This window comes from Microcaecilia unicolor, chromosome 2 (genome assembly GCF_901765095.1).
Source record: "Microcaecilia unicolor chromosome 2, aMicUni1.1, whole genome shotgun sequence".
In the NCBI taxonomy this organism is placed as follows: Eukaryota; Metazoa; Chordata; class Amphibia; order Gymnophiona; family Siphonopidae; genus Microcaecilia; species Microcaecilia unicolor.
Window position 1 is genome coordinate 586,111,670 of NC_044032.1, and position 288,358 is coordinate 586,400,027.

The 288,358-nt window shown below is 42.4% G+C and overlaps 1 protein-coding gene across 1 annotated transcript; it reads left to right on the forward strand.

Annotated features, from left to right (window-relative positions):
- The first annotated feature begins 31,205 nt into the window (after nt 1-31,205).
- On the forward strand, nt 31,206-182,646 carry GPM6A (glycoprotein M6A). Its single transcript, XM_030192218.1, has 7 exons — nt 31,206-31,236; nt 46,304-46,496; nt 80,983-81,139; nt 135,603-135,756; nt 143,699-143,775; nt 163,472-163,537; nt 182,494-182,646. The coding sequence occupies exons 1-7, from the start codon at nt 31,206-31,208 to the stop codon at nt 182,644-182,646; spliced, it is 831 nt and encodes a 276-aa protein (XP_030048078.1).
- The last annotated feature ends 105,712 nt before the right edge of the window (nt 182,647-288,358 follow it).

Sequence of the window (288,358 nt, forward strand, 5' to 3'; positions counted from 1 at the left end):
AGAATATGTAGTGCACTGGTCCCCTTGACTTGCCAGGACACCAACCGGGCACCCTAGGGGGCACTGCAGTGGACTTCATAAATTGCTCCCAGGTGCATAGCTCCATTACCTTGGGTGCTGAGCCCCCCCCCCCCCCCAGGTCCGCCTGCCTGAAGTACACTGCACCCACTACAACTGCTCCAGGGACCTGTATACTGCTGCGATGGACTTAAGTATGGCATTTGAGGCTGGCATAGAGACTGGCAAAAAAGTATTTTTAAACTTGTTTTTTATGGTGGTAGGGGGTTAGTGACCTCTGGGGGAGTAAGGGGAGGTCATCCCTGAATCCCTTCGGTGGTCATCTGTACATTTTTAATGATGCAAAACTGTGTTTCTCCTTCACACAATGCATTGCTAATAGGGATGTTTCTCACTTTCAATATTCTTAAAATCTGACATTTCTGACAAGGGCAGCAAATACAGTATACCACAAATGATGATACACAGCTCATATTAATTTTCAATTCAGAAAAAAACTTATCATTCAAAAAATCAGACTGTTTCACCATAATGCTGCAGACTGAACAATTCATACATGTTGCATGTCCCAATGCTATTTCTGGTTCATAAGTATGATGGCAAATCTCTGATGGATGGACATAACATTTCTTTACAAATTTTTTCCTCTACTGAAAGCTACCCTCAATGTGGTGTTCTCAAAAATGGGAAGTGTTTCAATTACTCTTCAATGCCGTGTCAGAATTTTAACAATAGAATTCTCCTTTGTGGTATATCACAATATACAATAAGTGATCCATTTCTTTCTTCACCTTTCCTATTTGACTGTAATAACCATTGCCTGTTATTATATTTCACTCTTTAATAAGCCTTATTGACTACTGAATGTAGGTATCTTCTATCATACAGTCTTTTCTTCAATACTCCACTCTGCACTTTCCTCATCAGTCAAACACAACCTTTGGTATCTCAAAACCTTTGATATAAGCAGTGTTCTTGCGAGACTGCGAATGACAACTTCCATACTGCAAAAATGAATTTCTGTCTGTTTCTTTCTCAAATACTGTAGTTATCCACGCACCCTGAGCTTTAACAACTTGTACATCCAAAAAGCAAATTTTCTCTCAACCATTGCACTGTAAATTTTAATGTAGATTAACTCTGATTTAACCACTTGACAAAATCTTCAAGAACCTTTGGTGAATTATCCCACAAAAAGAAAATATAATCTATGAATCTAGTCCATAGTTTGATATACTGAAAAAATGGAGGCTTATACACTCCAGAATGAGACTTCATATGCACTGAGATAGGCAGTTGAAGCATCAAAATAAGGATTGGAATGCCCAGAGAGGCAGCTGGAATACCAGCCTTAGGCTTGGAACACTTGGATACCATCCAAAAAACCACAGGAGGCTGTTGGGGTTGGGAGGGAATGGAGGATTGCGAGCAGGTAAATAATATCGTTATCATTTACTTCTATGGATACGGGTGGGGATGGATGAGATTAGTTGTGGAATGGAATGGATCTTAGCGGGTACAGTGTGGATATGGGTTAGATTCCATTGGGGATGGCCAAAACTTCTGTCCCTTTGCTTTACCAAAAGACTGCAGTGCATACAGTGGTCCTGCAGGAGCAGGCCAAGGAGGTCATTTTTCTGTTCAAAAAATAGTTTTGCATTGGATCTCTCCTTCCCTTGTGAACTCAATAGGACCCCCCCACCCCATTTCCCAATATATCTTTAATAATTGTTAATTTTGCACACTCTAACCTGCTGCATGGTATCACTTTATCTGGGTTCCAAGCCCCCCTTGGTCACGGTATCACCGTGACCTTTATAAAATTATCCTAATATCAGGGTTCCCTGGTTTCTGTGCACATATCTTTATTTTTTAATGACATCCTTGCCCTCACCCCCCCCCCAAAGCTCTGACACTCCCATCAACAGCAAACAGGGTTTCTTTGGTGATTAACAAGTGGGGTAGGAAGAGTGAGCCCCAGTCACTTGTGGCCTGTTGGGCATAATACCTGTTGGCCCTTAGTGGTTGTCTAGAGGTACTATCCTTAAGGGGTCGACAAACCAAATAAGAATCATTCCTGCCCTACCCACTAGACACTAGGGAAACCCTCATCACTGTTGGGGGTTTGGGGAAAGCAAGGATTCCAAGGGGTTAAGGGATGAAGATTGCTAAGGGAATGACAGAGGAAGAAGGATGATGCGGGGCTGGGGATGGTTTGAAGGGAAATCTATGGATATAAGAGCATAAGTGTTGCCATACTGGGACAACTCAAAACATGCAGTGAATCAAAATACAAGCACTTACACTTTTTTTTTTCAAAAATAAAGAAGTAAAAAGACCTCATAGAAATGCGGCAAACAACAACATGAAAACGGACCGCTGAATCAGCGACTTTACTTGTGCACAGTTTTTGGCTCATGATTTTTGGAGTGAATTGGATCTGTGGGCATTCTTTTCCATACTGAGATAGACTGAAAGTCCATCAAGCCCAGTATCCTGTTCCAACAGTGGCCAATCCAGGTCACAAGTACCTGGCAGATCCCAAAAGAGTAAAACAGGTTTTATGTAATCTAAGAACTAAGAAGTGGATTTTCACAAGTTCATCTCAATAATTGCTTATGAACATTTCTTTTAGGAAATTATCCAAACCTTTTTTTGAACCCTGCTATGCAACTGTTTTTACCACATTCTCTGGCAACAAATTCCAGTGGAGGGTTTGTAGGTAAGGTGTATTGTATGGATAGGGTATCAGTGGGGGGTTGGTGTGGGATTGCCCCTTTAAGAGATAATGTGCTAATTTGGGTTCTACTATCTGTGTTAATGCAGCCACAAATGTGCAATGCTCTTGGCTAAAGCAATGCAAATTTATATTTACGATGCAAAATACTAATCTGAAATACGGAGGTAACATAGATTAGTGATTCTTGCAGTTAATATCGCTCTGGTAAAATGTATTTTACTGCAACATAGCAAGTACAGTACCTCCCTAAGTACTGTAACTCTGTCCTATAACCCTCATTCTGCCACCTATTTGAATGAATATTATGATTTATTTATCCAAAGTTATTCATTCAAATAATCCATTTTTTAATTAAACACTTATGCAGTTGGTCCTGTCACCAACCACATAAGTGCTTTTGAGTATTTGTATATGTATGTTCTTAATCTGCTACATTACTAAGATAGAACAATATGTCAGGAACAAGAAAACCCTAACACTTAATTGGGAACCAACTTAGGCCTTTGTCCAGCAATAGCCACCATCTGTCCCTTCTCAAACCCCCTGCTCAGCAAACTAATATGGTTGGGGGACAAGGTGACTGGCTGATACTGAATTGGGCTTTTTGGGTCTGCTATTGGGCAGGTACCAGTGCCTCCCAGGTTGTGGCCTTCCCTCCTCATATAAGAATCATAATTCTGCTCTCATTGTAATTATGGACAAATGATTGACCCTACATTACCTCAGGTACAACTTTAATTGTGAACCCATTTAGGCAGGCAAATGTGACTTGGCTTGAACCTGGACTTGAAAAAGGAGAGTAATAAATCCAGCATGTGTACTTTATTTTATTTTCAAAAATATATGTGTTAAATTGGTCAGAAAAAGTACCCACAGAAAAAGGAGATGCAAGTGCATGCCAGTACTCTTTCTATAGGCAATTTTCATTATGAAGGTACACACACACATTCGTTTTGAAAAATTGAGCAAAGTTACAACTGGAAAATATGTGTAGCTTTTCAGAGTTGTGTTGAATTGTCCCCTTTAAGTATTTAATAATGACTTTATCACTCTGTGAAGAGTAGTTAACGTAAATTAAGGGAATAAAGCACATTCTTTGGAACATAGTTTGGGTTGTTTGCCTTTAACAATGTTAATTTACCAAAATGCATTTCCATGGGAAAAGGCATTCCAGCGTATGTAGCACAGAAACTACAGATGCAATATAGCAGTTAGAGAAAAGGCCAAGGCAGTTTAAAAGGTGGAATTACCTACTCTTCAACCCTAAACTCCCCCTACCCCCAAAAATTATCCCCTCACAAATGGCTTAGCCCTCAAGCTGTCCCCACAGCCCAATAACTACCCCCCCTGCAACTGCCTCATCACCCTGCAAACTACCCTAACCCCAAACACTATCCCCTGCAACTGCCCCACACCAAAACGTAATGTAACCTCTGCAAACTGACTCACCTCCAAAACCTACCCCCACAACTTCCCCCACCCTACAAACTGATTAACCCTCAAAGTGTACACCTTTCAACTCCCGTACCAGAGCACAAAGTGCTCTCACACTAAAAACCTGTCGTATCCCCACCTCAAAAAAAAAAAAAAAAATTCTGGTAACTATTTTACCCCCCAAGTGGCCCACCAATCTACAAATCTACCACTACCCCAAAATCTATCCCCATGCAACCACCCCAACACCATGTACCTAATTGCTCCACCCCAAAAAACGATCTCACACAGTTGTTCCACCACCCTGCAAACAGCCTCATCTACCTAAAACACTATCCCCACTGACTGCACCCATAACCAGGGGCGTAGCTGCTATGGGGCCATGGGGGCCAGGGCCCCCATAGATTTAGCCCTGGACCTCACCTGACAACGACCCTCTCAACCCCCCTCCCGCCGTCAACCTGCCGTCACCGTCTGCTACCTTTGCTGGTGGGGGACCCCAACCCCCCGCCAGCCGAAGTCTTCTTGCTTCGTTTGGTTTCTGAGTGCAGGACGTAAGACTCACAGAAACAGAACGAAGCCTTGCAATCTGCAGGGCTTCGTTCTGTTTCTGTGAGTCTGACGTCCTGCACGTTGTATATGCAGGACGTCAGACAGACTCAGAAACCAAACAAAGCAAGAAGACTTCGGCTGGCGGGGGTTGGGGTCCCCCGCCAGCAAAGGTAGGCAATGTCACGGCGACGGCGGGTGGGGGGGTTGTCGGCAGGCTGGCCACAGTTGTTGGAGGTGGTTCTAGCAGCGGCGGGGGGTGTCGGCAATGGCGGATGGGCGTCGGTGGCAATGGCATCGTGGGGGGGGGGGGGTCGTCATCGGCTCTGGACCCCCCTAACGGCGAAGTTCAGATACGCCCCTGCCCATAACTACTCCCCTCGCAACTGCCCCACCACTCTAATGAGTTGCATAACGGGTCTGCAGACATCACTTAAGGACCTACACATAATCCCCCAGATTCTATATAGGGCACCTAGAGATTCACGCTGAAATTGGTGCAGATTCTATAACAATGCACATAACAAGCTTAACATGCTAATGAGCGCTGATAATAGCACTTAACAAGCAATAATGAGCACTAATTGGCACTGATTATAATTTGCACACACAATTCACTAAGCATATTCTGTAATGAAGTGTGCTGAACTTCTAATGCTTGCAGGCAAAAGGGGTGTGGTTATGGGTGGGGAAATGGGTGTTTTGTGGGCGTTCCAAAATTTATGCACGTAGTTATAGAATATGACCCAGTGCACATAAATCTACGTGCCGGGATTTATGCCACGTTTTTGTTGGCGTAAATGGGTGTGCATAGTTTTAGGTGCTGAGATAGCAACTAAGCTTATTCTATAATCGGTGCCTAAATCTAGGAGCCAATGATAGAATAACCTTAGTCAGCACTTTTTTCACTGCCGATTTTTTAGGCGCCATATATAGAATCTCCTCCAGTACTCTAACATTACCACACAAAGGGAAGCACTATTACATCCACACAACCACAGTCTAGATATGTGGAGGGGCATAATCGAACGGGGATGACCATCACTAAGGGCGCCTATCTCTAAGGACGTCCTGGCGAAGGGGCGGGGAAACTCGTTTTATCGAAATAAGATGGACGTCCATCTTTCGTTTAGATAATACAATTGGGGACGCCCAAATATCAACATTTAGGTTGACCTTAGAGATGGTCGTCCCCGGTTTTCGGCCATAATGGAAACCGAGGACGCCCATCTCAAAAATGACCAAATCCAAGCTCTTTGGTTGTGGGAGGAGCCAGAATTCATAGTGCACTGGTCCCCCTGACATGCCAGGACACCAACCGGGCACCCTAGGGGGCACTGCAGTGGACTTCACAAATTGCTCCCAGGTGCATAGCTCCCTTACCTTGGGTGTTGAGCCCCCCAACCCCCCCCCACCAAAACACACTGCACACAACTGTGCACCACTACCATAGCCCTAAGGGGTGAAGGGGACACCTACATGTGGGTACAGTGGGTTTCGGGGGGGGGGGGGTTGGAGGGCTCACATTTACCACCACAAGTGTAACAGCTAGGGGGTGGGTGGGCCTGGGTACACCTGCCTGAAGTGCACTGCACCCACTAAACCTGCTCCAGGGACCTGCATACTGCTGTCAAGGAGCTGGGTATGACATTTGATGCTGGCATAGAGACTGGCAAAAAAATGTTTTAAATTTTTTTTAGGGTGGGAGGAGGTTGGTGACCACTGGGGGAGTAAGGGGAGGTCATCTGGTCAGTTTGGGCACCTTTTCACGGCTTGGTTGTAAGAAAAAATGGACCAAGTAAAGTCAGCCAAGTGCTCATCAGGGACGCCCTTCTTTTTTCCATTATTGGCCGAGGACGCCCATCTCCTAATTACGCTTCAGTCCCGCCTTTGCTATGGTTCCTACACGCCCCCATGAACTTTGGTTGTCCCCGCGATGGGAAGCAATTGAGGATGCCCAAAATCAGCTTTCGATTATGCCGATTTGGGCGACCCTGAGAGAAGGACACCCATCTCCCGATTTGTGTTGGAAGATGAGCACTCTTCTCTTTCGAAAATAAGCCTGATAGACAGATACACTCATATCCAACAACCCACATGCAATGCAGACATATATTCACTCACATATATATATAGTGGGGTGGAAAGAATTATATGAGCCATCCTCCACATGTTTCTCCACTTTGTTATTCGGCTCTCAGTGGTTATGACATGGCCATACCCCCTTTGCAGATCTGCACAGAATCACTTGCGTGGATCTGCCATTTCTGCCCCCTTTCAGTGCCTGGAATCCGTTAGAATGTTTTTCTGTCCAAAAATGTATCACTGAAGTAGCACCTAAAGCACAGAAGTAGCACCAGTATATCAAGTCCCATTCCCATATAAATGGTGCCAAACAGCACCTAATGTTTGGCACCATATATAGGGGAATGGGAATTGGTATACTGCTTTTCTTTGGTTACATTCACAGCAATTTATATATTATATACAGGCACTTACTTTGTACCTGGGCCAATGGAGGGTTAAGCAACTTGCACAGAGTCACAAGGAGCTGCAGTGGGAATTGAACCCAGTTCACCTGCTGCACTAACCAGTAGGCTACTCCTCCACTCCTGTAAGTGACTTTGGCATGTATGCTATAGCCCTTACACTTGTAACTGCCAATTATTAGTGATTCTGAAGCACATAAATGCTATTAATCTATAACATATGTGCACACATGGAATTCATGTTAGACACTACATTATAGAATGAAGGAGTGAGCCATTTCAACAGCACCTAAGACTATATGCAATATATGACGCTTAAAAAATTGGTGCTGAAAAAAGCGCTATTCTATAAGCCATGCTTAAAGTTAGGCCCAGTTTATAGAATAGAGCTTATGCCAAAGAAGTGCACCTAACTTTTGGCATGGCCATTTGCACCATCTGAAACATGGTGCAAATGTATGCATCTACATTAGGTGCATATCCCCATCATTCTATACCAATGCATATTAATTTTAGGAATGCCCCTGTTACACCCATGACCATTCTATTTCCACATCCCCCTTTTCAGATCACGCATAAAGTTTAGCTGCGGATTCCATAAGAACATAAGTGTTGCCATACTGGGACAGTCTAAAGGTCCATCAAGTACATAAGTACATAAGTAGTGCCATACTGGGAAAGACCAAAGGTCCATCTAGCCCAGCATCCTGTCACCGACAGTGGCCAATCCAGGTCAAGGGCACCTGGCACGCTCCCCAAACGTAAAAACATTCCAGACAAGTTATACCTAAAAATGAGGAATTTTTCCAGTCCATTTAATAGCGGTCTATGGACTTGTCCTTTAGGAATCTATCTAACCCCTTTTTAAACTCCGTCAAGCTAACCGCCCGTACCACGTTCTCCGGCAATGAATTCCAGAGTCTAATTACACGTTGGGTGAAGAAAAATTTTCTCCGATTCGTTTTAAATTTACCACACTGTAGCTTCAACTCATGCCCTCTAGTCCTAGTATTTTTGGATAGCGTGAACAGTCGCTTCACATCCACCCGATCCATTCCACTCATTATTTTATACACTTCTATCATATCTCCCCTCAGCCGTCTCTTCTCCAAGCTGAAAAGCCCTAGCCTTCTCAGCCTCTCTTCATAGGAAAGTCGTCCCATCCCCACTATCATTTTCGTCGCCCTTCGCTGTACCTTTTCCAATTCTACTATATCTTTTTTGAGATACGGAGACCAGTACTGAACACAATACTCCAGGTGCGGTCGCACCATGGAGCGATACAACGGCATTATAACATCCGCACACCTGGACTCCATACCCTTCCTAATAACACCCAACATTCTATTCGCTTTCCTAGCCGCAGCAGCACACTGAGCAGAAGGTTTCAGCGTATCATCGACGACGACACCCAGATCCCTTTCCTGATCCGTAACTCCTAACGCGGAACCTTGCAAGACGTAGCTATAATTCGGGTTCCTCTTACCCACATGCATCACTTTGCACTTGTCAACATTGAACTTCATCTGCCACTTGCACGCCCATTCTCCCAGTCTCGCAAGGTCCTCCTGTAATCGTTCACATTCCTCCTGCGACTTGACGACCCTGAATAATTTTGTGTCATCGGCGAATTTAATTACCTCACTAGTTATTCCCATCTCTAGGTCATTTATAAATACATTAAAAAGCAACGGACCCAGCACAGACCCCTGCGGGACCCCACTAACTACCCTCCTCCACTGAGAATACTGGCCACGCAATCCTACTCTCTGCTTCCTATCTTTCAACCAGTTCTTAATCCATAATAATACCCTACCTCCGATTCCATGACTCTGCAATTTCTTCAGGAGTCTTTCGTGCGGCACTTTGTCAAACGCCTTCTGAAAATCCAGATATACAATATCAACCGGCTCCCCATTGTCCACATGTTTGCTTACCCCCTCAAAAAAATGCATTAGATTGGTGAGGCAAGACTTCCCTTCACTAAATCCGTGCTGACTTTGTCTCATCAGTCCATGTTTTTGTATATGCTCTGCAATTTTATTCTTAATAATAGCCTCCACCATCTTGCCCGGCACCGACGTCAGACTCAAGCCCAGCATCCTGTTTCCAACAGTGGCCAAAACAGGTTACAAGTACTTGGCAAGATTCCAAAACAGTACAATACATTTTAAGCTACTTATCCTAGAAATAATCCGTGCATTTTCCCCAAGTCCATCTTAATAATGGCTTATTGATTTTTCTTTTAGGAAGCTATCCAAACCTTTTTTAAACCCGCTAAGATAACTGCTTTTACTACATTCTCTGGCAACGAATTCCAGAGTTTTAATTACACATTGAGTAAAAAAATATTTTTTCCAATTTGTTTTAAATTTACTACTTTGTAGCTTCATTGCGTGCTCCCTAGTACTAGTATTTTTGGAAAGAGTTAACAAGCGATTCACGTCTACCCGTTCCACTCCACTCATTATTTTATAGACCTCTATCATATCTCCCTTCAGTCGTCTTTTCTCCCACGCCAAAATTTACACTTGTAAATGCCAATTATTGATACTAATTGGCTTGTTATTCAATTAAATTGTGCTTGCAAATTTTTGGTGACTTTTATAAAATAGTTTCAAAACCTACTGTTAGATCTATCAGCAAAAGAACATCATTCCCTATATCCAACCATATAGCACATCATTAATTATGGAGACTAACACAGCCTCTGTACTGTGGTACTTAAGAAAACCAAACTGTTAGGTACATACTGTAAGGCCCCTGACTCCTCCACAAAGTCAAGCAACTGCCTATAAACAAATCTCTCAATATGTTTATTTACAAATGGCAATTGGGAGACTGGGCAATCTGACAACAAAGATCCCCTATGCCCAGTTCCATCATTAACAACAGACTGAAGAACAGCATGCTTTAAAACTGTAGAGCAAAACCCCTGTGTCAATGAAGCAATCACCATAGAAGACAATAATGGTGCAATTTTATGCTTGCACTGTTTCAAATAACCACTAGGAACAGGATCGGTTTTACTATCAACTAACTTCCTCCACTTCCCCTGTGGTCACCAATTGAAAACTGTACTAGGAGTATTGATCCCCCTCTAAACTCTTTCCTTATCCTGTCCACCCCACATGTATAGTGCAATCTTCACCCATATTTTGACCAAAAACAGCAATTTGTGCATTAGCTGTTTAACATGGCAATTAGTGAGCACTAACAGATAAAGCACTGTGTTAATTGTTAATGTAACATCACTATCTATTATCATGTAGTAATTTATTTATTTATTGCATTTGTATCCCACATTTTCCCACCTTTTTGCGGGTTCAGTGTGGCTTACAATACGTTATGAAAACTGGAAGTACAGTTTGTTACAACTCAGTTATGGATTACATTATGAGGTGTTATGCGAGACAAAGTCTAGTAACAATAAGGAATATAACAATGGAAAAGATCATTAGGACATTGGAAGGAAAGAACGGGAAACTAAAAGGGGCAATACATTGGAGGGAACCTGCGGGAAATGAAAAGGGGCGGTATATAATAACAGGAAAGCATTTGGTATACATTTTCTGTGAGTAAGGTATGAGTGTGGTGAGTTTGCGGGAGATGAGAAGGTGAGATAGGGGATGGGAATTCAGAGTGGCTGTAATGATGCATTATTGAACAGTGAGTGCGGCTTTATGTGTTTTGGTTCTTTCCATAAATTTTCTCAAAAAGTTGGGTCTTCAGTAGTTTGCGAAAGGTGGTTTGCTTGTAGATCGTTTTCAGGTTGCGTGGCAGTGAATTCCAGTACTGCGTGGTCATGTAGGAAAAGGTTGACGCGTTCAGTGTCTTGTATTTCAAGCCCTTGCAATTAGGGAAGTGGAGGTTGAGGAAAGTTCGGGATGATCTTTTGGCGTTTCTTGGTGGTAAGTCTATTAAATCAGACATGTAGGCTGGGGCTTCACCGTGAATGATTTTGTGGACTAATGTGCATACTTTAAAAGTAATGTGTTCCTTAAGTGGGAGCCAGTGTAGCTTCTCTCGTAAGGATTTTTCACTTTCATATTTTGGTTTTCCGAAGATGAGTCGCTGTATTCTGGGCTGTTTGGAGTTTTCTCAGTATTTGCTCTTTGCAACCTGCGTTTAGTGAGTTGCAGTAATCCAGATGGCTGAGAACGAGGGATTGCACCAGGCTGCGAAAGACGGATCTTGGGAAGAATTGTCTCCTATCATTGTTTTGCCATTTTTATTTGATTTTCAAGTTTCTTTTAGATCCTTCCAAACATTGGGGCCATTTTTCCAAGTAGCGTTAAAAACTGGCCTGTGCTATCCACAGTGTGGGTCTTCCATCTACATTGAGGCCACTTTTATTGTAACAGTAAAATGGCCCCATTTTCCATTTTTCCTATTAATGACCATGCACTAATTTCTCTATTAGCATGTGGCTGTCAGCGTGTGAGCCCTAACCACCACCTATTTTGTAGGCAGTATGGGTTCACACGGTAACCATTTGCTAACCAGTTAGCACACTAGCCAATTAGCACAGAACACATCTACTCTCTACCCCCAAACATGCCCTAGCAGTAAAAAATAGTTTCTATTTTTTAGTGCATGCCAATCCCCAAACTACTGTAGGACGTCTGAGCATGCCCTGCAGTATTACTTTTTAACCTGTGGTAAGCATGCATTAGTGCTTACCATAGCTTAGTAAAAGGACCCCTTTGACTATAATAGCACCTTGCCCTCTGGAATGGAAGATGATACAATTATTCTACACCTAGGCCTAACCTGTGAAAGTCAGACATACGATAGGGCCCTGGCAGACTGGAATATAAAGAGATCGACAAACCTAGTTGATGCACCCTTTCCATATGGGTAGGCTACCATCTTATACAGCAGAAGTGATCTTCCTACAGCTAAAGATATCAAGCACTTTCCCTAGAAAGTAAGGGAAATCGGCTAATTCATGGTATGTTTCATTTTAATTATAACTGCCTAAAACTCAGCTTTTGATGTGAGGTTTATTTTCAACCACAATCCAGCCATTCAACTAAACCTAGTCCCATAGTTAGCCCCATGGCTACATAGTAAGCTATATTGTCGGAAAAGCATTAGCATCATGTCTCTGTTATTTGAATGCTCTATTGTGTGCTTATTAAGGGCCCCTTTTACTAAGGTGTGCTAGTGGATTAAGCACATGCTAAAAATGAGCATGCGCTAAACGCTAAGATGCCCATTATATTCCTATGGGCGTCAGTGCTTAACATGCGCTAAGTGCTAGTGCATGCTAAATCTGCTAGTGCGCCTTAGTAAAAGGTACCCTATGTTTTTCATTGATATCATGCTGACATCGTATTATATCTGTGTTATTTGGGAATGTTCTTCCTTGTTGATTATTATGGTATTGTTTGTATTGTACTGCCATTTATCATGTATCTGTTATATGATTGCTCTTCAGTGCCATTAAATGTGTATATTTCTGATACTGTTTCATGTTAGTCCTATTATTAGATTTCAATTTGCCATTTTGTTTACTCATTTATTGTATTTGTATTTATTTTTATATTTGGTCATTTTACTACTGTTATACTGTTAACAAAATTATAAATTTTATGTTCAACAGTACCTGCTGTACACCAACTTGGGTGAATCTCTTCATAAAGGCAGTTAATAAATCCCAATAAATAAATAAATAAATAAATAAATAAGTAAGGGTACCTTTTACTAAGATGCAGGAAAAAGGGCCCTGAGCTGGCAGTGGGAGCCATTTTTCTCACGCACCAGGGCCCTTTTTCCCACAGCCAGTAAAACCCTCCCAAAAAATGGCCATGCAGTGAGAACTTTCCCCACGTGGCCATGCGGTGGAGAGCCCTTACTGCCACCCATTGTGGTGGTAATAAGGGCTTCAGCGCTAACCCGGCGGTAACTGGGCAGTGTGCAGCGATGCCCAATTTCCACTGGGTTATCGTCATGCTAGCCATTTCTGAGGGTCTTCTTTTTTACCCAGAAATGGTGCGTGCTTGGGGTGGAGCTACTGCCAGCGGCCGCATTGGGCCAATGGTAGTCTCGAAAGAGTGAGCTTTAAGCCCGCTTTGGGCTTACGGCCGCTCTGTAAAAGGTCCCCATAATAAATAAATAAATAAATACATAGAATGAATAAAGCTGTAGTCTCTTCCTACAAAACTCCTTGATTTTTGCTGATACAAATGGCATCATTTGGAACAGTTTTGCTAGACAAAGAGTTTGGAATATGAATGATAGCACGGTTAGGTCTGGCCATCTGTCTTATGATCTTCATTAGGACCAAATAGCTGACATTTAAATTTCATGACACAGTATTTGCTTGTCTTTCCTACCAATGTTTCCAATCATTTCTTCCTTAGTGACATCACTGCAGGCCACAGATTATAAACATGTACCCCTTCTGAATTAATTGTGGTCCTGTTCCACTGCAAGTAATTAACACCCAGTGACTAGCAATCAACATCCCTCACTTCCAAAACCATGAACATATGTTCTGTTATCATCCTTCGAGCTTGTCCAAGACACAAGCAATCTCAAGATGCAATTACGATTTTCATTTGACAGTGGTTAGATCTCACCAGTGGATGAATATATCTTTGGAAATGTTTGTTTGAACTCTTTATTTAAGTTTTAATTGATCTTGTTCACCAGTACTTCTCATCTGTTTTTATTTGGGTCACATTTTTGAGTTTATTCATTCATCATGGCACACAAATCCAAATTTTGTGTGACCCCCATTCCCTCCCACCAGTAGAAGGGTAGAAAATCAACAGCATTTTTTTTTAATCTGTGTGCCTCATTCTGCTGGGTTCAATCTGATGACTGAAGCCAGTAGAGGGGACACATATATGCAAAGCATTGTAAGAACGAAAATGGTAAAATTACCAGTTTTCTAGTAAGCAAAACTTGTTCCCTGTAATGCCAGTAGTAAATTAGCAGTTCATTTCTGAGAAGTGGAGAATGGAGGAAATCATAGCATAGTAATGTAGTAGATGATGGCAGATAAAGACCTGTATGGTCCCTCTAGTCTGCCCACTCATAGCATAAGGTATGATGCGATATTACATATGGATACTTGACCCTGATTTGTCCCTGCCCTTTTCAGGGCACAGACCTTAGAAGTCTGCCCAGCACTGGTCTTCTGCTCCAAGTAATGAAGGTGTCATCAAAGACCCACTTTGGCCCATTCTAATCTGTCCAGCCATGATCAGGGCACAGACAATAGAAGTCTGCCCGGCACTGGCTTTGCTTCCCAATTACTGGAGTTGCCATCTAGTCACCACTAAGTTTGCTTAGTTCCATTGGTTTCATACAGGATTCCTTTGTGTTTATCCCACACATTTTTGAATTCTACCATTTTCATCCCCACTACCTCCTGCGAGACGGCATTCCAGTTATCTACAACCCTCTCCTTGAAAAAGTGCTTCCTGACATTATTCCTCAGTAAGCCCCCCTGCAACCCAAGTTCATATCCTCTAGTTCTAGCACCGCTGCGTCTCTGGCAAAGGTTTGCTTGTATATGAATACCTTTCAAATATTTGAATGTCTCGTATCACCCCTGTTTCTCCATTCTTCCAGGGTATAGATCTTCAGGTCATCAAGCCTTTCCTTGTACATCTTGTGGTGCAAACGCCATACCATTTTTGTCACTTTTCTCTGAACTGCTTCAGGTCTTTTTATGTCCTTAGCAAGACATGGCCTCCAAAACTGAACACAATATTCCAAGTGACACCTCACCAGTGACTTGTACAGTGGCATCAACACCTCCTTTCCTTTGCTGGCTATACCCCTCTCTAAGCAGCCTAGCATCCTTCTGGCCAGTAGACTGTTGCCATAAATCCAAATTCTTTGTTGGTTACCACAATACTTCTGAGCCTGATCTAATAAGACACAGGGCTGGTGGGTACATTCTGTATCCATGAAAACCAGTGGCGTAGCCAGACTGCTGATTTTGGGTGGGCCTGAACCCAAAGTGGGTGGGCATAAAATTTTCTCTCTACCCCCCCTCCTCCAGCAAAATTTAGTCACATTTTCAGTGAGATTTCAGAGGCCAAAACCTCCTGCCTCAGGTCAGTATAATGCTGTTATGGTATCCTCTCCTGACCTAAGGAAGGAAGTATTGGTCTCTGAAACTTTATTAACACAGGTACCATATTACTTTATCCTAAATTAAAAATAAAATTATTTTCTTTACCTTTGTTGTATGGCCATTTACTTTTTCTCATTGTGTTGCTCCCAGTCTCTAGATTCTACTTTCCTTCGTTTTCGCTTAACTCTTCTGCCACGGTTTCCTGGCCATTTCTCCTTTTTCTCTCCTTTTTCTTAGCTTTCTTCAATATTTTTCTGCCTCTCTCTCTCTGTCCTGATTTAATTCATTCTTACTATCCATTCTTTAATTTCCTTCATCTACTTGTGGCTTTTCATCTTTTTATCACCCTTGTTCTCCCCATGCCCCTTCCTCTTATTCTCCAATCTTTCAATACTCCCCCTTTCCATGCAGCAGCTCTCCTCTTTCTCTCCCCATCCTTCCAGTGTCTCCCCTCTCTCTCCCATCCTTCCAATAGTCTCCCCTCTTTCTTTCTGCATCCTTCCATCCATTGTCACCTCTTTCTCCCTACCCTTCCATCCAGCGTCTTCCCTCTTTCTCTCCCCATCCTTCCACCCATCTACCCTCTCTCCTGATCCTTCCATCTAATGTCTCTCTCTCCCTCCTTCTAACCAGTGTCTCTCTATCTCTCTACCCTTTTCTGTTCAGTGTCCCTTCTCTCTCCACATCCTTCCAGTCTCTCCCCTTTCTCTCTGCATCCTTTCATCCATCTCCCCTCTTTCTCCCCATTCTTCCATCTGTTTTCTCTCTTTCTCTGCCATCATTCCATCTGTTTTCCCTCTTTCTCTCCCCATCCTTCCATCCGTTTCCCTCTTTCTCCCCATCCTTCCATCTGTTTTCCCTCTCTCTGCCATCCTTCCATCCGTTTTCCCTCTCTCTCCCCATCTTTCCATCCGTTTTCCCTCTCTCTCCCTATCCTTCCATCTGTTTTCCCCTCTCCTGATTCAGGCCCGCCAGCCCCAGCTCCCATTGCCGGCCACTGCTGCTTTTCCAGTTGAGCAGCAGGGCTGGCGCTACAAAAAGAAGAAGCGCTCAGCTGATTGAGCTGAGCGCCTACGCTAACGAGAAAAAATGTTAAAAAAAAAAAAAAGCGCGGCACCAGGTCCGCAGGCAGCCTTGAGGCATTGGCTGCTGGCTCTGCAGGCTCCTCCCGTCTCCCTACATCACTGCCCTGTTTCGCTCCAGGGGCAGTGACGTAAGAGAAGGGAGGAGCCTGCAGAGCCAGCAGCCAATGCCTCAAGGCTGCCTGCGGACCTGGTGCCGCGCTTTTTTATTTTAACATTTTTTCTCGTTAGCGTTGGCGCTCAGCTCAATCAGCTGAGCGCTTCTTCTTTTTGTAGCGCCGGCCCTGCTGCTCAACTGGAAAAGCAGCAGTGGCCGGCAATGGGAGCTGGGGCTGGTGTGGGCCTGGAAGAAAAGTGGGCGGGCGTGTGTGTGCGATTGGGTGGGCGGGCCAGAGGTGAAATCGGGTGGGCCTGGGCTCACCCAGGCCCACCCGTAGCTACGCCCCTGATGAAAACTAAGGAGCTTTTTTTACTAACGGGCACATGATAGCAGAGTATCATAAATGTGTTAAAGTGTTTTGTGGTATTTGGCTGTTTGAGCATGCTAACTAGCATGCTTTTGATTCTTTAAAATAATTTTTGGAAGGGGGCATGCCATGGGCAGCGAATGAGCATTCTCGCATTATCCAGTTAGCGCATTGTGATTAGTGAGCGCTAACTAGATAATGCAGAGTTAACGTGGGAGCATCTAGTACCTCTTAAATAAAAGGCAGTAAATGCTCTCACATTAATTTTATGCAGATGCTGTGCACTAATGACAGCATTAGCACATGACTTGCAATAAAGTATATAAAAAAAAAATCCCATAGGTGCTGCATTAAATCTGGGCATAGCACACTGGAAAGTCCCATCTATATAAATAATTCTCACCTCCAATGTTCTGAAGCTCACTCTGTGCCAGGGGAACACTGAAGCCCTGTACCGTTGGTAGGCTAGGCTGTCAGCAACACTCACTCTCACTGTCAGCACCACTCACTCTCACTTATAGACCCGCCCTCAGCCATGCCCCATCCAGACATAATTCACAACCCCAACGTTCTAATGAAGCCTCCACAAGTCCAAACATTCTAAATCCATGGTGGTGTAGATCAAAATTTGCGCATGAGTGATTGCCCCGCCCTCACATCAAACGTGATGAGGTCGAGGGCGGAGCAATCACAATCAACAAATCGCATCGCGCACCACCCGCCCTAACACAACAGCAAGAGTGAGCTTCACAACATTGGAGGTGAGAATTATTTATACTGAAGTGCGGGGCCAATAGCCTGGGACACAGAGAAGAGTAGGATCTAAGCAGTATGCTACAGATGGACACAAGGAATACGCCGTTTATCTGCCGTCACCATCACTCTCCCTCCAAACTTTTATCCCGCAATGCCCCCACCTCATCATCAGCATAACTACGCCCTGTGACAGAAAGGGAAGTCGGGGGGAGGGGGAATAGGTCACACGCATGCCTGCGTGCTCTCCCGTTACCTCCTCGTGCTCTTCCTCATTTCCTTGGCACTGGTTGATGATGGCACAGAGTTCATTTTCTGACACTCTCTGCAGTATCCTACACTTCCGTCACTTTCGTTTCCGTGGCGCAAGACACCCATGGCGCTCAATCGTGCTTCTGGGATGCCTTAAGAACTGCGTACCTGAACACAGAGACATGCGCTTGCTCTCGCAGTTGGGATGTCTGAGTTGCTGTCAAGGAGGTCAATAGCTTCATTCAGGAAGGAAACGCGCACACGTTCAGTTCCTCCCCCTTCTAACCTTTGCAAAAGAATGCAAGCAGCGCGGCCACGGAGCAATCGTCGTCTTGGGGGAGAGGGGAACCAGAAGGAGGGGAGGGGTACCACACAGAGGGGGGGGAGGTATCTCTGGCACACACACAGTGTATCACTCTCAGACACTGTCCACCACACACTCTGTCTCACACTGTGTCACATTCACACACTCGCACACACTCTGAATCTCACACACACACTCTCTGACAGACACACTTGCACCCACACTCTCTCTCTGTCACACACACACACACACACATTCACTCTCTCTCTCTCACACAATCACTGTCACACACACTCTCTCACACATACACACACCGAGGAAAGCCTTGCTAGCGCCCGTTTTATTTGTGTCAGAAATGGGCCTTTTTTTACTAGTTTTAAAATATGTTAAGCCCAGATTTTACCACAGTTTAGTAAAATGACTCCTAAATATGCACAAGATTATTCAACATAATCAAACTATTTCCAAATGTGTATTCTATGTGGAAGTTACACCCAGATGAAATCATACTTCTACTAGATTACTGAGTTACATAGTCTAATCACTAAACTGAAAATAAAATGTCTTTTTTCCCCACATTCGTTGCCTGGGTAATCATGTTGGTCTAGTCTCTTGTTTTGTCCTTCTTGCCTGTTTTCTCCTAACTCCTTCTGCAGGCTCTCCTTTCCATTTTATTTTTCTTCTCTACATTCATTTCGCTCCTCTCTGACATCAATCTTTTCCTTTTATCTTCTATCCTTCCTTCTTCTCTAGCTCTAAATATATCCCTTTACAGCATCATCTGTTTATATGCTATGCAGTCACAATTAGATCTCACTTAATGTTTCCTTTTTCTTTTAAAATCATCCTTCACCTCTGGTTGTCCATATCACAATATTTGTTCCTCTTATATCTCTAACTCCTCCTAACTGGCTGCTTCTTCATTAATCGCTTACTTTCTGACTCTTTTCTTTCTTAACAACCACCCCCTTTGTAGCTCTCTCACCATACCTCATCATCTCTGTACTGATCCCCCACAACCATCCCCTCCTTCTCTCACCCCCTGTCCTCACTTCATCTCAACCATTTCATTTCATGCACCACCTATCATGTTCTTCTCAATACCCCCTGGTTTGACTTCCTCACTCCCAAATATTCCTTTTCATTATCTCCAATCAACCACTCAGATTCATTTTCACCCCCAATGAAAGCCCTTGAATACTTTCCCCCTTTCCCCAATATTCTCTCTTTTCCATCACCCCTTCTGGATATCAGACACCCATTCTAACCCCATCAATTCCCTAGGTATGTCTCTCAAACTTCTCTGCTTTCCCAATAATCACATCTCTCTCTATTTTAGTCCTCTACTCTTTCCTCATCAATTCTGTCTCGCATTTACCCACCCTACCTTCACAATTTCTGTCTTTCTCTTGAAGACACTTTCCATTAACTGCTCTATTCCACCCAACATTATCTCAGGCTTTCTTTCACATAAACCCTTCTTCTCCGGCACAACCCCCTCCCTTACATGGTTCTCATGCACCTCCCATCCTGTTTCTCTCTCACACCCCCCTTCTATTTCTGAAACTCTAGTTCTGGTCGTTTCACACCTGCTGCAAACCAGATGGAAGAATATTCCCTGGATGGGAAGTGTTGCCTAACAGCCCAGGGGTGGGGGGGGGGGGGGGGGGGGGGTGGAGACAGCAGTCATCTCAACTCATTCCCTGCCTCTACTTCTCACTCCCTTCTCAACATTTACATTCTTTCCTTCCTGTCAATTACTCACAGGAGTCACAGCTGTGGCCTTGGGATGTTTCTGCTCTAGCCCTCCTCCTCCTGTCTCTCCTGGCACCAGACAGTACTTAGATGGAAGAAGAAAAGGACTAGAGCTGGCACAGCAGGACAAAGAAGAGCTTTCTGCTCTCTGCTTTAATCTTTCACATCCTGTTTCTTTCCCCATCCCTAATCTCTGTGTTATGACTTTAGGATAGAAGAGAATGGGTCTGGAACAGTTAAAGTAGGTGCTCTTCCTTGCTCTGCAGTGTCTGATTCAGGAGAGGATTGACAGAATACAATAGTATATGAGAGATGTGGCTCTTCTTTACTTTCTTTATCTTTTCTGTTTTCTCCATGCTGCCTAGATGAGCTACAGTGGAGAGCAGAGAGCTGTTCTTCAGAACACTGTCTGATAAAGATGGGGCAAAATCCCCATGAGACCATGCATAGCAAAGCTTGTGGTACCACCACCAAGGCACACCAAGAATAGGTTCCTATCAAACACATTCTGGGGTCCTAATTATAGGTGCCCAGTTATAGAATTATTATTATTATTACATTTGTATCCCACATTATCCCACCTTTTTGCAGGCTCAATGTGGCTTACAATTCATCATGGATACTGGAAATAGAAAAGAAAGTACATTTGGTTTTACAGCAAGTTTTGGGTACATGATGGTGAAATATATAATATTGGAAATAGAAAAGAGTGTACATTTGTTTTAGCAGAAGTTTTGGTTACATGATAGTGTTAGAGCCGTAGGCATTAGGTGCATGATAGTGTGAAAGCAAAGACATTAAAGAACATTCCTGGATATCTTGAAGAAAGTAGAGTTACGCATGTTGTTCTTTATGATATATTTTGTCGAAGAGATAAGTTTTCAGGAGTTTGCGGAAAGTGGTCATTTCGTAGACCGATTTCAGGTTACGTGGCAGTTACCCTCATAGTTTGTATTCACCCTGCAACACAGACAGCTTTTGCTCAGTTCCTTAGGATTTAAAGTCCAATCCTATCCTCTTTCTATCCATGAATCAGTTGATAATTTAAGTAAGTCAGATTAGGCTTTTTAGATCATCAACAACAGTTACTACAGACAATGCTGGCTTTACTTTGTGAAATATGTCCGGGCCACTACAGGCCAATTTATAATATCTTTTTTTTTTTTTAATAATGAAGAAGGTAGCAACTTCAGTTTTTTAAAGATGAAATTGACAACTTTGATCTCTTTCAATCAAGCTTTAAACTAGGTTGCAATATGGAGCCACTATTAGTGATTTTAACACATGATTTATGTTTCACATTAGATCAGGTCAGGTTGTTTGCTGCTCCTTCAGAACTTGTAGACTACTTTAAATATAATTGATCCTACCATTTAACTTGGATTTCGTTTAATTTGGTTGGGGTAGTTTCAAGATAACTTTTTTTTTTTTTTTTTTTGAAATGCAAACTTTGGTAATATGGTTCAGGGATACCTCATCCCATCTGTGACCCTTTCCTTGTAGGGCATTGCAAAGAGCTATCTCTCTCCCACATTGTTCAGTATTTACATGACATCCTTGGGAAGTTCTGTTACCATTTCTGTGCTGAGTATGCTCCAGCTCCATATTGCCTGGGATCTGATGCCTTGGAAAGATGACTAAATGATTTGAAGCTAAGCCTAAACAACTGAAGCTTTATGAGTAGGTAAATCAGTTCACATTTTAAGCTAGACTTAATTCTTGATGAAGATTTTCTCCCTTTTAACTCCCACATTCATAGCACAGAGGTTTTCTTAGATTCTGTTTTATCAATTAAGAACATTTTTTTTAAATATTAGAATGCCAGGAGTATATTTTGTGTTCATAGCAAATCCATTTTGCAAAATGGTGCTACATGTCCCCACGTAGCATGTAGCATTTTGCAAAATGACTCCAAGTGGACAGGATTGACCTATGGGGTAAGCCTTAGGGAGGGGAGAGGAAGGCTTGGGATGGACAATATAAGGGTTCCTTTTGTTTGTAAATAGGGCAGGGCTTATTGGGAATAGTTATCTTCTAGGATGAGGTTGCTCTGGAACTTGAAAGTCAGAGGGGGCAGTGTAGCCTGTTTAAGGAATGCTTAGTTCTGTGTGAATACAGGACCTTTGGGAGTCAGAAAACAAATAGCTATATTTGATTGTGGTAAGTCTCTTGCATATCTGTTTACATAAATGCGAACATTAATGAGCTAATTTTTATGATTTTCAATATTTAATGTAAATAAACTTTCATATGAAGTAGGTGAAGCTGTCACTGGCAAATTTTTTTCTTAAATGGGCTTTGCGTGTTAAACACATGTTTGCATGTTAAAAAGAATGCCAGCAATTGTGTAAAAATGCACAAATACTGGTGTTTGTGTTTAACACATGAAGGGGCCCTTTTACTGAGGTGCAGTAAGGAGTTAGTGTGGGTTTTAAGAATAACGTTATCACAGGCCCAAGATAACAGCTACCATATGCTAAAATAGCCAGTGTGCTAAAATTGCTGAGCTAACTGCATAGCATGGGATAACCCTTCCATGGCCTCACCCCTTTTTGGAGCCACTCATAAATTTTGCATGTAGATCCTTGCAAGTAAAAATACGCATACAAATTCCAATTAATGCCAATGAAAAAAGTGCTATTCTATAAATGGCACTGGATATTAGGTACCGTTTATAGAATATGCTTAGCACTGGGATCAGTGCCTAACTTTAGACATGATGATTTATATCAAGTAAACTCTGGTGTAAATCCTTGCATCTAACTTAGACACGAATCCCCTTTATTCTGTAACAGCACGCATAAATTGTAGGAACACCTCTGATCTGCCCATAACCCTTCCATGGCCTCACCCCTTTTTGGAGCCACTCATAAATTTTGCATGTAGATCCTTGCAAGTAAAAATACGCATACAAATTCCAATTAATGCCAATTAGTGCCGGTAATTGATGATTTGCACCCAATTATCAGCACTATTGTTAATCAATTAAATTGTGCACACAAGTTGGGCATACATCCAAATTTACCTGCACAATTTTAAGCACCATTTATAGAATTTCAGGGTTAGGCACTAACATTCACACCTGCCTTTTACATGGAGCATAATACCAACTCCCAATGTAGCCTTTATTCTATAACATAATCTGAATGTCCAGATGCCTTTTTGGAATGTTATCTTAGTGCAGAGATTTTGGGCACCTAATATTTAGTGTCCTTTATAGAATTACCCCCAAATCCCCAAATTCTATATAGAGGGGTTAGATTTAGGTGCCAAAATAGCAGCAGATTCTATAACATCTCATATAACTTAATTGGCTTAACAAGCAAATGAGCGCTGATATCAGCACTTAACAAGCAATAATGAGCAGCAATTGGCACTGATTAGAATTTAGGTGTACAACTCGCTAAGCGTATTCTTTAATGATCTGCGCCAAACTTCTAATGTGCGCAGGCAAAAAGGGGAGCGGTTATGGTCAGGGAAATGGGCATTTCATGGGCGTTCTGAAATGTAGGCACCTAGTTATAGAATATGACTCAGTGTGCCTAAATCTATGCATCAGAATTTAAGCCATGTTTTAGTTGATGTAAATGGATGCATGCAGATTTAAGTGCTGAATTATCAACTAAGTGTATTCTATAATCGGTGCCTAAATCTAGATGACGATTATAGAATATGCTTAGCCGGCATTGATTACAGCACCAATTTTTTAGGTGCCATATATAGAATCTCCTCCAAAGTGTGTTAATTTTGGCTGTTAACATGGTAAGTGCAAAAAGTTGCAGCATATCAGTAACATGTTTTGTGAAAAAAACTTTGCAAATGAGAACTGTGTTGGAGTACATTTTAATAATTAGTCCACTGTTCTATAAAGCCAGGTGCGGCTTATAGAGTAGTGCTTACACCCGAGAATTGCGTGTAACTTTAGGCGTGGCCATTTGTACCAACTTAAATGTGTAGTAAATCTTCACACATAAGGGCCCCTTTTACAAAGCGGCGGTAAACCCAATGTGGGATTACCACTTGCTAAACAGGAAGTACCGCCGGGCTACCGCAGCATCCCGGGGTTACTTCCCGCCCCCAGTGCAGTTATACCTGGCAAAAAGTAATACATTTTTCTACCACCAGGTTAGTGTGGGAGCCCTTACCGCCAGCTCAATGGGTGGCAGTAAGGGCTCCCCCCTGAAATGGCCACACAGCAAGTGCTTTACTTGATGCACGGCCATTTCCTGACGAAAAGAAAGACTATCTTTTACTGGCTGCAGTAAAACGGGGCCTCGGCACGCATCAAAAACACGTACCGATGCCAGCGCAGGCTCCCTTTTGCCACAGCTTGGTAAAAGGGGCCCTAAATTAGGTGTGTTTTCCTCCTGGTCTATAACTACATGCATTAATTTTAGGAATGCCCCCATTATGCACATGGCTCTCTAATGTTCATGCCCCCTTTTTGAACTCGTGTATAAAATTTAGGTGTGTATATTCCAATTAAATCTAATTAGTGCCAATAATTGCTTATTAAGCCATTTATCAGCACTAATTAATTCATTATTGAATTAATTTGCGCACACAAATTGAATGTGTGCTCAAATTTGTGTGTGCAGTTTTTAGCTATTTTTATAGAATTCAGGTGTATGTGCAAATGTCTATTTAAATTGAACATTAAAAAGCTGCTTCAATTCAAAATAATGCAAAGCAATCTCATTAAATATTCACATTTATAAAAATAGGCACACAAAAACAATTTTGCAGGCCTCTTTTCAAACACCCCCTTCCTACACATACAGACACTTTAATTATTTCTTTCCTGAACTCTGAAGCTTCTTCTATTTTGGGGGGTGAATATAGCTTAAAGGAGTTCTATGGCCACTACCAGAGACGCTCCCAAAAGCCTTTTATTCCCAGTTTGCTGACTATCAGCACTGAGCATACAGGGATTAATTTTACCTTGGGAACACTTTCAGAGCATCCTCTTTCTGTGTGGCTAAATTTTGTACATAAACAATTTATGTCCACAAAATTTACTGGCTGAGCTGGAATGGAGGGTGGGAGAAATTCAGTATCTAGTGTGTTTAACTCCGGACGCTACTAGCATAACGATTTTGAACATCAATAACCCATTAAAAACAGGAACCTAAATGTTAGAACTCACTCCATGTCAGTTTTCAAAAGGATCCTCTCAAAGTTGGGCACCTAAACCTTTTGAAAATTGACCTCAATGTTTTACCATTATTTCTTAGCATTGTTCAGTGTATGTTACTTTATCACATCTTGTTTTTAATATTGCTAAAGTCTATTTAAATATACAAGCTCATTTTCCCAGTTTCAAACTTGTTCTGCACGAAAGGAAAGTTTTACCCTGTAATTGTAATAGATGGCTTCTTTTACAAAACTGAGCTAGCAATTCCCGCATGGTAAATGAGAGGAAGCCCATAGGAATTGAATGGGCTTCCTCTCATTTGCTGCACTGAGAATCAGTAGTGCAGCTTTGTAAAAGAAGCCCAAAGAGTACACACATACCCTGTTGTTTACTAAGCCGTGCTAGTGTTGAAATTAGCGCATGGCAGTCGCTAATGTGGCTTACTAAATAGGGGGGATAATTAGCAAAGAGGGCCATAATCGAACAGGGCCGGCCATCTATAAGGGCGGCCATCTCTAACGCCGACCCCGTCAAGCAGCGTACCCGACTGTATTATCGAAACAAGATGGCTGGTCATCTTTCATTTCGATAATATGGTCGGGGCCGGCCAAATCTCAACATTTGACCTGCCCTTAGAGATCGCTGGATTAGAGATGGTCGCCATTGGTTTTCGCCGAAAATGGAAACTAATGGAGACCATCTCAAACCCGGCCAAATCCAAGGCATTTGGTCATGGGAGGGAGCCAGCATTTGTAGTGCACTGGTCCCTCTCACATGCCAGGACACCAAACGTGCACCCTAGGGGGCACTGCAGTGGACTTCACAAATTGATCCCAGGTACATAGCTCTCTTACCTTGTGTGCTGAGCCCCCCCCCAAAAAAAAAAAACCCACTACCCACAACTGTACACCAATACCATAGCCCTTAGGTATGAAGGGATGCACCTACATGTGGGTACAGTGGGTTTTGGGGAGGGGTTTGGAGGGCTCCCATTTACCACCACAAGTGTAACAGGTGTGGGGGATGGGCCTGGGTCCGCCTGCCTGAAGTGCACTGCACCCACTAAAACTGCTCCAGGGACCTGCATACTGCTGTCATGGAGCTAGGTATGACATTTGAGGCTGGCAAAAAATGACTTTTATATATTTTTTGGGTTGGGAGGGGGTTGGTGGCCATTGGGGGAGTAAGGGGAGGTCATCCCCCATTCCCTCCAGTGGTCATCTGGTCAGTTGGGGCACCTTTTTGAGGCTTATTCCGTAAAGAAAAAGGGACCAAGTAAAGTCGGTCAAATGCTCGTCAGGGCCGGCTTTCTTTTTTCCATTATCAGCCGAAGCTGGCCATCTTTTAACCACGCCCCGTCCCGCCTTCGATACACTGCCGACATGTCCCCTTGAACTTTCGCCGGCTCTGTGACAGAAAGCAGTTGAAGCTGGCCAAAATCGGCTTTTGATTATACCGATTTGGCTGGCTTTAGGAGACAATGGGTTCATAAGAACATAAGAACATAAACGTTGCCATACTGGGATAGACCGAAGGCCCATTAAGCCCAGTATCCAGTTTCCAACAGTGACCACTCCAGGTCACAAGTACCTGGCAAGATCCCAGAACAGTAAAACAGATTTTATGCTACTTATCCTAGAAATAAGCAATGGATTTTTCCCAAGTCCATCTTAATAATGGCTTGTGGACTTTTCTTTTAGGAAATGATACAAACCTTTTTTTAAACCCTGTTAAGCTAACTACTTTTACTTCATTATCTGGCAACAAATTCCAGAGTTTAACTACACATTGAGTGAAGAAATATTTTTTCCAGTTTGTCTTGTTGGGCAGACTGGATGGACCGTTCAGATCTTTATCTGCCATCATTTACTATGTTACTATCCAGCTTATTTTTGAAAGAGAAGGCCGGCCATCTTCCGACACGAATCTCTCAAGGCCGGCAAAATTGGCATAATCGAAAGCATATTTTGGCCGGCTTCTGTCGCGGAGCCAGCCAAACTTAAATGGGGCATGTCGGTAGGGTAGCGAAGGCAGGATGGAGGTATGGCGGGGCGTGGTCAGGAGATGGCTGGCTTTACTTGGTCCCTTTTTTTTCCACGACCAAGCTTCAAAAAAGAGCCCCAACTGACAAAATGACCACCGGAGGGAATCGGGGATGACCTCCCTTACTCCCCCAGTGGTCACCAACCCCCTCCCACCCCCCAAAAAATTAAAAAAAATATATTTTTGCCAGCATCTATGCCAGCCTCAAATGTCATACCCAGCTCCCTGACAGCCGTATGCAGGTTCTTGGAGCAGTTTTAGTGGCTGCAGTGCACATCAGGCAGGTGGACCCAGGCCCATCCCCCCTACCTGTTACACTTGTGGTGGTAAATATTGAGCTCTCCAACCCCCCCCAAACCCACTGTATCCACATCTATGTGCCCCCCTTTCATCCCTAGTGGTGTACAGTTGTGGGTGGTGGGTTTTGGGGGCTCAGCACACAAGGTATGGGAGTTATGCACCCAGGAGCTATTTTTGAAGTCCCTAGGGTGCCTGCCCGGTTGGTGTCCTGGCATGTCAGGGGGACCAGTGCACTAGAAATGCTAGCCCCTCCCACGATCAAGTGGCTTGAATTTGGCCAGGTCTGAGATGGCAGGCTTCGGTTTCCATTATGGGCGAAAACAGAAGCCGGCCATCTGAAATCCGACGATCTCAACATTTATGTCGAGATTTGGCCGGTCCCAACCGTATTATCGAAAAAAAAGATGGCTGGCCATCTTTTTCGAAAACACAGTTGGCTCCGCCCATTTATGGAGCCGGCCCCAGAGGTTGCTGCCCATAGAGATGGCCGGCCCCGTTCAATTATGCCCCTCCACGTTACTATGTTACATGCCTCCTAGTCTAGTATTTTTGGAAAGAGTAAACAAACAATTCACGTCTATCCATTCCATTCCACTCAGTATTTTGTAGACCTCTGTCATATTTTCCCTCATCCATTTCTTCTCCAACTGAAGAGCCCTAGCCACTTTAGTCCTTTAAATCATTTTGCTTTTCTGTGTGTTCTTTCTCCATTTGCCTCATGAGTCAAAAAATATATAGCCTTCCAAAATTGTGGTATATATAGCCTATTGTCAATTAGATTACATGTCAGTGTTTATATGTAAAAGGTCTCTTGCTATTGATTTCAAGGATGTATGAATGTACCATTGTCTAGGGATTCTCTGAGAGTAGTTCAGTAAGGACTAGAAAAATGATATATATTAACATTTTTGCTTTTGTATATCACTTTTCATGGAAGTGAGTGTAACAAATAATGAACAAATATTACTACTAGTATTACGTCGGTGCCACCTAAAATTAAAGAGACAGCAATCCTGACTTCAGTGCCGGGCAAAATAGTGGAAACTATTATAAAGAATAAAACTATGGAACATATAGACAAACATGGTTTAATGGGACAGAGTCAGCATGGGTTCAGCTGAGGGAAGTCTTGCCTCACCGATTTGTTTCATTTCTTTGAAAGCATGAGTAAAAAATGTGGATAAGGGTGAATGGGTTGATGTAGTATATCTGGATTTTCAGAAAGCTTTTGATAAAGTTCTTCATGAGAGAATCCTGAGAAAAAGTCATGGCATAGGAAGCAATATTCTTCTGTGGATTAAGAATTGGTTATTGGACAGAAAACAGAGGGTAGGTTTAAATGGCCATTTTTATTAATGGAGGAGGGTAAATATTGGAGTGCCTCAGGGATCTGTATTGGGACCAGTGCTATTTAACATATTTATAAATCATCTGGAAATCAGAATGAAGAGTGAGGTGATTAAATTTGCAGATGTTATTCAAAGTTGTCAAAACACATGCAGATTGTGAAAAATTTCAAAAAGTCCTTAGGAGCCTGGAAGACTGGGCATCCAAATGGCAGCTGAAATTTAGTGTGGATAAATGCAAAGTGAGGCTCATTTGCAGGAATAATCCGATTCATAGTTACTTAATGCTAGGGTCCACCTTGGGAGTCAGCACCAAAGGAAAAGATCAAGGTGTCATTGTGACAACTGCATCATAACAAATCCTTCTAACAGCTTTACAAAGAGTGGAATTGAGGCAACAGGCTTATAATTAGACCATAGTCTAATATTGAGATAGACTTGGGGAAACCACTGCTTGCCCTGGAATTGGTAGCATGGAATGTTGCTACTTTTGGGGCTTCTGCCAGGTACTTATTGGCCACTGTTGGAAACAGGATACTGGGCTGAATGGACCAGTATGGCTATTCTTATGTTCTTATGTGGTTTCTCAAGATACTCCTTAGTCTGTCCTCTTTCACCTTCATCCTATGCCCTCTCATCCTAAAGCTTCCTTTCCAGTTGAAAGAGAATTGCCTTGTTTGTATTTACGCAACAGAGGTATTCAAATGTCTATCATATTTCCCCTCTCCTGTATTTCTTCCAGAGTATACACATTGAGATCTTTAAGTCTATCCCCGAATGCTTTTTGATGAAGGCCAGTGACCATTTTAGTACCTGCTCTCTGGACTGACTCCTGTTTATATCTTTTTGAAGGTGCAGTCTTCAGAACTGTATAAAATATTGTAAATAAGGTCTCACCAGAGACATCATCACCTCCTTTTTCCTACTGGCCAGTCCTTTTCCTATACACCCAAGCATCCTTGTAACTTTCGCCGTTACCTTTCCTGCCTGTTTGATCACTTTAAGATCATCACATATGATCACCCCCCCCCCCCCCCCAAAGTCCAGCTTCTCTTTCATGGACAGATGTACTCCATCCCATAAACTGTATCTCTCTCTCAGGTTTTTACAACCCAAATGCATGATCCTGCATTTTTTTAGCATTAAGTCTTAGCTGCCAAGTTTTGGATCATTCTTCAAGCTTTGCTAGTTCCTTCCTCATGTTATCCACACTATCAAGGGTGTCTACCCTATTGCAGATTGTGGTATCATCTGCAAAGAGGCAAGTCTTACCAGACAGCCGTTTGGCAAGGTTGCTTACAAAAATGTTAAAAAGAGCTGGCCCAAGAACCAAACCTTGCAGCACACCACTGGAAACCAGCATGCATTTCTTTATCCTTCCTAGTGGATGATAAATTTAGAGTTGTTTTGTTTAACTACATGATGAATTTTATGCAATAATCAGATGATCTTATTAATTCGGTTAATTTATTAACATGTGATGAGGCTCATTTTGAAAGCACATAGATTTACAAAGTTACAAAGGTTATTATTAGAAATCAAACAAAATAAAACATGGAAAAGAAAATAAGATGATACCTTTTTTATTGGACATAACTTAATACATTTCTTGATTAGCTTTCGAAGGTTGCCCTTCTTCCTCAGATCGGATTATTATGAAACTTTGTAAATCTATGTGCTTTCAAAATGAACATCATACTCCTGCTGGAATTCTGCATGACTGTGGAGCTCAGAATTTGCGCAGAAATCACCAGTCGCACAGAATGTAACATTTTTGCACAGAATCTGTGTTCTGCCTATGAGGGGAGCTGGCTAGCTGGCCTGTTTTCCCCACCACCACCACCACTATGAGCCTGTGGTGCTGGCTGGCTGGTTTCCCTGCCGCCCCTCTGAGCTCACAGTACTGGCTGGCTGGTTTCCCCACCACTCTCAAGCCTACCTGGGCACACCCTGGTGGTCTAGTGGCCTCTTTAGGAGCAGAAAAGTACCCCACTCTTTCCTGCCCACTGTCACTGCTCCTTCAGAATGGTCGCCAAGACTGCGGTGATCTCATGAGACTACCACAGGAAGTCTTGGTGGCCATTTGAAAAAAGCAGCGACACTGATGCAGAGCAGCGGCAGCAGTCAGGTCACACTCAGTCACCTCCTTTGTCCCATCACTATCCATAAAGCAGGAGAATACAGAGAAAGAAGCTGGTAAGACGTTAACACACCTGTCTTAGGATCCATTCCTTCTGAATCCTATTCAGAAGGAATGGATCCTAAGGAGCTTAGCCGAGATTGGGTGGCAGAGCCGGAGGCGGGGATAGTGCTGGGCAGACTTATACGGTCTGTGCCAGAACCGGTGGTGGGAAGCGGGGCTGGTGGTTGGGAGGCGGGGATAGTGCTGGGCAGACTTACATGTTACTATGATTCTATCCTGCCCTGAAGAGGTACTCCCAATGCTGCTCCTCCAGTCCTCCTACCTCACAGGTGAGTGCAGGGGCAGCTGAAAAAAAAAAACTGGATAGTTTGTGGGTGCATGGATGGAAGCAGGGAGCTATAAAAAAAGGTGGAGGAGGCTGTAATAAAAGGTGGATGTGATGGGTGGAGGGAGGGGCTGTAAAAAAAGGTGGATGCTGTGAAGGGGGCTGTAAAAAAAAAAGTGAATTCTGTGGAGGGAGGGGACTTTTAAAAGGTGGCTTCTATGGAGGGGTGGGTGGAGGGAGGGAGGGGCTGTAAAAAATGTGGATGCTATGTGTGGGTGCTGGGAGGGGGCTAGAAATAGATGGATGGTGCATGGGTGCAAGGAGGGGGCTGTTAAAAAATGGATGCTATGGGTGCTGGGAGGGGGATGGAAAAATATGGATGGGAGGGGGGCTGTAATGTTGGTTAAATTATGACAAACTTGAAGAATTTACAAGTTTTCTGCACAGAATTTTGAATTGTGCGCAGAATTTTTTTTTTTATAGTGCAGAATTCCTGCATTAGTACGTGGAGGAGCATAATCGAATGCGAACGCTTATCTCCATGGGTGTCTATGTCCAAAAACGAGTATGTGAAGAGGCGGGACAGACCGTATTTTTGAAAAAATGGACATTTTTCAGCTGGGCGTTTGTTTTTTTTAGCGATAATGGAAACTAAAAACGCCCAGCTCAAAAATGTCCTAATCCAAGCCATTTGGTCATGGGAGGGGCCAGGATTCGTAGTACACTCGCCCCCCCCCCCCCCCGACATGCCAGGACACCAACTGGGCACCCTAGAGGTCAGTGCAGTGGACTTCAGACAATGCTCCCACATTTTTTTTGTTACATTTGTACCCTGCGCTTTCCCACTCATGGCAGGCTCAATGTGGCAGACAATGGAGGGTTAAGTGACTTGCCCAGAGTCACAAGGAGCTGCCTGTGCCGGGAATTGAACTCAGTTCCTCAGGACCAAAGCCCACCACCCTAACCACTAGGCCACTCCTCCACTCCATGCATAGTTCCCTTACCATGGGTGCTGAGCACCCAACCCCCCTCCCCCAAAACCCACTACCCACAAATGTACAACACTACCATAGCTCTTAGGGGTGAAGGGGGCACCTACATGTGGTTACAGTGGGTTTTGGAGACCTCCCATTTTTCAGCACAAGTGTTAAAGGTAGGGGGGGATGGGCCTGGGTCCACCTGGCTGAAGTGCACTGCAGTACCCACTAAAAGTGCTCCAGGGACCTGCATACACCCAGGCCTCTAGGACTTGTTGCTGCTATATAACATTGGCACAGCAGTTGACACCTGAAGACTAATCTCTCCGAAAACGTCCTTTATTGGAATAAGCACGCTTACTCACAGTTAACTGCAGATCAGAGGTTGTGCCCCACTGGCAATGAGTCTCCCTGGTACTGAGATGAGCAGTAGGTCAGAGCTGGCAGAATGGTGTACAATGCCCTCTTTCAGCCACATTCAAGGTAAGAACTAAGTTCTGTAACGTGGCTAACACGTGAAAGGGATCTAAAAACTGGCTAACAAAAATGGCTACTACCTCATGGACTACCGGAAACAAAACAGGGCACACTCTGACCCAGTAAGCAGGGGGAAAAGCATCATGGGAGTAGAGCCTACCAACATCGTGAGCATTTGCCACAAGCTACTGGAATCACGGAGCCCAATACCCTACACCCACCACAATGCATTGCTGATGTGACTCTGCAGTGCCCTTAACAGAAAAGGTGTCACACTCACCCGAGAGCCACATTAGAACCAGGGAAAGTTCTGTCACAGGATAGAACACATTCTGCTGTTATGGAGGTGGGTACGGCATTTGAGGCTGGCATACAGGCTGGAAAAAAAGTTTTTAAAGTGGGTTTTTTTTGGTGGGAGGGGGTTAGTGACCACTGGGGGAGTCAGGGGAGGTCATCCCCAATTCCCTCCTGTGGTCATCTGGTCAGTTGGGGCACTTTTTGGGGACTTGTTCGTGAAAAAAAAGGGTCTACAAAAAGTGACCCAAAATCACGGTAAATACGGCTTTTTTTTCGATTATCAGCTACGCCCCATCTCTCCTCGACCGATAACCACGCCCCAGTTCCGCCTTCACCATGACTCTGAACGCCCCTGTCAACTTTACCCGTTTCCGCGACGGATTGCAGTTGGAAACGTCCAAAATCGGCTTTCAATTATAACGATTTGGGCGCCCACGGGAGAAAGACGCCCATCTCCCAATTTGGGTCGCAATATAGGCGTTTTTCTCTTTCGATTATAAGCAGGATAGTATATCTTGTGGAATAAACATAAACAAAAAAGTTTGCTTTATAACAAAATACATTTTATCTAATATAGGGCCCTGTTTACTAAGGTGCACTAGCGTTTTTAGCGTGTGTTAAAAATTAGCGTGCACTATTGCTAGAGACACCCATAGGAATATATGGGTGTCTCTAGCATTAGCGTGCGCTAAAAACAGTAGCGTACCTACAGCGCAGCTTAGTAAACAGGGCCCATAGAATATAAAACAATTTATGAAAGATGCCTAACATAGCAAATGTAAATAAAGAAAAATAGACATAAAATTTGAAAAGAACTAGGTCACAGAAAATTATTAAACAATAAAGCAAGTTTGACAGCTAGCAATGCCTCAACTGAGTTTTGTATTGTGATTTCCATATTAGCCCATGTGAGATAAAGGTCAAACAAGTTATAGGTGATACATTTTTAAAGGATTAATTTAATACATCTATGATTAGCTTTCATCTGTTATCTTCCCTACATCCAGTCACTGAGTGAATAGCACAGTTAACATTTGAACTCTGCTGGGATATAACTGTGATGTTTCTTCACTGTCCTGATGAAAGGAGAATAACTAAAATAAAAAACTAGTCACAGATGTTACAATTTAGTTCTTTAGAAAAAGATATCACCAGCACCTTGTTTAACAATAGTTCTAAACTTTTGGAAGTGTAAAAATGAACAAGCTTGCAAGGATGTGTGAATTATTTAAGCATGAATTCACACCAGTCAGATCGCAACCTATTCACATTAACATTTTTTAAAATTTAATATTTATAGTAGCTCATGTTTTTCCAGTGGTGTTTCAAGATGAGTTGTATTCAGGTACATTAGGTAATTCCCTGTCCCTAGAGGGCTTACAATCTAAGGGGTATGTTTACTAAAGGGTGTTAAGACCTTAACATGTGATAACAGGGTTACTGCATGACTGCATTAAGACATTCTGTGGTAATATACTGTTAGCATACACATGAGGGATTTTTTTCTGGGAAAAGGCATGGCATGGGCATGGAAATATTATCCTGATAGTGCATCCTAGGTAATATGCATTGATGTGATAACAGCTGAGATAATGCTGAATAACTTAGCGCCTCCTACATTGGAGACACTATCAGGGGAATTTTTGAAAGAGAAGGGCGCACATCTTCCGACACAAATCGGGAGATGGGCATCCTTCTCAGGGTCGCCCAAATTGGCATAATGGAAAGCTGATTTTGGGCGCCCTCAACTGCTTTCCGTCGCGGGGACGACCAAAGTTCATGGGGGCGTGTCGGCACCGTACCGAAGGTTGGACTGGGGCGTGATTAAGAGATGGGTGTCCTCGGCCGATAATAGAAAAAAGGAGGGTGGCCCTGACGAGCATTTGGCCAACTTTACTTGGTCCATTTTTTTTCACGACCAAGCCTCGAAAAGGTGCCCGAACTGACCAGATGACCACCAGATGGAATCGGGGATGACCTCCCTTTACTCCCCCAGTGGTCATCAACCCCCTCCTACCCCCCCAAAAAAATTTTAAAATATTTTTCCAGCCTCTATGCCAGCCTCAAATGTCATACCCAGCTCCATCACAGCAGTATACAGGTCCCTGGAGCAGTTTTTAGTGGGTGCAGTGCACTTGAGGCAGGCGGACCCAGGCCCATCCCCCTCTACCTGTTGCACTTGTGGTGGTAAATGTGAGCCCTTCAAAACCCACCACAAGCCCACTGTACCCACATGTAGGTGCCCCCCTTCAGCCATAAGGGCTGTGGTAGTGGTGTACAGTTGTGGGGAGTGGGTTTGGGGGGATTTTGGGGGGCTCAGCACACAAGGTAAGGGAGCTATGCACCTGGGATCAATTTATGAAGTCCACTGCAGTGCCCCCTAGGGTGCCCGGTTGGTGTCCTGGCATGTTAGGGGGACCAGTGCGCTACAAATTCTGGCTCCTCCCAATACCAAATGACTTGGATTTGGTCGTTTTTTAGATGGGCGTCCTCGGTTTCCATTATTGCCGAAAACTGGGGACGACCATCTCTAAGGTCGACCTAAATGTTGAGATTTTGGCGTCCCCAACTGCATTATCGAAACGAAAGATGGACGCCCATCTTGTTTCGATAATATGGGTTTTCCCGCCCTTCGCAGCGTCGTCCTTACAGATGGGTGTCCTTAAAGATGGTTGTCCCCTTCGAAAATGCCCCTCCACGTGCCCAATTCTATATATGGTGCCTCAAATTAACATGCGCTAAATAATTATGTCTAAGTGTATTCTAAATACCATGCATAAATCTACAAGTGGTATTTACAATACGCTTAGGTGTAGTTACTGTGACTGAATCTACGCATGTCCATTTACGCCAATGAAAATCTGGTGTAAATCCCTGCACGTAGATTTACATGCACTGGTCCATATTTTATAACACTGTGCATAGATTTTGGAATGCCCATGAAACACCCATTTCCTTGTCCCTAACCATGCCTCTTTTTGCCTGTGCATGTTAGAATTTAGGCACAGTACATGACAGAATACAATTAGCAATGTACGAGCATAAATTCTAATTTTTGACTATTAGTGCTCGTTGTTGCTTGTTAAGAGCTGTTAACAACGTTTAACAGCTTGTTAAAACAATCTATGCATGCAGTTATAAAATATGCCTAGATTTCTACACAGAATCGCACATAACTCTAGGCACGCTATATAGAATCCGTAGGTAAGTGCTCCTGCATTAAATCCTGCTGTTAACATGTGCTGACTACATTAGTGTACAACCTGCATAAAATTTTCCTAAAAAAAATAGCATTAGATTTGCAGTTAACGCTTCCTACATCCCACGTTAGCTCCTTTATTAAACATACCCTAAGTTTGTACCTGAGGCAAAAATCAAGCCACATTTCCCCAAAATCCACTAGAACAATACACCTCATTTTTATAACTTTCTTTAAATTAGTCCCCTTAAGGGCCCTTTTATTAAGGTGTGTCGGAGCCTACGCGTATCCAGCTCATATCAAATTGGCACTACTGCCCAGCTAATGCATGCCCCAGGCGATAATTCAAGTTTTGGCATGCGCCCAAAACACGCAGTAGAAAATATTTTCTATTTTGTACCGTGGGGCGCTTACCCGGCACTAATCGGCAGTTGGTGTGTACTGGACACTTACCACCCAGTTAGCGTGTGAGACCTTACCACTAAGTCAATGAATGGCGTTAAGGTCTCAGGCCGAAAATGGATGCGTGCTGGTTTTCATTTTGCTGCACATCCATTTTCCATCATAATTTTAGAAAATCCCTTTTTTTCAGGTGCGCTCAGGAAATGGACCAGCACGCACCCAAAACATGGGCCTATACCAGCGCAGGACACTTAGTAAAAGGGCCCCTTATTTTCTAACTCATCTTACTCTCTTATATATCTCTATGTTCTTAACTTTCTAACTCCTCATACTCTCTTAGGGGTCTTATACAAAGCCACGCTAATGTTTTTAGCTCACGGTAATAATCAGCTGGCAGTAAATGCTGAGACACCCATTATATTCCTATGGGCTTCTCGGCGTTTACCCATAGCTGATTTCTACTGTGAGCTAAAAACGCTACTGCGGCTTAGTAAAAGACCTCATTACCCAGTGTACCTGAATGTAACTCATCTTTTGCTACTACTGAAAAGGTGTGAGCAAAATCTAAATCTAAATTTTTTTTTAAAATGACATATCAATATGTTCCATCTTTGCTTACACCCTACGCTGTCTATTAAATGTTTTATTAGGTATCGTGTTGACATTGTAAATAGGATACCATACTTTGTATTGTTTTTGAATATTTTTACTGCTGTAATTGTCTATTACTTATGTTTCTATACATCAATGTGGTAATAGCATTGTAGAAACAAAGTTGCACTCTTCCTATGCAACTTTAATCATAATGAGAGAGAAAAGCAGCATGTTTTGGATGAAAAAGCCTTTGTATGTCTGTAGTCCAAATTTACTTTTAATTTTAAAACTAAACAGAACCAATCTTTATCGGCTACAAAAAACCTCCAGCATTTGCACTGCTTTATTTCTCCTCTTCAATGATTATCTGCTTTTTTTATTTTATTTTTTCATATTTTAAAATGTATAGCACTTATCTTTTAAATCCACATCTGATAGGGTCCCGTTTTATCTGTCTCTGTCTTCAGGCTTTATCAAGGAATGTATCGTGCCATACTCCTGCAAAATATTCAAACCCAGCATTCTTCTTCCTCGCTGGTTTTTGTGATATTTTCTCATCGTTTTTCAAATTTGGAAGTCGGGGCTTGTTTGAGGACAAACAAAACTGTAACAGTTGGCATTGATAGAGAACAGAGATTGCAAAACTTGTGCCCTTGCGCTCATAGAATAAGTGACTTGGCAATAATATTTTCCATTTTCAACTCACAGGTCACAAGCGACATCATAAAAATTGCTAGTCTGGAAAGGCAGTTTGTTTTTCATTTCATTTGGAAGGGACACTTGTCATTATAAGGCATCAATGTTTCTAAAGGAGTCACTCAGGGGTCCTTTTACTAAGGTGCGCTAACGGATTTAGCACACAGTAACAAATTAGTGGGGTCCTTTTACTAAGGTGCACCGAAAAATGGGCTGTGCTAGTGTAGGCGCATATTTTGGGTGCGTGCAGATCCATTTTCATCGTGCCTGTAAAAAAGGCCTTTTTAAGTTTTTGCCAAAACTGGACGTGTGGCAAAATAAAAATTGGCGCATGTCCATTTTGGGTCTGAGATCTTACCGCCAGCCAGTGACTTAGCAGTGAGGTCTCATGTGGTAACCGTGCAGTAATCCTCTATGCATGTAGAATGACAATTACCACCTGGTTTCTGCCACGTCCAGGGAAAGAAAAATTATTTTCCAGCGCGTGTAGCGGACACACATAAAAAATGAAATTACCGCCCAGGCCTTGCAGTAGCCAGGTGGTAACTCCAAATTGACGTGCGTTGGGCTCGTGTAGGCGCCTACATGGTTTAGTAAAAGGGCTCTTAGTGTGTGTTAACTGCTAAAAAGCCCATAGGTGTACAATAAGCATATCCTAAATTAATTAGCACACCTTAGTAAACACTGCAGCCAGACTCATATTAGATAAAACAAAATATGAAAGTGCTAAACCCTTGCGAGAAAAGCTGCACTGGCTTCCACTCAAAGAATGCATTACGTTCAAAATATGCACCCTAGTTGACAAAATCATTCACGGAGACGCCCCAGCCTACATGTCGGACCTGATAGACTTACCACCCAGGAATGCTAAAAAATCATCCCGCACATTCCTAAATCTTCACTTTCCCAACTGTAAAGGTCTAAAATACAAACTAACGCATGCATCAACATTTTCCTACCTGAGCACACAATTCTGGAACACACTGCCGTGCAACCTAAAAATGATCTATGAACTAACTACCCAAGATCCTTCTGTTATATTAAATGTATATTTTCTTATATACTTCCACTATTCATGATGTATTGTAGGCCACATTGAGCCTGCAAAAAGGTGGGAAAATGTGGGATACAAATGCAATAAATAAATAAATGTACTCCTCAGTGAGTAAAAATGACATGTGCAATAAAATTTCCAAAATCCTAGTTTTTTCTCAACTATAAGAATTCAGATTACATGCATTTCCCTAGTCTGTTAGTAATTATTTGATAATAACAATGTTAAGGGAATGGAATATTATTTGCTTTGCTCATATGTCTTTTCCATTTCTCCTGAAAATTATTTCTGTGTCATATTTTGGAGTTTACGATGCATTGATGAAGATTGGCAACACATTGGTTATGAGACCTGGCAACAAATTAGTTATGAGAAAGATTAATATTGTTTGTCTTGTATCCTCTTCAGATAGTTGTGGGTTTTTCAAGGCTGCCAGCCTAGACTTTTATGCACTCTTGTCGGAGATGTTTGAAGCTGGATTGAATGGAATTTTGAGTAGATGTACAATTCCTCCAGTCAATATGTAATGCATAGTTTTATATGATTAATGGAAAAATTGAGTGAACAAACTATGCAATCATTTTACTAAAAGGTGCTACCTCATTATTGCATGCTAGCAAGCATTAGTACAAGTTATTTACTGTAGGTGCCAGTATATGGAATGGGACCCATTTACAAATAATGTGCATTAATTCGACAGCACACTTTAGTAAATCTAGCCCTATATTTAAAAATAATTATATTCTATGAGGTATCTATAGTTTGCAAATAAACAAATTAGCTTATATTTTTACTGTTCTACCTCCAATAAACAGTTAAATCATTAATGAGGACAACACAAAGTGAACAAGCAGTTTACTTCTGAATACGCCTCCATGTTTCTGAGGCTAGAAGAAATTTGCTGTTGCCCATAAATCATGAATTAATTTCTTTCCTTGCATAACAGCTGAAATAACATCATCATCACAGCTATATGTTAGGGTACATCCCTCTGAAAGAAGTGCTCACAGGTGTAGAGTTTCCAGTGTTTGTCACCTTTGCTTCACATTTCCTCATTTCCACATGGAGATACTTAAGCAGCAGTCGAGGGTCCCTGGTGAGCACTTCACTAATGACACTGAATTTTTAAAGATTTATTTATCTCATTAATTGTTATCTAGAGTATTAGTACATCCTTTTATTGGTACTTATTTCTATATCCTACTTTGCGTCATGGGAACAAACTACACTTATTTCGGCAATTGTTTTTTCAGTTTTTTTTTCTTTTTCCCAGCTTCAAGTTAAATTTGCATGAAATCTACTCTAATGCACTATGAGAATTCAATGAGCATGAGATGCCAATGATTCTTGCTCTGCAGTGTATGCAAGGGTCCCTTAGGAGTCCTTTTATCAATCTGTGGTAAGCGCTAGCACACACTTACCACAACTTAAAATGGTTTTCTTAAAGGTGTGCTCAGGCATCTTGAGGTAAATTCATAATCTGCGCATGTTACTTGCGTGCTAACAAATATATATATATTTTTGCGTGGAGGGGCATATCTGGATAGTGAACATTTCTGTGCTATTCGGTTAATTACCACACTCTAATTGATTAGCATAGGATTAGCACATGAGCCGTTACTGCCTACAAAATAGGTATCAGTAAGTGCTAACATGATAATTTTTTTAATGGCCAAGCACTAATGACATATATAATGTGCTGTAGAAATGAAGGAACAAAATAAAGTGACATAGTTCTTCAAAAATAGGGAGGAAAAGACCTCGTAATGACCAGAATCCACAATCACTCCTGTTGAGTTGCATTGAGAGGTAGCTAAGGAAGTTAATACACAGTGATAATAGGTGGCTGGGTCTCCAGAAGAAGTCGTCACAAAACGGGTCCCCTTTGGGACCTCAGCCTAGTAGATGACTCAGTAAACCGGTGAGTCAAGCAACTGTGCACCGCTTATTAAGTTAAGTACTTTCTATCTGCCTGTTTAATGGATGTCAGTTTAGAAAATAAAGTCATTACGTTTTTTTTTATCCACTAAATGAACTATTGAAGACTCATCTCTTCGAAAAAATCTATCGAAAGAATCAAAACACATGAAGTCCACGCACACTGTTAGTAATACATCAATACATTCTCATCTGTACTCTCATCCCCCGTAATTTTAACACAGTTAAACCTTAATCTACAGGTAAAAATGCTATACCCGAACGTTTTCGTGCTATTGTTCTATAGTCCTATCAGTATCCGTTGTTCTTCCTTTGTTCCATTGTTCTGTTCCATTGTACTATTCCCCTTAACGATACGTAGACTCTGTTTTAAACTCAATGCCTCACAATGTAACCATAATCAAGCTGTAACAAATTGTACTTCCATCAATACAATGTATTGTAAGCCACACTGAGCCTGCAAATAGGTGGGAAAATGTGGGATACAAATGCAATAAAATAAATAAATAAATAAAATAAATAAATACATTACTTTGGGAGGTTTTTCTGACCTATGATTATTTATGGACAGACCACATGTTAAAACAGTTGCAACAGGAGTGATTGTGGATTCTGGTCGTTATGGGGTCTTTTCCTCCCTATTTTTGAAGAACTATATCTTTGAAGAACTCTATTTTGTTCTTGCACTTCTACAGTACATTATATTTACCATTGTTCACTTTAGATAAGCTCTTTTTTTTATTGATGGTATATTGATCCTTGATAATTAGTTGCAGGCACTAATGGCAACATTAGTGCATGACCATTAATGAAAAAAAAGGAACTTTGGCCATTTTACTGCAGCTTAGTAAAAGAACCCCTTAGTTTCCACATTTCAGTAGACAAGGCAATTACTAGATACTGTGATTTTCTTCTTGTTGTGGTGGATTTGTAGAAAACAACTGTCAGTCTTCCACCCATTGATCTCCTCTGTATCTGCTGCAGTCACCAAACCCTCTAATCCTAATCCCTAACTTTGCTCCATCTCTTGACTTCCAAGGCTGTTGGCTCAACCCATGGGTTTCCACTTTTGCTGGCTCTAGTCAGCTTCTCCACATGATTCACTGTAAGAATACTCAAGCAGCTATATCAGTAGTTGGTAGTGAATAATGTTAAGGAAGAATTAAGTTGTTTGGTTGTACAAGGAAAAGGAAAAAACAAGGAATGATGAATGACAGACTAGAGGAGAAGATGGAATAAGGCAGTGCTTCCCAAGTCCAGTCTTGGAGTATAGTTGAAGACACAGTGGCATCAGATGTTAATAAGAAAAAAGCTATACGATTTCTTATAGTGCACAACTATTTCAGATCAAAGCTTACAATGCAGCATCAATCATTTGCCAAATGATTGATGCTACATTGTAAGCTTTGATATGAAATAAGTTCTGCCATATTTCACATTTCTCTCCATATTTTGGTTTTACTAGTTGGGTTTCTGCCAGGTATTTGTGACCTGAATTGGCCACTGTTGGAAGCAGGATAGTGGGCTAGATGGACCATTGATCTGACCCAGTATGGCTATTCCTTATGATTTTCTGTACTCTGGTTTAAACTGTATGCCACTCACCCATTGAAAGGGCAGAACATAATGCCTAAAGGAAAAATATTTAATTATTAAAAGGAGACCCGGGAAAGGACAAGCATTCCTACCCAAATCCATACATCAGCAGCTCGATAGGAGGGAAGCCAGTTGGTCAGCTGAGCATGCTCAGAATGGTGCTTGTATATGGATTCATACATGCATAGGGCGTGAGGAAAAAGTAGCACCCGCCTCCAATCCCAAACTTCACTGCTGTGGTCAGCGTTCTCCCTGCTCCAGCACATTTTGTCTCTCCCTGGGTCCTTCTCCTGCAGGAGTGGCAGAGGACCATGGAGTGACTGTGGAGTACTTGGAACAATGAAGAACTGTCAGGACTGACAGTTCCAGACCACCCGTTAAATTTTCTACGGTAAAGGTAGGGGCTGCTTCTGTGCATCGCTCTGAAAATGGCCGTGCATTGCTTTGAATATACATTTGAATGCTTAATAGTTCATTTAAATAGATTATATGGGTGTCTCTAGCATTTAGCGCAAGCTAATCATTAACACACACTAAAAACGCTACTGCGCCTTTGTAAAAGACCCCCTTATGCAGTTATCGCCAAGTTCTGATCTCTTAAGTGCTTTGAAATAATCAACTTGTCATTAGTTATCTGGCAACCTTACATGCTTAATAGTCTTAGTATAAATAGAGGAAACAGGTCATCCAGTAAGCCTGTCAAAGAAACTTCTATGAGTTAGGAGAAAAATGCCTCTAGAAGCTCCTTTTCCACAAATTACGCAGATAAAAGGCTAGGGCTTCTTCATCATTGGCGAAAAACCCCCTTCAATGGTAATTGCTAGCCTTCTAGTCTTAATATTAAGAGCCTCTATCTTAATTTAAAGAGAGGTACTTAGCTCAAAGCACATATCTTCTTTCGGGCACTTTGGTGTTCCTGACCGTGGTCAACGTTGGCCTCCGTTTCGCCATTTGGGCCATTTAATGGCGAAACGGAGGCCAACGTTGACCACGGTCAGGAACACCAAAGTGCTTGAAAGAAGATATGTGCTTTGAGCTAAGTACATCTCTTTAAATTAAGATAGAGGCTATTAATATTAAGACTAGAAGGCTAGCAATTACCATTGAAGGGGTTTTTTCACCAATGATAAAGAAGCCCTAGCTCTTTATCCGCGTAATTTGTGGAAAAGGAGCTTCTAGAGGCGTTTTCCTCCTAGCTCATAGAAGTTTCTTTGACAGGTTTACTGGTTGACCTGTTTCCTCTATTTATATTAAGAATATTGTTCATGAATGGAAACTTGTTCCCTGGTATATTTATAGTTAACCTTACATGCTTAACAGAGTAAAAGAATAAATAGTATCCTTTAAACAGTTTTTTCAGTTGTCTGTGGTTCTACTTAAGGTATCTAAGCCATGAGGTGAATGAAACAATATTAATAAATAAAGCCAGATTGTCAACAGCCACATATTATAGTACAAATATTTATATTCCTCCACTCAAAGTATTATTTTTCACCAAATTTTGTTCAGCAAATATAAATACGAAAGACGGTAATGGTATAAACCAAAGCATGACACAAATATATTTGTCAATGATGCCTTTTACTCAGTCTAGAAACTGACTGACTTGTTGCACTGAAATGCTGAGATTTAGGGGCCCTTTTACTAAGCTGCGTAAGCATCTACGTGCACCCAATGCATACCAAAATGGAGTTACCGCCCGACTACCGTGTGGCTCTTGCGGTAATTTCATTTTTGGCGCGTGACCGATACACATGTCTAATTTTTTTTTTTAATTTTCAGGCACGCGTAATGGACACACGCCAAGTGGCATTTGACACACATAGGTCATTACCGCCCAGATTCTTTACCACTAGGTCAATGGCTTGGCGGTAAGGTCTCAGACCCAAAATGGGCGTGCGGCAATTTTGATTTTGCTGCACGTCCATTTTCGGCAAAAAAGGCCTTTTTTACAAGTGCGCTGAAAATGGATTGGTGTGCACCCAAAACTCACGCCTACACTACTGCAAGGCATTTTTCAGCACGCCTTTGTAAAAGGACCGCTTAGTTAGCACTATGAATGATCAATCATTTTCCAAAATATATAATATTGATTCTAACATGCTAGGATTCTGGTCTACAGTAAAAGGAGAAATAGATCCAGAAAACTAAACATACAACAACTGTTTAAATACAGTTAATGTAATTCCACAGTGCGCTATTTGACAAGCAAATCAATCTACATGAAAGTCAATTATCACAACAGAGGACTAAAGGCAGCCTTGTAAAACAGTCATCATTGCAACACAGAACATCCTGAATTTTACCAACTGATGCATGCTGCTATCCTACGGTTTGATTAATGAAGTAGCCAAATAACACAGGCTAAGCTTCAGATAAGATATTTCCTATCCACTTTCCAAAGCAGACATGAATTTTTTGATGCAGCCTTGAGGAGGCAGGTTTCACAAAGTACCTGAAATTAGTATTAGCTTTCCAAAATACATGTATCCTGTCAAACCTTAGCTAGTTTCCATGTAAGGTTTTCTTGTAAAATTTGTCCTCTTTCCATCATGTAGGAGCTTAGAACACTGTCATAAATATTTTTAATGAGTGATGAATACCATATATGACATTTAACAAAGGTGATGATCAATTATAGCAGAGAAAAATGATCTTAAACTAAGCTGAAATAATGATATTGAAAAACTCAGAGTTCCTAGTGGAAAGATGCCCTTTTTTCCACATAGAGATAAGGTTTCTAGCATAGACATCGCTACAGGGGTGGCATGGGGTGGCAAGCACCACTCCCAAAAAATGGCATGTCATCCCTTTGCCACCCCAACTAGATCAAGCACTACCTAACTAGGAAATAGTTAGGAAATAACTAGGAAATATTATTTGTATCAGTTCCTTGCAGTTATGACACCTACTATATTCTGTATCCACTGCTGATCATTAGTAAATGAAGTGGTAGAAGTGGCTACAGGAAACAGCTGAACAGAAGCATTCATTCTTCTTTCAGTTGGCAATTGGAATACATTACAGCAGGCACAATTATTTTTTCTGTTTCATGCCTGACTAGGAGATATTACAAAAAACAGAAGAAACTAGTCTTCGCAAGGATATCAACAAGAAACAAAACAGCGAAGATGATTAACAAAAACAAAAAATAAAAATAAAAAATATGTATTAAAAACGTAAAAATTAATCATAAAATATATATTTAAAAAATAAATCCACCAAGATCAAAAATTACATAAAAAAGATGACACTTTGGATGTAAAAATGAAGAATCAGCTTTATTAGCCAAACGGTAGCAGGGAGAAAGGGACTCGACACAGCTGTGTTTCGGCCGTACTGGCCTGCGTCAGGAGTCTTCTCTGCCGTATGTTGATTATTAATTCTATCCAAATGTGAAAACAATATGTGTGTCTTACCAATGAATTGAAGTTATAGCGCTCAATTATACTCGAAACGGAGTCAAGCGGAGAAAATCGGAGCAGCGTCTCTGATCTATGCATAGTTTGTTTATTTTTGTATTTCTTAAATTTTGGGTTCTACTCTAAACCAGCTGTGCCCTATCGTTTTCCTTATTAATGTGTAATCTGCCAAATAATGTATCATGTCCATAATTGTATTGGTATGACACTCCAGCATCTCATGTGGATGTGGAGGACGGGTGAAGGGAGAGTGGTGTTCTGCCCAAAAAGTATGCTAGTCTAGTCTAGGGGTCAGTCATGTTTCATACCATCAAATGAATTTTCTGTCATCTACTTGGTTTGCAGGATTCAATTCTAGGATTTCTATGGAAAACACATAAGTAAAATAGTTGTTGAAATCATATTCCTGTCTTTTCTAGGGTGCTTTGAATGCTGTATCAAGTGTTTGGGGGGAATTCCATATGCCTCGCTGATTGCCACTATCCTGCTGTATGCTGGAGTTGCTCTGTTCTGTGGCTGTGGCCATGAGGCACTTTCAGGAACTGTCAACATTCTGCAGAACTACTTTGAGATGGCAAGAGGCGCCGGGGACATTATTGATGTCTTTACTATGTAAGTCTATTTTACAATTTGTAATAACTTCCTCATTTGTTGTTAAAAATGGCTTGGAAGAAAATTAGATTCTTGCAGTATTTATTAGTATAGTATTGATCAGCTTGTTACAATTGTGAAAACAAAACACTACATCACTAGACAAAGAATATTAGGATATATATATATATATATATATATATATATATATATATATATATATATATATATATATATATATATATATATATATATATATTGCTGCCAGTGGGGGGTGGTGCTCGACGGTAACTGGGCAGTGTGTGGTGCTGCCCGATTCTGCCAGTTAAGTTCTAGCACTACAAAATTAGGACATATTTTTGTAGTGCCAGTGGAACTTTTCTAGACATTTTGGGATACATTTTCAGTATGACATCTAAGTGGCACTCCATGAGCTGCTATTGGACCCGCACAAATCTATCCAATATTGAAAACAAGGTATTCCACCTAATTCTATTACTGGTTGCCTAACTGTAGGCACCATGCCCACTCTTATTTTTGTAGAATACTGGCATGCATGTGGGTAAGTGTGCACTTACATGTGAATTAGACACATATAGAATGTGATGGCAGCACTGTTCCCTCTGAGTGGGAGTCCTCCACCTCTAGTCCTACCAGTAGAGGGCACTGTTTCACTATCACATTTTCAAAAGTGAGAGACAGGCAAGCTCTGCAGGACTTCTGGGAACCTGCCTGACCCTAATGATGGAAGACACAATATTGAAGCACCACCCCCCACTGGCAGCAGTTGGAGGACTCCTGCTCAGCTTAGAGAGAATAGTGGATGGCAGATAAAGGCCATGTGGCCTATCCAGTCTGCCCATCTGTATCATCCGCTATATTTTCCTCCCTCTAAGAGATCCCACACATGCTTTCTTGACTTTAGACACAGTCTCCTGTTATAAAGAGCATCAGCACACTCAAAGTTGTTACATAGTAACATAGTAAATGATAGCAGATAAAGACTTGTATGGTCCATCCAGTCTGCCCAACAAGATAAACTCATTTTACATGGTATGCAATACTTTATATCTATACCCGAGTTTAATTTGTCCTTGTCATTCTCAGGGCACAGACCATAGAAGTCTGCCCAGCACTCTTCTTGTACTAAAAGTTCTGAAGCTAATGTCGAAGCCCCTTAAAATTTACACTCAAGCGCATCCATATCTATTCAGTCACGATCAGAAATATATGTATGCAACTTGCTTACCTGTAAATGCAAGGGGACATTCACAGAGGAGATGCGTGGTCAGTCTAAAGTCATATCTACTTGTAACCCAGGCAAATTAAAGAATACCATAAGTTATATGTTTAAGTGCTGCATTTAGGTACACTCAGTGGCGTTCCTAGGGGGGCTGACACCCGGGGCGGATCGCTGATGCGCTCTGTCCCCCCGGGTGCAGTGCCCCACCTGGGTGCAGCGTGACCCCCCCCGGTGAAAGAACCCCCCCCCCCCCAGGTGCACGCCGCTGGTGGGGATGCCGCACGCCTGTCTGCTTCGTTCGTTTCCATGCTCCCTCTGCCCCGGAATAGGAAGTAACCTGTTCTGGGGCAGAGGGAGCACAGAACGAACATAGCGGACAGGTGCGCGGCACCCCCCCCTAGCGGCGTGCACCCAGAGCGGACTGCACCCACCGCCCCCCCTTGGTACGCCACTGGGTACACTCATTTACTCTTGCCATAGTCCAACTACAACTAAGGACCAGATTCCATATATGGCACTTAAAAAATCCGCTTGGAAAACATTTCTGCCTAAGCATATAACATTTAGGCATGGTATATATATATAATATGCTTAGTTGATATCCGAGCATCTAGAACTACATGCCTCCATTTACACCAACGAAAATGTGGCATAAATCCTGGCATGTAGATTTTCATGTACTAGGCCATATTGAGGGGCATAATCGAAGGGGGCACCCAGGTTTTGCAGAGGACGTCCTAGAAAAACGTCCTGATGAAGGGGCGGGGAAACCTGTGTTATCGAAACAAGATGGACGCCCATCTTTCGTTTCGATAATACGGTTAGGGATGCCCAAATCTTGAAACTTAGGTTGTCCTTAGAGATGGTCGTCCCTAGACTTGGACATTTCTGATTTTCGGTGATAATGGAAACCAGGGACGCTCATCTCAGAAACGACCAAATGCAAGCCCTTGGTCATGGGAGAAGCCAGCATTCGTAGTGCACTGGTCCCCCTGTCATGCCAGAACACCAACCGGGCACCCTAGGGGGCACTGCAGTGGACTTCATAAAAAGCTCCCAGATACATAGCCCCCCAACCCCCCCCCCCCCAAACCCCACTACCCACAACTGTACACCACTACCATAGCCCTTAGGGGTGAAGGGGGCACCTACATGTGGGTATAGTGGGTTTCTGGTGGGTTTTGGAGGGCTCACATTTACCACCACAAATGTAACAGGTGGGGGCATGGACCTGGGTCCGCCTGCCTGAAGTGCACTGCACCCACTAAAACTGCTCCAGGGACCTGCATACTGCTGTGGTGGACCTGAGTATGACATTTGAGGCTGGCATAGAGGCTGGCACAAAATATTTTTAAAGATATTTTTAGGGTGGGAGGGGGTTAGTGACCACTGGGGGAGTAAGGGGAGGTCATCCACAATTCTCTCTGGTGGTCATCTGGTCATTTTGGGCACCTTTTTGTGCCTTGGTCATAAGAAAAACAGGACCAGGTAAAGTCGTCCAAATGCTTGTCAGGGACACCCTTTTTTTTCCATTATAGGTCGAGGATGCCCATGTGTTAGGCACGCCCAAGTCTCGCCTTCGCTAAGCCTCTGGCACACCCCCATGAACTTTGGTCATCCCCACGACGGTAAGCAGTTGGGGACGCCCAAAATCAGCTTTCAGTTATACCGATTTGGGCGACCCTGTGAGAAGAACGCCCATCTTGCGATTTGTGTCGGAAGATGGGTGTCCTCTTTTGAAAATAAGCTGATTCTATAACAATGTGCGTAAATTTGGGAATGCCCATGAAACACCCATTTTCCTGCCTATGGCCACACCCCTTTTGAACTGCGTGCTTTAGAATTTAGGCACAGTTTATTACAGAACATGCTTAGCAAGTTATGTGCGTAAATTCTAATTATTGCCAATTAGCGCTCATTATTGCTTGTTAAGTGCTGTTAAAAATTTATAATGTTTAGATCTGCTTTATCATATATGTATTATGTTGTGTTACTGAATCAATGCGTTATTGCACTAAGTTCATATATGTGTAAAGGGGTTGTCCTATAAGGAATACAGAGCTTAAGAAAAAGATTTAGGGGTCCTTTTACTAAGGAAAATGGAAAAAAAAGTCCAAATATGGCACATAATGGCAGATGGACATTTTTCTTGCAAAAAAGCCCAAATTGCTATTTTCAAAACACACTTTTAAGATGTTTTTCTATTCAGTTCATCTGCCGTGCATCCAAATAACAATGGACCATGTCAGAGGTGTGCTGGGGGTGGAATTTGGGCTTTCCCACAACTTGGATGTTTTTCTGCCATAATGTAACAAAGCAAAAATGTTCAGGGCTAAAAGTTGGACATTTTGGTCTAGACCTGTTTCAATCATGACTAAGGGCCCCATAGCGAGACACATTTTGGTGTTTGTTTCCTCCTTTCCGCCAAAGGAGAGAGTTCCGCATAGTGGTTTCACTATACCAGTTTTCAAACTGGGTTTTATATCGTAGATACATTGTCCTTGTTACTCTAGACGTCTTTGAAAGACTGCAAAGACTCCTGAAGCAGGTCGGTTGGCTGCAAAAAGGCTGTGTCAAGTCTTTAAAGTTACACAAAAAATCTGGACTAAAAGCCTATAAAGTTACACAATAAATCTGGACTTATCTAGCATTGTCAAGAGACTTTTTTTGTGACATCTTCACTGTGTCTTGTGTGATTTTGAGTGTGTGAAGATTAGTGTTATTCTGTGTCTACATCGACAGTCAGAGAATATGCTGATACCAGAATACTGACTCCAGCCTTGTAGCACAGGTAGAATACAGGCAGGCAAGTCCTTGAAGAGGTCTAATATGAGTGACAGGATGTGAAAGTTGTTCTTGGGCGGTAAGGTATAGAGTCACATGTATAAATGTACCATAGATTCACTGCTGATACCTACAGGACCTGCACCTCTTTGAAAGGCCAGCTCTGGATGCAACATGCAGGTCTAATAGCAGGACTCCTTGTACTCTGACACTAGTAAGGCAGCTACGAATGGTGCAGTTCAAATGCATATGATGATACCAGTGCCTGACTGTATATATTAGAAAACACGGAAGCACAAGGATCCAAAGCCAGAGCCATCCATACATCTGAGTCTTTCACTTCTGAGCTATCAAGAGTAATCCTGAATAAAATAGGAGATGTGGAACAGGTGACAACTCTATTTCCTTCACAGGTTTCTCTAGTCCTTTAAATTCCCCACTAGGTACAAAGACTCAGGGGTCCTTTTACTAAGGTGCACTGAAAAATGGCCTGCGCTGCTGTAAATGTGTGTATTGGATGCGCACAGGTCCATTTTTCAGCGCACCTACAAAAAACGCCCTTTTTTCGACGAAAATGAACGTGCGGCAAAATAAAAATTGGCTCATGTCCATTTTGGGTCTGAGACCTTACTGCCACCCATTGACCTAGCGGTAAAGTCTCATGCGTTAACCGGGTGGTACTGGTCTACACGCGTACAATGCCGATTACTTCCCAGTTAGCGCCATGCACTGGAAAATTTCCGGCACGCTTAGTGGACACGTGTAAAAAATGGAATTACCGCCCAGGCCACACAAAGCCGGATGGTAGTTCAAAATTGATGTGCATAGGATGCACATACACGCCTTTGCGGCTTAGTAAAAGGGCCACTCATATTGTCACTCTCTAGGGGTGGAATTTGCATGCAGATCCTTCTGGAGCATCTGTGATATAAATTTCTTCTAGGTTGTAGAGGCTCCCTTCCTTTCAGTAGCAGTTTCCTGTTTATGCCTACAGGCTCAGATCCAGTAGTCAATCAGTCCTGCAAAACTTCAAATAAATATTTATTAGTGAGGTTTTATAGCCTTAAACTCCACAGCTCCTGAGTAAGATTCAGGCAAAAGAAAATTAGGAGGATTAAACCTCTTCCCCTACCCCTGCTGTTTGCCAATATCTCAATCAAGTCATTAAACTTTATTTAAATCTTTTCCCCAGCAGAGGGTTCAAACACTGTCTTCTAGACTCCCATTTAAAGCTCACCAGGGATCCTGCTGTGCAGGTTATAAACAAAGACTCTGAATATTCTTCTACACACTGCTAGTAACATTCACCTTTTTAAATCACCAAATCTCAGCATAAACTTGTCATCATGTGTTCCAGCAATGGTTTATCTAAAAGCTATTGTAAGAAAATAAACCTCAAGCTGAGAACAGCTTTAGTTCCACAGTTCATTCAAATGTTTTTTTTTCTCCTCCCCCAGGCAGGCTTAGGTTGCTGAAGGTCCCCCCCCCCCCCCCCCACACACACACACCCCCCACTCTTTAACCTGTCAACTAATCAAGCCTTGCTGCTTTGGTGCTGCAGAGGCTAAAACAAACAAACAAACAAAAAAAACATATTCAGGCTGCTGGGAGAGAATTAAAAACTCTTCACTGCCAAATAATTAGTCTTCCTTCTTCCCTGCATCTGCCCAGGTAAGGGTAGGGAAGAAGAAGGTCCCACCCTCTTGACCTGGTCCTCCTACAGACCTTTCAAATAGAATAACAAAAATGTTTTTAGTGTAAAAACACAACCAGCAGAACACAACCTCTCTGAGTGTCCAAACTCAGACTTAAGTTCATCAAGTGAGATTATACCTGCAGGTTCAGAGTGGATTTCCATGGCTTCTGGCAGGATGTTTGAGGTAGACTGGAACTGCTGTCTACCCAACTCCCTATTATTCCAATTACCCACACGTTCCCTTGGTTGCTTATGTAACTAATGAGTCCTCCTGTTCACTACCTTTTCAGATTAAATTGTTTTCAGACTATTCAATATTTAGAAGAACTCTGAAAACTTTCCTCTTCCAAAAATATGTAATATCAGGAAACTATTTTGATGGTTGAATTGTAATTCCTGGAATTTTGTTATCTAGTCTTCTTAAATGTAATCCGCTTAGAACTATGAAGGTATTAGCAGAATAGAAGCTTGTAACATAACATATGGAGGAGAAGAAAGCCAGAGACTATGGGGTCCTTTTTTTTATTCTGCAGGAAAAAGGGCCCTGCTGTAGCAGCGGGAGCCATTTTTCCCTTGTGCCAGGACCCTTTTTACCGCAGTGGAAAAAAGCCCCTAAAATAATGGCCATGCGGTAAGAGTACTCTTACCGCATGGCCATGCAGTGGGGTGGAGTAATTACTGCTACCCATTGAGGTGGCGGTAAGGGCTCCCGTGGTAACCTTGGAAGTAACTGGGCAGCATGTGGCGATGCCCAATTACCGCCGGGTTAGCGCTACGCTATTAAATTTAAAATATTTTCTGGCATGCTGAAAATGGTGCACTCTAGAGCCGGAACACCAGTGGCTGAGTTGGGCCAGTGATAGTTGCGGGATAGCATGTGGTAAGTCTGTGTTGGGCTTACCAATGCTTTGTAAAAGAGCCCCTATGTTTCCCAAAAGCCTTAACACCTTCCCATTGTAGATTGCTTAGCCATCCCCTGGAGCTTTTTCTGATCATGCTCTTTCCCCTATCCCAGGGATCTAGCAGGGGCGAATCACAGTAAGGATCCATTCCTAGGTTTTCTCTGTCAGCTTCCCATGGGTCTTTGAGGCTTCTGGGGGCTTTGTGAAGGTAAGATTCTATCTCTTCTTTTTCCTTATCTTCTGGCCTACCATTATGGTCACAATATTCATAACCAAGCTAAGGTTCCTGCAGGCAGTGAGATAAATCTAGGGTTAGGTTGACTTGTCCTGAAAATCAGCAATCAGATGACATTCCTAATTGGAACTGTGAATGCACAGCTATTCCCTTACAAACCCGTACACTAACATTCATGAGCAGGCTGTAATTATTTTCGCTAGTGTTTTCTTAGTACTGTAATTTTGTATAGTTCTTTGTGTTGTTATTTCTCTCCATGATTTTTTATAAAGCTCTTTGCCATTCTAGTACTAACTACTATGGGATCCTTTCACTAAGTTGCACTAGTATATGGGCTAAGTGCATCCTAACATTGTACTTTCCCAGGCACTAAGCCCATTTCTAGTGTGGCCATAAGTTTGGCCTTTTTAAGTGATATCCCTGGCCTTGTGCTAATGTTAGCATTATTGTGTGGCTACTGAAAAATATTAACGTGGGAGCACTTACTGTCTCCTATTTAGGAGGCACTGAGGTTCCTGCATTATCAATATTAGGGGGGAATTTGTCAATTAGTGTTAGGGTCTTAATGTGCATTAAGGAAATTTACACATGCAGAAGTCCATTCAGTGCACGTGAATTCCCTTAATGCGTGTTAAGGTCCTAGTACCCATGTGAAGGCTCTTCTGCTGCTTGATGAATTCTCCCTTTATTCAGGTAGGGCTCCTTTTACAAAGACACACTGGTGATTCTGGCACAGCAAATGAGATGAAGCTGATAGGAATTAAATGGGCTTTGTTGCATTTGCTGTGCGGGAATCGCTTTGTGTGTGTGCTAATATCAGTGTGCTAGCTGAATAGTGCTTCCACGCCCATTCTCCACCCCAACATGTCCCCCCAACATCAATAAATAAATAAATAAATAAATAAATAAATACTGCGCACTTAGCACGCACAAATAACAAAATGAATGCAAACCATTTTACTGCATCCTGCATTAGGCATATTAGTTTTTAACGCGGTTTAATAAGAGTTCTGCATATTGGATACATGTGACATCAGTCACACAACTGAGCTGTTAACCTACATATCCTTCTACTCTCATTCTAGGATAGTGTGGTTACCATGATAATTCAATTTAAAGATTAGTAGTGAAAAATAAAACAACAACACATTTTTTATTAGATTACCTTAACACATTTTTTTATTTGTTTTTGAAAGTCAAAACCAGTATGTTTGTCCTGGCCTAAAGAAGGAGGTTTTCAAAAAAATGTGTTTAGCTAGTGTAATAAAGAAAGGTATCACCATATTTTTTTCTTACTTTCTTTTTTGTTTTGTTTTTATTTGTTAGCTCTCATTCTGATAATTCCTCCTTTCTAGGTTAAAAGTGGTCCTTGCAAGAGAAAGGTTTAACCTATAACTTATAAGTCAGCTCACACAGCAACTCTAAGGGGGTCTTTTACTAAAGTCTGACTGCTAGCGTTTTTAGCTCATGCTACAAATCAGCTGGCACTAAATGCTATTACTAAATGCTAATGCTATTATTTACATTAGTAAAATACCACCTAAAGTATATAGGGATCCAAATGGTGGAATCAAATTCCCAAAGAAATAAGAAGCATAAATAATTACTTACTATTTCGCAAAAACATGAAAACATATCTTTTAAATAAATTATCTAATTAAGATTGAATTGTAAAATGAGAGAATTGTATATTTATGATTGATTCTTGTTAATTGTAACCTTATTCATTATATTGTTAATGTAATTGAGTTCTGCTAAATGTAAGCCACATTGAACTGAAATTTATTTTGAGATAATGTGGGATTTAAGAGCAAATAAATAAATAAACAAACAAACAAACAAACCTTGCATAGGTGAGCACCACCACAGAAGGCTGTAGTGTGGGGCAGGCATTGTCATAAAGCTGTAGATCTTTCATAGAAAGTTATGATGAGAGGAGCCTGACTACATCCAATATGGCTGCAAGCCGATGAGCTCCAGTCTGCAGGGCGTCTTTGAGATTTTAATCTAATCTAATCAATTGCTTATATACCACACAAATCCCAGCAAGACATTCAGGGTGGTTTATAGTACAAGAGTAAACAAAAAGCTGAAGGAGGAGAGAAGATAAGGGAGAGATGGGAGAGTTAGAGTGGCTAAAATTTGTCAAACAGTAGTTTTTTCAGCTTCTTGCAAAGTCATATATAGTTACATTCCAAGCGGATCATGACTGGCAGACAGTTCTATTCTGCAATGGCACAAAAGGAGAATATGGAGTTAGCCTGGCCTTTGCATTTTATGTTATTAACAGGATGGTATTTCAGTAGTATGCTGTCTTCTGGTAGATTCTGGTAGTATGCTGAATTCTGGTAGATTTATAGAAGAAACCGAATAGCTGGATCAGTAGTTCTGATGTATTTTCGTGAAGCATTTTGATGACTAGACAGATTGACTTGAAGGTGATTCGAGCTCTGGCATTTAGCCAATGTAGTTTACTTAGGTGTCCAGAGATGCTATAGGCAAATAGAAGAGGCAGCTAAGAACTCACTCCACTGTGATCTTCCAAACCTGAATGATGAGTCAGTCAATATTGAGTATCTTGATTTTCAAAAGGCAGTTGACAAACTACTTCATGAAAGACTCCAGAGGAAATTGGAGAGTCATGGAATAGGAAGTAGTGTATTATTGTGGATTTAAAATGGTTAAAAGATAGAAAACAGAGAGTAGGGTTAAATGGTCAGTATTCTCAATGGAGAAGGGTAGAAAGTGGTGTTCTCCAGGGGTCTATGCTGGGACTGTTGCTTTTTAACATATTTATAAATGATCTAGAGGTGGGAGTAGCTAGTGAGGTAATTACATTTGCTGGTGACAAAGTTATTCACAATTGTTAAATCGAAAGATGATTGTGAAAAATCACAAGAGGACCTTACGAGACTGGGCATCCAAATGGCAGATGATGTTCAATGTGTTCAAGTGCAAAGTGATGCATGTGAGAAAGAGGAATCAACTATAGCTACATAATGCAAGGTTTCAGTACTACTACTACTAATCATTTCTATAGTGCTACTAGACGATAGTCATCACTGTACAGTTTATATACAGGTACTTTTCTCTGTCCCTAGGTGGCTCACAATCTAAGTTTTTTGGAGGGTTAAGTGATTTGCCCAAGGTCACAAGGAGCTGCAGTGGGAATTAAACCCAGGTTGCCAGGGCTAAAGCCCATTTCACTAACCATTAGGCTACCAACCAGGAAATGATCTATGTGTCATCTTTGATGATATGTTGACACCCTCTACTCAGTGTGTGGTGGTGGCTAAGAAAGCAAATAGGATGTTAGTTATTATTAGGAAAGGAATGGAAAACAAAAATGAGTACGTTATAAGCCTCTGTATCACTCCATGGTGTGACCATCCTCAAATATTGTGTGCAATTCTGGTCACTGCATCTCAAAAAAGATATGGTAGAATTAGAAAAGGTACAGAGAAGGGCAATGAAAATGATAAAGGTGATGGATGACTTTCCTATGAGGAAAGGCTAAAGCAGCTGGGGCTGTTCAGCTTGGAGAAGAGATGGCTGAGGGGAGATACGATAGAGGTATATAAAATAATGCATGGAATGGAATGGGTAGATGTGAATTACTTGTATACTCTTTCCAAAAATACTAGGACTAGGGGGCACGCAGTGAAGCTATAAAGTAGTAAATTTAAAATGAATTAGGGAAAATATTTCTTCACTCAACCTGTAATTAAACTCTGGAATTCATTGCCAGAGAATGTGGTAAAGGCAGTTAATTTAGTGGGGTTAAAAAAGGTTTGGATAGCTTCCTAAAAGAAAAGTTGATAAGCCATTAATAAAATGACTTGGGGAAAATCCACTGCTTATTTCTAGGATTATTTTATTATTATTATTTATTGTATTTGTGTCCCACGTTTTCCCACCTCTTTGCAGGCTCAATGTGGCTTACAATATATCATGGATAATGGAAATAGCAAGAGATATACATTTGGTTTTACAGAAGGATTTTGGGTTACATGGTCATGAAGTACAAGATAGTGGCATTACAGAAGACATTGACAGACAAGGATAAGCAGCATAAAATGTATTTCACTTTTTTTGGGATCTTGCCAGGTGTCAGGATTGCTGATATGTCAGGATTGCTGGACATACTTAGATTAATATGAAACCAGCTTCTGATAACTCCCCCCTCCCTCAGGAATCCCTGAGGATGGCAGATGGACCAAATGTTGCCCAGCTGCCTACGAGCCCTTTGTTTCTCAAGTACCCCTAATTAACACACCTTTGTCCTTTCTGGGCATCTGGGACCAGGGCTCTCTGAGAACAATGAAAGCCAAACAGATAGGCTCCAAAACTAGGGACTTCAAAGATTAAAACCTATGAAAGTGCTTACCTTCCTTATATCTGGAGGTTGCAAAGGAAATAGCTGATAACAAAGGCTGGGAAGGAAAGAAGTTATTTGATCCCTCTCTGTTCTTGTTAGATATATAAGGCAGAGCACATGGCTCTGCGCTGGCTTTTCTCTTTCTTTCTCTGCACACCCCCATCTTTAGCCCCCAGAGCACCTGGCTCTGCTCCCCCCATCTCCTTCAGCCCTACCCCAAGGCTCTCTCTCTTTTTTCCTCTGAACACCCCTATCCTTACCTTTCTCTCCTTGATTCCCATCTAAACACACACACATAGATACAGAATTGTAATATTTATCTGTACTAAGTGCTGTGAGCCTATATATGCAAATACAATATACTTTCTCTATATATCCAAGCCCATGTGGATTGTGTATTGTGTATTGTTGGGAACCCACTGCCTCTACGAACTGGACCCGGGACCATAACTGGACAACGAATGCTGACACCAGGTACTTGTGACCTGGATTGGCCACTATTGGAAACAGGATGCTTGGCTTGATAGACCTTTGGTCTGTCCCACTATGGCAATACTTATGTACTTATGTACTTAATATGTGAGTTTTGTAGAGCAGTTGGGTGTAAAAACCTTCAGGTGCTGCTTCTGTCATCTGTGATAACTATGCTGTCTTTCTCTGTACATCAAGAAGACAAATCTTATCACATTGGTTCATGCCATGAGAACATCAAGGGTATATCACTGCAATACATACTACACTGGTGTGACTACAAAGGTTTTCTACCAATTCCAATTGATTCAAAATACAGCAGCATGATTGATAGTGAGTTGTAAGTGATGTGATCACATCACATCATTTATGCAAATAAATCACTGGTAATCAGTAAAACACAGGCATAAATTGTTTTTCCCAACTTTCTGAATAAATTGAAAAATATCAAACAATTACCACCAAACACCCTTCTGGTCACGATGGATGTAGAATCACTATACAGCAACATTCCACATGCGGATGGCATAGCTGCATGTGGAAGACTCCTAAAAAAAAATCCACACTGGACCATCAATACTCACCAGAAACTATTACAAAATTAATCAAATTCATTTTAACTCACAACTACTTCCACTTTAACAATGATATCTATCTACAAATAATGGGCACTGCAATGGGCACCAGGACAGCACCCCAATATGCCAACCTTTTTATGGCTGAGCTGGAAGAGACATTTCTGAGTACATACCAGACCAAACCTCTAAAATACTACCGGTACATCGATGACATTTTTATGATTTGGACAGAGGGGGAAGAAACTCTGAAACAATTTTACTATTCCTTCAATACATACCATCCTACAATCAGATTCAAAATTGACTACTCCCCAGAAAAAGTCAATTTTTTGGACACCATAGTCTCAATCAGTGATGGCTGTATACAAACATCTATATACAAGAAACCCACAGACAGATGTAGCTACCTCCACAACTCTAGCTTCCACCCTTCACATACAAAAAGATCCATTATTTACAGCCAAGCCACAAGATACCACCGTATCTGCCAGGACCCAGAGGATAGAGACAGACACCTTGAAACCCTGACTGCATCCTTCAAACAGAAAGGCTACAACCCCAAAATAATCTCCAAGAATATTGCCTCCTCCCTCAAAACACCCAGGGAAAATCTGCTACAGTACAAAGAAAAAAAAAAGCCAAAGACAGAATTCCCCTTGTAGTGACATACAACCCAGAGCTGGAGAAACTGAGAAAAATCATAAGAGACCTAAAGGCACTACTTCAGGAAGATGAATTACTGAAAGAGATATTCCCATCCCCACCAGTGCTGGCCTTCCGACAGCCACCAAATTTAAAACACAAGCTGATCAGAAGTAAACTTCCAACACAGACGGAAAAAGAAAAGGGCACGTTCCCGTGTAACACAGCCAGCTGCAAATTATGCCAAAACATTTCACAAGAACCCACAGTCATTCACAAAGGAAAAATATTCAACATAAAGGATGATTTTACATGCTCATCTTCCAATGTGGTATATATCATTCAGTGTAAGAAATGTAACGAAGGATGCTATATTGGAGAAACAGGCCAGATGCTTAAGACAAGATTCAATCTACATAGACATCACATGAAAATAGCCGGTGCCAGTCAGGCCCCCACCCCTGTGGGCCAACACTTCACAAGACCAGAACACTGCACCAGTGATTTCACAGTAAGAATACTGAAAGGTAATTTTAAAACAATACAGGAACGTATGACCTTTGAAATAAGAATGATTGAATATTTTGACACCCAACAAACAGGACTTGATAAGGATCTGGGTTTTCTAACTCATTATAAAACATAAAGCTGTATTTCTCTGTTTATTTCTCTGTTTATTACCCTCCTCTCACCTACCAACACCCATTCTGTTAGAATATCAATGAAATGCTTTGATGTCCCCATGCATACCCCCACCCTCCCACTCTGTCAGACAGTCAAAGTAATGCTTTGATGTTTCTCTCATATATACTATTTGCTACCTCATTTGCTTATTTCCGATCTGAGGAAGAAGGGCAACATTCGAAAGCTAATCAAGAAATGTATTAAGTTATGTCCAATAAAAAAGGTATCATCTTATTTTCTTTTCCATGTTTTATTTTGCTTGATTTCTATTGATAATCCAAACTTTATTAAACAATTTTCAATAAAACACAATTAAAGTTACAAGGGTGCAATATGGAGCAACATTTTAGGAAGGACATGTAGAGGGAATTCCAATGTAAAAGTAAGAATGTGTGAGATGGAGGAGATTGGTAAGCTTTGTTCAGGAGAGGGACCTGGAGGTGATGGTATCCGAGGATCTCAAGGTGATGAAACAATGCAACAAGTTGGTGGCTGTGGTCAGAAGGATGCTAGACTGCATAGGAATGGGTATAACCAGCAGAAGAAAAGAGGTGTTGATGCCCCTGTATAAGTAATTGGTGAGGCCCGCCCCACTTGGAGTACTGTGTTCAGTTTTGGAGGCCATATCTTGCTAAAGATGTAAAATGACTTGAAGTGGTTCATAGAAAAGTGACCAAAATGGTATGGAGTTTGCATAGCAAGATGTATGAGGAGAGACTTGTTGACCTGAACATATATACCCTGGAGGAAAGGAGAAAGCAAGGTGATATGATGCAGACGTTTGTAAGGTATAATCCACAGACAATCATTTTCCAGAGATGGGAAGGTGGTAGAACTAGAGGATATGAATTGAGATTGAAAAGGGACCGACTCAGGAATTATGTCAGCAAGTATTTTTCAGTGAGAGGGTGGTAGGCACCTGGAATGCCTTTCCGTGGGAGGTGCTGGAGACGCAAATAGTAATGGGATTCAAAACTGTGTGGGATAAACACATAAATACAAAGGAATCCTGGTTGGAATGAATGGATCCAAAAAAGCATAGTGGAGATTAGGTAGCAACACCGCTAATTGGGAAACATAGCTAGTGTTGGGCAAGACTTCTATGGTCTGTGGCTTGATTGTGGCTGAATAGATTTGGATGGGCTATAGTGGAGCTTTTCAGGAGCTTCAAAAACTTCAGAAATTTAGAACAAGAACATTGCCAGGCAGACGTCTACGGTCTGTGCCCTGAAAATGGCAAGGATACATCAAGATCGGGTGTATATATGAAGTATCACATCATATCATATGTAATAAGTTTATCTTGTTGGGCAGACTGGATGGACCGTATAGGTGTTTATCTGCCATCATCTACTATGTTACCATGTTACTATGCTAATTAGGATTTGCAGGCATCTAGCTGTGTGCTATTCTATAAGGCATGGTGCCTACCTCTACTAGTGAGTAACTCAAAAGGAGGCATGGCCATGGGCATGTCAGGGGCATGCTGAAAAGTTGCACGAATAGTTACAGAATACTGCCTCAGTGTGCCTAATTTGGGCAGCAGCATTTACACCAGGTTTCCACAGGTGTAAGTCTTTGTAGAATAGCACATAGTGCCCATTTTTTCAGTGCCCATTTATGAACGTTATTGATAGAAATTCCCCCCCTCCCCTAGGGTGAATTCTGTAAATGGTGCCTAAACATCCGGTGCCAAACAACCCTCCCCCCACTTAGGTGCTATTATATAAACTGTGCATAAAGTTAGGCATGGTTTATAGAAGACTGCTTAAGTGCAGGGGTTGTATGTAAATTTAGGCACGTCGATTTGCACCAACCAAAATTTGGTACAAATGCCTGCACCTAAATTTATGTGCGGAACCCCCTTATTTTATAATTGCAAATGTAACTGGAATCCATACTCATGCACTGCCCCAATGTGCCCATGACCCTTCCATTTCCATGCCCCTTTTTCCAGGATGCATGAAAAATTTAGGCATGGATCACACACCTAAATTTACACATGTACATGTTCATTTCATTTAGCACCAATATTTGCTCGTTAAGCCAATTATTCACACTAATTGGCTATTTATTCTATTAAATTGCATGTGCAATTTTTAGCGCTTTTTATAGAATTAGGGGCTTATGTATAACTGAAATATTAGCCACCAACATAGTGATGGAAAGAGACCCTTATTTATAGAAAATACTATTGAAGAATCTAGTCAGAATTAGTTGTTTATAGAGTTTTGTAAAAGATGAATGAATAGCCAGAGTAATGAAAAAACATTCTTGCCTGGAGTTTTCCCCAGATTTAATTGCCTATGCAAACTCATTTTCAGTAACTGAATTTTCTAAGCTAAGAGAAGCCTCATGTGTTATTGAAGGCAAGTTCAATCTCTTAACAAAGTCATCTACCTCCCCAATCTGCCAACTTAATTCAGATGAATATAGGCATGAAGCCAGATTTTAGAAAGAAAGTGTAAATTGGAATTGAGACATCCAGGTTAGGGCATGTCAAATTAAGGTAGTATTTTAGGAAAAAGATCTTACACCATAGAACCTTTTCTAAAACACATGCAGGAATGGACATGCACGATGTAGTTACATGTTGTGGCAGCACTCATGTTTCATTTGTCCATATCTAAAAACATCAATGGATGCAAACCTTGTTATTTTAATTGTGTTTTTGGTGTCAGCACTTAACATGTTTATGTCTGTCAGAAAGCTTCCCAGTCTCTATTTTCTACAAAATACAAATACATTTGTATCCCGCCTTAACCCAAAGCGAGTAACAAGGACTATCACTAACCACACCCTCTCCAAAAGACATTACATGATACCCGCAAGTGAGCCTTCTCTGGAGTAGCTCCCTCACTCTGGAATCCACTGCCTGAAAGGCTCCGCTTAACACAAGACTATCTCTCCCTACACTCCTCCCCAGGAACTCCGTTCACTAGGTAAATCTCTCCTAACTGCACCCTTCTCCTCCACCGCTAACTCCAGACTCCGTTCCTTTTATCTTGCCGCACCATATGTCTGGAATAGACTTCCTGAGCTGCTACATCAGGCTCCATCTCTGGCCATCTTCAAATCCGGGCTAAAAGCTCACCTGTTTAATGCTGCTATTAACTCCTAACTTTTTCATTTGTTTGTAACCCTTATCTTATCTTCCTCACTTCAATAGTCCCTTATCCCTATGTGTCCTGTCTGTCTGTCCTGACCCTTATTCTTAATTTGCCCTGTCTGTCCAAATTAGATTGTAAGCTCTCTTGAGCAGGGATGGTCTCTTCATGTTCAATTGTGAAGCGCTGCTTACGTCCGGTGGCACTATATAAATGATAAGTAGTAGTAGTAATAGTAGTAGTAGTATCTCTACTTTAGGAACCAGGTGAAAGCTTGGCTCTTCAACCAGGTCATTAATGGAAGAAGTAACTAATGTGTTACTCTCACTCACACAAACAAGGAGTGACATGGGCTGCACATACTGCAGCAGGATATGTTTACCCACTCCTACTGTAGCTGAGATAATATTTAGCCATCTCTTTGACCTCATGTGCAACTTTCTTTAAATCAGTCACCTTACTTTCTAACTCTTCTTACTCTCTTACCTATCTATATGTTACATCTTTGCTTTACCCTTCATTATCAATTATAATGTTCTATTACATATTGTGTTGACATTGTAAGTAGTATACACTATGCCATACTTTGTACAGTTATTTGAATATTTTTATTGCTGTAATTGCCTATTGCGCATGTTTGATCTATTCTTACTGTATACTGCCTTGAGTGAATTCCTTCAAAAAGGCGGTAAATAAATCCTAATAAATAAATAAATCATACATAATCAATAAATTAAAAAATGAACCAACAATCATTTTAAACATACAATCAAAACTAAATCTAAATGATATAAGTCCCTTCACAGATAGTGCATGTCTCAGTCACTTCAGTATCCTTCATTCCTCTAGAAAGGCCTTTAAACTGTCGCTTGAACTGTTGAGTATTATCGCATAATCTTAGTTGACCAAGAAATTTATCCCAAAGTGAGGGTCTAGCAACAGAGAGAGCACATTTATTTATTTATTCATACTTGTATCCCACAATTATCCAAAAATGAGTATCGTTTCTATGTGGCTTACATTTAGCAATTGTTAGAGATTACATTGATTCAATTATATTTACAAGGTTGTATGATGCTGTGTTTTGCAGTGGTTGGCAAGATAACTGTTAGTGCGTATGGAATAGTCATTGGGTTTCTTGAGAAGATACCTTAGCTCATTTCTTAAATGAAAAGATGTGTTACAATTAGTGGTTGTGTTTTGTATTGTTGATCCAGAACATGCTCTCATTTCAGCATAATGATACATCAGAGGAGAAGGTAAACACAACTGTTTCAGTCTTTCAGACCTTAGTGATTGTCTCGGACAATACATCCTTCAAACATTACTAAAATATACAGGTACCTTCTCATATACACATTGATGTATCAAAATAAGAACTTTAAACATAACTCAATACCTAACAAGCAACCAATGGAGCTTTTTTATTATTATTTTTTTTTAGCACCGGAGTGCTCCAGAAATTAACCATGCTGCTGCATTCTGAATGATTTACAGAGCCTGAAAGCTGGATGATTACATACCCAAATATAAAGAGTTACAGTAATCAATTTTTGCCAGAACCAAGGCTCTGCATGATCATCTGGAAATCTGATGGCGGCACCATCCCCTTCAACTTGCTCAATAATCGAAGCTGAAAAAAAAACTGCAGAAATGACTTGATCTACTTGCTTTTGCATGATTAAGTTTGCATCTAGAATAACACCAAGGCTTCGAATAAATGGTTTAACAATAAGGTTCACCCCAAATTATCAGCTAAAAAACCCCTTCTTTATACATATCGTTCTTCCTTAAACGTGCTTGTAACATCTTTCAAAATTTGCAAACATTAATTTACTTTGGGCTTCTTTTACAAAGCTTCACTACTGATTCCCACGTGACAAATGAGAGGAAGCCCATAGGAACTGAATGGGCTTCCTCTCATTTGCTGTACTGGGAATAGGTAGAATGGCTTTGAAAAGAGGCCCTTAGCTTTTCCTTCTCCACAGTGTGTTCTTTAAAAGTGAGAAATCTTCCTCTGGTCCAGTGGTGATCCTAGCCTGCATGACACTCGGGGCGGATCGCTGATGCACACCCCCGGGTGCAGCACCCCCCCCCCCGGCGAAATGACACCCCCGGTGCACACCGCTGGGGGGAGGGGTGCCGTGGCGTGCACCTGTCAGCTGAGTTCGCTAACTTCGCTGCAGCTCCCTCTGCCCTGGCCGGAACAGGAAGTAACCTGTTCCGGGGCAGAGGGAGCTGCAGCGAAGTTAGCGAACTCAGCTGACAGGCACGCGCCGCGACACCCCCCAGCGGCGTGCACCCGGGGCGGACCGCCCCCACCGCCCCCCTTGGTACACCACTGCTCTGGTCTTATTTTATATTCCGATGGTGGCAAGTGTTTCGAAGTACACTTTCATAATCAACCTCTTCATCAGGGATTTAAAATTGGACCATAACTTCCTTTAGCTGTGACTACCAAAGCCCTCCCAGTATTTCCTTTTAGTATTTCAATAATTTTATGGTGAGAATACTAAAAGGAAATTTTAAGACATTCCAGGAAAGCAAGACCTTTGAAGTCAAAATGCTGAAATATTTTGACGCCCATCAGACAGGACTTAACAAAGATCTTGGCTTTCTATCCCATTAGAAACCATACAGTTCTAATGCTTTGTCACCCTCTTATCACCCATCCAGCTCTCCCTGTCTCTCACCCAACCAGCTGTCCCTGTTTCTCATCTAACCCGCCCCTACCCTCTTCCTGTGAGACCGTCATTGGAATGCTTTTATGTTTCATATATGTATTCTGAGATTTGTCAACATTAATCATCTTATTTTGTTTTCACTGTTTTGCTTTATTTCTATTTATCAACCTCATCATAAACACTACCATTTTGCAAGCCTAATAAGATTGCTTGCTATTTCAGCTAAGATTTTGTTGAGGGCACCCCTTTTGGCCTCAGTTTGAATTTTGATATGCTAAGTTTGGTAAGTCATATACAATTTTTCACTTGTTTATAGTTCATCTAGCATAAGTTTTTCTTCAGCCTTTTCTTGGCTATTAAAGATATATATTTTTTCATGAATAACTTGCTTTGATTATATCTCACAGAGTATCCTCAGCAACTTGCCCAGGACCTGTTTTATCCAACTCTGGAGTTAGTATTACATTGAAACACATCATTTCAAAACTCCAAGATCATTCCACAACCTTATGTGAAAATCATTTCATATCACCAAATATTGTGGGTTAAAAGAACACTATCAGGCTTATTTTCAAAAGAGAAGGGCTTCCCTCTTTTGACACAAATCGGGAGATGGGAGTCCTTCTCCCAGCATCGCCCAAATTGGCATAATCAAAAGCCGATTTTGGGCATCCTCAACTGCTTTCCGTTGCGGGGATGACCAAAGTTCATGGGGGCATGTTGGAAGCATAGTGAAGGCGGGACTGGGGCGTGCTTAACACATGGGCATCCTCTGCCGATAATGGAAAAAAGAAGGTCATCCTTGCCGAACACTTGGTCGACTTTACTTGGTCCTTTGTTTTTTTACGACCAAGCCACAAAAATGTGCCCTAAATGACCAGATGACCACTGGAGGGCATCGGGGATGACTTCCCCCTACTCCCCCAGTGGTCACTAACCCTCTCCCACCCTAAAAAAATTTAAAAAATATTTTTTCCAGCCTCTATGCCAGCCTCAAATCTCATACCCAGCTCCATGACAGCAGTATGCAGGTCCCTGGAGCAGTTTTAGTGGGTACTGCAGTGCACTTCAGGCAGGCGGACCCAGGCTCATCCCCCCCTACCTGTTACGCTTGTGGTGGTAAATGTGAGCCCTCTAAAACCCACCACAAACCCACTGTACCCACATCTAGGTGCCCCCCTTCATCTCTAAGGGCTCTGGTAGTGGTGTACAGTTGTGGGGAGTGGGTTTTGTATGGGGTTTGGGGGGCTCAGCACAGAAGGTAAGGGAGCTATGCACCTGGGAGTTTTTTCTGAAGTCCACTTCAGTGCCCCCTAGGGTGCCCAGTTGGTGTCCTGGCATGTCAGGGGGACCAGTGCACTACGAATGCTGGCTCCTCCCATGACCAAAGGGCTTGAATTTGGTTGTTTCTGAGATGGGCGCCCTTGGTTTCCATTATCGCCGAAAATAGGGGGCAACCATCTCTAGGGACAACCATCTCTAAGGTCAACCTAAATGTTGAGATTTGGGCGTCCCTGACCGTATTATCGAAATGAAAGATGGCCGCCCATCTTGTTTCGATAATACAGGTTTCCCTGGCCCTTTTGCGGGGACGTCTTGCGAGGGTGCCCTTAGGAAAACATGGGCGCCCCGTTCAATTATGCCCCTCCACATTCTATAAACATGAAAAAAATGGAGGAAAAAGGCCTCATAAATCACCAGTGGTGCTTCAGTGCTTTCACACATAAACTTAGTCTCCACCAAGACTTGCAATTATCATTGGCCAAAATAAGCTCCTTTTATATGCAGTCACTTTATTATATATCACATCTTCATTTTTAGTACTTTTTTAAAATAAATAAAAAGCACCTTTATAGTGCAACAAGCAAGTTCATATGATCAAGACTTCAAGCACACTTATACTCCCGATGGGATCCCGTTTCGCTCAAAGCTTTAAGGGAGTGTGCCCAGAAATGATTCAGCATTTTGTTACATTCATCTTCAATGCCAAAACCCCACCCTATAAAGAGAGCTCCATATGCGAAAGTGTGAATTCTGTTAGGACCTGTGAAATTAACTGTGACTAGTTATTAGTAGGGGCAGTGAGTGAGCAGCAGTCCTTCACCTACAGTCCTGCCAGTAATGAAGGGCAGGCAAGCTCTACAGGACTCCAGGGAACTTACCTGGCCTTAGCAATTGAAAACATGTTTTACTTTTCAACTTCATTTAATGTACTGCAAATAAAAATATTAACTAAGTGGTTTATATATAAAATAATAGAGGAAAAAAGAGAAAATAAGGAGAGACACATATAGGAACCTAGCTTACAATATTTAGTATAAAAGCTATTAAAAAAATCTCTAATACATTATAAACATGCAAATTAAAATGATTAAATATACTAGTATACAGAAGGAAAGAAGGAAGTGAAAATATGGACAACACTATGATAAAGGTTCTGCTAGCAAAAGGTCTTCATTCAAGCTGTGGAAAAAATCCAGTAGTACTTCAGGGCTGAACTGTCTATCCAGTCTGCCCAACAAGATAAACTCATTTTACATGGTATGTGATACTTTATATGTATACCCGAGTTTGATTTATCTTTGCCATTCTCAGAGCACAGAGTGTAGAAGTCTGCCCAGCACTGTTCTTGTACGAAAAGTTCTGAAGCTAACATCGAAGCCCCTTAAAATTTACACTCCAGCCCATCTCTATCTATTCAGTCACGATCATGGCATAGACCGTAGAAGTCTGCCCAGCACTAGTTTTGTTTCCTAATTACCGGTGTCGCCACCTAATCTCCGCTAAGATTCCGCGGATGCATTCCTTCAAAACAGGATTCAATTGCATTTATCCCATGCATGTTTGAATTCCATTACCATTTTCATCTCAACCACCTCCCTCTCCATGAAAAAATACTTCCTGACATTAGTCCTGAGTCTGCCCCCCTTCAACCTCAATTCATGTCCTCTAGTTCTACTGCCTTTCAGTCTCCAGAAAAGGTTCATTTGCAGATTAGTACCTTTCAAATATTTAAACATTTGTATCATGTCACCCTTGTTTCTCCTTTCTTTCAAGGTATACATGTTCAGATCAGCAAGTCTCTCCTCGTACAATTTGCAACGCAAATCCCATACCATTTTTGTAGCTTTTCTTTGCACTGCTTCCAGGCTTTTTACATCTTTAGCAAGATACGGCCTCCAAAACTGAACACAATACTACAAGTGGGGCTCCACCAATGACTTGTAGAGGGGCATCAACACCTCCTTTCTTCTGCTGGTTATGCCCCTCTCTTTGTAGCCTAGCATCCTTCTGGCCACGACCGTCGCCTTGTCACATTATTTCTTCACTTTCAGATCCTCAGACACCAACACCCGAAGGTCTCTCTCCTGAGATGAGCTTACTAATCTCTCCCCTCCTGAAGAGGGAATGCTTTCACTAAAAGGTGGGTCTTCAGAGCTGCCTTGAATCTTGGCACTGCTTCCCACTAGGAGCTGCAGGCTCAGCATACAGAGAACAGTGCTATCCCATTTACCTTTTAAAAATAAAAAGAAACTGTCATGAAATGCCTAGCCACCTACCTGGGGTTACCCGTGACCACTTAGAGGATCTATCCCCAGCACAGCTCAGGTTCACCTGCATCTGCCGCTTCTGCTCTACACTAGCACCCTCCTCCCACCGACTGGGTTACAACCGCTTCTGGGCGAGTCTCCCACTTCCACTCTCCAATTATCTCCAGTGATTTCTATGTTACTGGAGCCACACTCCCAGTGGTCCCACAGTTCCCAGAAATCACTCACAGACCCAACACACAAACCACCAGTCCAGACAAACAAGAAGAATAAACAATTGTGTTTGTTCTCAGAACTTAGAACAGTGGACAAAAAAAACCCATGCAAATAGCAAACAGTAACAAGTAACTGAACAATGGATCAATTAGAAAACCAACTAAACATCTGTATACTGTCTAAACAGTACCTGGGAAGGTCAGGATGTAGAACTGTTCACAGAGCCTCAGCAAAGAGATCTGTCTCTCTTTCCTTCCAGGCTAAGACTAAAGCAACAGCCAGCATCTGCTGAGTAATTTCAAACTCCAGGTCAATCAGTGCCCAGAACAGTCAAGTTTCAAATAAAAGCTGGTTACATCACTACAGGCACTTCCTATTATCTGTGTGGCAACTAAAAGAAAGAGAAGTCAGTCCTCTGTAACAGCTTTAAGCATAAACATGCACCGTCTGCTGGCCAAACAGGAGAAATACACTTCAGACATATTTAAGACAGGAAAATATCCAATACATTTTACAGGCTTTAAACACACTATTTCTTTACAACATGTATGTTGCCATGTCAATATTTTAGATGTCCACAAGTGTAAAATGGGTGCTACTGAGCACGTCCTGCGGTAAACCATTTTAAGCCTCGGTAAGTGAACAGTAGTGCTTTCTGCAGCTTAGTATAAGGGCCCCTATTCCCCTAATTCTGTAGATGTTGTCAAACATTGCATGCACAAATTTGGGTGAGTGCAATTTAATTAAATAACAAGCTAATTAGTACCGATAATTGGCTTTTTAAGCAATTATTGGCATCTGCACCTAAATTTTACACATGATTTGAAAAAGGGGGCATGGAAATGGGAGGATGAAGGGCAGAATGGGGACATTTCTAAAATTAACATGCATTGTTATAGAATAACAATGGGGATATACACTTAATTTAGGCACATATATTTTGCACCACATTTCAGTTGATTCAAATGGCCACACCTAAAGTTAGGCGCAATTCCCAGGTGTATGCATTATTCTATAAACCATGCCTAACTTTAAGCACAGCTTATAGAATAGCACTTTTTTGATGCCAATTGTTTTGGTGCCATATAAAGAATCAAGGTCCAAATCTCTGTGGGAAACAGGGCTGGCAAGATAGGCTGCCTGTGGGGAGAAAGCTGTATTCCTTTTAATCCAATTGACCACTCCGCAGTCAGCAGATTAAAACAGTTTGTTCTTCAGCTTCTGGTATTCCCCCAGCGGAACTCTTGTATTCTCCTCTTAATGGGGTATATGTTACAAGCAGTGGTGTGCTGGTAAATTTTTAACAACAGGCTCTCTCCCCGGACCACCTCAGCCCCCCCCCCTGTCCACCACTGCGCCCCCCCCCCCCGTCCACCACTGCGCCCCCCCCAAAAAAAAAAAATTTGCAGAACTGGCTATAGTGGGGGAGGGGGGCAATGCATTACTCTCTCCAGGGAAAAAAATTAAATGATCCCAGGTTCCAATCTAATTCATGTTTAATGTGGGATAAAATGCCATAAATAAGTAAATAAATATAAACTTTTAATGTTGAGCACCTGATTCTCAAAGTGAACATATTCCAACCACTATAATGAAAATAAAATGATTTTTTTTCTGCCTTTGTTGTCTGGTGACTGTTTTTCTGATCATGCTGGCCCAGTATCCGATTCTGCTGCTATCTGTCCTCTTAACTCCGTTTCCAGGGCTTCCTTTCCATTTATTTCTTTCCTCCTTTCTTCTTCATTTCTGGTCCTCAGCTTCTGCCTATTTTCTTCATCCATGTGCAGTTTTTCTCCTCTCTTCCTTTTCCCTCATCTCCTTCCTCACTCTTCTCTCCCCTCCATCCATGTCCAGCATTTCTTCTCTCTCCCCTCCTCTCCCCTGCCCTGCATGCACCCATACCCAGTGACCCTCCTCTGCCCTGCCCTGCATGCACCCAGATGACCAGCAGTGACCCTCCTCTCCCCTGCATGCACCCTTGTCCAGCAGTGACCCTCCTTTCTCCTGCCCTGCATGCACCCATGTCCAGCAGTGTACCCTCCTCTCCCCTGCCCTGCATGCACCCATGTCCAGCAGTGACCCTCCTCTCCCCTGCATGCACCCTTGTCCAGCAGTGACCCTCCTTTCCCCTGCCCTGCATGCACCCATGTCCAGCAGTGTGCCCTCCTCTCCCCTGCCCTGCATGCACCCATGTCCAGCGACCCCCCTCCATCCACCCATGCCCAGCAGCGACTCTCTTTTCCCCCCTGCCACCCCCTCCCGAGTTGTTTTGTGAATTCTTCTTCTCCTCCCTCCCTCCCGATCTGGTCCCTCACCACCCGCTTGTTTTTTAAATTCTTCGCTTCCAGCGCCGAGTCGCCGACTGTCCTGAGTCCTCCCTTGCCGATTCGTGCTTCAAAATGGCCGCTGAGACTTCAGCCAAAGTCTCGCGAGGCCGCCTCTGGAAGTCTCGGCGTCCATTTTTAAAGCGCAAATCGGCAAGGGAGGACTCAGGACAGTCGGCGACTCGGCGCTGGAAGCGAAGAATTTAAAAAACAAGCGGGCGGTGAGGCGGATCCGGAGGGAGGGCGGAAAGCCAGAGCCGGCTCACTATTTTCAACAACCGGCTCGCAAGCCGGAAGAAAATTTAACAACCGGCTCTTGCGAGCCGGTGCGTGCCGGCTCCAGCACACCACTGGTTACAAGTCACTCTTAAACAGGGTTATTTACACTTTATACAGCTCCAGATCATGCCTATCCACAAAGACAGTGTTCCAAAGGTTGTGCTCCTCTCTATGTTTCCAGGTTCAGACCCTTCTGGTCTAACCTCCACCCAGGGTGACCTTTGTGTTTGTTCACCCTGGCTATGGGATGGACACTCCCTGGCTCCGATCCACGCTCCCAGGTTGGATCTCTCTACTGCCCACCCAGAGCTCTCCTTCACAGTTACTGTTTCTCCTGACAGCAACTCTCCTTTTCCTTAGCCAATAGATTTACTTCTTTTCAATGGAATCCCCATTCTCCTTCTTTGGGTCAGTTGGCAGGGGCTTGCAGGCAACCAGAGACCCATAGCTACAAACAGAACCCCTCCAAACCCCAAAAGACTCCCCCCTTACAGGGCCACCACAACTCTATCTCCTCTTAGTCTCCTCCCCCCTCCCTTGTCATTCTTCCTCTCTCAACATTATCTCTCAGCATTTTATTTCAGAACTACTTCCTTGGGCCAAGCCTCCTCCCACCCAGGGATCTCCCAGTCACTTCCCCCAGTGACTCTCTACAGGGATTTACTCTCTTAGTTTTCCCAACCTAGTAGGGGATTACAGTAGCTTCAACTCAACATAAATTGATCTGAGATGACTCCAAAAGCAAGTTGATTGCAGACTTTCCAAAGACATCTAACTTCTCTGTGCACTCTGGGAACATCCAAACACTGGAAGATATTTTAAGAAAAGTAGCATAGTTTGTTGAGGTATGTGTAAAATTTCTCAGGTGTAATATTTGAACCACTCTTGTAGTGGCGCATTAGAAACTTCAGGGAAACTAATCATACGAAGGCAATTCTTCCTGCTAACATGCTCCAGTCAATTTTTCCACAAGAGCACAACATTATTGAGAACTAAAAGCTAAATTCTGAGCTCCAGGGTACTACTTTGTCTTGCACAGTCACATAAAACTTGACATTATGGTGCATTTTTGTTCTTGTGAAATAATTTTGTGAAAGAATCTATGTACTCTGTATGCTGTCACAGCAACATTTCTAAGCAAGCTATAGCCTTCTAATCTCTTCCAAGTTTTAAAACCTTGGGAATAGATAATATATTTCTTCCTGCCTTCCTTGTAACGATTGATCATGCATATAAGTCCCAGCAGCACCCGAGTCACCAATAGCACCTGCCACTGAGTCCTCTCTAAATGATATTGATCCGATAAAGATCACCTTGTACCACTGCAGGCTTTTCTCTACAGCTCAATTGATTCAGGCTCTAATCCAGCATGTTGCTGAGCAGCTTGCTTCAATGAGTTTCCCAGGTCCAGGCCTTCTCCTTTATGGGGAAACAAGGACTACAAATAAAAAAATATATATATTTTCTCTTTTATTTATTTATTTTTAAATGGTACTTAAAGATACAGTTTGAACAAAACTACCTCATCTGTTAGGACTGTGCCACAACATTAAAAACATAATTTTGGTATGACCAACAAATGTCTACCCATGTTTTTTCAAATTTTGCAGTTGAATCATCCAAGAGCACTTTGATACTCAAAATTACCCAAGAGTAAATAATTGATCTCTTGAATTGTATTCAGAGGAGATGGAAGAAGAATCTGATATTCAACTTTATCCTCAAATACAAGACATTTCCCTTAGGGGCCCTTTTACCAAACTGCAGTAAAAACAGCCTTAGCACATGCTTACTAAGGCCATTTTTACCACAGGGGTAAAATGACTGTTTTTTTTCCTATTTTTTAAATTAATGGCCATGTGCTAATTTTACCATTAGCACGTGAGCCTCTATTTTGTAGGCAGTAAGGAGTCATGCACTGATCATGTGCTAATCGGTTAATGTGCAGCAATGTAGCTGTGCCAACGGATTAGTGCAGAACCTGCCTATGCTCTGCCTCTCTACCCACCTCAAGTGCTAAAAAATATCTATTTTAACACATGGGAAGTGCGCTCCAATGCCAAAATTACCACAGAACACCTGAGCATGCCCCACAGTAAGGTAATTCAAGCTGTGGTAAGGATGTGTTTGTACTTATGGCAGCTTAGTAAAAGGACCCCTTAAAGATCTAAGGGTATTCTATGGCATAGTAAATCTTTGTTCAAATTTCTTTACTGAAATTCCTTAGAAAATCAGGACTACATCTCCATGCACACACTAGGATATAACCAGAACTATTTCTAGCACTTTCTCCTGATCTAACTCTCTGATCATCAAGTTCAACTGTCAAGATCTACCTGAGTAAAATCACACTGTGACAGATGCTGTAATTCATTGGATTCTATTTTATAAGTAATTCCATTAACTTGGTCACTGCATGGGTCAAACTAATCGGCCAGTAATTCACAGCTTCTTCTTTACTATCAAGTGTTTGAAAAGGAACTATGTCTACCCATGTCAAGTCCTCCTGAAGCACTCAGTTCTAAAACATAGTATGGAAAAAGTCAGTCAGTGGAGCTGCAAGAATTTTAATGATTACATTTTAAGGGCTCCTTTTACAGAACTGCAGTAGAAAGTGGCCTTAGCATGTCCTTTTGCGAGCCTTTTCCGTGCGCTACCATTTCTACAGCAGCTGGAAAATGGTCATTTTTTTTTTAATTTTCTGAATTAATGGCCACATGGTAATGTTAAAATTATAAAAACCATCAGTTTGAATAAACACACAAAGAGACCTTCATGGTTTCCAAGAAGACCAAAAACAAAATATTTATCAGAAATGAAACCTCAAAATCTCCCAGTGAGGAACTTCAATTAGAATAATAGCATCACATAGTGATACTCAACTGATAATGGAGTAAGTTATTATTATTGGTTTCTATTGTTACTAATGGGGGGGGGGGGGGGGAGGAACCAGTGTAAAAAAAATTCTCGATTTTGGAGAAAAACAATTGGTTCAAAAAAAAAAAAAACAACCTCAAGTTTTACCAATTAAACATAAAACATTAAGGAATGTGAAACATATACAAAACAACTCATGATCATGTTCAAAAAATTGGCAGAAACTGCAGGCAAATGTCACCACAACAGATACCCAAAGAAACAGCCAAGCAAACAGTCTGTAAACCAAATACTTATCAGAGTCCATAATTCCTTCTGATTCCCTCCCTCAGTTGCATAGCTGTGCCCTTCCACAATAAAAAGATGCATCAATAAATCTTCCCCAGTACAACACATACTGATAATAAACAGAACAATATACAAATTGGTGTTCAAAATTTCCCATAAAGATATTCACTATCAATGGAGCAAATGTAGCTCCCATAGCAATACCAGAAGTCTGAAGATAGATCTTGTTATCAAATGTGAAAACATTATTTTTAAGAGCGACTTTGCTGTACCATACTACCAGTTTGTTTGCTTGCGCAGGCAACTGACAAAAAAGTTTCTCTAATATGGTTAAAAAAAAGGGTACTGTTCTTATTATTCCTATTGTTGTTCATATTTCAATTTGTTTATTTGCTGTAAATTGTGGTTTAGGACCACATCTTTTTATTTTCTTGCTTGAATTTGAACGTCCTTTACTTCAATAAAGATATTCACAAAAAAACAAAAGTGCCACTTCTGTAAGTTTCTTTAAAAAATCAGTAGGAACGGGATAAGGATGTTGGCGTTTCTCTAAAGCTTTCTCTACCAACTCCAAATCTTTGTCCCGAAGAATAGAGGTGTACAGGGAGCATTTGTCCAGAGTAGCCAGAAAAGTATGTTGAGTTACCAGAAAAGTATGTTGAGTTACCTGTATTAGCATCCCAATTTTGTATACTGTTCTAAAGATACATAAGGATTTATCTCATTCTTCTGGGAGGCCAACTGTGTCCTCTTGTAATTCTTTGTTGGAAAGAGTATGTCAGTATGTGGATGTATTTTTACATCCTTTGGTGGAAAATATCCCCTCGTACTTGTGAGACTACACATTTTTTACAAAAAACTTTCACAAATACAGGTATACGCTGTATACTCTCTTTTTGGATAACTTTATTAAGCACAATAACTTGAATCACTTATGCCACTTTTCACTTTTTATGTATAACATTTTTTTATTCTGTATTGGCATCAGCTCGTCATACACTCTTTATGTAATACATTTTATCCATTGTGTGGTTAGAAATGTGTTATTTTAATGTAAATTAATATGTATATTATTGATTTAATTTTTTTTATAATATATTTTCATGTTTCTTTGTTAGATCCCTGATGCAGGCATATGTATACTACAAAAAAAAAAAAAAAAAAAAAAGGCACACAACTGCTTACAAAACAGTAGATAAAAAACAACAAAGCAGTGGAATCAAATGCATTTATTGGAACAATACCCGACGTGGCCACGTTTCGCCCTCAGGCTGCGTCAGGGGTATAAACTATCAAAAGTGTATGTAAATATATCATACACACTAGTAGTTCCAAAAATCTAGTTCCATTTATCTGCTACTTCCAACTGAACTGATATGCATTAGCTAATGCATATCAGTTCAGTTGGAAGTAGCAGATAAATGGAACTAGATTTTTGGAACTACTAGTGTGTATGATATATTTACATACACTTTTGATAGTTTATACCCCTGACGCAGCCTGAGGGCGAAACGTGGCCACGTCAGGCATATGTATACTGAAACACAGCCCATGTTGAGTCTATTTATTAAGGGGTCCTTTTACTAAGCTGCGATAAAAGGAGGGCCTGTGCTAACGTCAGCGTGTGCTTTTTTTTTGCTGTCTTTTTTTCTGGAAAAGAAATGACCATGCGATAAGTGAACCACTTGCTGTGTGGTGATTTCTTCCCGGTTAGCGCCATGCAGTAGAAAATAGAAATTATTTTCTGCCATATATATTGGATACGCGTAGAAATTAGAATTACTGCACATGATAGACAGGCGGTAGTTCTAATTTTAGATGTCTATGCATCTTAGTAAAAGTGCCCTTATGTTTGGGACTTTTGTAGAGACCAATAAATTGATTAGTATTAACTAAACAAGAACACAAGTCAGAATTAGGGCATATATGTTTGAGATCATAACATTTATGCTTTTTCTCTTTCACTTTTACAATTGCTATTGAAAATTGCTGTTTATCCCCATTATCAACAACATTTACTGTCTCTACTGCTATTTTTAGTAGGAATCTTTTTGAACAATCACAAGACAGCAAATGCCCTCTGCCATCTGTTTCCATAGCACTGCCACAATTGCTCAGTTTTTCCTTTGCCACATAAACTCGATCTGTTTTCCCTCAGGATCATCGATTGTATCATTCTTAATAACCTGTTTACCCTTACAAAATCATAATATGCATTGATTAGGAATTAATAGCAGCTATCCGTCCTGGAAGAGAGTATTCCTCAAAATCATACTCGTTTGGAAAATTTGGAAATAATCCAAATTCTGAATTACCTCAGTTATGAACAAGAAGCACATTAGACTTGTTTAATTTATTCCATAAATTCAGTTTTGATAAATCTGTGATTAATATCTGGGGACTGGTGATCATATCTGCCAGATATGTGTTTAAATATTGAACTCTCAGATGATAATTTCTCTAAATGGGTTTATTTTGAACATTGCATGACAGTAATGAACCCTACTCCTAAGCCAGGGTATGTGGAGTATGATCTCCCGGATTTACTGCTAATTATCTTCTCAGTTTTAAAGAGTTAGCAGTGTTGACACTGTACTAGACTGAAATATGTACTGCATACTTCCAGCTCTTTATAGAACTATCACAGTGCAACACCATTAATTCTATTTTCTAAAAGTTGCAAATTGTGCATTTTGGTAAGGATACCACACACTAGATAGGGGCATGGAATATTCAGACTTTCAAGATGGGACGTGGGTTATTGCAGCTTTCAAATATGAAAGTAATTGGTTTCTGGGAGACATTAATAAGGGTATGTGATATTCTGTGTTATTTCCATTTTGTTATTTTTCTCTGGTTCACAGTGCAAATACCTGTGTGTAGTTATTTTTTGATGATCGCATATATGACAGATATAATGCCAGGTGTTGCTTTTTGTTAAGAATAAAAGTACCTAAAGTAAAAAAGCAAAAAATTGTGTTGTATTGAAAGCCAATTACAAATTATTTTTGCAATCTTCACTTTTTGCATATGGCAGGCCAATGGAAACCAATGGTATAAACAGTTATAACTTCAGTTATAACTAGGCAGACAAGCTGGCTATAACTTGTTTTTGCCCTGTTGTATATACAGAGGGTTTTTTTCTCCTACTGTGACCCCTAAGAGAAACAAAACTACATTTTCATAAAACCTTATAAAGTGCTAACACACATTGCAGGAAAAAAGGCTTATCTCTAAACACATTAAATAATTTTGCAGTAACTTGCCTGTCAGCCTATACTAATTGCATGCTATTTATTTTATACAAATATTTTGGGAGGGGCATGGCATGGGTACCGGGAATGGGCATGGAAGTGTTATCCAGTTAGCACATTTACATTAGTGTGCTCTAACTGGATTACGCAGGGTTAACGCAGAAGCACTTAGCACCTTCCTAAAAAGGAGACAGTAAGTGCTCTCATGTTAATATTGTGGCAGGTGCCATATCCTAATGGAAAAATTAGCATTGGAGCTTCAAAAATAAAAAAAGCTCTATTTTAGGACATGCTAGAAATGGGTTTAACGCATGGGAAAATCCTGCATTATAACTAACAGATTGTTCATTTCAGTGCAGAAACTTTAAAGATATGCAATTGTGTGTCTTATAGAGTAGGGTGAATTTTCAAAGCTTACTTGATATTCAGGGGTTAAGTTATCAAGCTGTGTTAGTGATATGTCATGTTATTTGCCCCTTAACATGACTTAAAAGGTCCCAAGATGGCTTGACCAAATGCAGTGATATTTAAATTGTGGATTACAAAGTAACGCGATACAAAACAAATCTTGGGGATTATTTTATCTCCTGGGAGCAAAGCTGCAACCCAATGCTTTTGGGCTGGTAGAGCAGCCCCCCCCCCCGGCTTACTGCCTACCCCCTCAAGGGCCTTAGTCACCTCTTCCAGCTTTAGACCTCTCCTATGCTTAAGCCCCAGCCCTGAAATGGTACAAACTCTCTCAACCCCCTCATCCCAAAAGGTCCTAACCTCACCACTCCCTCACCCCAAAGGGCCCTAGACCCCCTAAAGAGCCTACCATTTCCAACACCTTGATAACTTCCCCCCTCAGTCCTGATTCTGAAAAATTCCTAGTTAATTGCACAAGATTTTAGAGATCTTAACAGAAAGCTCAATTTATACTTTGGGCTCTAAATACAAAACATTACCACCACTATATTGATATTTCAAATTTCAACAATGCATAAGCATGGGCATTTGATCTGTGATTTATGTTCATTGAAATGAATTTTAAATATTTGCTTAGTTCTACCAACACATACCAATGGAGAAGGGCAAACTATAATGTAAACTACCCAATCTGTCAAAAAGTGGTATTATGTCTGGAACTTATTTTGTATCCATTATTTAGGTTTATCCAGTCTTTCCCCCAACTGGTTTGTAAACAAAAAGAACAGGAGCCATATGGCTGATGACTCACAATTTCTTCTTTTCTTATGTGCCTATTCTGGAAACATAGCTTTAACCACCTTATCATGGATATTAAGACTTCTTATAGATGATACAAAAGGTTTAGAAGTAAAATGTGGATGAACTGATAGCTTGGATCAATGTTGTATCACTTGTGCACCTGAGAAGCTATCACTGAGTATGGAATCACATATACTAGTCTATCATCCTCTACATTTGTACAACTGCTTGCCATTTATACTTCAACATCTGAACATATGGAGAGTATTCATAAAAACTGGCCAACTGATAAAGTCTGGGAAGATGAAGATTGTGAAACAATTATCAATTATTTCTGTCCATTTGTTTCTGATACAACGAAGTGGATAAAATCAATATATCCATAAACTCATAAGCTTAGGGGGTAGTAACTAAGCTGCATTAAAATATTGCATTTGATTGCAACTTAATTTACCACTAGTTGCTAAACTGTGATAACTCAGTGCCATTGGTTAGTAACTCCTGCAGTAAATAAATAACACAACTTGCATTCAATTTCCAAGCCACATTATTCTGCTACCTGAGAGTATTTTAAAGACATCAGAATTCAAATGAGCTGTGCAGACCCCCCTGACCCCAGTCAAGAACCCCCCCCCCAACATCTCTGAAGACCTCCTCAGACCCCAAGAAAAGATTCCCTCCCTTTCTCCTGAATATCCTTCAGAACTCCAGATGTCCTAATTTCTCCCCCACGGATCCCCCCTCAGGACCTATCAGGGTTTCCCTGGTGTTTAGTGGCTGGGGTAGGATTGATTGCCAGTCCGGATATTTCCTTTGGAATCCTTTAAGTTACAGAAACCAATTTTCCTCTATCATCAATATCTAGGAAGATATATTACTAGATTAACATACCAATCCTACTAGATTAACACACCATCCTTCACAACAATGGTAAATGGTTCAGCTATTGTTCTTAATAACAATAATGTATTATTTTTACGTTCCCCTTTCCCTGTATTGCAGAGAAAGCCAGTTCATTACGCTAGAGGTTTACTTGGTGTCTTGAATATTTCAGGAATAGCATTGGACAGTAATACGAACAATAATTTATTCTCATTTTTTACAGGATTGATATCTTCAAGTATGTGATCTATGGCATTGCAGCTGCATTCTTTGTCTATGGTATTCTGCTGATGGTGGAGGGTTTCTTTACAACCGGTGCCATCAAGGACCTCTATGGGGATTTCAAAATCACCACCTGTGGCAGATGTGTGAGCGCCTGGGTATGTTAATATGTAATCCTTCATTATGATATTTTTTCCAAGAGTAAACATTATCTAACATATATACCAGGATACTTAAAATAAACTTTGTAAAAATTGACAATTTATAATTCATCAACAAATGTTATTGTATTGTTTGATGGACAACTAAGACATCCTTCCACCATTTCACTTGCTGTGTTTGGATACATTTCTTGCAAAAGAAAGTTTACCTGTGAGTTTCACATGAGTTGCAAATGTAACGCCAAGCTACAAGTTTCTGCTCAGAAGCCAGCTGAAGCTCAGAAGCCGATGAACACCTTCATTCGGCCCAGTGCAGCTGGAATTATGGGCTGCTCACTATCAGGCCCTTTTGCTAAAGGGCATTAGGGCTACTTCATGGCAAAACAATACCACTGCAGGGAAAGTTGAAGCATCCCGCGGTATTGCTGTGATCAGTGCACACCAATCCCTGTGCTAGAGAATAGAAATTATTTTCTAGCACAGGGACAGGGCTTAGGCATACCCTGCGGTAACTGGGTAGCACATGGCTATTGTCGCACACTGCCCAATTACTGCAAGATTAACGCGTGAGCCCTTACTGCCATTTAAATAGGTGATGGTAAGGGACTAGGCAGGAATAGCCGTGTGCCAATTGTGCACAGCCCTTACTGACACAAATTACAATTCTGGCATTTTTTCCACCATGCTAGAAAGTGGCCGGAGCACACGGCAAACCCATGTGCTAATCGCATCGCTGGCCACTTTCTAGCATGGGATGGTAAAAGGACCCCTTTATGGGCAGATGGAGGCATTGTGTCAGTAAGAGCCTGATGGGAACGGCACTGAGGTATTCAGAAGAGCATATCGATACCCAGCGGCTTGTTTCTTCACCTGGAATGTGTGTGTGTTTGTTGGGGCGAAGGGCTCTGGATAGAGTCCCCTGTTGCATGCTATATTGTAGGATTCCCCTTAGACCTCAAACTTCATCACTACTGCTCTGGAGAGTAGTATGATTTTCTTATGAGTTGGTCAGGGCAGGAATAAGTTTCTTCTGAATTTACTTTGGTCCTGGTAAGACCAAAGGAATATATTCTTGAGTCTATATGGCAAGGACTGGTGTCTTTTGAGCAGTCTCTTGCTGGGCAAATTCAGAGCCAAGACAACGTATTTGCAGAAACTGAGCAAAAGGATCTCTTACAAGAGTAAGGAGTGACTGATTTAAAGCAGAAGGTTTCCATTCAAGAGGGTTTGTGAAATAAGTTCATTGTGAGGATTCAATGTTAATGAAGGACTCTGTGATATTATTTTTAGAAACTGGAGGCTTTGGTGAATACTATTAGGAAGAGGAATTTACATCTTTTAAATTTCCCTAGAATCCCATCTGTCTCGCCTACTGAACTGTTCAAGTCCTTTGCTATTTTTATGTTAAAGATCACTCCTGAGTCAGTGCCTCCACTCTCCAGGGTATTTACCTTCCATCTGCCAAGAAACAGTCAGGAGGAGAACAGGACGGAGCTTCTCCTATTTCTTTTGACAGCCTGGATATGACTGGATTTCTGGAGAGGTCTAATACAGATCTGGTTGGGATAGCAACTTTGCTCATTACAGTTGCTCTGGAATTGGACAGAGACTGGCTTCTCAAAATGTTTTTCCAAATAAAGGACTGTATTAGGTTATTTCCTAATATTTCTAAGGCTACTCAGAAAACACAAAAACAGTTTTGCAGTTTGGAAGATTATTTTTCTTATGCTTCCCTTGCAAATGCTTAGTTAAACTGGCTGAAATTCATTATGTTTTTAGCCACAACAGCTAACAATATTTCTTTCAAACAAAATTACTGGAGATCAGGTACCAGATGGAGGTAGGGAGGGGTGGTGGGTGAGAGAGCCTGGCTCCCAAGAAGTGTTAGAGAGCCATTGACAGGTATAGATCTTAGCTTCAACAATTTCTTATTCCTTTTCCTGTTGTGCATGGAAGTTTTCCTTTGTCTTGTAGTTGGGAATCTCCCATTTCTGAGGGCTGGTATGAGATCTCGTAATATATTTCTTTTTCTTGTAGTGTTCTTTTTTTTGGTTAGTATCATTTTGGAATATCTCATTTTTTCTTACACAGGTATATTATTTGTAATTTATTTCTGTAAAAAGGTAATAATACAAAAACAATAAAATACTGGGCACCCTAAGCAAGGGTAAAGCCTTGTTTGCATTCCATATTCTGCTTCTTGCATGCTACCTTACAAGGCTTCCTATCCGGTCTAGGATTATGTTTAAACTGGCATGTTTCATTTTAAAATATTTGACTGTTCTGCACCGGAATATTTTCTTAAATTAGTCTCTTTTCCTCATATTCGTGGACACTTGACAGTCAGAGATCCATTTTGTCTTCTATTGCCTTCCTTTAATGGTATTAGATATAAACATAAGAACATAAGAATAGCCATACTGGGTCAGACCATACTGGATCTAGCCCAGTATCCTGCTTTCAACAGTGACCAATTTAGGTCACAGGTACCTGACAGAATTCCACATAGTAGCAAGATTCATGCTACTGATCCCAGGGACAAGCAGTGACTTCCCCCAAGTCTATCTCAATAGCAGTCTATGGACTTTTCCTCCAGGAACCTGTCCACACCTTTTATAAACCCAGATACATTAACTGCTGATAACACATCCTCTGGCAACGAGTTCCAGAGCTTAACTATTTTGGTATCATCATTCTGTTTTCAAATTTCTCAATTTTGGCTTTCTTTACCCCAAGTATTACGTGGGTTTAATAATTATTTCTCTTTCAGAAAACAGTTGAAAACATAATAATGTAAACAATTCAACCCTTTTTAAGGTTTTGATTGTTAAACTGCTTTGAACCTATGTTTATAGGGAGTTAGCGGTATAAAACAAAAACATCACATCACATCACAAAACATAATGATTGGCTAGAAGAAAGAAACTGGCTAGATCCATGTCAATCTGGATTCAGGCCTGGTTAAGGAACAGAAACGGTCCTCGTATCCCTACAGATGATCTTCCTAACCCACAGATTCTATATAATGTGACTTAAGTTGCATTCGCAAATCCAGTCATATTCTGGATTTGTGTATGCAACTTAATTACTTAACCCTAGAACGCATATTGGGGGCCTTTTAGGCCCCCATGCTTACATTTTTGCTATTATCTGCAAAATTACTTTAGTTAGAATTTTGAAACTCAAGGTATTCCTCAAGTATGTCATTGTTGATAATATCCAGTTGTTCATATAATTTTTTTTCATAGGCATTATGGTGTAACAATGCTTGTTTGGTGAAAACTACATCTGTACGAATTGGGGGCCTTTTAGGCCCCCGCTGTTTTTATCATGTTCTCAGAAGTGTTTGTGTCTCAAGTTACTTTATTTGTACTCAGTAATGCTGGTGGAGGGGCCAGGGTGTGGATAATAACATGTGAGGATGTCATGTGATTTTTGGAGGGAGTGATAAGGCCATGACATCACCTCAGGTCCTCTGAACACTGAGGACAGTATACACTGTGAGCTAATTGCTGAAGGACCTGTGATAAGATAAGCTGTTGAGAGGAAATCTGTTTCATTTTCTAACATCTAGTCAGCAATGGCACAGTCTTCCTCCAAGTGTCTGACTGACCAAGAGATTGAAGCGATTATGTTTCAAAGCGATGATGAAAGTGAACTATCTTTGTCTGATGAAGAATATCTGCCACCAGCTAATCAAACATCCTCATCCAGTGATTCTTCTGATGATGAAGAAGTGAATCTAGTGGATCCTCAAGAAGTGATAAGTAGAACATCCAAAACGAATGTTTTTTGGGACAGTAATCCTACATTAGTCGGACGTACTCCAATACACAATATTGTGAGACAGGCTCAAGGAGCTGTGGGAAGTCCCAGTTACTTTACCCCTAAAGATGTATTCTGTACTTATTTTTCTGACAATATTGCAGAAGAGGTCCTATTATGTTCAAACCTAGAAGGAAGATGTATCGCTTCAGCAAAAAATAAGTCCTGGAAAAATATCTCAAAAGAGGAACTTTATGCATATATTGGACTTTTCCTGCTGGCAGGGAGTCAAAAATCGTATGATGTCCCAATACGAGAATTATTTCTGGACCCACTTTCTGATCCACACTATAAGGCGACAATGTCAGTGGGCAGATATGAGGAAATTAGAAGGATCATTCGCTTTGATGATAAGCGAACTCGTGCAGCGAGGTTTGAAACAGACAAATTAGCCCCTATCAGTTATATCTGGAACATATTTATCAAAAATTGCACAAAACTTTACAATCCTAGTACTAATGTTACTGTAGATGAGCAACTTGTACCGTTCAGAGGACGCTGCAAATTCATACAATACATGCCCAGCAAGCCAGCCAAGTACGGTATAAAAATCTTCTGGATGTGTGATTCTGCAAATTATTATGGCATAAATGGCGTAATCTACTGTGGCAAAGAGGTTGGTGCACCAGTACAGAAGGATCTGGGGTCTGAAATAGTCAAAACTCTTCCTGTTCCAATATTCAATTCAGGTAGAAACATCACCATGGACAATTATTTCACCAATGTTGAACTAGGCAATTTTCTGCTTGCAAAAGCTATTACACTTGTTGGTACTATAAAGCAAAACAGACGAGAAATTCCAGCAGCACTCAAACACAATCGTCAGCGAGCACTTTATGAGAGTGTCTTTGGATTCAATAACAAAGCGACTTTGGTATCTTACAAGGCAAAGAAGGAGAAATCTGTAATTTTACTCAGTACCATGCATCACGATTGCAGTGTTGACAGCAATAACCAAAAATTGAAACCAGAAATCATCCTGCATTACAATGCAACAAAAGGAGGTGTAGATAAAATGGATGAGATGGTGGGAGAATATTCGTGTAAGAGGCAAACAAAACGATGGCCTGTAGTACTATTTTCAAATATGCTTGATGTAGCAGCCCTAAATTCATTCATTGTTTATATAGAAACTCATCCTGAATTTCATGCACAGAGGAAGGACAGGAGACGCTTATTCTTGAAGGACCTTTGTCATGAACTTGTAATACCTCACATGATAGAGCGAAGCGACTTGAAATGCTTGCCAAAGAAAACTAAAGAAGCAATGAAACGGTGTGGCGTACAGTTTCAGATTACTCCAGAGCCAGGAGAAAGAAAACGAAAGCGTTGTTTCATGTGTCCAAGAAACATAGAGAGGAAAACTGAGTGATATTGTTCCACTTGTAAGGAAACTGTTTGCAAAGAACACTCTTCTGAAAAAATAACATGTCAGAATTGTTTGGAAGACTAATATAATAGAAAAGAAAGTTAGAATAAAAATGTAGCTGCAGCTAATTTGCTATAGATTTCTATGCATTTTTGTGTGTTTTCATGTCTTTGCGTGAAATTTGGGAAAAAAAAGATTTTTTGGTGTTTTCTGTGAAAAATTATAATTAAAATGTTGTCCACTATTCATATTTTATTGAGCAATTTTGAAATAAACTTGTGAAAGTTATTTAAGTGTGTTTTTCTACATTATGTGCATGGGGGCCTAAAAGGCCCCCATGACGTTAATATGTATATTTTTAACGTCATGCGTTCTAGGGTTAACAAGCCAATCAGCACCAATAATTGCCACTTAGTAAGCAATTATTGCCACTAATTGACATTAATTAGAATTTACACGCAAAACTGTCTAAGCACATTCTATAACATGATGCACATAAATTCTAAGTTTCATAGTTGAAAAGGGGGGCATGGCCATGGACGTGGAATGAGCAGGTCATGGGCATTTCTAAAATCAATGCACATTTTTATAGAATACACCCGGTCCACATATAATTTAGGCATCGGCATTTACATCAAGTTTCACTTGGCGTAACTGCCCGCAACTAAATTTAAAACAATCACAATGGCTTCTTCTCCAATATATTCACCATGGGGCTTTAGATATCATCCACTTATATATTGAATCAGCTCCCACTCACTTTCCTTCTAGCTATATACTTCAGACATTTATTTCATTTCTCTATATCTTAGTGACCTCAGTTGTGCACATTACCAAATTTACTGAATGGCAATGGATCCCGCACACTTTTCCTCATCGGTTCACTTTACCAATATTTTTACTTTTTATCACTATTCTTCACTTTTTAAAGTTTAGTTAACAAATACTCATCTTAAAGATACATCGGACCCAGGGGTTGATGTTACTGCCCGACATGCATGTTTGACCCTTATCAGGGCTGTTTCAAGGACTGCCCCCTACAAAAAATACATACAGATTACCTTCAACGATACGGTGGCAGAACTATAAAATTAACTACTCCTACCACCCCACCGCTATATATCTTACTCACCCTTTGCCGTTAAGCGCCAGCTCTGCCTTAAAGTTAAAGGATATTCTCCTTACAAAGATGGCGACGGCGTCCTCCTAACCCCATTTTGTATTCTACTAAACCTGACGTCACCCCTCTCAGGAGCATGTAGATGAAAGGGCGGAGGGAGGATCAGTAAGTAAGGTTTTAAATTTTAAGGAGCAGTGGTATATATTTACCTTACAGTCTGTTATGCCTTTGGGTCTTAATGAAGAATTGGAGTGGGCATCTCTTATATAGAGTTGGGTAAAGTTCTACAGCTCTGTCCTATCAGGAGCCGGGATGAAGAGTGGGTGACGTCAGGTTTAGTAGAATACAACATGGGGTTAGGAGGACGCCGTCGCCATCTTTGTAAGGAGAAGATCCTTTAACTTTAAGGCAGAGCTGGCGCTTAACGGCAAAGGGTGAGTAAGATATATAGCGGTGGGGTGGTAGGAGTACTTAATTTTATAGTTCTGCCACTGAATCGTTGAAGGTAATCTGTATGTATTTTTTGTAGGGGGCAGTCCTTGAAACAGCCCTGATAAGGGTCAAACATGCATGTCGGGCAGTAACATCAACCTCTGGGTCCGATGTATCTTTAAGATGAGTATTTTTTAACTAAACTTTAAAAAGTGAAGAATAGTGATAAAAAGTAAAAATATTGGTAAAGTGAACCGATGAGGAAAGGTGTACGGGATCCATTGCCATTCAGTAAATTTGGTAATGTGCACAACTGAGGTCACTAAGATATAGAGAAATGAAATAAATGTCTGAAGTATATTGCTAGAAGGAAAGTGAGTGGGAGCTGATTCAATATATAAGTGCAACTAAATTTAGTCATGCAGACGGGCGCTTGCTGTATTCTATAAAATGTACAGAGATTTAGGCATACTTTATGGAATATGTCTAGATGTATTTCGTTTTGGTGCTGATTTTTTTGTTTCAGCACTGATTTTTTAGGCTATAGAATCTATTCCTAAATGTCTAATGCAGCTTAGTAAATACTGTAGATTGCATAGTGTGAAATTAATCATTACTTAAAAAATGGATTTCATAATATATTTTTTTTTACTGTAAGCTTTCATTTTCTTATGTTAATAATAACTTTTCAATAATCGGTCAATAACATACTTTAGGGCCCTTAACTAAATCATGTTGGGCCCTTAACATGCATTTAGCAGGGGAAAACAGACTTCCACAATATGTGTTAAAGCGTTTTGCGTTATTTTCCCCTTTTCTGTGCACGGTAACCGCACGTTAACTATTTAATATATATATATTTTTGGGATGATGGTATCATGGGTGGAAGCATTAACCAGCAAGCACCTTCAGATTACTGCACGCTAATTGGTTAATGCAGAGTTAATGCAGGAACACTTGGCAAGTCCTAAATATGAGGCCACAAGTGCTCCTGCATTACCAAGTAACGCACACTAAAGTCAACTTTAATGTGTGACCTGAAAATACAAAAAAAAGGAAATTCCCTAAAAAGTATCATATTAAGGGGTCCTTTTACGAAAGTCTGGTAAGGCTACTGCACAGGTAGTGTATAGCAAAACAAAATTACCACCGGGTCCGCCCAGACACCCTGTGGTATTTTTGCATTTTTTTGTGTGTGCCATTTCCTGCACTAGAAAATAATTTTTATTTTCTAGCACAGAGGGCAGGGAGTAAGCATTCCTGATGTTAATCGGGCAGCACAGGCACATTGCTGTGCTGCCCAATTACTGCACGAGTAGCGCGTGAGCCCTTACAGGCGGTAATGGCCACTCGCTAATTTGGAAACTAGCGTGTGGCCATTAATGGAAGAAGTAGAATTGTATTTATTTATTTGTTACGTTTGTATCTCACATTTTCCCACCTATTTGCAGGCTCAATGTGGCTTACATAGGACCGTTATGGCGTTTGACAGTTTCGGTATGAACAAATACAAGGTGTTATTATGATAGAATAAGGTTCAAGTATGGTAGATACATTGGGGGAAATTTAGGAAGTGGGAGGTAGGGGTGTGTCCATTGCGATCTATGGTTTTGTTGTGTTGCATGTGTTCAGGCTTTTATGTTGGGTCAGTGGGATATGCCTTCCTGAACAGGATGGTTTTTAGTTCTTTTCGGAAGTTCAGGTGGTCGTATGTTGTTTTTACTGTTTTTGGCAGAGTGTTCCATAGTTGTGCGCTTAAGAAGCTAGATGCATACGTTGATTTGTATTTGAGTCCTTTGGTGCTTGGGTAATGAAGATTTAGGTATGTTCGTGCTGATCTTGTTATGTTTCTAATTGGCACATCTATAAGGTCTGTCATGTATCCCGGGGCTTCGCCGTAAAGAATTTTATGAACCATGGTGCAGATTTTGAAGGCAATACGCTCTTTGATTGGGAGCCAGTGCAGTTTTTCTTAGAGGGGTTTGGCGCTTTCAAAATGCGTTTTTCCAAATATAAGCCTGGCTGCTGTGTTTTGAGCGCTTTGAAGTTTCTTTATGATTTGTTCTTTGCAACCCGCATAATAACATTGATTGTATCAAGTTATGGAATATTTCCCTTGGGAAGAATGGTTTCACATGTTTAAGTTTCCACATAGAGTGAAACATTTTCTTTATGGTAGATTTCACTTGGTTCTCAAGTGAGAGGTTCCAGTCGATTGTTACTCTGAGAATTTTCAGGCTGTCTGTGATAGGAAGGGTATAACCTGGGGTGTTTATGTTTTGGGGTTTATATGTGTTGTATTGGGAAGAGATGATGAGACAGTGTGTTTTTTCTTTGTTCAATTTTAATTGGAATGCGTTTGCCCAAGAGTCCATGATGCTTAGACTGAGTTTGATTTCATTGGCGATTTCTGCCAGGTCGTGTTTGTATGGGATATATATTGTGACGTAATCAACATATATGAATGGGTGAAGGCCTTGAATGGATAAGGATTTGGCTAGTGGGGTCATTATGAGGTTGAAGAGAATCGGTGATAGTGGTGATCCTTGCGGTACTCCGCAGTCTGGTTTCCAAGGTGATGATATGTTTTTGCTAGCTTTCACATGATATGTTGTGGTTAGGAAACCCTTGATCCATTTGAGTGTATTTCCACTGATTCCAAAGTAATTTAGGAGTCTTAATAGTATGTTGTGATTAACCATGTCAAATTAACTGGACATGTCAAATTGAAGGAGAAGTATGCTGTTACCTATTGCTATTTCCTTCTTGAATTTAGTTAAGAGAATAAGTAATACTGTTTCGGTGCTGTGTAGGGGGCAGAATCCTGATTGGGATTCATGCAGTATTGTGAATTTGTCTGTGTAATCATTGAGTTGTTTGGTTACCAAGCCTTCCATTAGTTTGGATTTTATTGGGGCAGATTTTATAAGGTAGCTGGGGCAGGTGTCCAATTGACATTTGACTATTTGAGTACCTCTTAATCACCTGGGTAACTGTGTCGGTGGTGAAGAGAGTGAAATTTGACCAGATTCGGTCTGCTGGGTATTCTCCAGGGGATGGGTCCAGTTCTTTGATGCCGTTTTGGACGTCCGTGTTGTCTTAAGGTAGCATTATGCGTAGGTTTATTATTTTTTCATTGAAGTATTTAGCAAGGTTGTCTGCAGTTGGGATATCAGTGTTGGTTGTGGTGATCAACATTAATTTTGGCCATTTTAGAGCCATGCTAAAAAGTGGACAGAGTATGTTGAAAATCCACACATGCTAAAACTATAGCCAGTCACTTTTTAGCGCAGCTTAGTAAGAGAACCCCTAAATCTGGGCTTATTACAGGCTAACCTGGGACTTTCCAGTGCAAGAAGCTCAGATTTAACACGTACTTTTGTAGATGGCCCCTATATTAGCTAGATGCAAATTTAACATAGAAGAATGCCTCTGGCTCTCATACAGAGACTTTATGCCTTCAGCACTTGGAACCACTACCCATTGTACTTAAGTGGTATAGCTCTATTGTGAGAAAACTTTTATAAAGTATCTGAAATTTCTTTTTAGTCTCATCTTGAGTAAAGTGATGTGGTAGCTGTGTTAGTCCACTTTTGAAGGTAATAAAGAGAAATAAAACAAAACATAGAAAATAAAATAAGATTAAACCTTTTTTATTGGACTAACAATACATTTTTTGATTAGTTTTTGAAGGTAGCCCTTCTTCAAATCAGAAAATAACACATATAGCCACATGAAAAAGCAAATAAACAAACTTATGGAAAAAGAAACAATCTGCAAGAAGAATGACATCATTCCCAAAGGACTCAAGATCAGAAATCCTTTTGCTACTACTTACAATTCTGACTATGCAGACAAACTCTGCAAACGCACTAGTCAGAAACTAAGAAATAAACTTATACATCAACTGTACAAAAAGATGAAATCATAAGGAACACGAAGGAACTAAATCCCTACCTTATGAGCCACCTAAGGGAGGATGTGCAAAAATTCCAAGTGAAAAAACAATACATTGCTATCGACAAAAAAGAAAACAAAGCTTACTTCTCTTCTGCAGAATCACAGGGAGAACAGAATCTCATCTTGGAACACTGACTGTGCAACACCTAATACAGCAGACCCAAACAACTTAGATACACTTTCCAATCCATCTGGAGAGGTGGGATTATCCAAATGGAGGTTGAGATCACCCAAAAAAAGTATGTTCGAGTTGTTCATGCAGGTATTAGAGATGAAATCCAGAAGCGCAGATTGACTGCTTGACCAGGTAACTGGAGGCCTGTAAAACAGCACACAGGCCAGCTGGCCATGAAGGGAGGAGTGATGAACCTTGACAGCAGCAACTTCAAGCGACGAGGAGATCAAAACCAAACTTGCATCTACTATGAGGTAGGAGCGGTAAATGAGCGCCAACCCGCCCCCTCGCTTGCCTACTCTGTCCCAGTGGATGATCTTGTAGCCTGCTGGGCAGAGATCTAGCACAATGGGGTCTTTAGATGGCCGCCGACTAAACATCACGCTAACGGCAAGTTCCGGGTGTCCTAGCTTTACCGGACTTACCATCGGGCTTAAATTGAGCCATACTGACGCATCCAGTGCTTTGCGCAGTCAGCTGACTTCAGTGGTGCTGATTTTGGGCTGACGGGGGACCGTTGTTGCCGGTCGCCAATTAAACGTTACGCCGCTGCTGTTGCGCTTAGTCTGTGTTCGGGCTCAGCCAAACATCGTGCTGTTACCGCCGTTCAGCTATCTTCCTCCTTGTAGCTGATTACACAAGTGGTTTCGGGGGCGAAGACGGCGTGCTCCGGTGTTAGGGCCGCCATTTAACGGTCTCCTACTTCATCTGTATCTGCTCCCTGCTCCGGAAGAGGTGGAGCCCTGGACGCTCATCTAACCTGCATGGTGAAGGAGGAGCCCATCTCTGTGCTGTCAACTAGACGAAGGAGGAGCCTCTTCTTGTTACTAATCAGCTGTTCAAGGCATCCTCCCCCGTCTCTGTTCGCTCTATGTGCAGGACTGGAGTGAGTGATCTGGGCCCGATTTACTCCGCTAGGAGGCGACTGGGAGGCGTCTGTCTGTCCCTGCTTTACGATGCTTACTCCGTTCCTGCTAGCCTGTTACCTGTGGATTCCCCTGTGGATTTATTTTCAACCTTCTCATTTATCAGCTGTTCCTCTCATCTTCACTAGCTGGATTACAGTCTTCTTCCATCTCATCTCCTGCTACCCCCTGGCATAATCATGTTCTCGTCCTCCACAATTCAAATTCTCTACCTGTCAGCCCTGTTGCACTCTGCCCTTACTGCTACTGAACCCTCTTACGCTCACATTCCCATAATCTCTGGACACAGGAGGCTCTCATCCCGCATGCCACCTCGCAGCTCATCTCAAGCTGATCTACTACCTGCCTCTGTCGCCTCTGAGTCCCATCCTCGCAAGCAATATCATCACACTCTGGTTCCCCTTGTGCATGCGAATCAAGTGCAATTCCAATCTTTTCATGTGGGCTATATAAATGCGAGATCCGTAGTGAGTAATCCCGAACTGATATCTGACTGGATCTCCTCCGACGCTCTAGACATGTTGTTCATCACGGAAACCTGGATAAGAACACCTAAAGACCCCATTGTGCTAGATCTCTGCCCAGCAGGCTACAAGATCATCCACTGGGACAGAGTAGGCAAGCGAGGGGGCGGGTTGGCGCTCATTTACCGCTCCTACCTCATAGTAGATGCAAGTTCGGTTTTGATCTCCTCGTCGCTGGAAGTTGCTGCTGTCAAGGTTCATCACTCCTCCCTTCATGGCCAGCTGGCCTGTGTGCTGTTTTACAGGCCTCCAGTTACCTGGTCAAGCAGTCAATCTGCGCTTCTGGATTTCATCTCTAATACCTGCATGAACAACTCGAACATACTTTTTTTGGGTGATCTCAACCTTCATTTGGATAATCCCACCTCTCCAGAAGTATCCCAGTTCCTGGATTTTCTCCACCTTTGTGACCTTGAATGTCCTATCTCTGGTCCAACTCACCGTAAGGGTCATTCACTTGATCTCCTCTCATTTAAATTTTTAGATGATCAGAACTTTTCTGTTCATGATATTGGCTGGCTGGATACGGCTTGGTCGGATCACTTTAAACTACAGTTCACCCTGCGTTGGCAAACCTCATGTCCCCTCCGGCCTCGTCAGTCTCACCAATATTACACCAGAGGTGTCATTGACCCCAGCTTGTTCTGGAGGTCTCTCTATAGTCACGGCTTGGATCTGCAACCATCCTCGCCCACCTACCTCTCTGACTGGGACCACACTTGCAATGCTGTGCTGAATACAATTGCACCCCTGCATCTCAAATCCTCGTACATTCGTAGATTATCACCCTGGTTCTCAACAGATCTGAGAGCTTTGAAATGTGAGGTACGACGTATGGAAAGAACTTGGCGTAAATGCAAATCTGATCTGGCTCGGGAGGCCTGGAAAAGTAGTCACCGCAAGTATAAATACGCCATCCGATTTGCAAAGCGCACCTACTTTTCATCTAAGATGCAGGCGGTTGGCCGGGACATCCGACAGATATATCAGCTGCTAAACACCTTTCTAGATACTCGCAAGCTAGAACGCTCCAGTGTTGATCCTCCTTCAGCTACACAACTTGGATCTTACTTCAAGGAGAAAATTCTTACCCTGCGGTCTTCAACCGTCAGCTGCCTCTCTGATGTGGATGACTTCCTGGCATCCTTGGCCGTGCCTTCGGGTGCTTGCCCTGCTGACCGCTTTTGGATCAAATTCAATCGCCTGTTGCCCGATAAGGTGGCTGCTGCTTTACGTAAATTCACAAATAAAAGTTGTAGATTAGATGTTTGTCCGACCCATCTCCTAAAAGTCGCACCAAAATGTTACATCGAGGAACTGACTTGTTACCTCAACTATATGTTAAGCGCAGGATTTTTCCCGCCAGGTCATGGAAACATCCTTCTCACTCCAATCCCAAAGAATTTAAAGATCAAGCCAGATGTCATCTCTAACTATCGCCCAGTGGCTTCGATACCTTTAATTATCAAGCTGATGGAGAGTCTGGTCAATGTTCAGCTCAACGAATTTTTGACTAATTTTGATATCCTCCACCATTCGCAATCAGGTTTTCGAGTTCATTACAGCACGGAGACTGTCCTGGTCACCCTCTTATCTAACTTTCGACGAGAACTATCTGTTGGACGGAAAATTCTTCTGCTACAATTTGACATGTCTAGCGCTTTTGACATGGTGGATCATGAACTCCTGCTCCATCTACTGGACTCTTTTGGTATAGGAGGGCCAGTCTTGCATTGGTTCAAGGGTTTCTTGACTTCAAGGTCCTACCAGGTCATGGTGAACTCCTACACTTCAGAACCGTGGAATGCTTCCTGTGGGGTCCCTCAGGGCTCTCCCCTTTCACCTACCCTATTCAATATTATGATGATGCCTTTAGCCACAGCACTTGCAAACCTGGACCTCAACCCTTTCATCTATGCGGATGATATTACAGTCTACATCCCTTTTCACTCCACAGTATCAGAAGTTGCCAACCTCATAGATGCCTGTTTCTCCACTTTAGAACATTGGGCCAGGGTGTTCCGCTTCAGACTAAACAGGGAAAAAACTCATTGTCTCATCCTCTCGTCCACGCAGGCTCATGTATCTGACACAATGCTTCCAGTTCTGGGCTCTGCCCTCCCGATTGCCAACAGCCTGCGACTTTTAGGAGTGCATCTGGACTCACATCTCCAGCTGGTTGATCATGTACACTTGGTCTCCAAAAAAATGTTCCAGGCCATGTGGAGGCTTCGGCGCATCAGATACCTCCTTCCCAGAGACTTGTTTCGTACCCTTGTTCACTGGCTTGTCCTATCCCATCTGGATTATTGTAGTGGTATTTATGTGGGTTGCCAGGCCTCCTTATTGAAAACGTTCCAAACGGCTCAGAACACTGCGGCGAGGCTCATCCTTAGAGAAAGGCGTTATGCACACGCCGAACCCCTGCGCTTTAAACTTCATTGGCTGCCTGTACAGGAGCGCATTGCTTTTAAGATCTGCTCCCTAACACATAAAATCATCTATGGGGCTGCCCCGAATTACATGCTCCCCTTGATCGACCTTCCGCCTAGAAATGCCAACCCTGCTGCTCGGTCCTATCTCCACCTCCATTTTCCGAATTGTAAGGGAGTCAAGTACAAGAAAATCTTCGCCTCGTCCTTCCGTTACTGGAGTCCCAAACACTGGAACACGTTACCTCGTCACCTTAAAGCTCAAGTGGACCATGCCCTTTTTAAGAAGTTGTTAAAGACATTCCTCTTTGCTAAGACTTACCCCTCAACTTACCATGTTGATTGATGCATCCCTCGTCCCTTACCCTGCCTAGTTCACGCTGTTAGTTTCTCCCCTCCTACTTGCTTCTTTTATGTTTGCCTAAGCTTTTAAGTTTGTACTCTTATTTAATTCTCTGTAAGCCACATTGCGCCTGCATGAGTGGGAAAATGTGGGATATAAGTAACAAATAAATAAAATAAATAAATAAAATAAATCTGAGGTATATGAGAATCAGAATCCAAACAAGCTAGGAGATCATGAAAGTCAGCAGATGCCCTGCAGGTGAACCTACACTGATCACACTGATGGAAGTGCAGATCAAATGAGGATAGTAAACTTCTTGAATTACCAATTATCACAGCATGAGATCTCTGTATTCGCCAAAGGACTTTCATTTTGTCCCTCCAGCAAACCAGATGAAATTCAACTATACTCAGACCTGGAAGAATTCTTTAGAAAACTCTGCTTGAAGGTACATTTCCACAAAAAAAGAAACTCCCAACAGACTGGAATACAATTTTAAACAAAATAACACATATTTTACCCCACACAATGAACAAAACAATAAACTAGACAACTACATAGAAAGTTTCAGGGTGAAATCACAACTTTCCAACAAACGAAAATTTGATACAACCCGTCTCCATCAGAATGAGTGGTCATAAAAACCCTATAAAATAACCAAAACATTGTCATCAAACCTGCAGACAAAGGAGGCTCTGTAGTAATTATGGACACACAAAAATACATCGAAAAAGGATACAGACAGCTCTCAGACAACACATACTACAGGAAACACACTGCGGAACCAATACAGGATTATACAAAACAGTTGAAAAATCTTATCAAAACACTTCCAAAGCAAGTGCAGCCACATCTAAAAGACAAGACAAACAGCTTCATACAAGAGACCACAGACTTTCGAAACAAATTAAAAAAAAATCAAGCAGTTACCAGGTGCTCTTCTGGTCGCAATGAATGTAGAACTTCTATACAGCAACATTCCCCATGCAGGTGGCATAACTACGTATGATAAATTCCTAAAAAACATTTATCCTGAACAGCCAAGCCACAAGGTAACATAATTTCTGCTCTGATCCAAGAGACAGAGATAAACACTTCAAAATCCTGACTGAATCCTTCAAACAAAAAGGTTTCAACCCCAAATTAATCTCCAAGAATGTTGCCTCTTTCCTTAAAATACCCATGGAAAGCCTACTGCAGTACAAGGAAAAGAAAGCCATAGAGAAAATCCCTCTTGTAATGACATACAATCCAGAGATAGAATTATTGAGAAGAATCATAAAAGATCAACAGCCGCTATTCCAGGAAGATGAAGTATTGAAAGAGATTTCCCAGTCCCAACAGTGCTGGCCTTCAGATAGCCACCCAATTTAAAACACAAACTAGTGAAAAGCAAGCTCCTGATAGAAGATCAGAAAGAAGAGAGTGGCACACATAGCTTCAAACTGAGCCAACACATTTCACAGGATCCCATGTTCACAAGGGAAAAATATTCAGCATAAGGGGATCCTTCACATGCTCATCTTCAGATGTGGTATATATCATTCAATGTAAAAAGTGTGAAGAAGGATGATATATTAGAGAAACAAGCCAGATGCTAAAGATGAGATTTAATCTACATAGACATCATATGAAACATGACAATGCCAACCAGGATGTCACCTCTGTGGGACAGCACTTTAGAAAACCAGAACACTCCATTAATGATTTTATGGTGAGAATACTAAAAGGAGACTTTAAGACAATCCAGGAATGTTAGACCTTTGAAGTCAAAATGATGAAATATTTTGACACCAACCAGACATGACTTAACAAAGATCTGGGTTTTCTATCCCATTATAAACCATAAAATTATACTGCTTTTCACCCTCTTATCAGCCATCTGTTTCTTCCTGTCTGTCACCCACTGAGCTCTCACTGTTTCTCACCTAACCCATCCCACCCTGTTCATGTGAGTCTGTCTTTGGAATGTTTCTGTGTTTCACTTATATATTCTGATTATTTGTCAAAATGTGGTTATTTCTGATCTGAAAAAGGGTTACTTTTGAAAGCTAGTAAAAAAAAAATCTATCAAGTTAGTCCAATGAAAAAGGTATCATCTTATTTTCTTTTCTATATTTTGATTTATTTCTATTTATTATTTTTAGACTCAAAAATTAGAAAAAACATTTACAAGGCAGAGTCACAGTAATTTTTAGTGTGCTACATATTCCTGTTATTTAGGACTCCAAAATGAAATTAAAAGTATTTATTTAAGCTGACTTCCTCTTCTTCATGGAACCTTTGTGTTCTTTCCGCTTTGTGTTTTTTTTTTTTTTTGCACTTTTCAAGGAAGCCACGTGTAGCAGACACATAAAAGACCCAGGGAGCTTTTAGAATCATAAACTGCAGCTTAAAAGTACTTACCACAGAATGAGCTGAAGCAAAATCCCAATTTGCATGCAAACCACACGTTAAAAATATTTCTGAATTTTTCTCAGAGAGGGCATGTCTGGGGGCAGAGAGTGGGCATGAAAGTATTGTATTTGTCTGTAGGATATATAGTACACTTGCAGATATTTGAATACTTATTTAGTAATTGTTATTTAAAACAAAAAAAAAATAAGTACCCAACAAAAATCGGTATTTATAAGTTTGGAGTTGCTATTGAGCACAAAACATTAAATCTGAGGGACTATTAATAGTTAATAGTTAAAGTCAGCAGCAAAGGTATCTGATCTCAGTGCCAGCATCACAAAAACTAACTCATTTGCTCAGGTGTTAATTAGTTTTTGGATAGTTTTATACACAGAGCTGTAGCTTTCTGTGATAAAAATAATACTGTGAATTTCCATTCCTTCCTTTCTTTCCCACTTTCAGAATGTAACCCTTTGGTAACACACAGGTCTATGACAGCCATCCTCTGACACAGCATATCTGGAACAGCCATTGGTAAAACAATAGCATTTTGCATAAGTATACTATAGTTTAATAATTCCAAATGAAAGTAGATCAACCTTTGCATAGACATTTCAAATATTCTCATAAGAATATAATAGTCATACTGGGTCAGATCAATGGTCCATCTAGCCCAGTATCCTGCTCCTAACAGTGGCCAATCCAGGTCACAAGTATCTGACAGAAACCCAAATAGTAGCAACATTCCATGCTACCAATCCCAGGGTAAGCAGTGGCTTCCCCATGTCTATGATAAAATGAGAAGAACGGTAAAACCCTTCTCCACTGCTAACTCCAGACTCTGTTCCTTTTATCTTGCTGCTCCATATGCCTGAAATAGACTTCCTGAGCCAGTACATCAAGCTCCATCTCTGGCCATCTTCAAATCTAGGCTAAAAGCCACCTTTTTGATGCTGCTTTTAAGTCCTAACCCCTATTCACTTGTTCAGTACCCATATCTGTTTTTATTATTCCCACCTTAGTAATTTACTTCTCCCTTATTTGTCCAGTTTGTCTGTCCTGATTAGATTGTAAGCTCTGTTAAGCAGGGACTGTCTCTTCATTTTCTAGTGTACAGCACTGCATATGGCTAGTAGTGCTATAGAAATGATAAGTGGTAGTAGTAGTAAATGGGCTTAGCCTGTGAGAAAGTCCCACTTTAAAAAGTGCTAAGCCCATTTCTTAGTGCATATTAATAAAAGGGACCCTTAAATATTGTAACCAGCTCCATAAAGATTACCAGTACTTGAGATATTAAAAATCAAGCTGACCCTGAGGCACACCTATACTAAGCTTTTTCTAAGAGGATCAATGGTCCTCTGTCCTCAAATGCAACAGTGCTATGTGGTTCCTCTAATATATGCTTCAAACTGTCCAAAAACTTTGATGGAGGTTGGAGCAGAAGTGAATCACTTTTTTATTCTTTCAAAAAGTAAAACAACTAGGTGATGCTCAATGAAGTTACATGGAAACACTTTTAAAACAAATAGGAGGAAATATTTCTTCATTCAGTGAATAGATAAGCTCTGAGACTCATTGCCAGAGGATTTTCCCAACTCAATCTTAATAATGGCTTATGGACTTTTCTTCTAGGAAGGTATCCAAACTTTTTTAAACCCTCCTAAGCTTACTGCTTTTACCACATTCTCTGGCAATAAATTCCAGAGTTTAATTACATGCTGAGTGAAGAAATATTCTTCACTCAGCATGTAATTAAACTCAGGAATTTTTTTATTTATTTATAAATATTTTCTCCGATTTATTTTAAATTGACTACTTTATAGCTTCATTGTGTGCCCCCTAGTCCTAGTATTTTAGGAAAGAGTAAACAAACAATTCACATCTACCCATCCCAAACTGAAGGGCCCTAGCCACTTTAGCCTTTCCTCAAAGGGAAGTTGTCCCATTCCCTTTATCATTTTCATTGTCCTTCTCTGTACCTTTTCTAATTCCTGCTTACACACTTATGCCATAAAGGATTTAGTGCTTCAGAAAACTAGAAAGATGGGACAAATCAAATGGCAGGGCTCTCCTATTGAGATTTATAATGATGTGTCAGCTCTGACCGTGCAACACCATAGAGAACTGAAGGATGTTACATGCAGTTTACAGACAGAAGCGGGCATACATGTCATCAAAAGGCAAATGACTCACTTGCCACTCTGTCGGGGACTGAACATCTTACTACAGTACTGGATTTATTGGCTCAGCAGTAGAGTTGATGTTTTTCTCTCTGATTCTTTGCTTTACATATGATGGAGGGCATATTACAGCTTTGATATGGGGGATGGCTATTTGAAATGTGGGCTGAATAGGAGAGGGTTTTGAATTGTTTGGAAAGCGTGCTGTGAGTTGGGAATGTAAAGTGTGTGTGTGATTTATGTTGGGTTAATGAGCACTGGACTGGTATGTACTGATGGATAGAAGTCTGGGGGTGGATGCGGGTAAAACTTTTATGAGCAGGGTAAAGCAGTGTTTTATGGGACCTGTACTCAAAAGTGTTACGTATGTGGTGGTATGGGTAAAGGGTGATACTGATGGGTTTGGGAGCGTTAATTGGTACTGAATGTATATAATGAGGAAGATGGGTTGAGAGTTGGGATGAGGGGATATGGTTATGCATGCATTTACACTTTTATTATGAAACCAGATAAGATAGTAACATGGAATGTAGAGGGATTGGGGTCCTATATAAAAAGGAAAAAAGTGGTGGAGACCTTGTAGAATTTGGATACGGGCAATGCAATGCTGTAAGAGACCCATCTAACTGATGTAGAATATAATAAATTAGATAGGGAATGGGTGGGAACATGCTATTATTCCATTTGTCCCATTAGTAGGAGAGCAGGAGTCAGAGTGTGCCCTGTTTTGTTTCCTGTTGTAGTCCATGCGGTAGTGGCCATTTTTGTAAGCCAGTTTTAGTTCCCTTTCCTGTGTTACCCACGTTAGAGAACGTAGTTCTTACCTTGAATGGTGCTGAAAGAGGGCATTGTACACCATTGTGCCAGCTCTGAGCTACTGCTAATCTTAGTACCAGGGAACTCTTTGCCAGTGGGGCACAACCTCTGATCTGCAGTTAACTGTGAGTAAACGTGGTTATTTCAATAAAGGACTTTTTCAGAGAGATTAGTCTTCAGGTGTGAACTGGTGTGCCAAAGTTATACAGCAGCAATAAGTCCTAGAGGCTGTATGCAGGTCCCTGGAGCAATTTTAGTGGGTGCAGTACATTTGTGGGTAGTGGGTTTGGGGGGCTCAGCTCCCAAAGTAAGGGAGCTATGCACGTGGTGGGAGCTTTTCTGAAGTCCACCGCAGTGACCCCTAGGGTGGCTGGTTGGTGTCCTGGCATGTCAGGGGGGCCACTGCACTAAAAATGCTGGCTCCTCCCATGGCCAAATGCTTTGAATTTGGCCGGGGTTTGAGATGGCCGACATAACTTTCCATTATCGCTGAAAAACAAACCCGGCCATCTCAAACCCGAAGAAACTCCATGGCATTTGGCCGGGCTAAACCGTATTATCAAAAAAAAAGATGGCCGGCCATCTTTTTCGATAATACAGTTCTGGCCAGCTGTAGCGCTGCCACCAAAATAGATTGCCGGTGATCGACGTTCGATTATGCCCCTCTATGTGATCCATCTTTGCTAACACCCTATGCTGTCTATTAAAATGTTTTATTATGTATTGTTGACATTGTAATGTAGCATACTATGCCATATTTTGTATTGTTGTTTGAATATTTTTATTGCTGTAATTGTCTATTGCTTATGTTTGACTTATTCTTGCTGTACACTGGCTTGAGTGAATTCCTTCAAAAAGCTGGTAAATAAATCCTAATTAATTACTAAATAAACAAGTGACATCTCCAGCCATAAGTGCTATTGTAGTGTTGTATAGTTGAGTACAATAGGTTTTTCATGGGTTTGAAAGGCTCACTATACAATCTAAGGGGGTAATGGTGAGATGTGTACCTACAACCTTTTATGAGAAGTCCACTGCAGTGCCCCCTACGGTGCCTCTCTGCTCTGCTGGGATGCCTGTGTGGCCAGTCCATTAGGAAAGCTGGCTCCTCCTACGTCCCAATGGCTTGATTTTGTGCATTTTTTCACTTGGATGGGTTTTTTTTTTGGGGGGGGGGGGGGGGATGATCCAAAAAGATAGACGTACTAAGCATAACAACATCTAGGAAATGGTCATTTTCAGCAAAACATCCAAAGTTGGATTTTGACGTCATATCAAAAATGCTCCTCAATATAACTTTGTAAGTCTAAATGCTTTGAAAATATGTCTCACAATCTTTGCAAAACCAAATTCATGTGGAGGGGCATAATTGAATGGGGCGCCCAAGTTTTCCTGAGGGCGTCCTCGCAAGATATCCTTGCGAAGAGGCAGGGAAACCCGTATTATCGAAACAAGATGGGCGTCCATCTTTCGTTTTGATAATACGGTCGGGGACGCCCAAATCTCAACATTTCGGTCGACCTTAGAGATGGGCGTCCTCGGTTTCCATTATCGCCGAAAACCGAGGACGACCATCTTTACCATTATATCTTAGCTGCCAAATTCCGGACCAGACCAGAAATCGAACCTTGTGGCACACCGCTAGTAAATTCTTTTCCTCAGAGTGAGCTCCATTTACCACTACCCTCTGTCGCCTTCCACTCAACAAATCTTGGGCTAAACTAGTACCCACTGTGTTTCCGTATGTGAAAAACCTATGTTTAGTATAAAGAAGAGTGCATTGAGCTCACTGATACTTTTAAAAATTGCTCTCAATGTGTTGGTGTCATCACTTTGGCAATCTACAATTTCCTGATTAGGCAGCTTATGTTTAAATTTCATATAGGAAATTATTTCTCCGCTTATATCCCTAGATTCTATGTAGCGCAACCGAAATTATGCACACAAATCCAGCTGTATTCTGTATTTGCACACACAATTTAATTTAGAGGTTTTCAACCCAGTCCTCGGGGCACACCTAGCCAGTCAGGGTTTTCAGGATATCTCCACTGAATTCAATGAGGATATCCTGAAAACCCCAACTGGCTGGCTGTGCCCCAAAGACTAGGTTGACAACCTTTGATTTAATTACTTAACAAGCCAATCAGTGCCAATAATTGCCACTTAACAAGTATTAACACTAATTAACATTAATTACAATTTATGTGCACAACTTGCTAGGCATATTGTATAAAGTGGTGAGTGTAAATACTAATGCATGCTGCCAAAAAGGGGGCATGGCCATGGGCGTGGAATGGGCGATCTGAAAATCTACATGCATGGTTATAGAAAATACCTGCTCTGCACCTAATTTAGGCACTGGTATTTACACCAAGTTTTATTTAGCATAAATGGATGCACCTAGTTGTATTCTATAAACCCGCTAGTCCAGTGGTTTCCAAGCCTGGTCCTGGAGGCACTCCAGCCACTCAGGTTTTCAGGATATGCCGATTCTGGCGCCCCTGAGAAAAGGGCACCCATCTCCCAATTTGTGTCGAAAGATGGGCGCCCTTCTCTTTCGAAAATGAGCTGGACATTGTAGATTCCATTTTGAATATCTTAGCCTCTTGATGAATACCAGAACTCTAAGCTCCTCACTGCCAAACTAAATATAGTTAAAGTACATTATTGAGTTGTCAGGCGGTTCTTCCTAGTTTTTTTTCTCAACATGCCAGATAATATGAAGAGAATAATAAGTGTGATTGCTTGCACAAACTCTGAAGGCTAAAAATATAGATAAGGTGGAATTCCCTAATACATCAGAGGAATCTTTTTAGCTACTGATAAAAATATTTTGGAACAGTTCAGAGATTTTTACAAAGAATTATACACTTCTGAAATTCCTCCTGATTAGGATTTACTTATTTTATATGCAATTTCCAACATCTCAGCCTTTGTCAGCTGCAGAGGGATGGATTACTGGTGGGAATCTCCATAGAGAAGATCAATAGCAGCACAAAACGCCTTTCTCCCAGTAAATCCCCAAGCCTAGATGGTTTATAGTGGAATTATACTGCACTTTTTCCCATTTTTTGTCCAAAAACTCTTTTTTAGAATTCCTAAGCTAGATGAAGTAGGTTAGTCTTTTATAGAAGCTAAAATCATTGTAATGGAGAAACCTGGTAAGAATCCCCAACTGGTCAAGAATTATAGGTCAATATTACCAATATATGTAGATCACAAAATCTACACAAAGATTCTGGCTGTGAGGCTTCTTTTGATGCTAGAGGGTCATATCCATAGAGACCAAAAGACAGATAAATTACTGTTTAAATTAGCTGTTGAAACTCAGATGAATCAGAGATTGCTGTGAACCTAGCGTATTTCAACTTTTAGTACAGACACTGATACTAGCAGATTAAGGGCCCTATTTACTAAGCCGCGCTAGAGGCACATTAGTGTTTTTAGCGTGTGCTAAGCATTAGCATGCACTAATTCTGTAGATACCTATAATATTCCTATGGGCATCTACACGGTTAGTGTGCGCTAATTTTTAGCATATGCTAAAAACTGCTAGTGCATCTTAGTAAACTGGGCCCTTAGATTATTATTATAATATTATTTCTGTAGGGTACCATTTATAAGTTCATTGTAGAATTTGTCACTTTTATTTTTATTTTTTGACTTTTGTGTTTAATAGTGAATTATCACTACATTATCCAGTATTACTTCATACACACTAGTTGTTTTATATATATATATTCCATTTAATGCCATAAAACCATGAGATTCAATGCAAATATGGTGTATCTTGTGTGCTAAGTTTGATCTGCTTTCCTTCTTCATGTATAATATTATTGACCCCCCACCTTATCCTCTAGTATCTCTAATCTCCTCCCCTCCATCATGTCCTCCGAGATTGTAGACAAAGCGGTCTCTGCTTACAATGCCGCTCTCTCCTCTGCTTTGGACACCCTCGCTCCATCCACCTCCCGTCCCACAAAGCATACTAATCCCCAGCCTTGGCTGACCCCTTGCATCCGTTACTTTCGCTCCTGCACCCGATCTGCTGAATGCCTCTGGAAGAAATATCGTACCCATCCAGACTTCCTTCACTACAAATTCATGCTATCCTCCTTCCACTCCTCCCTATTCCTTGCAAAACAGGACTATTACACCAAATTGACCAATTCTCTCAGCTCCAACCCTCATCGTCTCTTCACCACCCTTAACTCCTTCCTCAAAGTGCCCCCCACTCCCACTCCCCCTTCACTCTTTCCTCAATCACTGGCAGACTACTTCCGCGACAAGGTGCAAAAGATCAACCTTGAGTTCACTACCAAGCCACCACCTCCTCTTCAGCCTATAGCCCCATCCAACAACCAACCAACCATGGCCTCTTTCTCCTCCTTTCCTGAGATCACCGAGGATGAAATCTCCCGCCTTCTTTCCTCCTCGAAATGCACCACCTGTTCCTCCGATCCCATCTCCACCAACTTACTTAACATCATCTCCCAAACTGTCACCCCCTCCATCTGTCGCATCCTAAACCTCTCTCTCTCCACTGCAACTGTCCCTGACACCTTCAAGCACGCCGTAGTCACACCTCTCCTAAAAAAAACATCACTTGACCCTACCTGCCCCTCCAACTACCGCCCCATCTCTCTCCTACCCTTCCTCTCCAAAATACTTGAGCGCGCCGTTCACAGTCGCTGCCTTGATTTTCTCTCCTCTCATGCCATCCTCGATCCACTTCAATCCGGTTTTCGCCCTCTACACTTGACAGAAACAGCACTCTCTAAAGTCTGCAATGACCTGCTCCTTGCCAAATCCAGAGGCCACTATTCCATCCTCATCCTCCTCGATCTATCCGCGGCGTTTGACACTGTCAATCATGATTTACTTCTTGCCACACTGTCCTCTTTTGGGTTCCAAGGTTCTGTCCTCTCCTGGTTCTCCTCTTATCTCTCCCACCGCACCTTCAGGGTTCACTCTCTTGGATCTTCCTCCACTCCCATCCCACTATCTGTTGGAGTTCCCCAGGGATCTGTCCTTGGACCCCTTCTCTTCTCAATCTACACCTCTTCCCTAGGCTCACTGATCTCATCTCATGGTTTTCAGTATCATCTTTATGCTGATGACACCCAGCTATATCTCTCCACACCAGACATCACCACGGAGACCCAGGCCAAGGTATCGGCCTGCTTATCCGACATTGCTGCCTGGATGTCCATCCGCCACTTGAAGCTGAACATGTCCAAAACCGAGCTCCTCGTCTTTCCACCTAAACCCACTTCTCCTCTTCCTCCACTCTCTATCTCAGTTGACAATACCCTCATCCTCCCCGTCCCATCTGCCTGCAACCTGGAGTGGAGGAGTGGCCTTGTGATTAGGGTGGTGGACTTTGGTCCTGGGGAACTGAGTTCGATTCCCACTTCAGGCAGCTCCTTGTGACTCTGGGCAAATCACTTAACCCTCCATTGCCCCATTTAAGCCGCATTGAGCCTGCCATGAGTGGGAAAGCGCGGGGTACAAATGTAACAAAAAAAAAACCTCAGAGTCATCTTCGACTCCTCCCTCTCCTTCTCTGCGCATATCCAACAGACTGCCAAAACCTGTCGTTTCTTCCTGTTCAACATCAGCAAAATTCGCCCTTTCCTTTCTGAGCACACCACACAAACTCTTGTCCACGCTCTCATTACCTCTCGCCTTGACTACTGCAACTTACTCCTCACCGGCCTCCCACTTAGCCATCTATCCCCCCTTCAATCCGTTCAGAACGCTGCCGCACGTCTTAAATTCCACCAGAACCGATAAACTCATATCACCCCTCTCCTCAAGTCACTTCACTGGCTTCTGATCAGTTACCGCATACAATTCAAGCTTCTCCTCCTTACCTACAAATGCACCCGGTCTGCGGCTCCTCACTACCTCTCTACCCTCATCTCCCCTATGTTCCCACCCGTAACCTCCGCTCACAGGACAAATCCCTCCTTTCTGTACCCTTCTGTACCCTTCTCCACCACTGCCAACTCCAGGCTCCGCTCATTCTGCCTGGAACAATCTTCCTCCACCCCTATGCCAAGCCCCCTCCCTACCCATCTTCAAATCTCTGCTTAAAACTCATCTCTTCAATGCTGCTTTTGGCACCTAACCTTTCGAGAAATATAGTATGCCCTATCAGATCGACTCTACACTTGTCTTTTAGATTGTACACTTGTCTCTAGATTTACACCTGTCTTTTAGATTGTACACTTGTCTTTAGATTGTACACCTGTCTTTTAGATTGTAAGCTCCTTGAGCAGGGACTGTCCTTCCATGTTAAATTGTACAGCGCTGCATAACCCTAGTAGCGCTTTAGAAATGTTAAGTAGTAGTAGTAGTATCAGAAGATGTTCTTTCTGGTAACGCTTAAGTGTCAATTTTTTAATTATGCTTCTTGCTTGTCATTTTGAATATGTGCTGCTTACATATGAGGTTTTTTATTCTGCTGTCTCTCCAGGCTTTTAGATTATCCATTGTATTATTCTGCACCCATATTGTATGATTTCCAACAGTGAGGTCAGTCTCTCTTTCTTTTGATATAATCTCTTTTATCATGTTTTAATCATTGTGTATACATTATATGCTCTTTTCTATATTTATTTCTACTGTTTTGCCATATTTTGTTTCTCATATGTTTCTATTGTTAGTTTTATCCTCATTTTTGCCTGTTTAAATTTATTGGTTTTTCTTATTTTTTTATTGTTACAGTTATGATATATATATATATATATATATATATATATATATATATATATATATATATAAACATGGGGTTAGGGAAAGAAGAAAAAAGAAAGTTGTAAAATGGGGATTTACTTGTGCTGGCGAACATTCTGCCAGTCAGCAATGTAGCTTGGAATTTTGAGAAGGGTTTGGAATGAGAAGCTAAGGAGCGGTTACCTGGGAGACGGGGCTGGTTGGCAGTTGCAGAGAGTGTCTGGCAGTGAAAGCGTGTGGATGTGCTGCTGTGAGTGGGAAAATCAGAGAGGAATTTTGTGGAAAAAGAAACGTGTGACAGAGAGAGAGAGAGTGATAAAAGTGTCTAAATGAGAGAGAGCTAGTGAAGAGCTTGAATGATTCTGTGATACATAGTGGCTGTCAGACTCTCTTGCACAGCATAGGGAAACAAAAACTAAATAGCTAGGCTTGGAAGTGCTAAGGATTGGTTTGATTAATTTTATTTCTGAAGGTAGATCTGGCCACAGTATTTTAAAGTGAATAACCCTTAGGAAAGCTGTCTTCCAAGGAGAAAGGGTTTTCTGTCCCTTTAAGTTAATTAAGAGAGGTGTAGGAAGAAGACATCCTGAAAGTGAGCGGAGCGGACAACTGGGCCCCCACACAAGAAAGACTGCAGATCTACTGAGACACCATGTGACGGAGTACAGCTAAGTGATTTAAAGAAAGAAAACATTTTTTTTAAACTATATTTACCTGATATTCCGGGGTCTTCTGAGGAGTAATCCTTAAGAAAACAAAAATAATACAGAAAGAATCAGATTCTTGAGGTGAACAGTACCAGTTAGTGAACTGATTAAAAGAAAATAGCTAAGTATTAGAGATTTGAAGGAAAACAAAAGAGGACACTTATCTGATGAAAATAGTCTTGTTGTTGCTAGAAGTTTAGCCTGGAAGAGAAAAAAAAAATTGTGTTAGAAATATTATTTCATTGAGGGGTTCATACATTATATATATTACTGATATTAATTTCCATTCAATGTTCATTATTTCTTAAGGTAATGTTTATTTTCAAATAAAGCAACGTGTATATTAAATAACATCTTGTGGTTGGTGCCATTGGATTCTGGGAAAACATCTTAATCCTAATTTTAGTTTAATTTCCTCACCTAGTCTTTGAGGTTAGGTGACGTGGTTAGTGTCTGTAGCTTCCTCCTCACTTCTGGGTGCAGGAATTTTGATTGCCATGACTACATACATTCTGCTAATTGGAAACCTGCTTGTATGTTACATCACCCACAGGCGTGAGGGGGTGACAGCTACATATATATATATATATATATATATATATATATTTGTGTGTGTCTGTATATATATATTTTTCTATACAGTGTTAGACCCCTGAGGCAGACGGATGTTCCATCGAAACACGGCCTCGTGTTGTTTTTATTGACTCCAGGCTGTGAAGGTTCTTTGGTCCACCCCTATTTCTTGGATTTTCTGATTTTTTTTAATCATTCAGGGCCCTGTTTACTAAGGCGCGTTAGTGTTTTTAACATGCCTACACTTAACGTGCACATTAACCATGTAGGTGCCTATAGGGATATTGTAGGCACATACATGGTTAACGCACATACATGGTTAATGTGCATTAAAAACATTAAATTAACGCACCTATAACGCTACTTAGTAATCAGGGCCCTCAGTGTTTATTGAGAATGAAATGTGACATAAATATACAAAACCATGTGAAAACAAATTCCATATCTGTTACATATACACTTTTGAAGGAGCCATCACTTAAAATATTCCACAGGGAAGCCATCTTCTCCCGCCGCTTTTCCTAATGTCATTCCCCTAATGGCCTCCTCCACCTCTTGCTCACACATTTCCCTATTAAGTCATCATTGATCTTGTGTGTTTAATCTAGGGAGTGACAGCTTGGTTAGATAGTTATCAATAACCTCATCTGATTCATTAAATGTAGCCGCTATAGCTTTGTTAGAGATTATCTCCTTTCCAGTAGAATTTTTCAGAGAACGTACTCACCTAGATTCTCTTTGTTTCTTAAGTTGCCAGGCAAGCAGTTTACATGCTTTTTTTCCCTGCTCCAGATACTTACATTTGGAGGGAGCTAAAAGAAATTCCATCTGCTTTGTTTCCAATAGCTTCAACTGTTTTTTTTTTGTGGGTCAGGGCATTCAAAGTTTTGCGGCTCCCCATTTTTACGTGAGTGGCTTGTAGTAAAGCAATTTCTTCTAGTAACTGCTTTTTGTGGTGCTCTCGTCACAAGTCATTCAATTGCCATCTACGTAAAAGAGCTTGAAGTCCTTCACTGTCTATAGATTGTGCTCTGGAGGAATCTAAGGGACCAAATACACAGTCAAAGTCTCCTCCAATAAGCAGTATCCCATTATCATGAGGTAATAGCTGCCCAAAGGTTTACTCAAAAAATTGCTTTTTAGTTTCTACTGGGGCATATAAATTTAAGAAAGTAATATCTAAGTCATCCATCCTCCCTTTAAACCAAATCCATCGGCCTTCTATGTCAGACCCGGACTTTATCATTAATGAATGGTAAAACTTTCTTAATAAGAATAACCACTCCACTTCTCTTGGACCCCCCAGAGGAAAAATAAATATCCCCCCATCCACCTCTCTTGAGTTTCAGTGATTCCTCCAGTGTGAGTTTTGTCTCTTGCAATAATGCAACATCTATCTTTTCCTTATGCAATACACTCAAAACCCTTTTTCTCTTAATTGGGCTGTTGAAGCCCCTAACATTCCAGGAGCCAAATTTAATACTTCTCATTGGCATTGAGAAGTTTGGTTCATTACCATTCTTCCCCTTCCATCCCAATGTAACCTAGAGTTTTCCTCCCCTTCCCTCAAATCTCCATACATTCCAAAGACTACCCCCATATTTTCCCCTTTCCACTCAGACACAAAATCCCACTCTCCTGCCCCTCCCCATCTAAAATCATTCCCCCTTACCCCCTTACCCCCACACATCTAACATTCCTACAATATGACAGGTTAACTGTTGTAACCTATCTATCCCGTCCCCTCCCCAAATCACGATCCGTATAAATCCCTCAAATACTTCAAGTAATAGCCCTTTTATCTTTTAAACCCCAGAACCCCTTGTACAGATTATATCACATATGACAATATAAGATAGCAATCAGTAGTTTGCAAGCCTCACAATTATGTCCAAAACAGTCCATACCCGTGATTCAGCTTCCAACTCTTATCCAATATCAACTTTGAGTTCAGGTTTAAAATATTCAATAGATACCTCAGGCACTAGGCTCCCCTCTACTAGGTTTGCTGACACTTTTTCCTGTTGTGAGGGGCCTCCTCCGTCCTCTGCACTGGAAGAGCTCTTGCCTCCAGAGGTCTCCTCTCCTCTAGAAGAGATACCATTTGTGGCCCCGTCTCCTGTGTTGCATGAGCTTTCTGGTTCTTAAGATCTGCAAACACAGGTCCAAATCTGATATGGTGAGTGAAATTCACTTTAAGTTGAGCCCCTCTTCGCAACATCGTAGTAAAGTTAGGTGAAATTTTCATCTGGCTCAGCTTCCCTGAGTTTAAAGTAGCTTCTGGAGTAGTCACTTTTTAAAAGGCTTTTACATCCTTAGGAGAGGTTAAAAATCTGTGTTTACCATCCGCAATCACAATTAGTTGAGTGGGATACCACAGACCAACTTGGTAGCCTTTATCTTGGAGGTCTTTTCTGTAACTCCACAAGTTCCTTTCTTTTATGGATTGTCTCCAGACTTAAATCTGGGAATACTTGGATTTCCATGTTTTTAGAAGATGCTTTCTTTTCTTGTCTAGCTTTGTGAAGAATACTATCCACATCTGGAAATCGAAGCAATTTGACTATCAGAGCCCGAGGTGGGAAACTCTGGTCTGGTTTAGGGCACAGTTCCCTGTGTGCTCATTCTATCTCATACGGGGGTATGGAAGGATGGTCAGGGAAATATGCCAGCAAGAACTTGTATACAAAGTCCGCCACCTGTGGTTCCTCCAGTCCCTCTTGTACCCCTACTATTCGAATGTTTGATCTCCTACTCCGATTTTCTTGGTCTTCCACTCAATCTTGCAAGAATGCCATACGTTGCAACAGGCAGGCTCATTCACTTCTATCACCCGCTGCTTCTTCCTCCAGTTCCAGAAGCCTCGCTTCTTCACTCGGGCATTAATCACAGTAAACTTTTCCTCCAATTGTGCCACCACTAATTCTGCTATTTCCACTTTTGATGCCTGAATCTCCTGCAATATTTTGTGTCCTATATCCAGGGAGGCAGCCTTCTACCCCATGACTGCTGTTTAAATACTAGCACTTTCTTCTCCTTTTCCACCGGCCTCCATCTTGTCTTGCAGGGCCTGAGCTGATTTCGCTGCGTATGAGTCTTTTTTTTAAGGTACCTGTTGTGGGCTTGCTCTGCTTTGGCATAATTCCACATGCCTAGAGGTTCTGCTCATCGGGTCACTGTTTATCTTACAGTCCTGAAGTTCTCATGTCAGAGATAACCGGGGAGAAAAGGGATGGGAATAGTGGAGCTCCCTTAAGCACGTCCATTGTCAATTCCCCATGCGTGCTCACCGGAAGTCCTACAAATGGTCTGATTGAGGCAATGCCTTGGTGCCCAATTGTTTTCATATTGCAATGATGGGTCTGACAGTGCCTCAAGGAATATAGAAACACAATGACATGTTCTTATAGCCTTTCCCCAATCTGGTATATTTAAACCTTTGTTTCAAATTCAAGTAGAAACAGCTTGATTCTTCATCCATGTGCATTTAAATCAGTTAAACTAAAAAGGGCTGTGTTTAAATTATGATGGGCTTTATTAAGGCAGTATTTAGAAATGGAGCTAATTTTGGTTTACTGTGACAAAAGGTGTGAAGACATTTTGGGTTCTTAATAACTTTTTGAGTATTTCTATGATTGTTCTTTTTATCAGTTATGCTAAAAATCCCTGATAATCTAATCTTATTTTCCTATACTTTGTCAATTTCTGCTGATTCCTCCTTCCCTTCACCTTATGTGAACTCTGATATTCTTTTCACCTCAAAATGTTGTTTAGTTTTTTTTACAAAAATACATTTGTATTTGTTTTCTGTCAATGTGATCTCTGCATTCATGTAGGCCCCTTCCTCTGGTGGATACATGGAGGGGCATTTTCGATTGGGGACGCCCATCTATAAGGGTGCTCATCTCTGAGGACGGTGCCACGAAGGGGCGGGGCCAACTGTATATTCGAAATGAGATGGGGGTCCATCTTTCATTTCGATAATACAGTTGGGGGTGCCCAAATCTCAACATTTGGGTCAAATGCTGAGATCACCGGCTGTATAGATGGGTGCCCTCGGTTTTCAGCCATAATCTCAAAAACGAACAACTCCCAAGGCATTTGGCCGTGGGAGGGGCCAGGATTCGTAGTGCACTGGTCCCCCTCACATGCCAGGACGCCAACCAGGCACCCTAGGGGGCACTGCAGTGGACTTCACAAATTGCTCCCAGGTACATAGCTCCCTTACCTTCGGTGCTGAGCCCCCAAAAACCCACTCCCCACAACTATACACCACTACCATAGCCCTAAGGGGTGAATGGGGGCACCCACATGTGGGTACAGTGGGTTTGTGGTGGGTTTTGAAGGGCTCCCATTTTCCACCACAAGTGTAACAGGTAGGGGGGTGATGGTCCTGGGTCCGCCTGCCTGAGGTGTACTGCACCCACTAAAACTGCTCCAGGGACCTGCATACTGCTGCAATGGACTGGAGTATGACATTTGAGGGTGGCATAGAGGTTGGTTAAAAAAGTTTTTAAAGTTGTTTTTTTTAGGGTGGGAGGGGGTTAGTGACCATTGGGGGAGTCAGGGGAGGTCATCCCCGATTCCCTCCGGTGATCATCTGGGCAGTTCGGGCACTTTTTTGTGACTTGGACCTAAAACAAAAAGGACCAAATAAAGCGGACCAAATTCTCGCCAGGGACGCCCTTCTTTTTTCCATTATCGGCCGAAGCCGGCCATGTCTTAACCACGCCCTCATCCCGCCCCATCCTGCCTTCTATACCCTGCCAACACGCCCCCTTGAACTTTTGCCGGCTCTGCGACGGAAAGCAGTTGGAGCCGGCCAAAATTGGCTTTCCATTATACCGATTTGGCCGGGTTCATGAGATGGACGGCCATTTCCCGATTTGTGTCGGAAGATGGCCGGCGATCTCTTTTGAAAATAAGCTGGATGATCTCCTTTCCCCTGAGCAGCACTACTAAGCAAATAAGTCTCATACTCACTGCAGTTCAGGGACTGTCCTGCTGACTCCAAAGTTTCTCTTGGGCAGATACATATCATCAGTGTAAGCTGAGTGGAGGTGCTTCTGCTGTTTCTCTTCAATCCCATATCTCTTCTGGCCTCACCATATTCAGTCCATTGCTTCCTACTACTTCTCCTTTGAGCTGACCATGGTACGGAGGTAGTATGTTACTCTCCTTGCCACTTTAACAGCTGATAGTAGCTTGGAGGAAATAAAAATCAAACCTGCAGTTCCATCTTTCATTGCCTTCTTGGACCACACAACTGATTTTTACCCAGGGCAGAGGAGACAAAAAAGTTGCTTTCTTCCATGGCCCCAGATAGTACAGAAGTCCTTCACTGAGTTTGAGATAGGGAGAGAATGGGTAAGGAAAGGAAGAATGTGAGAAAGTGCTGTAATTGGCAGGAAGAAAGAGGAAGCGTGCTGGGTTTGAATAGAAAGCCAGAGAGTGCTGGGGTTGCTAGTGGTTCAATGGTGTCAGAAGGAGGTGAGAGTGCTGAGGGAGGTCATTGTAGATGGAAAGTTCTACTAATTAACACAATATTTTCCTGCTCATGGTATACCAAGCACCTGAGGTTGATTTTGCTGGTGATTTCTGTTAGATCATGTTTGTAAGGATGTATATCGTGACATCATCTGTGTATATGTAAGGGTTAAGGCCTTGGTTGGATAAGGATTTGGCTAGTGGGGTCATCATTAGGTTGATGAGGATCGGTGATAGTGGTGATCCTTGGGGTACTCCACAGTCTGTTTTCCATGGTGATGATATGTTCGAGTTTGATTTCACTTGGTATGTTCTGGTGGTTAGGATACCCCTGATCCAACTAAGTACATTTCCACCAATCCCAAAGTATTCTAGGATGTTTAGCAGTATTTTATGGTTTACCATGTCGAACGCACTAGACATGTCGAATTGTAGAAGTATGCTTTTGCCTTTTGCAATTTCTTGCTGCATGCCATGGGAGAGCTGTCTAGCAGATTAGCAGTATTGTTTATTTGAGAGGATACTATTTCTTGAAAGTGAGTTTTATCATCCATGTGTTTGATCTCTGTGTTACTTTTGATGCAGCCAATTTTAGTAAAACACGGCCTGAATGGGTGCTTTTCATAAAGAATACCTTTTATTCAAGATTCAGACTCCACTCTAGACTTTGTTTTGGATTTTGTTGTGCCTTTTTTGTGTTTCCATGACTGAACAATGTGTTTTAAGCCTGTAAAAACTGACTTATTTCCTGATGTATTTCTCTAGTTTGGCTAGCTGGTGGACCATGTTTATATATGACGCTGCTGTACAACCAAGGCTGGTTTTTTTGTTTAATCCTTTTGAAAAGGCAGTCTGCAGTATACTTTCAAACTTGTTGTTCTGGGCTTTGATTGGCCTGGAGTTTGAAGTTACCCAGAAGTTACTGGTTTTATCTTAAGTCTTAACCAGGAAGAAAAGAGAGTAGGATCTCTTTGCTGAGGCTTTGTGAACAGTTATATGTCCTGATCTTCGCAGGTACTACTTAGATAGTATACAAATTTTATTGTTATAATTGATCCATATTTCAGTTACCTGTTATTGTTCTGCTGATTGCACTTTTTCTGTTTCACTAATCAATATTTTATGGCAAAAAAACACTTTTAGTTTGTTGCCTCTGCCTATCTAGAATTATAAAGAATCCTGGTGGTTTGTGTGTTGGATCTGTGAGTGCTTTCTGGGACTTGTGGGACCACTGGGAGCGTGGCCTCCAGTAACCTAGAAATTACTGGGGATAAATTGAGAGTGAGAGACTTGCCCAGAGGCAGTTGTGACCCAGTCGGTGGGAGGAGGGTGCTAGAGTAGAGCACAACTGGCAGGTGCAGGTGGACCTAAGCTGTGCTGGGGATAGGCCCTCTATGTGGCCGTGGGGTAGCCCCAGGCGGGCGGCTAGGCATTTCGTGACACTTTGGATATATAGCACTACCTTCTTTGTTGTTTTTGTATATACCATGTCATGGCCAGAGTTCTATATCATATTAAATTTTATTTAAAATGTTTATAAAATTTGCATGTGAAGAAAATTCATTTTGTATGAAACTTGCATTGAAATTATGAGTCTCCTAAGTACTTAAAAATAGCATAAAATCCTTTGAGGTTACATTCATCAAGAAAGATTCATAATCCCTGGAAATGAGCTATAGGAAATGGATATACATTTTGGGATCTATTTGCCAATTATGACCTGAGCTGGCCACTGTAAGAAATAGGTTGCTGAGTTCAATGGACTTAGCATGGCTTATTTTATATTGTTATGGATTTACATACTAATTAATTCATTGACAAAAGCAGAAAGGCGGCTATAGCATTATCATCTGCCTTTTTCTTTTAGTGAGCTATGTGCTAAAATGTTAAATTTGCATTTGAATGTTTTTGTTCCCTGTGGATTTTTCTATTACATTAACTCTCTACAGTATCTGTGAATCATTTCCCAGATAGCTACCAAACTTATCTTGTGTTAAAATCTATTTTATGCCAGCAGGGTTTTTTTTTCTATTTGTACAAAGACAACATGCCTCAACATTTTAAAATGTCTAAACTTGTATAAGGAACACTATTCCCAAATTCTGTTCCTTTCTTTCATAGTCAGTCAGAGTGCAGTGCACAGATGTATGAACTTTCAACACAGAATCATTGAAAAATAAAGGCAGATAAAGACCAAACCCCAGGTTATATATATTGTGCTGAGATTTGTGCTTGGAAATTGAAGCGTATTCCATAACAATGCACATAACCTAATTGGTTAATCAGCCAATCAGCACTGACAATTGCCAATTAATAAGCAATTACTGACACTGGCATTAATTAGAATGTATGTACAGAACTGTCTAGGCGTATTCTATAATTTGCTGTGTGTAGATTCTAAGTTGCATAGTTGAAATGAGGGTGTGGCAATGGACATTGAATGGGCAGGTCATGGGCGTTTCTAAAATCTATTCGTGTTGTTATAGAATACACCTGGTCTGTGCCTAATTTAGGTGTACCAGGTTTTATATATGGGCACTCAGTGTATTCTAGAAACTGCGTGGAAATTTAGGCTTAGTCTATAAACCAGCTTATAATCGAACGAGAAAAACGCCTATATTGCAACCCAAATCGGGAGATGGGCATCTTTCTCCTGTGGGCGCCCAAATCGGTATAATCGAAAGCCTATTTTGGGTGTTTCCAACTGCAATCTGTCGCGGAAACGGGTAAAATTGATGGGGGCATGTTGGAGGCGAGGTGAAGGCAGAACTGGGGCGTGGTTATCGGCCGAGGACAAATGGGCATCTTTAGCTGATAATCGAAAAAAAAAGGCGTTTTTACCCCGATTTTGGGTCACTTTTTTGGACCCTTTTTTTCACAAACAGGTCCCAAAAAAGTGCCCCAAATGAGCAGATGACCACTGGAGGGAATCGGGGATGACCTTCCCGGACTCCCCCAGTGGTCACTAACCCCCTCCCACCAAAAAAAACCTACTTTACAAACTGTTTTTCCAGCCTCTATGCTAGCCTCAAATGCCGTACCCACCTCTATGACAGCAGAATGTGTTCTATCCTATGACAGCTTTTCCCTGGTTCTGATGTGGCTCTCAGGTGAGTGTGACACCTTTTCTGTTATGCGCACTGCAGAGTCACATCAGCAATGCATTGTGGTGGGTGTAGGGTATTGGGCTCCGTGATTCCACTAGCTTGTGGCAAATGCTCACGATGTTGGTAGTTGGTAGGCTCTACTCCCATGGTACTTTTCCCCCTGCTTACTGGGTCAGAGTGTGCCCTGTTTTGTTTCCGGTAGTCCATGAGGTAGTGGCCATTTTTGTAAGCCAGTTTTAGATTCCTTTCACGTGTTAGCCACGTTACAGAACTTAGTTCTTACCTTGAATGTGGCTGAAAGAGGGCATTGTACAGCATTCTGCCGGCTTTGACCTACTGCTCATCTCAGTACCAGGGAGACTCGTTGCCAGTGGGGCACAACCTCTGATCTGCAGTTAACTGTGAGTAAGCGTGCTTATTCCAATAAAGGACGTTTTCGGAGAGATTAGTCTTCAGGTGTCAACTGCTGTGCCAATGTTATATATCAGCAACAAGTCCTAGATGCCTGCGTGTATGCAGGTCCCTGGAGCACTTTTAGTGGGTACCGCAGTGCACTTCAGCCAGGCGGACCCAGGCCCATCCCCCCCTACCTGTAACACTTGTACTGGTAAATGGGAGGCCTCCAAAACCCACTGTACCCACATGTAGGTGCCCCCTTCACCCCTAAGAGCTATGGTAGTGTTGTACATTTGTGGGTAGTGGGTTTGGGGGCTCAGCACCCGTGGTAAGGGACCTATGCATGTGGGAGCGTTATCTGAAGTCCACCGCACTGACCTCTAGGGTGCCCAGTTGGTGTCCTGGCATGTCAGGGGGGCGAGTGTACTACGAATCGTGGCCCCTCCCACGACCAAATGGCTCGGATTAGGACGTTTTTGAGCTGGGCGTTTTTAGTTTCCATTATCGCAAAAAAAAACAAACGCCCAGCTGAAAAACGTCCATTTTTTTTCGAAAATACGGTCTGTTCCGCCTCTTCACGTACCCGTTTTCGGACATAGACGCCCATGGAGATAGGCGTTCGCTTATGCCCCTCAAAGTATGCCTAAATTGAAGCGTACTTTATAGAATGCACTAAGGTGAATTTTAGTTCAACGCCAAAGGCATTGTTATATAGAATTGAGTCCCATATGACTTATGCAGTCTGCTCATCCATGTTATCTACAATCCCTTCCTCTCCTTTAGAGATCATATGTACTTGTCCTAAGCTTTCTTGAATTCAGACCCAGACTTTGTCTCTACCACCTCCAAAGGGAGGCCGTTCCCTGAATGTACCACATTTCCATGGAGAAATATTTCCTTAGGTTAGTCTTGAGTCTGTCCCTTTTCACTTTCATCCTATACCTCCTCATTCCAGATCTTCCTTTTAATTTTAAGAGACTTGCCTCCTGTGCAGTTATGCTACATAGGTATTTAAACATCTCTATCATATCTTCCCTCTTTCACCTTTCTTCCAAAGTATATATTGAGATCTTTAAGTCTGTTCCCATATGCTTTATGACAAAGACCACTGACCATTTTAGTAGTTACCCTCTGGACTGACTTCATCCTGTTTTCATTCTTTCAATCATTCTATCATTTGTGAAAACTGCGATCAATTAGAAATTCAGTTGATAAAGCTTCACTATGTACTTTAACACATGCATATATTACAACACGCTTGGACTACTGCAACACCATCTACGCAGGACTTACCAAGACAAATTTAAAATGGTTACAGATGATACAGAATACCGCAGCTCATATTTTCTGTAGGGCCTCAAAATATGATAGGATTACACCACTTTTATATCATCTTCACTGGCTTCCAGTTGAAGCCAGAATAAAATTTAAAATTCTTGCTCTGACACATAAAGCTTTACATTTATTGATTCCATCATACTTAGCAAATCTTACCTTGCCATACTCACCTGTACGAACACTATGATCGCTTACAGATAACAGATTAGTAATCCCACCACCACGAAAGGCTAGATGGGAATCAACTAGAAACTCAGCTTTCTAGCCCCCTCTCATTGGAACTGTCTCCCTAAAATCATAAGATTAGAAGAGTCCTATGTTCGGTTTCATAAACTTCAGAAAACCTATCTGTTTCAGAATACGTTTGAAAATAATCGGAGTTAAAAGTGGAAAAATATGCAGAATGAATATATAGTAACATAATATGTCTGCTTATGGAGTCTGTTATGAATGGTTGTCTTTGCTCAATGATGTTATTATTTTTAGAAGGTTCTTTTAGTTTGCTATGCTTTTCTATTAAATTGATGGATTTCTTATATGTTTTTAATATGAGATTTTATATTATGATGTAAACCGTTCTGTTTTGTGAATGCAATTTGAAACGGTATAGTAAATAAATAAACGATAAACGATACATGTTCTTCCTCTTGAGAATTACTTCTAGAAATGTATTCATATATCTGTTGTGGTAGTTTGGACCAGCAGCCAGGTATGGCGCCTTTAGAAAACACAGCCAGGGGAATGGAAGCAAAACACAAATCTTTTAATTGTATTTCCACATATACAAGCCTGTTTAGCTTACAGACTGGATAAGGTGATGTCTCTAATTCTTGCAGTATTCCAACAGTTCTGTCCCAGTCAGACTCCACAGTCTGAATATGTACTCCATGCACATCACATCCAGGTCTGCCTCTAACCTGGCCTCAAGGGTTAATAATTCTCATGGTTTCCAGGTAAACCTTCTGGTGTAAGCTTCTGATACTTACAGCTGAGAAATACAGATGTCTGCTGAATGGCAGCTGTGGTTCCCTTTCCCTCAGGTACAGCAACATCAGCATTGAACACCCAGGGAGAAACCCTTCTTGCTCAGGGCCCCTCATGTTCTGTTCTGCCAGAGGGTTTATAGCTTCCTCCCTGCAGGACATACCTAGAAGCCCCCCCCCCCCCCCCCCCCCCCCCCAGTGATCTGGCCACTTTTGAACCTGGCATGAATGTCAGAGTGACTCAGGATGTAAGGCCCATGATAGACGCCTGGCAATCCTGGGAAGAAATTAGTGATGTTCCCTTGGGCATTGCAGACTATTTGCATGTTGAGGGAGTGAAAGGCCTTTCTTTCATGATCGGTCCCTTCCCTCTTCATGGTGGTCAAATGGCCATGTGTATGCAATCTCTCAGCATAGATGTGAAATAGGCTATTTCATAAAACTGGGTCATAGTGTGCTGTCTGAGCTGCACAATATATGGGGAGGCTATATAGATATGTATGGGGAGGCTATATAGATAAGGATAAAAAAGCTCTCAGAACCTGTGATGCAGACTGGAGTTGCAGACTGGCTGAGGCCCACAGTGGCTACCAGTTCAGATCAAAAGCTGCCAGAGGGAAGAAAGGCAAGCACTGTGGTGACCTTTAGGTAGGCTGAAATGGGCTGTCCTCTCTGTTTGGTGAGCCAGAAGAGAGGGTTGAGCTGCTGGAAGAGATCCTGTCAGGGACTAGATCCTGAGACTATGCATCCTCTGATAAGGATACCTCCTCCTGAACCTTCTCTGTGCCATGAGAGCCTGCTGTAGCATGGCCTGCACAGTCCAGCTGTTGAAGTCTCTTATGCTGAATGTTCAACTACATGCACACGGTTTGACCCTCCACTAACACTCTGTGTGACCCTCCACCAGCAGCCTGTATGGCCCTCCACCAGCACTCAGAATTGCTGTAGAGTGATAACCTACACACAATGATATGCTCAGAGACACTTGCTATGAGACAGCCAACTAGCCAGCCAGCCAGCCTGGGAAACACACACTCACAAAGTGGTATAGTCACTCATTCACCAGAGATAGCCATAGACAAACCCAATTGCAAGGTGGCACACATGGGGAAATTGAGGGGGCCTGGAGAGGGAAGTGGGGTGACACAAACAGTCTGAATGAGGAGGCTACAAGGAGCAGGACTGGAACCAAAGCAGGAATACACAAGATATCCAAAGACACACCTAAATGGACAAAGATGACAATCAGGTAACCTATCCTCTCAGTTCTCTTCTATGAACCACTAACACAAGCACCAGGTCCAAAAGACAAATGAGGCCAGCATTTGTACAAGATTTATAACAGGTAGAGATGCCAATGTTTAGATTTTTCATCCTCAATATCTACATGCTTTGCAGAATACATCATAGGTGATGTGAGGAAGTGCCTAGGCAACCCCTAGCTCTTTTTAAGAGCACTCCCTTACCAGGACACATTATGAATAGGTTAGTTAGCCTGAGTAGCCAGAAGGGCAGGACTCGGATGGAGAGCAGGAAGTCCTAGCCAGAGGGGCAGGACTCAGGTGGAGATCAGGAGGTTAAAACCCCAGAGTGGGAACTGAACAGGGAGGCCTCAAGGAAGGAATCTTCCAAGCTGGCTGCAGCTTGGAGGATTCTTTCCTGCAAGGGGAGTCCTGGGAAGAAAGGAGCAGCCTCAAGCTTAGGTCTTCATAGTCTATAGGTGAAAGACTGCCAAGGTAGGAAGTGCCTTGATTTTTTTGTGAAGATCCTGGTCTTGGGTGTTCAAGTGTGAACCAGGCCTGGGTTTGTTAGTAGTTTGGAATTGTACATTGTGTTTGGGCCTGGCTAGAAGGCAGCTCTAATAAGACTGGCTCAGATCTGCCAAGTTAACCAACCCAGAAAAGAGACTTTTTGGCCAGGACAGAATTTTTCCCAACCTCATCCTGGTGCATTATGGGAACCTGCAGCATTGATTGCAATGGATAGAATCATGGACTACAAATACTACACTGCTTTGGGATGTAAACTTATAACCGGAACCAGCCAAAAAGTGTCCATTCAGGAATGGGTCACTTGGCAGCTGTTTACAGTGAGTTGAAAAGAGACTTAATTAGCATAATATTCAGCCTGTGAAGCAACTGGCTTCTTTACCTATTTGAACAGAATAATAAAAGTGCTTTGTTTTACCTGCAAATCTCTGTGCAGCTGTATTTGTTGAGGCTCCTAAGCCTGCTCGCTACCCATGCTACCACAGAGGAATATACCTTGTGCCACCCATGCCACAACCCCAAAACACACTTCTTTTCTAAATGTGGATATCTCAGTATTGCCAGAGTATCTACATGTAGATTGCAGCCATCCCAAGATCGCTATTTCTACATTGATGCCACTTTCTTGCATAAATGACAGCATTTCCACATAGAAATCATGCATAGGGTTTCTAAATAATGACCTAACTCTCACATTTTCTGTGGTTTAATCTTAGTTGCTCTTCTTTTGTCCAAATCACAATGAATTCTAAAAATTGACTTACAGCCATGATTGATTCTATTCAGTCTTAGCCTGAGGGGCAATAGATTTTAATATTTTGTATAACTACTAATCAAATACACTTTTCTTGATGCGGCTCTGCAAATTCAATAGAACCTCAGCTTAATTAATTAAAGCTAATAATTTGCCCTTCAGTTCATTAGAGATGCACTCCTAGTTTGGTGACACTTCATCATCATGGACGTTTCATCACGTGGCATTTCATAATGTAATCGAGCTAAATGCATTCAAATTATATGCACAGAATACAGCAATGGAGGGGGCATGCATCTATGCCTGTTCTTTTGTGCCTAAATATGAAACTCGCTAAAACTTCTTACATAGAAAATATTGATGAGGCTAATGTTTAGGAATAGAAGATCAATGTTTTCATCATGCATAGAAAGCTAAGGGGCCCTTTTACTAAGTGGCAGTAACATAGTAGATGACGGCAGAAAAAGACCTGCACGGTCCATCCAGTCTGCCCAACAAGATAACTCATATGTGCTACTTTTTGTGTATACCCTACTTTGATTTGTACCTGTGCTCTTCAGGGCACAGACCATATAAGTCTGCCCCGCCTCCCAATCACTGGCTCTGGCACAGACCGTATAAGTCTGCCCAGCTCTATCCTCGCCTCCCAACCACCAGCCCCGCCTCCCAACCACTGGCTCTGGAACAGACTGTACAAGTCTGCCCAGCCTCCCAACCACCAGTCCCACTTCCCACCACTGGCTCTGGCACAGACCGTATAAGTCTTCCCAGCACTATCCCTGCCTCCCTACCACCAGCCCCACCTCTCGATCTTGACTAAGCTCCTGAGGATCCATTCCTTCGGCACAGGATTCCTTTATGCTTATCCCACACATGTTTGAATTCCGTTACCGTTTTCATTTCCACCACCCGCGGGAGGGCATTCCAAGCATCCACTACTCTCTCCGTGAAAAAATACTTCCTGACATTTTTCTTGAGTCTGCCCCCCTTCAAGCTCATTTCATGTCCTCTCGTTCTACCATCTTCAAATCTCCGGAAAAGGTTCGTTTGAGGATTAATACCTTTCAAATATTTGAACGTCTGTATCATATCACCCCTGTTTCTCCTTTCCTCCAGAGTATACATGTTTAGTTCAGCAAGTCTCTCCTCATACGTCTTGTAACACAAATCCCATACCATTCTCGTAGCTTTTCTTTGCACCCCTTCAATTCTTTTTACATCCTTAACAAGATATGGCCTCCAAAACTGAACACAATACTCCAGGTGGGGCCTCACCAACGACTTATACAGGGGCATCAACACCCCCTTTCTTCTGTTGGTCACACCTCTCTCTATACAGCCTAACAACCTTCTAGCTAACTAACATGTGCTTACCATGTATTAAAAGGTGCTACCATGGAATGCACTCTGGCATCCTGTGGTAGTTCTGGGATCAACACATGCTACCCACGCGCTAAAAAATAGGCTTTATTTTTTAGCGTGGGGGCATGTTTGGAGGTGGAGAGTAGGTGTGCCCTGCACTAATTGGGTAGAGCAGGTAAAGTGTCTCAGTTATGAACTATCAGGTGATGAAGTGTCTTGTGACAAAATGTTTATACACCTCACTCCTGCCATAAGGTTCATAGGAGTGTGACTATGAGATTGTTTTCCTCTTAGCAATAATTCTGCAGCATGCCTTTGTTACTATTTGCAATTATATTATACAAGTACTATCATATAAATACATTATTCATTCATCAGTTGTAATATAAAATGATATGGATACAATACCCAGATAGCACAGAATCCCGACTAACCAAGTCTATTCGTTTATCACAAGTATCACAGTAAATGATGGCAGACAAAGACCTTCATGGTCCATCCAATCTGCCCAATAAGGCGATCAGAGCCACACCAACCTCTCTATGCCAGTTATAATTATTCATGTTTAAACACTGGTTGGCAATTTGCCATCATACCAACCACCTATAGGCAGTTACATATGATGCAGTCTTGGGACAATCACATGTTATAAATACTGTTAGCAATACTTTTGGGGGTCCTTTTACTAAGCCGCATAAGCATCTACGCGCGCCCAATGCATGCCAAAATGGAGTTACCACCCGACTACCATGTGGTTCTTGCAGTAATTTCATTTTTGGCGCATGTCTGAAAAATATTTTTTATTTTCAGGCGCGCGTAACGGACATGCACCAAGTGGCATTTGGCGCACATAGGTCATTACCGCCCCGTTACCGTGTGAGTCTTTACTGCTAGGTCAATGGCTGGCGGTAAGGTCTCAGACCCAGAATGGACGAGCGGCAAATTTCATTTTGCTGCACATCCATTTTCGGCAAAATTTTAAAAAAGGCCTTTTTTACAGGTGTACTAAAAAATGGATCAACGCGTGCCCAAAACCCATGTCTACACTACTGCAAGCCATTTTTCAGCATGCCTTTGTAAAAGGACCCCTTGTTTAACTTGCTAATTTAACACAATGGGATTATTCCACAGAGCTAAAGAACACTACCAATCTGTACTGTGGAGTCATTTTCTTTTTCTTTTTTCTTGCTAACCACAAAACATTTTTTTTCAGATGTGGAGGAAAAAGGCCTCAAAGGTCTGTCCTACTCATTGACCAATGTCAAGACTTTCAAGTACTGTCACAGACATATCATTCATCGTTGGTCAGAAAAGCCTCCATTAACAAATATCACTTTTTAGTTTTTCAACAATTATCAATATTTTCAATTTTTTTCTTCAAACTTTTCTTCAAAGCAACTCTTTCCAAATCACAGGATATCGATCATTTGTATTTATAACATGGTATTTATCTGCTGATTCCCAATGGGGTCCCGTTTCACTCAATGCTATCTCAAGGGAACGCCTCAAAGGTGCCACAGTATGTTGTGCTCAGTATTCTTCATGCTATTCATCACTTTCATCACCTTTTATTTAAGCATTAAGATGTCTTCCCCTCCCCCTTCAGTTGAACAGCGCTCTCACTCGTAGCATATAATAATAAAGTGATATACAATATGCAGACTTGATCTTCATCTGTCTTTTGCCATTTGTGGGATGCAGACCATAGAAGTCTGTCCAGCATTGGCCTTAGTTCCCAACTACTCTTGCCCAAAAATATAACACAGCCAACAGACAAGTTTTATTTCTATCTTCTTTCTATTTAGGCATCCCTTGTGTTTATCCCACACATTTGTAAATAAAGATTGGAATTGCAAATTATCAAAAAACTGTGGCTAACATAACTACTTTTCCTCATTATTGGTTTGCTCTTTTGGTCTATATATTTTAGGGTTCCACCAATGGGTTGATAGTCCGTTTTTTACCTGTTTTTGAGACCTATGGCTTAGCTGCTAGCTGTCCTTAGAGACCAGCCCTGTTTTGTCAATCATTAAGTATATGGGTCAAAAGGTTATAATAGTTGTACAGTTCAAAAGTTTTAATAAGTTCACCTAATGGCTCTAAATAGATATTGAACAATAATGGAAGTGAGATGCCAGAGGCCAAAGGCTGTGGCTTAGAGATATAATTTCTCAATATAATTTAAGATTTACCTTCTATGAAATTTAAACTGCTGAGCAGTAATAGCTCCCACACCCAGACCTGTCAGACGCTCTAACAGAGCAAAGTAATGAGCTGTGTAAAGAGTAGCTGACAGCTCTAAGAAGGAACTCTGACCCTTATCTAAGTGTAATTGAATATCACCTAGTAGCTATACTATAGCTGTTTCAGTGCTGAAACAAGGCCTAAAACCTTGGGAATTGTTTCTTCCAAGAGAGCATTTAACTACTGGAGTGTTTTACATACACATCTACAGTTACACCAACCATGTGGATCTAACAAAACTCACTGGACCATGACATCAGGCAGGGCAGTGGCAGGGTCTGAAGCAGGCGGGGTAGGCAGTGACACAGGCTCTAGCAGCACCAAGAAGCGGAGAGGTGCAAGAAAAGAGGAGGTTTCTTTTACTTTCTCTGTTTTTGCTTATGGGCTAAGAGAACCACAGTAAAAAAAAGAGACCAGGTAGCAGCAATTAGAGCGGCCATTGTCAAAAACCACTGCAAAATACTAAGATCAAAGCATGTGGACACACACTGCTTTAGTGAACTGTGCATTCAGTCCTTCTCTGAGTAATATTGAAAGTGAGAGAAACCAAGCAGAGGGAGGTCTGTCTTTTGAAATGCCAGATTTTCAGCCAAGTCTGCTGCTAACTATGAATAATGTTGACTCTCGATATCCCCTGCCATTGCGAATGTCTGTTTATTTGACACGGCTGTTTGGTGGACAGGACAGGATAAGAAATATTGGGTTACTTTGGTCAGGTATGGCCAGACTGAAGACTTATGTGCTCAATATTCTAATGAGTTTATGGTCACGACTTTAAAGACTCAAGGTCACAGAAATCTGTGCAGGAATCTCAGTTTCAGTGAACTAATACTGATACATGCTACTTATGCTTGTTCCTAGGGACTCTGTGAATAGTGATAATTAGGAACGGGCTGTCATTTGTGACAAAATGTCATTTGCCAATAATAGTGTATACTCTTTGCAAAAAGCATACACTCTCACTGACATTTATCCCAAAATGAAAAAAGACATTAAAAAAAATTTAAAAAAACAATTTTTTCTGGTTGCCTAGTGGTATCCCTAGTGATAATTCTATGATGTTCATAAGGGATTGATCAATATATCTGGGGATGGACATGGAACTGACAAACTGCTCCTCATGCTGCTAGTACTGTTTCCAACCTGGCTGCACTTTCCACTGATGCATCTCCATTGCCCCTCTGCCTCTAATGCTCCCATTTCTTTACTAGCTTACCCATTAAATAAATTAGTAAGTTGCACAGAAGGTCAAGCATCCTACTTGTTGATGTGGAGTTTCAATCTTTTTAAGGAGTCCACTAGAACCAGCACTTTTGATGTCAGTCAAAACTCTTCTAACTTCACTTCCGGAATATTTGCTATCAAAATGGCAATACCCTATCAGGCTTATTTTCAAAAGAGAAGGGTGCCCATCTTTCGACACAAATCGGGAGATGGGCGTCCATCTCCCAGGGTCGCCCAAATCGGCATAATCGAAAGCCGATTTTGGGCATCCTCAACTGCTTTCCGTCGCCGGGACGACCAAAGTTCACGGGGGCGTGTCGTAAGCATAGCGAAGGCGGGACTGGGGCGTGCTTAACACATGGGCATCCTCGGCCGATAATGGAAAAAAGAAAGGCGCCCCGTACGAACACTTGGGCGACTTTACTTGGTCCTTTTTTTTGCGACCAAGCCACGAAAATGTGCCCTAAATGACCAGATGACCACTGGAGGGAATCAGAGATGACCTCCCCCTACTCCCCCAGTGGTCATTAACCCCCTCCCACCCTAAAAAACATTAAAAAAATATTTTTCCAGCCTCTATGCCAGACTCAAATATCATACCCAGCTCCATGACAGCAGTATGCAGGTCCCTGGAGCAGTTTTAGTGGGTACTGCAGTGCACTTCAGGCAGGCGGACCAAGGCTGACCCCCCCCCCCCCATCCTGTTAAACTTGTGGTGGTAAATGTGAGCCCTCCAAAACCCACCTGAAACCTACTGTACCCACAACTAGGTGCCCCCCTTCATCCCTAAGGGCTATGGTAGTGGTGTACAGTTGTGGGGAGTGGGTTTTTGGGGGCTCAGCACAAAAGGTAAGGGAGCTATGCACCAGGGAGCAATTTGTGAAGTCCACTGCAGTGCTCCCTAGGTTGCCCGGTTGGTGCCCTGGCATGTCAGGGGGACCAGTGCACTATGAATGCTGGCTCCTCCCATGACCAAATGGCTTGGGTTTGGTCTTTTCTGAGATGGGCATCCTTGGTTTCCATTATCGCCAAAAATCAGAAACAACCAAGTCTATGGACGACCATCTCTAAGGATGACCTAAATTTCAGGATTTGGGCGTCCCCAACTGTATTATCGAAATGAAAGATGGACGTCCATCTTGTTTCGATAATATGCCCCTCCATCGGGACGTTTTGCGAGGACGTCCTCAGCAAAACGTGGGCATCCCTTTCAATTTTGCCCCTCTATGTGTGCCTAATGCACATCAATTTGGAATTACCGCCTGGTTACCGCATAGCCCAGGCAGTAATTTCATTTTTTACGCATGTCCACTATGCACGCCAGAAAATATATAGCTGGGCGGTAAAAGGCATTCTATGCATGTAGACCGTTACCAGCCAGTTAACCGTGAGACCTTACCACTAAGTCAATGCATGGTGGTAAGGTCTCAGACCCAAAATGGTTGTGCTCCAATTTTCATTTTGTCGCACGTCCATTTTCGGCCAACATTTTAAAAAAGCAGTTTTTACAGGTGCGCTGAAAATGGACCTGTGTGTGTCCAAAACACGCATTTAGACTAGCGCAGTCCATTTTTCAGCGTACCTTAGTAAAAAGACCCCCAGTGCGTAAAGTGATAATTGATCTGTATGAGTGTTTATTTCCTATTTTATTTTTGATGTCCCTTTCCATAATCTAGTATTTTGTTTGCAAACAGTTTTGATATATTCATCAGCAAAGATGGTATATCAAGATTGGAATAAACATAAATATAAACTTCCGAAAGCACACTTTGTAAACCTTCACATGAAGTCCACTTTGAGCAAAAATTTATGTAGATTTGAGATTAATGAGCTGCTGTGATGCAAACTCATGTAAAGCAGTTCATTAATGCATAACAATGTGAAAACAAATACACGAGGAAGGTTTTGCAGGCCTTTTGTGGAAAAAATATTGACATCTCAAGAGATTTGGGGGCTCATTTTCAAAACACTTAGTCTTACAAAGTTCCATAGATTACTGTAGAACTTTTGTAAGTCTAAGTGCTTTGAAAACACGCCGCAAAGTCATTTTTTTCAAAAGCCGCAAAATAAAAAACAAGCCTTTATGCTGTAACATGAAAAAATTAAAGAGCTAGCCAGCCCGAACTGAAGATTCCCCCCACCCCAAACTCTCTCACCCAGGAAAGATCTCAACTCCCTGATGGCCCTCAGAAGCCCGCATTCTGGCCCCAATGTGGGAATAAAAGATTTCTAAACTCCCCACTCAAAGTCCTACCCTTTAGCAGAATTAATCTGAGGGTTGGCCTGCTCACTATCTCCATAATTGTCCCCTTAGCACTCTGACTCACTCCAAAGGGTCTGAGGGGTGATGGGGGCAGGAGTAATCCACATTATAACAAAATGGTGCCAGTTCACACCTACTGCTAAAGGTTAGATTGCCGAATAAGAGCACAGAAACCATGCACACCAGTTTGGGATTAAAAATAGTGACCGTGTAAAAATAGTGACTTTGCCATATGCCACACAGACTCTGCCCCCAAACATGCCTACATTAGAGTCACATACCAGTACACCTGTTCTTGTCATTGTGCATACTTGAAAATTATGTTCATTTTATTAGCAACATTTTACATGCAAATACAGGCATATATGCACAAAAAAGCTTTTTAAAAATTCCCTTTAAAGTGTCTGGGAGGAGTTTTCAGAGAGAAGAAGGTGTTTCTCAGCAGAATAAAAAAAGGTTAGGTGAGAAAGAATGTCAGCAGTATAAGGATAGAATCTCAATGAATGAGAGGGTGTATTACTGTGGGAGGTACTGTAGGTGTGTCAGATGGAACATCAGCGAGGGCCAAGGACACTGAAGAAGTGTCCATCGGCTGCAAAGTAGATGGTGGTGGAATTGGAGATAAGAATATTGGAGTAGTAGCTGGAATGAATCCATTTTGGCAGGGCAATGGCATGTGTGGAATATCAATAATGGCTGTAGGGTAGGTATTAGAGAATGAATGGAGTCGGCATCAGTAATTATGGAAGGTTATTATGAGGAGACCATGTCAGAATTTGTCATCAGTTTGATGGGAGCAAGAGAAAAATGGCAGCAGGGGGTGGATGCGACCACATGCTCTGAGATGTCCCTTTGCTATAACATGAGAACTGTGTGAAAACTGAGAATTATTTACATCATTAATATGTGCACAGTGGTCATAACATTTTAGAATGAGTTGCAGAGACTGCTTTTTGTGAAAAATCTTTCACTGAATCAGCTACTGTATTTCTCATAATTTATAGAGTTTCTAGCAGAACCACTGTAATAGGCTTAACCACAATTGATCATGAAGATCCAAATCAATCACCACTGCTACTTCCAGGTCTTGCTCGTTCAGACTTTATCACATGAGAATTATTACTTACAAAGGCTCATTTAACCTTTTACTAAAGCAGCACTGGAACTTAAGTTGATATAACCTCAAATCATTTAGCTTCTCTTCAAGCTGATTAGAAAGATTCACTTTCTACTTCTACTGGGGGAGTAGCCTAGTAGAACGAGCACCAGGCTGACAACCAGGGAAGCTACATTCAAATCTCACTGCGTCTCCTTGTGTTGTTGGGCAAGTCACTTAACCTCTCATTACCTCAGGTACAAAATTAGATTGAGCCCTCTGGGGACAGAGAAATACCTAGTGATCCTGAATGTAAGTCACCTTAAGCTACTACTAAAAAGATGTGAGCTAAATTCAAATAAATAAAATGACCTTTTAGTAGGTGTATTTTTTGGAAACTGACATCTAAACAAAAAGAAATAAGAGTAAGGGCCCAATATTCAAAGGGACATATATATTTATCCCCTCATTCTATAATCTTAGTGCCTAAATGTAAGCGTCATTTGTGCACCAAGATTATTGAATACTAACATCTATGTGCTTAAATTTAACATTCACATGTGTAATTACAGGTTGGGCACTAATTGGTATTATAGAAACAATAGTAAATAAGGCCCGTTTCTGACACAAATGAAACGGGCACTAGCAAGGTTTTCCTTGGAGTGTATATGTTTGAGAGAGTGTGTGTGAGAGTGACTGTGAGAGAGAGAGAGAGAGAGAGAGAGAGAGAGTGAATGTGCGAGTGTGTGACAGAGAGAGAGTGAGTCTGGGTGCGAGTGTGTCTGTGAGACAGAGTGTGTGAGAATGAGAGTGTGTGTGTGAGAATGAGAGTGTGAGTGTGTGTGTGAAAATGAGAGTGTGTGTGTGAGAATGAGAGTGGTTGCGAGTGCGTATGTGAGACACAGAGAGTGTGTTTCACACAGATACACTGTGTGTGAGAGAGTGTGTGAGAGAGAGAGAGTGTGAGAGAGTATGTGTGCGATACACAGACTCTCTGTGAGACCGAGAGAGTGTATGAGACTGAGTGTGTGAGACCGACTGTCTGACACATAGAGAGTGAATGTGATACAGTGTGAGACATAGTGTGAGAGACTGTGTGAGAGAGAGAAAGACACTGACTGTGAGAGAGTGTGTATGAGAGAGAGAGTGTGTGTGTGACAGAGATACCTCCCCCCTCCCTCTGTGGTCTGAGGACCCCCTCCCCCCTCTGATGTCAGGACTCCCTGCCTTTCCCCCCCTCTGCGTGGTTGGCAGCACCGTGCGAGTGTGTGTGTGACAGAGAGTGAGACTGGGTGCGAGTGTGTCTGTGAGAGAGAGAGTGTGTGTGTGATTGTCCTCTGTCCCCTGCCCCCCTCCAGCCACCCAGCAATTCTCCTCTCTCCCCTGCCCCCCTCCAGCCACACAGCTATTCCCCTGGCCCGCCCTCCAGCCACCCAGTGTTTGTGCTCTCTCCCCTGCCCCTCCCTCCGACCACCCAGTGATTGACCTGTGTCCCTTGTCCCCCCTCGAGCCATGCAGCGATTCTCCTCTCTCCCCTGCCCCCTCCATCCTCCCAGAGATTGTGTTCTCTCCCCTGCCCCCCCTCCAGGCACCCAGCGATTCTGCTCTCTCCCCAGCCGCCCCTTCAGCCACCCAGCGATTCTGCTCTCTCCCCTTCCCCCCCTCCAGCCACCCAGCGATAAGTTCCTCATACCTTTGTCAAACTTTGAACACATCTGTACTATAATAAAAAGCACCTGCAACGTTCTGAAGCTGACTCCATGGCTTCACTGAAGGGTTCGTTGACTCCTCCTGGCGTCTGCCGTCTGATTACCCGCCCTCGACATCATGATGTTTTGATACGAGGGTGGGGCCCGCCCTCAACGTCATCACGTTTAGATTCGAGGGCGGGGCAGAGAGACATGGGCAGAGAGATGTCTACACCGTTACGAACCCACGAACCCTTGAGTGAAGCTTCAGAACGTTGGAGGTGCTTTTTATTATAGTAGACAGCACACAACCTGCATAGTGTGCAATTGCAAGGGGGGCGTACATGTAAGTGGAGCATGGACAGGGATTGTGAAATCCCACACTTATATGCGTACTTTATAGAATATTGTAAATTACATATTAAACTGCAACATTTATATGTTCACATTTAAGCCTGCCTTTTACATGTCATAAGTGATACTGCTTAAATGATGACACACAAATGCAGACTTATGCTCCATTCCAGTGGTTCCCAAGTCGGTCCTGGAGTACCCCTCCTCCCCCCCCCCCCCCCCGACCAGTCAGGTTTTCAGGATATCCACAATGAATATGCGTGAGGTTGATTTGCATACACTGCCTCCATTGTATGCAATGCATATTCATTGTGGATATCCTGACAAACTTGACTGACGAGGGGGTACTCCAGGACTGACTTGGGAAACACTGCTCTATTCTATATTGCGATCAATTGGATGCCAGTGTTTACATCAGCCTTTGCCAGATATAAGTGCTGGCACCTAATGTTAGGCTCAAAGGGCTAGATCCTGTATATGGCACCTGAAAAATCTGCATGGAAAAAAATTACTCCTAGGTGTATTCTCTAAAGTATGCCTAAATTTGATAGAATAGACTTAAATTTCTGTATAGCATATACAATACGCCAAGTGGCTTGCCGTGTGACTACATTTGGTTGCATCCATTTAGGCCACGTTTTACTTGATGTAAATCCCAATGCCTAAATTAGGAGTAGGCCTGCATATGTTCCAGCAGCTCAATTATCCCCAGACATGGCCCAACACTGAATATCGGGGAATAATTTAGCTGGAGATGATCAGCGTTTAAAAAAACGTTGACCACCACCAGCTGATTGTTGAGGGTCTGTGCAGAGCACCCTTTAGGTAATATTAGCTTAGTTTGGATTTTCCTGGAGTTTAACTTAGAGCTAGATTCAATAAATGGTGCCCAATCTGTATAGTGCTGAGTGCTATTTTATAAACAGCGCCTAACTTTTATTGCTGTTTATAAAATAGCACTTAGCGTGGTTTTTTTCAGTGCCATTTATAGACATGGGTCCTAAGTGCTTACCATAGCTTTGCAATAGGGCCCCAAATGCATGCATACTGCAGCAAAAAAGGAATTCATTTCCTTTAATTATTGGCGTTCTTATCTTCCTTGTTTCTTATTTATGGTAAACCACTCTGACTTGTTCACAAATAGGGTGGTACATCAAATTGTATTACACTATTAAATTATTTTTTTAGCACTAGAAGTGAGTCTGGGGCAGAGAGTGGGTGTGTTCTGTGCTAATCAGCCTGTAGGCATTGCTGCACGCTAATTGATTAATGCAGGATTAGCGCATGAGTCCCTACCGCCTACAAAATAGGTGGCAGTAGGGACTCATGTGCTAATGAGCACACACTAATGGGAAATTAGTGTGTGGCTATTAATATGGAAAATAGAAAAAATGTCCATTTTACCCCAGCAGTAATAATGGCTTAGTACACAGGAATGACCCACGTAAGGACTCTCTATGGCCTCTTTTTAATGCTGTTTGGTAAAATGGCCCCTATGTAAGATATGGAAGTATTTATAACATAGCGCTTAAGCAGAAGTTTGGCAATACCTGAGTGGTCTAAGTTTGGCCAGCATGTTTTCTGACCTAGCGTAAACCACATAACATACAACATACATAAATATGTGCACACAGTGCATGTACCTGTATAAGTCATTACCCTAATCATTTTTTGTGCATGGATGCCATATAAATGATAGTATCCACTTTACAGAATGTATTCTTTGTGGCCAGCATTTGCAAAAATCCCGCTGACTGTCATGTCCTGGGCCATATATTTCATGTTTCTTTATTCTGTGCATATGTACTTTCTATCTTCTATGATTGTTTAATGATTTTAATATATTTTTTTCTCTTTTTAACTGTGAAACAGTTTATTATGCTGACGTACATCTTTATGCTTGCCTGGCTTGGGGTCACAGCTTTCACCTCCCTGCCTGTCTACATGTACTTCAATCTGTGGGCCATTTGCAGAAACACCACATTATTGGAAGGAGCAAATTTCTGCTTGGACCTTCGTCAGTTTGGTAGGTAAATGATCATCTACAGTTACTAAACAGTTTCAAAAGCACCCCTCCCCCGATATTCAGCCAGCAGCAGACAACACAGCTGCCGGAGTCGGCGCTGATCCTGGATGCTGGGCTGTACCTGGCGACCGGCATTGAATATCCGGTTTAAGTTTTGGCCATGGCAACTTAAGCAGCTAAGCAAATATTCAGCACTAGCTGGTTAAGATAGCTATTTATTTTAACCGCTCAGTTTAGCTGGTTTAGAGTTGAATATTTGCACTTAGCTGGCTAAGTCAAGCGACATAGCCAGTGAGTGACTAGCCACTAAGGGGGAGATTCTATATATTGTGCCTGGAAAATCCACATGGAAATCATTTTCACCTAAGCGTATTCTATAAGATTTAGGCATGGTATATAGAATACTCTTAGTTGATACCCCAGCGTCTAAAACTATGCACATCCATTTACACCAATGACAACATGGCATAAATCACTGTGCGTAGATTTACATGGACTGGGCCATATTCTATAACAGCGTACTTAAATTTGGGAACACCCACAAAATGCCCATTTTCCCACCCATAGCCATGCACGCTTTAGAATATAGGTGCAGTTCATTACAGAATACGCTTAGTGAGTTATGCATGTAAATTCTAATTATTGCCAATTATTGCTTGTTAAGTGAACGCTGATTGGCTTGTTAAGTCAATTAAGTTACACCTGTTGTTCTGGAATACACTTAGATTTTGGTGTGGATCTCTAGGCGTGCTATACAGAATCCAGGGTTAAGTACTAAAATTCAGCAGAGATAACTGGCTATCTCACACTGAATATTAGCGGTTAGCCAGCTAAGCACTATTTAACTGGCTAGGAGCCATTCCTGGCCAGTTAAACAGCACTGAATATTGGGCCTTTAGTGTTTTACAATATGAAGTACCACACTTGTATTATTTGTATTAAATTACAATTATATGCAAACTTATACTGTGGTACGCTTTTAACACTCTCCTTTTTACTCATTTTCACCCTATATCCTTCTATAGCCATGCAAGAAAATAGAAAGACTAAATATTAGCCGCTATATTTGATTTCTTTGTCAACACAGATATAGTCCCCTTTTCCCCCCAGGAAATTGAACCTCTTTGCTTCTATCACTGCATCAAGATATTGCAAACATATGTGCATGAAGTACCTTTATATGGAACCAAATTTAAGCTGACAACATAGGAATCAACTTTCAGAAGGTTTAACTAGCTGTTATTGTGAATTAGCTGGTTGCATCTGTGCTTTGAGCATATTATGCCACATCTGGCTAGATTGCACTGGCTTTCCAGGCCTTTAGAATTTAATTTAAGATACAGCTGTTGATTCATCAGGTATTATATCATATTTCTTTTCATTATTTAGCAAATGTGTTGTATGTCTATACCCAATATGATCATTGTAATCTGGGGGACATGTCTCCCTCATGTTTTTCCTCTCTTGTCTCTGTTTTGTGGATACTGAGAGATAATGCAGCTCTTGGGGGATGTTAATGTTTGAACTTATTGGTCGTATGTAATGTTGCCTTGGAGGACAATTTTGTTATGATATGATTGTTGTGTTTTCAGTTTTGATCATTTATATATGTGCTGATTTTCTGTATTCATTATGTGTGACTTTTTTTTTGTAGTCCACTTTGGAAAAGGAGAGTTAGAGATAAATAAGACACAGAGGGGCATAATCGAACGGCGCCGGCCAAATAGATGACCGTCCATCTTTATGGCTGGCACTGTAAAGCGGCAGCCGAACCGTATTATTGAAAAAGTTAGCCGGCTATCTTTTGTTTCGATAATACGGTTGGAGCTGGCCAAATGTCAGCATTTGGGCCGGCTTTAGAGATGGCCGGCATCGGTTTTTGCCGATAATGGAAACTAATGCCAGCGATCTCAAACCCGGCCAAATGCAAGGCATTTGGTCGTGGGAGGAGCCAGCATTTGTAGTGAACTGGCCCCACTGACATGCCAGGACACCAACTGGGCACCCTAGGGGGCATTGCAGTGGACTTCAAAAATTGTTCCCAGGTGTATACCTCCCTTACCTTGGGTGCTGAGCCTCCCAACCCCCCCCCCCCAAAAAAAAAATAAAAAGAAATCCACTCCTCACAACTCTACACCATTACCATAGCCCTAAGGGGTGAGGGGGGCACCTAGATGTGGGTACAGTGGGTTTTGGGGTTTTTTGGAGGGCTCAACATTTACCACCACAAGTGTAACAGGTAGGGGGGGATGGGCCTTGGTCCACCTGCCTGAAGTGCACTGCACCCACTAAATACTGCTCCAGAGACCTACATACTGCTGTCAAGGAGCTGGGCATGACATTTCAGGCTGGCATACAGGCTGGCAAAAAAAAAAAAATTTGGGTGGGAGGGGGTTGGTGATCACTGGGGGAGTAAGGGGAGGTGATCCCTGATTCTTTCCAGTGGTCATCTGGTCAATTGGGGCACTTTTTTGAGACTTGGTCCTGAAAATAAATGGACCAAGTGAAGCCGACGAAATGCTCATCAGAGTCGGCCATCTTTTTTCCATTATTGGGCAAAGCCGGCCATCTTGTAACCATGCCCCGTTCCGCCTTCGCTACCCTGCTGAAACACCCCCTTGAAGTTTGGCCGGCTCCGTGACGGGATGCAGTTGGCGCCAACCAAAATCGGCTTTCGATTTTACCGATTTGGCCGGATTCATGAGATCGCCGGCCATCTCCCAATTTGTGTCGGAAGATGGCCGGTGATCTCTTTCGAAAATAAGCTGGATAAGCACCTTAATTCTATATATGGTGCTCAAAATTGCACACGCAGATATGGATGTACACCTAATTTGCATATGTAATTTAATTGATAAATGAACCAATTTGTGCAGATAATTGGATGCTAATAATCAATTATCAGAGCTAATTTTCATTGTTTTACATTTGTGTGTGTAGGATCCACATGTTCGTTTTTTGTGTGGATCTGAAACAGGGGCATGGCCATGGGAAGGGCATGGGTGGATCAGGGGCATTTCTGGAATTTGTGTGCAATGTTAAAGAATAAGGGAGATCAGTGCCTAATTTAGAGAGAATTTATACCGGGTTTTAGTTGGTGTAGATTCTCTCACTGAAAATTGAGCACGGATCCAGTCACCAAATACTATTCTATAAATGGCGCCCAACTCCGAGTGCCATTTATAGAATAGTGCTTAGTGTTAATTTCTATTGGTGTCGATATTTTGGTGCCATATACAGAGTTCAGTCTAAGATGTGCAAACAATGTCTTTGTACCCCTTTCATCTATTACAGATTGAGAATTCTTTATCTTGTTTCTTTTATGGCAGTTTATATTCATATTCTCTTGTAATCAGTCTGACTTACTCTGGGGTCCTCCCTCAAAGGCTTGCTCCTCCTTCCTTGCCTTAACATCCAGTCTGGATCTGACCCAACACATTACCTTTCCTACCCATAACGCTGGTAACACTCTAGATTTTGCTTTTTCTTCTCCTACATTTAATATCCCTGCCCGGTCCCTTCAGTCTATTCCTGTTCCCTGGTCGGATTATCATTTGATTATTTTTCTGTTAGTCCTGTCAACTCACCTGTCCCCCTGTCCCCTCCCCACTCTCACATTCCTAAAGATCACTTGTTACCTGTCGCGTTCCCGAGGGCCTTGGCATACTGTCAGGCTTCTTCCCCGGGAGCACTGGGTTCATGAGTCCTTGGGCCACTACCGTGGAGCGGCAGTGGCAGGCAAGATCACCTTCAAGGTAGAAACGAGACAAGACTGGACCGGAATCCCGGACTGGAGTTCTACACAGGAATACACAGGACTGGAACACACCGGACGGGTGCGCACTGGAGTGGAGCCCGCTGGACTGGAACACACTGGACCTAGGCTTCACCTACGCTTAGCCACCTTTCCCTGAGGGTTGAGCCCTCAGGTTCAGGCAGCCGGCAGGGCTTACAGGAAAAACCAGAACTGGAACTTGCAAGCAGGAACAGCAGGAATCAGGATACAGAAGTGCCCCCAGGCACCTAGGTGAAAGCAAGGCAGACAGGCAGGGAATGTCCGGGTTTCCGCAGAAGGCAGGTTCAAAGCAAGTCTCAGGGCAGGCGGCTAGCAAAGCAGTAGTCAGGATCAAAGCAATGGTCAGGTCAAGGAGCAAGACTATGGCAGCAGCTCCAGTATCAAAGAGTACTGGCAACAGCCAGAACAAGGGCTGAAGCTCCAGAAGCAAAAGAAAACACACACGGGAAAAACCAGAAAGCAAAACACGAGAAGACTAGGAAACTGAACACAAACTAACAGGAAAGCTATGCCCAAGCTAACCAGTCATATACTAGAAACATACACGGAGCAAACACAGGAGAACTAGCAAAGCTGTACACAGGTTAACAAGCAAAGCTGTGCCCAAGCTAACAAGTCATACACTAGAAACATACACAGAGCAAACACAGGAGAACTAGTAGAGCTGTACACAAGCTAACAAGCAAAGCTGTGCCCAAGCTAACAAGTCATACACTAGAAACTCACACAGAGCAAACAATGTAGCAGTGTACAGAGCACTCTATATACCAGGGCCCTTAGACGAAATGCAAAGGCAAGGGTTGCAGTCTCTAAGTGATTAATAAAGCCCTTCAACACCAGAGGCACAGCTGCAGCAATCTCCTTGCCTCCAAACAGAGGCTTGACACACAGAGAAGTCAGCCCACAGGAAGGAACAGCGGGAGCCATCTTGGATACTGGCATAGAGGAGTCGGCAGCCATCTTGGAAGAGGCATAGCCCACACAGGTGAGGTCCAGTAAGGCAATCAACACACAGAGCCAGAGAGAAACTAAGACAGAGACAGACACAGAGACAAGCAGAAGCCAGCACAGCCACTGACTCCCAGAAACAGGGTAAGAATGAGGGTGGTCATGGCCACAGACGTGACATTACCCTTCAGCCATTTCTTTAGGAGCCACTCAAGTCTCTCTACCTTTCCGTACTCTTTCTTTGGATGCTCACATAGCTGTCTGCAAGTCACTCGCATGAAAATCATTACAAATGTTACTTTAGAAGCCATATTTACATGTGTAAATCCTGGCATTTACATATGCACATTGCCGATATGTAAAACCTGATTTTAAAAAACTGGCATTCATACATGTATATCTGCACTATGGGCCTTATTCTACAAAGTTTATGCTCCCAAATTTATGCTCCTAAAATTTATATTTCTAAATTGTGAGTGTAATCTATGTTCCTACATACATTTAGGAGTACAAATTATGCTCCTAAATTTATGACAGTAAATTTAGGAGTGTACATTTAGGAGCATAAACTTTATAGACTAAGGCCTTATGTGTAGATTGCAAAGGAGCATGTTTTAAGTGTGATTTAGGTAGGAGTTGGATAGGGCTAAAATCTATACATGTATTCCCTATTTCACGGGATTTACACCTAACTCTTTAACATGCACCAAAGTACATATTCAGAACAGCCCTTTACAGGATGGATTAAGTGAGATATCCTCCTTAATCCACCATTGTTTATTTTCCCCTTCAGTTCAGAACTGATGGGCCAATGATCAGAAGCAAACGCAGGTGCTAAAGGCTGTTAGCGCCATACTAGCGCCTGCATTTGCTACTGCCCCATGATCAGAGCTGCGTGAAACAATGCGCTTGTGGGCTCTGAACGCAATTAGCATGCAAATGCATGCAAAACAGGGCTCTTAGCATAAGTAGCATACAAATGTATGCTAAATGTATTCCTCCCCAATGATAGGGTTTGCAGACGATTGAGGAGGAATGGTGAGCCCTGTCCAGTATGCATTTTCATGCTAGCAGACCCCCCATTCCCCCCAGAGCAGCAGTTCCACACGTCCTAGCAGTTACTCATTAAACCAGTTCCATGCACTTTTATAGAATGGCGCTCAGTGCTCTTACACATGCCACTGCTGATTTTATCAGTAGTAGTGTGCATAAGTGGCATGCACCTTATAGAATTCCCTCCTATAAGTAAGTAAGTAGCCATGTTGTTTCCATTTTTCTACCTTTATCTTTGTAAACGGATGCTCCAACTACATGCTCCACCACTTACACTTGCATCCATGCATCCATTTTAGAGCATGCTCTACGTCAGCAGATCATGTTCTAAAACACTACCAGAGTTGTACATATTCTGACCTGGACATATCAATTCTGATTTCTATCTAAAATGGGCTGCAGTATGTCCATAGGTATCTGCTGTTTTTCACAGACATGCATTGCACATATACTAATCAGGGTTTAGGTCAGGGAGGGGGGAGGGGTGAGAGGAAATGGAGTAGTTGTTGGTTCAAACTGTTATTTGCCTTTCTAGTTGCTTATACTTTGCAGTGCTTTTTGTGATCTGTTATTACCTATTGCTGGAAAGTCATTAACAAAGATTTAAATATAGAAAGTACTTTCATTCTTTAGCATAGTGAAAGTGAAAAATGTTTTTTTTGCCACAGATAAAAACAGCAGATATCTTATATTTACAATGTTATTATAGATACAGAATGATGGAAAATCTCTGGAGTACAGTTTCTGTGTTTTCATTTTTAACTTTGCTTGATCACGTATGGTTAAATCTTATTTGGGCCTATATTCAATAAAACTTCCCATCGATGTACAAATGGAGAAAAGTCAATTTTGAGAAAGGCCTCTAGTTCCAAAGCTAAACTGATCACACCCTCCTTTGCAGTAATACATGCTGTCAGTGGACAACCGTACTTTGTTTTAAAGATGCATAAACTTGCACAGGAGATCATACAGGAAACAACGAACGCTTCATCAAATTACATTATTGATTCAGTATATGATGCATAGTCAAAACACCAAAAATGCTATGACATTTTTCAATTTTAAACAATAAACACACAGAACAAAAACAACTTCAATAATGATTTATACAGCAGAGACATGGACTATTGGCTACGGTTGATATATGGGATCAATACAGCATGATTTATGGTAGGTTGAGGACAGAAGATAAAATGAGCAGACTCGTACCTCTCATAGTCCTTGACTGATAGCACCTGCTTCTGAAGAGAATTAAGCACACTGCTAAGTTGCATCATTTCATGATCTATTACAGGAGAAAAAATCAGACAGGCTGTTTTGATCTTAACCCATTCAGCAGAAAGAAAAACATTGGGGCTCTTTTACTAAAATATGGGGAGGTTTTGCCTGCGTGGTAAGTGCAGGAGGTGTGCATGGAATATGCCCTGCATTTACTGCACAGGACATAGAGTTACCACATAGGGACCACAATACATGAACTATCAGATAGCGTGGGAGCACCCGCACTATCAGGCACTGCATTTATCGTGGTACTGGCTCACTCCAAAAAATAAAAATAAACACGTCATAATCATGGAGACACACACCCTAACATATCTATTAGACTTCAGATCCCCTACCCCAAAGGCCCCTCACACATCTTGTCCCTCGTGATCCCAGCCGCGTGCATTTGATCCCCCTGACCCCCCCCCCCCCAAATGCATCCAATCTCTCTCTGCTAAGGCCTCCCCAAAGGCCCAATGCTCCAATGCAAAAACCCCAGCCTCTTCTATAAACCTTGCCCTCTCTCATTCTTTGACCCACCTCATCCACAGAACCTATCCTGTTTTTCATTCATTATATAGTGGAACCCAGGCAACAGTGGTCCCTCTCTGCTCCCAAACAAGCCTCAGCCAGGATTCAAAATGGCCACCATGATTCATAGTGGTAGTCCACATGAAGAACACATACACATACATGTTTGTCACTTAGTTACCAAGAAAGCTTGAAAAAGTGAACAATGCTAGCCTAAAGATGTATGTAACGTAAAAGTATTATTGGTTTACTAAAAGAAGTCACACCCTTAAAGATCCTGTTTTATTAAGAGCCAATATATTTACTATGCTCTGCAAATTTACATCATTAATGGCTCTCTTTTCATTATAGGCATTGTAACTATTGGAGAAGAAAAGAAAGTCTGCACTGTGTCTGAGAATTTCTTAAGAATGTGTGATTCTACTGAGGTGAGAAACTGAATTAAATTTTTCTAGGCCATTTTGGGCCCGATCTTCAGTTGGGCCAGGAACTGCAGCCGACTAGTTAACTCCCATCTCGGTGGATAACCGGTCATTTTCAATGGCATTTAACCGGTAATCGCCACCAAAAACACCCAGTTAGCGCCAAAAGTAAAGCTTGCAATATTGGGATATTCTGGGGGCGTGACCGGTTAAGTCCTGATATTTGAAACTTTAACAAGCTAGGCTTAGTGACCAAATAAGGCCACATAAAAAGCAGACCTGTCTTTGTCTGCAAAACCATGGCCAGTTAAATCTGAGTATTGATTTAACCGGACATGCACTAGCCAGTGTTGAAAACTCCAGATATTCAATGCTGGTTGCCAGAAGTGGGCCAACATTGAATATTTGGGTTGAACGCCAGCTGCCAGCTGAATGTTGGGAGGGGGGGAGGGTTGTTACTCAGTTTGGAAATGCTGAGTAGCTTTTCCTATCCACTTTTCACAGTCTGCACTTAAGCATGTCACACACTGCCTCTGTGTTTGACCTTAAGATTAATTCTGAAGACCAGTTTACTTTTTTGTACCCTTACAAAAACCAAATACAGAGCCAGATTTCTGAACAGAGTAAAAGTAGAGATAATATATATTAGGAGATTTAGAAGGAAAATAGACAAACCTGTTGGGTGGAGGAGGTTCAGTGTGATATGGTAAACTCTTTGAGCAGGGACCGTCTCTCTATGTCAAATGTTCAGCTCTGCGTGCGTCTGGTAGCGCTATATAAATGCTATTAGTAGTAGCAGTATAGATGACAAAATCTATTATTTACTTATTTGTGTTGATATTCTGCTTTTGACAATGGTACTAAGGTGAATTATGCCATTATAAATAATAGCAATATACAATCAACTTTTCAAAGTGCATCTGAAATATATCAGCAACAATTATTTTATTTAAATACTTGTGTGAACTGCTATGCCTTCACTAATTTTTCAAAATAGGAACGTAGAATGCCATGATCTTCCATATGAAACATAGGAGAAAGATCTTATAGGAGTAGTGCATGATCTGTTCTTTATCTGCTCATATATAAATACCATCCACTGTGGAAAAGGGAAACATTTAATTGCCATGACTAGCTATAAAGCCAAATAGACATGAGAAGAGACTTCATTTACACTTTATACATTTATAAAATTGGCTGTAGACTATCTTTTACACAAGTTTACTTACAAAGGACAAATATGATACTAGACAAAAATGTGTAACGATGCTGTATCTTTAACCTCTTTCATTATCACCTGGGTGAATAAAGTGAAGTAACACACCTGTAACAGATGTTCTCTGAGGACAGCAGGCCAAGCATTCTTACAGCTGAGTGATGTCATCCAACAGAGCCCGATGTGGAGTCTGACTAGCGAGATTAAAATAGAATTTTACAACAGTGCCCCACTGCGCATGCACTGGTACCTTCCTGTCCGATGTGTGAGCATGGGTCCTTCAGTCATATGAAACAGCAAAAGAATACAACACCAAGGGGAGGTAGGAGGGTATATGAGAATACATAGCCTGCTGTCCTGGAGAATACCTGCTACAGGTCAGTAATTTTCTTTTCTCCGAGTACAAGCAGGCCAGTTGTATTCTCACAGCTGGGAATCCCTAGCTACCAGGCTCACCGAAACAACAGTGCTAGGATAATACGGATTTGAAACATTGTCAGTAGTCTGAAACTATATACTAGTTGTGAAGGCACAGCTTGGAGCCAAAGAAAACTGGGCCTAGGGGGTTGGAGTTGGATTCTTCAGGACTGCTTGCTCGAACTGGCTGTCATGCCGGGTATCCTGCTCAATGCAGTAATGAGATGTGAATGTGTGGACAGATGGCCATGTTTCAACTTTGCAAATCTCTATGGAGGCTGACCTCAAATAGTCTACCAACGTAGCCACGGCTCTGTCATTATGAGCCTTGAAATGACTCTCTAGAATCAGCCCAACTTGGGCATAAGTAAATCTGCTAGCCAATTAGCCAACTGCATTAGCAAACAGAGAGAACAAGAGTTACGCTCATGCAAGTTCATCACCTGATTACATCGGGCACATCTTTTGAAGTCACTGAGGGTCTTCTTGGATATCGAGAAGAGGACTGCAGCCAAATTAAACTACTCAACTGTGAACCGTTAAAGGGGGCAGCATTGAAATTGAGGTCGGTGCTCCAGCCTAAACGGGCCTAGTAACTTCTGAAAAGTATAGGAAACGTGAAGAGCTGAAAACACTACAAAAAATTTAAGGGAAACAAAATAAAATAAAGAAGAAAAATAATCATTCAAAGGACAAATATACCTGCACAGGCAGACACTGAGAATCAGAGAAACAAATGCACCGAGAGGAGAACATGCTGATGAGTCCTCCCTGTTCCATGGAAAAATGAAGACTCAGGGACCCATGCTCACACATCAGGTGGGGCGACACCAGCTCATGCACAGTGGGATGCTGCCTAAAACTCCACATTAATCTCGCTAGTCAGCGTCTGCAGCAGACTGCGTCAGATGATGTCACCCAGCTGTGAGAATATAAATGGCCAGCTTGTCCTTGGAAAATTACACTTTTCAAAATTTCTAACATCCTTCCCTGATGTAATGAGAAGTTGTCCATAATGGAATGATGTGTGCTAAGCATAGATTCTATAATGCCAGTTACGTGTGCAACTGCCATTATAGAATACTTGCTTAAGTAATGGCTGTTGTAAAGGCTTGCACCTAACTATAGGCAGATAGATGTATAAATGCTACTATTCTATAACATGTGTACAAAACTGCCTGACTCATCCCTGTCCCACTCATTCCCCTCCCAGATAATGCTCCTCTTGGAGCTGTGAGTCCTAAAATATGATCATGCAACTTATAGAAAAATGACTAAGGACAGTTATGTGCCAAATATTGGTAATTATTACCAATTATAACGAATAATCGTTTAAGATCAATTAGCACCTAATTAGTCTATTAAGTTACATGTGCAACTAACCTTGTCCTGTAAGTTGTGTGTGCAAATTTGTGCTCTTGTCAGAAATTTGGGCATGCAACTTTCTAGAATTAGGTGGTAAATAGCTACAAGCTTTTTTTTTACATAATTATAATGACAAAAAGTCTAAAAGACTGTTGCTTTCATTTGTTGTATAAATTTGATGATATTCTCTCGATAGAGTCTGACCAAATTTTGGTTGCAGTTTCAGATTTAGTACCAAAACCGACCCATAATCCGGATTTGGGTTTTGGCTGAAAATGCTTTTGCATTTTCATCAGAAATTGAAACTCTCTGTTCCCCATCACTGTCCATCATCACCACTGCTGCCACCCCCTGGAAGAGGGCCGATCCTCCTGGACGGGTTGGCCATTCAACCCCAACCCCTCTGCCCTCCCACCATTTGAAGGCCTTCCTCAGGCCTACCTTTAAATGGCCTAGTGGTCTTGTGGCTTCTTCTGTGCAGAGTGATCCCTAGTCACTCTTGCCTCCATAGATTCCTCAGCCAAAATGACTGCCAGGACTTCCTTCAGCAGCCCTGTAAGACTGGCATGGAAGGTCCCGGTGGTCACTTTGGGATTGGAAGCAGCATAAGCAGGAGCACATGTGAATTTTTTTTTAAAAATTGTTCTTCAAAGGGGATTATTTTCCATAACCAGAAACTAATGAGGTAGTGGTCAGTCAAACACACTGGACTAATAACTATCGAATCTGATTAAATCAGCCCTAATTAAAAAGAAACAGTATACAGTCTGCTATATGAGTAATTCCTTTAGTCATCTGCTTGAGACATTTCTTTCAAAGCTAAATGGAAGTCACCAGCTAAACATTTTACTTCAGCATCCACTTGGAGGTTAAAAACTCCTAACACAATCATGTCTCTTTTCTTCATATCAAACTCAGTGATATTTTCCAATACAGAATTTCTTCATCTTTTTTGGATATGGGGACCCCATTTCAACCTCTAAAAGTTGTAGGGATTCCAACCTATCCCCACCAGTTTCATTCCCCATCTCAGTCTCATTCCTCTACTCAGCACCAACCCACCAATATCACTTTCACTCCTAGCCAAGCCATTCCCAATCAGTTTCTCTCTCCCTTAGCTTTGGTTCTGTCCTCCCTATTCTCACTTTATGGCTTATTCCAAAGTGTTCCTGCTATCCTCCAATTCAAGACCAATTTCTGAGTGCTTTTCTTCCTGCGTACTTCTTCCTTCCTGCCCTCTACTTCTTCTGCTTCATCCCCCTCCCAAAACACAGCCATACTGAACATCTCATTCAGTTTAGTTTTTGTCCTTTAGTTTCAGATGAGCAAAGCAGCTAACACATGTGCAACATCAATTGCAAATCCTTCTCAGGATTATCACCCTACTTATCTAGTGAAGATGTTGACAGCTCCCCTCCTCAATACAGCTTCAAGTGATAGTAATCATAGTAACATTGCAGCATATGGCCCAATATTCAGCCAACAGCAGGCAGCACTTGACAGGCAGCAGTTTTGCTGTTCTCCACTGGCATAAAACCCGGATACTCAATGCTGGTCCATATCCATCCGCTGACATTGAATATCAATTTTTTTTGCCGCTAAAAAGTTAACCAGTTAAGCCGATATTCAGCACTGACTGGTTAAATTGTTAGCGGTTAAAGATAGGACTGCTATTCATGTGGTCAGACTGAAGAGCTAAACGTAACTGGTTAGGCACTGAATATTCAAGCCTACCCAGATAAGTCGCATGACATAACTGATTTAGCAGTAGGCACTAACTGCAAATATTCAGTGAGAGATAACCAGTTATGCCCTGCTGAATATCTGTGATTAGATGAAAAAACGCTATTTTACCAGTCAGTGGTCATTTCTGACTGGTTAAATAGTGCAGAATATTTGGGGGATATTAAATGATGGCAGATAAGGACCTGAATGGTCCATCCAGTCTGCCCAACAGTCACACTCATTATCAGTTCATGATTAAACCAACAATGAATGTGATATAAAATACTTGATCATGGTATTTCTTTGGCATTTATGGTACATAGACCATAGAAGCCCGCCTGGCACTGTACTTACAGTGCAACTACTGGAGTTGCCGTCAAAGCCCACTCCAGCCTATCTGAATCTATCTTGTCATTTGCAGGATACAGACTGTAAAAGTCTGCCTTGCACTGTCCTCACGTTCCACCTACTGAAGTTGCTGTCAAAGTGTTTTCTGGCCCATCCTAAACCAGATTTAAAAATATGCAACACAGACTATACAAGTCTTCACCTGACACATCCACACACACGCAGCCATTTAAGTTTAGTTTTTTAAAAATACAATCCATTTTCAAGTTAGAAATCCTCTATGTGCATTCCATACCATTTGGAATTCCTTCACCATTTTTGTCTCTTCTACCTTCCTCGAGAGGGCATTCCAGGCACTGACCACCCTCTCCATGAAAAATAATTTCTTCAGCTCCCACCCATCCCTAGCTTAATTCTTCATTTATAGTCCATTATCCTAATTAGGACAACAGAGGAGAGTTTTTAATAGAGTTTTAATTAGTTTTAAGGCTCTTTATATTCATCTGATATCCCTAGTACCTTAAGACGTTTTAATTAAACAACTCTATAATACTAAGATGCAGACAGAAGTCCAGCAATGAGAGGGGTGCTATCCAGTCTTTTGCACTAAGTGCCACATGTTTGATTATCTCCCAGTTGGTGAGTAATTATATATAAGCTATATATGTGTGCTCGATGCAAACAGCTCCTAGCTCTCAGAATGAATACGTTCACTTGAGGCTAGAGTAGCAGACTTGGTGGAGCTGAGGGAGACAGAGATACCTACAGAAGGCCTACAGTAACATAGTAACATAGTAGATGATGGCAGAAAAAGACCTGCATGGTCCATCTAGTCTGCCCAAGAAGTGTGCCACTTTTTTGTGTATACCTTACCTTGATTTGTACCTGTCTTTTTCAGGGCACAGACCGTACAAGTCTGCCCAGCACTATCCCCCCTCCCACCATCGGCTCTGGCACAGACCGTATAAGTCTGCCCAGCACTATCCCCGCCTCCCAACCACCAGCCCCGCCTCCCACTACCGGCTCTGTTATCTCATCTCGGCTAAGCTCCTGAGGATCCATTTCTTCTGAACAGGATTCCTTTATGTTTATCCCACGCAGGAACTTTATAGAGAAGTACCACCTCCAATCTGGCAGCCTCTGTGCTACCTTGGAGGAAACAGGTCTTCAAAAAGGACAGTATCACCCCGGTGCAGCTGGAAGTAATCCTGCAGCCAGGACCAGCCCACCAAGGGATGCAATATCGTCTCACATTGAGGATAAGTCTCCAGGAACATTTGCACAATCACAAAACAGAGGGTCAAACAGCATACAAAATAATACAGAAACAAAAAAAGAGCAACACTGGGCTTCCAGGATCAGGATAATCAATGTCCTCCTTTACTGAGTGATGACCCGACACAGGCTGTGTTTCGGCGCACAAGCGCCTGCTTCAGAGGTCAGAAATTCCTGTTTGTGACTTTCTTAGAGAGATGTGTGTATAGCCAAAAAGGCGGAATGCAATGTCTCTAAAGCAGTGGCATAGCCAGACAGCCAATTTTTGGTGGGCCTGAGCACAATGTGGGTGGGCACAAAATTTTCTCTCTCCCCCCCCTCCCAGTCAAGCATCTGTTCCCTCTTTCTATCCTCCTCACCCTCATAGCCTATTTCCCTATACCTTTTACCTCCTACCACCAGCATCTTCCTGTCCCATCTCTCTCCCCTCCCCCATTGTCCAGCATTTTCCCTTTCTCTTCCCTACCACCCATTGTCTATCTTCTCTCCCTGGATCCATCGTCCCTCTTTCTCCCCTCCCCCGCTTGTGCATCTCTCCTTTCCTCTCCTCCTCCTTCTTCATGTCCAACTTTTCTCCCTCTCTCTGCCTTGAGCCCCTGGTTTAACATCTCTCCCCCCCCCCCCCCCCACCGTCTCTCCATCCTTCCTTTCCCTCACCTCAATGCCATGTTCAACATTTCCCCTCTCATCTCTCCCTCCCTTCCACTTTCATGTCCAACAGTTTTTTTTCTCTCATGCCCTTTCCCTCCCTCTCCCCATCCCACCCATATCCAACCATTCTCCCTCTCTTTTCCCTTGCAGCATCTCTCCGTCCCTCCCCCTACCTGTCTCACTCCCTCATCCCAACAGTGCACCTGTCTCTCCCTGACCCCCCCCCCCCACCACCACCAGCACACACACACACAAAACAAACCTACCACCCGCCAGCATGCTGCAGGTTTTTTTCCCCTCCCTTTCCCCAGCCACCACTCACGGACATGCTGGCTGCAGGCCTTCTTTCCCTCGGGCCCTCCCTCCCCTTCGGGCAGCGCCGCAGTCTACCTGTACAGGAAAGCTGCACGGCACCGGGTCCGTCCTGCCGCTACGCTGCTGCCCTCCGCTCCGTTGTCATCATCTTTCTGGCACAGAGTTGTTACTCGTTCTTCTGCCGCTTATCTGCAGCGGATCCGTGCGCTGCTAGGGCTGTATGCTGCTGCAACTGCTTCCTCTGCGCTGTCCCCGCCTTCTTGAAGAGGCAGAAGGCGGGGCCAGCGCAGAGGAAGCAGTCGCAGCAGCATGCAGCCCTGGCAGCGCGCCGATCCCAGAAGAATGAGTAACAACTCTGTGCCAGGAAGATGATGACAACAGAGCAGAGGGCAGCAGCGTAGCGGCAGGACGACCCGGTGACGTGCAGCTTTCCTGTACAGGTAGACTGCGGCACTGCCTGAAAGGGAGGGAGGGCCCGAGGGAAAGAAGGCCTACAGCGTGCACCATTTCTGGGTGGGCCTGAGGCCAAAGTGGGTGGGCCCCGGCCCACCCAGGCCCACCCTTGGCTACGCCCCTGCTCTAAAGTAGATAGTATCTCTTAGAGAGCGCTGTCAACAAAAAAATGCTGTCGGTGCAGGAAAGTGGCAGGGAGCTTCTGGAAGCCAAATTTAGGCTCTTAGATAGAAATCTCAAATCCAGAACCTCCGAGGTAGCATTTTCTGAAGTGCTCTCCATTCCATGTGCAGGGTTCAAGAGAAAGGACGAGCTCTGGAGTCTCAATGCATGGATGAGATGATGGTGCAGGGAGGAGGGTTTTAAATTTGTAAGGAACTGGGCAACATTCTGGGGAAGCATATTCCAGAATGATGGGCTCTACTTTAACCAGGGTGGAACCAGGCTGCTGGCATTGGCATTTAAAAATGAGCTAGAACAGCTTATAAACTAGAACCTGGGGGAAGGCCGACAGTCATTCAAAAGCGCATGGTTGAGAACAAGGTATCTTTCAAAAATATCACCAAAACAGGAAAGATAGGGTATCCTGATAGTGAGGTTGCAATAGAGACCATAGTAGACCACATGTCTTTAAATAAAAAGGAAACAAAAGATTGCAAATTAACACTGTCAACTGCTGAGCAAGATGTAAATAAGAACAACAAACATAGTTTGAAATGTCTATAAGTGAATGCCAGAAACCTAAGAAATAAGATGGAAGAGTTAGAATTTATTGCACTAAATGAAAACTTAGATATAATAGGCATCTCTGAGATCTGGTGGAAGGAAGATAATCAGTGGGAAACTGTCATACCAGGGTACAAATTATATCTTAGTGATAGGGTGGATCAAATTCATGGAGGGGTAACATTGTATCTTAAGAAGGGATTTGAATTAAATAGATTGAAAATTCTGCAGGAAACAAAACACATCTTGGAATCCCTATGGATTGAAATATCATGTGTAAAGGGGAAAAGGATAGTGATAGGCATATACTATTGTCCACCTGGCCAGGATGAACAGACGGATATAGAAATGTTATCAGAAATTAGGGAGGCTAACAAACTTGGGAACACAATAATAATGGGTGATTTCAATTACCCCGATATTGACTGGGTAGATATAGCATCAGGGCATGCTACGGAGGTAAAATTCCTTGACAAAATCAAGGACTGCTTTATGGAGTAGCTGATACAGGAGCCAACAAGAGGAGGAAACATTCTAGATCTAGTCCTTAATGGAACGCATTATCTGGTGCAGGAGGTAATGGTGCTGGGGCCACTTGATAACGGTGATCATAATATGATCAGATTTGATATCGGCTTTGGAGTAAATACACACTGAAAATCCAATACGTTAGCATTTAACTTTCAAAAAAGAAATTATGATAAAATGAGAAGAACGGTGAAAAAAAAACTTAGAGGAGCAGCCTTGAAGGTCAAACATTTACATGAGGGATGGAAGCTGTTCAAAAATACCAGCCTGGAAGCCCAGGTCAAATATATTCAATGTATTAAAAAAGAAGGAAGGAAGGAAGGCCAAACGACAGCTGGCATGGTAAAAAATTAGGTGAAGGAAGCTATTAGAGCTAAAAGAAAATCCTTCAGAAAATGGAAGAAGGATCCGTTAAAAATAATAAGAGACAGCATAAGGAATGGCAAGTCAAATGCAAAGCACTGATAAGGAAGACGGAGAAAGACTGAAAATAAAGATTGCGTTGAAGGCAAAAACATATAGTAAAACTTTTTTTTAGGTTTATTAAGAGCAATAAGCCAGCAAAAGAATCAGTTGGACCACTAGATGACCTGGGTAAAAGGGGCACTCGGGGAAGACAAAGCCATAGTGGAGAGATTAAATTAGTTTTTTTGCTTTGGTCTTCACCGCGGAAAATTTGGGAGAGATACCGGTGCCAGAAACACTATTCAAAGCTGACAAGTCAGAGAACCTGAATGAAATCTCTATAAACCTGGAAGATGTAATGGCACAATTTGAAAAATTGAAGAGTAGTAAATCACCTGGATCAGATGGTATTCGTCCCAGAGTACTGATAGAATTGAAAAATGAACTTGCAGAATTATTGTTAGTAATATGTAATTTATCTTTAAAATAAAGCATGGTACCGGAAGATTGGAGGGTGCCCAATGTAACACTAATTTTTTAAAAAAGTTCCAGAGGTGTTCCGAGAAATTATAGACTGGTGAGCCTGACGTCAGTGCTGGGCAAAATGGTAGAGACTATTATAAAGAACAAAATTACACAGCATATTCAAAAGCATGGATTAATGAGACAAAGTCAACATGGATTTAGTGAAGGGAAATCTTGCCTCACCAATCTATTACATTTCTTTGAAGGGGTGAACAAGCATGTAGATAAAGGTGAGCAAGTCAATATTGTGTATCTGGATTTTCAAAAGGCATTTGTCAAAGTACCTCATGAAAAGCTCCAGAGGAAATTGGAGAGTCATGGGATAGGAAATAGTGTACTATTGTGGATTAAAAACCAGTTAAAGGACAGAAAACAGAAAGTAGGGTTAAATGGTCAGTATTCTCAATGGAGAAGGGTAGATAGTGGGGTTTCCCAGGGGTCTATTCTGGGACTGTTGCTTTTTAACATATTCATAAATGATCTAGATATGGGAGTAGCTAATGAGGTAAATACATTTGCTGATGAAACTAAATTATTCAAAGTTGTTAAATCGCAAGAGGATTGTGAAAAATTACAAGAGGACCTTACGAGACTGGGAGACTGGGCATCTAAATGGCAGATCACATTTAATGTAATCAAGTGCACAGTAATGCATGTGGAAAGAGGAACCCAAATTATAGTTACGTATTGCAGGGTTCCACATTAGGAGTCACCGAACAGGAAAGGGATCTAGGTTTCATCGTTGATGATAGGTTGAAAACCTCTGCTCAGTGTGCGGCGGTGGCAAAGAAAGCAAATTGAATGTTAGGTATTATTAGGAAGGAATGGAAAACAAAAATGAGGATGTTATAATGCCTTTGTATTGCTCCATGGTGCAATCACACCTTGAATATAGTGTGCAGTTCTGGTTGGTCACCACATCTCAAGAAAGATATGGTACATAAGTACATAAGTACATAAGTAGTGCCATACTGGGAAAGACCAAAGGTCCATCTAGCCCAGCATCCTGTCACCGACAGTGGCCAATCCAGGTCAAGGGCACCTGGCACGCTCCCCAAACGTAAAACATTCCAGACAAGTTATACCTAAAAATGCGGAATTTTTCCAAGTCCATTTAATAGCGGTCTATGGACTTGTCCTTTAGGAATCTATCTAACCCCTTTTTAAACTCCGTCAAGCTAACCGCCCGTACCACGTTCTCCGGCAACGAATTCCAGAGTCTAATTACACGTTGGGTGAAGAAAAATTTTCTCCGATTCGTTTTAAATTTACCACACTGTAGCTTCAACTCATGCCTCTAGTCCTAGTATTTTTGGATAGCGTGAACAGTCGCTTCACATCCACCCGATCCATTCCACTCATTATTTTATACACTTCTATCATATCTCCCCTCAGCCGTCTCTTCTCCAAGCTGAAAAGCCCTAGCCTTCTCAGCCTCTCTTCATAGGAAAGTCGTCCCATCCCCACTATCATTTTCGTCGCCCTTCGCTGTACCTTTTCCAATTCTACTATATCTTTTTTGAGATACGGAGACCAGTACTGAACACAATACTCCAGGTGCGGTCGCACCATGGAGCGATACAACGGCATTATAACATCCGCACACCTGGACTCCATACCCTTCCTAATAACACCCAACATTCTATTCGCTTTCCTAGCCGCAGCAGCACACTGAGCAGAAGGTTTCAGCGTATCATCGACGACGACACCCAGATCCCTTTCTTGATCCGTAACTCCTAACGCGGAACCTTGCAAGACGTAGCTATAATTCGGGTTCCTCTTACCCACATGCATCACTTTGCACTTGTCAACATTGAACTTCATCTGCCACTTGCACGCCCATTCTCCCAGTCTCGCAAGGTCCTCCTGTAATCGTTCACATTCCTCCTGCGACTTGACGACCCTGAATAATTTTGTGTCATCGGCGAATTTAATTACCTCACTAGTTATTCCCATCTCTAGGTCATTTATAAATACATTAAAAAGCAACGGACCCAGCACAGACCCCTGCGGGACCCCACTAACTACCCTCCTCCACTGAGAATACTGGCCACGCAATCCTACTCTCTGCTTCCTATCTTCCAACCAGTTCTTAATCCATAATAATACCCTACCTCCGATTCCATGACTCTGCAATTTCTTCAGGAGTCTTTCGTGCGGCACTTTGTCAAACGCCTTCTGAAAATCCAGATATACAATATCAACCGGCTCCCCATTGTCCACATGTTTGCTTACCCCCTCAAAAAAATGCATTAGATTGGTGAGGCAAGACTTCCCTTCACTAAATCCGTGCTGACTTTGTCTCATCAGTCCATGTTTTTGTATATGCTCTGCAATTTTATTCTTAATAATAGCCTCCACCATCTTGCCCGGCACCGACGTCAGACTCACCGGTCTATATAGAATTAGAAAAGTTACAAAGAGGGGCGACAAAAATGATAAAGGGCCTGAGACGACTTCTCTATAAGGAAAAGTTAAAGCGGCTAGGGCTCTTTAGTTTGGAGAAGAGACATCTGAGGGGAGATATGATAGAAGTCTATAAAATATTGAGTGGAATGGAATGGGTAGACATGAATTACTTGTTTACTCTTTCCAAAAATACTAGGCCTAGGGGGCACGCGATGAAGCTACAAAGTAGTAAATTTAAAACAAATCGGAGAAAATATTTTTTCACTCAATGTGTAATTAAATTCTTTAATTCGTTGCCAGAGAATATAGTAAAAGCATTTAGCTTAACAGGGTTTTAAAAAAAGCTTGGATAGCTTCCTAAAAGAAAAGTTCATAAGCCATTATTAAAATGGACGGGGAAAATCCACTGATTATTTCTAGGATAAGCATCATAAAATATATTGTAGTGTTTTGGGATCTTGCCAGGTACTTGTGATCTGGATTGGCCATGGTTGAAACAGAATGTTGTGCTTGGTGAACCTTTGGTCTGCCCAGTATGGCAATTCTTATGTACTTATGACATTACTCCTAAGTCAACCACCCCACAACCTCAAATTATGTTATCTAGTTTTATTGTTTCCCTTTCAATGTTAATAGATTTCAAGTATTAAAATGTCTGTATCCTACCTCCCCTGCCTCTTCTTTCCTCTAGGGTATACATATTCAGGTCTTCCAGTCTTCCCTTATACATCTTTTGGCACAAGCCCCATACCATTTTTGTTGCCTTCCTGTGGACCACTTCTAGTCTTATTACATCTTTATCAAGATATTCCTTCAAAACTGAACACAATACTCTAGGTAGGGCCTCACCAATATCTTGTACAGGGGTATCAACACCTCCTTTTTCTGCTGGTTAATCCTCTCTCTATGCAGCTTAGTATGTTTCTGGATACTGCCACCACCTTATCACTCTGTTTTGTCATCTTCAGATCCTTGGGCACTATCACCCCAGGATCCTTCTCCCTGTCTATGCATATCAGCACCTCACGTCCAAGGACATATGAATCCACAGTGGCGTACCAAGGAGGGGGGGCGGTGGGGGCGGTCCGCCCCGGCTGCACACCGCTGGGGGGGTGCAGCGCGCCTGTCTGCTCCGCTCGTTCCGTGCTCCCTCTGCCCTGGAACAGGTTACTTCCTGTTCCGGGGCAGAGGGAGCATGGAACGAGCGAAGCAGACAGGCGTGCGGCACCCCCCCCCCCCCCAGCAGGTAAAAATGCACCCGGGGAGGTGTCCTTTCGGCGGGGGGGGGGGAGGTGGCCTTTCGCGGGGGGTAGGGGGGTCGCGCTGCACCCGGGGGGGGTATCCTTTCACCAGGGGTGGGGGGCACGCTGCACCCAGGGGGGGGCGCATCAGCGATCCACCCCGGGTGTCAGCCACCATAGGAACGCCACTGTAGTTCCCTTGGATTTCTACTCCCCTAATGCATTACTCTGCACTTCTTTACACAGTCATGCTTTTCCCCTCCTGCTTTTCATGCTGATTTGAACTCCTGTTGAGGCAATCTTCCCCATCTCCTCTTCATGATGATTTGGGTTCCTTGTGGCAGCAATCAGCTATACTCCTCCCCTCTTCCTTTTAGAAGCCCAGGGTAACTGTAGCTTAATCAATTGCACTCTTCCCCTTCTTATTTCTGCATGGATTTGAGCTTCTTCAAGCCTCAATCTTCTTCTCTCAGCATGGGTGGCATGGGATCAGGCAGAAGCAATTTTAACAGAGCTCATCAGTCTGAATTCAGCTTGTCTTTATGGCATGTCCATGTTACTTTGCAGAACTGCTGTTTTTAACAGTCTTTTTTTTTTATCAACAACTGCTGTTTGGTTGTCTCCTTTCTATTGGACCTCATTTGATGGTTGCAAAAACCCCAGGTTGGGAACCACTTTTCTGAGAGATCTTTCATTTCAATAACATCTTTCTTAGGAGGCTTATAAATAGGTAAAAGGAACTACTTATCAACCGCATGGCAATATAAAAGCAAATGTTCTGATCCTTCTACTTTTCATTGTTCTTTAATATATATTGCTATTGTTAATTTATAAAGCACAGCTAAACTTCTTCTTGATATCATTAACCAAGACTGCTGAAAGGAAATAGTATTGTAAGCCAACTGTTTCCCGCTCCTCATTCATGCTTTAGTGATACACATTTATTCCTCTCTCCCCCCCCCCCCCACCCCAATTAAGCAAAGTCTACCTAAACAGGCAGTTTGCTGAAACACAGCTGGGCCAGGACCTTAATAAACTCACTTGTACCCTTCTTGAGGCCATCACAGTCTTTTGTGTTGATCATACTGTGTTGGTGCCGGTGGTGTGAGGCGGGGCTAGTGGTTGGGAGGCAGGGCTAGTGCTAGGCAGACTTCTACGGTCTGTGCCCTGAAAATGGCAGATACAAATCAAGGTCAGGTATACACAAAAAGTAGCACATATGAGTTTATCTTGTTGGGCAGACTGGATGGACCGTGCAGGTCTTTCTCTGCTGTCATCTACTATGTTACTATGGTGATACTCTCTGGTTTCCTCTATAAACAAAATTTAAGGCAATTTCCAAAGAGTCTTTAGGAGACAAAAGATAATCACATGGTGGTGCCCATAAAGGGACACACAAAAATGCATGTCTTTGTCACAGTCCTGTACTGACATACCTGTGGCTGTAACAAGTCCCTAGTTGATGATGTCACATGTATTCTTCATATGTGTAACTTATAGTCATTGGGGTTAGAAAGAAAGCCACACAAAGGGAACAGGAAATTGAAAAACAAGGTACTCATTTTCTTGATTATCACTTACTGATGAAGTATGCATCCACACACACCTTTGGATCAAACTACTTCCTGTGAATTAACAGTAAACAGACAGCTATACAGCCAGGTCTTACTGACAGGCTGTAATGATGATTTTAATTAGCAGCTAGTTCTTTCTGGCAGGTAAGTTCAGTAAACAGAAGTCTTAGCAGAAACACAAGTACTCATGTAACCAGCTCTCTAGAGGGCTACCTAGGGATCCTAGAAGGCTGGATGTTCAGGCAATAGTCACGCTATTATTGGTAGTAGGGATGTACATTTGGTTTCTAGTTTTAGTTTTGAAAAATTTATATATATATAAAGAACAAACACTTTATCAATTTTAGATGTATAAAACCTCTTCATTAATGCACTTAAAGATGATATACATGTGTTAAAAAAGCTTTGCATGCATTTTTCAAATTTTATATACGTTAAATGGCCAGTCTGGTTTGTTTGGAAGAACTTAACAGATTCTAATAGGAAAATTCATTCTTTGTTGCTTGCTCCCAGAAGCATGAAGTAGTGAAACCTAAGTATATCTGATTAACAATTTTTGATGTACCACTGCTCTAGAAACTTGCCTACATCTTGTTTAAACTCAAGTATTCTACTAGCATACCCCACAATCTCTAGCAACAAATTTCACAGACCAGTGGGCTCATTGACTGAAACAAATTATTTTGATTGAAGAAAGGAGAATGGAAAAGCAGTAGCTTGAAATGAATTACATTCAGGTATAATAGGTATTTACGTGCTTCCAAAGGGCTTAAAATGTAAAGGGAATGGAAGGCGTGAGTGACTTGCCAAAGACCACAAGGAATATCAGTGAAATTGTAACTTAATTTAATTAATTCTTATTCATTTAACTATACAAACTCAAGGCAGAATATCAAATAATGTTTTGGGGCATGTTTACTAAAGTTCACTAAGCAGTTAGTACAGGATATAGTGCATGCTAACAGCTAGTACCAGCTTGTGTTACTGGTACAGCACAAAAAAAAGAAAAACAAACAGCTTGCTAAAAATCCCTAACTGCTCAGGGGCCAATACAAAATTCTTCACAGTAGAGTCAACTCAGTGCGTGGCTCTACCATGAAACTGTCACTCAAAAGTTAAAATTGTGGCAGTAATCCGTAGCTCATTGCAAAATGTAACCCTTCCTGTTTTGGCTTAAGCACTGACAGGAAGGGTGACATTTAAAAAATAAACTATTTCAAGCTGCTGGCATCTTCATTGGTCCCGACCCGATCCCATTTCTCTGAGTAAAAATGTAATCCCTGGTACCCCTCCATCTGACCTGCCCCCCCCCCCCACCCCCCGTACACACAACCCTCCCTGACTTGTTAGATGTGAACTTAAAAGAGGTGTGGCCATGGGAGGGGCACAGGTCACCTATTTGAAAGCTGAAAAAAATAGTCCTTGAGGTTTAGTGGTACCTTGAACCCTCCCTCAATCCTCACAGCCAAACCTTTAGAGATAGGAGCAATGCCCATTTGCTGCTGTCTGCAGTGCTGTCATCTTACAAAATGGTGGTGCCTAGCCCTATTTGGTGCATCCTGGGTTACACTGGCTAGGCCAATTTGCTGTTTAAGTGAATTTTCCTCTTATTATGGCATTCTGGCTCCACTGAATGCATCTCCAAGGTGCACCACACGGGACAGGGCACCACCATTTTCATGATGGCAGCACCAGAGGCAGGAGTAGATGAACATTGCTCTTATCCTTTGAGATACCAGTGGGGGGAGGGTTGGGGTACCTGGGGGAAGGGTTGGGTAAATAAGTGCAACTAGCCCTATTTTTTTATTAAGTTGGGGGGAGGGAAAGAAGTGCACTAGACAGCAGGGATTTTTTTGAGTCATGGGGTGGGAAGGGAAGAGGCCACTAGACACCAAAGAAAGGGTTGTTGTTATCGGGAGTTCAGGTGGGTGGGGGAATGCCACTAGATACCAGGGATACATTTCTAAATTGGGTCAGCCCTGTAAAGAATAGTGGGTAGCACTGATTCTCACACCCAAATTTGGCCACCAGGACTTACACCTAGTGAAACAAAGTGTAATTCCCGATACCCAATTTAGGCACACATGCCTGATATTCTATAACACGCGTTTGCATTTTTAGATGCCCTTGACCCACCCATACCCCTCCCATGGCCACACCCCTATTAAGCAGTAGTGTAGCTATGTGGGGCCACGGGGGCCTGGGCCCCCATAGATTTGGCCCTGGACCCCCCTGCCAACGACCCTCTTGACCTCTCTCCCGTCGCCAACCCTTCCCCGCCGCTGCTGTCGGCTACCTTTGCTGGCAAGGGACCCCAACCCCCGCTAGCCGAGGTCCTCTTCTTCCGGCGCAAGGCTTCGTTCTGTTTCTGTGAGTCTGACGTCCTGCACGTACAACATGCAGGACGTCAGACTCACAGAAACAGAACAAAGCTTTGCGCCAGAAGAAAAGGACCTCGGCTGACGGGGATGGGGTCAAAGTTGGTGGTGGTGGTGGTGGCGGCGGGGGGTGGGGTGCTAAAATGTGCCCCCTCACCTCGGGTTCTACACCCCCCCTCCCATCAAAGTCTGGCTATGCCCCTGCTATTAAGTTGCATGCTATGGGATTTGGGTGCCTAGTGTTATAGAACAGTGAGCACCTAGATTCACGCACAAATCCTAATTGTTGCCAATTAACATCAATAATTGATTAATAATATGGAAGAAGTTAATAAGGAACAATACTATGATTAGGGGACACCTAGACAAATTAGTAGGTTACAAATGTTTTACAAAAATTAAGAAACTATTTATATGATTAATGGAATATTATACTGTTGAATCTTTGCAGAGACTATGGTTGAAGTTAATCCTAAAACTGAAATTAAATAAGATTGTGACTAGTTTCTAGAGAACAGATCCATTAGCAATTTTTAGCAAGGTAGATTTTTGAATCACTAACTCATATCAGGCAGTGAACGATATGGAATGAACTTTTTAATTAGGATATCCTGGGTATTTCCAAGTGACCTGAATTCATCATTGTGGTAGATTGGATGTTGATCTTTTAATCTGACCAAATCTTCTTCTGTGGAAAAGCATTATAGATTTAGAAAATGATTGAAAGGATAAAAAAATGGGGGGCCAGAGTGAGTGAGGGGAATAGAAAATAAATGCATGGAGGTGGTAAGCATAGTAATAATGAACTCAATGATATAAGGACAGTTGCATGGCACTAGACATACAGAAGTGTATATGTCTAGTACAGAGGTTTTCAACCCAGTAATGGGGATATCCTAAAAACCCCAACTGGCTGGGTGTGCCCAGAGGGCTGGGTTGAAAACCCCTGGTTTAGTAGCACTAGAGAAATGATAATTAGTAGTAGTAGTAGTAGTAGTAGATGACAGTCAGGTGGATTTATTCCAAACTTAAGCCAACTAAGGGGCTCTTTTACTAAAGCGTGTGAGAATTTACATACTAATATGCTGTAACTCAAGATATTACTGCACAATAAATGAAAAATAAGGCAGCTACAATTGGAGGGCATTTCTGGTATGTAAGTTGCAGGTGCTGTGTTAAAAAGCCCATTATTATGGACTACTCTAGCTGAAATTAACCTGGGGGGTGTTAAGTGCCTCCAAGCTAGTCACATTTGTCAGTGCAGCATTTTAACCACTGTGTGCTCACAATATTCCTTCTCCACCCATGCTCTGCCTAGTTATTCCTTCTACGAGAAAATGCCATTAACACATGATATATTGCATTGTAAAGAACATTTGACTTCAAACCTTTTTACTGTTTAGAATTAGCTGTTACCACATTCTAAATTGCTCATTAACAGTTTAACATGGCTTAGCAAAAGTGCCCCTAAATTATCATCATGGGCTACCTTTAAGGCACGTTATTTTACCACATGCCATTCTATTTTAGTCCAGGGTCCCAATTTATGCAATGAGAACCTATGCTAAAATAGCATGACTTATGGTAAAATAACCCATCTCAAAGGTAGCCCATGTTGATAACTTATAACGTATACTATAAAGAGGTGCATGTAAATTCTAGTGCGTGGATCCAAAAAGGGGGCATGACCATAGGAGGAGCATGGGCGGGTTGAAGGCATTCCTGCAATTTATACATATTGTTACAGAATTAGGGGGATCTGCACCTAGCTTACCTATTGGGATTTACACCAGGTTTTCATTGGAGTAAATGGTCACACTTAAATGTAGTCATGGTTCCCAGCGCTAAGCTCTGTTCTATAAACTGTGCCAACTTTAAATATGGTTTATAGAATAGTGTTAAACACTATTTATTTGGGGGCTGCTTTTTAAGGTGCCATTTATACAATCTAGTCCAAATGTATTAATAATGAACTCATGTGGCATGCTGAATGTACCTTGGTTTCTACAGCTGAGAAAGTTTACATAATGAAATCTCTGATTTGTACATTTTAGATAATTAGTTTACATTTGTTATCAAAAGTTGTGTTTTATTAATGTAGTACTTTGGATCACAAAATAACAACTATTTTTTATACCTTTCTTTCTGCAGCTTAACATGACATTCCATTTGTTTATTGTGGCTCTTGCTGGAGCTGGAGCAGCTGTTATTGCTATGGTAAGCTCCAAAACATACTGATTTGGTGCTAATGGCCATTGGGTACATATAAATGATTGGCATAACTTTCTGATGTATGTTCATGCTGCAGTGTCTTATCCCAATGCTTCAGATTCATAAGGGTGTGATTTTTAATTACTAAACTCAAATATAGTAGGTAGTTAGAATGAAAGTTAATTACTGCTGAGAAAAAAAAAAGATGAAATTTCAAAGCAGTCAGGGAATTCATTGAAATAATATTTTCACAAAGGTCCTTCTTTAAATGTCTTGTCTAATACTGAGATGTGATATATAAACATTAATTTTAATTCCATTCTAATAATATTTTACTTTTTTGCTATGAGGAAAGGCTGAAGCGGCTAGGGTTCTTCAGCTTGGAGAAAAGATGGCTGAGGGGAGATATGATAGTGGTCTATAAAAAGAGTAGAGTGGAACATGTAGATGTGAATTGTTTGTTTACTCTTTCCAAAAAACTAGGACTAGGGGGCATGCGATGAAGCTACAAATAGTAAATTTAAAACGAATCGGAGAAAAGTTTTCTTCACTCATTGTGTAATTACGCTGGAATTCGTCGCCTGAGAATGTGGTAAAGGCAGTTAGCTTAGTGGGGTTTAAAAATGGTTTGGATAGCTTCCTAAAGGAAAAGTCCATAGACTATTATTAAAATGAACTGGGGGAAATCCACTATTGCCAGGATAAGCAGTATAGAATGTTTTGTACTTTTTTTGGGATCTGGCCAGGTATTTGTGACCTGGATTGGCCACTGTTGGAAACAGTATGCTGGGCTTGATGGACCTTCAGTCTGTTCCAGTATGGCAATACTTATGTACTTATGTTAGGCTTGATTTTATAACAAGACTTCTGTGTGAGAGGTCCAAAAAGATGTCTGTTTTATGAAGGCAAGAAGGTAGTATACACCTGCCCCAATAATGCAAGTACTAGAGTCAGACTATCATTAATATATATATATATATATATATATATATATATATATATATATATATATATATATATATTTACGCACACATATGGACCTTCAGACTTGGGGTGGGGGAGGGAAGGTTTGCCTATGGTGATATATTAATGATAGTCTGACTGTAGTATTTGTATTATTGGGGAGGAGGTATACTAGTATTTGACTTTTTTTTCTCACATATCTTTGAGACATTTATTTCTATTTGGGGTCCTTTTTTCTAAGCTGTGGTAAGCACTAGTGCATGCTTACTACAGCTTAAAAGGGTTTACTGCACAACGTGCTGAAAGGCATCTCACGGTAAGTTTCAAATGTGCGCACGCTACCCACGTGCTAAAAAATATATTTTTATTGTTGCCCAACAGGCTTATTTTTGAAAGAGAAGGACGCCCATCTTTCGACACAAATCAGAAGATGGGCGTCCTTATCACAGGGTCGCCCAAATCGGCATAATTTATTATTTATTTATTACATTTGTACCCCACACTTTCTCACAGATAGCAGGTTCAATGTGGCTTACATAGTAAATAGGATTACAAAGTCTTGAAGGAGAATATTACAAGTTGTAGTAAACATAGTAATAATAGGGTTAAGAAAATATGTGAATTAACATGGAGAGGTAAACAAAGATAGGATGAGCAAAAGGGAAAGAGATTGGGAGGGGTAAAGGAGTAGGAAGGATGAAGAGGAAAAGATTAAGGGATGAGCATAAGGAGATTGGGAGACATGCATGGTCTAAGATATAATAATCGACAGGACATGTTTGTAAAGGATCATCTGCATAGATGAAAGGGTTAAGGCCTTGGTTGGATAAGGCCTTGGCTAGTGGGGTCATCATTAGGTTGAAAAGGGTCAGTGATAGTGGTGATCCTTCAGGTACTCCGCAGTCTGCTTTCCACGGTGATGATACAGTTGAACTTGATTTCACTTGATATGTTTTGGTGGTTAGGAAGCCCCTGATCCATTTAAGTATGTTTCCTCAATTGAAAGCCGATTTTGCCATCCCTAACTGCTTTCCGTCGCGGGGACGACCAAAGTTCACCGGGGCGTATCAGAGGCGTAGCAAAGGTGGAACTTGGGCGTGCCTAACACATGGGCGCCCTCAACCCATAATGGAAAAAAAGGGCGTCCCTGATGATCATTTGGACAACTTTACCTGGTCCTGTTTTTCTTACGACCAAGCCACAAAAAGGTGCCCAAACTGACCAGATGACCACCAGAGAGAATCGGGGATCACCTCCCTTTACTGCCCCAGTTGTCACTAACCCCATCCCACCCTCAAAAAGCTCTTTAAAAATCTTTTGTGCCAGCCTCTATGTCAGCCTCAAATGTCATACTCAGGTCCATCACAGCAGTGTGCAGGTCCCTGGAGCAGTTTTAGTGGGTGCAGTGCACTTCAGGCAGGCGGACCCAGGCTTATCCCCCCCTACCTGTTACACTTGTGGTGGTAAATGTGAGCCCTCCAATACCCACCAGAAACGCACTGTACCCACATCTAGTTGCCCCCTGGTATGTACTGTTTCTTTCACATCTTTGGGGGTGGGAGGGGGTCAGTGACCCTGGGGGAGTAAGGGAGGGTCATGCACTAATCTCTTCAAAGGTTATCTCATCATTTAGGGCACTTTTTTGTGACTTAGGTGTGATTGGAACAGGTCTAGACGCCTTGGGTATTTTTGCTTTGTTCCATTATGGTAGAAAAACGTCCAAGTTTTGGAAACATCCAAATCCCTCCCCCAACATACCTCTTGTGATTTGGATGCACTGAAGAGAAAAATGTCTCAAAGCTGAGATTCAAAAATTGGGGTTTGGATGGGGTTTTTTTCAGAGAAAAACATCCAAATGCCACTTTGTCATTTTAAAGACTTTTTAATTTTTGAAAATGAGCCCCCAAATTATTTATTTTTAACATTTCTTCTTTAATTAAAAAAAAAAGCTGAAAGAGCATTTTGGAGACTGTCACCATAGAAAGTATAAATTCAATCTTAAACCTTTTTTCGGAGGTATCACAACAAACTTTTCTTTATTGAAACTTTTATAAGATGATCTTAAAATCTGTTAAGTTTTTACTCATTTAGGGCTCCTTTTACTAAGCAGCTTAGTAAAAGGACCTCTTAGACCCCTATTTACTAAGATGTGTTAGTTGTGCAGTGCGATAATTGCCACATTCTAATAGTGTGACACTACATTAACTGCTAGCTCGCTCTGGGGGTCTTTTACTAAGGTGCGCTTATGTTTTTAGCATGCGCTAAAACTAGGTGCGCGCTATATGTTCGAGATGCCCATAGGAATACATTGGCCTCTCTAACGTTTAGCACATGCCTGTTTTTAGCACGCACTAAAAACGTAAGCGCGCCTTAGTAAAAGACCCCCCTCTAATTGCTATATTAATGAACTAATGCAGAAAACACCATTTTGGGGCAGGGAATGCGCATGGATTGCTCAATTCAGTCAACATGCAGTAGTTCTTGCATAACTGCTAACACAGCAATTAATGTAGTGCAGTTAACTATGCATTGAGAGGCGTAGTTAAGTGCATTTCATGTTATTTGTTATAAAGTTAACATGCAGTAGTGAACCTCTTTCTGTGTTTGGGATCCTACCAGGTACTTGTGACCTAGATTGGATTCTATTAAAAACAGGATTCTGAGATTGATGGACCCATTATGGCAATTCTTTTCTTCTTAAGTTATTTACATGGCAGCCCTCCCAAGAATGCTGGGGATGCCCCCCCAACATACATTTTACAATTACAGTGCGTAGAATCCATTTAATTTTAAGAGGTTGATCTGCAGCAGAAAACTGACCTCATCATGTTTGTCATTGTTGAATTGACTAAAATCCAAAACTACTTAAACTACAGTGTGCACAAGCAGCTGAAAAGTTGGTATATAACATGCTAATTAGTAGAAGACACTAATTGTAGGGCTTTAAATTAATGATTCTCTTCTGTTTTGAATAGCAGTCATTAAGTCAGGCTGATGGTGCTTTGTTACTGCTCAGAGCAGCAGTGTTTAGGGTGTTTCTCACTTTTGCTTTGAAGTAAGATATCAAAAATCATGAGTGGAATAACCATAATTTGCATTTTGATAGTGAGATATATTCATTGGTCTTTGCTTTAGTTACTACACAAAAGTCACTTAACTACATTTATTTCCTTCTAATCAGTCATCATTTTCTTTTCATAATATCTTATCTTTAATGAGTTACAATGTGTTCTCTTATGAATAATATGCTAACAAGAGATATATGAATCCAGAACCTTCAGAGTGATAAAGCATTTTAAAAGCAGAGGGCTCCTTTTACAAAGCCGCACTAGTGATTCTGGCGCAGCAAATGCGAAAAAGCCTATTTAGTTCCTATGGGCATCGCATTTGTCGTGTGAGAATCACTAGCACAGCTTTGTAAAAGAGTCCAAAATGTATTAAGGAAATCATGCCCTATAAATAAAATTAGCCTTGAAATCTAGCCTCAGTCTTATGGTCTCCCTCAGTTTTGAAGTCACACAAGATGAAAATCATATGTGCAATTTTCTTTCCACAGACTGCAGGATTTCAGAGGAGTAGCCTAGTGGTCAGTGCAGCAGACTTTGAGTCTGGGGAGCTGGGTTCAATTCCCACTACAGCTCCTTGTGACTCTGGGCAAATAAAGTACCTGTATATACTATGTAAACCATTTTGCAATGTAGTTGCAAAAACCACAGAAAAGCTGTATATCAAATCCTATTTCCTTTCCCTTTCCCCTAAAGTAAAAGTAGATACAGTTATCTCAGAAGAAGTACTTGCACTCATTTTCACCTGCTACTTTTCTCAAACATTTTTGCCAAGAAAAAATATATATGTACTTCCAAATTCTGCCTCAAGCTTGTCCCCAGAAATGCCAGTGCAAAGGGTAAAGCTATAATGGAAATGGTACAATGTGAATGCTTTTATGTATGTATGTATATATATATATATATATATATATATATGTTTTTATTTATGGCAGATATAGACCTGCATTGTCCATCCTGTCTGCCCTATAATCACAAAATATATTAAACAGTCTCTCCCCTGTTTATTAAGCTGTGCTATTGGCTACCAAGCGCTAATGCCGACATAGCCCATTCACTTTGAATGGGCTGTGTCGACATTGCTGCACGGCTTAGTAAACAAGGGTGGTCTGTATATTCTATGCACCAAGTAGAACACCATAGGCCTGATATTCTGACCACAGGACATAGCTGGGTGGCCTCCCGTGGTCGGTGCTGAGCTCAGATATTCAATGCCGGGTTGTTTCCAGCATTCCTGGGTATTTTTTGTCCGATTTAAATTTAACTGGCCAAGCTGATATTCAGTACTGGCCAGATAAATTTAATTCCAGCTATTTTGGCCGCCGAATTTGGTCATCAAACTTAGATTATCAATCTGAAATTCACTCTTGAATTGAGCGTGAGCTTAATATTGTACTACACAAGGAGGAATATATTTAGAGACAACATTGCAAGTCAACAGATGCACTGAATTTGTCTGTATAAGCCTCCTTATCATTCGTATAACCCCTGACGCAGGTACGGTGGCACCGAAACACGGCCCGTGTCGGGTCTTCCTTCAATCAAATTTGGATTATTAAAGGTTTTTACATAAGCACTGTGTCCCTTGTGTTTTCAAAGGCCCTTTGTGCTGTTTTTTTTTTTTTTTTTTTTGCTTGGACTTTGTTTGTGCTTCTTTCCCTCTCTTTGTTACACTATCCACCTTATAATTGAAAGAGAAAAACGCCTAGATTTCGACCCAAATCCGGAGATAGACGTTTATCTCACAAAAACGAATAAATCGGTATAATGGAAAGCCGATTTTGGACGTTTTCAACTGCACTCCATCGCGGAAGCATACAAAGTTGACGGGGGCATGTCGGAGGCGTGGCGAAGGTGGAACTGGGGTGTGGTTATCGGCCGAGGAGAAATGGGCGCCTTTCGCCGATAATGGAATAAAAGTATGCATTTGTAGCTAGAATTTAGGGCACTTTTCCTGGACCCTGTTTTTTCACGAATAAGGCCCCAAAAAGTGCCCTAAATGACCAGATTACCCCCAGAGGGAATCGGGGATGACCTCCCCTGACTCCCCCAGTGGTCACTAACCCCCTCGCACCACAAAACATGATGTTTCACAACTTTTTATTTTCACCCTCAAATGTCATACCCACCTCTCTGGCAGCAGTATGCAGGTCCCTGGAGCAGTTGTTAGGGGGTGCAGTGGACTTCAGGCAGGTGGACCCAGGCCCATCCCCCCCCACCTGTTACAATTGTGCTGCTTAATGCTTAGTCGTCCAACCCCCCCAAACCCACTGTAGCCACATGTAGGTGCCCCCCTTCACCCCTTAGGGCTATAGTAATGGTGTAGACTTGTGGGCAGTGGGTTTTGAGGGGGATTTGGGGGGCTCAACACACAACGGAAGGGTGCTATGCACCTGGGAGCTCTTTTACCTTTTTTTTTGTTTTTGTAAAAGTGCCCCCTAGGGTGCCCGGTTGGTGTCCTGGCATGTGAGGGGGACCAGTGCACTACGAATCATGGCCCCTCCCACGAACAAATGCCTTGGATTTATTCGTTTTTGAGCTGGGCACTTTCATTTTCCATTATCACTGAAAAACAAAAACGCCCAGCTCACAAATTGTCGAATAAAACATGGACGTCTATTTTTTTTGAAAATATAGTTCGGTCCGCCCCTTCACGGACCCGTTCTCGGAGATAAACGCCCATGGAGATAGACGCTTTCGTTCAATTATGCCCCTCCACATATAGAATCTAGCCATATGGGCTAGATTCAGTAAATGGCGCTCAGAATTCGGCACTGAAAAAAATCGGCGCTGAAAAGTATTTTATAAAGGGTATTCTGTGATAAGCACCGTTTATAAAATAGTACATAGCACTGAGGCCAACGCTTAACTTTGGGCACTAGGATTTACAGCAACTTAGATGCAGATCCACACTATTCTATAACACTGAGCGTATCTTAAGGGAACACCCCTGGCCTCCCTTGACCCCCCCCCCCCCCATGTCCTTTCCATTGTTACACCACCTTTGGAGATCCACACAGAAGCCCTTACATGCTATTCTATAAATGGGCGCACAAGTGTGTTTGCGCAGATTTGCTGTTTCTGCCTTGTGCTGGCAACTTGCATCCATTAGAACGCTTTTCCATGCCTAACATTCTGTACCACATATAGAATGGGCCAGATTCTGTAAATTTTGCTCAAACTTAGGCACCAGGAAAAATCGATGCAAGGATTCATGTTATGCTATTAGACATGTCAAACTGTGCATACAAGAACTATGACGCTATTTCTGCAGGGTTGCACTAGTTTCATATATTTCTGTCTATCTAGCCTGCATTTTTTTCTGTTTGCAATTTATTGTATATATTTCCAATTTGTCTGCTCTCTTGAAACGGACTATCCAACTGGGGAGAGATTAAAAACCACCTACTGGGAATAAAGGACAGAAATACAATGTGCAGGGGTGGTAATAAGTGTGCCAGAGAATAATATAAATGAAACAGAAAAGAAACTAATTTAGCTAAACACAAGGAATCCTTACATGATCAAAACTGAGATAGTAGAATGTGTTACCTAGTAGCATGTGTTTAAATGTTTGTAGTGGCAAACTAACCTGATTCAATGATAGGTGGGGCTGCCAGGATGAGTGGCAAATGAGTTGATAGAAATATTATATGTCTTAGCAGACATGTAGGCACATGAATGGATTTACATGACAAACTGTGATGGTAGAATCGATTAGCTGCTGGGTTTGCATGGCCGCAGGGGCATAGCCATGGGTGAGCCTGGGTGGGCCAAGACCAATGCACTTTTGCTCGAGGCCCACCCTAACTAGCCCCAACCCAACATCCCTCGCTGCCTTTTCTCCCGTGGCTCCGGGTCCGGCCGTCTGAGAGCATTGCCTGCCTCAAATTCTGCTCCTCCCCACCACTGCCTTGATCCCTGCAGCTTTCTTTTTTTGGGCCGTCGCTGGTAGTGCTGCGATTCACACAGGCAGCTCCGCTCCCCCCTGTCGCATCCATCTGGCCCTGGGAAAACAGAAAGTGTATCAGAGAGGGCCGGATTGACACGGCAAAGGGGAGCGGAACTGCCTGTGTGAATCACAGCGCTGCCGGCGATGGCCCGAAAAAAGAAAGCTGCAGGGATCGAGGCAGTGGCGGGGAGGAGCAGAATTTGAGGCAGGAAACTATCTCAGACTGCTGGACACGGAGCCATGGGAGAAAAGGCAGTGAGAGATGTTGGATTGGGGCAGGATGAATTGGAGGAAGGCAGAAGTGCTGGACTTGTGAGGGGAGGACGGGGACTGGAGGGAAGGGATAGTGCTGCCGGACTTGTGGAGGAAGGGGATTGGAGGAAAGGGAGAGAGCTGTTGGTTGTGGGAGGAAGAGGAGGAGGGGATCTGAATGGAATGGAGAGAGTTGCTGGAGGTGGGAGGAAAAGGAGAGGGGATCTGGATGGAAGGGAGAGAGCTGCTGGACATGGGTGGAAGAGGAGGAGGGGACTGAATGGAAGAAAGAGCTGCTGGACATGGAAGAGGAAGAAGGGACTGGCGAGAAGGGAGAAAGCTGCTGAACATGGGAGGAAGAGGAGGCAGGGACTGGAGGGAAAGGAGAGAGCAGACTTCAGAGGAAGAGGGGGCTGGAGGGAAGGAAGAGAGCTGCTGGACTGGGAGAAAGAGGAGGAGGAGACTGGATGGAAGGGAGAGAACTGCTGGTGAAGAGGAGAGGGATCTGGATGGAAGGAAGAGAGCTGCTGGACCTGGGAGGAAGAGGAGGAGGGATTTGGATGGAAGAGAGAGAGCTGCTGGATGTGGGAGGAGGAGGGGTCTGGAGAGAAGGAAGAGAGCTGCTGGATGTGGGAGGAAGAGGAGGAGGGGATCTGGATAGAAGGGAGATAGCTGCTAGATGTGGGAGCAAGAGGGGGCTGTAGGGAAGGTAGAGAGCTACTTGGGAGGAAGAGGGGGAGGAGAACTGTAGGGAAGGGAGAGAACTGCTGGAACAGCACAAGGAGGGAGGGAAGGGAAACAGAGATACCAGACCAAGGAGATGAAGGAAAAGGGGATCAAATACTAAACCTACAGTGTGAGGGAGGAAGGGAGGGCAGGTGGGTAGGCAGGGAAGGAATCAAGTAACCAAACCAGATGCTGGAAAGGGGAGGGAGTGAGAGAGAGAGAGAGAAGCTGGATGAGGAAGGGTCAGAGAGGGTAGAGATATATTGGCACTGGGGACAAAGAGAGGGGAGAAGCTGGACAGAGAAATTTAAGGACACAGAGAAAGGGAGATACTAATGGAGTAAGATAGAGGTACAGAGAAGGAAGAGGATGGATAGTGGACATGGAGAGAGAGAGTAGAAATATCAAATGGACATGAGATCTTGGTGAGTGAGTTAAGCAGCAGCGTACCAAGGGCAGGGCAGTGGGAGCGGTCCACCCCAGGTGCGCGCTGCTGAAGGGGTGCAGAGAGCAGCCGCACGCCTGTCGGCTTCACTGGTTCCCTGCTCCCTCTGCCCCGGAACAGGGGGGGGGGGGTGCTCATCGGCGATCTGCCCCGGGTGGCAGCCGACCTAGGATCGTCATTGGAGTTAAGAGAAGACAGAAGGATGTAGAAACCAGAGCCTGGGACCAACATGACTTGAAAAAAAAATGAGCAGACAACAAAAGGTAGAAAAAAGAATTTTAGTCACTTATTCTGTATTTGGCATTTGTGTTCTGTGTGTGTGACCAAAGTATTCTGTTAGCATCAATTTTCTATGTAGTATTCTATAGTACTTTGGATTGTTCAGTTTTCCTGATAGATGTATTGATATTTGAAGGCCCCACTAATATTTAGGGCATATTTGGGGGAAGCATATGTTTTTTGGAGGACCGTGACTCAGTGGAAGATGTGGGTTCTGTACGGTCTTGTATGTTCTTCTATCCAAGATGAGAGAGTGCAAAGGAAGAAGTCAGAATAACTGTCCTGGATAAGGAGAAATCTTGGAAGTGGTCACACTTTGGCCAGCAGATGGGATGCATCCTTAGAATGGATAGAATACCTGAGCAGACTGAATGAGTCAGATGGACTTTTTCTGCCATCTTGTGTGTTTCTGTGATAGAAATAATAGATTGATAATACATCTGGAAATGAATAGCAGACTATTTTTTTTATATTTTAAAATTAGTAACAGGTGTCTTAAAGAGGCAGTGCTAACATATTTGTTTTGATGGTAGAGAGGGCAGGGAGGGAAGCTTTTCTCTGTTTCCTTCTAGCTTAGAAGATACCACTGCTGGCATGCAAACTTATTGTTGATGATATATTTGAGGGTTCAGAAAAATTACAATAATCTTTCTCATTCTGATTTTTTTTCCTATGAAATGTTAATGTATAACCTTAGTGAGGTTCATTTACTTAGAGGGGCATTTTCGAAAGAAACGTTTAAATCAGAATTTGGATGTTTTACAAAGATGTCCAAATTCCGAACAGGAAAGAAGGTCATTTTTGAAAAACATGGCCATCTATCTTTTGTTTTCAAAAATGCTATGGAAGTCTTATGATTTGGACGTCCTTTTTTGGTCCATTTTCAAATGAAAGGCGTTCAAATGCAAGACATCCAAAACAGAGGAGGAGTGGCTTAATGCTTAGTTGAATTCCCACTGCTGCTCCTTGTGACTTTGGGCAAGTCAAATGCCCAAGGGGCATTTTTGGATATGACATCTAAGTCTGAATTTGGACGTTTTTTGAAAAATGTCCAAAATCAGAACAGGAAAGGTCATTTTCTACAAAAAAAAAATCTATCTTTTCCTTTTGAAAATGCAGTTTGGAAAAATGTTTTGTGATCTGGGGGAGTAAGGGAAGGTGATCCCCCAGTCCCTCCAGTGGTCATCTGGTTATTTGGTGGACCTCTTGTGTGGAGTAGAGGAATAGCCTAGTGGTTAGTGCATTAGACCTTGATCTTGGGGAAGTGGGTTCAATTCCCACTGCAGCTATTTGTTTTATAAAAACAGGTCTAGCTCAAAACGTCTAAGTTTTAGTCTTGGACGTTTTTGTTTTTTTCCATTATGGCTGAAAGACATCCAAGTCTTAGGAACGCCCAAGTCCCACCTTGAACATACCCCTGGCATGCTCCCTTTAGATTTGGATGTCCTTCCGAAGGCTTCAGAGAAAGACGTCCAAAAAGAGGTTTCGATAATACTGATTTGGACGTTTCTGTGAGACGTCACTTTTTGGACGTCTATCTCATTTGAAAATGAGCCCGTTAGTCACTCCTATTGGCTCAAGTTGAAGTTGCTATATAGGCCCCTATTAAAATGGTGCACAGGTCTTGCACTCTCCAGGGGACACTCTTAGCCAGTTGAGTTTTCAGGACTACCATAATGAATACGCACAACATAACATTGAACATATTGGAGATTCATTGTATGCAAATGTATCTCATGTGCATATTAATTGTTGTAGTGCTGAAATCCAGACTGGCTAGGTGTGCCTCTAGAATTAGGTTGAAAATCATTGAGGTAAGGAATAGAGTTACCCCTAACCCAGGTCAGTCTTAAGAATCTGATCCATTTTATTTTGGGTTAGTATATGACACACTGCGCTGTAGGCGAGCTAGCTTTTTCAGCGCACACTAAAAATTAGCATGCGCTAATGCTAGAGACACCCTTATATTCTTATGGGTATCTCTAGCATTAGCACACACTAACAATGCTAGCACACCTTAGTAAAAAGGACCCTAAACCTATCTGATGCTAGAGTCCACCTTGGGTGACAGCCCTCAAGAAAAAGACCTAGATGTTGCAGATAATACGCTGAAATATTCTGCTAAGTGTGCGGTGGCAGCCAAAAAAAACAGATAGGATGCTAGGGATTATTAGGACAGGGATGGTGAATAAGACTGAAAATACTATAATGCCTCTGTATAGCTCCATGGTGTGACTGCACCTTGAATATTGAATTCAGTTCTAGTCGCAGTATCTCAAAAAAGATAGAACAGCATTAGAAAAGGTTCAAAGAAGAGTGACCAAAATGATAAAGGGGATGGAACTCCTCTGGTTTGAGGAAAGGCTAAAGAGGTTAGGGCTTTTCAGCTTGGAAAAGAGACGGATGAGGAGAGATATGATTGAGGTGCACAAAATCCTGAGTGGTGTAGAACGAGTAAACGTAAATTGATTTTTTACTCGTTCCAAAAGTACAAAGACCAGGGGACACTCATGAAAGTTACATGTTTTAAAATAGTATTTTTAAAACAAATGGGAAGAAATATTTTGTATAAAACCAATAGTTAAGCTCTGGAACTCTTTGTCAGAGGATGTGGTAAAAGTGGTTAGCATATCTGGGTTTTAAAAAGGTTTGGACAGGTTCCTGGAGGAAAAGTCCATAGTCTGCTATTGAGATGGACAATGAGAAGTAACTGCTTGCCCTGGGATTTGTAGCATTGAATGTTTCCACGATTTAGGTTTCTGCCAGGTACTTGTGACCTGGCTTGGACACTGTTGGAAGCAGGGTACTGGTCTAGATGGATCATTGGTCTGACCCAGTAGGCTACTTTTATGTTCTTATATTCTATGTTCTAGGGATGGCAGAAATACAAGTAAAAAGACATGATAGAGCAAAATCAGACATAGTTCAGCTTCTCAGGCTTGCTCTGGGATAGATTCATAGGCTTTTTGCTATCACAGCCCTACCATGTGACTATAATTTTCATGGCAGGATACTTTGCCATCACTTTTTGCAGCCCATAGCACCAAATCTCTCTAAGGGCCCAACTCTACTTGGAGTACTTGATTTGAGACATTCAAGGTCATGAAGGGTGATATTGCTTTGGGAGGGAGCGTGTGGAAACTATAACAACTGTAATGTGAGAAGAGCATGATTAGAGAAATTGACTGGATAGTACTACTACTATTACTACTACTACGTATCATTTCTAAAGCACTACTAGATGTACACAGCGCTGTACACTTGAACATGAAGAGACAGTCCCTGCTCGACAGAGCTTACAATGTAATTAGGACAGACAGACAGAACAAACAAGAGATAAGGGAATGTTAAAGTGAGGATGATAAAATAAGGGTTCTGAACAAAGTGAATAAGGGTTAGGAGTTAAAAGCAGCATCAAAAAGGTGTCTTTTAGCTTAGATTTGAAGACGGCCAGAGATGGAGCTTGACGTACCGGCTCAGGAAGTCTATTCCAGGCATATGATGCAGCAAGATAAAAGGAACGGAGTCTGGAGTTAGCGGTGGAGGAGAAGGGTGCAGATAAGAGAGATTTACCCAGTGAGTGGAGTTCCCGGGGAGGAATGTAGGGAGAGATGAGAGTGGAGAGGTACTGAGGAGCTGCAGAGTGAATGCACTTATAGGTCAATAAGAGGAGTTTGAACTGTATGCGGAAACAGATAGGATGCCAGTGAAGTGACTTGAGGAGAGGGCTAATATGAGCATAACGACACTGGCAGAATATTAATGGTGGATAGGATGAATTATTGTTAAAAATATGTGAAAATGTAGGAAAACTACAGTCTAAAAGAAAGTGAAAATAGGAAGCAATAGAGTGAAAAAATAACTAATTTGTTATTTCACATTGAGGGGCATAATTGAACAAAAACGTCTATCTCCATGGGCGTTTATCTCCGAGAACGGGTCCATGAAGAGGCGGACCGAACCGTATTTTCGAAAAAAATGGACGTCCATGATTTATTCGACAATTTGTGAGCTGGGCGTTTTTGCTTTTCAGTGATAATGGAAAATGAAAGCGCCCAGCTCAAAAACGAATAAATTCAAGGCATTTGTTCGTGGGAGGGGCCAGGAGTCGTAGTGCACTGGTCCCCCTCACATGCCAGGACACCAACCGGTCACCCTAGGGGGCACTTTTACAAAAACAAAAAAAAAAGTTAAAAGAGCTCCCAGGTGCATAGCACCCTTCCCTTGGGTGTTGAGCCCCCCAAATCCCCCTCAAGATCCACTGCCTACAAGTCTACACCATTACTATAGCCCTAAGGGGTGAAGGGGGGCACCTACATGTGGGTACAGTGGGTTTGGGGGTGGTTTGGAGGGCTCCCATTTACCAGCACAAGTGTAACAGGTGGGGGGGGGGATGGGCCTGGGTCCACCTGCCTGAAGTCCACTGCACCCCCTAATAACTGCTCCAGTGACCTGCATACTGCTGCCAGGGAGGTGGGTATGACATTTGAGGGTGAAAATAAAAAGTTGTGAAACGGCATATTTTGTGGTGGGAGGGGGTTTGTGACCACTGGGGGAGTCAGGGGAGGTCATCCCCGATTCCCTCTGGGGGTAATCTGGTCATTTAGGGCACTTTTTGTGGCCTTTTTCGTGGAAAAACAGGGTCCAGGAAAAGTGCCCTAAATTCTCGCTAAAAACGCATATTTTTCTTCCATTATCGTCGAAAGGCGCCCATCTCTGATCGCCCGATAACCACGCCCCAGTTCCGCCTTCACCACGCCTTCGACATGCCCCATCAACTTTGTCCGCATCCGCGACGGAGTGCAGTTGAAAACGTCCAAATTCGGCTTTCGATTATACCGCTTTATTCGTTTTTGTGAGATAAACGTCTATCTCCCGATTTGGGTCGCAATATAGGCGTTTTTCTTTTTCAATTATAAGCTGGATTGTCTACCCAAACCAGTTGCTATATGAGCTATAATTCAGGGGATTATTTCCCTGGAATTCAGTTATATAAATGTGTAATTCAAGTTCCCAGTTTGACTGTCTGCTAATTATCATGTTCTTACGGCACATTAGTGTAATTGCTTTAGAATGACCACGTGTCTTTACTATGTTTAATATTTTGGGACAACTTTTTTTAAACAACATTGGTGATAAGACAAAAAAAGCATACTGAGTGTCTGATATCCTTCTAAAAACACATTACCTCTTTAACTCTTAATTCCAGTAATATGTGAAATTTTTTTAATGGAAACCATAGAAGGAACCTTTCAGGATAAACATTAGTGTTTTACTAGTAATACAAAACAACTGGTTGTAATACAAATTTGACATAAAAAACTTAATGTTGATATAAGTATCTATGGGACTATAAAATACTTTAAATCTTTTCTGGAAGGTTCAATTATTTTAAATGCAAGTATATTTTAATGTGACATATAATCATAGCCAATCATTAAAAAAAACAGCTAATTTAAGTACTCATCGGTGGGTGTATTATGCTATTATATTCCTTCTGGAATAAGGGTAACCACCCTCTCTGTCTGCAGACCTAGTGCTTGCCAAGAACTCTTTATTACCACTAAGACTCTTCTGTACTGCAGTGTTTATTTCATTTCATTTATTACCATTTATATACCGTCCTTATCTAGAGCGGTGTACAAATCATCTCCGGTCCATTTGAGCCATCATCTGTTCTGGTTTGTAAGACATGCATTGTGAATGATAATGAGATATATATTTGCATTCATTTGGCCTGAGAAGAGAAGCTAAATAACTTGCCTCTTTCAGTTATGCCTGAAACAAGATCTGTGCTGGGGACTATTCTAGAATTATCTGCTTATTCCTGCTAGTGCCTGTGCTCCGGGAGCAGACTGCTGATATAGTTCAATCAAGATTTAGATGGTATATGGGACCATAAGACTACAGAACTTAAAGTTATCCTCTGTAGTAGTTGATAACCTTTCAAGGAGGGAACAGTTCAGCATTGTTGATTTACAGTAAGATATGCAGAAATACTACTTTAACAAAATGTGTCTTCTACCGTTAGGGTGGTTAGGAGACTGAGGGATTTAACTCCCCAAGTGCTTTTTGTCATTGTGTGAGTCATTTTCTTTAGACTGTATCTAATTCTCCTTGGATGATTGTATAATTGGGATAAAATCATGGATTCTGCCTTTGATAAGGTAGCACTACTCTACTATGTATAGTCTAACCAGCACCTAACTCATCCCCAGTATCATCAGGGTTTCCATCTCTTTAAATATCAACTGTGGCATCATGAGCGCAAGTGGCTTACATTTAAGCTTTCATCAGACTTTGAGTTCTTCACCACTGTGGCTTCACATTATAAATCAACTATTTTGGCCACCAAAAAGGAATGTTCTTCTTTATTCCAATGGGATACTATTCATTCTTGCTTGTATAAGATTCTCCATCAGGTGACCAACTCTTCTCATTATGTTCCAATATCATTACAGGTTGATCCAGATGCCATTGCCCATGCATTTATTAAGAAGGTTTCAGATATAAAAGGTCCAATTCTACTCCCTACCTTTCCTCCCATTGAGCCCACTTCCCTTGTAGAAAGGACTGCTTCCTTTAGCAGAATGTCATTTTTTCAGATAACCTCTCAATCTGATGTGCTTTGTGTCATCTCCAGCATCAACTTTTCTACAGCCCTTACTGACCCTATTCCTTCTTACTTTATGAAGCAAATTATTTCTTCTTTGACCTTCAATATTCACACCATGTTTTCTGCCAGTCTTTCTCTAGGGTATTATCTTCTTAAATGGAAAATAGTTACTGTATCTCCTCTTCTCAAGGACCCCTCTTCCAGGGCCGTGCCAACACGGTAAGCAAGGTAAGCATGGCAGGGGGGCGCCGTCCTCGGGGGCGCCCTGCCACGCCATGCTTGCCTCGCCCTCCCGCTCCCATGTCCCAACTGCCTGCCCTCTTCTCCCCCCAACAAAATCTCTTTTAAATATACCTCCATCCGGCTGGCAGGGCAGCGAATGGCGCAGCGTCAGTGAAGGAGGCGGCGCTCCCGACGTCTCTACTAGTCTTCCTTTCGCTCAATGTTCCGCCTTCTTCTGACGTCAAGGAAATGACGTCAGAAGAAGGCGGGACATTGAGCGAAGGGAAGGCTAGTAGAGATGTCAGGAGCGCCACCTCCTTCACTGACGCTGCGCCGTTTGCTGCCCTGCCAGCCGGACGGAGGTAAATTTAAAAGATATTTTGTTGGGGGGAGAAGAGGGCGGGCAGTTGGGACATGGGAGCGGGAGGGCAGGGGAGAGAGTACAGCGATCATCTTCAAGGAGGGGAGGTGGCAACCGATCCCCTGCGGGGGGGGGGGGTGCCACCCGATCCCTTGCAGAGGGGCGCCACAGACCCTTGGCACGGCCCTGCCCTCTTCAGACCCATCTAACACAGTGTTTCCCCAAGTCCAGTCCTGGAGTACCCCTTGCCAGTCAGTTTTTCAGGATATCCACAATGAATATGCATTAACTGGATTTGCATACACTGTCTCCATTATATGCAAATCTCTTTCATGTATATTCATTGTGGATATCTTGAAAACCTGAGTAACGAGGGGTACTCCAAGACTGGACTTGGGAAACAGTGGTCTAACCCATTAAACTATCATCCTGTCTCAAAACTTCTGTTTCTTTCCAAAGTAGTAGAAAAGATTGTTGAATGTCAACTAACATTTTTCCTTGAGAAGAACAATATATTACACCCCTGCCAAACTGGTTATCATGCTAACTTTAGCACTGAACATTCCCTTATTGTGTTATCAGACTTTATCCATTGTTCCTTGGACAACGGCAAATAAATTCTTATTTCTTTGGATCTTAGTTCAGCTTTTGATTTGGTAAACCACAAGATCTTACTCAATTAGAGGCTATAGGAATTGTTCGATCTGCACTTTCCGGGTTCACATCTTATATGTCTGATAGAACTTTTCAGGTTCAGTGGCAGAAATCCCTCTCCTCATCTGTTCCTCTTTCTTGTGGTGTCCCACAGGGTCTTGTCCTCTTTAATGTGTTTCTTTCACCTCTGGCACTTTTATAGTTGCTTGGAATATCATTTTTATTTTCATAGATGACGTTCAAGTGCTCTTCCCCCTTGAATCCCGCTCCATACAATCTATTGAAGAAATTTCTGTGAAACTGAATAAGATTGCTGATTGACATTGCTGAAATCAACTGAAGTTGAATGTCTCAAAAACTATTTCTCTTTTCTTCCCTCTTTGTTGGACCTTCTATTCTGCCTTGTTCTCCTTCACTGTATGACTCACCTATCCCTTTGAGTTGTGACTGACAATCAACTCACTTTTGCCCCTCATATTTCTACAGTAATGCAAAAGTATTTTTCATTCTGAGGCAGATTAGGGCAGCTCGTTCTTTCTTCAATCTGCAGTACCTTCATCTGTTGGTTCATGCCTTAATCGTTTCTCACCGTGATTATTGCAACTCTCTCTTTCAAGGTCTTCCTCTATATAAAATCCGCTGCTTGCATTTATTTCAGAATACTGCAGTTAAACTTATCCATGGAGCAAGAAAATATAACAGTGTTACCTCTCTTTTGAAATCTGAGCATTGGCTTCCAGTTCATTACTGCATTCTGTTCAAGATTTTGATATTGACACATCAGATCTTACATTCTGGTCTCCCTCAGTTCTTATTTCAATCACTTCTTCCTTATGCTCCTGGACATTCATTGCATTATTCTAATCAACATTTGCTAACCATACCTACCCCCTTCCAGATTCATTCTCATCATGCCAGAGCCACTTGCTTTCCTGTTACAGAAACACAATTCTTCTTCATCTCTGTATTGAGCAGTAAATTAACAGCTTTATAACTGCTCTTAAAACATATTTTATTACTAAAGCATTTGGTATTTTGTCTTGATATATTTTGTTAATTAATTAATAGTCCACCTGACTTCTTGACCCTGGAAAGTAGTACCTCAGCTATATTATTCTCTCTCCTCCTTTTGTCTATGGTTAAGGGTTAATGATCTCCTCAACCCTTTCCCTTATAATTATGAATATTTATGACTTAGTTACCCTATCTGGTTCTCTTTTACATTTTTTTTAATTTTTTATTTATTTATTTTTATCCTCCTTACTTAATTTTAATTTGTAAACCACTTAGATATTTTTCCGATTTGCTATATATTAAAGTTGAACCTTGAACGTTGAACATTAGTAGTCAGTAACTTCATTTTTTTTCATTGAGTTAAACACCTGAGTATCAATTGAATGATTAATTGTGCAACTTATTTCCTACAGGTCCACTACCTAATGGTTCTGTCAGCTAACTGGGCCTATGTGAAAGATGCATGCCGAATGCAAAAGTATGAAGATATTAAATCAAAGGAGGAGCAAGAACTTCATGATATCCATTCTACTCGCTCAAAGGAGCGACTCAATGCATATACATAAGCGAAGTGGTATACCTCTAACATTTAAATGCTTTGTTTAACTAAAGATCATCCAACAGTGTAAAATGAAAATTGAAAAGTGCATTTCACAAAAGGCAGGAATACTGACTTACCTGTCACCTAAATACAGTCTTTGACTGACCAGACTTGGCTTTGTAATTGGATAACAATAGTGTCTGTGATCATGGTATTTAGTACAAAGCTCCTCTACAGCTTTTTCAAACTGATCAGAAGTTCATCTAGTTCTTTTTTGATCATAACTACTAATTGCTAAATACAGATCATTGTTTTTTTTAATCACTGTATATGTGTTATGCATATGTTTGCATTGGTACTTGTATGTTTTTAAGAAAAAAAATGACTTTTTATACTTTTTAGTTTCAATTTTAGTACAAATACAGGTTTATTTCAAAGGACCATTGTACAGTAGAACATGCACAATGTATTGCTGATTTTCTCTGAAATCATGCATGGAGCAATTGGCGTTTATTCAGAGTAATCATCCTATGGGAGTTGAAAACAATCAAAGGTGCAAATTCTTAATTTTTAATAGGTAGGTAGGTAAAAAAGTGCTTATTATCTGTGTTAAAACTGTACCCTATTGATGTACTATAAGATTACTTTTCTGCCTTCATAGTGTTGCCAGTGATAGCTCCTGTTTTTGTTGTGAGCATGCACACTGTGATGTCAATGCATGGTCACTTACCATTTAAGGGATATGACAGCCTGATTATTTCCACTATTTTAAGTGTTATCCAGCTAAGTGATAGTCTTAGGTTTCCAGAAAATGTGTTGTTTTGGATTGACTAATGGCTATGCTGAATGAGAGTTGTTCACATATCTAATGTGAGCATTTTATTGTTCAGTATCATGTTTGATAATGGTGTATCAAAAGTATATTTTCTGACAAATCTGAAATGTTTTTACCTGCTTCAATAATGTGAAGGGACTGCACCGTTCTAAAACTTACATACTGTGATTATAATGTGCTAGGAAAAGCATTCCTAAGTGGAAGAGGTTGACCCAGTGGTTCTCATTCTGACTACTGTACCACTTCAAAGGTTTGAATTGTCTCATGCACTTCTTGTACTCAAAATTTAAAAATTGCAGGCACTATTATATTTACATTGTCTCTATCTTGATTGTTTAAATTGGCTGTCCCCTTGGCCTCTTTGTTTTCACCATTTTTTATTTCCTGATCCTCCTTTCCAGTTTTTTCTTCTTTTCATCTGTCTCCTCCTTTCTTTATAAATCTCTCCTTCACTCCTCTGGATCTTCTCTCTGTTCTTCATTGACTCTTAGCCCCTCCCTTGATTTCTAGCTCTATTTCTAGCATCTCCCATGCTCTCTCCCACAGTAGAGTTTCTATCCCCCATCTTCAGTTCTCCCTACTTCTGACCCCAGTTACTGATCCTCCATTTTCCAAATCCCCCATACTTCTCATGTCTAATAGTCTTCTATATCCTTCTGTTAATCTTTGTTTTACAATTAATTGTTTGCAAGCTTGCTATTGCTCTCTTTTTCCACCTATCAACCCTTCATTCCCTCCTGTATCCTTCTAACCAATGGCCAGCCTACAATTCCCAGCCTCCATTTGCACACTGTGTTCTTTCCACTTCTCAGCCTTTTATCTCCCAAACTTTGCTTTCTTTCATGTTGCAACTGGAGAGCTACAGAAGGGCAATCACTACAAACATGGTAGCAACAGGCTGGTGGCCATAGAATTAAAATGGAGGAAGCATATAGTACAAGAAATATTGAATAAGTGGGCTGGTGAACAGGTATTAACAGCCCTAGGTGAACCTTCAGCCTTACACCCCATCTCAATTACCTTTCAGATCCCTAAAACCTTCCCCTAAGATTTTGATAAGTAAACTGACCAATCATGATTATTACTCCACCATCACTCCTCCTAGAGCAATCCTGTAAAAATGTATATCATACTTTTAAATGCTGCAATAAACTTTGTTTCGTATATTACACGGTATATACATAGTAACATAGCAAATGTTAGCAGATAAATTCCTGCACAGTTCATCCAGTCTTCCCAACAAGGTGGACAGAGTTGAATCTGGAACTCTGCACATGTTCCACTTCTTCACGATTAAACACTGCTATACTTAATCTCTGTCTCTCCCTGCCAATTTTGGGGCACAGACCGTAGAAGTCTGCCTGACACCAGTCCTACTTCCCAGCTACTGGAATTGCCATCAAAGCCCACTCCAGGCATGATCCTGGTCTGTTTTTGAAATTTACAAGACCCTGTGTACGTGGCTATCTGGATTTATTTTGCTTTGACTGCATCTACTCTTTCTTGTACCTACCCTACCCATCTTTGAAAGTGTCACCCTTGGTGACTACCTATTTTGCCCAGTGGTTATATTGGCCATGACTAAAAGTTCATTACTGTGGCTGTCTTCTATCCCTCATGTCCCTGTATATACTTCAGGGGCAATACTCAGTGGGAGATAACAGGCCAGGGACTGTTAAAAGATTTTAAACAGATGGTAGGGTTAAATGGCCATTTCCCTCAATGGAGGAAGATAAATAGTGGAATGCCCCAGGGTTCTGTATCAGGACCATTGCTATTTAACATATTTATAAATGATATGGAATTGGGAATGACAAGTGAGGTGATTAAATTTACAGATGATTCAAAACTATTCAAAGCTGTTAAATCACAAATGAACTGTGAAAAATTGCAGGGGGACCTTAGGAAATTGGGAATCTGGGCATCTAAATTGCAGATGAAATTTAATCTGAACAAATGCAAAGTGATGCATGTTGGGAAAAATAATTCAAATAATAGGCTCTGATGCTCAAAGGTTTGCAGTAAACTTGTCACTCCACCATGAAATTAGCGCAGAAAAATAGCCATGGCATGCTCAAAATAATGAGCATACAAATTACCGCCACATTAAAGTCGTGGAAGTAATCTGCAGTTTAGCACTAAATGTCAACTTTCCTGTCAATGCCTGAGCAGTTATTGGCTCTGGCACTGACAGGAATGTTGACAGTAAAAAATCCCTACACACATGCTACAGCTCCCTCCCGGGCCCTCACTAATGTTACAAAAAAGCACTGGTAGTCTAGTGGATCCCTAAGGCCCCCAAATCCTCCCTGGTAGTCTAGTGGAACCCTCACCCACCCTAACCCAAGGCTTACCCAGGTCCACACCTGGAAGGAGGCAGGAGTGATGCACATTTGCTCCTGCTTCCAAGTACCATTATCTGCAAAATGGCTACACCCTGTCAAGCCCGGTGGATCCTGGGAAACACTGGGCATAGCCTGTCTACCATATAAGCATATGCATGACAAACACTTGGGTAAAGCCAGGAAAGGGTATCCTACTGCATAATGCTTGCCCTCCAGGCTTTTCTTTTATTTTGAACCTAGAAAAGGAAGAGTGGTGGGGGCATCACCTTTCTCCATAATGACACAATTAATTGTGTAGAATGGACTCTTACTCTTCATACTTATTTCAGAGGCCTTTCTACTCCAGACCACACCATACAGTCACACACTTTTCTCATTCTTTATTACTCCCTTTTACCCATACCAAGGTATTTCAGAACTTATCCTCCCTACTTTTTGGTCTGACTAGCTGTTTCAGTTTACATGGTAAGGACCCACAGGGGTCTTAATACAAGGAACTCCTTAGTCAAATGGAATCATTGAGTTTTGACCATGTATTTTCTTCCCACTTATACTTAAGGGCATCCTCATTTTATGGAGATGGACAGCCAGAAAATTTTCATTTTGTGTTGTATCATGTTGTTTATTGGAATTTATGTTTTATTTGGGTTTTCTAGCCATTTTGTCATTTTTGGGTCCTTTTACAAAGGTGTGGTAGAAAGTGGCCTTAGTGCACCCTTACACAGGGTTTTCCCATATGCTAAGGCCATTTCTACTGCAGCAGTAAAATGGCCAATTTTCTATTTTCAGTATTAATAGCCATGTAGTAATGCCACTATTATTGCACAGCCATTAAAAACAATTACCCCATGAGCACTTAGCTACCCATTTTGTGGATGGTAACGGCTCACATGGTAATCATGCGCTAATCAACCCCGCAGTAAGCCCTTTTAAGCTTCGGAACCCTTTGTCAGTTTACTAGAGCAGTGATTACCAAACTAGATTCCATAGAGACCTAGGATATATATATATATATGTTCTTTTAACAAAATTCTTTTAACAAAATTATATATATATATATATATATATATATATATATATATATATATATATATATATATATATATATATATATATAATTTTGTTTTACATAAATTAAGGTTCTATGGTGTATAAAATATTTTAGGGGCTCCTTCTTAGCAAAAATGTGTTAAGGAATCCTCATCCCCTGAAATTTCAGAGAACTCACTGCATCCAAACTCACTTGCATCGTTTGCTTAGAAATAAAGTTTGACCTTAGAAGCTAATTTTATTCCTCTATTGCACCAGCTGCTCTCTCTCTTCTACTGCAGATGATTTGTGTATTTCATCTCATTCCCATTCTTGGTCATCCTTTACTCTTCCAACAGAATTTTTCTTGACCAAAACATTATCTACTGTGAAATGTACTTTCACCTCAACTATTACTTTCCCCCCAGCACTCATCAAAGATAGCCAATCTGGTCTTCTTTCAATGATATATAATTACTGTCAACAGGGATCTTTTCCTCCTCATGGAAACATATTATTTGTCCAGTATTAAGACAACCTTCTCTTGATCCCCTCTCTCCACCAAACTGCTGCCCCATTTCCAATTCTTTTAACTCTCTTTTTTTTGTTAGAAAAAATTAATGCACTTCCTCCAAAACAGTGAGGATGTTGCCCTGGACATTCCACAGAAACTCTCCTTCTTTGTTTATTGAAATAACTCAGGTGGAAAACAGAGCTGAACAAGGCAGTGATCATTATTTTTCTAGACCTCAGCACAGCCTTTGATCTTTTAGATCTATCTCTATTATTGGATTGCATATCAGCAGTGTTGGTTAATAATATATTACTGGTAATGATTATGTAACCTGGGTCTCACACTCGCTTACCAGCATCCTGGACACTGACTAGCTCTCAGGGTCGGGCACCCCTCAACCCGGGCCACAAAACAAATACACACAGCTTCTTTCTCTTTATTATTCCACACTCTGAGCTGGGTGCAGGCTGGGGCCAGATAAGAATCTGGAAGGCCTTGAGCTAGTCTCTTTTACTCAGATTTATTTTTGGTAAGAGTCGATCACTCTCACTCACGTAATGAAAACACTCCTGTCCAGGTCTTATGCAACCAACAGGAACCATATTGAACGTCTGCAAAAGCCAATCTAAATCTTTCAAATGGAGCAATTAATTTGTAATCCAACTTGATATCTTGTCACAACATCTCCAGAACCAAAAATCAGGGATATGGTATAAATCTTTCAGTCCAATTTGGTAAATCCTACAGTATATACGTATTTACAACTCCTCCTGTCCTTTACCCCTCCCTTCTGGGTGGAACAATCTAAGGCTGTGCCTGCAGCAGCAATGCAGCAAGTGACCAGACTCCCTGGTCTGTCCTCTTCTTTCTGGACCAGACTCCTTGGTCCATCCTCTTCTTTCCCCCAAAGTGTACCTCTCCGGGCTACTACCTTGAGCTCCAACAGACTCTGTTCTTCTCCTGTTCCTAGGCTGGGATCCCCTATTTCCCACCTAGAGCATTCTACCACTGCACGGTTACTGCTTTGACTGGTAGAAACCTTTCCTTTGGTTAGCCTTAGCTTCTTGAACCCATGCAGGATTCCCCCTCTCCTCCAAGGGTCCTGGCAGGGGTAGAGGCAACCAAAGACCTTGTGCACTCCCCAACATTATTTATAAACTACAAACCCCACCCCTACTATCATTCAACAACCAGGGATATTTCCTTCAGCACTTTCCCACAAACACTCCCCTTGGGCTGGTCTTCTCATACCTCCATACGAACCAATTCCCCCCACCCCCCAGTGACTCTGGAGAGGGATACCACCACTTAGTAATCTCCATTTTAATGGGAAATTACATTTACGTTTGTGAAAATGTAATGAAATAACAGTAATATATTACTTTTTAAAGTAATGAGTAATATATCGTTTATCGTTTATTTATTTACTATACCATTTCTTATTGCATTCACAAAACAGAACGGTTTACATCTTATAATAAAATATTACATTAAAAAAAGCATATAGGAAATCCATTAATTTGATAGAGCAGCACAGCAAACTAAAACATCCATACTAAAAGATATATCAACAATGGACAACCATTCATAACCAACAATATAATCAAGCATATTTTTAGTTACTACGTATTCATTCTGTCTGTTTTTCCCCTTTTATCCCAGTTAATTATTTTTAGAGGGTCTTTTATCATCTGGTGGTCAACACCGAGACACCCATAGGAATATAATGGGCATCTCAATGTTTACTGCCATCTGTTTTTTACCACAGGCTGAAAACACTACCGCGACTTAGTAAAAGACCCCCCCCCCCTTAGTGACAGCCATTCTATGCATCACTAAGGCCCATTATTGGGCTGCTTCCAGTTTTCAGCAAACTTCCATTTGAGTGAAATTGTTCATGTGCAGCATGAGGTAATTGTTATTCTAAGTACTCTGTTTATGTCAATTTTTTTAGATTTAGTAAGCAAAAAAGATAACAATATTTATGTAAGTGCAAGTTGTGTCCAGTAAGCCACAAACCTGAGAGTGATGAAGTGGAGTCAGTGCTAGCAAAGAAATAAAATCATATTCAACCAACTATTGATTTTAACCATGACCTCAAATTTCACAGACTCAAATTGATGACCTCATCATGAACTTTATCATAGAACTTTATCGTAGAACAGTGTTTCCCAGGTTCAGTCCTGGAGTGCCCCTTGCCAGTCAGGTTTTCAGGATATCCACAGTGACTATGCATGAACTTGATATGCATACATTGTCTCCATTATTTGAAAATCTCTTTCATGCATGTTCATTGTGAATACCTTGAAAACCTGACTGACAAGGGGTACTCCAGGACCAGACGTGGGAAACACTGTCGTAGAAGATATGCAGGCAGTCAGTTAAAAATTTTCATATTTTTTTCCATATTTGATTATAATTTCTCTGTAATAGCATTGGATCACTATATTTGTGGACTTGAGCATTTTCCATTTAGATATTGTGTTTGATAATGGATGGATTTCTAATTGGTAGAATTAATGTTATGTCATGTCAAAACAACTTTTATATCCAAGAATTAAAAAGTAACTAAAAGTGACATATTATTTTCACATAACTTAACTTATTACTTTCATTAAACAAGTAACTAGTAGCTTTAATATATTATTTTTTACAAAGTAACTTGCTCAACTCTGCATGTTGGCACTGGGTGTAAAAGATACAGTGCTAAGTGGGTTTTCTTCTTATCTCCAAGCATGATGATGGGCACTGTGAGGTGTACAACACATGTTCTCTCCCTCAGTGTCCCACAAAGTGCCATACTTGCCCTATACTTTTCAACTTTTTCCTAGGCCTATTCCAGGGCTTAGGGTTTAGTGGATATGCTTCTAAGGATGTTATATAGTTTATTCACATGAATCAACTCAACTCCGACTCCCCAAATCTAAATTCAGATCTTGAAGTGGTGGCTCCCTGGCTCTCCCAACATGTTATGAAATTAAACCTCGTTAAGTCTAAAGCAATGTGGATCTCATCATGATATCCTCCTCTTCCCTATATCCAACTCTATATCAGAGTTCAACTTGTTCTATTTCATGAATACATTACGATTCTTGGTTATAGATGTTACTTTTTCTTGATGTTTGAATCCCAAATTACAGCTTTTATTAAAACCTCATTTTTTGCCTTCAGGCAAATACATTTGATAAAAGGCTTCTTTGCCATAGATGGTTTGAGGATTTTGGATTTTGCTTATCTTCTAAATGATATCAATGACTATAATTTTCCCTGCAATGGTCTAAAACAATCATCCATCCATAGATTAGAACTTTTGTAAAATGCAGCTTCTAGACTACTTACAGGTGTTAGTAGGTCAGACCATATCACTCCTGCACTTAAGAACTCCACTGGTTTCTTTAAAAATTCTAGTTCTCAGGATCTGCTTTAAAATTCTAGTTTTAGTACAAAAGCTTTTCATGCTGGAATTGCTGTGTGTCTTTTTAATTTACTCATACTCATTCCCTTTCCTTTTCATTACTCCTAACCCACATGCTCCTAATTTATCAATTAATTGACCCCTCTACCTTCTGCTAGTCATTGTCTAGACACAACAAGACATACTGCTTTCTCATTTTGTAGTCCACTGGAGTGGAAATGACACCCACAACACTTAAGAGAGGAACCTAACTGATCTTGCTTCAAAGCTGCCCTAAAGACACATCTGTTCACCCCTGCTTTGAGAAGCAAAATGTTGTGGCCTAGAAGAACTGGAAAAAAACACTGACGCTCCTCCATCTCTTTCTCCTTTTGTAAAGATATTTCTTTTCTTTTCTTTCTTTCTTTTTCTTCTCATTTTTTGTGACTCCATTGGTTGTACCCTTGTCCAAGGCTGAGAGATGGTATACCAAGAAATGAAGAAAAAGAAATACAACTAAACTTTCTCGGTCTGTTTCTCGGTGGCCTCAGTGAAACAGACTCTAAGTAAATTCTTTCATCAGAGAGTGATCTGCTTTCTGATTTTCTGCAGAAACCATGAAATGAAGCACATGAAACAGCTACTCTTGATGCATGCCTTCTTCACTCTGGGTAATACTAATAATGACAGCACAAAGCTCCATTTTAAGGATTAAGTATTAAAATAATGTTTTATCCAGCTCTTTATGTTTATGATGATAAAATTGAATATAAGAAACACAGTACTATTTGGAAGTACAGCATATTAAATGTTAGTTTGGAGTGGCCCTTAATTGTTTTGGATGCTTTACTGACCAATGATTGTAAAATTAATCTCTGAATATTAACAGAAGAGAATTATAGAAGGGCATATATCTTTGAGGTCTTTTCCTATCTATAATATTTAGTCAATTAATTTCAGCTAAATGTATTGGTATCTATAATTTTCAATTGCATCCTGTTTTGTTATTATATTGAAGATATAAGCTATGAAATATAGCTGCCAATGGAAAGATTAAAGTCTTTGTCATGAGGATGGTGCTTTGTGAGATGGATGGTTGCCTTCCTCCAATCAGGTTTGGTGGCAGTGATGTGGTTGTTTAGAGGCACTTACACATGCAGATCCTTATCGTAGCATAGCATAGAGCTTGTTTATACTTAAGGTTGAGTTTCATTCATGTCATTAGTGTCACAACCATTTTTAGAACCATTGACTCCTGACGCAGGCCATAGGGCTGAAACACAGCCGTACCGAGTCCATTCGTGCCATGGATTGCCATCAATGAATGGAATGGACCGCCTTATATCACAGTTTATTACTGAAAAAATTTATGATTTAATAAAGACTGCGTGTTTGATTAAGACAGATGACTTTCCTCATATTTTTCCTTCTCACTAATTTTTCCATCTTGTATTTCTCCTGACACATATCCTTGACTGAGAATCACTGGGTTAACTAACAACTTCCCTATAAATGCTAGTTGACTTCTGTTGTGGTATTTGCAAAATAAAGAGCATCATAAAGCTTATTGTTTCTTAGTATAGTAATAGATATGATTTTTTTTTTCATCAAGATAGAAATATTATGCTAACTTTTAAGGAAGTACCTATCTCAATGGAATAAGTCAAATAAAAAGAGAAAAGAACAATCAGTATTATTGGACCAAATTTGGTGTTTGTTTTAATCTTTTGCCTACGTCTAATGCTACAAGAATACTGTAAAGTGTCTTTTAAAGCTCTGTAACATGACAAGACATTTTTGCCAGTGCTAAATTTCCTAGGTAGTTTGTGCACTTATTGAACCATTGTGAATTCTCAGTGTAAGTGCATTTCTAATAAAAGTTCTTGAGTGAAAATATTCTTTATACTACTAGTCATGCATTATTAGCAATTTTTAATACTCCTTGTAGAACTTAGGCATACTACTGTAGTTATTTGTTGCATGGTTATGCATTTGGTAGTACTAGTAAATTGATTTGATTTTTTTTTAACTTTTAGACTGTCTTACTGGGTCAATAGTTTTCTGGTATGTGCAGTATTACAGTTCTTTTACAAAAAAGTATTATTATGGACCTCTTTCAGATTCTATATTGTAGTGTTTAAGTTTTGTGTCCTAAACAGCTGGTGATGATTTTTCAAACTATGTCCTCTAAACTCATGTAATGATGTTGATGCTTTGAGCTTTCCTGTGGTATTAGAGTTTGTATTTTCACAAGGAATGCTTTGTAGCAGGCATTACGATTAATCTGTTTTGTACATAAATGTGCCAACAGCTTGACGGTGGTGCGTTTTTGAAATGTAGAACAAAGTGCTTGCAAAAATGTAATAAACACAATTGTGTACTTTGTGTATTTATTTGTAGTCCTTGTTGTTTTTTTTTCTACAAAAACAAGTCAAATTCTGATAACTTAAATCTGGTAACTTAACTGTTGCTTATAACACAAGTCTTGGCACATTTGAGCTTTTAAGATCTCACAGATCTCTTTTTATGATCTTCAGAACTGGAGAAAAGTCCAATGAGGGTCAAGAGTTCATTATCAAAATATTGTTATTTGTTGGTCTTCTAAAGTTCTTGAACACAAAAAGACACTAGTTTCCATCAGGCTGATAAAACCACTAAAACACAACCTATTTTTAACATGACAGATATCTCCTGAAATTTATTATAAAGTACACTTTCCTAAAAAAAATCATACAGTATCTTCACCTTTATAAATGCCTCTAATAGATATTAAGTTATTGCATTATTCGTGGTATAAATCCTCACACCCAACTGATGGCAGTTGAGTGCACAAACCCAAGTAATTGATAACATTGTGTATAATTTGTGGGAACACCCCTGACCCGCCAATGCTCCTTCCATGGTCACGCCCTCTTTTGAGTTGGATGCTATGAAATTTAGGTGTGAATGTTATAGAATATTGACTAGGGCAAATGCACAAACAAATCCAAATGGGTCGTATTAAATCCAATAATTGATTGTTACCTAATTGACTAATTTGTTTGCATATGCATCTGGAATCCATGCCCAAATTTGGGTGCCCAACTTTGGGCGACCTATAGAATCTGGGGGTTAGTATGCAAATTCAAGGGGATGTTCATAGGGGAGGAGAATGGGTGGGACCAATATTTACACGTGTAATTTATAGAATACTGTAAGTTATGTACTAAAGAGCAACACTTTGGTGCACACATTTATTCCAGCTATTGATATGGTGTAAGTGGGCATGCCAAAATGTAGGCATTTTGATGCCAAGGTGCCGTTATAGAGTTCACATTCTGTGCACTGCCTCTAGACACCTAGATGCCCTTTTACAAAGCAACAGAAAGCCCAATGTGGACTTACCACTCACTAAAAAGGAAGTACTGTCAAGCTACTGCAGCAGCCATGTGATAGTTCCCACCCCCAGCACGCCATCATATCCGGTGCTACAAAAATATTTTTATTTTTGTAGTACCGGTGTATATGCGGTGGTAATCGGGAAGTGCCGCACTCTGCCTGGTTGCCACTGGGTTAGCGTGGGAGCCCTTACTGCCACCTCAATGAGTGGCAGTAAGGGCCCCCCCCCCCTGAAATGGCCAGGCGGCAAGTGCTTCACTTGCCGCATGGCCATTTCCTGAAGAAAAGAAAGACCTACCTTTTACCCACTGCAGTAAAAGGGGGCCTTGGCATGCATCAAAAACATGCACTGATATCAGCGCAGGCCCCCTTTTGCCACGGCTTGGTAAAAGGGGCCCCTAAATTGTGGTGACCAGTTATAAGATTGCCCCTTCTACTGGTTTCATTCTATACTTCTTTTAGCCATCTAATTATTCCAATGTAAAGTACTGGAAAAGTTACAGTATTAAAACATTTCTGTAATCCCATATGCTCTTTAGTGTTTCAAATGTATTCACACGTGTTGATCTTTTCTGTCAATATTTCTGTTGGTAAGTTGCTGTTTTTGAAACACTATGATCCACAGTCTATATTGACTCGTCTGATTGACTAGAACAAGTAACAAAAATTACATGGAATGGGAGGATGGTGGGAGGGGGGTGGAAGGGTTGGATAGGGGGGGGGGGGAAATACAATGTTGATTATGTATTACAGATAAGTTTGAGGAATTTTGGAGAGTTGGTAGCCTTGTGGCTGCAGTTAAGTGTATTGTATGATTTTCTTTATTGAAATGTTGAATAAAAACAATCTTAAATTAAAAATAAATTACATGGAATGGAATAGCATCTGATTAATTCATGCAACACATGATGTTACTTCTGATATTATAGCTCATGTGAATTAGGTTCAGGACAAGAAGGCACTTGTGACTTTTCCATGAACCTGGCTGCTCCAAGAAGTACAGAAAACTTGTGAGAAAGTGGCTGGCATAATTTTTCAAAACAACTTAGCAGTGTGATTTTAATCCATAGAGTACTTGCAATTTTCCAGTGGGACAGCTTTCCTTTATATTTATAATATATACTGTATGTTAATTCCAAGGTATCACTTTAGGGACACTAAAAGTATATCATTATGTAAATAGCAATTTCATTGTGCAACCTCTGGGATAAAATACAGATAGTTGAGGTTTCTTCTAGCCTTTAATTTCAGTTGTCAATCTGCTTTGCTTTAGAGGTATCTATTTGTGTATCCTGTTTCACACAAATCTGTAGAATAAGAAGACAGCCTGTAGGACTGTATTTATTATTTTAGAGAAATAATGAGTTCTGGATTGCTAACACTGCAAAAAGTAATCAGGTACAGGAGAGTCCCAACCATCACACACTTAGATTTTTGAGAGAGTTCATTGGTGGCCCCTGGCCAAGGACTCATAATGTAATAGCTAGACTTGATAAGAAAGAGAAACAAACGGAGAAATACCCTAGATAGTCATGAATAAATGCTTAAGCATTCCAGTCTAGGAGAAGACAATTTCAATTGAGCTAAAAGTCCACAGTAACAGCAAGAAATTGTTGGGCCAAAAAACCAAAATGCAATCAATTACAGATTTCTGAACAATGAGTATAATGTTATGGTTTTCTTTACTTAAAACATGGTATTCAAAAAAATCTAGTGAGGAAATATTTGTCACAGAGAAAGAATACAAGTTATACATTTTAACTTAAAAAGTCATGGGCACATGAAATAGGGTCTCGACACTTGAGCTAGCACAAGCCATGAAGGTCCATGTTCAATAGCTTGTTGAGAGGAAAATTAAGATGTCCAGATCAGGATGTATTCAATTCCCTTTGTATTTTCAAAAAAATCTGCAAAATGTGAATATAAACTACCTAGACCCACATTGGCAATACCCATGTCCATCAGAGGCAGTGGTTTAAAGAAATACAAACAAAAAAAACCACCACCAACAACAAATAAAACAAACAAACAAACAAACCAAAAAATGTTGAGCTTTTCAATTAACATTGCCGCAGCCTGGAACATCATAGATTTCTGGCTGCAACAGTGCAGATATCAGGCTCTAAGCCAGGCCTATTATTTGTTAAAGGAGTCAATGATAGGATAAAGTTACCCTACCCAACCCCCAGACATCATCGCTTAATTCACTTCCCCCTGTATCTCCCAATCTCACCATTTATACCCTTTTGCCCCAAGACATCTCCCCAGATCCTACCTTCTCTTACTGAGTGGACTTCCCTGGTGTCTAATGGAGGGTAGGAATAAGCCCTGGAATCTCCTGCTCTGTCGGTGCCCAGATTCAAAATAGCACCTCTGACAGCCTAGTGGTACTACCACTAGAGTTCAAGGTGCTACATCAAGGAGAGGTAGGCATATGTATCAATCTTATTTCTTCTAATGCCACTGGTAAAATGTACACTGGGAGAAGAAGCAGGGGCTCAGCTTGTTTTCTGTAACTTTCTGCTACTCCTGCTTGCACTGCATGCTGAGGTCCACAGTCTAACATTGATGTCTTCCCCTGAAACTAGCTCAAACAACTGTTGTTTCTGTAAATGATGCAGCATACCACTGTTCAAAAGAGGGCCCATTAACTTTTCTTAGTGAAGTTCTTCTGATAGTACATGCATTCTGCAAAACTCTGATCCGCAAACTGTTTAAAATGTCTCCACAAATTCTTGGGGGCTCCTCCTCTGGAACTGAGATTAAGGGTAAACCAGAAAATGAAAGGCCAGGGCATCACTTACATTCTATAATATCTGATTTACTTAAGGGGTGCTCTTGGCTCTGGCAAAGCCCTTCCTACCTCCTCACCAACTGGGTAATTAAAGACTAGGCACCTGATACATGGGTAGTTGAGAAATACTCACCCATAATAATATATGTATGTTACTTCTAAATCACCTTTCCAATTTGCAATCATTTGCCTATTATTTGGCTAGAATAAAATTTCCTGATACCAAAGATGAACTTAGGTGTTTATTAATTTAATCCAGATATTTAAAGTATAGTGGTATTGACTATCCAGACAGTGCAGTCACCATGCTAGCACTATGCATTTAATTTAGGCCTACTGACTAGTATTCTGAAATACTATAGTCAAGGTTATTTGGAAATCATATCTACCCTATTCCATGGTCAGATCATTTTTAAAGTTTTATACGCTGGTCTATAGGTGTTGATAGACAGTGTAATCAAAATTATGTTACCTATTTTTCTAGTGGCAAATGTATACTTTCAGATATTATTTTCTTTACTTCGCTTTATTTCTTATTAGTCACCAATATTCCTACAAAGAGTTTAATGTGAATTACATCAAGAAAAAGAAGTTCATTCTTCAGAATTACAGTGACATTTACAAGAAATAAAGAAAGAGCTTAAATATCATCTGATACATTAAATGTTTAATTGTAATCATTAATTAGTGTATGTTTTGAAAGACATGTCTTTCAAATAAGTGGGTTTTCAGCAGTTTTCAGAATGTTTTATAATGAGTCAAAAACCTTATCTGAATCGGTAAGTCATTCCAACATTTTGCAGATAGAGTAATGTCAATGCATGTAGTAACTTGAATCTGATACTGCTGGGGGAAGAAAATGTCAGGTCCAAGATGTTGCCTACTCATCTCCTATTCCTGGGTTTGAGTAGTAGTATCCATTGATTTACATATTCTGGTAAATCTTTATGAAGAGTCAGGTAAATTACTGTTTTAATTTTGAAAATCCCTGTTGCCTCCACCAGGAGCCAATGCAGTGATACATAACAGGGTAACTCTCTCAAATTTGAAGTTGGAGAAGATCAATTTTGCAGCCACATTTTGCATCGACTGCAATCTTTTCCTTACCAATGTAGTGCAGCCAACATATAATAAATTGCAGTAATCGATTTGTGACAAAATGAGGGATTGTACCAGTAACCTGAAATTATCAACACTAAAGCAATGATGAATTTGCCTTAATTTTCTAAGAATACTGAATGCCTTTTTAATCACCATTTGACAGTGAGTTTCTATGGTCAGATGTCTGTCTACCAAAACTCCTAATATTGTCAACTCTGTATCTATTTTCAGGGAGACACCATTTAGGCTCAGCTGTATATCTGAGATTTCAATGCTGGGTGCTGTAACAATTAGGTATTTGGTTTTGTCCAATTCAATGTGAGATGAAAGTTTGTTGCCCATTTCTTGACTAACGTGATACCACAAGCTATCAGCATATTAACATCATCCAACCATTCATCTGACAGAAGCCCATTCATTTTAACCCTGTAAGATCTATAACTAAGGAATCCACCTATTGAATTTAAAACCTGGCCCCCTAAACCAAAAGAGTTTAAGAATTCAAGTAACACTTGATGGTTTACTAAGTCACATTAGCATTTGTAAAGCACCTACAATTAACGCATGCGCTAACCGTGTAGGCACCTATAGGGATATTGTAGGTTCATACAAGGTTAATGTGCATGCATGGTTAATGAACGTTAAAAATGCTAACATGTCTATAACATGGCTTAGTAAACAGGTCCCCTTATGCACTGGAGAGGTCAAATTGCAAAAAACACTACTTGACCATAACTCATAAACTTTCTTAGGTTCACTAAACAATGTACCCAGCAGAGTCTCAGTACTGTAGCTTTTTCTAAACTCTGACTGATTTTGATGTAGTAAATTAAAATATTCTAAATATTTGGTAAGCTGTGAGACTACTGTACTTTACCCACATATAGGTCCTTCACCCATAAGAGCTATTGTAGTGGTGTACAGTTGGGGGTGGTGGGTTGGGGGCTTCAGCAGACAAGATATGGGAGCAGCAGTGAGATGTGTACCTAGAACATTTATTTGAAGTTCACTGCAGTGTCCCCTAGAGTGCCCCATTGCTCTCCTGAGGTGTCTATGTGGCCCATCTACTAAGAACGCTGGCTCCTCCTATATCCCAATAGCTTGATTTTGTGCGTTTTCACTTGGACTTTTCTTTTTTTTTTTAATGGACCAAAAATACATCTAGCAAATAGTCATTTTGAAAAAAAAGATAGATGTTTTTCTGTTTTGAAAATGGCTATATTCCTTACTTGAATTTTGGACATTTTTAGCACAACGTCCAAAGTTGGACTTAGACATATAAAAAATGCCCCTCCACTGTTTCTCATTTCTTTAAAAAAGTCTGAGATTAACTGGACTATCACTTCAATATCTAGTTCACAAAAATGTGGTAATGTTGTTAAATGAAATGCTTGCATTGTTATTGAATAGCAGTGCAGAAAATAACGGGGGGGGGGGGGGTGTGGTAAGTAATGTGGGCTTTCGGTATTAAAACATAGCACATCTTCATAAATCTGGTGCTCAGAGACTTATCAAATAAAGAAAAACTCACTCCTCCAGTAAGCCCTTTGGTATTCATATATGAAACAAATAGGAAATGTCAAAGATATGAAAAACAACTGGAATATCATTAGTTTGTCATTCCATTTCAATTTGTGTCTGCTAAGCTCCACCATGCCTTGTGGTACCATATGTCTCTGGAACTAAAACCAGGACTGGTTCAGCCTGTCCTCCATAAGCTAGATCATTCTGGTAACCCTATACATGCCTCGCACTTCCACACTATTATATACCTTGCCCAAGTTGTGCACTGTTCTCCAGTTGTTTCTGCCCCGCCACTGTTAATTTTTAAAATGGTGCCTGGGATTCTGAGACTGACACCAGTTTCTATTATTACAGATTCCTTATGAGACAATGGCATTGCCTTGGGTTAATCAAAGGTTTTTTAAAAGCTAGTAGTAACAAGGAAGGAGTGACAGGGTATGGTTTCTCTTCATAAAATATCCACCAGAATCTTAGGCAAGGTATACAGTTGTGTGGTTGGAGGACCTAGGAGAAGCCCAGGGTATCAGCTCTAATCCTGGGAGAGTGTTTCTATTACATTTTGGTGACATTTTAGGACAGTGACCCAGCATTAGGCAGTCACAAGCACAAACGGGCGGTGGCCCAGCACAGCAGGAATAGGAGGTAGGGGGGAGAGGGAGAGGGAGGGGGAGGAGGGAGGGTGATGGGAAGTATAGAAGAGCTGCAAGCACAGGCAAGTTAGGTTAGGGGTAAGTAAGGGTGAGGCACTAAAGAATAGAGGACCTATAGGAAGGCAGGTAACAAGACAGGAAGTCTGGGAGGTGGGGAAAGAGGTGACCTCTGGGAGCAAGAAGGGCAGTGCCTGCAAGGTGCATTCACTATTTTAGCCTGCTGCTCCCACAGCTCTGCTCCATTCCACTGAAACATTTGGCAAATTCTGTTTAATTTGTTTAATCTCTTTCTCTTCTTGCCTTTTGCGTTGTTTGGTACAGGGTTCCTTCTCTGTGGGCCGTTGGTTGTGGCCAGGAAGGGAACACAGGGGTTTGGCTCGCAATAAAGGGCTGAAGTGCAGTGGGCTGCTCAGGTGCAGGTCAGCCGTTTGACTATTTACAGTGCTGGTATGGGGGTCCTCACTGCTTGGCTTCCCCTTCTTTTCAGGACCTATGTCTTCTGGATAGGGTGTAATGTGCCCACAGAGAGGCAGAGTGCTAGTGAGCGTGCCAGCGGCCGTGGTGAGAACAGCATGGTTCCATTTTATAGAATGGTGCTGCTGGATTGGTTGGGAATCACATTAACATCAGCTGTGCTGGTACTAGGCATTGACTGAGGGCGGATTGCAGGCAAGTTTCAATTTAAAAATGTGTTGGTGCCAGTGGCCTGGATATACTATATAATTTAGGGTTCAGTATGGCCCCTGGGCATCGGGCAGCATGATGCCCCCTTCTCTGTGAACCATCAGGTCATGGGTTGGTGACCATGAAAGGGTGTGCATTGTGCATGGTCACATCTGGGAATGTGGACTATTTTTGGGCCTTCGAGTTGTGCCGTGGTCCTCCTGAATAGGCAAGTGTGTTTTTTCCCTTGCACGCACGTGACTCTGTGAATGTGCTGCTTCAATGCACAAATCGCAGTGTCAGGGTGGGGGACATGTGTCAGGTTATAGTGCCCCTGATCAGTCTGTGGGTTGATTGTGAGTCGCTGCGTACAGGGCCATTCTGTGCAAGCCGGGCGGCAGAGAGGGGGTTCCAGGTGAATCACTACAGCACCTGGCGATCATCTTAGGAGGGGTTATAATACTGCACAATTCAGTTATTGTGGCAGCCATACTGGTGAGGTCTTAGGACACTCAGTGCACAGGTTGCTATTTTATGTACCCCTTATGTCCCCTCTCCCACCAAAAAATACTCATTCCACCTATAGCATAACAGGAAAGATCTCCTTTTCAAATCTATCCGTCAGCAAGTTGGTTGTACTTAAAAGTGTTACAGATCAATAACTAATATTTTTGGATTTATTTAAAAAAATCCCTCCTCTTGTATGAGGAAAGGCTAAAGAGGTTAGGGGAGATATGATTGAGCTCTACAAAATCCTGTGTAGTGTAGAACGAGTAGAAGTAAATCAAATTTTACTCTTCCCAAAGTACAAAATCTAGGGGACATTTGAGGAAGTTACATGAAATACTTTTAAAACAAATAAAAGGAAGTATTTTTTCACTCAACAAATAGTTAAGCTCTGGAACTCTTTGCTGGAGGAGGTGGTAACAGTAGTTAGCGCACCTGGGTTTAAAAAAGGTTTGGACAAATTCCTGGAGGAAAAGTCCATAGTCTGGTATTAAGATAGACATGGGAAGCAAATGCTTGCCCTGGGATCTGTAGTATGGAATGATTCCATGATCTGGGTTTCTGCCAGGTACTTCTGACCTGTCTATATATAGTACTCTCTCTGTCTATACATAGGCTTTAGAACATGCAGCAACTTTATAGAGGCCTTATTCCATTACTATAAATTGAAAGACATACTAAAGGACAAAACCAGGGCTGCAATGAGATATGCACTGCAAACGAACACAGGGAGCCTACAGGTGGCCAAGCTACACCACCCAAGCAAAACACTGCAAAGGAACTATATTATTGTAAGGTTACAAAGGACTGCTCATTAGAAGGCACATTAAGGTCAAGCTGACATCATACGATATCTATGCCTATGGAATGTTTGTGCTGTTCAATGGATATATCATACTGCTCCCAGTTGTTTCATTATTAAGGGGTAACTGTTAGTTCCAAGTTTGTTCAGTGCAATTTTATGTGCATTATGTCCATTCAGGTGCATTATGGTGTGATTGGTAACCCTATGGTAAGTTTAAAGTTATTCAGTACCTGTGCTACACTTCCCGGGACGTATTGCTTGGTGAAGAGGTAATCCCAATGCGTATATAGCAATAAACAGGATACCGGATAGGGTTAAAACACAGTATCCATTCCCTGTCGCAATATCGCTCACAAAGACTTTAAAAAGAGCCGACCCTAGGACCGATCCCTGCGGTACTCCACTGACGACCTCCTTTTCTTCGGACAAGCTCCATTTACCACTACCCTCTGTCTCCTACCATTCAGCCAATTTTTTTACCCACTCAGTTACTCTAGGTCCCACACTGAGGGCACTCAATTTATTTATCAGTCGCTTGTGCGGAACCGTGTCAAAGGGTTTGCTGAAATCCAAGTATACCACAACAAGCGCCCCTCCCACATCCAACTGTTTGGTCACCTAGCCGAAGAAGACAGTCAGATTCATCTGACACAACCTGCCACTAGTGAAGCCATTCTGCCTCGCGTCCCGCATTCCATGTAGTTCAAGAAATGTCACAATCCTCCTCTTTAGAAGCGTTTCCATTAGCTTACTCACCACCGAGGTCAGACTGACAGGTCTGTAATTCCCTACCTTCTCCTTACTTCCACTCTTGTGCAAAGGAAACACATCCGCCCTTCTCCAGTCCACCGGGACCACTCCAGTTTCTCAGGAAGCATTGAAGAGGTCCGTCAGCGGAGCCGACAGAACTTCTCCAAGTTCCTTAAGCACCCTCGAGTGTACCCATCAGGCCCCATCGCTCTGTCTACTTTTAGTTTGGCAAGCCCCTCACGAACACAGTCCTCCATAAACGGGTCTTGGTCTACCATACATCCATTCCCTTTAGCCTTTGTTTTCTGCAGCCCTACCACCGGTTTTTTATTCGTGAACACAGAGCTAAAATAATCGTTAAGCAGTTCAGCTTTATCCTTATCATCTTCCACATATTTCTCTCCTTCAGCTTTGAGCCTCAGAATGCTATTATGGCACTTCCTCTTGTCACTTACATATCTGAAAAAGGTCTTGTGCCCCAATTTTACCATATGAGCTATCTTTTCCTCCATTTGCCGCTTCGCTTTCCTGATAGCTTTTCTAGCTTCTCTTCGCTTATTTAGATACTAGCCATTAAGCCCATTAAAATGGGGGAGATTTCCAGCTACCCTCCCCGCTGCTGCTCCTGACCCCCTCCGTGTTGGGCCCCCTGCACTGACCTGACAGTGCCTCTCACCTCCATTTGAAAGTGCTGCAGGCAGCAGCAGATCGCTCTGCTGCTGCCTGCAGTGCTTCCACGCGGAGGTGAGAGGCGCTGTCAGGTCAGTGCAGGGGGCCCGATACGGAGGGGGGCGGGAGTGGCGGCAGGGATGGGGGGAGGGTGGAGGTTGGTGCGCGCGATGTTCGTTTCCAGGCTCCAGCGGCAGCGTCCGACAGTCCGACTCCGTTTCCCTCTCTGTTCTGCCCTCTGACATCATCACGTCTTGACGCGAGGGCGGGACAGAGAGGGAAGTCTCTACTGCGCATTTGCAGGTGAGTCGGTCACTTGCCATTTATATGTTTGATTCTCTCCTGTCTTCATTTTTATGAGTCTTCTTATAATGAGCAAAGGCTAGCCTCCTTTCCCTTATCTTTTCAGCTACTACATTTGAGTACCAGAGAGGCTTTCTTTTCCTCTTACTTGTATGTAATTTTCTAACATAAAGGTTAGTTGCCTTTAATATACCTCCTTTCAGTCTTGTCCATTGCTGTTCTACATCCTTCAGCTGTTCCCATCCCGCTTGAGAAATTCCCCCATCTCAGCAAAGTTTATTCCTTTGAAATCCAGGACCTTCAATCTCGAGTTGGATGCAGTAGTGCGCATAGTTTGGACAGATCAGCGCAAGATCTAGTGAGGCTCTACCAGGGAACTATTTGCAGTCCAGCCATGTGTCAGAGTGAATGTGGCTGCAGATAGGATGGATTATGGTGGGGACCACGACAAGCGAGGTTTCGCTGTCCTGGTCTGTGTCGGTGGGTCATAGCCTGAAAGAGTACACAGCACTACGTTTCAGACCAAAACAAGGTCAAAGGTCATTCGGTTGTTGTCCCATGCTAGCAGTGGTATGGATGATGTCTAAGATCAAGGGCAGTTCCCCTCTTGTACCGAGGACCAGAACCGCCGCAGTACAACGGTACCTCTGCGGCATGCCATGGTTTTCTCAACCAGTGCCAAATTCTGTTTGAGTTACAACTGGAGGCTTTCCCCTTCAACAAGGTAAAGGTGTCTTACATCATCTCCCTGCTTTCTGGTGCCGCTCTGGCCTGGGCATCCCCGCTATGGGAACAGCAGAGTCCGGTTCTGATAGACCTGGAGGAGTTTCTGTGACAGTTCCGGATGGTATTCGACGTGCCTGGCCGACCGTCCTCTGCCTCTGGGGAGCTGCTGCGGATCCAGCAGGGCTCCGGGTCGGTCAGAGCGTATGCTTTCTGGTTCTGTACCTTGGCAGCAGAACTCAGGTGGAACCAGGAGGCCCTAACGACTATTTTCTGGCAGGGTCTGAACCAGGGGCGTATCTGGACTCCGGCGGTAGGGGGGGCCAGAGCCAGAGAGAGGGGGCACATTTTAGCGCCCCCCCCCGCCCCCCCGCCGCCGCCGCCGAGCCCCCACCGCCACCAATGACTTAGTCTCTCCACCCCCCTCCCGCCGCCAACCCTCCCCCGCTGCCGTTCTTACTTTTGCTGGCGGGGGACCCCAACCCCCGCCAGCCGAGGTCTGCTTCCACCTGCCGCTGCCTTCAAAACTTCTTCTTCAGCCGGCGGGGGACCCCAAACCCCCGCCAGCCGCCCCGCGCTGTTTAAAATTCATCTTCGGCCTCCGTGGCCGTGCTGCTGGGATAGGCGGCGCTGTTGAAATCCACTTCGGAGTCTGACGTCGCAGCACGTACAACGTACAACGACGTCAGACTCCGAAGTGGATTTCAACAGCGCCGCCTATCCAGCAGCACGGCCACGGAGGCCGAAGATGAATTTTAAACAGCGCGGGGCGGCTGGCGGGGGTTTGGGGTCCCCCGCCGGCTGAAGAAGAAGTTTTGAAGGCAGCGGCAGGTGGAAGGAGACCTCGGCTGGCGGGGGTTGGGGTCCCCCGCCAGCAAAAGTAAGAACGGCAGCGGGGGAGGGTTGATGGCGGTAGGGGGGGCCAGGGCAAAATCTGCGGGGGCCCAGGCCCCTGAGGCCCCACGCAGATACGCCCCTGGTCTGAACGGCCAGATAAAAGATGAATTAGCTGGAAGAGAGATCCCCGCCACTCTGGACGCTCTCATTGCTCTCTGCACTAGAATCGATATCCGGTTCCAGGAGCGCGCCCAGGAGAGGGCCACGCAGCCGATTATTCAGAGAACCAGGACCCACACTCATCGCTTAGAGATGCCCAGGTGCCTCAAAGAGGGTTCGGAAGGAACTGAGGAGGTACCCATGGGAATGGGCTGGCATCGCCTGTCCAAGAGGGAGAGGGCCTATCGTCTCCGGAATCAGTTGTGCCTATACTGTGGCCAACCGGGCCTCTACTACTACTACTACTACTATTTAGCATTTTGTATAGCGCTACAAGGCATACGCAGCGCTGCACAAACATAGAAGGAAGACAGTCCCTGCTCAAAGAGCTTACAATCTAATAGACAAAAAATAAATAAAGTAAGCAAATCAAATCAATTAATGTGAACGGGAAGGAAGAGAGGAGGGTAGGTGGAGGCGAGTGGTTACAAGTGGTTACGAGTCAAAAGCAATGTTAAAGAGGTGGGCTTTCAGTCTAGATTTAAAGGTGGCCAAGGATGGGGCAAGACGTAGGGGCTCAGGAAGTTTATTCCAGGCGTAGGGTGCAGCGAGACAGAAGGCGCGAAGTCTGGAGTTGGCAGTAGTGGAGAAGGGAACAGATAAGAAGGATTTATCCATGGAGCGGAGTGCACGGGAAGGGGTGTAGGGAAGGACGAGTGTGGAGAGATACTGGGGAGCAGCAGAGTGAATACATTTATAGGTTAGTAGAAGAAGTTTGAACAGGATGCGAAAACGGATAGGGAGCCAGTGAAGGGTCTTGAGGAGAGGGGTAGTATGAGTAAAGCGACCCTGGCGGAAGATGAGACGGGCAGCAGAGTTTTGAACTGACTGGAGAGGGGAGAGGTGACTAAGTGGGAGGCCAGCAAGAAGCAGATTGCAGTAGTCTAAACGAGAGGTGACAAGGGTGTGGATGAGGGTTTTGGTAGAGTGCTCGGAAAGAAAGGGACGGATTTTACGGATGTTGTAAAGAAAGAAACGACAGGTCTTGGTGGTCTGCTGGATATGAGCAGAGAAGGAGAGAGAAGAGTCAAAGATGACCCTAAGGTTTCGAGCTGAGGAGACAGGGAGAATGAGAGAGCCATCAACAGAAACAGAAAACGGGGGGAGCGGGGAGGTGGGTTTGGGGGGGAAAATGAGAAGCTCGGTTTTGGTCATATTTAATTTCAAGTGGCGTTGAGACATCCAGGCAGCAATGTCAGACAAGCACGCTGAAACTTTGGTTTGGATGCAAGGTGAGATATCAGGGGTAGAAAGGTAGATTTGGGAGTCATCAGCATAGAGATGGTAGGAAAAGCCATGGGATGAGATTAATGAACCAAGGGAAGAAGTGTAGATAGAAAAGAGGAGGGGACCAAGAACAGAACCCTGAGGTACGCCGACAGGCAGAGGGATAGAAGTAGAAGAGGATCCACCAGAGTGAACACTAAAGGTGCGGAGGGAGAGGTAGGAAGAGAACCAGGAAAGGACAGAGCCCTGGAATCCAAGTGAGGACAGGGTATCGAGAAGTATGCTGTGATCGACAGTGTCAAAAGCAGCGGAAAGATCAAGAAGAATGAGGATGGAATATTGACCTCTGGATTTAGCCAGTAATAGGTCGTTGGAGACTTTAGCAAGTGCAGTTTCAGTTGAGTGGAGAGGGCGAAAACCAGATTGTAATGGGTCAAGAATAGCATGTGAGGAGAGAAAATCAAGGCAGCGGCGGTGAACAGCACGCTCAAGTAATTTGGATAGAAAAGGAAGGAGGGAGATGGGTCGGTAATTAGAGGGACAAGTAGGGTCAAGTGAAGGCTTCTTAAGGAGAGGTGTGACCACAGCATGTTTAAAGGCAGCAGGGACAGTCGCAGTGGAAAGTGAGAGGTTGAGAATGTAACAGATAAAAGGAATAAGAGTAGGAGAGATGGCATTAAGAAGGTGGGTGGGAATGGGATCAGAGGAACAGGTGGTACATTTTGAGGAAGAAAGGAGAAGTGTAGTTTCCTCAATAGTAACTTCAGGAAAGGAGGAAAGGGAATGAGGGGAAGGTGAGAGAGGGGAACGGACTAGTGGAGGGAGAGCTGGTGAGGTAGAGAAAGCAAGGTTTGTCTTTTGAACCTTGTTGTGAAAGAATTCAGCAAGGGTCTGAGGAGATAATGAAGGGGGAGTTGCCTGTCCAAATAAGCCTGGAGGGTCGGGAAATGCTCCGACCCGAGTCCCGTGAAGGGAGTGGCTCTGCGTCGGTTGGCATCCCTTCCAGACAACTTACTCTCTGTTCCCGTCCTGCTCCAAGGTGAAGGGCGCCAGGTTCATACTCGGGCCTTGCTGGACTCTGGGGCCGGAGGGAACTTAATTGATGCAGAGTTCCTGTCACAGTTGAGTAGCTCCACTTTGCCCTGTCAGCCGGAGCTCCAGGTCATTGCCATCCAGGGGGATAGCCTTCCCCGGACCATCACTCGGATCACCTTGCCCCTGCATCTGCAGGTAGGAGCATTGCATCGGGAGAATATCCAGTTCTTGGTTCTTGCCCGAGCCATTCACCCAGTGATTCTTGGACTGCCCTGGCTCTGTCTACATGCTCAAGTGATTGACTGGTCCACCGGTGAGATCGGGCGATGGGGTTCCCGGTGTGCAGAGCACTGCCTCCCGCAGGTCAAACCTCCTCTGCCGCTCTGCTCTGCCCCGCTTCATGGCCCGCAGGAGGGGTTGCCCAGGCTGCCTAAAGACTATCAGGACTTCCAGGACGTGTTCAGTGCTCGGGCAGCTGACACGTTGCCTCCTCACCGGTCTTTTGATTGCGCCATTGACCTCCTGCTGGGAACCGATCCACCCCGAGGGCGTCTTTACACTTTATCCCGAGAGGAGTCCCGCGCCATGAGGGAGTACATCCGAGAGAACCTCCTCAAGGGCTTCATTCAAGCCTCTACTTCGCCAGCAGTGGCCGGGTTCTTCTTTGTGTCAAAAAAGGATGGGTCTCTCCGCCCCTGCATTGACTACTGGGGGTTGAACAAGATCACGGTGAAGAACCGGTACCCGCTTTCACTTATCCCGGAGTTGTTTGACCGCCTTCAAGGGGCCAAGATTTTCACCAAGCTGGATTTGCGTGGGGCCTACAACCTGGTGCGGATCTGGGAGGGAGACGAGTGGAAGACGGCTTTCAACACCCATGAGGGACACTTTGAGTACCGGGTAATGCTGTTTGGCCTCTGCAATGCCCCTGCGGTGTTTCAAAACTTTGTGAACTTTGTTTTCCAAGACCTGCTCTACACTTCAGTAATCTTGTACCTAGATGACATCTTGATCTTCTCCTCCTTTCTGTCCCAGCATGTTTCCCATGTCCGCACGGTGCTCCAGTGTCTCCGGGAACATCGGCTGTATGCCAAACTGGAGAAATGCTCGTTCCACCAGCAGAGTCTTCCATTCCTGGGGTACATCATTTCCTCCACTGGATTGCAAATGGATCCCAGGAAATTGACAGCTATCCGTGACTGGCCAGCTCCCCAGGGGCTGCGGGCACTGCAGAGGTTCCTGGGGTTCGCCAACTACTAACAGCAATTTATCTAGAACTACTCCCTCATCACGGCACCACTGACGGCCCTCACGAGGAAGGGCACTGATGTTAAGAACTGGACGCCGGAGGCGGTTGCTGCATTTACTTTCTTGAAGAAGACGTTCCTATCTGCGCTGGTTCTTCGCAGTCTGGATCCTACCCAGCCCTTCCTGGTGGAGGTGGATGCCTCAGCCCTGGGAGTAGGAGCCTTGCTCTCCCAGACGTCTGCTGCCGGGAAGAAGCATCCCTGTTTCTTCTTCTCCTGCAAATTCACCCCCGCGGAACGGAACTATACGGTAGGAGATCGGGAACTGCTGGTGCTCAAGTTAGCTTTTGAAGTGTGGCGCTACTTGCTGGAGGGAGCAGCGCATCCGGTGACGGTGATCACCGACCACAAGAACCTACTCTACCTCCAAAATGCCACCAGACTGAACCCTTGCCAGGCCCGGTGGTCGCTGTTTTTTGCACGGTTCGACTTCCGCCTGATCTTCAGGCCGTGGGAGAAGAACGTCCAGGCAGATGCCCTGTCCTGCAGTTTCGAGGTTCCCGGGGACCAGGAGGAACCCTACCCCATGTTGAACCCGGCCTGTATTCCCTCCATACCCGGAGCTAGTGCCGCTTGCCGCAAGGCCGTCCAAGTGGGTCTCCGTAGGAAGGTGTTATGCTGGGGGTATGCTTCCGAGTTCACCGGACACTTCGGGTTCCACAAGACCCTGCATCTGATCTCCCGGTCGTACTGGTGGCCTCGAATGGCGCAGGATGTGCTACAGTATGTGTTCACCTGTCCAGTGTGCACCCGAACTAAGAGTTCCCATCAGAGGCAGTGGGGCTTGATGCAGCCCATGCCGGTACCCCAGCAGCCCTGGGAGGACCTGTCCATGGATTTCATCACAGATCTACCGGTCTCCCAGGACAACACTGTCATTTGGGTGGTAATAGATCGGTTCTCCAAGATGGCTCATTTTGTTCCAATGAAGGTCTTACCCACTGCTGCCAGTCTTGCCGCTAGCTTCATCACCCACATTTTCAGGCTCCATGGATTACCCCAAAGGATCATCATTGACCAAGGCTCACAGTTCACCTCCCGCTTTTGGAGAGCGTTGTGTTCAGCCTTTGGTGTAACCACCCTTTTCTCAACAGCATACCACCCACAAACTAATGGTATGGTGGAACGGGTCAACCAGACGGTGAAGGCGTTCCTCCGGGCCTACTCTAATCAGCGCCAGGATGACTGGTCCACGCTGGTACCCTGGGCTGAATTTGCCTATAACAATAGCCTGCATTCAGCCTCCCGGACTACACCCTTCAGCACCATCTACATTATTGTTTGTTTATACATGACATAGCCGGTTAGGCGCGGATATTAAGCATCTAACCGGCTATGTTGAGAGGTCAAAATAGACCACTTAAATAGCAGGCCTATCTTTGACTGCTAAAATGTTAACTGGTTAGAGCTGAATATCAGCACAGCTGGTTAACTTTTTAGCAGACAAAATAAACCTGGATATTCAGTGCTGATCACTGGATACGACCTGCTACCGTCTGAATATTGGGCCCTTTATCTTATTTTCTATCTTTTCCCTAATAATTCCTAGCATTCTGTTTGCTTTATTGGTGGTCGCCGCATACTGGGCAGATGATTTCAGCCTATTGCCCACTATGATACCTAGATTTTGTTTCTTGGGTGCTGACATCTAGGGTGGAACCCAAATAATTATGATTTGGATTATTCTTCTCAATGTGCATCACTTTGGACTTGTACATTTTAAATCTCATCTGTCTTTTGGATTGCCGGTCTTCCAAGTTCCCAATGTCTTCCTGCAATTTTTCACAATCTGCATGCGTTTTAACACATTTGAATAGTTTTGTGTTATCTGCAAATTTAATCACCTCACTCATTGTTCCCACTTCCGGATCATTTATAAATATGTTAAATAGCACAGGTACCAGTACAGTTCTCTGGGGCACTCCACTATTCACCCTCCTCCACTGAGAGAATTGGCCATTTAACCCTACCCTCTATTTTCTATCCATCAACCAATTCCTAATCCACAACAGAACATTGCCTCCTATTCCATGGGTTTTTCGTTTTCTCAGGAGTCTCCCATGAAAGATTTTGCCAAGCGCTTTCTGAAAATCAACTTACTGTAAAAGTTGTAAATATATGACACATAAGTAACCAGAACCAACTATTACTGATCCCTTTAATTCAATTATTTTTAATCATATTATTATCATTGATCATTATATCTTAATCTGCTCTCAGTTATATGTTATGTATTATCATTCTACTGTCCCTACTTACCTGAATTCTTACACATTAATCAGTAACATTTTGCTGAACCTCTACTCTGTTAATATTGATGCCATTGCAACATAATGTAAGCCACATTGAGCCTGAAAATAGGTGGGAAAATATGGGGTAGAAATGCAGCAAATAAATAAATAAATAAATAAATAAATAAATAAATAAATAAATAAATAAAACAGTTCAAAAAATGAACATTAAAATAGAATGAGTTCCATGTATAGCTTATCACTAAAGACACAAACTTTCCATTCATTATGACCATAATTATGTGTTTCTTCAATACAATGATATATAGGAAGCCCGATGATTAACCCACCCCCCCATCTTTTACAGTATGAGTTGTCATACCGAAAGTCTTTTTAAAAATCATTTTCCTTATTCACAGTTTTTGAGACTGAAGCACTTATGAAGTCTCCATCTTCTATATCCTACTTTGGCCCATCGTGTGCTTTAGCTAATATGAGTCATATTTATAGAACTAATTGCCTTTGGAACTTAAAACAGAGTTAAATTATTTGTCAAATGGCAAACTAGTGAGTGTATGGCTTTTTCCAGAATTCCTTTTGGTAGTTTTCATTTATAATATTATTGAGGGGAAGTATCCAGACAATATTCAAAATGATTTAACCAGTTAAATTGCTTATTCATGGTTATCCGGTCATTTTCATTGGCATTTAACTGGCATCTCTCACCGCAGAAGCAGACTATCTTAAAGCCCCAAAGGCAATTTCAAAAAATAAGTTTTTAAAGCTTTGCAAAAAGCAGAATAAGAAGTGTATAATCAAAGGTATTGTGGAAGAGAATTCCATAATGCAGGAATCAAAAAGAGAAAAGTTCATGCCCTTGTAGATTCCTATTGAGCTTTAGCAGTACTTGGAATAACCAGCCTATTGTCATTAAGTGAATGCAGGGTATGTATAGGAGTTTTTGGGATGATGAGAGATGAAAGATATGCTGGAATATTAGTATAAAACACTTTGAGGGACATAATCAAAAGGGACGTCCAAGTTTTGCTGAGGATGTTCTCGCAAAACGTCCCGATAGAGGGGCGGGGAAACTCGTATTATTGATACAAGATGGAGGCCCATCTTTCGTTTTGATAATACAGTCGGGGTCGCCCAAATCCTGAAATTTAGGTCATCCTTAGAGATGGTCGTCCCTAGACTTGGTCGTTTCTGATTTTCGGCAATAATGGAAACCAGGAACGCCCATCTCAGAAACGAACAAATGCAAGCCCTTTGGTCATGGGAGGAGCTCTGTGCTGGGACCGCTGCTTTTTAACATATTTATAAATGACCTAGAGATGGGAGTAACTAGTGAGGTAATTAAGTTTGCTGATGACACAAAGTTATTCAAAGTGGTTAAATCGCAGAAGGATTGTGAAAAATTACAAGAGGACCTTATGAGACTGGGAGACTAGGCGTCTAAATGGCAGATGACGTTAAATGTGAGCAAGTGATGCATGTGGGAAAGAGGAACCTAAATTATAGCTATGTCATGCAAGGTTCCACGTTAGGAGTCACGGACCAAGAAAGGGATCTAGGTGTCGTCGTTGATGATACGTTGAAACCTTCTGCTCAGTGTGCTGCTGCGGCTAAGAAAGCAAATAGAATGTTAGGTATTCTTAGGAAAGGAATGGAAAACAAAAATGAGGATTTTATAATGCCTTTATATCGCTCCATGGTATGACCGCACCTCAAATATTGTGTTCAATTCTGGTCACCGCATCTCAAAAAGATATAGTGGAATTAGAAAAGGTGCAGAGAAGGGCGACAATAATGATAAAGGGGATGGGGCGACTTCCCTATGAGGAAAGGCTAAAGCGGCTAGGGCTCTTCAGCTTGGAGAAAAGGCGGCTGAAGGGAGATATGATAGTGGTCTATAAAATAATGAGTGGAGTTGAACGGGTGGATGTGAAGCATCTGTTCACGCTTTCCAAAAATACCAGGACTAGGGGGCATGCGATGAAGCTACAATGTAGTAAATGTAAAATGAATCGGAGAAAATGTTTGGACGGCTTCCTAAGGAAAAGTCCATAGACCATTATTAAATGGACTTGGGGAAAATCCACTATTTCTGGGATAAGCAGTATAAAATGTTTTGTACATTTTTGGGATCTTGCCAGGTATTTGTGACCTGGATTGGCCACTATTGGAAACAGGATGCTGGGCTCAATGGACCTTTGGTCTTTCCCAATACGGCAATACTTATGTACTTATGTACATCAGGTTTCATTGGTATAAATGGTCACACCTAAATGTAGCCACAGTTTGCTGCACTAAAATTCTATTCTATAAACTATGCCTAAATTAAAGGCGGTTTATAAAACAGCTCATAGCGTTATTTTTGGGGGGGATTCCAATTTTTTAGGCACCATTTATAGAATCTAGTCCATGATGACTCATTCTATTCAATATCTTCTCAATCTCCATACATTTCTCAGGAGGGAATAGAGAGTAGACAATTCATATTTCTCTGACATATAAACTCAGTTGGTACCTATGTCCTGTGTATGCTCTTTGCTTTTTCTCTGTTGTTAAGCCTGATAATTTTCACCTCTTTTTCTAAGAAGCCTAAATCTTCCAGCAGAAGCTTCTCTCTATGCAAAATCCAAGAGAGAAATGGTAAGAAAATGGTGTTGTTTCAGGTTCATGTGACATCATCAGCTATGGAATTTGGTAGAAGTGAGTCTGATTGTCTGGTGCGAAGGTGGCGGACCTCACGCGTCACCTAGATAGGATTTTATATAGTGCTGGGGAGGAGACGGCTGTCTTGGTACATGTGGGTACTAATGACATAGGAAAATGTGGGAGAGAGGTTCTGGAAGCAAAATTTAGGCTCTTAGGTAGAAAGCTGAAATCCAGATCCTCCAGGGTAGCATTTTCTGAAATGCTACCTGTGCCACGCGCAGGGCCCAAGAGACAGGCAGAGCTCCAGAGTCTCAATGCGTGGATGAGACGATGGTGCAGGGAGGAGGGCTTTAGATTTGTTAGGAACTGGGCAACATTCTGGGGAAGGGGGAGCCTATTCCGAAAGGATGGGCTCCATCTTAACCAGAGTGGGACCAGGCTGCTGGCATCGGCGTTTAAGAAGGAGATAGAGCAGCTTTTAAACTAGAAATGGGGGGAAGGCCGACAGTCGCTCAAAAGAGCATGGTTCGGGATAAGGTATCTTTCAAAGATATCACCATAACAGGGAAGATAGAGTATCCTGATAGTGAGGTTGCAAAAGAGATTGTAGTAGATCGGGTATCTTTAAATAACAATAAAAATCAGACAAAAGATTGTCAATTAATACTGTCAAGTACTAAGCATGATGTACTTAGGAACAACAAACATAGTTTGAAATGTCTATATGCGAATGCCAGGAGCCTAAGAAATAAGATGGGGGAGTTAGAATATATTGCACTAAATGAAAAATTAGATATAATAGGCATCTCTGAGACCTGGTGGAAGGAGGATAACCAGTGGGACACTGTCATACCGGGGTACAAATTATATCGTAGTGATAGGGTGAATCGGATTGGTGGAGGGGTAGCATTGTATATTAACGAGAGCCTTGAATCAAATAGATTGAAAATTCTGCAGGAAACAAAACACTCCTTGGAATCACTGTGGATTGAAATTCCATGTGCAAAGGGGAAAAGGATAGTGATAGGAGTGTACTACCGTCCGCCTGGCCAGGACGAACAGACGGATGCGGAAATGTTAAAGGAAATCAGGGACGCAAACAAACTGGGCAACACAATAATAATGGGGGATTTCAATTACCCGCATATAGACTGGGTTAATGTAACATCTGTACACGCAAGGGACATAAGATTTCTTGATGAAATCAAGGACAGCTTCATGGAACAGCTAGTTCAGGAGCCGACAAGAGAAGGAAAAATACTAGACTTAGTCCTTAGTGGTGCTCATGATCTAGTGCAGGGGGTAACGATACGAGGGCCGCTTGATAACAGTGATCATAATATGATCGGTTTTGATATTGGCATTGAAGGAAGTGAAACTAGGAAATCAAGTACGCTAGCGTTTAACTATAGAAAAGGTGATTACGACAAAATGAGAAAAATGGTGAAAAAAAGACTGAAAGGAGCAGCTCGCAGAGTAAAAAACTTGCATCAGGCGTGGATGCTGTTTAAAAACACCATCCTGGAGGTTCAGGACAAATATATTCCACGTATTAGAAAAAAGGGAAAAAAGACTAAACGTCAGCCGGCGTGGCTAAACAGTAAGATAAAGGAAATCATTAGAGCCAAAAAACAATCCTTCAGAAAGTGGAGAAGAGAACCAACTGAAAGTAACAGGATAGATCATAAGGAATGCCAAGCCAAATGCAAAGCGGAGATAAGGAGGGCAAAAAAGGACTTTGAGAAGAAATTAGCGTTGGAAGCAAAAATACATAGTAAAAATTTTTTTAGATACATTAAAAGCAGGAAACCGGCCAAAGAGTCGGTTGGGCCGCTGGACGAAAATGGTGTTAAAGGGGCGATCAAGGAGGACAAAGCTGTAGCGGAGAAATTAAATGAATTCTTTGCTTCGGTCTTCACCGAGGAGGATTTGGGGGGGACACCGGTGCCGGAAAGAATATTTGAAGCGGGGGAATCGGAGAAACTAAACAAATTCTCTGTAACCTTGGAGGATGTAATGGGTCAGTTCAGCAAGCTGAAGAGTAGTAAATCACCGGGACCTGATGGTATTCATCCCAGAGTATTAATAGAACTAAAAAATGAACTTGCGGAGCTACTGTTAGAAATATGCAATCTGTCCCTAAAATCGAGTGTAATACCGGAAGACTGGAGGGTAGCCAATGTTACTCCGATTTTTAAGAAGGGTTCCAGAGGAGATCCGGGAAATTATAGACCGGTGAGTCTGACGTCGGTGCCGGGCAAGATGGTGGAGGCTATTATTAAGAATAAAATTGCAGAGCATATACAAAAACATGGACTGATGAGACAAAGTCAGCACGGATTTAGTGAAGGGAAGTCTTGCCTCACCAATCTAATGCATTTTTTTGAGGGGGTAAGCAAACATGTGGACAATGGGGAGCCGGTTGATATTGTATATCTGGATTTTCAGAAGGCGTTTGACAAAGTGCCGCACGAAAGACTCCTGAAGAAATTGCAGAGTCATGGAATCGGAGGTAGGGTACTATTATGGATTAAGAACTGGTTGAAAGATAGGAAGCAGAGAGTAGGATTGCGTGGCCAGTATTCTCAGTGGAGGAGGGTAGTTAGTGGGGTCCCGCAGGGGTCTGTGCTGGGTCCGTTGCTTTTTAATGTATTTATAAATGACCTAGAGATGGGAATAACTAGTGAGGTAATTAAATTCGCCGATGACACAAAATTATTCAGGGTCGTCAAGTCGCAGGAGGAATGTGAACGATTACAGGAGGACCTTGCGAGACTGGGAGAATGGGCGTGCAAGTGGCAGATGAAGTTCAATGTTGACAAGTGCAAAGTGATGCATGTGGGTAAGAGGAACCCGAATTATAGCTACGTCTTGCAAGGTTCCACGTTAGGAGTTACGGATCAAGAAAGGGATCTGGGTGTCGTCGTCGATGATACGCTGAAACCTTCTGCTCAGTGTGCTGCTGCGGCTAGGAAAGCGAATAGAATGTTGGGTGTTATTAGGAAGGGTATGGAGTCCAGGTGTGCGGATGTTATAATGCCGTTGTATCGCTCCATGGTGCGACCGCACCTGGAGTATTGTGTTCAGTACTGGTCTCCGTATCTCAAAAAAGATATAGTAGAATTGGAAAAGGTACAGCGAAGGGCGACGAAAATGATAGTGGGGATGGGACGACTTTCCTATGAAGAGAGGCTGAGAAGGCTAGGGCTTTTCAGCTTGGAGAAGAGACGGCTGAGGGGAGATATGATAGAAGTGTATAAAATAATGAGTGGAATGGATCGGGTGGATGTGAAGCGACTGTTCACGCTATCCAAAAATACTAGGACTAGAGGGCATGAGTTGAAGCTACAGTGTGGTAAATTTAAAACGAATCGGAGAAAATTTTTCTTCACCCAACGTGTAATTAGACTCTGGAATTCGTTGCCGGAGAACGTGGTACGGGCGGTTAGCTTGACGGAGTTTAAAAAGGGGCTAGATAGATTCCTAAAGGACAAGTCCATAGACCGCTATTAAATGGACTTGGAAAAATTCCGCATTTTTAGGTATAACTTGTCTGGAATGTTTTTATGTTTAGGGAGCGTGCCAGGTGCCCTTGACCTGGATTGGCCACTGTCGGTGACAGGATGCTGGGCTAGATGGACCTTTGGTCTTTCCCAGTATGGCACTACTTATGTACTTATGTACTTATGTCAAGTAAGCAGAACTTTCCAGCATTCACTTCAAAATTTAAGCATTCTAAAAGAGGTGACCCTCACCCACACACTGAGCCTGACAATCTCACCACACTGCCACCAAAAAGAAGGACTAAAGGTTTGTCACGGAATGCCTAGCACCCACCTGGGGCTAACCTTGCGGCCACTTAAGGGTCCTCAGCACTGGTCAGGTCTGCCTACATCCTGCCAATTGTTCCCTACATTAGCATTCTCCTCCCATCTTGCTTGCCTCTGGGCAAGTCTCTTTCAAGTTATTCCCCAGTGATTTCTAGGACACTCTCAGGGGTCACACAATTGTGAGTTTTTGTGAATTGTGGCTTTTTTTTTTTTTTACATGTTAGTGAATTATAAGCACATTGGAAACAAAATTCAAAGAGTGATAGTCTATGATTAAAAGTCACTTACCGCTCGCTTTTCCAGGACTATCGCCAGCCCAACATGGCCGCCGGCAGTAGTCCTGCCCTGAATGCGCACCATTTCCTGGGGAAAAAGAAAACTCCTAGAAACGGCTTGCACAGTGGTAACCCAGCGGTAAGGGCTCCCCGTTGCACATGCGGTAAGAGTTCTCTGGGCTCTTTTTACCTGCTGCGGTAAAAAGGGCCCTGGTGCATGGGAAAAATGGCCTCTGTCATTGGGGTTTTTGGGGGTATATTTTATTTGTAAAAAAGTTTAAACATGGTAATTCAAGTGATTATTGCTTCTGCCTTATTCTTTCCCAAGATGGCTCAATTCTGTCTGGATTTCAGGCTCTCCAGGGACCAAACACATGACCTTTAAGAGTGGATGCTAGAGATTTTATGGGCTGCAGAATATATATTACATATTAAGAACTCTAGAAAGAGACTCTCTTTGGCATAATGCAAGTGCTGAGATGCATTAGTAGTAAATCTGACTGACTGAAATCATCTCCTACGTAACTTGGCATAGGATGAAGGTTCATTCCTGTCATGGTATGCACAATTTGGAGAAACTATCCCCAGTCATCCAACATCTCCTTCATTCTTACCTGAATCTATACCTCTATAACTAGTTCAGATTGTTCTCCCTTCTCTATATAAAGGCCTATCATCAATTTTGCATGTTTTGGGATAAATGTGAAAGAGGAGCAGCACTGCATATGTGTAATACAGTGCACAGATAGTGAAGAGTGTGGTGCTCAGCCAATGCTAATTCTTAAGAGCAAATCTGATTCTGCCTTGCATGATAAATATTCAATATGTTTATTATAAAATGTGATCAAATTTTTTGTGTGGCTTTTATGCTCTAGGATGGACATATTCAAAGCCATTTACTCATTTAAATGGCTGTTTGCACAGGCCAGTGGGTTATTTGAAAACTGGTGCTTTATGTGTGAGATAAATGTTCATTATTGCATATTGGGTCAGATTCTATATATGGCGCCTGAAAACTCTGTGCAGAATAAATTTCCGCCTAAGCATATTTTGTAAGCAGCACCTATATTTAAGCATGGTATATACAATACACTTAGTTGATATCATAGCACTTAAAACTACGCACATCCATTTACACCGAGGGAATCATGGAGTACATACTGGTGCATAGATTTAGGCGCACAGGGGCATATTCTATAACAGCGTGCATACATTTTGGATTGCCCATGAAACACCCATTTCCTTGCTTATAACCACACTCCTTTTTGGCTGCACAAATTAGAATTTAGGCACCCTGCGTTACAGAATACGCTTAGCGAGTTGCACATGTAAATTCTAATTATTGCCAATTAGTGCTCATCATTGCTCATTAGAAACTGTTATCAATGTTGATTAGCTTCTTAAGTCAATTAAGTTATATTCGTTGTTACGGAATCCGTTTTGATTTCAGCGCAGAACTCTAGGCGCGATATATAGAATCCAGGGGCTTGTGCATACTTTTACTGGAACTGAGTGAAAGTTTTTTTTTTTCTTGGGGCAGAGTTGATATGAGCGTTGCTATCAAAAAGGTTGTTTTGTATTTTCCAACTTAAACATATGGAAAAATACTGGCCAAAAAAGGTACATACAAATTGTTATATCTCTCCATGTTATTTCTCCTTAAACCAGGAATGTCAAACGTATAATTCATGAGCTGATTCTAGCTCACTGAGACCCTGGAGGCCTGCTGGAAATCTTCCATGAGTCTCAAACTACTTTTTCCAGTCTAGCTGAAGACCCTTGGAAGAAGGGCATGTGGCGGCCCATATTTATTTGTTATTTTATTTTATTTTTTCTGGACCTGCTTGTGCGAACAGCTTTCTCACATTCTTCGTCAGTTGGAAAAAAAGGAACACAGAGAAATAAATATGTTACACACGTATATGACAGTATATCACTGAGACACTATTCTGTAAATAGGACATATAGGAACACACATGGGTGGGACATAGGTTAGCATCCCATTTACATGTATAACTTATAGAATAGTTTATTAAAATGTAATGTACCACCTTTCACACAATCAAAGTGGTTCACAAACACTGTAAGTTATATAAGTACATAAGTATTGCCACACTGGGACAAACCAAAGGTCCATCAAGCTCAGCATCCTGTTTCCAATAGTGGCCAATCCAGGTCACAAATACCTGGCAAGATCCCAGAAAACTCAACACATTTTATGCTGCTTATCCCATAAATAAGCAGTGGATATTCCTCCCGTCAATTTAATAATGGTCTATGGACTTTTCCTTTAGGAAGCTGTTCAGACCCTTTTTAAACCATGCTAAGCTAACTGCCTTGACCACATTCTCTGGCAATGAATTCCAGAGTTTAATTACATGTTGAGTGAAGAAACATTTTCTCCGATTTGTATTAAATTTACAACTTTGTAGCTTCATCGCATGCCCCCTAGTCCTAGTATTTTTGGAAAGAGTAAACAAACGATTCACGTTTTATAAACCTCTTATGCGTGTCCTTGTCATATTTAGGTACTCAGGCTTATGCCAGCTCAGGTGCCTAAATGCTAGGCATGCTGATACAGAGTTACGCTAGCATTTTATAATAGAACCTAGGTTCCTAGTGTCCATTGTGGAATAGGCTCCTACTGCTTGTCCTTTGGGTGCCTAAAGGGAAATGCACAGTTATAAAATTGGTTTCATAGTTTGAAAATGCATGGCTGCGCACATTGTCACAATCCCCAGTCTAACTCCACCCCCTCGAATGTCTAAATGTTTGCACACTGTAGAGCAATAGATTAGGAGGGGAATAATCAAACGGCGCCGGCGAAATTGATGGCTGGCCATCTTCGGGGCCGGCGCAGTAAGCGGGCGGAGCCAAGTGTATTTTAGAATAGGATCGCCGGCAGATCCGGGTTTAGATGAGATGGCTGGGTCCGATTTTCAGCCATAATGGAAACTGGACCCGGCCATCTCAAACCCGGTGAAATGCAAGGCATTTGGCCGTGGGAGGAGCCAGCATTTGTAGTGCACTGGCCCACTTGACATGTCAGGACACCAACCGGGCACCCTAGGGGGCACTTAAAAAATCTTTAAAAAACAAAACAAAATTAGCTTCCAGGTGCATAGCACCCTTCCCTTGTGTGCTGAGCCCCCCAATCCCCCCCCAAAAAACCCACTGCCCACAAGTCTACACCATTACCATAGCCCTAAGGGATGAAGGGGGGCACCTACATGGGTACAGTGGGTTTTGGGGTTTTTTGGAGGGGTCAACATTAACCACCACAAGTGTAACAGGTAGGGGGTGGATGGGCCTGAAGTGCAGTACACCCACTAAAAACTGCTCCAGGGACCTGCATACTGCTGTCAGGGTGCTGGGTATGACATTTTGAGGCTGGCATACAGGCTAGCAAAAAATGTTTTAATTTTTTTTTGTGTGTGTGTGGGAGGGGGTTGGTGACCACTTGGGGAGTAAGGGGAGGTGATCCCCGCTTCCCTCCGGTGGTCATCTGGTCAGTTGGGGCTCTTTTTTGGGACTTAGTCCTAAAAATACATGGACCAAGTCCGCCCGGCGAAATACTCATTCAAGCCGGCATTTTTTTTTTTTCATAATAAGGTGAAGCCGGCCATCTCGTAACCCCGCCCCGCTCCGCCCCCTTTCCCACCTTCGCTATCCTACCAACATGCCCCCTTGAAGGTTGGCTGGCGCCGCAATGAAAAACCAATTGGGGCCGGCCAAAATCGGCTTTTGATAATACCGATTTGGCCGGGATTGAGAGATCGCTGGCGATCTCCCGATTTGTGTCGGAAGATCGCCGGCGATCCCTTTCAAAAATAAGCCTGTAGGTTCTATATATGGTGCCTTAAAATTCCCTACAGAAAAATACATGCCTAGGTGTATTCTGAAAAGAACGCCTAAATTTTATAGCCTAATCTTAATTCCCATGCACAACCACGTGTAGTCTTGGCCATTTCACCATGTTTTACTTGGTGTAAATCCTGATGCCGAAATTACGTGCAGAGTGAGTGTATTCTATTAAAAATGCACATATATTTTAGAAACGGCCATGCCCTGCCCATGGCCATACCCCCTTTCAACTATCCAGCTTATTTTCGAAGAAGAAGGGCGGCCATTTTCCGACACAAATCGGGAGATGGGCGCGCTTCTCGCAAGGCTGGCTAAATCGGTATAATCGAAAGCTGATTTTGTCCGGCTTCAACTGCTTTCCGTCGCAGGGACGGCCAGAGTTCAAGGGGGCGTGTCAGCAGTGTACCGAAGGCGGGACGGGGGCGTGGTTAAGAGATGGCCATCCTTGGCCGATAACGGAAAAAAGAAGGGCAGCCCTGATGAGCAGGGCCGTGCTGATGCAGTAAGCGAGGTAAGCGCCGCAGGGGGGTGCTTGCCTTCGAGGGGCGTCACTTGCAAAATCTTTTACCTGAACTTGTGATTCTCCTATTTCCGCTGCCCTCCCCTTTTCATGCAAAGGCGCAGTATTAATTGAGGCAGGCAAGCTTTTCAAGTTACATGAGAATACAACCAGATTGCTATTTATGCTTCAGTTTGGGGCTAGCTCCTCAGTCAGGGTGAGTTTCAGAGCTTGAAACAGCATTCAAATTAAAGAGAACCTGAAATTTTAAAAGTGCTAAAAATAACTTTTAAAAGTATTTGCCTTAAATATAATTGCAGAATTCAGGTGCTGGGAGTCTGTACTTGGTTGTCATATGCTCAGATTTGTTTAAATCATATGCAAATTAGTCCGGTGTTTTTCACTAAACATTCCCATGAGTGTCTGTATGTTAATCTGCATTCAAATAGAGCTCTCTGATTGGATGATCAGCTTCTGTTAAGAAATCTGCCCAGGAAGTGAACAGAGTGAGAGCTGTCCTTTGCCAAGAGAGACATCCAGCTGTGACTTCCTGTGTTTGTTGACTGAAGTTATAAAAGAGTGCCTGATTGTGGTAAATGAGAAAATATAAGTGAAAAGAGATTGGTGGCGATTGAAGTTTCTCTAGTGAGAAAAGGATCTGAATATTTCAGGATTACTTGAAGTTTATGAAGAATAGAAAAGGGTGAATTTCAGTTTAAGAGTGTTTAAATCCTATAAGCTATATAAAGGCTAGGTAGATTTAAGTGACTGTAAGCAAGGAAACCTTAATATTTGATCTGAAATAAATATTTGATCTGAGATAGTTGATCAGAGATAAATGTTTGATCTGAATTATATCCTTTGGTGCAAAGGAGATTAGAATGCAATAGAGTATTTCTTTCTGTTTACCAGTACAGTCAAATAATTCCATTCCACTTAAATAATTTTTTGTTATATATATGAGGGAGTAGTATCTGGATTTATTGTAAATCAAATTGATTCCATTCACAGGAATTCATATTCACCTTCATGCATTCATCCGATATTATCTTTTAAGGATGAAGTTTTATTTTATGTTCAATCTGTCTCTTGTGAGCTGAGCACAGTTAGTTTCCTCGGCTGGCACGACTACATATTAGAGGTATTTTGATACTGTGTGAAGTTTTACCACAGACAGGTGACATATATAAAACATTCTCCTTGGATAGGATGTGATATGTGAAAATACATTTTGCTTTAATGAAATTGCTAAACTTTAGAGTCAGAGACTTATCAATGAGGGATACATACAGTGCTATTTTTTCCTGAGGTCCGGCTTACTTGCCTGCTCCCTTCTGTTCCTGCTCTAATGGACCGGGGGGGGGGGGGGGGGCGCCAACCGATAGTCTGCAGGGGGGCACCAGAGACCCTAGGCATGGCCCTGCTAACGAGCATTTGGCCGACTTTACTTGGTCCCTTTTTGTTTACGACCAAGCCTTGAAAAGGTGCCTGAACTGACCAGATGACCACTGGAGGGAATCGGGCATCACCTCCCCTTACTCCCTCAGTGGTCACCAACCCCCTCCCACCCATAATTTTTTTTTTTGCCAGCCTCTATGCCAGCCTCAAATGTCATACCCAGCTCCATCACAGCAGTATGCAGGTCCCTGGAGCAGTTTTTAGTGGGTACTGCAGTGCACTTCAGGTAAGCGGACCCAGGCCCATCCCCCCTACCTGTTACACTTGTGGTGGTAAATGTGCGCCCTCCAAAACGCACCCGAAACCCACTGTACCCACATCTAGGTGCCACCCGTTACCCTTTAAGGGCTATGGTAGTGTTGTACAGTTGTGGGGAGTGGGTTTTGGGGGGCTCAGCACACAAGGTAAGGGAGCTATGCACCTGGGAGCAATTTGTGAAGTCCACTGAAGTGCCCCCTAGGGTACCCGGTTGGTGTCCTGGCATGTGAGGGGTACTAGTGCACTACAAATGCTGGCTCCTCCTATGACCAAATGGCTTGGATTTAGCCAGTTTTGAGATGGCCGCCCTTAGTTTCCATTAAAGGCGAAAACCAATGTCGGCCATCTCTAAGGGCGGCCATCTCTAACAGCAGCCCAAATGTTGAGATTTAGCCGTCCCTGACCGTATTATCAAAATAAAAGATGACCGCCCATCTTGTTTGGATAATACGGTTGGGTATGCTTCTTTACGGGCCGTCCCTAGAGATGGACGCCCTTATAGATGGGCGCCCCCTTTCATTTATGCCCCTCGCACGTGATTTAGAATTTAGTCACACCACGTTACAAAATATGCTTAGTGAGTTGTGCTTATAAATCTTAATTAATACCAATTAGTGTTGATAATTGCTTGTTAACATCCAATTAACAGTACTGATTAGCTAGTTAACCAATTAAGTTACACGTATTGTTATAGAATATGCTTCGATTTCCGTGTGGAAATTAAGGCGCCATATATAGAATTCTGGGGATTATGTATACCTTTACCGGCGCAGGGTAGTAATTTTCAAATGGAAGGAGGCGGCATGAATTTGATATACCACCCTTCAGTGGTACAACCAAAGCAGTTTACATTTATTATATACATGTACTTTGTCCCTAGTGGACTCACAATCAGTTTTGTAAAATGAGCAATTCTTTTACTCATGTAAATAGCTATTTACATACACGGGTAAAGAGATTTTTTAAAATTGCCCTCTCCATATTTAATTTAGTATATTATACAATTGTAGTTTACTTACACATATTTTTTTAACTTCAAAATTTGTGAGTCTGCCCATTTTTCTGTGGAGTTGGAGACTTATAAAACAGTGACATCTAGTGGAATCAATTAACATTTGAACAATAAAATAAATATATTCTGATAAAGAATGCATTTTAACAATACAGCTTAAATACGTTTATTATTATTTAGAGGAGAGTTATCAGTGTGGGCTACTGTTATTTTAATGTTAATCCCAATTAGTAACTAGGTTTCATTGTATAAAATGGGACCTATGTTAAAAAAAGCATGCCTTAATGGTAGCCCACATTAATGACTGAGGCTCATTTTCGAAAGAGAAGGACATCCATCTTTCAACATAAATCATAAGATGGATGTCCTTCTCCCAGAGACGTCCAAAATTGGTATAATCGAAACCCGATTTTGGACGTCTCCAACTGCAGTCCGTCGCAAGGACGTCCAAATTTCAAGGGGGCGTGTCGGAGGCGTAGTGAAGGCGGGACTTGGGCATGCCTAACTCTTGGACGTCTTTGACCCATAATCGAAAAACGCAAGGGCGTCCCTGAAGAACACTTGGACGTTTTCACCCAGACGTGTTTTTATTACGAATAAGCCACAAAAAGGTGCCTGAAATGGCCAGATGACCACAGGAAGGAATCGGGGATGACCTCCCCTTACTCCCTCAGTGGTCACTAACCCCTCTCACCCTCAAAAAACATCATTAAAAATATTTTATGCCAGCCTCAGATGTCATACTCAGGTCCATGACAGCGCATGCAGGTCCATGACAGCGCATGCAGGTCCCTGGAGCAGTTTTAGTGGGTACTGTAGTGCACTTCAGACAGGCAGACTCAGGCTTATACCCCCTCCCCCCCCACCTGTTATGTTTATGGAGGAAACAGCGATCTCTCCAAAACCCACCACAAACCCACTGTACCCATATATAGGTGCTCCCCTTCACCTGTAAGGGCTATGATAGTGTCGTACAGTTGAAAGTAGTGGATTTGGGAGGGGGGGGGGGGGTTGGAGGGCTCAGCACACAAGGTAAGGGAGCTATGTTTCTGGGATCATTTTATGAAGTCCATTGCAGTGCCCCAGATGCTAGCTCCTCCCATGTCCAAATGGCTTGTATTAGGACTTTTTTGACATGGACATCTTTGGTTTTGAAAATCGCCGAAAGTTAAAAACGTCCATGTCTAGGGACGTCCAAATCTAGGGACGTCGAAATTTAAAGACGTGCTTGGATTTGAATGTCTCTGACGATATTTTCAAAATGAAAGATGGGCACTCATCTTTTTTCGAAAATACAGTTTTCCCCGCCCCCGGATTTGGACGTTTTGCAAATATGTCCAAATTGCAACTTGGACATTTCTTTCGAAAATGCCCCTCTCTGTCTCTTAGAATTTAGCTCAAACCTTTTTCTATAGTAGCACAAAGTATTTCCCTGCCCCTGGAGGGCTTACAACTTATGGATCCCTTTTGTAAAGCTGCGCTAAGCATTAATGCATTACTGCAGCAGAAAATGATGTACAAATGAACATGCTGAGGTCTCCAGTGGTAATTTTGTCATGAGAGTGCGCTACCCATGTGCTAAAAATAAAATGTATCTTTTGGTGCAGGGGGTCCTGTCGGGGTGGAGAGTTGGGGTATTCTACGCTGATCAGTTAGCACAGTTACATTACCATGCACTAACTGATTAGTGTGTGCTTAGTACATGAGCCCTTACTACCTACATAAAGGGTATTAATGGCCGTTAAAACCAAAACCAGAAATTTTGGCCATTTTACCCCAGCAGCATAGGCGCCGACTCCGTGGGTGCTATGGGTGCTCGAGCACCCCCAATATTTTTGCACGCCCAGGCATTGTCAGGGGGCACCGACCTGGAAGGCACCACCGCTGCTTACCTCCTCAGCCCTCGGATTCTTGCGCCAGTACCCGCGCCGCCTTGTGGGATTTAAATTTACCTCCGACGACGTCGTAGCAGCTGCTCATGCTCAGCATCAGTGAAAAAGCTGCCCGACGTCTCTAGCCAATCCCTTTGCTCGTTCCTTCCCTCAGTGTCCCGCCTTCGTCTGACATCATTTCCGTGAGGGCAGGACACACTGAGAGGGAAGGAACGAGCGAAGGGATTGGCTAGAGACGTCGGGCAACTTTTTACTGACGCTGAGCATGAGCAGTTGCTGTGACGTTGTCGTAGGTAAATTTAAATACAAGGGGAAGGTGGACATGGGAGCGGGAGGGCAGGGGAGAAAGAGGAAAAATTGCAGGACACGGAGGGAGGAGAATTGCTTGATATGGATGGATGGATGGAGGTGGGCAGCAGAGAGAGGAGCATGGATGGAGATGGATGAGAGGCCAGGCCCCAGGCAGGCAGAGAGGAGAAATTGCTGGACATGATGGAGGGGAGGGAGGAGAATTGCTTAATATAGATGGATGGGGGTGGGCAGGGGAGAGAGGAGCATGGATGGACATGGATGGGAGGACAGGCAGGCCCCAGGCAGGCAGAGAGGAGAAATTGCTGGACATGATGAAGAGGAGAGAGGAGAATTGCTTAATATAGACGGATGGAGGTGGGCAGGGGAGAGAGGAGCATGGATGGAGATGGATGGGAGGGCAGGCCCCAGGAAGGCAGAGAGGAGAAATTGCTGGACATGATGGAGGGGAGGAAGGAGATTTGGTTGATATAGATGTATGGAGGTGGGCAGGGGAGACAGGAGCATGGATGGAGATGGATGAGAGGGCAGGCCCCAGGCAGGCAGAGAGGAGAAATTGCTGAACATGATGGAGGGGAGGGAGGAGATTTGCTTGATATAGATGGATGGAGGTGGGCAGGGGAGAGAGGAGCATGGATGGAGATGGATGAGAGGGCAGGCCCCAGGCAGGCAGAGAGGAGAAATTGCTGGACATGATGGAGGGGAGGGAGGAGAATTGCTTGATATAGATGGGTGGAGGTGGGCAGGGAAGAGAGGAGCATGGATGGACATGGATGGGAGGACAGGGCCCAGGCAGAGAGGAGAAATTGCTGGACATGGAGGGGAGGGGAGGGCAGTGGAGGGTTGCTGGACATGGGTGGATGGAGGGAAGAGGGAAGAGAGAAGAAGGAGATGAGGGAAAAGGAAGAGAGGAGAAAAACTGCACATGGATGGAGAAAATAGGCAGAAGCTGGATCCACTGGACAGTCAAGTCTGCTTAGGACCCAGCTTTTACTTATGGATACAGCAAGAAATGAAGAAGAAAGGAGGAAAGTAAAGAAATAAATGGAAAGGAAGCCCTGGAAACGGAGTTAAGAGGACAGATAGCAGCAGAATCAGATACTGGGCCAGCATGATCATAAAAAAAAGTCACCAGACAAAGGTAGAAAAATAATATTTTATTTTAATTTTAGTGTTTGGAATATGTCCACTTTCAGAATTTACATCTGCTACATCTACTATCTTATTTTGCAATGTATAGCAATGTGTTTCTTTCTGTTTTTCTGGTATTGTGCTGCATGCAGAGTCTAACTTCTTAGGATTTCAGGTTAATTTTTGAAGAATTTGAAGAGGGGCTATTTCTGTTCTGCATGTGTGACTGTAAGGCCAAGTGTCTGAATAGGGATCTGTTTGTTAGATTCTGAGATTTTGCTAACACATTGTTTTTCAGAGTTGGCAAGACTGTCTGTTCTCATAATTCATGGTCTGTATGCTAATTTGGTTTGTGTCATTTAGAGTATAATGGAGCTGTAACAGCTTACAGAAATTATTTATAATGAAAAAAAAAACCCACAAGTTATTTTTCTTCTATACTGGTGTAATGTTTTCAATGATGCCATGGCTGGTAAAAGGGGTTGTGACTACTGTAGGGGCGGATCCATAGTGATCCCACTCCTGGATGGGTAGGGGCGCCGACTAATAGGCTGCAGGAGGGCGCCAGAAACCCTAGGACCGGCTCTGCAGCCTCCAGAAGTCGGAAGTTCCCTTCCCAGCCAGCCTACCTGCCCGGAGCCCGCCCTCTTCTCCCTCAGTCCTCCGCCGATCCATCCTCGCCTTCCTGCGTGCCGCCCAGAATTTTAAAACTCATCTTACCTCGGGGTCCTGGCAGAAGAGCGGGACCAGAGCTGAGAGAGAAGGGAAAGCTGAAGCACCGAGCCTGCTCGCCTTTCACTGCTGCTGCCGGGACCCTGAGGTAAGATGAGTTTTAAAATTCTGGGCGGCATGCAGGAAGGCGAGGACGGAACAGTGGAGGACTGTTGTGGGAGAAGAGGTCAGGCTGGGGTTGGGACTGGCACTCGAAGGAGAGGGGGTACTGGAACTCGGAGGAGGGGGGCTTGGAACTCAGAGGAGGGGGAGGGAGGGGGTGGGGAATGCACCACCTGTTAAAAAAAAATTCAGCACCCCCAATCATTTTGAAAAGTTGGCTCCTATGCCCAGCAGTGTGAGACAGTGTGGCAATAGACTGGTTACCTGTTCTGGGAGGACACTGCAGTTTACCACTTGTGGATTATGGATTACAGATGGAGATGCCAGAAGAAGTGTTAGTGCTCCTTAGTCTAGAGTCCACAAACCTGCTACAAACAATGAAGTCTCAGGCATATGATGTGGAAACTGATGATTATACAAAGCCTCAAAAGACAGGAAGGTTGACAGGGCATCTTGGGAAATGAAACCGGAGTGTATTTTCTGAACCTAGAGACAACAGGTGAATAATTTTACTAAGAATAATGCAGTGAGCCCCCCCCCCCTTTTTTTCTAATTATGTTAGAAAAAAACGGGGGCTCACTGTGTTATTCTTAGTAAAATCATGTTGTCATGAATCACAGCATATGCAACTCAAGGAGGGTGGAGTCAGTTCTGATTGTTATTATTTGTAAGTATGCTGCTTTGTTTTCCTATGCTCTCACAAACGCTTTTTAGGTTAATGCAATTAGGTCTGATTCCTACTGCAGTTCCTTGTAAATCTGGGCAAGCCACTTAACCCTCTATTGCCCCAGGTATAAAACAAGTACCTGTATGCAATAGGAAACTGCTTTGATTGTAACCACAGAAAGGCATTATATCAAATTCATTCCCTGTTCTCTTTCCTAATACTTTGAGGCTGCCAAATAGAATTGTGGGGCATGGAGGGGAAACTAGGATATGAATGTGTGTATGCATGCAGATGGGAGAAAGACATGAGGGTGGAATGCACAGGTAGGAAGCATTATAGCTGCCCTATGGGAGGAAAGGAGTGGAGATAGCATTATGTCCTTGGCGAGGAAAGGAAGAGGCATGATGGTAGCAGATTGGCAGGCCTAATTGGGTGGTTTGTGGACATGGCTATGTGATTACATTTACCCAAACTAATGGGTAAAGCAAGAGATGATCAATGGTTAAATTAAAAAATGTAACTTTAAAAGTAGTCAGAATACACTCTCCATTAAAATGGAAAAAAAAGAACCTTGGGTTTTGTCACAAAACGCCTAGCCACCTGCCTGGGGTTACCCTGTGGCCACTTAGAGAGTCTATTCCCAGCACAGCTCAGGTCTGCCTGCACCTGCTGCTCATGCTTTACACTAGTACTCTCCTTCCATCGACTGGGTCACAACTGCCTCTGGGCGAGTCTCCAACTCTCCAATTACACCCAGTAATTTCTGGGTTACTGGAGCCACACTCCCAGTGGTCCCACAGTTCCCAGAAAGCACTCACAGACCCAACACACAAACCACCAGGATTCTTTATCAGTCCAGACAGGCAGAACAAACAAACAATTGTGTTTATTCTCATAAAAATATTGAACAGTGGACAAAAATCTGCAAATAGTAAACAAGAAGAAGTAACTGAAAAATGGATCAATTAGAAAACTAACTAAACATCTACATAATGTCTAAACAGTGCCTGGGAAGATCGGGACATATAATTGTTCATAGAGCCTTAGCAAAGAGATCTGTCTCCCTCTTCTTCCAGGCTAAGACTGAGGGTTCTTTTAATAAGTGTGTGCTAAAAATAGGCGCACACTAAACTCTAGCGATGCCAATGTATTCCTGTGGGCATCTCTAGCATTTAGCACGCACCTATTTTAGTGCACATTAAAAACGCTAGTGCACCTTAGTAAAAGACCCCCTGAATCAACACCCAACATCTGCTGGGTAATTTCAAAACTTCAGGTCAATCAGAGCCCAGAACAGTCAAGTTTCAAATAAAAACTGATCACATCACTATAGGCACTGATTATTCAAGCACCCATACTTTCAGATCATGCCCAGTGGTAGCTAAGCTCCTCACAGAATATAATAAGGACTTTACTTGTAAAATTCCCCCTAGCTTCTACTTAGACCAAGAGTTCCAAACCTAACTCCTAAAAGCTTGACAGGAGTATGAGCAAACAAACGCTGTAGACTGAAGATGTGAGATCTGTGATGTGTTGGGAGGCAGCATAGAAGTTTTAAGGGGGCACATACAGCTAGGAAATGGAAAGAATGAGACAGTGATCTGATAAAATTATCAAAGGAAATAAAAACATGGCTGCTGTAAAATGGAAATTAGATGAGTTATTAAGTCAAAGAGCAGAAAGAACATACAGTTCCAGAAATACAGATTACACTGATAGAGGAACAACAGTGGGAAACTGCTAGTGTATTTGATTAGGTCTGACAAGTCCAAACATGTTACTACATGTATCAGAGGCAAAGATAGAATAGAGTATTGGAAGGCCAGGAAAATTAAGCAGCAATTTCTAGCTTTATTCAGCAGCCTCTATAGTGCAAAGAAGGTAAATCAAGAGACCAGAGACCAGTCTTCTCTTATGGTACAACAAGCATCAGCAATCAGCAGAATTATGTATGGGAAAGGGGTAAAATTAATCATTAAAACTTAGACATTAACTAAGGCCCTCTCTTGACCATATGGACCCATCTTGGATCCACCTTGTTGTTAAACCAGGACATACATTATTTGGCAGCAATCATAGTGTAAATTAAATCAACTTTTATCATCCATTATACACAAAGAACATATGGGGTTTGATAAATTAGCTGGCAGCTATACACACCCAAAACAGGAGAGGAATTGATGGTGGTCGTTAGTCTAGATATTGAAAAAGCTTTTGTAAAATAACTTGTAAGGTAACAAAAGAGAGGGTAGAACAGCATACAAACACGAGCAATATTTATTTTGGGTGCTTAAGAAGTTTGGGTTCAAAGGAAGGTTGTGGAATGGATTCAAATACTATATGCCCACCCAAAGGCTCAACTGCTGATCAGTGTAGACTTGTTCTTAGCTTTAAATTGAAATGAGGGACATGTGAGTGTTGCCTATGTCCCCTTTCTTGTTCCCCTTGGCAATAGAGCTTCTGGCATCCAAAATCACTCAAGATCCAAAGATTAAGGGTATGCAGATAGGGAAAAGAAAGTATCGCATTAGCATCTTTACAGATACATATTGCTATATTTGGAGCAAACACAACAGCATCTGGGAATAATTATGGAATTGATAGCTAGACTTGGACAGTTTTCAGGGCTACAAATTAATTATAAAAAATCAGAACTGATGCTGCTTAACAAGGGAAAGGTGGAATGATGGCACCAAGAGCTTGCCATTAGCCTAGCAAAGAATCAGTTGAAATAATGAGGAATAGATTTAAAGACTAACCTTCATGTGATATATAAGTGAGATGCATCAGACATAATAGAAAAATTAAGAAGCTTTGCACTAAATGGTAAGATATACTGTTGTCATTAATGGGAAGAGTAGCATTAGTCAAAATGGAATTGGGAGCACGATACTAAACACTCATTAGAACGTTTATGTGGTGATCTAAAAGTTCAAGGTTATCCAAAGCTAGTATTGAATAAGAGTAGAAGGTGTTTGGGGCTACTAAGACTTCATATCCTACAGTGTGGCACCACTAATACACTGGATTCATTAAGTCTATACAGGTGAATGGAAATTTTTGCCAACAGGCTGCTGGAGATGTGTCATGTGTCATTTTCTTTTATAAATGTATTTCACATAACGGCAAGGATCAGAGCCAGGAAAAGATACAGCACTCAAAACTCATGTGCCTCTTCTGCTTGGCATAGAAATGTGGCGTTCGAGAGGGCAAAAAACCCTCCAAACAAACAAACATGGGGCATCTCTCCACTTATAATGCTTTTGATTTCCACACGGAAATTAAGACACCATATATAGAATCCCTTGATAAGTGCTTCCACATTAACTGTGAGCAAGTATGCATGTTTACCCGAATGGTAATGAAGACCTGCAATTTAAAAATAGCTGGAATGCCCTCAATAGGTGCTACATTAAATTTGCAGCTACCGCAGAGTAAAATGCCATGTAAAGCTGCAGTAATTGCAAATTTTACCACAGTTTAGTCAAAGGGACCCTAAAATTCCTGTTTCCTGCTATATTTTCCAATGCTTCCAGTTTCCTGTGTAGAGCAAAATTGTCTAATCAAAATAGTCTTATCATGCTCCAATTTTTGTTTACAATTTTTGAGTACAATATTTTCAGTCTCAAAGTATGGGCCCTATTTACTAAGCCGTGCTATAGGTGTGCTAGTGTTTTTAATGCATGCTAAAAACTAGCACGTGCTAATGCTAGAGACACCCATAGGAATATATGAGTGTCTCTAGCATTAGCGCATGCTAATTTTTAGCACACGCTGAAAACGCTAGTGCACCTTAGTAAACGGGGCCCTATATCTCACAATTAATAATGCTGAGGTTAAACATAACATAGCATAACACAACATAACATAACAATAGTACTTATATAATGCTACAACCAAAAAGTCCTAAGCAGTTCACATATCAAATAAAAACTGGGACATACTTCTAGAAATTACAAACCTATCAAATTAAGTAATAAACAATCACAGTTAATTTCAACAAATAATATATTTCTTAAAAAGCCAAGCACTGCCTCTATTGTATGCAAATAGATCTCATGCATATGTATTGAGACAATCCTGAAAACCTGACTAGGTTGCAGCCTTAGAGGATCAAGGGTGCCCAGCCCTTCTCTAAATGAAACTCTGATGCATCTGCCAAGGAAAAGGAGTAAAGTTGGCCACTGATTTACCCAGTTCCAATTATTCAAATGAAAGGGAAATTGGTTGAAAATTGAAAACTTCCATAATTCCCAAAGCCTCCGGGTCTTCTGAGAGCAGTTCAGCTACAGCGTCATCAGAAAACACTATTGACTTGCTTTCCTGGAGCTACCATGCTGCCTACACAGTGGGGTCAGGTGGCCGTATCTTCACGAGTATAGATGAACAGTGTTCCACATAAAAATTAACTTTTGTTCCTTCTATAATAGGGCCTAAGAAATATCACCACCTCTTGGTAAATCACATATTAATAATACCACAAACTTCAAATCCTGTATTTTATTATCTATTTCACACCAATGGACCATGCCAATGGCCACCCCCAAAGGTCCAGACGAATCTTTTCATAGTAATGTGGTAACATAGTAGATGACGACAGAAAAAGACCTGCACGGTCCATCCAGTCTGCCCAACAAGATAAACTCATATGTGCTACTTTTTGTGTATACCTTACCTTGATTTGTATCTGCCATTTTTAGGGCACAGACCATAGAAGTCTGCCTAGCACTAGCCCTGCCTCCCAACCGCCAGCCCCGCCTCCCACCACCGGCTCTGCCACCCAATCTTGGCTAAGCTTCTGAGGATCCATTTCTTCTGAACAGGGTTCCTTTATGTTTATCCCACGCATGTTTGAATTCCGTTACCGTTTTCATCTCCACCACCTCCCACGGGAGGGCATTCCAAGTATCCACCTCTCTCTCCATGAAAAAATACTTCCTGACATTTTTCTTGAGTCTGCCCCCCTTCAATCTCATTTCATGAACTCTAGTTCTACCACCTTCCTAGCTATGGAAAAGGTTCGTTTGCGGATTAATACCTTTCAAATATTTGAACGTCTGTATCATATCACCCCTATTTCTCCTTTCCTCCAGAGTATACATGTTCAGGTCAGCAAGTCTCATACGATGAACAAAAGTATCCATAGTCCCACTTCGAGGTAGGGCCAGTTAAACACCCAAACAGGAAGTGATCTGTCCTTCCTCTTGCTCATACTTCAGCAGTAAGATGCATATGGCAGAAAGTGTTGCAGAGATAAACACTAGGCATCTGTCATCTTACTCTGTCCCCAGCCTAATATATTTTAAACTAATTATTAATATTCTTTTGTTGATAGTGTCAAATGTAACATATAATCAAGGAGTACTGGTAAGGATGCCTGCCACCATGTAGGCATAACATAATTGATGAATTAGGCTTACTATTATAGTATATTGAATTTAAATGGATCTAGAGTCTGGGATCATCAGAAAATTGGATAGTTAATACAAGTACAACATTTTTAATTATCTTAACTATAAATAGTAAGTTCAAGACAGGAAAATAATTACTCAGCTCATTTGTAGTCCAGGTTGAGTTTCTAGAGGGTTAGCCTTTCTTTTGTTTTCTTTAAGCAATCTGGGAAGTGACCTGCAGATAACAATATGCTGGAGATGATAAACTAGCTTGGACTTGGCCTTCTTTATTATCCAGGAAAGGCAGGGTTCCTATGGCATGTCCATAGGAGCCGACTCTGTGGGTGCTGTGGGTGCTTGAGCACCCCCAATATTGAGAATTTCCTTATATGTGTCCAAGGAGGGGCTATTTCCACTGGGCTTAGCACCCCCAATCATTTTGAAAAGTTGGCTCCTTAGTTTTAAGTTTGAGAAGGACGGTATTGATGTCTTTCTTAGTAGAGGGCAAAAGGTGGTGAAAGTGTTGGAGGGGCATGACCTGGTAGGTCAGGACTCAATATACTTCATTTCTAGAATCAGGATCTAACAGAATATATGTGATCTTATCTCAGAAAACAAACAAAAAAACTTGCTGGTTTATTACAATGTGTTTCTGATGCTAAGGTAGGGAATGTTTCCAAGTTTATTTCTCCTTTATTTTTCAATAATCTCTCCCCACCCTGATCAGCCTTAGATGGGTATGTTACATAAACTACATTAACTTCATTGGTGGGTCCAGGTCAGGGTCAGTGATCATTGGGAGGAGGGGGGGGGGGGCATTGGCATAGCAATCCACACTCTCCACTGGCTCACAATAATTCCATCCAAGCCAGATCTGGGGTTCTGAATCAAAGGGGTTTATTTTAAATTGAGTATTTCAGTAAAAGGACAAAACTCAGTAATAACAATAATAAAGGCAGAGGCAGAAAAACAAAACTAGCATCAAGAACTTACAATCTCTTATTTGTTCCTTCAGGACACTCCAATCTTTGAGATTCCCCTTTATTTCTTTTACTCCTGTACACTTTCAAATGCCAATTTACTCAAGTATGGGAATTTCATTATTGTCCTCTTCTCTTCATTGATCCCAGGAACATCCTTTGTGTCATCTCCTGTTTCTCAGAACTAGGATCCACCTGTTATCTGTTCTGTCTCCTTAACTATTCCACTTCTTTCTTCTCAGAAATAGCAAGGGCCTGGTTCCCTGTTTCAGCTTACATGTCCAGCAAGTGCAGAAGCCTCAGCAATCCTGTCATTTTTCACTTCTCCTGGCAGTATGGCTGAGCTAGCGAAAGACATTGAGCCCCTTTTACAAAGCTGTGGCGAAAGGGGGCTGACGCTGGCTTTGGCACATGTTTTACATGCATGCCGAGGCCCCCTTTTACTTCAGCTGGTAAAAGGGAAGGTCTCGCTTTCCTACAGGAAATGGCCAGGCGGCAAGTAAACCACTTGCCACATGGCCAGTAAAGCACTGGCCAAGCGGCCATTTTGGAGGGGAGCCCTTACCACCACCAATTGAGGTGGTGGTAAGGGCTTCCATGCTAACCGGGTGGTAACCGGGCAGCCCGTGCCACTGTCCAATTACCGCCGGGAACAGTCTGGCGCTACAAAAATAAATAAATGAATGAAGGCGTGGTAGGGGTGGGAAGTACTGCCGAGTTGCTGTAGTAGCCTGGTGTTACTTCCGTTATAGCGAGCGGTAAGCCTGCGTTGGGCTTACCACCGCTTAGTAAAAGGAGCCCATTGTTCCCTTCTAGAACTTGATGCAATGGCCAGGGTATTGGAGACAAAAAGCCTTCCCCTCATTCTATGACACAATGGTTTGGGAAACAAGCTCCAAAGAGGGAGAATTCAAACAGGTTTGGGGTTTTATACCAATCACAGTTTCCCTCCAAAGGCATCTCCACCTGCCATTGCTTCACTGGTCAGGATAACGCTCTCCTTATTTTGGAAATTGTAGGGGTCCTTAGAAGTCAAAGCCCAGTATTTTAGTAGAGCACTAGAAGTCTCCATTATTTTCACAATGCAGAATCTTAGAGGTCTCTATAGATCCTAATAACTTAATAACTCTTTTAAATAGCTCCTTGAATGAGGCTTTTATTTGATCAATCAATTTTGAAAAATATGGGTTTTTTTTTGTTTCCTCTTCAGTGAGGGCTCTACCTGGTGTCACTTGCAGTTATTTCTATCTAAGGTCGCCAACTGGATCCACATTCACTCAACAAGGTTGATCCAGTCCTGGGTTTATCCCATTGCATACAGGGACTTGAAGTCTTGCTTTTCTTAGGGAATGTAATGGAGAAATCAGAAATACAAGTCCCTGCATGAAATGGAGTACATTCAGAACTCAATCAACCCTGTCAGGTGAATCTCGATCCATTTAGCAACCCTATTTCTATCTTACTTCAGTGCAGGTTATTTATTTATTGATATGGATCTACCTCACATAATTTAATTGGTAGCCTTGAAGTAAGTTACATTCCAGCACAGTAGGTATTTCTTTGTCCAATGAGTACTTACAATCCGTGTTTGCACCTGAGGCAACAGAGGGTGAAGTGATTTGCCAAAGGTTACAAGGAGAATCAAAGGGATCTGAACCACTACTTTCCTGTTTCTCAGCCTGTTTGTCTAACCACTAGGCTATTTCCCTGTTCCAACACTTGTATGCTAACTTTCGTTCCAATTGCTTTAGCTTTTTTTAGTTCTGGTATGAAACAATAGATCAGTCTGGTGTTTTGATATGGCAGAAATTCACTGGGGAAACATGTTTTGAGATCTGTGTTCCAGGATCCAATGAGCAAAGAGGTTGAGGAGTTAATATCTTGTTTCTTAAGAGCTTTCAAAAGGGTCCCTTGGATGATACATTTGGTTACTCTCACTAATTTTGTGGATTTGGCATCTTTGAAAATCAGAGGAGAATTGCATTAGATAGTAATTTGTCATGGAAAGCTGGGTGGTAATTAATTTGTTGATTGATAACTTCTGTAGCAGATGGCTTGGGGTAAGTATAATGTCAAGTGCAGAAAGTGAATTATTTGAGGTTGAGGATGCTGGCCAATGCCTGGCTTCTTGACCAAGCATGATATTTTAATTACAGACAGAATATTACTGCTGTGATATAGAAGATGTGGATATTCTTGAGGACGTAGAGGAGAACATGGGAGTATTTTATTGGTTGTGTTTGTTGTGTTCGCAGTTTGTTTTATTATAAATCACTCAATGTTCAGGATATCAAGATAAAGAATATACATTTAAAAAAAACTAGTCTTTTGATTAATTGGGTGGTACCTAAGATTTCTATTGGGATCAAACATCACACATAGATTTGTAATATATTCTGTAACCTGCAGAAAAATGGCACAGATTTGGATCTTTCAGGGGAAATAATATCAAGGTGTCCCTGACTGTATCTATTAGAGGTCAGTTAGAGGATCTTTTACTAAGCTGGGTGTGGTAACTATTTTAAAATGTGCTCAGGCATCCTGCAGTAAAATTTCAAATCAGTGCATGTTACCATGTGCTAAAAATATTTTTTAATTTTTGTAGGAGGCGGTATGTCTGGTGGCAGAGAATGGGCATTCCTGCACTACTCACTTAGTGCAGCTATATTACCATATGCTAAATGGTTAGCACAAGATTACTGTGTGAGCCCTTATCTACTACCAAATAGGCACTAGTAAGTGCTCATGTGGTAATTTTTTTTAATAGTTCCATGCTAATGACAACATTAGCGCATGGCCATTTTCTAGCTGTGATAAAAACTTCCTTAGCATATAAGAAAAACCAGCATAAGTGCATGCTAAGGTCACGTTTTACCACGACTTAGTAAAAGGACCCCTTGGTTTGCTTATTTTTAAAATTTTAGTTATTTTATGAAGCTTTGTTCTATGTTATGTTATTTGACCAATTATATGTGTTGATTGTAATTTGTTCTTATTATTCAAATGATACTAAGCGCATCAATGCTGAGCAGCTAACAAATAAAAATAAATAAATGAATATATAGATGAAGCAATAACCCCCCCCCCCCCGTTTACTAAGCCATGAAAGCAACTGCCGCGTGGCAATGCCGACTGTGAGGCATTAGCGCATGGCAGCCACTAGCACGGATTAATAAACAGGGGGATAACTTAATTAAACTTTGAGGCCAGCTTTGGGGAATTTGGGAGTATCAGTGCCCTGCATCAAAGCCTCTACTAGGCATAGAATATCAGCAGTAGATTGTTTGATTCATCTTCTGAATAGATCAGGCATTTAACTACATCATACTTTTCTCGATGCCTTGTCACATGTTAGTGTCAACCATGTACTGCAGGAAGAAATTCAATGGCAGTATGGGCTCTTATCTTTCCCCATGGTTTAGTGGTATAGTTGAGGGCACATCTAGCCTGCCCTGTTATTATTGTGATAGGAGAGATAGCAGGGGAATTGCATGTCCAGATATGCAGTGATGCATGTTTTAGGATAATGTGAAACTTCCCAGAAAGGGTGGCATATGTAAGTGGGTTCAGGTGTGGCTAGATGGAGTGTGGAGGGATATCCCAATTGTTGTCGTATTTGTCAGTGTCCACTTTGGTTTAATTAAGTTCATTCCATTCTTAGAGACAGAAAAAGAAGAACATCCCAGCTGTGTACAATATCCAGGATTATGTACAAAGTAGTAAATAGGAACATAAGACTAGCCATACTGGGTTAGTCCAATGGTCCATATAGTCCAGTATCATTTTTCCAAAAGTGGCCAAGCCAGGTCACAAGTACCTGGCAGAAACCCAAATAGTGACAGCATTCCATGCTACCAATCTCAGGACAAGCAGTAGCTTCCCAGTGTCTGTCTGAATAGCAGACTATGGACTTTTCATCCAGGAACTTGTCCAAACACTTAAAACCCATGCTCTGCTGCTGCTGCTGACAGCAGTACTCTAACCCCTCCAACCCCATCACAAGGAAGACATTTTAGAGCAGTAAAAAGGAGATGGGCTGCTGGAAGACAGGTGAGAAGATGAGGAAGCAATGCAGAGCCAGCAGAGGACCATTCACCAGCGTTCCAGCCAGCAGGTGCAGCCAGCTGCATCCACAGCCCCTGCCTGGCTCATTCAGTCAGAGGATGAGTGAGGCTAGCAATAGGAAGTAGACAGCGATGAGTGTGTACTTGAGCTGGGGTGACAGGGATGGCCACCTTCCAGCACCAGCTTGACCAGGGTGAAACTGTCCAGCAATATCAAGCAGGTGCAAAGGAGGCAGTCAGTGGCCTGCTGGAAAGGTTCCCTCACTGATGGAGTACCAGAGTGTCACAGAGAACACCATGGTGATCTGTTCTGATCATATTTTGTGCCACTGCTTCTGCCACTTTCACTTTTCTCTGTGAAGCCACAACAGAAACACCTGTGGAGAAAGAGGGGCTGCAAGTAATTAGGGATGGTGAAGACTGTAGAGAAAGAGGACTGGAAGGTGTCAGACACTGAAGAGTGGTGTCTTGGGAGCCCTTTTACTAAGTAGCTGTAGCACTAGCGCATGGCTACCATGTGCTAAAACGCACTACCGTGGAATGTGCTGAGGTGTGCCCATGGGTGGGAGGTGTGCCCATGGGCAGAGAGTAGGTGTGCCCTGTGCTAATCAGGTAGCACGGGCACATTGCCGTGCACTGCCTGATTACTGCAGGAGTGGCACAGGAGCCCTTACCGCCAGATAGATAGATGGTGGTAAGGGCTCCTGTAGAAATGGCCATGTGCTAATTGAGAAATTAGCACATGGCCATTAGTGGGGAATATAGCAAATGTGGCCATTTTACTGCTCCACTAAAAGTGGCAACAGCATGCAGTGAACTCACATGCTGACAGTAGTGCTGGTCACTTTTTAGCACAGTTTAGTAAAAGGACTCCTAAATGTATTCATGGTGAGAAAGTTGGACCCCAGTGACCTCCTTCTCCCCAGGGAGCTCATTGGCTTTAATTAAAATGTATGTGCCTAAACATAGGCATGGGATCTGTGCGTAGATTTTACATGTGGGTCCAAAAAAAAGATGTGGCTTTGGGAGAGTCATGGGTGGATCAGGAGTGTGTCTTTAATTTATGCGTGTTGTTAGAACATTGAGGGGATCCGCACCTTTTTACACCAGTGTTTTGTTGGTGTAAATGTCCGTGCCTAAAAGTAGTCATGGTTCCTGGCGCTAAGCACTATTCTATAAAAGGCACCTAATTTGGGGGTTCACCCCTCGCATAGTTCTTTTCTGTCCATACATCAGAAAAACTCAATTTGTCCTGCAGATAGCAATTACGAGCATAAGAAATCATTAATCTTTGATCTTGAAACACCTCACTTGTTTGAATAACATTTCAGTGTTTCTTGATTACTGTTGCTGTTTTAAAAGATATCTTAGTATAATTTAATCTACAGGAAACCACTGATGAAATAACTTTTTCTTTACTTGATTCCAAGACCTAACTTTGGGGCCCTTTTACTAAGCTGCGGTAAAGGGGGTCCAACACCAATTCTTTAGTTGCTATTTATAGAATTTAGTCCGTAATGGTATAATGGAAGACATGAATATGCGATAATGATATTAAATATTTGTTCCTGGCTTGATAAGGCTGTGAGGGTTTCCACTGCTTTTCAGGTGCTGATCTGTGAAAAGCATCCCAAAGGATTGTAGGCAATTTTTGTTTTTGTTCTACCTCTGCAGTTCTATGGCTACATTGATCTAAGTGAAGTCTTTCTAGGATTTTAGTCCAGCTTATTTTTGGAAAAGCTGAATGCTGTTTCTTTGGAGTATGCAGAAGGTGTGGATTTTGTTCTGAGTGGACTCTGTTATAGCTTTATGGACAAGTGGGGTAGTAATTGACGGGTTGGATGTATGCAGACCTTCTAGGTATATAGTTCTTCATGCTTTGAACCTTTTTGCAGGTTCAGATTTTTTTTAACTCTAGAAAGAACCTTCCTTTGTATGCCCCGATTATTTTTCAGTCCATTTTTTGAGAGTCTATAATTTCTTCAGAGTACATATAAAGTTGAGCAGTGTGAGCTTCTTTCCATTAGATTAATCTGATATCACAAAATGCACGTGCTCCATATACTTTCAGATGTTTCTCATGTCAGCAGAGCAAATCTGCATGTCTGATAAGGGATAACAAACCTCATGCATATTTTAATGAAGCTGGAATAGAGTATATGGCAGACAGCAGAGGCAGATATAAAGAGGTTATATTCAGCATTTCCCAGCTGCTCAGGGCTTCTTGGCAGTTTTTTCAAGCACAGGATCTGAATTAATTAACTCACCCAAGCTGGCAAATTAAATTGTGCTAGATACATCTTTGAGATTGAATTGGGATAATTCAAGCTCTAGGGGTTTAATTCATCCAAATTTGTGACTTAGAAACATTTCATCTCAAAGGTAGGTGCAGATGTCTACAAATATAAATATTTATATCCTCTGTTTTCAAAATATGCTTAGAAGTCCTGTGTATCTTAGAAAAGTCATATACACATATTTAATGCATCTTTTTAGGATAATCCCCTACTCTGAATAGTGTAATACAGTATCAGTCTTATTTCAGAATCCATAAGCCTTGTTATTCCTTACAAGATAAATTAATAATTTTCATGATATCTATAACTCCTAGAATATTACAAAGGAAGAAATATCCTGTATAAGTTGGATGTTTCTACCAGACATATGTAGTATAACATTTCTGGCTCACAGTATAATCATAAATAGCACCCTTTAGAAATACTTTGGAACTACTTTAATGTACCAACATTACACTGGCATGCATTTGTTTATAAGGATTTGGAAAAACATACCTGAATCTGCTTCCTCATGGTCACCCTGCTATATCATGACAGTTGAATGTGAATCAGGTGCATCTATAAAAGTTATTACCTAAAACTAATCAGATTTTACCTATTTTTAAGTATTTATAAAATTGTAAACTTGGGTGTTTATTGTGTAGCTAATTAGAAGCTTTTTGAGGGTACAAAAACAACTCGTACTAATACTGGGTAGCTTTTCCAGTTGAACCAAATACAGCATATACTGGATATTTATGGAACTGGAAATAATCAGTATGGAAAATGCACAAAATCAGAGTGAGGGGGATAGATTGTGTTTATTGGAGCTGTGTGGTACCTGGGGGAAGCAATGGAGTTGGTGGAAGATGCTATCCACTTCTGTTGAGAGTGACATCACTGGCTCCACCCTGTAGGGCCAGAATACCTTTGCAGTGCGCCAAGGTGCACAGTCATTGGCACGCAGCCATTGTGGCATACATGAAAGGGTCTGACCAAAAGGGCACACCTCTTTGAAGCCCCTTAGAAGAACCTAGAAGTATTTAGAAGTACTTGGAAGCAATCTGGATATTATACCACGACTGCGTTTATGGGGAAGGTAAGGGTCCAATTAAAAATAAACTGGCCACTTCTACTTCTAAGGTGAGAAGGCCTAAGGATAGACATCTTACTGCAGTAGCAACAACAGTGAGTTCTTCCTCTGCATCTTCTGGCAGCATCTTGCTAAAACCTGAGATTTGAATTCCCCCAACTCAACCCATAAATGTTGATATTCATCATTCCACTGATCCTGACAGGTTACAGGTGGAAGATCAATGTGAGAATGTCTCTCAGTTACCTCAGGTGAGCCACACCTGCCTAGCTTTGTGCTGGTTGCATTTGATTTGGCTGTTGATTTGCCTGATTGCTCAGCTGAAGAAGGATTGATATCCTTGATTGACATTTGGGGACTTATTCTTTAAAGGTTATGCTCCTGAATTTATGAGCATAATTTATGGTCATAAATTTATGCTTCTAAATGTATACTAAATCTATGAACATCATGGACCCTAAATTAGGAGCATAAATTTAGGAAAATAGATTACGCTTGTAATTAAGGAGCGTACATTTTTTTCCCCATCATACTGTAATTAGTTTTTGTTCCTTTGTTTTTGTTAAAATGTAAACTCAGAAATTTTTTTAAATGAATCCCATTATTTTCTAACTTCTCTTACTATCTTAGCTATCTATCCAGCTTATTTTCGAAAGAGAAAAATGCCTATAGTGCGACCTAAATCGGGAGCTAGACGTTTGTCTCACAAAGGTGCCCAAATAGGTATAATCGAAAGCCGATTTGGGGTGTTTCCAACTGCACTCCGTCGCAGAAACGAATAAAGTTGATGGGGCGTGTCAGAGGCTTGGTGGAGGCGGAACTGGGGTGTGGTTATCAGCCGAGGAGAGATGGGCATCTTTAGCTGATAATCGAAAAAAAAGGCGTTTTTACCGCGATTTTGGGTCACTTTTTTGGACCCTTTTTTTCACAAACAAGTCCCAAAAAAGGGCTCCAACTGCCCAGATGACCAATGGAGGGAATCAGGGATGACCTCCCCGGACTCCCCCAGTGGTCACTAACCCCCTCCCACCAAAAAATCCCCACTTTAAAAACTTTTTTTCCAGCCTGTATGCCAGCCTCAAATGCCGTACTCACCTCCATGACAGCAGAATGTGTTCGATCCTGTCACAGCCTTTCCCTGGGTCAGATGTGGCTCTCGGGTGCAGTACAGGGTCACATCAGCATTGCATTGTGGTGGGTGTAGGGTATTGGTCTCCGTGATTTCATTAGCTTGTGTTACAGTCTCACGATGTTGGTAGTTGGTAGGCTCTTCTCCCATGGTGCTTTTCCCCCTGCCTACTGGGTCAGAGTGTGCCCTGTTGTGTTTCCTGTTGTAGTCCATGAGGTAGTGGCCATTTTTGTAAGCCAGTTTTAGTTCCCTTTCCTGTGTTAGCCACGTTAGACAACTTAGTTCTTCCCTTGAATGTGGCTGAAAGAGGGCATTGTACAGCATTCTGCCAGCTCTGACCTACTGCTCATCTCAGTACCAGCGAGACTCTTTGCCAGTGGGGCACAACCTCTGATCTGCAGTTAACTGTGAGTAAAGGCGGTTATTCCAATAAAGGGCGTTTTCGGAGAGATTAGTCTTCAGGTGTCAGCTGGTGTGCCAATGTTATATAGCAGCAACCAGTCCTAGAGGCCTGCGTGTATGCAGGTCCCTGGAGCACTTTTAGTGGGTACCGCAGTGCACTTCAGCCAGGTGGCCCCAGGCCCATCCCCGTCCCCACCTGTAACACTTGTGCTGGTAAATGGGAGGCCTCCAAAACCCACTGTACCCATATGTAGGTGCCCCCTTCACCCCTAAGAGCTATGGTAGTGTTGTACATTTGTGGTTAGTGGGTTTTGGGGGAGGGGGGTTGGGAGCTCAGCACCCATGGTAAGGGAGCTATGCATTTGGGAGCTTTTTCTGAAGTCCACCACACTGACCTAGGGTGCCCAGTTGGTGTCCTGGCATATCAGGCGGGCCAGTGTACTACCAATCCTGGCCCTTCCCATGACCAAATGGCTCGGATTAGGACGTTTTTGAGCTGGGCGTTTTTAGTTTCCATTATTGCTAAAAAAAACAAACGCCCAGCTCAAAAACGTCCATTTTTTCGAAAATACGGTTCGGCCCGCCCCTTCACGGACCCATTCTCGGAGATAAACACCCATGGAGATAGGCATTTCCATTCGATTATGCCCCTCCACGTGTTCCATCTTTGCTAATACCCTATGCTGTCTATTAAAATGTTTGATATGACATCTAAGTGCAACTTTGGATGTTTTGCTAAAAACGTGTAAAATTCAATTGGGGAATAAAGCCATTTTCAAAAAAGAAAATGGATATTTGCTAGATGTTTTTCTGCTCTGTGCGTTTATCTTTTTGGTCCAATTTTGAAAAAAAAAAGTCCACATGAAAAACGCATGAAATCAAGCCACTGGGATATAGGAGGAGCCAGCATTCTTAGTAAACTGGCCACACAGACATCCAAGGAGAGTAATGGGGCATCCTAGAGGGCACTGCAGTGGACTTCAAATAAATGCTCCCAGGTACACATCTCACCAGTGGCATAGGAAGGGGGGGCGGGGGGTCCGCCCCGGGTGCACGCCGCTGGGGGGTGTCGGCTCCGCGCTGGTGCACTGCCCTCTCTGCCGCGGAACAGGTTACTTCCTGTTCCAGGACAGAGAGAGCAGTGAACCAGCGCGGAGCCGACACACCCCAGCAATGTGCAGTCGGGGCGGATCGGCCCTCCCGCCCATCCCTCGCCGCAGGTATGCGCTCCGGGGGGGTGCGCTCCAGTGGGAGGATTGTGTGCCATGCTGCACCCGGGGGGGGGGGGGTGCGCAGCGGCGACCTGCCCGGGTGTCAGCTCCCCTCGCTACGGCTCTGCATCTCACACTGCTCTCTTGTCTGCTGTGTCCCCCCAAACCCATCCAAAACCTACTACCCCCTAATGTACACAACTACAATAGCCCTTATGAATCAAGGGGGCACCTACATGTGGGTACAGTGGATTCTGGTGAGTTTTAGAGGGCTCACGGCTTCCACCACAAATGTAACAAGTATTGGGAGGTATGGGCCTGGGTCTATCTGTCTCCTTTAGATTGTAAGCTCCTTTGAGCAGGGACTGTTTTTCGTTGTTAAACTGTACAGCGCTGCGTAACCCTAGTAGTGCTGTAGAACTGTTAAGTAGTAGTAGTAGTATATGCACCCACCAATAGACTACTCCAAGGATCTGCATACTGCTGTAATGGACCTGAGTATTACATCTGAGGCTGGCATAGAGGCTGGTAAGTAATATGTTTAATCACATTTTTTTTTTGGGGGGGGAGCGTCAGTGACCACTGGGGTAGTAAGGGGAGGTCATCCCTGATTCTCTCCAGTGGGCATCTGGTCATCTAGGGCACCTTTTTATGCGAATTCGTTATGAAAACAGGTGTAGCTCAAGAAAGTCTTAGTTTTTAGTCTGTCCAAGTGTTAGGAATGCTCATATCCTGCCCTTAACAAGCTACCTTGTGATTTGAATGCAGTTCTGATGGACTTCATAAAAAAATGTCTAAAAATTGTTTTTTAACATACCAATTTGATATTTTTGAGAGAAAAATGTCCAAACGCAGGTTTATGCCACTGTTTGGATGTTTTTTTCTTTTGAAAATGAGCCCCAATGCCATGCTTTGTATTGTTATTTGAATATTTTTACAGCTGTAATTGTCTATTACTTATATTTGATTTATTTTTTACTGTACACTGCCTTCAGTGAATTCCTTCAAAAAGGTGGTAAATAAATCCTAATAAATAAATAGATAGATAAATAAATAAATGAATAAATAAGAAGTCTAAGGTATAATTGTGTACACAGTGAAATATATGAAATTCCCCCCTGAAAAAAATACCCTTCACATTATTCTCATAAACAGTATCTGGTGCAAACCCAAAACATTTTTAGGTTGTCTATTTGCATGCACATATTTGTGGACTAATACGCTTATAAATTGCTGAAATTTGAAAATCACCTCTCTTAGGGCCCCTTTTACTAAGCGGTGGTAAGCCCATTGAGGGCTTACCGCTCACTAAACAGGAAGTACCGCCAGGCTACCGATGCAGCCCAGTGGCACTTCCCACCCCTAGCATGCTGTCATATCTGGCGCTACAAAAATATGTTTATTTTTGTAGTGCTGGAGTGTACTCTGCGGCAATCGGGCAGTGCCTGGTTACTGCCAGGTTAGCATGGGAACCCTTACCACCACCTCAGTGGGTGGTGGTAAGGGATCCCCCCCCCCCACCCGAAATGACCACACAGCAAATGCTTTACTTGCCGCATGGCATTTCCTGCAGGAAAGAGAGACTTCCCTTTTACCTGCTGAGGTAAAAGGGGGCCTCAGTGCACGTGAAAAGCACATGATGACACCAGTGCAGGTCCCCTTTTGCCACAGCTTGGTAAAAGGGGCCATAAGTGCCCTGTTTACTAAGCCACATTATAAGTGCTAACGTTTTTAACATGTGCTAAGAATTAGCGCGTTCTAATGCTAGAGAACCCCATAGGAATATATGGGTGTCTCTAGCGTTAGCACACACTAAAAACATGAGCGTGTCTTAGTAAACAGGGCCCTAAGAGCTTCAAAGACCTCAGCCGTACAGCTGCTATATGCATGCATATATGTGGTTTGAAAAAAAACTGTTAATGATCCTTATCATATAATGCTAGACCCAATTTTCAGCAAGTCAAAAAGTAAAGTACTGATAATGAGCTGAAAAATACTTAACTATCGCAGTCCATACGATATCAGGAAATAAACTACTTTTTTTTCTTATTTAAAGTAGAGAAAACAACCTCAGTAGTCAAGGCTTGGCAGCAGTGTGATAATAGCACTCAATGCCAGCGTGAAATTGACTCCGTTTTTATCACTGGTCTGAAAACTCCACTTGCGTGTAAGTAAGAGCTCTGAATGGGGGTTATATTTATCCCATTAGAGAATAAAGCTAAGTAACATTATCATTCAAGCAATTGCCTAACATCACGTGTTGAATATATTAACAATTTCGCCCAATGGGGCTCACCGTTTCACTATTACAATTAGCTTCCTCAGGGGGCCAAGTAACTGTTGGCAAGTCACACTGCCTTATACATTGATGTCCATGGCTTCCTTATCAACCACTTGTCTTTTCCTGAAAATTTGGCATGTTCGGAATGAAAATCAAAACATCACTAGATGGTGTCATTGTGGACACATATTTTTGAAATAGCTGGCTTCTTTTGAAAAAAAATACCATCACAATCATCATGCAGCTCTAACATTTGGTAAAATGTTTACCACGTAAGTGATTTAACCAGTTTGCAATGGATCCTGACTGGTTAAATCGCTTGTCCAGGGCTAACTGGTCATATCAGTGGTACTTAATAGGATATCGCCGTTAAAAATATTCGGTTAACAACCAACGTGAAACTGGCTATTTTGGGGGTGGAGTCAGAACTTGGCTAGTTAAATGCTGATATTCAAGCAGCGTAACCGTATAAATATGACTGCATAAAAGACAGTCCTATCTTTATGTGGTTTGCCATAACTGGTTAAGTGCTGAATATTGCACTTAGGGGCCATTTTACCAAGCTGCAGTAAAAGGAGCCCTGTGGTGGCATTGGCATGTGGATCTGCCATGTACCAAGGTCTTTTTCACTGCAGCGGATTTTTTTAATAAAAGGAAATGGCTGTGCGGTAAGTACAAACTTGCCGTGTGGCCATTTCCTGAGGGAGCCCTTACTGTCTCCTATTTAGGAGTCTGTAAGGGCTCCCATGCTGCCTAATTACTGCCAAGTAAGCCCTGGTGGTAAAAAAATAAAAAATATTTCTGGTCATGCCATATATGGCGTGTGGTGGGGGTGGCACTACTGCCATATCCCATGGTGGGCCAGTGGTAGCGCCAGATTGGCATACAACAACACCGTGGTAGCTCTACGTTGGCATTGCAGAAGGGTTTCTTAACCAGCTATGTTTTCACCCACTCCGTATACCCGCAAATTCAGTGCTAGATACCGGACATGGCTCAGCATTGAATTTCCAAAGATAATGCCGGTAATTGCTGCTGACTGAATATTGGGAATGTATATTACAGTCCTGCCTAAGCCATGTCCAAGCCGTTCTCCTATAATCTCTGCTTGATGTGCATCTTCACACATAAATGGTGGCTTTTTGAAATTGCTATGTATACATGTATAAACTATGTGGCAATTAACTTGCTTATGAGAAACCTCTAAGATACATCATAGCAAGTATACCAGATTTTACGTTTCTTTTGGAGTGGAGGAAAAGGCTTCAGATGCTCAGCTAATCTTTGTAAACTTTCCTACTAGGAGTTCCGTGAACTTCCTCATCAGCCTAAAAACCTCCATTCAATGACATTTTTTGTATTTTTTAAAAACTTTTTTTTATTTTTTAATTTTGCTTAATTTTCTTATTTTTTTTCCATTTCTGCAGTTACTTCATAACTTAATATTACTAAATGTTAGAAGATTTGCAGTAACATTTGGTAATATTAAGTTATAAAGTAACTGCAGAAAGAAAAAAATAAGAAAATTAAGCAAGATTTAAAAAATAAGAAAAATTTCATTGAGCGGAGGTTTTTAGGCTGATGAGGAAGCTTGCAGGGCAGTCCTAGTTGGAAAGTTTACAAAGATTAGCCAAGCATCAGAAGCTTTTTCCTTCACTCCAAAAGAAAAGTAAAATCTGGTATACTTGCTATGTACACATGTATGCAATATACTAATGTAAGTGGTTCTCTTTAGTTGCAGATATGTTTCTTACACAATAATCCTTCATTTACATGAGGCCGAACAGTCAAAGGATTTATGCTCCTGACATTTATGCTAATAAATTGGCCTTTTTGAAAATTTAGTAAGGCTGAGTGAACAACTTTGTACTCAAAATTTCACTAAAATCCTACATTTTGGAGTATAAAATGTGGGTGTCAACAGGGGTGGATTTGGGGCAGTGAAAACAGAAATTAGGAGCTTAGCACTTATTTGAGCACTAGTCTCACAAATCAGGATCAAAAATCTAGGCAAATGAATGGCAGGCCTAAAATTTGAAGCATCATTTTTAAGCTTCTAATGTAAGATGAATTTCCAGCTGAAAGTCTATGCTCATCAGTTTGGTTGGAAATAGGGCACAAATATAGGAGCATAAATTTAGGAGTTCAGCTTTTTTTGTGTATTGGGCCCTTTGCTTTTAATGTTTATTTTTTTTTTGTTATTGTTTTCTTTTTTAAACAGGCACAGTGTGCAGTAGAATGAGCTACATCTACTGCAAATGCTTGGAAAAGAGCTCATTAATATGTAAAAAGGTTAATGTGACTTGCACAATGGACAGAAATGTACTGTAGTTAACTTCTCCCAGGAGCAGTGTTGGTTAAATTGTTTTAAAGTTTCATATGTATAAAGTATTTGTTAATGAATCAGCTAGATAGATATTCTAGACGTAAAGTACTAATTGGTGGCATTTAAATCTATATGTTTCTGTTCATAGATAGTAGGTTTATTTAAGAAAGAATATTAGTATTTCCTCTGTGGAACATGGCTATCACAAGTGATCTCATTTGTATTATATTTTTGTTTTTGTGAATTCAGAACGATAACTTTATATCTTTAGCTAGCTTTGCTACTAGAGCAGTGACATACCAAGGGGGGGGGGGGCGGTCCGCCCCGGGTGCACGCCGCTGGGGGGGGTGCCGCGGCGCGTGCCTGTCAGCTGAGTTCGCTGACTTCGCTAACTTCGCTGCAGCTTCCTCTGCCCCGGAACAGGTTACTTCCTGTTCCGGCCGGGGCAGAGGGAGCTGCAGCGAAGTTAGCGAAGTCAGCGAACTCAGCTGACAGGCGCGCACCGCGGCACCACCCCCAGCGGCGTGCACCCAGGGAGGGCGCGCTGCACCCGGGGGGAGCACATCGGCAATCCGCCCCGGGTGTCATGCCGGCTAGGATCACCACTATACTAGAGCAGTACATTTTCTTGGAGATATTGGAAGTACTTTTTCAACCCTTTTTAGGCTTTCCCAGTGTGTTTTTTCTAGCAAAAAAGGTGCCGGTACTCAAATGCCAGGCTACCATTCAGGGGTGGGGTGATCATTGAGGAACCCACCCACAATAGCCAGGCCCACTGCAACTAATCATAGAATCTTTGACAAGACAGAATTGATATTTAGAGCCTGAGCTCTTTCATTAAAACTTGGGGTCCATGGGTCAATTTTAGCAGACAATGGAAAAAGTGCCTGTACTCAGTACCCCCAAGTACCCCCTCAAAAAAGCCCTGGGCTTTCCCAAAGCTTGTGGAGTAATATAAACTTTGCAAGATGAGAAGTCACTCTTTTAGATCAGTGTCAGCGGAAGCTCCTTCACTTTCCTGGCTCTTCCTTTTTCACGATGGGCCTTCACGTGCTCTTAATTTAGTTTTCCTTTCTTTTTCAAGTCTCTTTCATAATTTCTCTTTTAATTCTCACCTTTTTGATGCTGCTTTTAAATCCTAACCCTTATTCACTTGTTCAGAATCCTTATTTTATCATCCTCACTTTAATATTCCCTTATCTCTTGTTTGTCCTGTTTGTCCTAATTAGATTGTAAGCTCTGTCAAGCAAGGACTGTCTCTTCCTGTTCAAGTGTACAGCGCTGCACACGTCTAGTAGCGCTATCGAAATGATAAGTAGTAGTAAATGCTGTGTTCAAGTTCTGAGCACAGGCAATTACTTTTTCATAGTACTGGTGAAAAATCTGGACGCATTTGATTTATTAAAATGCCTTAGAAAACAGTGTGTGCAGAAAAAAAAATAAACATACTTTAACCTATGAATTTACGCACATATAGTAATATTTCTACACATTAAAAAGTCTAATGTGAGTTAGAAATGTTATTTAACAGAAATGTGTGAAATGAACAGAAAATATAAAAATCTGAGGCAAAAGCCACATTTCCCAAAAACAAGCTGAAAATGTTTTTCCTGTGAAGATTTCTAGGCTACTGTTTTTCATGCACACAATTTTGGGTGACTTTTATAGAATTAGGGGGTAAAGGTCTGTAGGTATAATTGTCACCAAAATATGTTCATGATTTACTGTTTACCACAAGGTGGCACTGCTACTTTGTTCATCTTTAAAGCATTCGAAGTATCCAACTTATATTAAAGTTTTATCCTAAAAAAAATACAAGTTTTTGCAACAACAAATATGAAAACATACTGCAAATGTGTAAAAATATTATAGGGTAACACAAAGGTCATCTGTTATAGTTTGTTTTGAAGCTGTTGTATTTTGAAAGTTATCAATATTAAATTCAACATTTACTGGCTCTTGTAGGTCCAGTGAAGCATGCATTTCCTTATTGAACCATGGTAGTGATAGAAGATGGACAATTCACATGTTCTCTGACTCTCCTTCTTCAACACACAATAACAGAACAAGAGAAACAGAGATTACAGACAATGTAGGTGTTAGAAATTTTAATGAATGGGGATTATCTGACACAAAGTTGGAGAGTCAACAAAACAGGATTTCATTGCAATATTAAGGCTACATTAAGGGATAATGTTAGCTTATTACTGACATGGATAAAGTCTGAGGTGCAAGAATCAGCACAGGACTAGCTACCATTGAGTACACACAGCAAAAAGCTCAGGGCTGCTCTCTGGTAGAGTCTGCCTGCTATTAGGCCCACCAAGTCACCTCTCCCTTCACTGCCACTGTCCAGTATCTCCCCTGCACTCTGCTCCCCCCATCTGCGACCCAGTGTAATTCTCTCAACACCCCTCCTCTCCTGTGTCTACCTTGAAATTTGTCATTAAGCAGTGGCAGGGCTTCACCATTGTTGCCTGCCACCAGTCACAGAGCCATCCTTCTGATGTGCCCTACCCTCCTAAGACACAACTTTTTCTTTCTGTGTGGGTGGGATGTGTCAGAGGGAAGGTTTCAACCCGAGCAACAGGCAGTGTTGGTGAAGCCCTTCCACAGCCTGCAACCTTTAGCATACAGACAAATTTGAAAGTAGTGGCAGGGGGAGGGAGTTGACAGAGAAACCACATTTTGGGCAGGAGGAGGAGAATGGAGGGGCAGAAGGAGGAGAATGGAGGGAGAGATACTGGACCAATGGTGAGGGGGGATGGAAGGAAGAGATGACAGACCCAGAGTCACAGGGGAGCATTATAATTGATAGTGAAGGGTAAAGCAAAGAAGTAACATATAAGTAGGTGAGAAAGTAGGAAGAGTTAGAAAGTAAGATGATTTAAAGAAAGTTGCACATGAGGTCAGAGAGATGGTTGAACATTATCTCAGCTAGGGTAGGAGTGGATAAACATGTCCTGCTGCAGTATATGCAGCCTGAGTCACTCCTTGTGTGTGTGAGTGAGACTAACAAGTTCGTTACTTCTTATTCAACAAGAGTGGAGGGTTTCAAACACAGAGACCCACTTGGCCAGGTTTCACAAAATGGCTGCCTCAGGGGCTAAAATAACTCATAGAGCTATAATAAAAATATGTTACTAATTACATAAATAGATTTAAAAAGTGCAGCCATATAATAGGTGTCATGGTAGACAATACGCTGAATAAAAGCAACCAGCTTGCTAGGAATTATTAGGAAAGGGATAGTTAATAAGACTGAGAATAATACAATGCCTCTCTGTCGCTCCATGGTTCGACCTCACCTTGAGTATTGTGTTCAGTTCTGGTCATTGTATCTCAAAAAAGATAAAGCGGAATTAGAAAAGGTTCAAAGAAGAGCAATCAAAATGATAAAGGAGGTGGAACTCCTCTCATTTGAGGAAAGACTACAGAGGCTCATGCTTTTCAACTTGGAAAACAGATGGCTGAGGGGAGATATGATTGAGGTATACAAAATCCTGAGTAGTGTAGAATGAGTAGAAGTGAATCGTTTTTTTATTCTTTCAAAAAGTATAAAGACCAGGGGACACTCTATGAAGTTACATGGAAATACTTTTAAAACAAATAGAAGGAATTATTTTTTCACTCAATGAACAGTTAAGCTCTGGAACTCTTTGCCAGAGAACGTAGTAACAGCGGTTGGTATATCTGGGTTTAAAAAAAGATTTGGACAAGTTCCTGGAGGAAAAGTCCATAGTCTGCTAGACAGACATGTGGAAGCCACTGCTTGCCCTGGGATTGGTAGCATGGAATGTTGCTACTATTTTGTTTTAAGCCTGGTACTTGTGACCTGGCTTGGCCATTGTTGGAAACAGGATATCATTCATTTAAGTATCAAATTAGAACATGCATTAAACAATCTAAAAAACTTAAATAATATATCTATAATTTACAACAATGTACTTGGGCAACAAGGAAAAAAATACATATTCAGATAAGTGTGAAAATAGGCATGTACCAGATCTGACTCAATTCTGTTAGGTGAACAACATAAATCTTAATTAGTTTGCTTAAAAATGTTTAAAAAATGGAAAAGAGAACAAGAATGAAATACAACATGAACAAAAGGTTAGATTCTATTTATGTTGCCTAAAATAGGACCTTGTGCTAAAATAGCATGATTTGTGGTAAAATAATACATCTTAATGGTAGCTCACATTGATAATTTTCCTCACTAGTGTAACCTGGTATTGGCATGCCTTACATTTATCTGCCCACAGTTAGACCACCTGCAGACCTGGCTTAACTGTGGGCACATAACTGTGGCAGGGATGTAAATTATGTGTAAGTGGTAGCCCCACCCTTGTCCTGGCCATGTTCCACCCATATGTATTCCACATATATCTACTACTTGCTTCACTTAACTAGTGTTCATATAATCATGTTAAAGAAAAGAGTGTTAAAGAAGAAAAAGCCTCAGATATGTGTCAGACACTCAAAGCTCTTATCATTGGCATAAAAACTTTCTGGAGTTAAAAAAAATTACTAATGCTACCACTCTGATTTTGTTATCAACCGTGTCCTTAGAATTTGCCCCATCACAGGGATGCTCAGCTTTTCAGCTCCAGATATTCTGAAATAGGGTGCAATAGTCCTTCCTCAAGTCTGCATGTTATCTGAGTCAGTATATAGTCTTTTCCTGGATAAGGGTCATAGTCTTTATTTATTAATGTTTTTATTTATTTATTTATTTATTGCACTTGTATCCCACATTTTCCCACCTATTTGCAGGCTCAATGTGGCTTACAAAGATCTGTTATGGCATCGTCATCACAGGGTCAATAATACAATTGGTGTTACAAAGAAATTAGAGAGAGCAAGAGGATCTGGTCAAGGAGCTGTAGAGTAAGACAATCTGAAAAGAAGGTGTTTAGGTGTTGTGTTGTAGTTAGTTATGGGTTCTCGTTAAAGAGATAAGTTTTAGGGAGCTTTTCGGAAGCTATTTAGTTCGTTTATCGTTTTTAGGTGAGTTGGAAGTGCATTCCACATCCGCGTGCTCATGTAAGAAAAGCTGGTTGCGTGTGTTAATTTGTATTTTAATCCTTTGCAGCTGGGGAAGTGTAGGTTCAGAAAGGTGCGGGAAGATTGTTTAGCATTTCTTGGTGGCAGGTCCACGAGGTCTATCATGTAGGTTGGGGCATCTCCATAGATGATTTTATGAACAATCGTGCAGATCTTAAACGTGGTACGTTCTTTAAGTGGGAGCCAGTGTAATTTTTTTCTTAGGGGTTTTGCACTTTCATATTTTGTTTTTCCAAATATGAGTCTGGCTGCAGTGTTCTGGGCTGTTTGAAGTTTCTTGGTGGTCTGTTCTTTACAACCAGCGAAAAGTGCATTGCAATAGTCCAGGTGACTTAATACCATTAATTGTACCAGGTTGCAAAAGATGGCCATTGGGAAGAAAGGTTTTACTCTTTTGAGTTTCCACATGGAGTGGAACATTTTATACTTGGCTGATGAAATGCAGTAACAGGCTTTGACATAGAAAAATCCATATGAGGGCACAGGCCTCTGATTCAGGCTTGGACAGATTATGGTCTGTGATACACATTAAAGGGAATCCTATAAACTGGTGACCACAAACATACAAGTCTACATTTTCCAAAGCTGTTCAGAACCTAGTCGCTCCAATATTCAGTCGGTGGCGGGCAGCACTGTTAATGTCTGCTGCCAGTGTTGAACCCAGATATTCAATGCTGGGCCATACCTAGTTGCTGGCATTGAATATCTGTTTATTTTTTTAAGCTAGATAGCTCTGAATATCAAGTACCAGGTATGCGTTAACTGGCCATTTGTTAGAGCATAAAGATAGAACTAATATTTATGCGGTCTTTTTTATGTGCCAACTCTGATCAGTTAGCTCTGAATATTGGGAGTTAACCGGTCTCTACCCTCGAAATGCCCTGACATAGCAAGCTTGCACTTCAGTGCTAACCAGTCATTTTCAGCAAAGATAACAGTTAAATGCAGCTGAAAATGACTTGATAGCTGCCAATAAATGAGTTAACCAGTTGGCAGTCATTCCCGATTGGTTAACTCATTTTGAATATCAGCCAGAATTTCCTTTGCCAGTATTGCTTTTCTGGGGATTACAAAAACACTACAGATTAAGGGGTAGACCACCCCTAATCCCTCCAGTGGAGCACTGTGCAAATTAAGAACCTTTGTCTTAGATGTCTCTGGGAGTAGGTGTAAATCCTGACATTGCTGTCAGTGGACATAAACGTGCATTTCCCTTCTGAAATGGAGAACAGGGCCGCTGAGAGACTGAGCTGGGCCCGGGGCAAGGCTGCCCCCAGGGCTCCCACCGCAGCTGCCCCCCTAATCCCTACCACTGTCGCCTCCCTGTCTTGCTCTCAGGCCCTCAGCGCCGCAGTCCCCAGTCTTCATCCACCCATCCCCAGCCCCGTCGACAGCCCCCCTCTGTCTGCCACCATGACCGGGCCCCCTGCATTCAAATCGGCAGCGCCTCACCTCCGTGTGAAAGCGGCAGATCGCCTCCCTTCAGGTCTTCTCTCACTGTGTCCCGCTCTTGTCACTTCCTGTTTCTGCAAGGGCGGGGCATAGTGAGGGAGGGCCCGAAGGGAGGCGATCTGCTGCTTTCAGAAGGAGGTGAAGCGCTGCCGATTTGAATGCAGGGGGCCCGATCACGGTGGAGGACGGAGGGGGGCTATCGACGGAGCCGAGGGCAGGCAGGTCAGACCAGGGACTGCAGCGCTGGCAGCCTGGGAGCAGGAGGAGAGACACCCTGGTGCTAGGCCCCCCTTGGAGGCCCGGGCCCGGAGAATTTTGTCCCCCCTGCCCCCTTCTCGGCAGCCCTGATGAAGAATGCATGTATATCTTGCATCTACCCTAATCCCACCCAAAACATACTCAGATTATGCCCTCTTGTCATATATGTGTATTTGAGTTTTGGATGTCTATATCCTAGCTTTCTAAAATTGGGATTTAGATGTATATGCAATATACATTACTACATGCCAGTTTCTGCATGTCAAAAATGTGAACAGGGTTGTTATAATGGGCACTTTGAGGTGACCTTTTACTAAAATGCAGTAAAATGAGGCCTTAGTGAGCTCTTATGTGGGTCTTTCCCATGTCCACAGCTAGAAAATGGACAATTTTCCTATTTTCAGAATTAATGGTCATGCAATAATTTTGCCATTAGTGTGCATCCATTAAAATGATTAGCATGTGTGCACTTGCTGACACCTATGTTGTAGGTGGTGTGTGTTCACAAATTAATCCTACCCTAATGAAGTATTCTTTAAATGTAACTCTAATTTATTTCTTTTCTTTTCTTTTATGTTTATATTGTAAGCCACATTGAACCTGAGTTCCACTTGGGCTAATGTGGGATACAAATTCCATAAATAAATACATAAATAAATTAGCACATGGTAATATAGCTTTGCTAATTAAAAAAATATATATTATTATTTTTTAAAATTAAATTGAATAAGGGTAAAGGATTAATACAGAAAAATTAAATCAAATTAAAACATTAATAACTGCACCAAAAACTGAAGAATTACTCCTATATAGTCCACAGAGAGAGGCAAGAGCCTATAACCCTGAAGAATGGGTAAATCAAAGAACCATTAATACAAGAATAACAGCAGGGTAAATGTCAACATTATTACAGCTCTGACACAACAAGGTGATTCAGAGGGGGATAATCGAACGCAAACGCCCATCTCCATGGGCGTCTATGTCCGAAAATGGGTATGTGAAGAGGCGGGACAGACCGTATTATCGGAAAAGATGGGCGTCCATCTTTCGTTTCGAAAATACAGTTTGGACGGACCAAATGTCATGGATTTGGTCCCTTCTGAGATGGTCATTTTTTTTTTTAGCGATAATGGAAACTAAAAATGCCCAGCTCAGAAACGTCCCAATCCAAGCCATTTGGTCGTGGGAGGGACAAATGTACAACACTACCATAGCTCTTAGGGGTGAAGGGGGCAACTACATGTGGGTACAGTGGGTTTTAGAGACCTCCCATTTACCACCACAAGTGTTACAGGTGGGGGGGGGGATGGGCCTGAGTCTGCCTGCCTGAAGTGCACTGCAGTACCCACTAAAAGTGCTCCAGGGACAGGACTTGATGCTGGTGTATAACCTTGGCACAACGGTTCACATCTGAAGACTAATCTCGCTGAAAACGTCCTTTATTTGAATAAGCACCTTTACTCACAGTTAACTGTGGATCAGTGCCCCACTGGCAACGAGTCTCGCTGGTACTGAGATTAGCAGTAGGTCCGAGCTGGCAGAATGGTGTACAATGCTCTCTTTCAGCAACATTCAAGGTAAGAACTAAGTGCTGTAACGTGGCTAACACATGAAAGGGATCTAAAAGTGTCTTACACAAATGGCCACTATCTCATGGACTACTGGAAACAAAACAGGGCACACTCTGACCCAGTAAGCAGAGGGAAAAGCACCATGGGAGTAGAGCCTACCAACTACCAACATCGTGAGCATTTAACACAAGCTAGTGGAATCACGGAGCCCAATGCATTGCTGATGTGTCTCTGCAGTGCCCTTAATAGAAAAGCTGTCACACTCACCCGAGACCCACATCAGAACCAGGGAAAGGCTGTCAGAGGATAACACACAGTCTGCTGTCATGGAGTGGGTATGGCATTTGAGGCTGGGAAAAAAAGTTTGTAAAGTGGGTTTTTTTGGTGGGAGGGGGTTAGTGACCACTGGGGGAGTCAGGGGAGGTGATCCCCGATTCCCTCTGGTGGTCATCTGGTCAGTTGGGGCATTGTTTTGGGACTTAGACCTGAAAAAATAGGGTCCAAATAAAGCGGACCAAATTCTCGTCAAAACGCCCTTCTTGTTTCGATTATCAGCTAAAGACGCCCATCTCTCCTCGGCCGATAACCACGCCCCAGTCCCGCCTTAGCCACGCCTCCGACATGCCCCCGTGATCTTTGTTCGTCTCCGTGACGGACTGCAGTTCAGGACGCCAAAAATCGGGTTTCGATTATACCGATTTGGGCGCCCACGGGAAATGGATGCCCATCTCCCGATTTGGGTTGAAATATGGGTGTCTTTCTCTTTCAAAAATAAGCTGGTCAGTCTCCATTCGAGAAAAAACTGCAGTTAGGAAACATCGTAAAATACATATTGATGATTATCAAAATAAACAATACATTTACATGGATATCTCTACTGGAACCTAGTTTCAATATCAATCACACATTGACGAAGGGAAAGGAATTGCCTACGTCTGGATTGATACTGGTCTAGATGGACCATTGGTCTGACCCAATTCTTATATTATTATGACCCCTAGCAATAGTACCACAATACTTCTGCTAGGGGTCAATGCAACAACTTTTATACCCATGGACAGAACCAATCAAGGTGGGAAAGAAGGGGAACAGCTCCCATCTTAGCCCACTAGACTTCAAGGATAATCTCTGGATAAGTCCCAAAAGTGGTGGGGGGGGGGGGTGAAGGGAGGGTTGGGTTGCGGATAAGGAAGGCTGGAGCATCAAAATCTGCCTCTGAGTGCCATTCTGAGTAGAAGGGAAATTGGGTGGGGAGCGGAATCAGGATACAATGTCAAATGGGATTAGGCTGGGAAGGATGCAGATTGGCAACCCACAAGTGCAGGGCAATATTCAGTACCAACATCTGCATGCTAGGCAGTCAAAGATAGGATAGACTTTTGTGTAGTCCTATCTGGCCACTTAGCTATGCGAACATTGGCACTGAATATGGTCCATGCCCACAAAAGTGCTGGTTCCTCATTAACTTTACCCCTGAACTTCCCCTCTACTGCCCGGTTTTGAGATGGGTGTTTAGAACTAGTATTTAGTTGCACTGCCTGATTAAGAGCTTCAGAATATCAGTGGCTAGCCCACTGAGAGCCATTTAATCAGGCAGGAGCCTCTGGGTCTATCAAGCCCAGTATCCTGTTTCCAACAGTGAGCAATCTAGGTCACAAGTATCTGGCAAGATCCCAAAACAGTAAAGCAGATTTCATGCTGCTAATCTTAGAAATAAGCAGTGGATTTTCCCAAGTCCATCTTAGTAATGGACTTTTCTTTCAGGAAATTATCCACAGCTTTTTTAAACTCTGCTAATCTAATTGCTTTTACCATATTTTTTGGCAATGAATTTCAAAGACTACACATTGAGTGAATAAATATTTTCTTTGATTTGTTTTAAATTTACTGCTTAGGAGATTGATTGCATGTGCTCTAGTCCTAGTATTTTTGGAACAAACAAATAAGCAATTCATGTCTACCTGTTCCACTTCACTCAGTATTTTATAGCCCTTTATCATATCTCCCCTCGGCTGTCTCTTCTCCAAGATGAAGAGCCTTAACCACTTTAGCCTTTACTCATAAGGAAGTCATCTCAGCCCCTTTATCATTTTTATCGACCGACTCTGTACCTTTTCTAATTCCGATATATCTTTTTTGAGATACAGTGACCATAACTGCACACAGTATTCAAAGTGCTGTTTATTTATTTATTACACAGTTTATATTCATGCTATGTTTACAATTTCTACATACACAATAAAAACAACTTTGAATAACTTTGTGTTATCAGGAAATGTAATTAACTCATTAGTTATTCCTATCTATAGATCATTTAAAAAGCAGTGGTCTCAGCACAGAAACCTGTGCTTATTAGCTGTGCTTTATAATAATACTATAGTAATAATAAAATACCCCCTTAAATGCTAGCCTATGGAACTGCACCAGAGACTTTACATGCTGAGAAAAATTATTCCTTAAACTCCTTTGCTAAATGAGCAGAGTAAGTTAAAATAAAGTCCCTGAGGTTACCTAATTAATTCTAAGTCTATTTTCCTTCAAGTTTAAAGACCATTTTCCCAGCAAATTCTTACCAGTGAAGATCTCTCCCTCTCTGAAAGTCCTCTCTCAGTACCTCTTCTGGACTGAGGGGAACTCAGCTCTGCCTTACTTATGTGTTTGCTCTACCTTGGTGATTCACAATACAATTATTCTGCTAACAAGGGTCTTTTGAATATTGGCCCCTTTGTTTCCTTGCAAATAACATACACAAAAAAAATAAAACAATATAAGAACACAAACATGAAATCAATTAATAAAATCTACCCCATCTCAATAAATATGTATAATCAATCAATCAAATGCTACCTAAAAGAAACATATTTCGAGTAAACGAAGTGCATAAACCACGACACTCAGCTCCAAAGGTTGTGCATTCCACAACTGTTGTGTGGCTACTGAAAAAGCCATTGAATGATTTATGTTCAATCTAGCCAGTTTCAAGGATGGAACAGATAATAAAGCTTTTAGATATCTCTTTTTTGCTGTTGGAACAATACGAGATACCATATTTGTGGTCCATACCATAGAACTATCAATACTGTAACAATTAAAAAAGTAGAAAAGTTGATACTCCTAATTGTTGTACAGGAGGAGTCCATGATGTTCTTTCCCCAGGCTACTTTGTATCAAATATCAATTCTGTGCTGTTCCTCTCTTCAGCCCTAATCCAGCATTCTTTCTTTGGAATAGGTTCTAACTTCCATGTATTTTTTCCCCTTACTCAGGCCACCATTTTTTGTCTACCATCACACATAGCCCAATTTGGTTTCTCTATAGGCTCTTGTTCTCTGCCAGGCTGCATGGTCAGGTCATCTCAGTCAGTAGTATCAGATGCTGCAGCTTTAAATGGAAATTCTATAAATTGGCATTTAAAGATAGATGCCAATTGTTCATGCAAGTTAAAGAATATCGTGGTGGTAAGATGGCCGCCAGGTAGGAGGCTCCGTGTTGAGCTCCGGAGGTCCTAAGATTAGGACTTACCAGCGCTGTTCAGCGCTATCCTGGACCGTCCTAGATCGAACCGGAACGGACCGAGAGGAAGCACTGCGAAGAGCTCCGCTGAGAACCGATCGAAGGGTCGGTTCCCAGTGTCTCGCAATCGCAGCGTGAACCCCAGGACAGTAGCCAAGGAGGGAATCGCTCACGGAGTCAGCGCCTCCTACTGCCTCGTGTCGCTGTACGGATCGGCGTGGCTGTATCAGCGCACAAGCAGGCAGGAGGTCGAGAGCAGCGGTGGCGGGGCAATCGAAGCTGTGCGGCCCAGGACCGCGCGTCCACGTGGCAGCCGTCTCGTTCCGCTGCCTGGTGACCGGCACAGCGTGGGAGTTTGAGGTAGGGTGGTGAGTCGGCGGAGGGCGGCCGGGACCACGCGTCCACGTGGCAGCCGTTCTCCCTAGCCCATCTGAGAGCCAGGAGACCTGGGCAGCTGGCCCTGGTGTTAATCCTGCTGACGTGGGAGCTTGGGGAGCCAGGTGTCCACAGGCAGCTGTTCCCTAGGACCTCATGTTCATGTCCCGTGGCCCTCACTGGCTCTGGTCCTGCCTGTCTGCCGCCTGCCCTCTGTCCTGGCTTGCTCTGGCCCTTCAGCCTGCTCCGACCCGGCTTGCTCCAGCCCGCTGCTCTGCTCCCTCCTGCTTCTGCTTGTCCCAATCTGTCTGTTCCAGCTTACTCGGGCCCTGCTACTCCTACTCCTGCCTGTTCCAGCTTGTTCCAGTCCATCCGTTCCAGCCCATCTGCCTGAGCCTGTTCCAGTCCATCCGCTCCAACTTGATCCAGGCCATCCGTTCCAGCTTGCTTAGTCCGTCTGTTCCGACTTGCTACAGTCCACCTGCACCTGCTTGTCCAAGTCCGGCTGTTCCTACTTGCCCCAGTACATCTGCACCTGCTTGTCCTAGCGTGTTCCAGTCCTGCAGTGCCGCTGTCTTCTGCTCCAACTTGATCCAGCTTATACCAGCCCATCTGGCCTAGCCTGTTCCAGCTTGTTCCAGCCCGTGTGCCAGCTCGTTCCTGCTCTAATGCTCCAGCTTGTTCCAGCCCATTCCAACCTGATCCAGCCCACTCCAGCTTGTTCCAGTCAATCCCTGCTTGCTCCAGTCAATCCGCCCCAACGTGTTCAAGCTTGTTCCAGTCCTCCTGATCCCAGTTTGTTCCAGTTCGCCTGACCCAGCTTCCCCCGCTTGTTCCACTCCATCGGCTCCAGCGTGTTCCAGCCCGCTTGTTCCAGTCCATTGGCTCCAGCGTGTTCCAGCCCGCCTGATCCAGCCAGCGTGTTCCAGCTCGTTCCAGTTCTCCTGAGCCCAGCTTGTTCCAGCCCGCCTGATCCTTCCAGTCTATCGGCTCCAGTGTGTTCCAGTCCGCCTGATTCAGCTTCTTCCGGCTTGCCCCTGTCCACCGGATCCAGCGTGTCCAGCTAGTTTCAGCTGCCGATCCAGCCTTCCCCTTGCTGTCCATCGGCTCCAGTGTGTTTCAGCCTGCCTGACCCAGCCTCTCCTTGCTTACTCCAATTCTTCTGCTCCAGCGTGTTCCACCTCGTTCCAGTCTTCCTGATCCCAGCTCGTTCCAGTCTTCCTGATCCCAGCTTGTCCGTCTGCTCATCCTGACACAGTTCATCTGTTCCTGCTTGTTCCAGCTTGTCCATCTGTACCTGCCTGTTCCGGCTTGTTCCTGCTTGCTTCAGCTTGTTCCGGCTTGCTCCAATCCATCTGACTGTTAACACATCGAGTAACCTGCCTGCCTGCTTGCGAGCCTCTCAGCCATTGACTTACCTACCTGCCTGCTAGCTTATCAGCCATTGACTTATCTAATCGCCAACCCAAAACCTAGCTTCAAGCCCTATCTATCTGCTTAACACCTCAGTCATTACATAGTCACCCATTAACACCTGTTAACTGCTTAACACCTCAGTCACTATATTGTCACCTGTTACACCTCAGTCACCACCTATGGCCCCTGTCCATGTTCTCTTCCTTGCCCTGTCCCTTCCTAATCTCCTTTCCCCCCCACTCCCACTGTCTACCATTAGAACTACTCGCTGCCCTCCCACCCTGCCCGCCACCGCAATACCCTATTCACCTCCATCCCTCACCTTACCATCCCTCTTGTCCCCCTCCTTCCTGGCTCTCAACCTTCGGCACTTCCTTCCTGCCATTAACCCATCCCCTTTCCTCCTCAGTACACCCCGTCTTCGTCGCCTTCGTCGCCCAACCTCCCCCACCCTCCTCCGCACTCTCTTGCTCCTCCTCCTGCTATCCGCGGGAGACATTAACCCTAATCCAGGTCCCCCTCACCTGTCCCCGTCCTATCCTTGCGAACGATCCCGGGATGTCTCCAATCTCGTCTCTATTCCCCTCCTTCCCCCCTCCTCCCTCCCCTTCTCATGCGCCTTGTGGAATGCCCACTCAGTCTGCAACAAACTGCCTCTCACCCACGATCTCTTTATCTCTCGCTCCCTTCAACTGCTCGCCCTAACCGAAACCTGGCTCTCCCCGGAAGACTCTGCCTCCGTTGCAGCCCTCTGCCATGGAGGCTATCTCTTCTCCCACACGCCCCGCCCAATTGGCCGCGGCGGAGGCGTTGGGCTACTACTCTCACCCTCCTGTAGTTTCCAACCCCTCCACCTACCGCAGTCTCACTGCTTCTCATCCTTTGAAGCCCATTCCATCCGGCTATTCTACCCGCTACCACTCAGAGTGGCAGTCATTTACCGCCCCCCTGATAAATCCTTCCCTTCCTTCCTTACCGACTTTGATGCTTGGCTCTCTGTCTTTCTTGACCCCTCATCTCCGTCCCTCATTCTCGGAGACTTTAACGTACATGCTGATGACCTATCCGACCCCCATGCTTCTAAGTTCCTCACCCTAACATCCTCCTTCAACCTCCAGCTGTGCTCCACCACCCCTACTCATCGTGACGGCCATTGTCTTGACCTCGTCCTCTCCTCCTCCAGCTCACCCTCCAATTTCCACGTCTCAGCTCTTCCTCTCTCCGACCATCACCTGATCACATTCACACTTCTTCACCCCCCCCCTCCACCCCGTCCAACTTTAACCACCACCTCCAGGAACCTCCAGGCTATTGACCCCTCCACCTTATCATCTACTATCTCTAATCTCCTCCCCTCCATCATGTCCTCCGAAACTGTCGACAAAGCGGTCTCCGCCTACAATACCGCTCTCTCCTCTGCTTTGAACACCCTTGCGCCATCCATCTCCCGTCCCACAAAGCGCACCAATCCCCAGCCCTGGCTGACTCCTTGCATCCGTTACCTTCGCTCCTGCACCCGATCCGCTGAGCGCCTCTGGAGGAAATCTCGTACCCTTCCAGACTTCCTCCACTACAAATTCATGCTATCCTCCCTCCACTCCTCCCTATTCCGTGCAAAACAGGACTATTACACCCAATTGACCAATTCTCTCAGCTCCAACCCTCGTCGTCTCTTCACCACCCTTAACTCCCTCCTAAAAGTGCCCCCCGCTCCTACTCCCCCTTCTCTCTCTCCTCAATCACTGGCCGACTATTTCCGCGACAAAGTGCAAAAGATCAACCTTGAGTTCACGACCAAGCCACCACCTCCTCTTCACCCTTTAACCCTCTCCATCAACCAACCTACCCAGGTCTCTTTCTCCTCTTTTCCTGAGATCACCGAGGATGAAACTTCCCGCCTTCTTTCCTCCTCGAAATGCACCACCTGTTCCTCTGATCCCATCCCCACCAACCTACTCAACACCATCTCCCATACTGTCACCCCCGCCATCTGTCGCATCCTCAACCTCTCTTTCTCCACTGCAACTGTCCCTGACACCTTCAAGCACGCCGTTGTCACACCTCTCCTCAAAAAACCTTCACTTGACCCTACCTGCCCCTCCAACTACCGCCCCATCTCTCTTTTACCCTTCCTTTCCAAAATACTTGAGCGCGCTGTTCACAGCCGCTGCCTTGACTTTCTCTCCTCTCATGCCATCCTCGATCCACTTCAATCCGGCTTTCGCCCTCTGCACTCGACAGAAACAGCACTCTCTAAAGTTTGCAACGACCTGCTCCTGGCCAAATCCAGAGGTCACTACTCCATCCTCATCCTCCTCGATCTTTCCGCCGCGTTTGACACTGTCAACCATGATTTACTTCTTGCCATGCTGTCCTCTTTTGGGTTCCAAGGCCCTGTCCTCTCCTGGTTCTCCTCTAATCTCTCCCACCGCACCTTCAGGGTACACTCCCATGGATCTTCCTCCACTCCCATCCCACTATCTGTTGGAGTTCCCCAGGGATCTGTCCTTGGACCCCTTCTCTTCTCAATCTACACCTCTTCCCTGGGCTCGCTGATCTCGTCTCATGGTTTTCAGTATCATCTTTATGCTGATGACACCCAGCTATACCTCTCCACACCTGACATCACCGTGGAGACCCAGGCCAAGGTATCGGCCTGTTTATCCGACATTGCGGCATGGATGTCCAACCGCCACCTGAAGCTGAACATGTCCAAGACCGAGCTCCTCGTCTTTCCTCCTAAACCCACTTCTCCTCTTCCTCCACTCTCTATCTCTGTTGATAACACCCCTATCCTCCCTGTCCCATCTGCCCGCAACCTCGGAGTCATTTTCGACTCCTCCCTCTCCTTCTCTGCGCATATCCAACAGACTGCCAAGACCTGTCGCTTCTTCCTCTTCAACATCAGCAAAATTCGCCCTTTCCTCTCTGAGCACACCACCAGAACTCTCGTCCACGCTCTCATTACCTCTCGCCTTGATTACTGCAACTTACTCCTCACCGGCCTCCCACTCAGCCATCTATCCCCCCTTCATTCAGTTCAGAACGCTGCTGCACGTCTTATATTCCGCCAAAACCGATATACTCATATCACCCCTCTCCTCAAATCACTTCACTGGCTTCCGATCAGTTATCGCATACAATTCAAGCTCCTCCTCCTTACCTACAAATGCACTCAGTCTGCGGCTCCTCACTACCTCTCCACCCTCATCTCCCCCTATGTTCCCGCCCGTAACCTCCGCTCACAGGACAAAGCCCTTCTCTCAGTACCCTTCTCCACCACTGCCAACTCCAGACTCCGCCCATTCTGCCTTGCCTCACCCCATGCCTGGAACAATCTTCCTTCACCCATACGCCATGCCCCCTCCCTACCCATCTTCAAATCTCTGCTTAAAGCTCACCTCTTCAATGCTGCCTTCGGCGCCTAACCACTCGAGATATATAAAATACCCCAATCTATCCACCCTATCAGACTAACTGTTCACTCGTCCTCTAGATTGTTCACTTGTCTTTAGATTGTTTTCTTGTCTTTTAGATTGTAAGCTCTTTGAGCAGGGACTGTCCTTCTATGTTTAAATTGTACAGCGCTGCGTAACCCTAGTAGCGCTTTAGAAATGCTAGTTAGTAGTAGTAGTAAATGGAAATTCTATAAATTGGCATTTAAAGATAGATGCCAATTGTTCATGCAAGTTAAAGAATATCGCCTACATGCCTGATTGGCACGACTAATTGACAATTATGCTTGTCAGTTCTAGGGCTCTCTTCTATAACATATTTGCCTACATTGCATAGCATATAAGTGCAAGGAGCGTAAACATGGACAGATCATGGGAGCGTTTCTGAGCTATGTGTGTAAATTATAGAATAGTACAGTTACAAGCACAATTCGGTGCCAACAGTTGCAATTGCCATTGATTTGGTGCAACTGTTGGCGCCTAACTTTAGGTGTGTCAATGGCAACTTATGCTAATATTCCATAATGGAGACTTGGCACCAATATACCATTATAGAATTGGTGTTAAGCGCATGGGCATTGGAGCGCTTAATCTTGGCACCAATGTATTGAATTTCCATTCTAGTGTCTTTGCTCCCTGTAATGGTGTGACTACTTTACAGTGTCAGTAGATTTGATTAGTAGTCCAATGGTTCCAGGGCGAGACTCAGGCTCACATTCTTTGCTGGACTGCAGGGGTACCCTCCGCTGCCAGTGCCATCAGCTTTCGTACTGTATGTTTCTCATCAGCTACAACACTCTATTTTGCAGAACAGAGAGCACAATAATTTTGTGGCAAAAACCTTTCATTAAATAATGGTATAATATATATATTGTTAGACAGCTTACCTTGTTCAACAAAATGAACTATCAAACCTTTTATCTATTAATTGAATTTAATATTGCCAAAGGCAAATGGTATAAATTGAATCTGTCTAAGGTACAGTTATTAAAATAAACTCATTCACGCTGCAAAGAGATGGAAAATGTATTTTATATGTATATTAAGGCCTATAAATATTTCACATAGACTCTGTTTTCATATTCTTCATCTCTTTTTCTCTTTCTCCCCTTTGCTTTCACCATGGTAACTAAAGGCTAATATTTTTTCAAACTATCAAATGCTGAGATTGAAGAAGAAGTCAAGTGGAATATGTCAGAGTGCTTTAGCTAAATGCTAGAGGATGTCTACATTTTTGGAATGTATACTTGCAATTTTCCTCAGTTCGTTACCAATTTTTCAATTTACATTTTGATGCTTCCATGAATATGACTGGAAAAAAAATCTATAAATTATGTACATACAGTATCTATCACATGTAAGCTCATACCTTTATGCCAGCTCTGTGACTGGCAAAAGAGCTCATGCCTAAATTACAGGAGTGTATTTTCATTGTTTCACTAGCATTCTATAAATGAAAGTACATGTCTGCATTCCTTTATAGAACAGACTCCTACCAGGCACCCAGTTCTAGAATTGCCCTCTGGTCACTGGTAGATTGTTTTGAACCTGCAGTCTTTTCTCTCCACATCAAACTCTATTTTCTGGTTCTACAAACTAACCCTTCTTTATTCAAAGCTCTCCTGCTAGAGTCTGCCAGGTGCAAAGGTGGAAGGCAACAAGCATCAACTAGATAGGATTTTAGATAGTGTAAACCCTCTAGTGGTGGAGCAGGTAATTACAATAAGTAAAGAAATAAATATATAGGAATGTCACGGTTATAGTTGAAAGGGTTAAATTCTTTGCAATAAGTTACAAAGGTAATAAGATGTTCAAAACTACAATTACAGTTACCAAGACCCCAAACCTTAGGTTCCTTTATAAACCCCAGTGGGCACCCATATACCAAGACTCCCCTCAAACAAGTATTTATGTGTATGCAAATAGTGTACTCAGATTTGAAATTTTTTTTCAATTTGTGTGCACACAATAATGTTACCAGTGTATCAACTCTTCGCTAGCATCACCGCTCTCTTGCGTTGGGTACCTTGGTCATCTCCACATCCACATCTCCTCGGTTAGCGAGGTCAGCTCACTGGCTCAGAAACTCCAGGATACTTACTACTCTGACTCAAATAACTCAAAAAATGAAACCCTGACTCCCTGTGCTTGGTGTGTGTGTATGCCCTAACCTCAATCAGTATTTTCTTTGGTAAGGGACCTTGTGGGCTAACTAAATTCAAATATAAAGATAAGCAAGGGAAATTCCTATCTAGCCCTCCCAAAACATGACCCCTTTTCTTTTATTGTTTCCCCTTCCCTTATTTTGTTCTACACCCACTACTCAAACTGATGGATGGCTAAACTAAACCTGCTAAAGGAAGGGCCCTAACTGCAGGCACTCACAGGACTCGAGACTTAGGCTGGGTAGATCCTTACCCAGGACAGGCTCGCTTAGGTGCAGACACTCAAACCAGCAGGCTTCTGTGCTGGATCCTCCTGAGACAGACACTCACTGTAAAACCAGTTCCTTTGGAATCTGGGCACTCAGTGCATGGGGGGAGGGGGTCTCTCTCTCTCTCTCTCTCTCTCTCTCTCTCTCTCTCTCTCTCTTTTTCTTCTTTGTGGAGGCTTCTTCCCTTTCTGGATAGGCCTCTTTTTTACAGGACAGGCAACCACACAGCCAGCGTTCTCCTCTTTGGACAAGCAAGCTCACACATGGAGGAATAAGCTGGGTGGAGTTCTCGGGGATTCAGGGTCCTTGCTATGCTGCTCTCTCTTCAGCTCTGTGTTGCTCCCAATGCATCCCAGCTCCCCAGTGTGGTCCCTCTTCCTCCTCTGCGTCTCTCTCTGCCTGAGGAATGGCCTCTGTGGCTACTGCTATAGCTCCTCTCCTTGGCCCCAGCTCACCTGTTCCCCTGCAGCTTGGCTCCTCTTCTGCCCCCAGCTCACTCTAGACCCCCTTCTCCTCTTCCTCTGTTCCTGTCTGCTTCAGTGCTTGGCCCCTTACAGGACTCACCAGTTCTCTCTCTTCATCTGGGGCTTGTCAGTGGGTCCTTCTCTTCCAGCCAGCAGCACACTCCTGCTTGGGCTTGATCTTCTTTTCCTCCAGTTTGCAGCTGCATCTTCTTGCCTGAGCTTGCCCTTCTCTGCCCCTGCTTGCAGCATGCTCCTGCTTGAACCTGATCTTCTCTCTTCTCTTCTCTTCTCTTCTCTTCTCAGAACATGCTTGCAGCCTCTTCTCTTTGCCTGGACTTGCCCTTCTCCTTCCTAGGTTGCCTCTGGGCTTGCTATTCTTTTCCTGCTGTTCCACCCCTCCTGTCCCCTGGATTGGCTTGAAATTTGTGCCAATGCATGGGTCAGGCTGCCTCGTGCCACCTCATTGGTCCCAATTCATGCCCTTTACCAGATCCTGGCTCCTATTGGCCGCCTTCCACACTGCCCCTCAAGCTCCCAGCTTTACCTGGGGCCTCAGCCAATCAGGAGCCTTGTAACAGACCTCACTTCACATTCCCCCCACAGTTACAAACTCATAAAATTTAAATAGTAAAGCTCCTTTGTCTGGCTCCTAAACCTCTCACACCATCTTACTGCTTCGGAGTGTCTGTGAGAACTTAAACATTTAAAATCACTTTTAAACTCCAAACCAGGAAACTCACAATTTGTAACACTTCATAGTTAAAACTTCAACAAAGAAAGTTAAAGCACAACTTTGGCATCTATGGGCACCTGAGTTCTTAGTTTTATAACAGTACTGGAGCATTTCAAACACTTTAAACATTTTAACTAAAAGGTGGCAGTGCCAGTCTCCATTTGGATCACTGTTTCTGGGCTGCCCTGAGCCCTCTGTTCCTCCCTGTCTGCTGCAAGATGCCCTTCTCACTGGGAAAGGGGAGGAGGGCAAGGTAAAGGCTTCTTTTTCTATATTTACAATAGTGCTGGGGAGGAGCCTGCTGTCTTGGTACATGTGGGTATCAATGACATAGGAAATTGTGGGAGGAATGTTCTAGAAGCCAAATTTAATCTCTTAGGTAGGAAGCTCAAATCCAGAACCTCTAGGGTAGTATTTTCAGAAGTGCACCCCGATCCATCCACAGGGCCCAAGAGACAGGCAGAGCTCTGGAGCCTCAATGAGTGGATAAGGAGATGGTGCAGCGAGGAGGATTTTAGATTTGTAAGGAACTGGGAAGCATTCTAGGGAAGGGGGAACCTATTTCTGAATGATGGGCTCCACCTTAACCAGGGTGGGACCAGGCTGCTGGCATCAGCATTTAAAAAGGAGATAGAGTAGCTTTTAAACTAGAAACTGGGGCAAGGCCGACAGTCTTTCAAAAGCGCATGGTTCGTTACGAAGTATCTTTCAAAGATATCACCAAAACAGGGAAGATAGGGTATCCTGATAGCAAGGTTGCAAAAGAGACCATAGTAGATCAGGTGTCTTTAAATAAAAATCAGACAAAAGTTTGCAATTTAACACTACCAACTACTGAGCAACATGAAAATAGGAACAAACATAGTTTGAAATGTATATATACTAATGCCAGAAGCCTAAGAAAGATGGTAGGGGAGAGTTAGAATATATTGCACTACATGAAAAATTAGATATAATAGGCATCTCTGAGACCTGGTGGAAAGAGGATAACCAGTGGAACACTGGTTCGGAACAAAGTATCTTTCAAAGATATCACAAGACAGGCAAGATAGGGTATCCTGATAGCGAGATTGTGGAAGAAACCATAGTAGACTAGCTAGCTTATTTTCGAAAGGGAAGGGCGCCCATCTTCCGACACAAATCGGGAGATGGGCGTCCTTCTGCCTAGGTCACCCAAATCGGCATAATCGATAGCCAATTTTTTTGCATCCTCAACTGTTTTCCGTCACGGGGATGACCAAAGTTTACGGGGACGTATCGGCAGTGTACCGAAGGCGGGACGGGGGCATGGTAAAGAGATGGGCATCCTCGGCCGATAATGGAAAAAAGAAGGGCGTCCCTCATGAGCATTTGGTCAACTTTACTTGGTCCATTTTTTTTCATGACCAAGCCTCAAAAAGGTGCCCGAACTGACCAGATGACCACCGGAGGGAATCAGGGATGACCTCCCCTTACTCCCCCAGTGGTCACCAACCCCCTCCCACCATAAAAAAAATTAAAAAACATTTTTTCCAACCTCTATGCCAGCCTCAAATGTCATACCCAGCTCCATCACAGCAGTATGCAGGTCCCTGGAGCAGTTTTTAGTGGGTGCAGTGCACTTCAGGCAGGCGGACCCAGGTCCATCCCCCCTACCTGTTTCACTTGTGGTGGTAAATGTGAGCCCTCCAAAACCCACCAGAAACCCACTGTACCCACAAGTAGGTGCCCTCCTTCATCCCTAAGGGCTATGGTAGTGGTGTACAGTTGTGAGGAGTGGGTTTAGGGGGGTTAGGGGGCTCAGCACCCAAGGTAAGGGAGCTATCCACCTGGAAGCAATTTGTGAAGTCCACTGCAGTGCCCCCTAGGGTGCCCAGTTGGTGTCCTGGCATGTGAGGAGGACCAGTGCACTACGAATGCTGGCTCCTCCCATGACCAAAGGGCTTGGATTTGGTTGTTTTTGAGATGGGCGTCCTTGGTTTCCATTATCGCCAAAAACCAGGGACGACCATCTCTAAGGACAACCATCTCTAAGGTCGACCTAAATGTTGAGATTTGGGCATCCCCGACCGTATTATCAAAATGAAAGATGAACGCCCATCTTGCTTCGATAATAGATGGACGTACATCTTGCTTCGATAATTTGGGTTTCCCTGCCCCTTCGCCAGAACGTCCTTGGAGATGGACGCCCTTAGAGAAGGTCATCCCCGTTCGATTATGCCCCCCCCACGTGTCTTTAAATAAAAAGCAGACAGATTTTGAAGATCACAATTTATCACTGTCAACTGCTGAGCAACATGTAAATAGGAATAATAAATATAGTTTGAAATGTCTATATGCGAATGCCAGAAGCCTAGGAAATAAGATGGGAGAATAAGAATTTATTGCACTAAATGAAAAATTTGATATAGTAGGCATCTCTGAGACCTGGTGGAAAGAGAATATCCAGTGGAACACTGTCATACCAGAGTACAAATTATATCGTAATGATAGGGTGGATCAGATTGTTGGTGGGGTAGCATTGTATGTTAAGGAGGGCCTTGAATCAAATAGATTGAATATTTGTGAAGGACACAAAACACATCTTGAAATCCCTATGGATTGAAATTCCGTGTGTAAAGGGGAAAAGGATAGTGATAGGAATGTACTACCGTCCACCTGGCCAGGTTGAACAGACGGATGTAGAAATATAGAAATTAGGGAGGCTAATAAATTGGGGAACAGAGTAACAATATATGATTTCAATTACTCCAATATTTACTGGGTAAATGTAACATCAGGGCACGCTAGGGAGGTAAAATTCCTTGACAAAATCAAGGACTGCATTATGGAGCAGCTGGTATAGGAGCCAACAAGAGGAGGAAAAATTCTGGTCCTAGTCATTAATGGACTGCATGATCTGGTGCAGGAGGTAATGTTGCTGGGGACGCTTGATAAAGGTGATCATAATACGATCAGATTTGATATCAGCTCTGGAGAAGGCATACACAGGAAATCCAATAGCTTAGCATTTAACTTTGAAAAAGGAAGTTATGATAAAATGAGAAGAACGGTGAAAAAGAAACTTAGAGGAGCAGCTGCGAAGGTCAAAAATTTACATCAGACATGGATAATGTTCAAAAATATCATCCTGGATGCCCAGGCCAGTTATATTCCATATATTAAAAAAGAAGGAAGGAACGCCATATGACAACCGGCATGGTTAAAAAGTGAGCTGAAGGAAGCTATTAGAGCTAAAAGAAAATCCTTCAGAAATTAGCAAGAAACAGCATAAGGATTGGCAAGTCAAATGCAAAGTACTGAAGAGGAAGGCAAAGAGATACTTTGAAAAAACAAACTAACGATTGTGTTGAAGGCAAACACACATAGTAAAAAAATTTTTTAGGTATATTAGAAAGAATGAAGCCTGCAAGAGAATCAGTTGGACTGCTGGCTGACCAAGGGGTAAAAGAGGCACTCAGAGAAGACAAAGCCATAATGGAGAGATTAAATGAATTCTTTGCTTCAGTATTCACTGAGGAAGATTTGGGAGAGATACCGATGCCAGAAATGGTATTCAAAACTGACGAGTCAGAGAAATTGATTCAAATCTCTTTAAATATGGAAGATGTAATGGGACAATTTGACAAATTGAAGAGTAGAAAATCACCTGGACCATTCCACTTCACTCATTATTTTATAGATCTCTATCATATCTCCCCTCACCTGTCTTTTCTCCAAGCTGAAGAGCCCTAGACGCTTTAGCCTTTCCTTATAGGGAAGTCGTCCCATCCCCTTTATCATTTTCTTCACCCTTCTCTGTACCTTTTCTAATTCTACTATATTTTTTTTGAGACACGGTGACCAGAACTGAACACAATAATTGAGGTGTGGTCGCACTATGGAGTGATACAAAGACATTATAACATCCTCAGTTTTGTCAATGTCAATATAGCACTTATATACCGCTATATCCCCTCACGGGTTCAATGCAGTTTATAAAGCAGGGCATACAATAACAGACAATTTAAAATAAGAATATTTAAACAGCAAAATTCAAGATATAAAATATAATAAAAATAACCCCATCTAGTCAAATCATTGACACATCAAACAGCAGGATCTTGAGTTTCTTAAGAAAAAAAATAATTGGTTTCCAATCTAACCAGTGAAGGTAAAGAATTTCAAAAGGAAATTGCAGCAGAAGAAAATAATAAACTAAAAACTCTTAAGAAATGAACACCTCTTGAACTTGGGAGTTGAAAAATTGCAGCATGTAATTGAAAGGAGTGACCAAAAAAAAAAAAAAGAAGTACTCAATGAACTAAACTGAAATTCATAGGAAATCATGTAATACCTTAATAAAATGGAAAAGTAGAGCGACTATGTAGGGAAGTACAAAACTAAAAATTGACATTGAGCATGAAATACAGCTAATGGTCTGTACAAATACACCACACAAATCAAAATGTCAAGCAAGGCACAAAGATGAAATTAGTAAAATATATGCACTCTTTCCCGGGAACTCTATTCACTGGGTAAATCTTTCTTATCTGCACCCTTCTCCTCCACTGCTATCTCCTTTTATCTTGCTGCACCATATGCCTGGAATAGACTTCCTAAGCCGGTATATCAAACTCCATCTCTAGCCGTTTCAAATCTAAGCTAAAAGCCGACCTTTTTGATGCTACTTTTAACTCCTAACCTTTACTCACTTGTTCAGCACCTATGTTTTATCATTCCCACCTTAGTAATTCCCTTATCCCTTATTTGTCCTGTTTGTCTGTCCTAATTAGATTGTAAGCTCTGTCGAGCTGGGACTGTCTCTTCATGTCTAATGTACAGCGTTGCGTACGTCTAGTAGTGCTATAGAAATGATAAGTAGTAGTAGTAGTAAAGAGTTTGAAAACCTTTACACAAATTCAATCAGACATATAAAAAAAACCCATTAGAGTCCTTTTATTAAGGTACACTATCAGATTTAGCATGTGCTAATGATTAGTGTATGCTAAATTAGACACCCATAGCAGTGGCATAGCCAAGGGTGGGCCTGGGTGGGCCCATGTCCACCCACCTTGGGCTCGGGCCCACCCAGTAGCAGTACACCTATGATGTGACTGGCAGGGATCCCCAAGCCCCAACAGCCGAAAACTCCCAACAACTGTCCCTCCTACATACCTTGTAAATAGCTTGCAGTGAGCAGTGACTGATACATACTGCTCACACTGGCCCCACAGCCTTCCCTCTGATGTATTCCCATTTATGCGGAAACAGGAAGTTGCATCAGAGGGAAGACTGTAGGGCCAACATGAGCAGTGTGTATTAGTTGATGCTCGCTGCCGGTGAACATCTGCTATTTAAAAGGTATGCTGGAGATGGGGGATGTTTGGCATGCAGACAAGAGAGAGAGAGACCAAATCACTTGTGGGACAAGGTGGAGTTCTTTTGCCCATCCATCTTGGGCCCAGGCCCACCCAAAATTGGGTGTCTGGCTACGCCCCTGACCCATAGGAATATAATGGGCATCTTATCATTTATGGCTGTATTATTATTTGGTCTAAGTGTTTTGAATTTGAGTACCTTTGAAAAGAAATATAGCTTTTGGACCATCATATATTATAATTCTAAGAATAAACAAAAATTCCAAATATTATTGATTGCTCTTTACCAGTAAAATATGTTGACTGTATTTTATAACCCTGTATACAAGTAGTATCAGAAAGCACTGTGGTTTACTTTGAAGCAAGAAAGTGATATATCCCAGGGTATGTGAGTACCAGTTCACAGCAGAATGGTTTTGGTTGTTATTTTTCATGCTGTCTGTCTACTATGGAAGGTCTCTGAACAGTTTCTTTTCTGACATCACATCAACAGATATGGTGTTTGATGTTCTGGTTTCTTTCTAACTTCTATCACTGCAAATGTTTGGAATCAGATGAAAGATTTCTATTATTTATAAATATTTGACACCTTTTCAGTCAAATAATTAAATGATAGTTCAGTTTGTTGTGTGCAATAGAGGACTATTTTCAAAGCCATTATACTTACAAAGTTCTATACGTTACCACATAACATAAGTCTCTGTGCTTTGAAAATATCAAATATGTAGCTTGATATTCATCTGGCAGATAAAGTACATTTTCTTTATAAGAAATATATTCATGACTGATATATAAATACTAAGCTGAGTTAAGCAGCTAGAACAGGTTTTACAGTGCTTTTATAACAGACCTGTGCAATGGCTACTGTGCATTAAAAACATGATAAAAAGCCCTCACTATCTGCTTAACAAGGGTAGAAGCTAGTCATGAGCATGACACAGATGCATCATTGATAGCACTCTTTTGTGTAGTACAAGTTCTCAGGTAAGTGGAGGATGGGGTAAGAAGGCACGTTGAAAGGCTGGTTATCAGGGGCCATGTCCCAACAATTAAACAGGGAGTAGAGGTTAGTAGGCAGGTCTGGGGTCATTCAGCTCACTGGGCAAAGGACCTCTGTGTCTGTAACATTTAGGCGCTTTCTTTTCCCATCTCCGCCTAGGCGCATCGCCAAACACTGTTTATTCCTGCTTTCTACACCTCTATGTTCCTCTCACTGTGCTCTCCACACCACTTACATAATCCTTCCTTCTGTACCCACCTGGCTGTGTGGATGTTGGCACCCTGGCCTCTGAGGTACACAGTACATCATATTCCTTGGCTTTTGCAGTGTTGGATGTAGAGGCATACATCTTTGTGTTGCATGGCAATGTCATTCCTCATCAACTATGGTCTAGAAATGCACATGGAGGTATATGTTCAGGAAGGCTGCAGCAAACTGCCAGGTTAGCTAGTGCAACAGACATATTTCCTCTACTTTCCCTAGGCAAATGAGGACTCCAGGAACCAGCAGGCAGCATAGGCACATCTGGAGGACGAGGGCAAATCAGTGGCTGCCTTGCGCTCATAGAAGGGCACCTAGCGAGAGGAAGTGCATGCTGAGGACACCAGCCAGGAGCCTCCTGCAGAGAATGAAGAGCAGGATTAATTAGTTCAGGAACCTCCACCCCCCCCCCCACACACACACACACAGACACCCCTTGGCATTTGCAGATGGTCCAATAGAGGTAGATGAGACTGAAAAGGAGTTACAGCAGGCTTGTAGGAGACCCAATGGCCACAGGCAGCAGGTGCTGCGGCTGGCCAACAAATTGCTGTTGCAGAATTTCCAGCCGACCAACTACCAGCAGAAGAAGCAACAGCTGCTGTGGGAGGGGCTCCAAGTATAGCAGGAATGTGGGCAGCTGCTGCAGAGTATGCAGCAGGAAAGGGGTTGTATGTTGGGTGTGTTTGTGTGTGTGTGTGTGTGTGTGTATACAGGAAAGAAACTTGTGTGTTCCAGGGAAGGGGTACAGATGTGTGTGTTCAGGGGGAGGGGATGGGTGAAGGGAGGGGGTTGTGTGCTGGGGGAGAGAGGGTGGTGGTGGTAGGGAATGTTACAGAGGTGATGTGTACAAATAAATAGTGCATTTACCTTTACTGAAAATTTATGAGAATGAGTCTTTGACTGCCATGGATCTCTAGCTGGTATACTCTCCGGTCAGCTCTGCATGCAGGGGGGGTGGGCTCCTCATCCTCTGGGTTTGGTGTTTGCTGCTGTGGCTGCTGTCCTTCCTCTCTCAGGGCCTGTCTTCCTCGGAGAGTCAGGTTGTGCAGCGTGCAGCAAGCCATGAAAATTTTGGCAGCCTTATTAGGTCTGTAGAGGAGCTCCCCTACAGAATGGTCCAGACATCTGAATCGATTCTTGAACTGGCCAAAGGTCCATTCTATGATGGCACAGGTGCTCTCATGCCTCTTTTTGTACTCCTCTTCTGCCTTATTTTGGGGGTGTACCATGGAAGTCATAAGCCAGATTTACTGGGGGTAGCCTCTGTCACCTGCAGGAGAAAGCAGAATCACAGACATGAGTGTCTATTGGCTGGTATGGTGACCTTGTGGAGGTGGGATAATGGTTCTGGGTTCTGGTGACATCTGGAGAGAGAGAGAGAGTGTGTTGAAGGTTGGAGGTGGGGGGTTTGGGAATCCCTGTACTGCTTACCTAGGAACCAACCGCTGCTGATTTCCCCAGAGTCAAACCTGCAGTAGATTCCTGAATGCTGGAGGATGTCGGTATCGCAGGTGGAGCCTGGCTAGTGAGCACACACATTCACAATCCCCCATGGGCAACACACACAACCTGCATGTTCATGGAGTGAAATGATTTTCTATTCCTGTAGGTCTCCTTGTGTGCCTGTGGGGGGGGGGGGGGGTTCTGAGTGTGACATGTGTGCAGTCGATGACACCTAGGACCAAGGGAAAACAGTCTATGGTATAAAACTGAGCATGTTGTTATCGAGTGCCTGGGTAGTAGTGGAAAAGATAATATAATCTGAGGTATCGGTGAGGAAGGCATCAAGGAACTGAGCAAGATAGTTGGAGATAGCGGGCTGAGTGAGACTTGAATTGACTACTAGCACTGACTGGAATGTGCTGGTGGCCAGAAAGGTGAGGGAGAAAGCGATCTACCGGTGCATGTCCTGGGCTGGAGGAGGGGTTTGGGTTTAGTTTGGGAACTAAAGACTCTCTGATAGGGATATTTTCTCCAGGGCTTCCCCTCCAAACTCTCATCTACCTCCAGTAAGGCATGAGACCCCATAGCATGCAGCGCATCCATGATTGCCATGCAGGTGTCCTACCATAACAAGTGCAAACCATTGACCTCAAAAATGCTACTGTGCACACTTCCACCTTGTCCCCAGCCTGTGCTGAGGTGTCCTAGGTCCCCAGGTCATGAATGACCTGGGGACCTAGAGAAGGAGGATGTATAACATGTGCTCCATAGGGATGAGGTTCACAGTGTTTCCACCCAGCGGGTTGGCTGCAGCTTTGCACCTCACCTCTTCAGCTGCCTCAATTTTCTTTTGATGTCCTCTGTATCTCTATATGTGTGGTAGATCGCATTAAGGTTGTCACATATGGTGACTCATTCTTTGCTCTTGGAATAAGTGCATGTAGTTTGCCACATGAGAGCAAAGAGATTGTGATGGCGTGCCGTGATCTCCTGGACAAGAAGGTCAATCTTGCAATCACTGAAATTGTACTTCATGCACATGGCCTTCTTTTTGGGTGCCATAATAATTCTGGAATGTGGAGGGTTGAAAATCCCGAGATGCACATTTTCATAGGGCACTGAAGATGTTTCATCTATGGCTGCTTAGACATTTGGGAGATAGACATTTTTAAAAAAATTATTATGATCCACATATGAAAATGTTTTGAGAAGAATGATGCCTAAATATTGTGATTTAGATGGCATTTTTGAACCATAATGTTGCCTAAGGGGGAGGTGGCTTCTCATCTGCCTGGAATCTTCCACACTTTGGAAACCAACTCAGTTGTTCTCCATTCTGTCTCTGTAACATCAGGCAACTGAACCCTGGAAGTCATGAGTCAGCTGGTCTGTCTTATATCTCTGCTAACAAGGACTCCTTGCTTTTTGCAGGACCTGGCTTCTGGACAAAATAGAGCACAGACATTGGTCAGCAGGAACACAAGGGACAGCAGTAGACTGTGATACAAACTGCTTTAATGCAATTTCCCTAGAGAAGTACATAAAGGAGACATACAGGGACATTGTAGAGAAGTCCCGCTTCCAGTATGGCAGCTCCTGTGCTGCCTTGGAGGAGGGAGGTCTTCTAAAAGGAGAGCATCATCCTGGTGAAACTGGAAATAATCCTGTAGCCAGGACCAGCCCACCAGGGGATGCAATATCCTCTCGCATCGAGGATGTGTCTCCTCTACAGGAGCTTCTACCCAGTGGCGTAGCCAGAAGGCAATTTTTGGGTGGGCCAACAGGTTGAATGGGTGGGCACTAGAGTTGCCAACCTTTTTGAAAAAGAAAAAAACAGCAAACCTGATGCACCCATGCTCTGTCCCTACCCCACTCCCCATAACTTCAATGAGGGTTGCAGTGCAGGCTTCAGTGGCTGCAGGCCAATTTAGAGCTAAGGGAAGTACAATAGACTGCACTATTCAGCCCCACTGAGCCATGGTCCTCCAACACATATATGGTATTGAAGCCAAACACATTCTGCATCCAGAGAACCTCCTGGCCCTCCACCAACAATGGATACAGAGCACAGCAAGGACAATTCTCCATAAAACTCATCATATAAAGAAATTTTGTTTTCTAGTGTAATCTCAATTACAGACATATTATAAATTAACTTTAAAAAAATCTATAAAACAAAAGTCACTCAGAACCTTGAGCAAATCTACCATGCCAACACTAACTTCCAAAAACAAAGATCCTACCTATGAAAAAGAAGTGCCTTAAATATTATAGTAGGGCCCTACAATACAAATACATTTATCAGGAAAGCTGAACAAGCCAAATTACTACAGAATGCTGCATGGAAACTTCATGCTAACAGAATACCTCAGTCACACACCCAAGACACAAATGCCAAATACAGAATAAGTGACCACAAACTCTAGAAATATAAATTAAATGGAAACCCCAAGAAACTAGACCTTGCATGTAGTACAACACCAGAGAAACAAGAAAGAAAGGCATTTGCTCCTGTGCAAAATATAAAGATGGCACATGCCAGGGATGGTGTTAGGGGTTGGTTCCTTGGCCAGAGAAAGCCTGCATGCTGGAAGCTGAAGGCGCAGCCTGGTAATGGACTTTGGGGTCCTTTCCTAGATTTCTGTCCTGGACCCCAGCCATGTTTACCATCAACTTTGGCAAGATGTACATTCCAAATCCAACATATTATATTCACAACATTGAAAATAAAATATTTTTTTTATACCTTTTTGTTGTCTGGTCATTTTTTCTCAAATCATATTGGTCCCAGTCTCTGGTTTCTGCTTCCCTCTGTCTTCTCTTAACTCACTTGCCAGGGTCCGATGAGGAGACGCTATGCCACTAGGCTAAAATTATTATTGAATGTGCCGGAAGTGGTGTCTTCTGAGGATTCCCAAACATATTCTAGAACATATTCATGTTATTGAATCTTTAGATGTTTGGGTTCATGTTATTTTAAAAGTATATAGAAAATATAGAAGAATTCCTATAGGTACATGGGGTGCATACCACTAGTTCTTTTTCTTTGGTTTGGTGTTATGACAAGTTGAATTTACCAAAGATTCTAATATTTAGGAGATTTTGAGTGGTTTCAGGGTCTCCTATTTGACATTTCTTCTTTCTTCATGTCCATCATCCATCTCCCATCTCTGTTTTCCTATATTTCCTTGTTCATTATCTCCCCTGTGTTCATATCCCCTCATCCATCATCATTCCTCTGTGCACCTATGCACCCCATGCCCAGCATATCCCTTCTGCGTTCCTATTCTCTCCCTTGTCTAGTATCTTCCCCCCCCCCCCCCCGTGTCCATATACCCCCCTCTCCAGGGTCCAGCATTTTATCTCTATTCCATATCCCCGTCCCCTTCCCCCCCTTGGTCAGGCATTACCCCTCCGTGCCCATGTGCTATCCCCATACAGCATCTCACATTTGTGTCCCTGTCCCCATGCTCTCACCTAATGCCCATCATCTCCCTTCTGTATCTGTATACTTCCCTATGTCCCCTTTCTCCCTCCTCCACACCAATGTGTCCCTCTCCTCTCTGATCCCACCCCCCAACCAGCTTCTCTTCCTCTCTTTCCTTCCCCTTATGCATCTGGCTCTTTCTCCCTGCATCTCTCTCCCTTCCCTCTGCATATCATCATCTGCATATCCAGCACCTCTCCTTCCGCTCCCCCCCCCCCACACGTCCAGCATCTCTCTCCCTTTCATCCAGCCCCCATACATGTCCAGCACCTCTCCCCTTCACTTCAACCCTCTGCATATCCAGCACTTCTCCCCTTTCCCTCCACCCCCCTGCATATCCAGCACCTCTCCCCTTCCTTCCACCCCCGTATATATCCAAAACCTCTCCCCTTCCCTCCAAACTCCCCTCTGCAAATTCCCAAACCTCTCCCCTTCCTTCCAACTTCCCCTCTGCAAATCCAAAACCTCTTCCCTTCCCTCCAAACTCCCCTCTGCAAATCCAAAACCTCTCCCCTTCCCTCCAAACTCCCCTCTGCAAATTCCAAAACCTCTCCCCTTCCTTCCAACCTCCCCTCTGCAAATCCCAAAACCTCTTTCCCTTCCCTCCAACCCTCTGCCCCTGGCAAGTCCAGCACCCTTCTGTTCCCTCCCCTCCCTGCCTCCCCTTACTTCTGGGCCAGCACGTAGCACCCCACTGACTTCCTCACCCCTCTCCCACCCCTGCCGCAACGCTTCATTTAATGTTGTCGGCGCTGCCGTTACAGTTTCCCACCCCCGTGGCGGCGCTTTACACTTTACCTAACAGCCAACGCTACAGATGCAGCGCTGACGTCCGAATCCGACGTCCTGCTCCGGGGCCTTCCGCGTCCCGCCTCCATAACAGGAAGTTACATCAGCGTGGAAGGCCCCGGAGCAGGACGTCGGACTCGGACGTCAGCGCTGCATCTGTAGCGTTGGCTGTTAGGTAAAGTGTAAAGCGCCGCCGCGGGGGTGGGAAACTGTAACGGCAGCGCCGACAACATTAAATGAAGCGCTGCGGCAGGGGCAGGAGACGGTCAAGATAAGGATCTGCTTCTGGGCGGGCGGGCCTGAGGCTAAACTGGGTGGGCCTGGGCCCATCCAGGCCCACCCGTAGCTACGCCCGTGCTTCTACCTAAGAGGGAAGGGATAGGATGGTTGTAGTTGGTGATTTGATTATTAGGCATGTAAATAGCTGGATGGCTGGTGGACGTGAGGATCCCCTGGTCAACTGCCTGCCTGGTGTGAAGATAGCGGACCTTATGTCTCACCTAGATAGGATTTTAGATTGTACTGGGGAGGAACCAGCTATCTTGGTACATCTGGGTAACAATGACAAAGGAAAATATGGGAGGGAGGTTCTAGAAGCCAAATGTAGGCTCCTAGGTAGAAAGCTCAAATCCAGAACCTCTAGGGTACAATTTTCAGAAGTGTTTCCCTTTCCATGTGCAGGACTCAAGAGACAGGCAGAACTCTAGAGTCTCAATGCATGGATGAGGAGATGGTGCAGGGAGGAGGGTTATAGATTTGTAAAGAACTGGGCAAAATTCTGAGGAAGGGGGAGTCTATTCTGGAATGATGGGCTCCACATTAACCAGGGTTGGACCAGGCTGCTGACATCTGCATTTAAAAAGGAGATAGAGCAACTTTTCAACTAGAAACTGGGGGAAGGACGACAGTCTTTCAAAAGCACATGGTTCGGAACAAGGTATCTTTCAAAAATATCACCAAAACAGGGAAGATAGGGTATCTCGATAGTGAGGTTGCAATAGACACCATAGTAGACCAGGTGCCTTTAAATAAAAAGAAGACAGATTTTCAAGATTGTAAATTATCACTATCAACTGCTTAGCAAGATGCAAATAGGAACAATAGGTTTACTAAACTGTGTTAAAGGCATGCTAGCGTTTTTAGCACACACTAATGCTAGAGATGCCCTTGGGAATATATGGGTGTCTCTAGCATTTAGCATGTGCTAAAAACACTAGCGCACCTTAGTAAACAGGGCCCATAGTTTGAAATATCTATATGCAAATAACAGAAGCGCAAGAGATAAGATGGGAGAGTTAGAATATATGGCACTAAATGAAAAATGAGATATTATATTTAGTTAGTTAGTTAGTTAGTTAGTTAGTTGGATTTTGTTCACACCTTTTTCAGTAGTAGCTCAAGGTGAGCTACATTCAGGTACACTGCATAATTCCCTGCCCAGGAGGACCCACAATCTAAGCTTGTACCTGATGCAAAGGAGGATTAAGTGACATAATAGGAACCTCTGAGATATGGTAGAAGGAGGATAACCGGCGGGACAATGAGGTAATTACATGGAAATACTTTTTTTTTTAATTATTTTGTTTATTCATTTTATATTACATTTATGTTCAATACATAAATGGGAAAGAAAAGAGAAAATATCAATTAAAACAAACATTAAGGAAAAATATCATCTTTGTTAGTCCACATTATTGTCCACAATTGGGGAAGCCAAGATCAGGAAAACAATCTCAAAGAAAATAAGAAAAACACGGAATGGTTAATCTTACAATTCATAGGAAATACTTTTAAAACAAATCAAAGGAAATATTTATTCACTCAACAAATAGTTAAGCTCTGCAACTCTTTGCCAGAGGATGTGGTAACAGCGGTGAGCATATCTGGATTTAAAAAAGATTTGGACAAATTCCTGGAAGAAAAGTCCATAGTCTGCCATTGAGATAGACATAGGAAGCAACTGCTTGTCCTGGGATTTGTAGTATGGAGTGTTGCCACGATTTGATCAGAAGCAAATGTAGGCGCTAGAGGCTATTAGCACTATATTAGCACCCATGTTTGCTACAGCCCCATGATTAGAGCCCCAGAGCACGTGAAACAACATGCTCGCGGGCTCTGACCACAAGTAGCAAGCAAATGCATGATAAACAGGTTAGAGTTTGCAGACCACTGGAGAATGGGGAGCCCTGTCCAGCATGCATTTGCAATCTAGCAGGCCTGCAATCCTCCCCAAACAGAACCAAACCTGAAGTCCCTCCCCCACAGGAGCCTGATCCCCCCACCCCAGTCCCCTGACACCCCACTGACCAAGTTCAAGGGGGGGGGGGGGTTGGAGATCTGGTGGATCTCCAGCCCCGCTAACCTCCTAGCACCCCCAAAAAAGCCCTGGTGACCCAGAAGGCTGCAAACCCATGCTCCTCTCCAAACTGTTCTAGTACCCCCCTTTTCCCCTTGTATATTTCTGGTGGAGAAGGGAGTGCTACTCCCTCCTCTTTTCAGTGCTGCTTTGAAAATTGCTGTGTGCAGCCTTGCTCAGTGCATTCTATGATGCACTTGGCGGAGCTTCACTACCATATAAGGGTGAAACCATTAAAGGATGCACTGGGCAGGGCTGAGTTCCACCAATTTCAAGGTGGTGCAGAAGAGAGGAGGGTGTGTGCTACTCCCTCCTCCACTGGAAAGGTACAGGGGAGGGAGAGGGGGGCCGCTAGACCACCAGGTTGGTGGGGCTTGGGTTTGCGGCTCACTGGGCCACCAGGGCTTTTTTTTTTAGATGCTAGGGGGGTTGGGGGGCTAGAGATACGGTGGATCTCCTGCCCCCTGTAAACTTGTGATGGGGGGGTCGGGGAGACTGGAGGTCTGCAGGACCTCCAGCCCTGTGTTGCTGACTTGGGGTGGGGGGACACGTTTGCTTCTGATCATCGGCCCCTGAATGCAGCACACAGGTGCTAACAAAGGCTAATCACATGGAACTGCAGAAATGTAGGGACTTAATCCATATATGAATCTTAATAATATACAGACATGTAATTTGATTTACACGCACAGCACATGCTGTCCCATGTAATGGGGGCAGAACAGTACTGCACTAGAAATTCCTTCATTTTCAGCATAATGATCCCATTTCCTATATTGAGTTCTTCAATGCAGCCTTGGTGGTAGCAACAGCTAGTCTTTAGGGGAAATAATAATTGTTTTTTCTTTACTTAGACAATTGACGGGTAAAACTCTTCTCCAATAGAGGGTAATCCTGCCCTCCAAGCAATCATTCATGTCCTAGATTTGCAGTGAAGCATCATGAACCATAATAAATTATTCCCCCTCCCCAATCCCTGTCCAGAACAATAGATTCAATATATCAGAGTCCTAATAGACATCTGGGCTGTAAAGAACTTTGTCTCACTCCAAAGAACACAGGCCATAGTTGAAAGCAATTGGAAGTTCACTCATTCTAATGGTGGTAGTCCCACAAGGACAAGCTTCTAGAATACCAACTTGTCTGAACCACAGATGCATGCAAAATAAGGTAGGAGGACACATGCATACTTGTACTGTTGGCACTGCTAGGATGCAGTCTGAATGGAGTCCAGGCAGAGTTGTGAAGTACACACGTAGGTCATAAAAAACCTTAATTTACATATATACAGTACATCAGTATTCTAGGTGCAAACATTTGCATCTGCTTTTGAGTTGGTATAATGTTCACACTGGCAATATAGGCACATTGTACAGTAGTATTTTAAAGACCAATAAAAACTTAAGAGGTAATTTTATAGCAGGGCACCTAGATTAATTGGGCAAGAAGGCACCTATTTTACATATATTTTACAAAGACAGAAAGGCATCTATCAGTTTTTTTTTATAAAATCCTAGCACAAATCCTGCAGAGAGCAAGCTTAAATGTTTGCTTGCACAATGTGCATGTGTGCCTATATTTTATAAAATATGCATGTAAATTATGACTCCACCCATGAAATTCCTAAAGTCTG

Coding starts and splice junctions, on each gene's coding strand:
- GPM6A (XM_030192218.1), top strand. CDS start 31,206: ATGCTGCTCCTCCAGTCCTCCTACCTCACAG. Junction 31,237..46,303: donor CCAGTCCTCCTACCTCACAG/GTGAGTGCAGGG, acceptor TGTCTTTTCTAG/GGTGCTTTGAATGCTGTATC. Junction 81,140..135,602: donor GCAGATGTGTGAGCGCCTGG/GTATGTTAATAT, acceptor ACTGTGAAACAG/TTTATTATGCTGACGTACAT.